A 272,317-nucleotide genomic window follows, 5' to 3' on the forward strand; every position below is an offset into this window, starting at 1 on the left:
CTGGCCATGACATGACATGGGTGTTTAGCTGTTGAAGGAATGGTCACAACCTTGGCGCGATGAACACGTATAATTTCATCCCGAAGAGGCAACGATGCCAAACAAGTGGTGCAAATGGCACCATGAGTGGTGCAAATGGCACCATGAGTGGTGCAATGGTGTTGTCCGGATAGCATTGACCTGTGATCAGTTCGGCCAGTCATAGTAATACCATCCCAAACCATTATGGACCCGACCCCACTACGTTCATACTACGTCCATAAAACGCTCATTAGGACCTCTCCAACATCGATTCCTTCTGTCATGGCAGTCGAGAGTGTACCTCGATTCGTCAGAAGACATGAATTAGCCCAACGTCGATTATCCCAGTGACGTTCCCTACACTAATGGCGCCTCTGATCCAAATGACGCGCAGTAAGTTGTGGTATGACACGTGGTCGTAGTACTCACAAGTGCCAATTGTACAGAAGATTTCGCACCGTCTGAGGACGTACTCTTAAACCAATTGCCTGTTGCAGCCGGACCCTTATCTGAGTGGCACATTGGAACTGATTTCTTGATAACATGGTTCTGAGTAATCTGTCTTGGGTTGGAGTTGTTGCCCTTGGGCTTCCAGAGTGGAGCCGTTCATCGACGGAATGTGTTTGAAGGTATCGAGCCCACAATTTGATGATGAGATATTGAGACATATGCAGTGTTTGGGAAACAATGTTCCGGCATATGCCCACCTGCAAAATATGTCTATGGCATATAAACGCCCAGCGCGTTGCAAATGTTACTTCCTTAATGAATAAATGTGTCTTTGGGCGTTTGGTTCCAAGAAAACAATATGCTTCTCCTCACACCCGAGGGTCAATGGTAAATCTGGCATACCACCCCTTGCTTGCGATGGCCGAGGTCAAATGCTTCATGGCTGTCACAATGTTGTGTTTGGGAGCTTGATTTCTTCAGAAATGTTCTTGACACATTAGTTACTTACTTTCGTTGCCAGACATTGGTTATTTTCCTGTAGTTTCACCTCAAAACAGAACATCCCCTACTTTTTGCATGTATATCATAGTCTAGAACATAATGTTTCCTGTGTCTCATTGCATGATAAATGTACATGGACTTTTTGTAAAAGTAAGTACTTCGAGTTGTTTAATAGAGATGTAGATTTATAAAAATATGGGACTAACATAGTAATATTCAGATATATACTTAGCCCTAGATGTTACATAAAATGGGCATATAATAAGGAATCTTCAATGCCTTTCAGGTGGCACAATTGACAAATTCGTTGTTCTAATTTGATACCCGTGTAAGTTTCCATAAATAGCTGATATAAACAACTCGAAATCTTACTTAAAAAACTCGTAATTTGTTGACATTTAAACAAGATATTACTGTTCGGAATATAAATCATTTTTTTAACAGAAGAGTGAGTGAGTGAGTGAGTTGGGTTTTACGCCGCTTTTAACAGTATTCCAGTTATATCACGGCGTGTCAGCTTAATGTGGGAGGAAAGCCCCAAGTGATGCAGGTCTCAGACGTTTACCACTTCGGTGAAAGCCACGAGCACGGGTATGGTGCTGACAAACCTAGAAACATAATCGGGGCGAACCGGGATTCGAAGCCACAATCATAGGTTTCTGGCGTGTCCAAGGGACGCAACTCTGCACAGCGAATCGCGGCGCCACCTTTTCACCTCCATGGAAAAGTTGAGGAAGAAAGGCGAACTTTATAGAGTAAGTTGACGAAAAAGATACCCCATGGGTATCGCATGTAGTTACGACACCAAAGATAAACAGTGATAATGGTTAGAGAAATTGTGCAAAAGTGAGAATCCCGCCAAATCACATCGTTTAATAAATACATAGGACTGCATTGCTACGGAAATAAAGCTTTCGAGAACAATCTGCCCCAGAAGTGTTTCACGACGAGATGAGAACAATCATTAGAGACATTCCGAAATGTTAAAAACTGCAGCGACGATATAATCATCTACATCAAAACCAGAGAGGAACATGATCTAATGCAATGTGCCAGAGTCTACAGCACAGAGGTCTAACCCTTAACAAACAAAAATGACTTTTAAAAGTATCACCTGGAATTATTGAAACGTATATTCAGGCTCAAGCTAACCTCGAGACAAAATCGCAGCCCATTATGGAAGCAATGCGTCATATGAGCACAACCCGTATCAGAGGTAACGCGTCATATAGGATTGCAAAACAAGCAATTACAGAAGTAATATGTCACAGACGTATAAACCATAATAGAATTAATACGCCCCGTAAAGTTTCTATATCAGCAGATGACATTCGTAAGCTGCAACCATCAAATATACTATATACTATCTACAAGTGTCTAGTCAATCAATGTGATACCCATAAGGAAGAACACTATGAGGAATGCGTTCCTCATAATATTGAAGTTGATATCCAGGAAGTCTCTTCCTTACTTGTGTCTACACGTGACTAAACTGACGCGTTTGCAAAAGGACAGTCATGAATATAAATAACATGATACTGTGTTCCATGTCAAGTCAAGTCAAAGGAGTTTATTGTACAAAAGGCCCCGGCCCATATACAAGAAAACCAGCTGTTGTAGACACTCATATCTAGACGTGAAGTATGGATGCGCAATAACACACTGAAACGATTTAAAACAAAATATTTTATTGAAAATTATAATCGTGATCTGACAGATAATTTTGATATGGGTTATGACGTTATTGATTTTGCGTTATTAACTAAATGTCCAGTGTATTAACATTGTGAACAACGGTTTGGATCGTTGTCTTGCTGTATACCTGTACACCTGGTTTCCTGATAAACTACCGCCTCCGTGGTCTAGAGGTAGAGCGTCCACCCGGAGAGCGGAAGGTCCGAAGTTCGATCCCCGGCCGCGTCATACCAAAAGACGTTATAAGATGGTACTTGTTGTTACCATGTCTGGCGCTCGGCATTACGGGGATAAAACAAGGAATGGTCGGATCGGAGTCCACCCGGAGAGTGGAAGGTCCGAGGTTCGATCTCCGGCCGCGTCATACCATAAGTCGTTAAAAGATGGTACTTGTTGTTACCCTGTCTGGTGCTCGGCATTACGGGGATAAAACAAGGACTGGTCGGAACGGAGTCATTATACTGTGTTTGAGTGGGGTATTCATGATTAACTGCGGCATGGTATCTCAGTGAGCTAGCACTATAAATCGGCACCAGTCCGGACTAGTACAAGCAGACACACACAGACACACAGACACACATACACACATACACACACACGTGCACGCGCGGGCGCGTTAAACCCAATTTCCCTCACCTCACCGCATCCTGATAAACTAACGAGAAAGGTAACTACTGTGCTTCATAGAAGTGGTGTAACTGTTATGTTATTGAAAATAGCAACTGTTACAAAATATTTGGTCATTTGCTGATCGCAGAGGTAGCTTGATGTTAACTGAGTGTATCTATCTATACATCCAGGTGGGGTGTACGACTACCACGGAACGTGTTGTGCGTGTTTCACATCTGTTGAACATGAAATATAGTAATTGTACTCAACATATATGACGATATATATTTTCCAGGCTGCTTGGCCAAACGAAGATGTCAGATGAAGTAGCTGACATTAATTGTTACCTGCCAACCCATGGCATTGTCCTCCCCACAATAATATTAACCTCACTTCACGTCATCATACTCGCGGTAATATACCAGCGTTGACGCCCTATGCCTGGGCCCCGATAGGTACCTTGGTATAACGTCCCCTTAGGCTGACTGTCAGTACCTGCCGCATGTGGCGCTGGACACTTGCTGGAACATACTGGAACATACTGGAACAGCTGTGGAGTATACTCATGGAGGCACATCAGTCAAATCATTCTCGTAGAACTTCACGTACGTAACACGGAACGACTCCCTTTGGATCCAACAAACGCATTTCTACGGTACGAGCAATTATGTGAGTGAGTGAGTGAGTGAGTAAGGTTTTACGCCACTTTTAGCAATATTCCAGCAATATGACGGCGGGGGACACCAGAAATGGGCTTCACACATTGTACCCATGTCGGGAATCGAACCCGGGTCTTCGGCGTGACAAGCGAACGCTTTAACCACGAGGCTACTCGACCGCCCCCAGCAATTATGTGACTAAGGAGTGAGTGAGTGAGTTTTCACCGCATTAATCATCAGCCCAACAATATCCAACGGGGGACACCAGCAATGGGCTTCACACTGTGTACCCATGTGGGAAATCGAACCCAGGCCTTCGGCCTGACGAGCGAACACTTTAGCCAATTGGCTTCCCCACTGAAGTAGAAGCAAACACCAACCTCTGCATGTTTCCATCTGTCTTCTGACATACACAATAATATACAATGATTCCTCATTATCCACACTGCATGGACGCATGTCTATCCTGTGGTTTGTATTTTGCTATTCATTGCTGTCCGTCTCCCAAGCTGTGCAGTCAGCGAGTCTCTACTTTGTCGATCAATAGTGATTAAATGGCATTTATTTGAAACATTATCCTGATATCTGTGTCTTATTTTTTATTGTTCAGTTGATATACGTCTGAAATGTGACTATGAAGATATATTAATGCTTCATTCGAAACGGCAAATAACATCAAACAGATAAAAATATGTCCCATTTGCACTAATATTATTTAAATCAAAAGTATTGAATAATATCTACATAAAAAAACATGTATATATGCATGTGATATTTTGACAATACTGAATTATGAATAAGTGACTTTGGATGGAATCGTTTTTCAAATATCCCTCTTGAAATATAGGAAATTGCATCTTGTCTCACGGGAATTATGTTTGTTAAGATGTAAACAAATGGAAGTTCTGAAGGATTAGCCTGTCTAAGGATGCATTGTTGACATTAACAATTCCCGTTACTCCTAAATGTCACAGTCATGTTCAGAGCAATTCTTTGAATATTTCTAATTTATATCTCTTTTTGGTGAAAAAAACCCATTACCACAGAAACACTTCTAACAGATATGGATAGGTCAATGTATTGAGTAAAGTTACCGACGACGTATCAGTAAAGTTCATTTCTATATTTTAAACACTATACATACAATTCCACGTACAAAACACCTGCGAAAATTTACTGCTGACCAAACTTGAGAAAATTCTCGACCAGCCATGGAATCGGCACATTCGTGTAGTCTATGCAAACTGCAGGGGTGGAAGAGTTTCAAAATTTAGAATGACATTTCCATTCCTTTGGGAGACGACTTCCATTGGACAAACAAATCAATAATACATATCAAAGCAGTGTTAAAAAGACGGCAAGGAGAACTATCAGTCTTGATTGTCTGCCGAAAACATATACCACTTGGAGTAAAAGGCAAAAAGGTTGTGAAAATCATATGAATGGATCTCTGAAAATCACTGAAGACACCAGGTCCTCGTGAACGTGAAATGGATTCGTTCGTAGCATGCAAAACACCAGCTGTCCAATAAACGCTATGTTCACAAACGTTTGGTAACAGTACATGTTCCCAGAAACATTACCCCTTCGAAAAAACACAACAAAATCATCCAGGAACAGCCAGCTACGTCATGGACAGCACAGCATGGATTGATGTGGCATCAGGGCAACACACCAGACAGGTTAATAATACGTATGACGAGAAGCGTACAAGATATATTTATTTCAGTTTCATAATGCTGTAAATTGCAGGCACCATGTACAATACTGTGTGATTACGAATGGATATCCGACTTACGTAGACAGCAGCACCGCTACCTGGTCATGTGTGCTTCAAATCTGAGTCTCCTATCCAGTCAGTAATTTACAGTTTCTATCTCCGGAGATGTTGATAGCCTGGAGCTATGGTAAAGGGGAACCGGACCTTCACGCAGCCAGCTCAGTAAGGAAACGAGTTGCCTTTGAGAACAAAGCCAGAGTGAAACATCAAGTTCGGCAACAGATTGGAGGATGAGAAAAACGTCTTTTTTGCAATCTCCTTTCCGTCACCAGTTGGTTTCCTGTTTTGAGTGAATGCCTAGGCTGTTATTGTGACGTCTCTGCCACCCACTGCTGAAAGAGACGTATTATCAGCACATTTAATGACATTACAGTTTAGCTTTAATGTAAAAAGGACACAGTTATATATATAAAGGGACATAAAATTGCGTTCATGTCAGTTATCTGGCGCGCCCTGAAAATTATATCAAGAATGTCCCAAATCGACAAGAGCGGTGGAGAGGCGTCCTCTTGTCAAGCCGGAGGTCCGGGTTCGATTCACCACACTGTGTGAAGTCCATTTGTGGTGACCCCCTCTGTTTTCACTCACTCACTCACTCACTCACTCACTCACTCACCCACTCACTTACTCACATTATATTAATCCCTCATGCCAGAAGATGGTGTAATTTTCTCGTTCGTTGGGATAAAAACAACCACATTTCTAGGGTTTCACTTGACTAGGTTCCGAAAACATCTGGACACTACGGCTAACGACTACCGAACAATTCAACATTTTGTCTAGCTTGTCAATGGGAAAGACGAGTCCGTAATAAAAGGTGTATGGGAAGTGCATCTATCGAAGTAAAAGCTATTTCATGTTCACCTATTCAAGGGTGAACTTAGTGTTGTGTTTTTACGTACAAATTACACTGGTGAAGTTCTAAAAGAGACACAAACGTGCGCCGCTGTCGTCGTTACACAGTATTTAGTTGCCAGTAATGCCCTCTGATAGAGGTTCATTAAACAGGCTAAATGGCTTTGTAAATACCGCTACGATAATCGATATCTGAAATAACAATTTGCGCACTGGTTTAAGAATCATTCTAATATTATTCTCATATAAAATCCCATAAAAATGCTTAATACGTTGGTGTGTCAACATACAAAGATCTAGGTTTTATGTAAATAATTAGATGTGTCAATAGTGTTATGTTTTACGTAGCTGCTATCACAGAGATTGATTGCCGTGTTAAAAGCCTTCACACGAAGCGGTCTAATGAGGTATTTCTTGGGGTCACGCTCTGCATTCGACGCACACCGTTACCTAAAGTTTTGCGACTTGTGAAGATCCGGGTTAGAATAGGTCTTCAGCAACCTATGCTTGCCGAAAAAGGCGGCTCTGCTTGTCGTAAGAGGCGACTAACCGGATCGGGTGGTCAGGCTCGCTGACTTGGTTGAGGCACGTCATCGTATCCCAATTGATGGATCGATGCTCATAATAACAATTACTCGATTTACAGACCGTAATGTACTTAGAATATTGCTGATTGCCGGTGTAAACAACAAAGAAACAAACGAGCAAACACCTTTGTCATGTCATTGATGCATGTCATCGATCCCAATTGCGTGGGTCGATGCTCATGATATTTATGACTGGATTGTCTGGTCCAGACTCGATTATTTACACATCGCCGTCATATACCTGGAATATTGTTGAGTTCGGCGTTAAACAACAAACCATCCAACCTACCAACCAAAGTTTTGCTTCATTTTACGTAAACAGTGAACAGTGGGCTTGTAATACACCATGGTTCAATATGACCGTCCTTGTTGTCTGTTTTCAATCATAGATCACTGTAAGGCAGGCGGCACCTAGGGGAAGTAAATCGTACGTTGTTGGAAGTTTTATGTGTAGAAAAAGAATGCGTACACAAAGAACACTGCGATGAAAGAAACAGAACTTGTATACAAAGGAAAACGCAACAATGATGAGTAGAAAACAAACAACAGTAGATCTGGAGGAACATCAGACATACAGTATTTACAACGATGCGTATAAAAGAGGTGAACAAGGGGGTTATTGGTATATATCTGAATATAAGGAGAACAAAATGTATGTGTCAGTTATGTCGGGGGAATGTATAAACATCCGATATATCATACCCATTGGCCTTGTACGTATTAGCACAGTTGAGACGGAAAGGCTTTTAATCCTTTTCATAACATATTTATCACAAATATGATAACTAAACTAAGGCTAAGGTGCCTTCAAAAACAAGGTACCATCCAACAAACTTAAATGCACATTGTCGAGATATGAGTCACGACAATGACTATTGTCTTGAGAAATCGCCAGACAATGCTTCAATCAGAGAATTGGGGCCTTGCCCTTCAATTCTATCTGAAAACTCGATTTTGTAACGTTAAGGCCAATTTGCTCTCCAGTAAATCTAGACCCAATGAGATTATATGTGGTTTATGTTTTTCTGATACCTTTGAACTGACAATTAGTGCAAATCAATCATTTAGAATGCTTGATGACGTCAAATTTTGATAACATGCTGATTGGGAATTAAAGACGGTCGATGTACAAAGTGAACTATGAAATCTTTTCTAAATATTCGCGACACAAGCCTTCCATAACCACAAACACACGGTCCACTGTACCATACCACATACATATGTCTTTGAATAATGAGGATACCAGGTGTTTGAGAAGGGCAAGCGTATCCTCCACAAATGATGATATCAGGATGATATTACGAACAAAGGCAAAGGGAAGACAAACATTCAACTAAAAAGCACGGTAAGATATGGCACAAGTCAAAATAGAGAATGAGTCCTTGATATAATTCTGATCAAACAACTTTGAGGAAGAGAGGAAGAGTCGTATGACGCGGAGAGAGAGAGAGAGAGAGAGAGAGAGAGAGAGAGAGAGAGAGATAGAGAGAGAGAGAGAGAGAGAGAGATGTCTTACGTTTAGCCTAGCTAGGCTAAGGCTGGGTGCTCGAATGTCCCTTAAATTGTGAATTGTATACACCGAAGACTGGAGTTGCATGAATATTGCTCAACATAAATGGCGGCTTTTAGTGAAAATTGGCGTTGTTAGTAAACATGCATCCATTGAGACTAGAATACACACATTACAGATAATGTGTGTTCAATATATTTGGCTTAATTTGATAACACGTTGTGACAGCAACTTCACAGTTGTTTGGTTTTAAATTAGGTTTAATTTGTTGTTTAACGCCAAACTCAGCAATATTCCAGCTATATGACGGCGGTCTGTAAACAATCGAGTCTGGACCAGACAATCCAGTGATTAATATCATGAGCATCGATCCACGCAAGTGGGATCGATGACATGCAGCAACCAAGTCAGCGAGCCTGACCACCCGATCCCGTTAGTCGCCTTTTACGACAAGCATAGTCACCTTTTAAGGCAAGCATGGGTTGCTGAAGACCTATTCTACCCCGGAATCTTCACAGGTCACTTCACAGTTGTAGCATGTCATACCGTTCAAGTTCTAACATCAGTAATATCGGATGTAATTACATACCCTGAAAGGGTTACCGTATATCCTCTTTCTTATGAATTTTGATTGGTGGATACCAGGATGATGCAAACCTATACCTAATGGCGGTTCTTAAACAAAGGCAGAAAGGAACAATATATGCTCCGAAGAGGAACATTCTGCCATATTAAAAAAAAAATTATTTAATTTTGAACTCAACTACGACTCATCTGCAAACAAACCACGATACAGGGAGAAGTGTGGGCAGAGTTCAAGATCCTTCCTGCAATAGCTCCAGATGATACAAGGTGAGGTGAAATGGGGTTGAACGTCGCGTCCAAGATTATTGCACTTGCGACGTGCATGTACATGTGTGTGTGTTTGTGTGACTGCTTGTACTAGTCCGGACTGATGCCGATTTATAGTGCTAGGTAACTGAGATACCATGCCGCAGTTTAACATGAATATCCCACTCAGACACAGTATACTGACTCCGAGCCGACCAGTCCTTGTTTAGCCCCTTAATGCCGAGCGCCAGACAGGGTAACAACAAGTGCAATCTTTTAACGTCTTTTGGTAAGACGCGGCCGGGGATCGAACCCCGGACCTTCCGCTCTCTGGGCGGACTCTCTACCACTAGACCACGGAGGCGGTCCCAGATGATACAACATACAGCAGGTGAGACTGTGTGCAGGACATCAACACATTCCCACAGTCACAACACTGGCTGTCATTTAAGACGCGAACAAAGTTCAACGTACTTTGATTCACACATAAGTGTCAGCATAACCTTATTTGGTCAAAAACTGGACAAGTACAAGCTCCGGAGGCCAAAGCTCCTCGTTCCAATTCCATGTGTATTGAGGCTAGTGCTTATTATTATCGTTATTATACAGATTAAAATTAATAATACAGCAAAGAGGCTGGTTAGGCTCATTATCAGCTCCGGGCCCTTCACACCTCTACACGCGAATGGGAATTCGAAGCGTAGCCTAGTTAAACCCATCCATAATTTTTCGGAGAATGTGAAGTCTCCCCAACTCTGCTGCCTTCTGCATTACCTAGATAGTCAGATGGGCTGTATTCTATACGCCCTATACATATTCTGGGTCGCAACATGGGTGGACTTCGGTGTCAAATCCATAAGCATGGCGAAGACGGTAGTAATAGGATCCAGCCACTCCATCATGTCACTTAAGACCCTGTGTTTGTGCCGAAGCTGGTCATCCACTGACAATGTGTTGGACAGTCTCATTAAATTCATAACATAATCTACATTTCATATTTACATTTTGATGCAAAATTATTATTATTATTATTATTATTATTATGATGATGATGATGATGATGATGATGATGATGATGATGATGTTGTTGTTGTTGTTGTTGTTGTTCATAATAAAATACAAATACAAATGGTGTTCACCGAATTACCAAGGTTTGTTCTGAAGACGTATATTGTACACAAACCACAAAAGCGGGGATATCCTTCCAGGTTTAGATTAGTGTTGCCTACAGGTACATGCTATCCTCACCGATCCCATTCTCTAGCAGGATACTTATCATATATAGAGAATACTACACTCATTCTCGTTAGATACCATTTTTAAGAAACGAGTGGACTTTCTGTGGTTTCTGATAGCATAGAAAGTTCACGAGTTTCGTAAAAATGGCATCTAACGAGAATGAGTGTGGTATTTTATTTATCACCCACGTTAGATATGTATGTAAGTGTAAATACATACCAACATTTGTTCGTTGACAGATAAAACTGAAACCGGTTGCAAAATCTCGTTGCGCATGAATATTAATATATGCCCAAATATGGGCATTGCTTACATTCCTATGCATACGTATTAACAACATGCGCCTGCAGTTGTGTTTTCAAAAATAACAGCATCGACGTTCAAGATCCTTTTGGAAGAATTTCTTCAGCTTATGAGAATTCAAGCGCCATCTTGCTAGTAGGCAGGACACCTATAAGAAAATTTGAAAAGTCACATAAGCGCCGCGCTTTAAATGTCGGACCAACAGTTGGTCACTCGCACTGCCGGGGTCCCGTCTGTGCATGGTTCGTTTTCCATGATCTATCAGCTGAATTGATATTATGTCCGTACCATTTTGGAAGAGGGAAATCAGAGTGTCCGCCAAAGACATTCATGTTTACTGTACCACCCTTTACTGAAGACGGGAAAATCAACACGTTCAAGTCTGCTTGCATGTCAGTGACAGCTTTGAACGAAGGGCAAGGTCAACACAAGAATAAGAAAAGACAACCGTGATCTACTCAGCGTGGTACGCTAGAGATAGGGAACGTTATTGTTCACCTTTGAGATATTTGGGGCCACATAATCAGAAATCAGGCACACTTCTATGGAGGCTTCGAATAATTTGTATCGGAAATGTTCACTTTGAGTGATCTGGTTGTGCAGTCGTGAACAAACGACTCCCGAAACAGTGTTACAAAATAGGCTTCGAAGAGGACACTAATGGCACGACCGGATCATCCCAAGTAAGTCTAGATATCTGTCCAGATAGTTTAAACTGACTTCATTTCACCACGCTTATCCTTTTACGTTAAATCAAATTGGAAGTTGCGAAAGTAGTCGGGTGCGTCATTGGGACCCTCGATCTATTGAACAGTAGTCGTACATTGTAAATTGATATAGCTCCATTATATAATGTCTGTGGAAGCTCAATGCATAAATTATAAAGGATGCAAACCGAATTTGATGCGTGTGACTATCTTGTTTGGTTTAATAAAGTGTTTGTTAATAGCTCTCGCTCACATGAAATTGCTTCAGTTCTGCCTTGTAGTTGCAAAAATGAATGACGTCTCGCGATTTTTTTATGAATGAAAAAAGTAGTCCCGGTGTGACAGAGGTCATGGTTATCCAATCAAAACGAATAAAACAAGGTCAACCTTGTACGACACACGTGTGACGTACGGAGTTAGTATCTTATCACCTGTATCTTCACCACGTGGGTAATAAATGGCAATTATTGTTTCCCAGTTTCCAGGCATCGACAACTGACCACTCATTCTACATTACAGATGGCCAGACAATGAGGTTACTTCCATTCAATCGTAGCAAAACAAAGCTCCCCGGGGTTGGCGAATGTGAAAGAATAAGAGCGACATAATCTTGTATCTAATCTTTTAAGTACTTTGCCTTCAGAAGTCAAAGATCACCGACGATAACCTTTAAGAAACTGTACCATCATGTGTAGGATCATGTAGGAGACGTTCCCACGGCAAACGTTAAGGTATTGTATAAAATATGTTACATGCTGCTGAATGTGTCCAGAGCATATGCCCACCGAATACAGTTTGAGTATGTTATATTTTTCGTTTACTGGTAATGTTATACACAGTGCTCCCCCATTATTATTATATAATAATGTACGTTAGTATATGTGCATAGTACCATAATCGTATTTACATCAGATATTGTATTCCGTTGCGGTACTTCTGACCTAAGACTGCCAAATCTAAATGAAGTATATCGACGCTGAAAATACACTCACTAAACACTCACTCATTTCTTTGAGGCCATGGAAGCCTTAAATGCCGCTGACCTTATGGAATGTCTGAGAGAAATCTTTTAAAATTCGACTGTTGTGTGCAGCAAAGCCATAAGGATGTTACCACGAAATAACAGGCGTTGGCAGTCTTTCCAACCAACAAATTCCGGACTTCAATGCTTTGAATAAAAGCCATTCTGCTCCAACCAGCTACCATACAACGTATTGCTGGCCTAACGAAAAGTATTTATATGCTTCAACAAATTGACAAGGCCTAAAAAAACATGACCATGATACAATGCTTGTAGGTGGGGTGAGGTGAAATGGGGTTTAACATAGCGTCCAAGATAATTGCACTTATATAGCGACGTCCATGCACGTGTGTGTCGCTGCTTGTACTCGTCCGGACTGATGCTGATTTATCGTGCTAGCTCACTGAGATACCATGTCGCAGTTTAACATGAATACCCCAATCAGACACAGCATACTGACTCCAAGCCGACCAGTCCTTGTTTTTGCCCCTTAAGTACCATCTTTAAACGTCTTTTAGGATGAGGCGGCCGGGGATCGAACCCCGGACCTTCCGCTCTCCTGGCATTTGTTACTAAACGTGATGACCATAGATATGGTTACATGTCAATCTACTCGTGTTGGTCAGGGATAGAATAGGTCTTCAGCAACCCATGCTTGCCGCAAAAGGCGACTATGCTTGTCGTAAGAGGCGACTAACAGGATCGGGTGGTCAGGCTTGCTGACTTGGTTGATGCATGTCATCGATCCCAAATCACTCGATTTTTTACAGACCGCCGTCAAATAGCTGGATTACTACTGAGTTCGGCGTTAAACAACAAACCAGCCAACCAACATGTCTATCTTAGGGGCAATTCTTCAGGGCAATTTGTAAAAAATGAAGGCAAATCTTAAGTTTACTGAGAAAGCAATACGGGATATGTTGGACCTCATTGATAACATCTATAATTTTGGCGAGAGTCACGGCACCGATTGCTCTACCCCGCTCGCTGATCGTTTTCTTTATGCACATAATTCGGAATTTCTGCTTGATTTGAAAACCAAAGCAAGGGTATAACTCCAAGAATTTAAGATTCAGGTATGTCAATGATCTTTTATAATTTGATAACGGCCCAAAAGACGATTACCTTTAATTGATTTACCCACTTAAACTGGAAAGGAGACCAGTGAAGTCACCAAACTGATTTCATGTTAAGCTTTATGCATAGAGATTTTGTCTGATACAATGAATCTCAACATGTCTGTGGCAAAGGGAGTACTGCAACTATCCAGCAGTCAACATTGCCTTATTCCAGCAACTCTAGACTTTGGTGTATTCATATTTCTTTCAACTTTAGCGGTTCGGAACCGAGTATACTCCTTCAAGAGTGTCATACAGCACCCAAATAATCAGTAGGTTGGTTGGTTGGTTTGTTGTTTAACGCCGCACTCAGAAATATTCCAGCTATATGACGGCGGTCTGTAAATAATCGAGTCTGGACCAGACAATGCAGTCATTAATGTCATGAGCATCGATCCACGCAATTGGGATCGATAACATGCATCAACCAAGTCAGCGAGCCTGACCAACCGATCCCGATACTCGCCTCTTACGACAAGCATAGTCACCTTTTAAGGCAAGCATGGGTTGCTGAAGACCTATTCTACCCCGGAAACTTCACGGGTCCAATAAGTTAGCTTTCAAAAGGTTTTATGGTAGACATGTTGATGACATTTTCAAATCTGACACACCAGTGACAACAATGATGTCCGATGCAGTTCCCCATTCCATAAAACTCATACCATAAGTTTGTATGTTGTTTCTTCAAGTGAACTATTGACATGTCTTTGCATTTATTTGTGTCGGGTGCTGGAAATCAACAAGATAAACTCACGTTTGTTTTGGTCTTTTTCATTATGAATAATATGTATATGAACATAATAAATTAAAGATACCTTCAAGAAAGATGTTGATTTAAAAAACAGTGCTAGACAAGGTATGCATTGCTTTAGTTTGATACGATTTGGTTGGTTGGTTGGTTTGTTGTTTAACGCCACACTCAGCAATATTCCAGCCATATGACGGCGGTCTGTAAATAATCGAGTAAAGACCAGACAATCCAGTGATTGTTATCATGAACATCGATCCACGCAATTGGAATCGATGACATGCTCCAGCCTGACCACCCGATCCCTTTAGTCGCCTGTTACGTCAAGCATAGTCACCTTTAACGGCAAGCATTGGTTGCTGAAGACCTATTCTACCACGGAATCTTCACGGGTCTAGTTGATACGAAGAAATATGTCATATAGTCAGTTATCTCTCAATACATAGTGAACATCATACATCAACGTCAAACATTTTGTAAACTTACGAGCCAAAGATGAATGTTATACCAAATACAGCTTCGTCTTCGCGGAGGTGTAGAATGGCTCTTGTAGCCCTAGACCTCCTGTTTTCTCTGTCAATATTTTGACGTTTTAAGATTTTGTTAGGGCTTTCAACGGTGTTGTGAAGTTTCATCGATCGGGGATCGACACAACGCTGCCAGCTCCGATTTACAGATCCGCCCCGTCAGCACCTAACACCTTCTTTTTGGAATACCCAAACCGGTACATACCCTTTGTCTTCCTCGCTTTGAAGTTTCCTCCCACATTAAGCTGAGACACATTGATGTAACAATGACCAAAGTGGTTCTTAGACACCTCTTACCAGCCACGCACTATCAACAAAAGTTTGGATTCAGGAGCAGAATTTCCCCTAGGCATCTCATACTTGTTAAAAGAAATGAGCATACTAAAATAAGATTCGGATAATCACGATGTGAGTGGGATTGTGCTTACGTGTCCTTGTACCCCGACGTCGTGCGTGAGTCATCACTTTTTCTTGCAACGACAGGTTTTACTTATGTCTACGTGTCATCCTAGCTACTCCTGACGTTTTGTTTTGTTTTATTTATTTGTTGTTAAACGCCGCATTCAATTAGTATTCCAGCTATATGACGGCGGTTTGTAAATAATCGAGTCTGGACCAGACAATCCAGTGATTGATAACATGAGCATCGATCCATGTAGTTGGGATCGATGACATGCATCAACCAAGTCAGCGAGCCTGACCACCCGATCCCGTGAGTCGCCTCTTACGACAAGAATAGTCGCCTTTTACTGCAAGCTTGGGTTGCTGAAGACCTGTCCTAACCCGGATCTTCACGGGTCGACGTCGTCAATGGGACACTACTTAAACATTCGGTAACCGGTTTCCTCGTTCAGCATCGATTATTTACAGACAGACGTTAAGCAAGGGAATATTACTGGCTGAGGCGTTTAAGTCTATGGATGCCAAGTTAGTTTTTGTTACCTTAATTTGTCAAAGAGAATCGTGTCGTGCGGCATAGACTCTACCCTAGTATATAGAATTACGCATTGATTTAGAATATAATTGTTTACTACCTGAGAGTGTAAAAATGATAGCAAAGTTTGGATTGCTTAGAAAAATCAGACATTGCAATGTATTCTCTGAAATAGTAAAAAAAGCAAGTTCCACACTCTTAATCGTACACCAATAAGGTATTGTGTAAAGTGTTATTTGAAAGTTTCATGTAAACCAAACACTGCTTAAATTCTAAACATGGTAATTATTATTTGTAAGCTTATATATATTGTTAAATATTCAATACGAAAAATATTTGTTATAAGTGACAGAAATCGAGTTTGCACTGTAACGTCAAAAGAAGACAGAACGGTTTACACTCGTTCAAAGGAACGGGGAATGAGAAAGCTATGCCCCAAACTAGGCCATTGCAAATAAGTTACCAAGGGGACATTTGCTATGAATCACGCAACTATCTTTTCTTATTATTACAGTGCATATAATTCTTAGTACTTTTTCACAAATATAGCTCAACAAAGACAATAAATTTTATATTTGCAAGTCGCTAGACCAATATATCTCGTGGCCTTTCTTCTCTGGTCAAGCACTGATAAATGTTTAGTTTCCAGCTTCCGCATGTTTGACCGTCAGCTGAAACTATATTTTAAATCAACTCTTGCTAGGCAATGCCGAGACTATTTATATCAGCACCTTCTTTGACAGCTTAGGGCAGATAACATAGCCGGAAATTACAACATCAGAGGAATTGTTAATGCTACACCAATAGAGTTGTGGGGTACAAAACTCTCTTGGTGTCCGTCCTCGGCCCACATGTTTTAATAAACCCAGAAGTTGGTTGTTGGTTGGTTTGTTGTTAAACTCAGCAATATTCCAGCTATATGGCGGTCGTCTGTAAATAATCGAGTATGGACCAGACAATCCAGTGATTAATATCATGAGCATCGATCCACGCAATTGGGATCGATGACATGCATCAATCGATCCCGTTAGTTGCCTCTTACGACAAGCATAGTCGCCTTTTACGGCAAGCATTGGTTGCTGAAGACCTTTTCTACCCCGGATCTTCACGGGTCTAAACCCTGAGAAACTCACTGCTCTCTCCTCTCTTGTTTCAAGGTCAGAAACATTTACATATTATTCTTATTTTATGTCTAAACTTCTTATTTCATGGTTGTTTTTATTATCTGGAAACTGTAGAGTTAAGATTGAATCAGTGCAGCTGTATTGTAGCTATCAAATATGTACAAGTACACGCGAGTTATAAATGGCTGCTAATAATATTATTATTATTTACCGTTTAATACTTAGCCACTATCCCAGTGATCTTTGAATGTATAGCGTATAACCAAAATAGGCGCGACATACCACACATAAAAATGGCGTTGAGGTTTAACAGTATACGTTCTATTAGAAATGATATGATTACTTAATTTATACTAAACTAAAGTTATTTGTCATTACCGTCATCACTCCAGTAAAAGTTGCATCCTTTGTTTATGACTGTTCGCATTTACCGTACATACTACAATATAACATACACTGCTTTTATTCCCTGGCTTAGATTTGAAGCTGTATTAGGATGTTATTATTATAATTATCATTGTATTCCATTATTATATAGGAATTAATGTATTTTGAATATGTCGAGACACTTGCTTGAATAAATCCACAGGAACTCACAGCTCTCTCCTCTCTTGTTTCAAGGCAAGCTCCAAACAGTTAATTCTCCATTGAGGCCTGATAGTAATTTGATTGTACAGTTACCAAAGCAGAAGCTGTCTAAGTATTTTTCTATTCCCGAGTAATCAAACTGATCTAACACAAATATCGATGCGGTTAACTGACTATAAAAGTCCAGTTTCAACCCTTGCCGAACTAGGCTGGTATTATGGAGTTACATTTGGGCTGGACTAACGAGTGTATGCATAGTCCAATCAAAATCGTGCAACGAAATCGAAATCCGGTAGGTAAACTGAAGTGTAGATTTCGGTCGATTGCGTGATTTACAAAGCATGTACACCACCAACTCGTTGTCAACAAATATTTTCAAAATCTTTTCATGTTTTTAATCAAGGTGCTCACCTATTTTTGGAAGCACTTCGCGATGTAAGGCCCGTTTTATCACACTATAGAACTTGATTATCGATCAGATCGTCTTGACTGGGCGCCGCCATTTTGTTTGATACAAATGCAAGCGATACGAGAGGTGTAATCTGATTGGTCCACAGGAGAGGCTCAGAAGGTCCATGACTCGTAATAACCACTTGTGGCGCTACGATCGAGCCCAGGAATTACAGCCTAGTTCGGCAAGGGTGGAAACTTGACTTTTAAAGACAGTTAACTCCCTTGCTTCGGGAAGATGTCGGATCCCCGCATTTGCCCGATTGTGACAGTATAGCGTGACTTCTTCTTTCCAATTAGTAATATAGTATTAGTCTTATCATCAAATGTAATATGCAGTACAGGAAGTGTGATACCATTGTGCCGGACGCGATATTTTGTTTTATCTCTTTGACGACGCCGGAAAAAGACGACATTGATATATTGATTTATAACATAAACCCCACCTAGTTCTCGTTCATGGTATCGAACATCTCTCTTGAAACTAGGTTGTCAAACAACATTTGAAACTTTTTCCGACACACGATAAAATGAATGTCTTTACCTTGTAAATAATGCCTAAGTAGATAAATAAATTAGATAAGCGCATCGTGTATCTTAATCTGACAAGATGCACACATGGGAATCGCATACTCGAAAGGACGTCGACAGACCAAAACAAACAAATAGATCTTTAATATTGGACACGAGTTTGTTCATTGTTATGTGGTTGAATCTCTTCATGTTGTCCGAGAATAATAGAATAGAAGATAATTTTGAATGGAATTATCAGGGTAGTCGTATTTGGTCGACCAACGGGACACACATCACATGATTTATTGACCGTTTACAATTTCTATAGAAATATAGTAAACAGTTTAACATCCTGCGATAACAAAATTAAAAGGGGTGAAACAATTGATAATATTATACAAAACGAAAGAAATAATTCGTTAATCATTTGTCACGTGCGCCTTGTAAATCTTCAGAAAAAAAATGTTCCGTCAGTCGACCCAAAACGATTATAATAATATCTTTCTTCAAATGTATACATATTATAATTTGATACAACTTTAATCCATTTTGTTAAGGGGGCACGGGTGGTCCAGTCGTCTAAGTCGTCGAGATTCGCTGTGCAGAGGTGCGTCCCTTGGGTACGCCAGAAATCTATGATTGTGGGTTAGAATCCCGATTATGTTTCTAGGTTTGTCTGTACCATACCCATGCTCGTGGGTTTCACCGACGTGGTAAACGTCTGAGGCCTGCATCACTTCGGGCTTTCCTCCCTCATTAAGCTGACACGCCTTGATATAACTGAATTACTGTTAAAAGCGGCGTTAAACTCAACTCACTCACTCACTCACTCACTCACTCACTCACTCCATTGTGTTAAAGTAATGTATTTAGCTTTAGTTTTAGCTATAAGATGAAATGAAGTTGCTGTTCATTAACCTATTTAGATGAGTGAGTGAGTTGGGTTTCATGGCATTGCTAGCAACATTCCAGAAATATAATTTATATGAAGTTAAAATATTTAATCAACGGAGTCAATTACACAACAACGGAAACATGCATATTTGCACTTACATTTCATCTCCCAACATAATGTTGTCTAAAGGTAAGACACTACATAAGTAAATAATGTTAAAAAAGATAAGATTATCAAAATATATTATAGGTAGAGTATAAAATTGTGTGGCCTAGACGTGCGTATGATATGAAATGGAGCAACACACACACACACACACACACATACACCGCTCAAAGACAACATGAACAAATGTATGATATCACATCCCAGACCGACTTATACAAAATGGTGTGTTCACTCACAACAGAACGCGCAATTTTCAGAGGAGGTATTTCGTTGATTCTGGGATCGTACGTACATAAATGTGTCATGTAAGTTATCTGAAACAATGTGACAATATTGTTATTTACTTTATATTTTCCATTGTGAGCAAGACAATTCGTCAGAAATGCAGAAAATACCGTCGTTGTTGTGCCTGATGTAGCGTCAGGCATGGCGTCACGCCGGACGAAACTTTTTGTGAAATATATATGATGTCATAAGCGCCTCATAACGGCATACGCAATAAACACTATCCAATATGAGAGAAATTTCGATTCGGCGTTCGAGTTTGCGTATTTTCTGAAACATGCTTAACGATCCAAGGGTTAATTATGACGTTTCAAAAGGAAGGTGATTTGTTCAATAGCAGATACCCGTGTTCACTAATGTGCTATTTTCACATTGACTTCACCGACGAAATATCCGATTTATAGTTTTCAAAACAAACGCAAAAAAACGCCATGATTGATGATTAAGTAAAATGTCAAAAATTGCGATGTTTTCGATGAACTTGTCAGGGATTGTTCTCAGCAATTTAATCAGGCTTTGCTTAATATAACTGCCGATGACATCACATGACGGAATGTGATATAGGTTGAATTTTATTCAACTTTAAGGTAATGGTTGAAGAGGAGGAACATATATGTCCATGAGTTAAACATTAGTCATTCACTCTCGAGAAACATACTGTAAATCATGAAATTAATGCGTTACATAATTTATGCGAATGTCGATCCCTAACCTGAAACACCATCATGAAATTAATGCGAACAAGAGACACTCGCATTAATTTCAAGATTTACGGTATTCCAAGCCATGCCTCGGTATGTAGCATGATATAATACAAGGATTACAACCGAACACCTACAGTACCAGATGTGTCACAACTCATTCCCTGACGGTTATCTGCAACCGACGCTCCATTGTATTTATTCATGACACTGTGCTCTTTGAAAATCAATGCCTCTTTGGTCCATAAAGAAACCTACACCCCAGGATGACATTTTCCATGAGATGTTTGTCCGTATAGATTTAGCTCAGTATATCACTGGGGTTCACTCCTAATTGTCAGGTGATACAGGGGAACCAGATAATGAATGAGTTTAAAAGTTGTGTTTGATCTGTGTTCTGTTGCTTGTTTTCTATAAACAAATTTTAGGAATAGCTTTGTCAATGATATAAAACATGGGACTCGGTGTATGTCAGTATCTCGTTTGACCTGAGAGTTTGTTAAATGTTACGGTCGCGTCATACCAAAAGACGTTAAAAGATGGTACTTGTTACCGTCTAGCGCTCGACATTGAGGGGCAAAAACAAGGGCTGGTCGACTCGGAGTCAGCATAATGTGTCTGTGTGTGGTATTCATGTTAAACAGTGGTATCTTAGTGTGCTAGCACTATAAATCGGCATCAGTCCGGACTAGTACAAGCAGCCACACACACACACGTGCATGCACGTCGCTATATTAGTGCAATAATCTTGCACGGGACGTTAAACCCCATTTCACCTCATCCATTAAACGTTAGAAACAATAAGAAGTAATTAGACAGATTGACTTCTCATATGTAGGATGTAACAAAAGTCAGGTTGTCTTCCATACTTCCACAAATCACTAATCAGATCAAAAATAAACTACGGTTGTGAGACCTTTCACACAGCATCAAACACATCCTGAACCGCCTCGACAGAATACAATACAAATCCCTGATGCTGGCCACAGGTGCAGCAACAGGTGCAGCAACAGGTACTTCACAAGATGCGCTTCAAGTAGAAACAGGAGAACTCTCATTGAAACTAAGAAGAGAACAGACAATACTATCGTTCTGGGGACGAACATCAAAACCTTTGGTGAAAGATATAGGGCAAGACAAAAACATTCCTCACTAAAGCCATCTGGGATATAAGTACGTGAACTCATCCGAAGTAATCATTTTGATGACATTCATCAGCCATCAGAATCTTGATACAAAGGATGACACCCTCCCTGGATTTTACAGACGCCTAAGGTGAGACTGCTTTGACATTAGAAGTCACTACAAAGAAAACCCAACCCTACAACGCTCACCAAACTTCAAACTACCTGGGACAGCTGGGTCCATATATACACTGTTGGATCCAATAATCCTATCAACAACATTGCTGATTACAGGATCCATATCCACTGACCGTCAATCAGTAAGCACTACTGAATTCAATTCAGTTTGCAATCAAATTCATACCAGAACTACTAGAAGCAAAAGCAGTCATCCCATCAGACTCACAAAGTGCACTACAAGCTGTCAGTTGCAGAAGCTCAAACTCCAGGCCAAACATAGCCAATACTATTCTATATAAATATACAAAACTATCGGACCAGGGGTAGTCTGTCTTACAGACCCTGATACAAATATATATCAAATACAGTCCATGCAATATGTTTGGCAAGTCTAGATCACTGCAGTATGAAGAGCGTCACTGCGCTCCTTTTTATTATATTTTTATTAAGATTCCTGAACCACTTTTTTTCTGTACGATATGTTCATTTCAGAGACTGGATGTTAGTCTAGACCAGGGGCAACAGATTGAGTTGTGTTGGATCCCATCTCACTTGGATATTCAAGGCAATGAAAAAGCAGATACACTGACGAAGCTAGCTGAAGACAAAGCGGAGACACAGCCTATTCCTTTCAGAAAACTAGAGATACTCAACTCAAAGCGAACTCAAAGCCTTCAGAGCCCAAAAATGGCAAGCTCAAAGGGACGCATGTACGATCAGCAGATGGCTATACAAAATTCAATAGAAGATTCACCAAAAGTCATACTCAAACTCAAATGAAAGGGAAGCTGAATTAGACATCTCACACTCGGTCACAAGAACCTCTACGACAAAATATGACCATCTTCAATTGAGCCTGAATCCATTGCCCACTTGTGACAGGAATATCAAGACCATGCCACAACCCGGCTCGGTTAAAAGAAGAATTGCAGTTGGATCCGCTAATTGTCGTAAAGACAAGAGATGCACTAGCAAAGGACAAACTGACTCCTTGTCTGAGAGATGGTCAGCCACATATAACAGAGCTGCCAAAGACATTCTATCAATATGTATCCTATAGCTACTCACACGCATGAGTCCAAAAGAGGGACAGGTCAGTCGAAATTGCTGTAGCAGAAGGCGACCTCTCAAACTCTTAGAGCAGCATCAGGTAAGGTATCACCATGGCTGGGATACGTGTAGGTGAGTTCTTTGAGTCGCAGAGATAATATAATAATATGAGCAATAATATGATTCTGTCAATTGTTATTGACCGATTTGTGATGAACTGTGAATTCATATAGTGACATCATGTTATTAATGATATACTATGATAACATCAATTCTGTCACATCAATGAAAACCATTCTGTATTATGTTTACATTTGTTACTAAAATAAATATATAATAAACATATCCTCAAAATACTTCGTATTGTGGTTCTATGACATTTGTGTCGGGCCGTTCCATTTCAGATTAAGGTAAATAAGTAACAATTACGAGTGCACTCAACCTGACCTTATCCCTGTGAAAGCCGTTTGAAAATTCGGCTGTCTGAACAGGGAGGTTACCATCACTGGAACTCAGCCTAACGCTTATATAGGACAACACAATAGGATGACCTTGCTCGAGTTATCTTATCACTGCCTGAAATAAGTGAAAGTAAGTAATTAGCTATTCTTCCGCAGGAATCCTTTCATCAGTTATCAAAGACTGCCAGCATCAACTGTTGACGTACCTTCAAAGAGGACATCGAGATTCTTCTTTCAACCCCGGACTCCAATGATAGATAAAGAAACTGAAATGTAACATGTCATAAGATAGGAAATGTACTTTTATAAAATAATGGGTAGGATTCTCGGCACAATAAAGCCAACGGATAAAAACGGAATATAATAAATATTATAAATATGCTAATATGATCGGGAGTGCATTTCTTCGTATTGGGATGAGTTGGTAGAGATGATATTCTCGGTGCAGTCAAACACTCTGATATTTTCCAATATATCAATAAATGCAAAATGCTGAGTTCAAATGTGTCAGTGATCAGAATCATCGTATCTGTATTTTATTCGTGCCAGGGAATACTTTGTGTTTTCCCCAGGAAAGTGGAAATTCTCCGTGAGCCTTTACGTCAGTCTCTTGAAATATGAATGAACGTCAAAACGTTTCGTTCATATGCTTATGGACGTCAATTACGTGGACCGATGCTCATGATGTCAATCACTGGGATGTGTGGTCCAGACTCGATTATCTACAGACCGCCGTCACATAGCTGGAATACTCCTGAGTGCGGCGTTAAACAACAAACAAAAAACAAATATAATGGCAAGTGACTGGCCATTAGTCCAATGGAAATGCATAACGTGACTGTAATCTTCTTTAACGAGTTTATTATGAGTTTAACAACAGTTTTTTCATGTTAACAACAACCTTGAATCCCCCCCCCCCCCCCCCCGCCCCCCCGCGCACAGTGGTGTAGCACACCCTCAGTCATTTTAAACATGTGTATTTAACTATAAATGTTATTCCGATCAATCCCTTGCACATATGAATTTTGTATGCTCATATTATCTGATAGTGATAGTCACGGGTACCTCTTTTAAGTACCCTATTATATAAAGTTTAGTTCCTACCAAAAAGCCTACTACAGTGACTACATGACCATCGTCAACGGCTGACAAAAATGGCGGACGATGACTATAAGTGCGTGCGTGCGTGCGTGCGTGCGTGCGTGTGTGGATTGACTGTATATTGTTCTGTTCATTGAGATCCATTGAATCCAAAAACAATGTGAAAACTGTATGAATCCCCGTAAGTTTGCAAATTGATGAATCACTTAACGATATAGTCCAATAATGATACTTCATTTGTCAGCATCACACCAGTGCCACTGGTAATCAATCAAAGTGGTAAACGTTTCCTGGGTCACATGCAACTATCCTGGTGGCTTTCCTCCCACTTTGAGCTTACGTTATAATAAAAGATGCGTTTAACCCAAATCACCCACTTCCTTCTATTTCACATCATCAGTCAGACACAAATCTCCAAATGTCACGTTTGGCCATTTTTGTGATTTGGGGAGTTCGTCAGATGTGAAGTGATGATGAGGCTCTAATTTCCCTCTTTTTAACTACTTAACTAAAACGGAAGCACTGTCTTGGGGATACCGTTTTCATAAACTGCCAGTGAATTCCTCGCACAATAGAGTTGACAGGCGCCACTTACGACAAGGTTCAGGCAAGTGACATGTAAGCATGCTTGGCACTTGGCTAAGTGGGTGACGGAACACAGAGAAAGGCAATTATTCCAGTAGCGTGCCTTTTCTCTGGATGAGCAGTCAACTAACAAAGGGCGTCATACAACATTGATGCCACGACATTGCCAATTTCGTTCGAGTGGTACCTCTGTAGTAATGCTATCGTACCCATGCTGTTCTCCTTTAGAAAGTTTCCACTTGATTTTGTCTTGATGTTTCATTTTGTGATGGGACCGCCTCCGGGGTCTAGTGACAGAGCAAAAGGCCGGGGTTCGATACCCGGCAGCATTATACTAAAAGACGTAAAAAGGTGGTATCTGTTTTTACCCTGTCTGACCCTGCTCTGCATTAAGGGTCAAAAACAAGGACTTGGCTCGGAGTCAGTATACTGTGTCTGAGTGGGGTATTCATGTTCAACTGCGGCATGGTATATCAGTGGAGTAGCGCTATAAATCGGCATTAGTCCGGACAAGCAGACACACACACACACACACACACACACACACACACACACACACACGTCGCAATGTAAGTGCAATAACCCTGGACGTGACGTTAAACCCAATTTCGCCTCTCCTCATATTGTGAGGGTTATATTCAGTTCTTTCTAGAATAGCCAAATGTGCTCACACTCTAGGAAACCATATGGTACTTACGTGGCGATAGAGCCTGATACGCTCATTCCCTACGAGTCATTCATGTGACCTATGACAGCCATGCAGTGACAAGGTGTAGCAGTAAATCATCGAACCGATTCCCTATTTTAACTTGTACCATATGTTTTAGGTGAACAATTAACTTGCCTCTGCGTGTGTTTGTGACGGGTGCACCCGTGATTAAGTACAAGCTTACATTTCCTGGTGTCATCATATTTCATAGTGAATCAAGAACATATGCTCATGATGAAGTCGGAATCGTATAATCAACTCAGCATTGATTTCTTGAGAATATGGAAATTTATTTTTCGATTCTATTTACAACTGCTGGTAAAATTATGTGTACATCTGTTTGTTTCTGTTTTAGGTCACCTTTATACCATCTGCGCACGTAATCCATAGGGTACAATATGGTCTATTTACGAATTCCCTGTGCGTGAATGAGTGAGTGAGCGAGACGCCGCTTTTAATATTTTTAAGTTATAACGCAGCGTGTCAGCTTGTTGTGTGTAGACGTTTCCCGCTTGGAGAAACCCAAGAACATTAGTACAGTACTGACATTGTATTTCAAATCCAGACCCGTGAAGATCCTGGGTAGAACAGGTCTTCAGCAACCCATTCTTACCTGGTTGATGCATGTCATCAATCCCAATTGTGGGGATCGATGTTCATGATGTCAATCCCTGGGTTATCTGGTCCAGACTCGCTTATTTACAGACCGCCGTCATATAGCTGGAATACGGCTGAGTGCGGTGTTAAACAACAAACAAACAAAATAAACGGACATGCCCGAGGAAACAGATCCACACATATCAATTAAACATATGTACTATTTAGCCAATCAGGTTGCAGTATTTTTTGTGTGACTTGAGCCGAGGAAACACGCGTTACGTCCTGGACATTCAGCGTTGTTCGCGGTCAGCAAGGACTGACGGAAAGTGTCAAGTATATTAGGGCTCTGGGTGGTTAATTCTATATATTCTACAAAGCAAGTATACATTTCATTATTGCTTGATATTACGTCGGTCAAGTTTTCCCTGCTTGATGTGGCAGATACGAATGTGTCAAAAAAGCTTATTGCGTCCTTTGAGATTTTTAATACTGAATGGTAGTAACATGGAAATTAGTTTTCACTATACCCAGGTTTATATTTCAGACCTGACCCACAAAACCCCCGAAAACTTAGATACATTAATTTGTCTCTCTGACTCGAATATTTTATTGATCATTTTCCACTCTCCGAGAACTAGAACATGTAAAACCGTTTCTTTTTACAATGACTGATAGAATTAATCCAGCTGTAGTACGAGGAGTGTGTAATAATAGAAAAGAATACCTGAAGACATGAAAAGGATTTATTTGTCAACATCATCGCCTTCCACATTGATACACTTTTACCAATGAAGTTGCAGGAATTTAATACCAGTTCGTAGACCCTGTCTCCTAACTGTACAAAAAGTTATCCCGATCTGCTTTGACGCCATAGTTCGAGTTGAAATGGGTTCCGGCTAGAGCTTTCGTCATGTTTGGGAACGGCGGGAAGTCTGACGGAGCCATATCGGAAAGTGGTGAAGCCAAGTTTTAATCAATACACAAATCGTTGCAGGAACCTTTCTGGATCAGCATTCAACAGAGCTGAAACGAGAAACGTTGTGCCTGGTGCGTTTTTGATCAGATGTCAGAGGATTTGGAACCCAACGAGATGATATGTTCTTGACTGCCACTGAGAACTCCATAGTGACTGATTCAGACATATACTCAGGGCCCAGTGGCTTCTGACCATGTGTACTGTTTAAGGTGAGGTGAGGTGAAATATGGTTCAACGTTGCGTTAATGATTATACTACTTATATAGTGACGTTGTTAATGTGGCTTTGCAGCATATAAGAAAACTTTCATCTCAAAGAATAATTACTCATAATTAACAAAAAAATGTATATGGATAAAACACGTCGTAAATCAAAATACATCTTAATCTGTAATGTGCTGGTGATATATTTTTTATCAACTGCATAGATTAATGTTGTAAGTGGAGTGAATATTGTTTTTACATGATTGAACGTAACATTAAGAGTGCATTATTCGTTTACATTATGAACTGTAGTTTATTAGAAATCTAAACAAATATATTTGCCTTCATATATGTCAAACAACTATGTCTGTGTCATTTTCGATGATAACAGTGTGACGATGAACACAATTTACCAAGCGGTACGACAAGAACCATATCCCATCAACTCAAGCTTATACTTTCTACATATCTCAAATGCTTAGGTACGTTATTCATGGAGCATGTACATTTCAATGAAATTCGATGGAAATGCTTACAACTGGACCTTTGAATCAAGATTCACCATCCGAGGCCTGGTTCATTCATTCCAGATTGTTTGAAGCTTTCAGACGTATTTACCAAAAGCATTCGTGACCAACTCGTTTTATTCCGGGACAAGCCGAATAGCGACTCGTGCCCCTCTCGTGGCCATTTTCTTGCGACTGGGTTTCCGTCTAAGCGAAAACGGGCATAACTAAAAGATATTGTCAACTCGTTGCGTAATGATTCACGTATATTTCCCATACATATATATTCCAGACATTTAAGACACATCGGGACTTCAGGTATTATACAGTATGATTGAACACATTTAACTGTATGTTGGGAATACGTTTAGATGCAAGACATGTGTAAAATCAAACATTCTTCCTGAGGGATTCTTTGACGGAAGTACTTGAAGTTACACGCTCATTTTAATTGGTTTGTCGTATTTTCGCACATACCATTCATCGAAAGGGGGACGAGTCTTCTTTCAGGTTACGGAAAGGGGCGAGTGGTGATGATGGTACCAAAAGATGTCACTTATCAACATTACGCACGATGCTATCCCATATTATGACCTTTACGTGGGGTTTTCACACAACTCTTACTCAATAGCACTAACCTTTCTATAAACATTTTGTGTGGTGGGTGTTCTCGGTAGCGCTGAATACCCGTTCCCTATTCGAGAACACATAGTTTCATCATTGGTATTCAGTCATCCATTCCCATAGACCTAATTACTAGGGCTGGGACGAGTTTAAATTTACTACCCGGGTACCCACCCCCCTATTACCCGATCCTACCCGGGTACCCGCTGTAGGTTTCAAAGGGTAGGCACAAAGTGTCCGATGGGGAAAGGTTTGAGTGTAGATCTGGTAAAATGGGTTCAGATACATGTATGAAACGATTTGGTGTATGCACTGAAGTTGACTGAAGTTTTATTTTTAGTCAAACATATAAAAGTCAGAAGGAATGGGCGTAGTAGTCAGGAAGAACTGCGAACATTAGTGACTTAGTTAAAACATAGAGTATTAGATACCTTTTGTCATTAAACAATATATCAGGTGACTAACCACAGGTCCGGGTAGTCCTGAGGATACCCGCATCCTACTCAGTACCCACCCGACCCGAGTACCCGCGTTACCCGTCCTAGCCCTCTAATGGAATCATAACGGGGACTGGTTATTTTCTGGCGCTGAGCTTTTGAATTCTGTTAATTCACTAAACAATTACCAAATCAGAAAGTGCCATTTCCACTAGTCCAAGATGTCGTTGCCTGTTCCTATGTTCTGTGTACCCCGAGCGTAGAAGTACCGGCGTGTTACAATAGGTCCCCTACAAACTTGTCGTTGTTAGAATATCCCCTACTGGATTGACCCGTGAAGATTCCAGGGTAGAACAGGTCTTCAGCAACCCATGCTTGGCGTAAAAGGTAACGCTGCTTGTCGTAAAGGCGACTAACGGGATCGGGTGGTCAGGCTCGCTGACTTGGTTGATGAATGTCATCGATCCCAATTGCGTGCATCGATGCTCATGATGTCAATCACTGAATTGTCTAGTTCAGCCTCGATTATTTACAGACCGCCGCCATAAAGCTGGAATATTTCTGAGTGCGGCGTTAAACAACAAACCAACCAACCAACCCTGCTGGATTGTATAGTCAAGACTCGATTATTTGCAGACTACGACATATAGCTGGAATCTGGAATGTCGATAGCTAGGTTCTGCGTCAAACAACAAACAAACAACATGAAGAAGATCTTCTTTTAAACTGGGAGTTCTGGTTCATGTAACCTTTATCGCTTCCTGACATCAAATACAGGAATCAGTAATTCTCTTGATTCACATTAAAGCACATGCAACTGCCATGGACGAGGATGTTGCGTCTGTTTGAATTACGGCTGTTCGTGGCGGGCACAAAGGGATGGAGATGTAACCTGTCACTGCAAAGGGAGTCTTCACGATCCATTGATATTATGTTGCACGCAAATGCTACACTGTGCTCTGTCAAATACAGGCTCCCCATTGATGCTGGTCCGACAGGAAACGACATGTCTCTGTGAAGTGATTTGTCTTGGGACGACTCAAATCTTCAGATTAAAGTCCTTTAGACATAACTTCAGCGTACATGTATGATTAATGGAGCATTTGTTTATTGTAAAGTTCTGAAATATGTGTGTGTGTGTGTGTGTGTGTGTGTGTGTGTGTTTGTGTGTGTGTGTGTGTGTGTGTGTGCATATGTATATTAACAGAAAATGTAACTGTGCTTCATATAAAGTGGTGTAAATGTTACGTCATTAAAAAACAACAATTATATTTGGTCGTTCGTCTCAGCAATGTTTTATCATAACTGATTCATTGATAAAACCCTTACCTGTTAATAGGAAATAGCAACACGCCCTAAAAGGGGGTCCAAGATTATTGCACTTATATAGCGACGTGTGTGTGTGTGTGTGTGTGTGTGTGTGGTGGGGGGGCTGCTTGTACTAGTCCGGACAGATGCCAATTTATAGTGCTAGCTCACTGAGATTCAATGCCGCAGTTTAAAATGAATACCCCACTCAGACACAGTATACTGACCCCGAGCCCCGACAAGTCCTTGTTTTAGCCCCTTAATGCCGAGCGCCACACAGGCTAACAACAAGTACAATATTTTAACGTCTTTTGGTATGACGCGCCCGGGGATCGAACCCCGGACCTTCCGTTCCCCGGGCGGACGCTCTACCACTAGACGACGGAGGCGGTGTAATTAATTCAATAAAGAAAGTCAACATCGAGGGTAACCATTATTTGTGTGATACAGGCGAGGCAGCGGCCGCGCACTGAAGGCACCAAATGATTGAAAACAGTCTTTGGAATGACTTCCCGGTTGTCAATTGGAACCAGAGCGTGGTCAAACGGAGCTAGCGTTACCGGCTGGTCCGGGTCCTGTCGTAGGCGTCCTTTTTTCTCATCAATGTCTCCTTCCATGGGGTATAGGTCTGGAGAAATAACCGACCATGGCGGTACAGCTATATTATGCTGCCTCAGAGAGTATGTTACAACATGTGGGCAGGTATTACCCAACGTGAGGCTACCTCCCTGCATTTGCATAAAGGTTAGAACATGATCTCGAACGATGTCGTCCCTGTGGCGAACGCCATTCATATTGCTATAAACAATGAGTTGGGTTCATCAATGAGCTGTGATATCAGCCGATACCCTTACACTTCCATCCCGAAACGGATAACGTTGAGTTAATGCAAGCGTCGGTAAAACGTTCTCAAGGACGCCCGTTAACCAATGCACTACCATCTGAGCTGTCCATTTGAAACCTGGACGCATCTGTGAACAGCATACTGTCCCAGGCTTGTCTTCTGAACCCCAGCTGTCTACACCTAGCTGGACGTGCCTGGCGGTGATGTGAAAGCATAATCAGAACTTCAGAGCCGAAAGTTGTGCTTCCTAAACCGGTTGAGCACTGTTCTGCCTCTCCATGTAATCGGCAACAGACGACTGTTACCTCCCCTGAGAACCGGAACCGGAAGAATGTGTTTGTTTGTTATTCAACGCCGGACTCAGCAATATTCCGGCACACAATTTAGTGATTAACATCATGAGCATCGATCCACGCAATTGGAATACGATGTCATGCATCAACCAAGTAAGCGTGCCTGTCCACCCCATTCCGTTAGTCGCCTCTTACAACAAGAACAGTCGACTTTTACGGCAAGCATGGGTTGCTGAAGACCTATTCCAACCCGAATCTTCTCGGGTCTGAACCGAAAGGACAATAGGAGAATAGTGCCCTGTTTAAATTGGTTGTTCAGACTTGCCAAGTTTTTTAAAGTGACTTAAGAACTTACATGAAAATGTTAGACATTGTATCTGCTGCATTTTTTTATCCACAAACTATAAATGGTATTTACGCTAGCTTCCCATGATTTGATCCCTATTCCTATGCCATTGCGTATGTTTCTGCTCAAAACTTCAGGTGACTTTTTTTGACAGTGGTTACTGCGAAATCTAGATGGTGGATCCAGGTCGATACTTTAAGTGGCAAGTAGAGGTTGGTCAGCATGCAACAGGAGAACAGTCTACGACCTATGTAAATTATGCTGGGTTGTCATGTCACTGTAGATACCAATGAAAGAAAATAATTGAGGTCTGAGGGCAATTGACTTCAGTTTAGGAACTGTCCGAGCTGTTACCTTGACAGTTACGTATCGATTCCGCACCAACTGAATGTGGTCGTCTTGTACGCGTACCGTCACACGTGGATGACCGGCCGGTGGCAAGTCGTGAGTGTTGCCCTAATGTTACACTGCGGGTCGTCTTTAAGCATTGTATTGCAGGTTATATTTAGATATTATATCGTGGGTAATATTTGATGTTGTAAGTGCAAGCTGCTCGTGTGACCCAATACTTATATGTTTTAAATATGTGATTTAATTTATAATTTGTTTATATGTTAAATGTCTCTCATAACCCTGAATGGGTGGCCATGTTTTATCTTGTGGTGTTATGTATTTTGTGACCATGGGTGAGACAAAAATAAACAATTTTTCTTCTGCTTCTTCTTCTTCTTCCTAATTTTGATAACGTCTCCAAAGAAATGATATTGTGTTTCGATGAACATTATAATGTTTGGCAACTAGTTTTGTGACATTCCTGTTTGCAGCATACCCACGGCGCGTCGATGTTGATTTTCAGCAAGCCGTAGTATTGTGTAATCTTTATGTAAGATTAACAAAAACGTCTTTATTAGCCCCTCGTACCTTTATGACCATAATCAATGCGCGCTGTTCACATTAAAAAAACACATGTACGAGTATCATGCTTCCAATAAACTCACAAACATCCAACTTGTGAGACCGCCTCCGTGGTCTAATCGTAGAGCGTCTGCCCAGAGAGCGGAAAGTCCGGGGTTCGATCCCTAGCCGCGTCATACCAAAAGACGTTAAAATATGGTATTTGTTGTTACCCTGTCTGGCGCTCGGCATTAAGGGGCAAAAACAAGGACTGGTGTCAGTATACTATGTCTGAGTGGGGTATTCATGTTAAACTGCGGCATGGTATCTCAGTGCGCTAGCACTATAAATCGGCATCAGTCCGGACTAGTACAAGCAGCCACACACATGCATGCACGTCGCTTGGACGCGACGTTAAACCCCATTTCACCTCATCTCACTCAACTTGTGCGCCGTGCATGAATATGCACTTACACATTGTGAATCATATTGAATTTTCATGAATATGTATAGAGAGATGCTTTATTTGATTTTAGAATCAATTTATTGTCATTGAACTTGAAAATAAGGGGTTAAACTCGTGTTTGGGCCAGTAAGGTCAAGACACGGCTCACTGACATAGAGTACCGGGCAAATAACACGAGAACAAAGGACTGACTGCAATCAATTTTATTTCATATAATGGAAATTTACACGCACGTTGTTGAAGAAACGCGGCTGTTGACGCAAACATGCTTCAACTCGAAGTTCAAATGAACAACCCTTGGGATGACGCCTAAGTTCATGACGTGCCTTCTCACGCAAATATTCAAATACCCGTACTTGCGTAGCTTCTAGCTTCTATCTTATTTGCATAGTTCAGTACATCAAGGAGACCATGTCTCCTTTGAATTCAGGTGAGGTGAAGTGAAATTGGGTTTAATGTCGCGTCCAAGATTATTGCACTAATATAGCGACGTGCATTCACGTGAGTGTGTGTGGCTGCTTGTGCTAGTCCGGACTGATGCCAATTTATAATGCTGGCCCACTGAGATACCATGCCGCCTTTTAACATTTATACCCCACTCAGACTCAGTATAATGACTCCGAGCCGACCAGTCCTTGCTTTAACCTCTAAATGCCGGGCGCCAGACAGGGTAACAACAAGTACAATCTTTTAACGTCTTTTGGTATGACGCGGCCGGGGATTGAACCCCGGACCTTCCGCTCTTCGGGCGGACGCTCTACCACTAGACCACGGAGGCGGTCGGACTGTTGGTAGAGGAAGGTGTTCATGGACATGAAGGTTGGAATCTCAGCAAACCCTCTGGAACGACTTCATGGTGATGTCTCATCATACATCATGATACCGACTGTTCAAGTTTTGTGTACGTACATGTACCTGTTCATACATCCAGATCGTGGGTAGACTCATAATCAATTATATGTAAGTGATAACGCTATGGTCTATTTGTTTTCATTGTACACTCTTGCATGCTATTTATGTATTTGTACAAATGTATTTATGTATGCCTCGCGTAAACCATAAAACGGTAAGCCTTGTTTGTATGATTGTTTCTTGTTTAACGCCGCACTTAGCTCTCAAAGTTCTGTAAATATTCGAGTCTGGACCTGACACTCCAGTGATTGACATCATGAGCATCGATCCACGCTAGTGGGATACGATGACATGCATCAACCAAGACAGCGAGTCTGACCACCAGATCCCGTTAGTCGCCTCTTACAAGCACAGTAGCCTTGTACGGCAGGCATGGGTTGCTGAAGTCCTATTCTACCCGGGGTTTTCACGGGAATAAAACGGTAAGCATTCACGGTCTACACCAATCGCAGCAGAATCCCTAGAATCCAATGTTCGGCGTTCCCGAATCTATCTGCCGGGCCGACACCAGCACAAGCACGCCGTTGTGACAGACCTGTGTTGCCACATCGGAGTGTATTTCTATACAAGTGAGTGAGTGAGTGAGTGAGTTGGGTTTAACGCCGCTTTGAACGTTATTCCAGTTACATCACGGCGTGTCAGCTTAATGTGGGAGGAAAGCCCAAAGAAAACACCAGAAGAATACGAAAGGACGGACACAGCATAAGTATGTGTGGCTTTGACTTTATTACGAACGTTCAGCTCTGAACTCCAGATTTTCTTTAGTCTAAATTGCACTCTGTCCGAAGTTTCCCCTTGATATGGGCATTCTGGAGTTTGTCCCGAATCTGCATACCTAAGTACGTATAGGCCTGGATGACCTTCCATAAAATGGTCAATAACTCCTCCTCCAAGTAAACTGACTGATCCTTCCTCTTCTACCTTGCCACTTTTCAAATGAAGAGTGTTGCATTTGTCGAGTCCAAAGCACATACCGATATCATTAGAAAAGGACACGACAAGCAGAATTTGTTTTTTGAGTGTAGATCCACCAATGGCAATAAGTTCAAGATCATCCATGTAAAGGAGGTGAGTAGGGGGTGTTGGGGATCTGTGCTCAGGAGGTCCCAGATGATAACCTTCCTCTTTGCTAGCAAAACGTTCAAAGGATTTATTGACAAACAGAAAAGCAAAGGGCTAAAAGAATCGCCTTGAAATATTCCTCTTGTGATAGAAATGGGTTCCGAAGTCACCACCTGCCCCTGCGAATACATCTCAAGTTGAGTTGACCTGCAATTCATTAAAGACTTGAGTAAAACAAGCAGTCGCTCGGGGAAGTCAATACATTCCAGTGACTTCAAAATCAATTCGTGGGGTACAGAATCATAAGCTTTTCTGTAGTCTATCCAACACATTGAGAGGTTACGGTGGTAAGTTTTAGCTTCTTCAAGAATCATTTTCTGAACTAGTAGTTGATCCTTACAACCCCAACATCCCTTTCTGGCTCCTTTCTGTTCCATGTAAATAATTTCATTGGATGCGCAGTATGATGACACAATATCTGTAAGACATCCTGTAAATATTTTGTATTGTGTATTCAGACAAGTAATAGGGCGGAAGTTTTTGTGATCAGTCAAGTCACCTTTCTGCATGTGGGAGAAGTATTGTTCGACCCTTGCACAACCAAGGCGGAACATCCCCTGTATCCACAAGGGAATTAAAACAGTGAAGTAGTGAGTGTTTTCGACACAACGAAACAGTTTCCAAAAACTGTTTCGAAAACCATCAGGTCCTGGCGCAGTATTAGATTTGGACTTTTTAATTACATTTTTCAGGCAATCAGGGGTAATAAAACTCAACAATGGTGATTTTATTTGTTCGTGTACACAATCATTATATTCCTTTACCCATGGTTCCACGAGGTTACAGATGCCGGGTATAGACAACAACTGTTTCCAAAACCTTTATTATTGCAGGAAAAATGTGATCCTGGCACAGTCAGGCTGGTTAGGTTCATCATCAGCTCAGGGCCCTTGCCCCCTCAACACGCAACCCAGAATTGGACCATCAGAACCATCAACAGAATCCACACTGACATTGGATATATTTCACATTCCTACCTCGTTTAAGGAAACTGTGGATTGCCTTGTTTTCAGCATGAGTCTTAACGTGCTGCACAACAGGACTATCAGACAAATAAATTAGATCATCACAGGAAGCCACGAGTAGACGAATATATATATTCAGGGAAAGCCCGTATACATCTAGTAAGTATATCGCCAGGGATCAGTGACACACGAGTATCATGGGAAACCGCATGTGGTAGGATATATCTCTAGGGAGCATCATGCCCCGTATGTCATAACAACCCCATGTAGAAGAACATATCCTCCGGGATGTCCCGTCTGTCATTGATAACCACGAGTAGAAGAATAAATCCCCATGGAACTTCGTGCCACTTGTATCGTACTAAAAGAGTTTTTCGATTTTTAAAAAAATATTTCAGCGATAATCATTCTCAGGATCATCAGTCATTATAGAAGCCATCTTCAAGATGTTTCCGAAACGGGTTCTGAGTTCCTCTTCTACGCAATGATCCCTGGTGAATTACATTAAGTGTTGCGATAAATGATAGCAAGAGAAATAACTGACTTGAGCTACATTTCGAAGATAGTACACACATATATGTCCATGCATATTTATATATAATATGTAACAGTTTGGTTTATGTCCAAAGTGGAACATTTGTATTTCAGACCATGAATTACTTTAGTTAAAAATGTGTAAAAGTACAACACGTGAATAACGGAATGTACAAGTGCGGCCGAATCACATCACGCAAGTTATAGTTACAGTAAACTACGGTTATAACGAACACGCTTATAACGAACTGACGGATACAACGAACTAACTTTATAGTCCCGACTATTTGCTGTAGTTATGCTGTATATATGCTTATAACGAACTACGGTTATAGCGAACTAAATATAGTAGTCCCTTTGAGTTCGTTATAACCGTAGTTTACTGTATTTCATATTTTATGAATACAAGCGACATAACCCTTTCCTATGAATAGGTTTCAGGTGAAAATGGCCACTGTGCATGTGAACGTTACAATTTTCTTCATCACAACTGCATTTCATTTTAGTCTACTGATTCACGACTTACGCGACGTCTCGCTTTAAATGGTATGTGCCAATTTGCACTCTTCGAAAAAAGAAACGCATAGGTATGTCGTTCATATAACCTGACAACCCAAACAGCCCGAAAATGTTGGTGACCTGATACTCGACAAACGGTGCGACAAAACACAGCCATTGTCGATTTGCTATGTCTTAAACGGCATTGACTTCACACTTGTTCAAAAATGTCATAGTGGAAAACAGTAAAGTAAAATACACGTGCAAGTTATTGCATTCGTAACTCGTGGTAGTGGTTATGAAAAGACAAGCATAAGCCAATAATTTGTCATTCAATTGTCAACATTTTTCAAGTGAAAATGCCGAGACTCAGCGTTGCTGATCGGAACATCGCCATAGGACGTATCCATACAGGGGAAACGCAGTCTTCTGTTGCACGCCACTTCAACATCCGCCACAGCACCATTTGCCGCCTTAGTGACCGATACACACAGTTCAGTTCCACCGAGAACCGGCCGACTGAGAGTTACCACCCCTGCACAGGATTGCTACATTCGACCGTTCCACCTACGTTATCGCAATGCCACAGCCAGGGAGACTGCAGGACGCATCCCTGGCTTGAGGAGGATATCGGACCAGATTGTCAGGAACCATCTTCGCGAGGCTGGTATCCGACCCAGGAGATCAGTTATCGTCCCTGTTTTGCAACAGATCCATCGACAGCGACGCTTGCGGTTGGGTTGGTGCCATACCTTACAGCCTTGGAATTCGAGAAACTAGAGGCGAGTGTGGTTTAGCGATGAATCACGATTTCTTCTTCACCGGCGACAAGGTATTTATCGTCGTAGAAATGAGCGTTTTGCCCTACATTGTGTACGTGAATTCGACAAATTCGGTGGCGGTAGTGTCATGGTGTGGGGGGCCATATCCTACACCACGAGATCTGACTTGATTGTGGTTCATGGAAATTTGACAGCAAATCGCTACATGAATCAAAATTCTTCAACCTCACCTTCTTCTAATCATTGACCGCCAGAGGGAGCTGTTTCAACAGGGCAACGCTCCACCGCACACAGCACTTGTCACAGTAGACTACCTTCATAACGCCAACATCAACGGCTTGCCCTGGCCGTCGAGATCTCCAGATCTCCACCCAATCGAACACCTCTGGAATGAACTCGATCGACGTGTTCGTATACGTCAGAACACGCTACAGACACTCCCAATACTGGCCAACGCGTTACAAGCAGAATGGCGCAGAATTCCTCAGGACAGAATTCGTACACTTATTCAGTCAGTGCCGAGGAGATGCAGAGCCGTGATTGCTGCCCGGGGCGGTCACACAGGAAACTGAGTTCAGCATAACCTTGTGGCCTAATGTGACATGCCAATGAACTGTTTTCAATGCCTTTGTACAGCGACAACATGTGACTATCGAGCTCCAAAATATCATATTTGTATCTATGCTATTAAATTGAATGTATACTTTATTAGGTACAATAAATTTACTAAAAATCTACCTGTGTGTTTCTTTTTGGGAAGAGTGTACGTAGGTGCGCAATTCGTACGAAACTCGGGCTGATTACTGGGAACTTTTTGATCTAGTACTGACTTCTTAACATAGTAACTAGGGTTTTCAGTACTCAGTTTTTCTAGTAATCCATGGATAACCAACCTTCCCGTGATTGTCTATGTACTTAGTAACTCGGGTTTCCAACTCTCAGTTTTTCTATTAATCCATAGATAACCAACCTTTCCGTGATTGTCCAGCTTTTGGGGAATTTTAGTATTTCGTTTCTCAATCAAAGTGACTGAATCTTTAGTCGATTAGAGTAGTTTGATATTCAGATGTTCTCGACTATTTTATAGTCAAAGCGACTTATTTTAAGAATAAGTGTTTATTTCCCGTTATTTAACCCAGCAAAGGTTATTCACTCATTAAAGTAATGAGTTAATTAACTCAGATGTTAATTGGTTTGCAGTCGACTTTATTGGCTGTCTACACATCTGGTCGGTCGGAGTATACCCAGAAGAATCCGGAGAATCTCTAATTTCCTAAACCAATTAATACCCACATTGTCTAATTGTATTTTGGTACCTTGTAGGGAGAAATTAGGCGACCAGGGAGGACACCGGTCGGTATCTTGTCAAAGTGTTGTTTTAGCTACTCTCATTGTTTTGCCGCAATACAGTTGCTTAGCTAAGCTGCTTGTATTTTGGCTCTGATTCAAGTAATCAGTGATCTTTGTGAGCGCGGATTTGGCCCATTACATTTTTTTGGTCATCTATTGGTACAATTTGTTATTGATAATAAACCTGTGAACCACGTTTTCTGTATTGCTTTATTCTTGTTTAATGACACCTCTGATCACTGGAGCGCAGCCCCGGGACACACTTTACTGCCAGGTTTCGGTCAAGGGACCGGTCATTTATTATGGTGGTAATTGGGTCAGAGGAAATCAGAGGAGGTCACCAAAACATATAGCAGCCTCTAGGGGAGGTTTCTTTGATAGGCATTTAGTTGGAGTACTAAGTAAGGATAAGAATTTATGGATGAACAACTTCTTTATTACAATTAAGAGAGACGTTTCGGTGTAGGTTCTAACACCGTTATCAAGCAAGTGATTTACAGAGTATAGTAAGCAAGTGTATATACAAGTAGGAGGCAATGTTTATACAGTAGAGTAGATATTGTTATACTGGAGTAGAGATGCCTCTACTCTACTGTATAAACACTGCCTCCTACTTGTATATATACTTGCTTACTAAACTATGTAAACGTGCGAAATACGCTACAGTCGGAAAGCGCACGTTAATAAATCTTCTATATCAGTTCTATATCAGACTCTGTAAATCACTTGCTCGATAGCGATGTTAGAACCTTCACCGAAACGTCGCTCTTAATTGTAATAAAGAAGTTGTTCATCCATAAATTCTTATCCTTACTTTAGGAGAGGGTCATAATAATAATTCACATATTCCGGTAGGGTCATGTTGTATTTCCAAGGATGGTCACTTACAAAATGTACAATTGAATTTGGATGGTCATCCAAAAATGCGACAAGCATTAGGGGACGTAACAAATATTATATTTTGGATAACACCTTCGTAAAGTACAGATTATAGTACTGTGGGGGGTTGAGTCCCATCCAGGACTGCATCCAACCCACACTGCCAGAGTGAGGCACTTTCTAAAAGGCAGTGTGTGTACATACCATTGGGGGGAGGGTCATTATTGTACATTGGTGCATCAAACACCTCTGACTGTACTCTGTACCAAAATGGCAGGTCCCCGAGAACATCATTCTCACTTCACATCTGCAAAGTGGTGTGTTTGACTGATGATATGAAATGGGAGGAAGTGAGTGATTTGGGTTGAACGCCTCTTTTACGACGACGTAAGCTCCGTGTGGGAGGGAAGCCCCAATTGCAAGTGACGCAAGAAACGTTTACCCCTTTGATGAAACCAGTGACACAGTTATGTGGCTGATCACGAACCGAGTGTCATTATCGTTTTTTTTTAAAATAAAACGCATTGCTTGCCGACACATGTTCAGTTATATCACATAAATAGCGTGAAACTTGGAAATTGTCTTTATTTACAAGATCAAACTGTTATTGATATTGATAAACTCTGACATTCCTTGGACTGCCTTTAACACAAAGCTGACATACAGCGCAGCCCTTCAGATCGGCCCACTTTCTCATTAGTTGATGACTAATAATTTCTCCCCATCCTTTGATTTCATGATATTTGTTTTATCGAATTAGGAAAAGAATTCGTCGTTGTAAGTTAATTATTTTCATTTACGTTGTAAATAACATACATCAATGTCTGTTACGGGTTCAAAGCTTAGTGTACGTGAACATCGTGCGCACTGGGAGTGACGTGCTAATGTCAGAGGATATATGGCATGCGCCTTAACCTTTTTACGAAATAAAGCGATCTCCTGAGATCAAATGCATGCTTTGAATGTCTCTGTGACCGACGGTTCATCCCTGTAATCATCAAAGCTGCGTCCGTATCAAAGACGAACTGAACCGCAGAAAAGAAGAAAATTGATAAATTCTGTCTGACACACAAAAGCAAATGATAACCAATTTGAACTTTGACCCTATTGGAACTATTGCTCTCGGTTACCTGAATATGAATCTGTGGTTAGTTGGGGCAGTGGAACTCACCTTTCGTTACCAAGGTGGGTGATTCAACAATATTCCAGCTTTATCACCGTTACCTGTTAACAATCGTATCTGGCTCAGAATGTTACAGAGCCTGGTCACGCCTGGCACTGCCCAATCATTATTAGTCAGAGGTTACGACAGATGCATATACAATCTGATATAAAAGATATACTCATAAAACCAACCGACACGCAGACAGTTTCAGCCTCTCTGTCTTTAATATGTTTTCAAACCGGTTCATGTAATTTTTAGACCATCAATAAGCCTGGGTTGTCTTACCATGGATGGGAGGTTTCTTCAAGTGTATAGAATGGGCATTGGGGTGTTTGGGTAGGGACAACTTCAGATGGAGATCAATAAAGCAATGTACTTTTTCAAATTCTTAGTTCTTATTTTTTTTGCGATCACGAAATATGAGCGAAATACCATAGTTTGACAATATTTAGATTAATAGCAGATAATAGACAAAATGCAGTTCGACATTATTGTAACTGAAATACTTCAAACTACAGTTGAATCTAGTAAGTCAAGTTCTATGGATGAACAACTTCTTTATTACAATTAGTGCGACGTTTCAGTGTAGATCCCAACACCTTTATCAAGCAAAGGTGTTAGGATCAACACTGAAACGTCGCACTAGTTGTAATAAAGAAGTTGTTCATCCATATAACTTGTCTTACTTCATCACACCAACTTCTTAATGTCACTGGAAGAAGTTACAGTTGAATCGTATGCTTCTTGTGAACAGTGACGTGTCTGTGTGGAATAATTGTTGAATCCTATGTTTCTTGTGAGCAGTGAAGTGTCCATGTGGAATAATTGTTGAATCTTATACCAGTCCTGAACAGTGAAGTATCCATATGGAATAATTGTTGAATCTTATACAATTCCTGAACAGTGAAGTATCCATATGGAATAATTGTTGAATCTTATGCTTGTTGTGAACAGTGAAGTGTCCATGTGGAATAATTGTTGATTCTTATGCTTGTCGTAAACAGTGAAGTGTCAGTGTGAAGTTATTGTTGAATTTTATGCTTGTCGTGAACAGTGAGGTGTCCGTGTTGAATAATGTGTTGGATTTTATGCTTGTCGCGAAATGTGAAGTATCAGTGTGAAGTTACTGTTGAATTTTATGCTTGTCGTGAACCTTGAGGTGTCTGTATTGAATAATTTTTGAATCTTATGATTGTCGAGAACAGTGAAGTGAGTGTCTATGTGGAATAATTGTTGATTCTTATGCTTGTCGTAAACAGTGAAGTGTCAGTGTGAAGTTATTGTTGAATTTTATGCTTGTCGTGAACAGTGAAGTGTCTGTGTTGAATAATTGTTGAATCTTATCCTTGTCGTGAACAGTGAAGTGTCCATTTGGAATAATTGTTGAATCGTTTGCTTGTCGTGAACGGTGAAGTGTCCATGTGGAAAAAAATGTTGATTCGTATGCTTGTCGTAAACAGTGAAGTGTCTGTGTCGAATAATTGTTGACAACATTATGCTTGTGTCTGTTTTTAAGTGCTAAGATAGATAAATAACTGACGCAAGAAAATTTGTCTTTCTGGTTTGATTTTGCTGTAAAATGGTTTAATCCACATGCCTACTTTTTCTAACTAGCAAAGTCACTCATCCCCTGAATATATGTGGGTTATCTAACTAGCAAAGTCACGCATCCCCTGAATATATCTTGGTTGCCTAACTAGCAAAGTCACTCATCCCTGACTATACCTGGGTTGCCTAACTAGCAAAGTCACTCATCCCTGACTGTACCTGGGTTGTCTAAGTAGCAAAGTCACTCATCCCTGACTATACCTGGGTTGCCTAACTAGCAAAGTCACTCATCCCTGACTGTACCTGGGTTGTCTAAGTAGCAAAGTCACTCATCCCTGACTATATCTCGGTTGTCTAAGTAGCAAAGTCACTCATCCCTGACTATACCTGGGTTGCCTAACTAGCAAAGTCACTCATCCCTGACTATACCTGGGTTCCCTAACTAGCAAAGTCACTCATCCCTGACTATACCTCGGTTGTCTAAGTAGCAAAGTCACTCATCCCTGACTATACCTGGGTTGCCTAACTAGCAAAGACACTCATCCCTGACTATACCTGGGTTGTCTAACTAGCAAAATCACTCATCCCTGACTATACCTGGGATGTCTAACTAGCAAAGTCACTCATCCCTGACTATATCTGGGTTGCCTAACTAGCAAAGTCACTCATCCCTGACTATACCTGGGTTGCCTAACTAGCAAAGTCACTCATCCCTGACTATACCTGGGTTGCCTAACTAGCAAAGTCACTCATCCCTGACTATACCTGGGTTGTCTAAGTAGCAAAGTCACTCATCCTTGACTATACCTGGGTTGCCTAACTAGCAAAGTCACTCATCCCTGACTATACCTGGGTTGTCTAACTAGCAAAGACACTCATCCCTGACTATATCTCGGTTGTCTAAGTAGCAAAGTCACTCATCCCTGACTATACCTGGGTTGTCTAACTAGCAAAGTCACCCACCCCCTGAATATACCTCGGTTGTCTAACTAACAAAGTCACTCATCCCTGACTATACCTGGGTTGTCTAACTAGCAAAGACACTCATCCCTGACTATATCTCGGTTGTCTAACAAGCAAAGTCACTCATCCCTGACTATACCTGGGTTGCCTAACTAGCAAAGTCACTCATCCCTGACTATACCTCGGTTGTCTAAGTAGCAAAGTCACTCATCCCTGACTATACCTGGATTGCCTAACTAGCAAAGACACTCATCCCTGACTATACCTGGGTTGTCTAACTAGCAAAGTCACTCATCCCTGACTATACCTGGGTTGTCTAAGTAGCAAAGTCACTCATCCCTGACTATATCTGGGTTGCCTAACTAGCAAAGTCACTCATCCCTGACTATACCTGGGTTGCCTAACTAGCAAAGTCACTCATCCCTGACTATACCTGGGTTGCCTAACTAGCAAAGTCACTCATCCCTGACTATACCTGGGTTGTCTAAGTAGCAAAGTCACTCATCCCTGACTATACCTGGGTTGCCTAACTAGCAAAGTCACTCATCCCTGACTATACCTGGGTTGTCTAACTAGCAAAGACACTCATCCCTGACTATATCTCGGTTGTCTAAGTAGCAAAGTCACTCATCCCTGACTATACCTGGGTTGTCTAACTAGCAAAGTCACCCACCCCCTGAATATACCTCGGTTGTCTAAGTAGCAAAGTCACTCATCCCTGACTATACCTGGGTTGCCTAACTAACAAAGTCACTCATCCCTGACTATACCTGGGTTGTCTAACTAGCAAAGACACTCATCCCTGACTATACCTGGGTTGTCTAACTAGCAAAGACACTCATCCCTGACTATACCTGGGTTGTCTAACTAGCAAAGTCACTCATCCCTGACTATACCTGGGTTGTCTAACTAGCAAAGTCACGCATCCCCTGAATATATCTTGGTTGTCTAACTAGCAAAGTCACTCATCCCTGACTATACCTGGGTTGTCTAACTAGCAAAGACACTCATCCCTGACTATACCTGGGTTGTCTAACTAGCAAAGCCACTCATCCCTGAATATATCTGGGTTGTCTAACTAGCAAAGACACTCATCCTTGACTATACCTGGGTTGTCTAACTAGCAAAGTCACTCATCCCCTGAATATATCTGGGTTGTCTAACTAGCAAAGTCACTCATCCCTGACTATATCTGGGTTGTCTAACTAGCAAAGTCACTCACCCCTGTCCATACCTCGGGTGTCGCGAACGATCTCCAGAACTAAAACATCATGATGGGTGAATCCTTTTTCTAACTTTGTGTTTCATACACATGTATAGGATAGCCTCATCATTTAGTCATTCCTTGCCTTTGTGAAAGGCGATGTGTAATTCTCGATGGGTCACATGTGATGCTGCTTCGCTTCCAGTACGACTGTCGCAATTAGAGCTTGTATGCCATCGGGTTGGCATGCTACCATTTTCCCCAAAATATATTCAAAAGCATTACCATTTGCCAGAATATGTTATCACTAAATGCAAATTTTGTGTATTAGGAACCGATCATTTATAAGTTTTTCAACACATGGATTTTTTTCAGGGCAGACGTGATCAATTATGTTCTGGCATCAATTTTGCATTACAAATCTATGTAATATTTTTACCACATTCTTAAGAGAAGCCTAATATGTGTTTTGCTATGCATTCGTCGTATAATTTACCTCTTAGTCGTCGTTATGAAATCATATAATATAATTTGCTTTCTTGGCAGGTTATATACGGACACTGATGAAGCGCACCGAGAACCAGGCATATCCTTACCAACTGACGTACTGCGTTCCACCACCACCATAAGAATGTCGACACGCTCAGTCAACCTCCACTATATATTTCAATGAAACAGGACCAAATATTGGTGTTAAAACAATGCTAAATATTTCACGCTTTATTGACAATAACGTCGCAACAGTCGGTGACATCAATTCCCGTTCGAACATTATCAAATTAATTCTTATGTTGGTGGCTGGTGGCTGACGAGTAAGAAACCTATGCTCGTTGGATAATTCGTTCTGATTGTTTTCTGGATTTTTTAGCATAGTACTTGTGCTCGTGGGTTCCACCAAAGTTGTTAACAAAATAGACCAGCATCACTTCTGGCGTTGCTCTCACTTGCGCTGACTTGATGAAAACACACACGCACACACACACACACACACACGCAAACACACACACACACACACAAACACACACACACACACACACACACACACACACACACACAAGCACACACATACAAGCACACACACATACAAGCACACCCATACAAGAACACACATGCAAGCACACACATGCAAGCACACACATACACACAGCGACAGACACGCACACAAACACAGACACGCACACACTCGCACACCACACACACGCACACACCAGCACACAAACACACAGAGAAAGACACACACACCACACACACACACACACACGCACACACACATACAAGAACACACACATGCAAGCACACACAGAGACAGACACGCACACACACAGACACAACACAGACACGCACACACACACACACACACGCACGCACGCACGCACGCACGCACGCACGCACGCACACACACACACACACACACACACACACATACAAACACGTATATACATGTACAGCCCGATAAACTGCATGAACCATTTTGACACCCACTAGTCTTTAAAAAGACATTCGCCATTCGCTGACTGAACAAAGGTGCACTCCCCTCAGGTAATTGGATAGGATCAGTGTCCGAAATCTGAACAAATGGTAGGCACGGTCACCAAAGGGCCTCGTAATCTACCTGATTTTCAGTCACGTCAGGCTTAAAAAAGACATAAACTACTGAATATGTGTAAATAAACTACAACATGAGTCTCAAGAGGGACTAATGTTTGCTGAACGTCACGTGCAATCTCCCGAGGTCCATTTTACGAGAACAGAGACTGAAGACCTTTCAGAAACGGGGTATATCCTGAGGCCATATTTAATTTTCATTCAGCGTCAAGCCAAGAGCCTTTGTTAAGCAAAATTGATGCTAGTATACTCAGGCAGAGAATGAAATGATGTTACTATCGTGTTGTGTTGCAGATTACCACGTCAACATTTGATGTCATGTGGTGTTGTAATGGACATCAAGGAGAGGATTGACCTCCTGGGGACAATATCAGGTCCTCTGATGCACTTTATCACATATTGAAATCATGAACAATCACTCTGCCTCACAAATGTTCTTGCCTCAAGTGAATATTGGTACAAATGCGGAATATATGCACCGAGTAACACTGGTAATACTGTTAGGGTGTCTTGTTTAATAATACCACAGTGAGTTTCACCATCCGTTGCACATCAGATCGTGTCTTACGCTGGAGGACAGATCCTGCCACAAGGTGCACAACAAACCCTGCCATTATCTAGACAAAAAATCCTGACTTAAGCTTGACAGTAGACCCTGCCTTAAGATGAACAGGTCCTGACTTAAGCTTGACAGCAGACCCTGTCTTACGATGAACAGATCCTGACTTAAGCTTGACAGTACACCCTGCCTTAAGATGAACAGGTCCTGACTAAAGTTTGACAGCAGACCCTGTCTTACGATGAGTGGCAGGTCCATACTTAAGCTTGACAGCAGACCCTGTCTTACGATGAACAACAGGTCCTGACTTAAGCTTGACACTAGACCCTGCCTTACGATGAACAGGTCCAGACTTAAGCTTGACAGCAGACTCTGCCTTAAGATCAGTGACAGGTCCAGACTTAAGCTTGACAGCAGACCCTGTCTTACGATGAACAACAGGTCCTGACCTAAGCTTGACAGCAGACTCAAAATCAGAGGCAAATGTACGATTCCCACTCTATCATGAGCGTGGATACCTATCAGATAGTGATTATACCAGGTGTTCGCGAAAAGGTGAGCGAATCCTGCCCCATCGGTTGCACCGTCACAAACACATGCAAAGGCAAGTCAATGGTTAATCTACGAAAAACCCACCGAAACATATGGCACAAGTCAAAAAAGGAAATTGCATTGCACACCGTTCTTGTCATTGATGTATCAAATTTGAAAATGACCTCAACGTGTCTACCATAAAACTGTATGAAAGCTTTACTGAGGCCTTGAATGTTGTAACCTTTATCAAAAAGGTTCTGAGCAAATGTCGTATGGCGCTCTTGAATTTTTGGTAGAAAGAACACGCGCAATTGTACCTCAAAAGTTGAGAAATGTAGACACCAAGGGCAAGAGCTGTATGAATATTGCTAGACAAGGAAAAGTGACTTTTGGAAAGTCATCTCTCTTGTTACACAGTCTTGTAGAGAGTGTTTTCTCGTTCTTTATGCGTGGATCCAAACAAGTGAGGCTTTCTCACTGGTCGCCTGTATTTTTTAGCTATTTTTTAGTTCAGGTCAGTAAATCAGTGGAAGGGAGTGCAATGGTCAAGCTTTAGTCCGGTTCTTTTGTCCAGTTTAAGGCAGGGTCTGCTGTCAAACTTTACTCAGGATTTATTGTTCATCTTAAGGCAGGCTCTTCAGTACGAACGTCGCCATGTTGAGACGTTTTCAGTGCGAACGTCGCCATGTTGAGACGTCTTCAGTTTGAACCTCGCCATGTTGAGACGTCTTCAGTACGAACGTCGATATGTTGGAATGTTTTCAGTATGAACGTCGCTGTGTTGAAAATTCTTCAGCGTGAACGTCGCCATGTTGAGACGTCTTCAGTACGAACGTCGCCATGTTGAGACGTCTTCAGTGTGAACCTCGCCATGTTGAGACGTCTTCAGTTTGAACGTCGCCATGATGAGACGTCTTCAGTACGAACGTCGCTATGTTGAAATGTTTTCAGTATGAACGTCGCTGTGTTGAAAATTCTTCAGTGTGAACGCCGCTGTGTTGAAAATTCTTCAATGTGAACGCCGCTCTATTGAAATGCCATCAGTACGAACGTCGCTATGCTTTGATATTTGTTTCTGTTTGAACGTCGCCATGTTAAGACGTCTTCCTTTTCAGTGTGAATGCAGCTGTGTTGTCACGTCTTTAGGATGAATGCAGCTGTGTTGACACGTCTTTAGGATGAATGCAGCTGTACTGACACGTCTCCAGGATGAATGTCACTACGCGGTTATCTCTTCAGTATGAACGTCGCTGTGTGGATACCCTTTTGTTCACGCCGCTGTCGGGTTACCCTAAATGTACGAAGGCCGATGTGCTAACATCCATAGTCTATTTACCTCGTTGTGCCATTAAGCACGTGCACGAACCTCATTGTGTAGATAGCTCCAGTATATGAACCTATTTGTGCAAATAACCTTAGTATATGCGAATAACCCTGGTATATGCAGATCTTGTGTATGGACTTTGCTGCACGATTAACCGCAGTATATGAAAGGCGCTGGGGAGATACCCCTGATGTATGAAGTTCGCTGTGCGGATAACCATTGAATTTGAACATCGCCGTGTAGATACCCATATCATATGAACCTCGCTGTGTAAATACACCAAGTGTATTGACATCACTGTATTGATAATCCAAGTATATCAAGGTCGCTGTCCGGACATATCTAGTTTGTGAGAGATCCCCTTTGCTTAGAGTGAGTGAGTGATTTAGGTTTAAGACCGCTTTTAACAGTAGTACTGTTATATCACGGCGTGTCAGCTGTATGTGGGAGGAAAGCCCGAAGTGATGCAGGTGTCAGACGTTTACCACTTCGGTGAAACCCACGAGCACGGGTATGGTGCTGACAAACCTAGAAACTTAATCGGGGCAAATCGGGAATCGAACCCACAATCATAGGTTTCTGGCGTGCCCAAGGGACGCGACTCTGCCCAATCGCGGCGCCTTAGACGACTGGGCCACCCTTGCACACACCCCACCCCCCCCCCCCCCCCCCCCTTTTTGCTCAGAGGCGCATGTGTTAATGAATATGATTTTCCTTTGAATGTGATCAAGAAGATGATATATATATATATATAGAATATATTTGTCGGATTAGACATTTAGCCTGAGGGTGTGAATTATAAGCAAAATACCGCTGTTCCGTGGAATGATGTCATCGGTCCATCTGTCTTTGAAGGCGACACATCTTTGATAACTCGTCATGACATTGGTAACGTGATGGATGTCGTCTTTTCATTTGGTCGTCATCAGATATATTCGCTGCATTTGGACACACTCAACTCTACTGCTTGGGTAACATTTGGGAATAGTATATGATTCGGCAGCATGTTGTGAATATATTCCCTGGTTCGGTAGCATTGTGTGATGTGAATCTATTCATTGATTCGGTAGCATGTTGTGAATATATTCCCTGGTTCGGTAGCATTGTCTGATGTGAATATATTCATTGATTCGGTAGCATGTTGTGAATATATTCCCTGGTTCGGTAGCTTTGTATTTTGTGAATATATTCATTGATTCGGTAGCATGTTGTGAACATATTCCCTGGTTCGGTAGCATTGTCTGATGTGAATATATTCATTGATTCGGTAGCATGTTGTGAATATATTCCCTGGTTCGGTACCATTGTATGATGTGAATACATTCATGGACTCGGAAGCATGTTGTGAATATATTCCCTGGTTCGGTACCATTGTCTGATGTGGATATATTCCCTGGTTCGGTAGCATTGTCTGATGTGAATATATTCATTGATTCGGTAGCATGTTGTGAATATATTCCCTGGTTCGGTAGCATTGTCTGATATGAGTATATCCCTTGGTTTGGTAGCATTGTCTGATGTGAATATATTCATTGATTCGGTAGCATGTTGTGAATATATTCCCTGGTTCGGTAGCATTGTCTGGTATGAGTATATCCCTTGGTTTAGTAGCATTGTCTGATGTGAATATATTCATTGATTCGGAAGCATTGTCTGATGTGAATATATTCCCTGGTTCGGTAGCATTGTCTCCTGTGAAGATATTCATTGATCGGTAGCACGTGGGTAACATGATGCCAGTCTCTGACATTTGTAGCAGGCGTGACAGGTATCAATCAGTCACGCAATGTTTTGGGTAACGAATTCCCAAATCGACTTATGTTTCAGTAAAACGTCTTCTGTACTATAACTTGCAGAAGTTTCACCACATTCGAGGGGTGTTTTATCTCTCTGGGAAAACGTCACCGTCTTGAACATCTTCCAAACTAATTTCAGTAACAGCGAACTGTCGAGAGTTCAGATGTAAAAACTGCAGTCTAAAATTTTAAAATATTTATACAAATAAGCCTATTTTGCCAATTTGAAGTTGGGACCTGTAATAGGCTTTAGATTGCTTGGCTGGTCCCTCCACTCGCCTCGCAATCTCAAGAGCCATGTCTGTGATATGTTGACAAAATAAATTAGAATTCTTTCAAAAATAATTTTCTAGGAACTTCAAACCATCTGCAGTGTTAAGTAGGCGTAAATAAGCTTAAATGCACTGAGTACATTAAATTACATTCTGGTCTTCAACGTTGGAAACGGTGTCTGGTGGAGCAGCGAGTGCACATGTGAAACACAATTGTGCATCTCTAGCTACGGGCAATCTTGAAATTTCCGAGCCACTTCGCACTACGTATACCCATGTACAGGACGTTCGCCTTAAGTGGCGCTCCATAAAGTAGATCTAGAAAGGTAGAAGTTCTATCTGTTAAACAGCATGTGACTTTGTGCTAATTACATTCGCCATAAGATTCAGAAATAAATACGTGTTCGCTGCACAATAAACATATATAAATTGCTCCAACGAACACGTATTTATTTCTGAATCTTATGGCGAATGTAATATATATATATATATATATATATATATATATATATATATATATATATATACACACACACACACACACACACACACACACGCGCGCGCGCGCGTGGGCGTGCGTGCGTGTGTGTGTATCAGTCAAGTCTCATCAGGCCATAACTGATTAACCGACAATGCTCAAGTAACTTTGGCGCGTATTTATAAATGAAATGTTGCTCATTTTGAAACAATGTAGGTTCGTGATCACAACTAAGTTTACATAGCAGGAAAACTAAAATGTTGCGCTTCCACGTGTATCTAAATGTTCACTGAGTGGAATAGCGCGGTTGTGTGGTTGCTATATTTAGCATCGGCGAAGATTCATTCTTCCTTTTAATTTAAGTTCTGTCTTCTAGATAAACTTTTCATTGCACCCACTCCAAGCAATCAAGTATATATATAGGCCTTCAGCTATGTTGCTGTAAGTAAGGCAACGTTAAGCAACGCATTTAGAAACCTGTGGAGTAACGACTACAGAGTCAAATTTAGAACTTGTCCAACAAATTCTAAGCTTTTTTGGTTGTCTTTGGCTGTTGATAATTTTGTATTTGCTTAATACGCTCTCTATTTTTGTACTGTGATTCAAAACAGGCAGGTAACGTTAAATCATGGACAATGTCCTTTCATGATTCGGGTTGAAGGTAGATACAAGCGTTAAAGGGATCCACACATCGCTTTCTTTAGATATTTCTCTAAATTTTGGGTGCTCAATACAAAGCGCCTAGCGGATGCTGTCGTCAATTAACTTTGCGGGATAGTTTAGATGCAATACGAAACTCTTTAAGTTTAGCAAGGCGGCTAGTTTAAACCATATCCCATCATGTTACTAATACGTCTTGCGAGACAGTAAGGGATATTACGTTTCAAATCGTAAGGGTAACATGATGAAAAATCTAAATCTAAATATCAGTATCCTTAAATTAAATTGATTGTCATATCGAGAAAGGTTAAACTGGATTCGCTTTTTTACATAGTGAAATTGAGTGACGAAAAAAGGGATTTAGATTTAGTATGACTGTCACTGGTTTTTAAAACAGTCCAAAAACCTTAACGAGGAATGTTTTATTGTTCTTTCGTATATTCTCCAAGAGTGTCTCTCACCTCATCGTAAAACATATTCTCTAAAACCCCAAAACAAGGCTTGCATAATTTGGGGCTACCTTTATACTCATGGTTTCTCCTTTCTTTCTGAATATTAAGATCCATAAAAAAACATGTTATTTATAATAACTAACTTCAATGCATCATTGATAAACTCATCAGAAAATCTATCTGGTATTTCACAGTGGTACTCTTACAGCCAGTATCTATCAGCTTTCAATCCGAGCCCCGTTTCAATATTTCTGTACAAACTAACAACATACAAACTAACTAGCATCGATCCATCCGGTACCTCAGTAGGTAATTACAAAAATTAACGTCATCTCTGAGATATGTTTACATAATGGCTGAAGAATGATATCTATGGCAAGACGCTGAGTCCTCCTACAATAGGTTTAAAAGGAAAATCCTCCGGATTTCCAATAGTAATAAATTCACAATTTTTTATAATTATTTCCATTTGAATAAATTACTTTTGTGTACTTTGGGCCATCGTAGGCCATAGGATTTAGCGGTAAGACAGTCTTTTTCTTTACCAAACATTTAAGCACCATTCCTATCTGACAGTTTGTTAATCTTGTTCTGGACAAATGTTTCTTCTTTTTTACGAGAATTGCTATTATCTGAATCATAATTTAAAATGGACATTCTCGGAAAAAAATGGACAGTATCATTCTCGGATTTATTAATAATAACTATAGCACCTCTTTTATCGGCTTTTTAATAACAATGTCTGCATTATGTTAAGATTAGTAAGGCCTTTCGATTTATATTCAGTTAAGTATTGTTTTGTTTGTTTTACATGGACAGAGGCACTTTCAAGTTTGTCCTAATATGTTTCTCACCTGCGTGGAGGTATAAGCCTTGACTTATTTTTCACAACTTTCACAACTTCGTCATCATCCCCTTCAACATCGTCGTCCTCTTCGGTTTCAAATATTCCGCCAGTCTCAGTTTTCGAGTAAAGTAAACTTGTTTTAATAGCCTCCGGGTTAGGCGTAGGTGTAGCTATAGGTGTTAACTATAAACCCTTTTTTCAGTAAAGTTATTTCATTTACACTGAGCGGATGACAAGTTTCACCTTGGGAGTCTTGGGTTTTTCGAATCTAAAAACATTTTCCGAATTGCATGGCCGATGGAGGTAATATTGACACCATCACACTTGTTTGCAAACGTTTTGTTTTTGTACTCACAAAATTTTAAAATTAAATCGGATTAAAATCAGAACTTAAATTAAAACGAAGAATGAATCTTCATAATCACTAATATAGCAGCCATGCAGCCGCACTGTTAACTCCCGGAGAATAGGAGAAAAGTTTAGAGTTGAAACAAATAGAGGAATGTCATCTATGTGATCCGAGTCGATACCCCGTTGTTTAAGTTCAGATAAGAATGTATCATGTTCGTGCGTATCCAAAACCAAATTAAATAGAATGTTCTTAATGTGCGTGACCCGTGCTGTTCTCCGTGCTTCGTCTGGACCATACCACATCATATATATTTGTTTAGGTAGTCTGTTATTATTCATTTTGATTACATTTGTCCAGCATTTAATACACTTCAGAAGGCAAGCTGTGTACAATTGATGTCTTAAACATTCCCCTAGAACAGCATCGTGACTGGCCGAATTCAGTAGATAAAGTATTTTCCTGAAATATTTCGTTCGTACCCTTTCCAAAGTGTCTGTGTTGTTACATTCCAAGATTTCTGCTCCATATGTACATATTGGAGTAACTATGCTGTCAAAAAGGACGTCTGTCTATATATGTGTAGAGAGTTGATGGTAAGGCAACTGACGAACGAGGATATCTAGCTGTGTGTCGTCTGTTGACGGTAAGGCAACTGACGAGTAAGGACATCGAGCTGTGTGTCGTGTGTTGATGGTAAGGCAACTGACGAGTTAGGACGTCTTTCAAAATGTGTGTAGTGTGTTGACGGTAAGGCAACTGACGAGTGAGGACATCTATATGTATGTCGTGTGATGAGGGTAAGGCAACTGACGAGCGAGGACATCTAGCTGTGGGTCGTGTGTTGACGGTAAGGCAACTGACGAGTAAGGACATCGAGCTGTGTGTCGTGTGTTGATGGTAAGGCAACTGATGAGTGAGGACATCTAGCTGTGGGTCGTGTGTTGATGGTAAGGCAACTCACGAGCGAGGACATCTAGCTGTGTGTCGTGTGTTGATGGTAAGGCAACTGACGAGTTAGGACGTCTTTCAAAATGTGTGTAGTGTGTTGACGGTAAGGCAACTGACGAGTTAAGACGTCTTTCAAAATGTGTGTAGTGTGTTGACGGTAAGACAACTGACGAGCGAGGACATCTAACATTGTGAAGTGTGTCTGTGGTAAGGCAACTCTCCTTAACTAGATATAAAACATTAGAAACATAGGGTGGTTTCTTTTCGTCTGTGCATAGCAAAATATCATACGTCATGTCCCCAACCACAGGATATTTATGTTACTACCAGCAGATGATTTTCTGTCTGACTCTGATGCGGTGAATATCATTTCCAGATAATTTTGGGCTGGAAAATACCATTGTTGTACACGAAGACGTTATTATTTTACAATAGACTGTCTACATTTGCCCTGACATTTCAACATTCCAAACTATTTTCTGTAATCACAGGTAATGCAGTGTAATCCATATCAATTCTCTTCGATGAAAGTCTGGCGTTATATTTCGTTTATTCTCCGTGACATATTTCCATCTACCATACCGCAATACCATACACGTCCATGTGTTTGTTAAAGCGAACGTGTGTGTGTTTGAACAGTATTCTCGTGTTTGAGCAGTATGTGACGGTGTTTCACGTTGGTTTGGGAGGAAAAACCGACGTCATTCAGATCTTTGGCGTTTACCATAGTGTTGAACCTAAAAGCCCAGGTATGGTGATGATAAACTTAGAAACATACAGAGAGCGAACCGAGATTGGAACCGACCATACTAAACGGCGCAACTCTGTAAAGCTTAAGCGGCACTAGATTCGGGTCATTAGCGACCTAGTCAGTTAGATTCCAATCATTCGAACCCCCTTAACTTTACCTAAAATACATTTTGCTTTATGTTGTCCATCGAACACGCAGTTAAAGATTAACAGACGTGGAAAGAGTATTGTTTTTGGATAGCGGAAGTTCGGTTGTTCGATTCCCGGCTGCGTTTTCCAAAAGACTTTAAAACATCATACTTGTTGTTGCAATAATCCTGAACACGTCATTAAACCACATTTCTCCGACTCTTCTGATTGCAGAAACAGACTGTACCGTTTGATGCATGTCACTGATTGCAGTCTAGATTGAGACTAGTATGGCCCCACACATCCCTTAAAACTGAATACCGTTGATTACGGTGATTTTATATTGCACTTGTAACAGATGCTATATGCTATATGCAATACTTCAAGCAACTGCATGACGGTTTACGAGGTAACGTCATTGTCCGTTCGAATTCTGTTAAGATCTGTTGTGACTTATTTATTGATTTGTTACATCAACCTCGTGTTTTGTGTCTCTGATGATCTTTCTGACCACTGAATTTTTGACCTCCTTCGTAGTGGCAAAATAGCATTTCTGTTGGATGATGGATGTGAATTGTTTGCATTAAAATACTTACGATTTGTATCAGAAGTCCGGTGCCATATCCATGTGGATGTCCACAAACAAGCAAAAAGACTGTATCACAAAATACTATTTAGCTTACGTAAGTCAGTACAAATAAGGTGCACACTACGATACATAAACAGGTAGCTGTTTTGCATGATAACAACACTCAACAGAGGAATATACTCGATATATGTATATACAGCATTAACAAGAAGCAGGTCACGGTCAAGCCAGCAAGGAATAAAAACCATATGATAGTCAATTAAATCGTCTCATCACGCCTTTGACTGTCGCCAGGCAACAAACACAGCGTCCCTGTTGTCAGAACTGATGGGGAAGAGGTCGCCGAGTGCAGTATCCGGCTATTTCGTCATGGCTATGTCCACTACTGGGTATATACAAGTAGCAGGATGTGACTTTACTGCTATACATCATGGATATAATACAAGTGTATTAACATCATTCTCTGTATAAGTCACCGTATGCACAGATCCAAGTGACGGGTTATGTACAAGCGTTCACTCCCAACTATGACCAGTCACTCAAGGCAGCTCATCAGTCCAGCGTATGGCCAACTTGAAACACAGCCCTGCCAGGAAACAAGTTCTGCAGTCAATTATGACGCCATAATAGATCTGCAGTAAGGGGTCAACCTAGTTGTTCTGTTTCCTGACAAACTGTATGCCAGCCGGCGTGCGTCTATCTACACCTTAACTTCAAGTATCACGCATTGTTCCATCCAGTTTCTCAGCACAGTGTTCATTGACTAGGCACGGTGTTCATACAGTTGAGCAGAGCGAGGCACATCAGTACATTCACACGTCGGAGTCGCGTGTGGCCTGGGTTTGCACAAGAGCTGTCCTTTTCTCGCCACCTTTCAGCATGTCCTTGAGAAATATTTTGATGAATGTATCTCTGAACTGCTTGCTCATCGTACAGTACAGGACAAAGTTTATTCCATTGTTGATGAGAGCGAGAATATCCATTAAATCCCCCAGAGGGCTGTACACATTTATGAAAAACCCGTCGATCACCCCACTCAGCAGTTGAAGGATTCCCTGCGGAATCTCAGTCAACAGAAACAAAGCAACGACAATGAGAAGCATGCGCGTCGTTCTGTTGGTCTTCCCCTGCCTTTTGTTGTCGTCGTCCGCTTTCTTGGTCTTATTCAATAGCTTCTTCCTCCTCTTTTCCGCATCCTTCATTGTCTTAACCAAACACACGCTTAGTATTGTCAACAGAAAACACGGTAATAGTTTTACCAAGAGGGCTTGTGTCCAGAAATTGAGGTTCTTGATGAAAATTGCGGCAGAAGTGTCTTTCTTGACATCAATGTACCATGACGTAACGTTATTCTCTGTATAGTCGGTAAACTTGTAGGACACGCTGTTAGGTACACAAGCAATCATTGTCACTACCGATACGATCAAAATTGTCAGCTTGGCTCTTTGAATACTACACAATTTGGCTCCGTGTCGAGGATTGCGTATGAATATGTAACGAAAGAGTGCCAAAGAAACCGTCAGCCAAATGGAAATGGAGTGTACCACTACGCTGAAAATGGCGTAGAACAAAAGAAAACGAGCGTTTGCTAACGGGGACGGACGGGAATCAAACATGTGGTAGTTCAGTATGGCGTATGGGAAATATGCCGCCATTGTGAGTCCATCAGACACGGCTAAACCCGAGAGAATAACGTTAGTCGGTGATAGCATATTCTTGCTTGTCAAAACAAAAAAGTTCAAAGCATTTGCCACAACCCCAAAGATGCACACAATTGGGGCAGCGTATCCATGGACGGGACGATACCACGAGTTCCATACATCCAGACCTGTCAGAACCTCTTGGGAAGCGTTGCCTCCCATGTCTGACAACGTGGAGTTGCTACCGACCGTAGTGTTGAAGTAAGCTGCTGTTGACGTCAGTTGTCCAGGGTCGGCCATAGCGTCTCGATGTCAACCAATCAGCGATGATGTCAAGCCTCGGGATGATTTGGTTGGTCGATGAGGATCTGAGCTGTTAACTATAAGGCTTAGTCAAATTGACCTCTTGCATGACCATGGGTGCGGTGATAAGTGGTAAGTCCGATAGGTGCTGAAGACGTCCTTCTTCCTGCAACAGTAAGCGTACACATTTAGGATGTCACGTGATGTTTCACTTATACATGTAACAAGAAGCAAAAATGTAAACATCAAAGGGAAGTAAATTAGTGGACACACTAACGAGAACCGAACTGTCGTGACAGGACATGCAACAACACGTCTCATTTAACCATTTTGAGTGCTTATAGAATATGACAGTCTCATTTAACCACTCGGGTGCTTATAGAACAGCACAGCAGGTAAATAATCAGGAGCATTAATAAAGTTAATTTTTGCCGTTAATCATGTTCAACGATGGCGTTTCCTGTCATTTGTTCGGAAAATCGTTACAAGCGGTCACACATATGTCCATTATTTTGCCAGATTCGCTGTTCAAGCACGATGTATATAACCAGTTCGATATAACGAAGAAACACCAAGACAGTAGACATATCTGTAGCACATTGTGACTGCTATAAAATTAATTCAAGGACGTGTTGCACTAAGACAGGGTCGTTTTCTTTTTTGGAACAACGTGGGCGTCAATGCTTATACCGCAAAGGTTGTGGTGACACTGATACTGGAAATATTAAAAAAAATGATAATTTATGATCCCTAACAATTAATTATCTCCATGTACTGCTGCTGTGTGTATTTGAATGTCATTGAAGTAATCATGTATGTGGGCGGGGTTCTTGTATTAAAAAGTGTAAATCAATTTGTCATTAACTTGCCTTCGTTTACTTAAAGGACATTTGTAAAGGATTTCGATTTGGCACAGGGAAAGCCTCAAATCCTCCATTTTTGTCGTACGTAGCGACAAAAGCGAGCAGATGATTGTTCCAATGTGAGTTAGCTGATATGTGTATATTTGGGCTTCGAAAGCATTATTCATTGGCCGGGGTTAATGTTTCTCTGCATGAATGGGTACATGATTTAATGAGCATCAGAATACATAAAGATAATCTGTGACTCTCATATAGGGCATCCAGTTCGTCATAGTGATTGGATAGCTCACAGCTCCCAAACACCTACACAAGTCTACCAGCACCAACACCAGCCAACATCATACCCTACTCAATTCACCACCAAATGCCCATGCATATCACCAACCCTTACCCTCAACTTCGACCATACCTCCCTCACCAATGCCAAACTTGTCATCAACCTCAACCTCAACCTCAAGCCTACCTCATCCGTATCAGCAACCTGATCCCCCACCCAAATCACCACCGTCAATGCCCACCCATATCATCAACCCCTACCCTCAACTACACCCATATCTCCACCACCAATGCCAAACTTGTCATCAACCTCAACCTCAACCCTACTTCATCCATATCAGCAACCTCATCCCCCACCCAAATCACCACCGTCAATGCCACCCATATCCCATGACTCACCACACCCCTAACGTCATCCATATCACTAACCTCATCCCCCACCCAAATCACCACCGTCAATGCCCACCCATGTCCCATAACTCACCACACCCCTAACGTCATCCATATCACTAACCTCATCCCCCACCCAAATCACCACCGTCAATGACCACCATATCGCATAACTCACCACACCCCTAACGTCATCCATATCATCAACCTCATCCACACCCAAATCACCATCCTCAATGCCCATCCATAATTCGAAAATCTACCCCTACCCACACCAACACTCCAAATGCCCATCCGTATCCCCCACCCAAACGGCCACACCACCACCCTCAATGCCCACCCATATCACTAACCCCTACCCCAAACTCCACCCACATCACCTGCACCAACCTTCACTAACGCCCCACCTCACCACCATGACCGACGCCTTTCTAACCTTACCACAGTACCCTCCACCACAACCACCACCACAAATACCCACTTCAACAAAATGATGACATCCCATCGCCCAACCGCATCACCAATCCAATCCTACCACTGTCATATATGCCTCTGACAACCGCAAACCCCTAACAGAGACCAGATTGCGTCATACCGTAACCCTGTTGTCTCACACATAAAACAGGGGGCGGTCGGGTAGCCTAGTGGTTAAAGCGTTTGCACGTCACGCCGAAGACCCGGGTTCGATTCCCGACATGGGTACAATGTGTGAAGCCCATTTCTGGTGTCCCCCGGCGTGATATTGCTGGAATATTGCTAAAGGCGGCGTAAAACTATACTCACTCACTGACTCACCCACACATAAAACATACATGTGTCATCTGACTGGTCATAACATTCGACATTCTCCTACAGCCGCTGACTTCCTAATTGATAATTATGTAGCAATCAGCAGAGTGCATGTTCGAATCAATTCTACACATTAGAGTGTTTTGAAGCATAAATCTTTATTAACTCTCAAACATGACAGATTACGACTGTAGAGGGGCCCCGTTCTGAACCATGAACAAACACTCATTTTCACAGTGGGCAACGTTGCCGCAAGCTTTTCCTCAGAGATCAGTGTCAATAAATTATAATGAAGATGGCTTTATGAGTAAATCCATACACCAATACTGTGTAGGCTAGATAAATGACCACGTGATCAACTAATACGTAGAGGTCAAGGTCATGTCCAGGGGCCATGTGAGGCGACGACGATTAAGTTGGTGCTTGCACCAAGACAGCGACAAAGGACCATCCCATCTCTACTCATATATATCTCGAACTCTTAGGGAATTTTTTTGACATATCTACACATGACAGTGATCACCATCTCTAATATACCATACGAGTGAGTGAGTGAGTTCGTATTAGCGCCGCTTTGAACAATATTCCAGTTATATCACGGCGTGTCAGCTTACTCAGGGTGATGCAGGTGTCAGACGTTTAACACTTTGTGAAACCCACCGGTATGGGGCTTACAAACCTAGAAACAAAATCGGGGCAAACCGGGATTCGAACCCACAATCATAGGTTTCTGGCATGCCCAAGGGACGCAACTCTGTGCACTGAATTGCGACTTAGACGACTGGGCCTCCCGTGACCCAGTTATTTTGAGAAAGGATGGCACAAGAACACAATAAGTTCCGTGAGGTTGGTCATACCATATGATGTAAAGAAACAAAGATTGAGCAATATTCCAGCAATGTCACGGCGGGGGACAACAGAAATGGGCTTCACACATAGTACAATGTCGGGAATCGAACCGGGATCTTCGGGGTGACAAGCGAACGTTTTAACCACTAGGCTACCCGACCAACCAAGAAACAAAGAAGCATCTGAACATCAACTATTGCGCTGAAACGGTTGCTACTTACTCGGTGTTAGTTTCTAAATGTCAACACAAGCAAGTCACATGGTCTTCAAAAGCAAATGTGTATTTTCAGAAAATTAATACAAATTACCATTTCACAAAATACCTACTTTGGATGGAAATATATAGTAGCTGGTGATAAACATTGTCCAGGTGTATATTCAAAAAGGTGATACAGTAAACTACGGTTATTACGAACTCAAAGGGACTACTAATTTTAGTTCGTTATAACCGCAATTCGTCATAAGCATATGTACAGCATAACTACAGCAAATAGTCGGGAATAAAAAGTTAGTGCGTTATATCCGTCAGTTCGTTATAAGCGTGTTCGTTATAACCGTAGTTTATTGTATGTGTTTGGTCACAAATGCAGGTAATTTAAGTTAACAATCATTAAACTGTCTTGGGGGGCTTGAGATCAATCCCGAATTATGTGCTTGAATCCCAACGCAATCCGTCAACGGCATTCTTGGACAGAACATTTTCTAAGCAGTCAATGATTTTTGCCAGAGGTCGCTAAAGGGGACTTTTAGTGGTCAAAGTGTCTTCTGAGTGCTCCTCATGATTTGATGGTGAACCCTTTTGGACAATCGGCAAGTTGAAAGACCTACACCTGCGGCACGAAGGCTGGGTCAGGCAATGGTGGGTCACGGCTGCTTCATTCAAACAGTGATAGTACGCAGCAAACACATACATGTTCCCTGCGAAGCACGTACAAGTTCGAGTTGTGTGGGTATATAAATATTACTCGACTTGTTCACTGGTCAATAGCTGGGAGCCAGGCTACCACAATTTGCTGTTTAGTTGAGCACAACAGGCAGACAAAGACCTATAACCCCATATTTTCTCTGATATTGTTTCAAGGATCATACAGGATTCTTGGTTGTCGAAGAAGTAAACATCCAAAGCCCGAATCACTCTGGGCTTTTCTCTCACATCAAAACTGACACCGTGATATAACTGAAATACTCATACATGCTTGTTCGAGAGGGGACAACAGGGGAACATTATTGATTAAAATGTTCACCCAACACGGCGGTTCGATTCCCTACACAAATACCATACGGTTCCCAATTGGTTCCCCACCGAGCCACTGCTAGTTAGATGCTAAATGAGAAGTAAACCCTACTCGCTTGTCCATGTATGTTAACAGAGTAACTGTAAAATCGTTATGTGAACTACCTACGAAAGCGTTTGTTTCGAAAGGCCCCATTCAAGCCCAAATACAAATGTCCCTTCGATTTTACTTCTCACACATACAAGAAGTTTCTGTAGTGCTCATCGCCATTTAATGCGAGTGATATGAAATGTTCAGTGGGACTTAGAGTATCGGCTGCAAATGGTGTATATGGTAATCTAATCTATTCCAGTCTGATACCGTGAAACACACCCACAGCATTGAGTGCTTTACTTCTCTATAACCTACAATTGCCTGACCAACAAAACTCTCAACCTGATCGTTACTGTCTATTCAGAATGTGGCATTTCGACAAGATGTCTGAATACCAGCAACAGCTGGGCGTAAACTAAAGTGCTGGTGTCCACATACCAGACAGCGTGCAGGACACAATATTTGAACTGGGTGACCCACCTGTCTAGTTACAAGCGTTGGAATTTACTAGCTAGTATAATTATTTATATATAACATAAACTTGAGTGAGAAAGTGGTGTCAACGCCGCATTCAGCTAAGCTTTATTCCAGCAATATCAAAGACACCAGAAATGGGCTTCTCGCAGTGTTCCATGACGGGAAGGGAACCAGGGTCTTCTGCGTGACGAGCGAACGCATTAACCACTGGGCCACCCCTACCCAATACAAAGACGTAAAGCATCACATACCATTATGCTGTGAAGTGCGAAGTGAGGTACCATCTTGCACTACATTAAAATGTTTAAGGAGTGAATTTTGTTTTCAGCTACACTCAGCGGTCTAATACTACTATAAATATTCCAGTATAGCGAGCTAAACATGTGCATGACAGCATCAGCTATGACGCTGTCCACGATACAACCGTGAAAACATTGCACGCCACTGATTATCATGATTCTGAGGTCAAGAATGGGCAACAAGAGATTCTGAGCCAATGGGGATGTGGCAAAACCATCATTAAGATCTATACTCACTGCCATACCAACAGGAGTATGCACCAGATAAGTACAGTCCAGACACAATTGCTGAAGTACCTTTATTGCATGTGTGTCGATTGAGGTTTAATTCAACCGTCGCAGACCCACTTTGAAATGATGTAAGGAATGGAGATACCCAGCCGTTTGTGAAACAGGACACACCATCTGAATATGAAAGGATTCCAGGCCAACGGTTCACCGCACGTAATTAAACCCACACCATGAATCAACCTGGCTCTTGTAAAGTGTAAATCTTGCAAGATCTACAGTTTACCCCAGCCATGGTATACTATGAATATTGACATTCCCCACTTACGCTTGCCATAAACACGTGGCCGTCTAGACCTGTCTAACATGTTAGGGCACCCGGTCAGTCTTACCGAGGGATTGAATAACAACAGTCTAGGGAAATCAACGACAACATTTGCAGCACCGTTGGATCCGCCAAATCAGACAAGCTATATAATAAAAATGTTTATGCTTCCTGTGTAAGATACGCGTAAAATACATTTTTCAAATTATTACATGAATAAATTGTCGGAATCGCTTTATATACGTCTGCATATGATGTCCCTCTCTGTATCCTCCTTACACCAGATGCTAATGAACAGTTCTCCCAAGAGAAGAACGAAACTTCATGCATATCGTTTCCAGCTAAACTTTCACCAGATACAGAGGATGTCCGCCTCGCTACATGGGACTTGTCAAGAAAGACATTGGCAATATTTTTTTATATTCTATTCTGAAATTAGGTTCATCTTCTTAAATCGTTCTTCCAACTTTTCAGTTTTTAAACATTTGTGTTCACAATGTAAAAAAAAACACAGCTTCAGAGGCAGAGAGATTAGTGATGACGTTTCATTGTGATGTCATGGCAACCGATTTCGTCCCAATGGTCTGTGAAGAGCTGTGATGCAATATTATCTCCTGTAGAAGCAAAAACGTTTCCCTTTTAAAGCTAACTAAACCACATCGCATAATCATAGCCTTTTGAGCATGCATTCGTGGGTAGATGTCGCGCGTTGTTATTATGATTATTATCATTATGATTATTATTATTATTTACAGATTGAAATACAAAAATGCAGCAAAGGGGGTTTTGGTGATACTGGGACACTCAGGCTGGTAAGGCTTGTTATTATTATTTACAGATTAAATTATAAAATGCAGCAAAGAGGTTGAGGGCCCTTGCCCCCTCCACACGTAGCCCAGACAGCGAATGGGACTTCTCCCAAGAAGCGCTGCCTAGTCAAACCCACCCAGAACTTTTCGGAGAATGTGAAGACTCCCCAACACTGCTGCCTTCTGCATTACCCAGATTGTCAGAAGGGCTGTATTCATGATAGCAAACCCGGGTACTCTCCCAATGTCAGTCAACAGATTTGGAGGTACCAAACCTAAGGCACCGAGAACAATGGGGAGTCGGACAACTTGGTACTTGGGTTGAAAGCGTGACATTTCGAGAGCGAGGTCCGCATATTTGCCATGTTTGTCAATCACATTGGTGTCAAAAGGGACATAAAATTCAATAATATGAATGATTTCATTGGATTTCTCAAAAAGGACACGATCAGGTTTGTTTTGCCTTGATACGTCTAAGGCTGTATACGGCCCAATTCCAAAGAATTTATTATTATTATTATTATTATTATTATTATTATTATTGCATCATATACACCAACCACAAATCATACAACCACATGCACATAACACTTCACCTGACCAAACTTCACGAAAGATCATTATTCATTGTTTGTATTTGACAGATGCTCAGCTTATTAAACGGGATCCCATGCTGTTTCCTATCGAAAATATCCTCATCGCCCGGTTCTACAGACTATTGCCTGTTCCGTGACGCCAATCGTTGTTGTATATGGTTTCATCTCGTCTGTTGCTGCTGCTGCAGATCCCCGTCTGACTGAACACCTAAGGGTGCATACTCCTGACTGTACAGTGATAGATGCTGTGGTGTTTCTAGTCTGTGCAATACCGTTTGTGCCAAGTGTACCACTACTCCTGTTATGACATCTGCCCCAATCTTCACGCCGGTAGCATAGCAGAGTGGCCCGCCCGCAATCAATTCTATGCTGAACACTTCCCACATTAGCACTGAGTGGTGTTCCGCATGGAAACTATTGCAGCCGAGCTCAGCTCCTGTCCTCCACCTTTTCATCTTCTTCTGTCCTCCCCTGTGTCCTCCCCTGTGTCCTCATGTCCTCGCTGTTCTCTGTGATCATGCTAGGCTGTGCTGCTAGGTGTCAACGCGTTATTTGTATTGCATAATCTACTCTGGTTTAACACTTTGATTACGACGAACAGGCACATGGGAGCGTTGAAAGGGCACCTTTTGTCAGCGCTGTGTCTTGAAAACAGCCATGAATCTATGGCTAAAAGCCTTTGCGTACGTCACAGGAAAAACAACAATGTCGTCACTGATACCATTCGTTAGCGTTTGCTTGAGAATAATTGATATGTTGATTATTAATAAAGGCATGTCCCCCTTTGAAGGGAAACATTATAAAAACAAACTAAATCCTGATAAGGAATTATGGATTAAAGAGTTCGTATCGGTACATGCACTTAATATGTCTTTTCCTGTTGACGAGAATCACACAATGTGCAACTGTCTTCTGCGTAGGTGACAGCACAATCATTTTCACAATCTAAAACTCTTAGCGCCCATAGTGTACCTTTAAGTCATTTAACTTCAAGAAAACTTTTACGCCTGAGTAAGTGAATGTTGATTTAAACCCAAGCAAGCACTATTTTAGCGGCCAGTAAATAATCAATTTTGTGCCAGGCAAAAATCGCAGAAACATGATTATAATTCTGAAAGCACGTTGCTGAAAACATGGAAACGACAGCGCAAAAACAAACAGACTGCAATCTTCCAAACGAAGCATGCGGGGAACAAAAAGGAACATGATCGTCGTGTAGCGTGGATCAACCATCAGTCAGTAAATGTACATCTCACAGCACTAACATAATGATACACATCTGGGAGATTCTATGGTAGCGCTGTAAGTTGTACATTTACACATTGTTAATCCTCGCGATTATTCAAAAATGACAACGTCTGCCTTTAAATGTACCCCTTGGGTTTATTTGGCGTGCCGTGGTACAGAGGCTGGGGAGAGATGGCGTCCGAAACACATGTAAGCAATATGCAAAGATAAAACCAATTCCCGAAACAGGAACATCTGATTCGAAAATGGACGACATAGACATAACACATTCAGATATGAATAGTAGATAACAGACGCCGAGGCTAGGCATGGAATCACCAGGGTTTATGTGTGAGAAAAACACGACTTGGTAGATCCGTTTAAAAATCCCACCTCTCACGTAACTTTTGTTGACCGTAGTGTTGTTAGGCCATAGGATGATAGCTTGTCAACTCTGCTGGTGTGTTAAGCTCGCATAATCCCAAGAGCAGATGATTTTATACTACCTGACCTGCACCTGACATCAGGCACATGAATAGCATTACAATCAAATAAAGACCTTGCGAAAAATCTTAACGCGGATTAAAAGTAAAAAATATTATTGATTGTGTGAATTCAATTCGTTCGTGCAGAGACATGCAAAGCAGTTGTAAGCTACAGCAAAAAGCAACAGTGTGCTTCAGAGGTTGTCAATGAAGACATCTCTTTTCAAACAAAGACTAAAAGAATATTTACTTGAAGGATTTCCGCCCGAAATAGACAAAGTGGGTTGTTGCAGTCCAGGACAATTACTCTGCAGAGGCTGAAGGTGTTGTCATGCCTTACAGGTTCGTCAAGTATCATAAATCATTTGGCAATGAGGTGCTATGTTTCCCTATACCTGCAAATTCCATTTGTAATATTCCCGTTGCAGTTTTATCCTGCACAACACAACTGATAATGAGCTCAACAACAGAGCGTCAAATAACTCTCTTTCATGAAAAATCTGGTATGAGTTAATGTTGAATATGGAACACGCTAACGAGGTCCTTCGTCCTTGTCAATTATAGGTTTTATCCTGTAAGAAATATGTAACAAGCTGAACATGATACTTCATAAACACTGGCAACTGCGGATGACACTGTAATCATTGTATGTGAATCAATGACATTGTCTACGCCTGCCTGTCGCTTCAACAAACATGGGTATTTGGAAGATTACCCCATTTCTGTTCGTCATTTAAGATGGTTGATGAGAAATGTTTTACGTCTGGAAACCTGACACGTGCCTGTTCCAGATTCATAAAGTACATGCCAATTGATCTTCCGTTCGGAGACTTGTATCACGGCCCAGTGGTCCGTTGTGCAAAGAAATTGCTGCGCTGTGATTGTCAGAACACTTCAACACTGGTTCACAGCAGTCGAAGTTAGGTTTGATTTGTGAACCTGGCCACGGATTTGTTTCCGTACATCTTATTAATTCATCTGATTAAGACTGCTTTTGTGTATTATTTTTTGATAATATAAATAAACGACAGCGAACACTAGAAATGGACTTCGAACAATGTGCCCATTAGTGGAAGCGAATTGTGGCTTTCAACGTGAGGAGTGAACTCTTTATACTACGATGCTCTGATATTTGAAATTAATTGTTTGGTTAATTATTTTCATATTTCATGATTCTATATTTGGGTCAAATTTTGGGATCAAACACATTGAGATGGAAGAGGGGACACACCACTCTAATTTTACAAAACTATCAAATAGTCTCTACCACTTCCCTCATGGTAGGTAAAGGGACACAACCTCCTCCCCGAAGACAACGCTTTCCACAATCCACAATACTTCATGTACTCAATTTCCTATCCGAAGCCTGTTCTGTTAGCCGCAAGAACACTACGTTCCAAAATGAGAGAATCCAAGCGGGCTTACGGCAAGATAGTGGAATATGGTCTGCTCGCCTACTGACCACATTGATTGTAAGAAAACGATGTTGATTACCATTTCAAAGACATCTATTCTGGTCCTCCGCAAGTTTTTGTTGAGGATCTGGATTGATTACAGTAGGGACGAGAGTAACCGCTAATGCTTAGGTTTAATTCACTCCCAACGTCCTCCACAGTTGTGTAATTTTGATATTACAGACACTTCAAAGACAAAGTCAGATATTAAAAATATTTGTAGAACTTTCAGTTTGTTTTCATGAAACAGATTTCTTTTCGTTTGACCTGAAGATCTGATGCCACTCTCAGAGGGAAGCAATTCCATGTCTTTATTCTGCTATCAAAGCTGTTGTTGCTTCATCGAGCAGTATAGGTGGCCGCGTTAGAGGCCGATTCCAATAATTCTCTCAATCCTGTGTGCAGTAAGTGAAACCAATATGTACAGACGAAGATTCCAAATACCCTGTTGATATTAATCTCTGATCAAACTGTTCTCAGACCGGCTGAATGAATTCGATTTGCAATTGTACACGACGTCCAAACACGGAGAGCACTTTGAGGTTGTCCTTTTGTTTTCACTTTACCTCTTAAACTTTACCTTCATGATAATGTATGAGTAGCAGGTACTACCAGTAGGGCAGGACATGCTTACCCTTTTCGCGAACACCAGGAGTCATCACATGTTTGCAGTGATTTGATCAAATTATTCCCACCGCTAATTTGACTTTAAGATGCAATGAATAAACGTTTCTCTTTACTTTGTTTTGTAAGTTTGTTTGTTGTTTAACGCCGCACTCAGCAACATTCCAGCTATATGACGGCGGTCTGTAAATGTTTCTCTTTACTTCCAAGGAGCAGAAGCTCCACACTTGTACACAGCCGAAGTAATTCAACATTGACATCATTTTGCTTCAACAAATTCAGTAAATGCACTGGATTGTCTGGTCCATCGGTAATCCTTTCATATAAATTTCACCCCAATTTTGGCTTTTACGTCCAATGACATCTGTTTCCGAAGATAATCGAGATTGATTATTCCGTGGTTTGACGTTTTATTGTTACGTATAGCGTTTCCTGTTTTGAGAAAACTCACTTGAGTACATTTGTAACTATGATAGAGGATATGTATAGATTTGTGAGCTTGTTCTGATGGCATAAAAACACCAAGGTAGTCACCCTCTTTAGTCATGAAGTTATTTCTGTTAATCGTGTTCAATTACGATGATACGCGCTAATGGCGTATGGTTGGGACTGTCTGTTCTTTGAAAAGACTAGACTGTTGCTGAGTGTGGCGTTAAGCAACAAACAAAAGCATACACCCTCCCCTCTCATTTTCTCATTAAGTGATGGTAAGGACTGAATATATAGTGGGTATGGTGTACCGACGAGTGTGGTGAGTACCACAGCAGGACTTATCCAACTTCTAAAAACACAGACCAAGCCGCAACAGCTGGCTTCAACTCTGCCACATGGATATAAACTTCATGAGGTCTAGCAATAGGAATGACAAATTCGTAATTCAATGAACTTCCTTTTCCGTTGTGGTCAAGACAGCGCAAACTTTTCCCACTGCACAGAAGGGCTTCCTTTCCCACTGGCAAACAAATCTACACAAATAACAATCAACGCTATTTTCAGATGTATCCTGCTGTAAACTATGAACTGTGGACTTTGAACTGAGGCGAACTAATTCCAGCCTCCTATAGTTGGTGTTATTGTCTAATCAGGCAAACAAATGAGTCTTACTTGATTAGAATAAAAGCCCTGACTTCTTGAGCCTGTTTAGTTCTGAAGGGAAGATTTAGGGTTGAGTGATTGAATAGTTGGTCGATCGAGGTGACCAGTGGTCAGACATATCCTTTATGAGGATCAGTAATAATAGATCATTACTACACAACCTATCGCCAATCATTGTCTCCATCAACTTCTGCAACATCATGACAATTAGTTGGACTAATTATTCATCAAAGTAAACCGTTTTTCATCTTGGGCAACTGGGCATATAATCTGAAACGATTCATCATGTTTTGAAGAGTGCGTTGTGCTATGTTCATAGGAAGAAGAGTCATTCCTAGTGGGGGGATTGCCAGATAATAAGGAGATTTAAGAACTTCTGAGGATCAGTTTGCATATGTCCAATTTCCCCTGGGTTTTCAGTACCCCTCGTAGGTGGAATTAACTTTTCTGGTTAAGCCATGTAACATTGTCAGCGATTGTTTTAAGGGCAAGGCTGTAATCGACTATCCAGCAACCACTATCCTTCAGAACTTAATATAACATATAGAGTACGTCTGGCTGGTTCAGAAATAACTTCATACCGACATGACCCTTTATGCATCGAGTATTTTATATTGCCTGGAATGCATAACGGGGAAAATTGTGCCATGGTGCAATCAAATAATCCGAGAAAAATTGTGATGTTTTTTAGTCCTTTTGGAATCGCTTAATAGGGAGGTCGTTCTGTGGATATAAAATCCCATTAATGTCTCCATGGTATATATTGTAAGATAGAAGCTGTATATCCATCAATATCATTAAAATCAGATCTTAGTTCTCGCTACCACTAAACAAAGATCTGAGGACATCCCATCACGGGTCAAGTCAGACCGAGTTTGCGCGAACTTTGACCGACCAATGGAATGACTGACAAGAAGTTGACATTAGCCTATCAGAAGGCAGCTTGTTCGTGCCTTACGGCACTAATTTCTAGATTGTATGGATTCAGTCGTTAAGCCTGTAACCATCGTTCGAAATATCCCGTGTTTTCGAGGTTGCATGATTAGAAATCACATTCCGACTGTCACTTTCATGATCTGGTAAGCGAGGCTCTGTCTGGTCGGATGAAAGGTCGTTCTGAAGTGACCCTTAATGGGATGCCCTCAGATCTTTGTTTAGTGGTAGCGAGAACTAAGATCTGATTTTAATGAGTGGTGGATGTACAGCTTCTATCTTACAATATTTACCACGGAATTATCTCTGTTGTTCATCATACCAACTTCAAAATTCTACTTGGGGCGTTCGGGTAGCCTAGTGGTTAAAGTGTTTGCTCGTCACGCCGAAGACCCGGGTTCGATTCCCGACATGGGTACAATGTGTAAGCCCATTTCTGTTGTCCACCGCCGTGATAATGCTGGAATATTGCTAAAAGCGGCGAAAAACAATACTCACCCACTCTACATGCCACTTAAAGGAATTTTTAGACAATCTGTCAAATAAAGAGACAAATATTTCGGCAGTTTGTAAATTGCCTAGGTGAATAAAATGTTACACTTTGACTGATTTTACACACTGACTGTAACACATATATGCTTGACGCTGCTGGGTCGTATGTGATGCGATCGCAATATCACACATGTAGGAGTTAAGTCAACATCAGTTACATAGAACCTTTAAGGATATCATTCCTCAAGATGAAACAAATCTCAGAGATATTGGCTTAATGGGCATGTTTCACAAACTATCATAAGATGTTGAACGCTGTTGTACACGCTATCTATGAAGGTCATAAAAAGTAATGGAAAAAATGTTAGCATCCCTACTTGATATTGACGATCTGGAGGTAGAGTGACTCTTATCAGCGATGCCAAGGTGCTTAGCCGATACTCGAAATATCTCATTTTAATTTTATCCCACATCGTCTGAAGAGAAACGGTTTTTATCTTGACTTGTGCCGTTTGAAAAGCTTTCAATAGGAGCCACGTCCTTTGTGACGTCACAGACAACCGCCATGTCTATTGGTGTGTCAATACCGCGGTAATTCTGACTATTTGCTGACAGTAATGAGTTTTCTTTCTGTCTCATTTAGAAATCAGAAGGAAGATGTTGGGATGGGACAGAGGGTAATATCGCCAGGAATTGGCTTCATGGCTTTGATGCCCAACTTTGTGTATCATAATCACAGGCTCCTTGCCCCGAGTTACCGATTTCACCCATAAGCGTCTCGTCATGAACGCCAAGTGCATAGTGTGGAATATGACATTCAGGTTATACATCAATGTAGGTATATGTATGAACCACGCTTTACAATGAGGCGGTCAGGTTTATGTGGTTATATGGTGTAACCAGTCTTACAATGTGGCGGTCAGGTTTATGTAGGTATATGGTGTAACCGCCTATACAATGTGGCGGTCAGGTTTATGTAGGTATATGTGGTAGCCAGGAGTAAAATGTGGCGGTCAGGTTTATGTAGGTATATGGTGTAACCAGGCTTACGATGTGGCGGTCAAGCTTATGTAGGTTTATTGTGTAACCAGGAGTACAATGTGGCGGTCAAGCTGTGTAGGTTTATTGTGTAACCAGGAGTACAATGTGGCGGTCAAGCTGTGTAGGTTTATGGTGTAACCAGGAGTACAATGTGGCGGTCAAGCTATGTAGGTTTATGGTGTAACCAGGCGTACAATGTGGCGGTCAAGCTGTGTAGCTTTATGGTGTAACCAGGCGTACAATGTGACGGTCAAGCTATGTAGGTTTATGGTGTAACCAGGTGTACAATGTGACGGTCAAGCTATGTAGGTTTATGGTGTAACCAGGTGTACAATGTGACGGTCCAGCTTATGTAGGTTTATGGTGTAACCAGGAGTCCAATGTGACGGTCACACTTATGTAGGTTTATGGTGTAACCAGGTGTACAATGTGACGGTCCAGCTTATGTAGGTTTATGGTGTAACCAGGCGTACAATGTGACGGTCCAGCTTATGTAGGTTTATGGTGTAACCAGGAGTCCAATGTGACGGTCAAGCTTAGGTAGGTTTATGGTGTAACCAGGCATACAATGTGACGGTCCAGCTATGTAGGTTTATGTTGAAACCAGGCTTACAATGTGACGGTCAAGCTTATGTAGGTTTATGGTGTAACCAGGAGTCCAATGTGACGGTCAAGCTTAGGTAGGTTTATGTTGAAACCAGGCGTACAATGTGACGGTCCAGCTTATGTAGGTTTATGGTGTAACCAGGAGTCCAATGTGACGGTCAAGCTTAGGTAGGTTTATGTTGAAACCAGGCTTACAATGTGACGGTCAAGCTTATGTAGGTTTATGGTGTAACCAGGAGTACAACGTGACGGTCAAGCTATGTAGGTTTATGGTGTAACCAGGCGTACAACGTGACGGTGACTCTGCTGATGACCAGAAAGTTACTATTCATGTATTTAGTAAGTGAGTGGGTGAGTGAGTTGGGTTTTACGCCGCTTTTTAAAGTAGCACAGTTATATCGCGGCGTGTCAGCTGAATGTGGGAGGAAAGCCCGAAGTGATGCAGGTCTCAGAGGTTTACCACTTCGGTGAAACCCAGGACAACGGGTATGTTGCTGACAAACCTAGAAACATAATCGGGGCGAACTAGGATTCGAAGCCACAATCATAGGTTTCTGGCGTGCCCAAGGGACGCAACTCTGCACAGCGAATCGCAGCGCCTAAGACGACTTGACCATCCGTGCCCCTTTGGATTAAATACATGTTATCACAAAGGAACTGGACGCAGCATATATGTCTTTACTCTGTCGATGACCTGAGACGTGTCATCTATCAAACACAATTGATCACTAAGTCATTGTCGGTGACCTGTGTTTCGGTTCACTAAGACACTGGAAGTATCACAGAACACAATTGATCACTAAGTCATTGTCGGTGACCTGTGTTTCGGTTCACTAAGACACTGGAAGTATCACAGATCCAGTTCATCTTTCCTCATAGTTAATCTATAAGGTACAGACAATTGGTACGGTTATACATGCAGTATACTTGTTCGTTGGTTCTCCTTGCTGTTTCACTGTCTCTTATACCTCGGTTCTGATTGCAGCATGTTATTATGTCTCTCGTAACTTTGCATGGGATAGCTCGTTACTATATTTGATATATGTCGTATTGTATGTAGAATTTCTATTAATTGTGTGTATTATGAAGAGGTGAGACTCGAATAAGATATTTGTAAGTCGTGCAACCGTTATGTTATTTATTTATTTCAGTTATTGTTTAACGCGGCACATTAAACAAAAAACAAAGTAATAGTCATCGCGTGACCAGAATATATATGTTCATTGTTTAGGTACAAACGAACGAAGTCAAGGACCGTTGCAGAGACCATTCATTCTATCTTTTGACAGGTTTATGTTCTTGGTATAACTTTGACAAGAATATTGTCTGGTGACGGATATGTGGAATAGTGCTCTGTGTGACTGACGGGTGTAATTGTGATCGGCGCTAGATAATGGCTCTAAACACGGTACAATATCTGAGAGTCTCCATCTAAAACATGCTTTCTCTGGTGATTGGTGTATGATTGATGGAGAATTCTGCAGAGGATTGGGGGATCTTTTGTGCGTAAAGCGCTTGTGGTGGAAGTGAGTGATTTTACATAACTAGCATCACGGACATTGATGCCCGCCATTCGCCAAAACACTTTCAAAACACTTTCAGCATTTTGTAGCTTTAAAGAGATTTTTCATAAATTTCTCATCTTTTATTCATCTTGTTTCACCTCATACAGTTCCCTGAGATAATGGAATATGATCTTTTTCTGAGGTAATATTTTAATGAACAAACTTTTGAATAAAATAGCTTAAAAACTCGACAGTCTTAAAAGTAATAGCCTCTATTCACAGACGTTTACGCCCCCATACGGTCTTAATGTTTCAGAAATTGCATTGGGGAAATAGATTATTATCTACCCGTTCCCTAATGGGGGGATGTGCCTCGTAATCACATTCTCTCCGATTGTATTACACATTCTTGAAGACAGCTTGTCGGAGCATACCGTGACCAAAGTAAATTTACAATTTATCATAGTTATGAATGATTACCATTTGTAACGGTAGTATCTGACACACCATGAAGTGTCTTTGTGGCTGATTACGTTGTTAAACTATTGGTGGGACATGCCGACACTAGCTGTTATGTTAGTGGGTGGCGTGTCCATGGGTCATTGGAAATGGAAAATGGAAGATTGTTGGACAAAGTACTGCCTTCCACGCTGACAGATTCATCAGTTCATATGTCAAAAACTTTATAATAATGACAATCAACGTACCACGTACATGTCAACTGTGGAAGCTCTGGAAATTGTTTTTCACCGTTTTCAGTATTGGTCAGATCTTGCTTACATTGTATCTGTATTTTTATGTAGCATTGGGCGGGGTTGACATTGTTTGTGAGTGAATATGGTGTTTCAGTGAGAGTAGCCTGTGTGAGACAGTGGACTAGGGTTGTGGGATGTCTGCATGTCTGTCAGCGAGTGATATGTCTGCGCGAGGGACCTCTGTGTGTGTGTGTGTGTTTGTGTGTGTGACCTGTGTGTGAGAGTGACCTGAGTGTGTGAGTGACGTGTGTGTGTGTGTGAGTGACTTGTGTGTGTGAGTGTCCTATGTGTTTGAGTGCCCAATGTGTGTGAGTGACCTGTGTGTGTGTGACCTGTGTGTGAGTGACCTGTGTGTGTGACCTGTGTAAGAGAGACCTGTGTGTGTGAGAGTGACCTGTGTGTGACTTGTGTGTGTGACCTGTCTGTGAGTAATCTGTGTGTGAGGGTGACTATGTGTGAGAGGGCGTTTTTTATGTGTGAGTGACCGTGCGTGAGAGAGCATCCTGTTTGTGTGTGAGGGCGTCTTGTGTCTGTGAGTGACCTATGTGTGAGTGACTTGTGTATGAGGGTGCCTTGTGTGTGTGTGAGTGACCTGTGTGTGCGAGGGCGTCTTGTGTGTGACTGTTAATGTGTGTGTAAGGGCGTCGTGTGTGTGTGTGAGTGACCTGTGTGTGCGAGGGCGTCTTGTGTGTGACTGTGAATGTGTGTGTAAGGGCGTCGTGTGTGTGTGTGTATGTGTAAGTGACCTGTGTGTCTGTGTGTAAGAGGGCGTCTTGAGTGTGTGAGAGTGAATGTGTGTGTGAGTGACCTGTGTGTGATGGTACTTTGTGTGTGTGAGTGACGTGTGTGCGAGGGTGCCTTGTGTGTGTGAGTGACATGTGTGTGAGAGGGTGCCTTGTGTGTGAGTGACATGTGTGTGAGAGGGTGTCTTGTGTGTGAGTGACATGTATGTGAGAGGGTGCCTTGTGTGTGAGTGACATGTGTGTGCGAGGGTGCCTTGTGTGTGAGTGGCATGTGTGTGCGAGGGTGCCTTGTGCGATTCTGTGCGAAAGGGGTGTGTGTGTGAGAGATCGTCTTGTGTATGTGTGAGTGACTGTGTGTGAAAGGGATGTGTGTGTGAGAGAGCGTCTTGTGTGCGAGAGTGACTGTACATGTGTGTGAAAGGTGTGTGAGAGAGCGTCTTGTGTATGAGAGTGACTGTGTGTGAAAGGTGGGTGTGTGCGTGACTGTGTGAAAGGGATGTGTGTGTGAGAGAGAGAGAGAGCGTCTTGTGTGTGAGGGTGACTGTATGTGAAAGGTGTGTGTGTGAGAGAGCGTCTTGTGTGTTAAAGGGACTAGTGTGTGAGAGAGGGCGTCCTGAGAGTGATAAGTGTCTCAGTAGCATATTGCCTCACATCGATTTATTCAAAAGCTAATAATGATTTGTTGTTTCAAACAGCGAGCTTGGAATAATACTAATAAAATGTGAGCGTGCACCGCATTCTAATTTGTTGAAAGATGAGGTTAAATGGGAGTTTATGCAGTGGAATCTACTTCCCTAATGACTGCAGTTATTGCGAAATATCAAATTGCTTTCTCCGAGGAATGTGAAAAACTTTATAACCGGCAGACCGACATAAATATTGTATTCAAATATATTCAATGTAATTACAACGTAACTTAAAATACATGGTAATTTCATTTTCCACGTATTGTACTAGCTAGCTGGAGCAGTTGTCAAGGGGCCATATTGCATCATCGCGTCCTTGATTACCTCGTCGGCTCCCAGAGAGACACATTTTTCAGCTTTTCTCTCGACTATTGCACGACACGAAGAAAGAGTGTAGCACCACCGAACATTGGCGTAACCTTCATGTTCACAATGTCATTAAACATTATGCGTTTTTGATTTGTGGGAGTTACTGATTACTATGGACCAAGAAACGTCATTCGGAACCCACGAGGTTAGACTAGAATTTTAAAATTCCAAATGAAAACTCGTTTACAAATAGAATTCTGTGGTATAACGTTCTCAATTACAATTGCAATTTTGACAACGCATCCTGATTGTCTCTGACGCTTAATTCGACAGTGCCATGTGATATCAACACGGTCAATCCCTTAACGTCATTAGCACGACGTGTCAAACATGAGACGTCAAGACGTGCCATATTAACCACACGCCTGCCCTGAGAGCCACGATCGGTGTATTTCCAGAACAAGAACATGAAAATAGAGAATTCTGACACGAATGTTGTAATATTAATACGATGCAAACACAGTCGTAAATATGTCTTGATGTGTGTTTCGTGTCGTCAAGAAGATTGTCTTTTGTATTGAATCATATTCTCCAAGGACTGGCAATTTCAACATGAAGGCATCAATCACGTGATGTGACGTCACCCAATGAAGCATTTATCACATGATGTGATGCCCCACGATGACGTCAATAAATGATATAACGTGACGTCACTCAATGATGCCAACAATGATATAATATGACGTCCCACAATGTCATCTATCACATAATGTGATCCTCAACAATAAGATTTAATCGAAAAAATATTGTCTCCGAAAATATTTGAGATTTTTTTTTCAAACTTTAAAATAAGATAAATTTTCTGTCACAAGGATTACATTGTTGCAAGGAATAATATTTAGGCTCTTGGTGTTAACTTAAAATATCTGCTGTAGCTGTCCAGTTTCCACACATAAGTGTTCAATTGGAAAACCCTGACGTCATGGGGCAGGCACTGTGCTCATCTCTGCAATCTCTACAATCCATGCTCCTTACTGGGAAAAGCCGTCATGTAATGCATTTAAACATTGATCTTAGATGTGCGTGATGCACAGAGCCTAGACATAAACACATAATCGTATAGAAATATGTCAATCAAAAACCGCTTCTCACCTCAACCTAAATTCGTTTGAGCTTATCCCTCGGGGATTATGATTGTATCTCACGGGTGCTTGTGCATCCCGATCCGATTGGATATTCCCGATAAATACATTCCCATGGTGATTAGTCTACTACTTATAATATCACCCCTCGTCATACGTAAAACAGAAACACATCGAAACTACGTACAGTAATACTCCAATGACGTTACTTTATCAATGAACTAAGAGGATCAATATAATTCACATGTGCAAATACTTATTATGACACCCGATCTTTCAACCATTATTGCTAATTACGTTCTAAGCCAAACAAACAAAACCAACAATTGTGAAAATGGTTTTAATTTTATTTTTCAACATCATCTCTCTTTTTTCAAAACACTTCTCATATCGATAGTGAAGCTTTTTTTCAATTCAAATCAGGAAGACGTTTTCTGAAGCCACCCTGAAAAACCCATTCACGGCAGCTTTGAGGTCATTGTTGTCGTCGTTGCACTTTCCACTAAGGTGTTTTCAAGTTTTGTAAACAGGTGGAAATCACTTGCTGCCAGGTCTTGTGAGTATGGAGGGTGAGGAAGCTCTTCGAACCCACATTGTCGCACAACGGCCTTTGCAAGTCGAGAGGTGTGTGAAGAGGCATTGTCATGAAATAGTAGAACTCCAGCAGTCATATTCCTCGCGGATTTCTTTTGATAAAATCTCTCAGGCGATGAAGCAAATAAGCATAGTAGGCACCGGTAATCGTCTTTTGACGTCTAAGTAATCAACAAGGATCACACACTTTGCATCCCAGCATACAGTGGCTATAGCTTTCTTCACTGATCTGTAGATGGTGCCGGAGAAGTGGAATGATTGATTGACGTTTTGACTCGGGATCATAGTGGTATACCAATGCTTCATCACCCGTACACTAATACTTGTTTCAACTTGACGAAATCCTCCACAATTAGCTCAAAATTATCTCTGGCAATGTCAGTTCGTTTTTCCTTGAGATCAGAATTTGGAAACGTTTGGCATCAACGAGCAGAAATCTTATTCATCTGCAAATGTGCATGAATAATAGTTTCGATGTATCTATAGCTCAGACCTGTGTCTTCCTCAAGTTCAGCAATGATAATACGTCAATCTGACAGAATAATTCTTTTCTATCTCCTTGATTCAAACTTCATTGATGGAAGATGAGGGACGCTCAGACCTAGGGTCTTCAAGGCTTGTTCTCCCAGCCTGAAACTTAGCTGCCAAACGTTTAACAGTGGAAAAGCTGGGGCACCTCTTCCTACACATGTGTGCCATGCGTTCATGAATTTCGTGGGAAGTAATTTTCTCTGAAGTCAAATACTTGATGACTTCTGGGTACTCGTTCTTTTCCATTTCTGTGTCCATTTGGGCCCCTATCACGTTCAGCTGGCTGTTACTAATATACAACAGACCAAATACGCTTGCAATGAGCTCCTCAAACAAAGTACTACATTGACTAATTCACTTTGTTATGGCCCATAGTTGAAACTTTGTCAGGCTTTGAACTTTTTGACCAGCCCTCGTTGTGCGAAATGCAATACTTCAAACAGACATACATCTATCTGTCGGAATTCTCTTATCTATTTTTTGAAAGCACTCCCCATGATGTACCACGATTGGGACAAGATGTGTCTGACTATAGACCTACATATGTGAAGATATCTTGACGTTGACGTAGCGTCAGTGCCGTCTTTGTTGGTTTCAGGTGGAAATAATCTAGTAAATGTATTCCTGTTGTGAAGTGGACGTCTGACAAGAGCCGTCACAGACTGAATTGACAAGCGAGCCCAGTGCCAGAGTGGGAAATATTGGTCTGGCATGATTTCATTAAAACGTCTTTCTTCGGTTGTGTTGGTAGATCTTACCGTTTAAATACCCCTACTTGAGCTAGGGCGAAACAGATGGACCAAAGTAGACACTATACACAAGTCGACGCTCCTATACCACAAGTAGCTAGATACATCCACAGTCATGTCGAGAACAGCATTGGCAATATAGGCTTCGGAACCAGGTCTTCTTGTTCCTATATTAGCGTTCAGCATTCCCACAGTAAATCCCCGAAGGAACAGTCTGTCCCAATGTCGATAGACCACACAATACGCTCCTTTCATCAATGGTTGTATCCACGGTAGATGAGATGGCCCGAATGTTTAATTACCAATGAGGACAATGTAATATCAATAAAATGTGTGAAGAACGCGGATTAAAGTGCGTTCTAACCATAGAATCGAGAAAAGCATAATTTCACACCATGGCATATAACTAGCAAAACTTTTTTTTTCACCTTCAGGTCTCACAAAAAAATGGACACTGCCTTATCACTGTTAGTATATCTTAGAAACTGAAAATACCCTTTTTAGCGAAAAACATTTTAAAAATATATACAAAAATTGATGACAAGGATTTATAGTTAACGTATTTCCCAATGCACAGTAACTATCTCTGATGGCATATGTATATTATATACAAGCAGGAATATAAGGGTTTTTCCTTGACATCATCGTCCCCAAAAAAGAACTCGTGAGAGGATGACTCAAAGTGTTTAAGAAAGTTTTTGTATTTTAGAGTTGTGATTATCTTCATAGTATTCACAAGTTCTGTGCATTTCCCCCTGGTATTAAGTACCTCTCAATGTAGTATAGTGAGTGAGTATGGATTTACCCCATTGTTATCAATATTCGAGCAATATTGCGACGGGGAACACAAGAAATAGGCTTTGCTCAATATACATATGCCCATGTGGGGAATTGAACCCGGGGCTTGAGCGTGACCCCAGCGCCCCTCTGTTTGTTTGTTTGTTTGTTTTTAACGCCGCACTCAACATTCCAGCTGTATGACGGCGGTCTGTAAATAAACGAGTCTGAACAAGACAATCCAGTGATTGACATCAATCGATCCACGCAATTGGGATACGACGACATGGAACAGCCAAATCAACGAGCCTGACCACCCGATCCCGTTAGTCGCATCTTACGACAAGCATAGTCACCATTTACAGCAAGCATTGGTTGCTGAAGACCTATTCTACCCCGGATCTTCACGGGTCAAGGCCCCATGTGGTACATGTAGATGATACGAGATTAGCAACTTGTTTAACTCCTGTGATGACCCTCTCCACCAACATGAGAAATAGTATCAGCCACTCATTACCCTTCTCCATCCCCCCAGCATGGTTCCCTTACCCCCGACACTGACATTAAGAATAATATACAGAACAGTAGCAATGTCTTTAGGGGCGTGTTTAACAGTGCTTGGGAGTGAACTATCATTATATCGTTAATTTGGGATGTACAGATACTTATTTAGATAAACGTAAACGAGAAATATAAAAGAATTGTTTTACCTCTATTATTTGGAACATGACGCCAAAAGCAAAGGCTACATTTGTCGTACGTCCCATGCTTGCGGTGGAGAAACCAAGCGGTTAAAGCCTCAGCTTGTCACGCCGAAAACCCGGGTTCGAACCCCCAAATGGGGTAGTGAACTTGCTGGAAAATTCCTAAAAGCGATTTTAAACCTTACTCACTCACTCTTGCATTATTTTGTGAGACAAATTAACACATCTGTCTTGTCCAACAATCAATGCATATCATTCTAACTCCAACTCTGGTATATTGCATATAGTGACGTTTCGATGTATATTCTTACACCTTATCAAGCAGGATTTGGAAAATATTATCAAAATCAACGTCTTCGACAAACTCTCAACGTCGGTGAGTAGGTAAGAAAACGAACGTACAACATTATGGATAACAGAACTCCAGCGTGATAACGGTATAAGAATCTGCATCGAAACGTCGCTATATGCAGCAAACCAGAAGTTGCTTAAAGGTGTAAGATCTGTGATGCATGGCTGTTTGTACGGAACAGAATAGTTTGGCTTATATGACCTTTACAAGAAGAACGACGACCAATCGCAAAACCAGGGACTATTTCCCGTCTTCCCCATCACCGGGCTAGTTCATCGTCGACATACGTGATGAATTATTTTCGACAAATGTGTCCCCATAGACAACGTTTGAAGTTCTACGTATACCCGCGCATCTTTCAATGATATTCAAAGACCTGGCATGCTATCCATTTCTCATAGCCTCATTGCACTGATCGGTTGTCCCTCGTGTAAGTTTTTTGTCAGAATTGACGTTAAACATAGGGTTTTTCCATTGTATTTCTTAACATATCAGTCGGAAATATTAGAATAACGAATTATCTTACGTGTTCATTGTTGTATTCATGTCTGAAATCCCACATCAAAGCCACGGGTCCTCATCATGTATTCTTTTGAAACAAACATATCGTTAACATTGTCACTGTTAAAGAAGGGTACCTTAAAACATTAATTTTGTTTATTTACAATATCTGATTATGTTTTCCACAAGTTGCGCAAATCAAGAAAAGGGATGTTGAATTAAAATTTTCAAAATGTCCACACATGTTAAAACAACAGGTAATTTGCATACAAGTCACTTGCAATGCATTTTACAAATGAGCAACGGGTCTGGTCTTTTTCCAATAAATTGTCTCAGCACTACTAACGTCGTAAGCCAGTTGTAGAGACTGAAGTTACGACAACCGTAGGATCGTAATGTACTACGACAACCAGAGACCTGCATACAACATAAACTGTCTGGTAACGGCAATAATGCGTCAAACCAATACACTGTGGATATATATTTGCTTCTATATATAGTATGTAAGGGCCAATTTATCTGGAAAATAGTTTTCCCTTCTTTATTCATCAAAGCAGGTACAGCATATATTATGTCAAAAAGATTTTGGTACATGGTATTCAAGAAGTGTACGTCTTTTCATACATATAAAATCTTGCCTATAAAGTCATCTGTATCAGTGTGTCTTACAGGTTGTTTTTTAAACAAAGTGTGGAAGGAAGATCAGGAACGAAACAAATTTGCATAATTACAATTTGTGAATGTCGTGACCTTTGTAGCATTGTAATACCTAATTATATCATGTTGTATATGTTCAAAATATGGCATTAATCCTTTCCTACATTGTCTGTACAGTACTTGTTTTGTCATTAAAAATACAGTTATCAATAGGTTGTTGTGTTTTCCTTGAAATCCAACCAAAACATTTTCCCTGTTCTAATCAACGGTTCCTTCCACAACGTATGTTATCCAAGTGTACAGTTTCCCCCAAATCTGTCTTACATGTTCACAATCATATAAAATATGGATTATAGTTTCAGGTTGATTTGTACAGAAAGTACACAAAGGAGAATCAACATATCCAAATTTATGTAAATATTTGTTAGTTGTAAGAATGTAGTGAGTAATTTTAAACTAAAACCATCTGCTATCCTAACGTTGAGTGCATCTCTTTGCCATCAATATATGTTCTTGCCAATCCGTTTACTAAATGTCTTATTCAACATATTACAGGTGAGGTGAAATGGGGTTTAACGTCGCGTCAAAGATAATTGCACTTATATAGCGTGTGTGTGTGTGTGTGTGTGTGTGTGTGTGTGTGTGTGTGTGTGTGTGTGTGTGTGTGTGTGTGTGTGTGTGTGTGTGTGTGTGTGTGTGTGCTTGTACTAGTCCGGACTGATGCCGATTTATAGTGCTAGCTCACTGAGATACCATGCCGCAGTTTAACATCAATACCCCACTCAGACGAAGTATACTGACTCCCAGCCGACCAGTCCTTGTTTTAGCCCTTATTGCCGAGCGCCAGACAGGGTAACAACAAGTACCATCTTTTAACGTCTTTTGGTATGACGCGGTCGGGGATCGAACCCCTAACCTTCCGCTCTCCTGGCGGACGCTAACATATTACAATTCATCTGGAAAATATGCTTTGAAGATATAGATAAGGATAGATGGGAATGAGGATTGTAGTGAGAGGATGACGCTAGATGTTGTTACCCTGTCTGACTTTCGGCTGTAAGGGATATAAAAGGGACTGGACCCCGTTCCATTATGCGATCAAAGCATGTAAGTCTATGTTAACGTGTCGGAGTTACGATCACCTTAGTGCTGCGGTAGCTTTGTGGGACGGACCCTTGTCGGTTCTGAGTCAGTATACTGTGTTTGAGTGGCGTATCCATGTTGAACTTCCAGTTGTACCCTGTGACTACAGTAGAGACCCCATTGAACCTGATTGCATTGGAATTCAACAGGAATTACAAACACCATCGTGACAGCTAAAACTGCAAGCCAAACATTACAGGGGCACTTGAGATTTGATGAAAAGTTAAATAAACATGGCACAGAGGTACTGTTACGGCGTTCGTGACAGATGTCCCGGCGCCACACTCGTGGTAAGTGGATTTGTCAGATAATTTCCTGCTCAGCAGCTATGGAATTAGTCGACAATTGTACAGTAATTACATCCTCTATTCACAGACGCTTGCACTGGTCAGCCATAACCCCAGCATTCCAGTTCTGGAGGCCAATGAGGAACAGGATTCAAATCATGAGTGACAACCTCAAAATGTAATCTGTATGGGATAATTGTTCTTATTTAAGGCGATGCTCTTCTTTCCGTTTATTTGTAGTTCTCTCTATAAATACTTTCAGTAAGATATCACGTATGGTATTGAAGGTTATGAGTGAGTGAGTATGGTTTTACGCCGCTTTTAGCAATATTCCAGCAACATCACGACGGGGGACACAAGAAATGGGCTTCACACATTCTACCAATGTCGGGAATCGACCGCGGGTCTTCGGCGTGACGAGCAAACGTTTTAACCACTAAGCTACCCGGCCGCCCCTCAAGTTTATGAAAGGGGTGAGGTGTTGTCTTGGATTTGTGTTTCGAACAGAGAAGTTTCCACTCAGTGTTTTTAGACAAACATTTTTTTATTTTTTTTTTGAAAGGAGTAAAAGACCTCTGGGGGAAATGTAACATATTAATTTTCAAAAAAGTCAGCGTGTCAAGTGGAAGAGAGAAAATTATGATTTCAACATTTTGGGTAGAGATAGAAACTAGTCCGGGCTGATGCCGATTTATAGTTTTAGCTCACTGAGATACCATGCCGCAGTTTAACATGAATACCCCACTCAGACACAGTATACTGACTCCGAGCCGACCAGTCCTTGTTTTAGCCCCTTAATGCCGAGCGCCAGACAGGGTAACAACAAGTACCATCTTTTAACGTCTTTTGGTATGACGCGGTCGGGGATCGAAACCCGGGCCTTCCGCTCTCCTGGCGGACGCTCTACCACTGGACCACGGAGGCGGTCTCCGCCCCTAAGAGAGTAGATTAGTGGCATTCCTCTTAGGCATCATTCAGTGGAGCTTTCGGACATATTCTGAAAATTTCAAACAGTGAAAGCACTAAAGCTGGTGAGATGATAAAATACAATTCGGCCTGCGAACCGAACTGACATTCCTGGTCTTCGTTTCAAAGAAGGCATATACAGAATATTTAATGCAGCTAAAGGTTTCAGAGATGACGTCTTTTTTGAGCAAGAGTTGCGTTATCACCACACTGGCACAGGATGAACCTAACGGACGCAAGAATCGCAGAATGAAGAACAGGAATCTGTTGGCGTCAGCTAATCCGTAATTCCCAGGGTCTCTGGAGTCTGTTCTTATGGCGTCTCAAGCGGGTTCTTTGGCCAACTTCCTTATTAGCACTCAAAGGTCATGAGAAAATTTACTGTACAATCAACCTGCCACATGCCAGTGTCTCGTACACATAGATTGGAATAGGAAAAAATCTTAACCCTGCGAAAAATACACCGACGTGTCATAGGTACTAAACCGGTATTAAACAACGCATTTATCGGGAAATCTCGTGAAATCTCAGATGAGTGTGGCTAACTTGAAGCACGGAATTTTTTGCCCATTCAATTTCCGCAATGTGACTAAGTCCCAAAGGTCTCAGAGGACACATAATACAGTCACAGCTGATCAAACGAGGGGGGGATAAAACTAAAGGAACTAGCTCCATTCAGAGACGCATCACCTCAGAGACAATATCGGCTCGCGGTACACATTAAATGCAGCATTTGTCAGAATCGGAGGAACATTTTATTATTGAATGTAGCGTTCCTATCTGCGCTAATACGCGTCTAATGTAGGATCGCACTACGCTGATCTATAGATTACAGCACGGTGCGGTATTTCTTTCCCCGCTATGCGATACCTCATCGTTACTTAAGCCCCTTTAATAGGCAAGAAGAAATGCACTCGCTAATAGACTGGATTACTTTTGCATGTGCGGATCCGCCTCCAACACATGCAAAAAGAACATATTCATACAGCTCTCCGAATGTAACGATGATTTTCAGACTGGGTGATGAGGCCACGTTTCATCACGTTCATTGTCGATGCGTTGCCTTCTTAGTGAGGGATTTACAATAGAGCGGACAAGGTTACACTTTTATCATATTGCTCTGTTGGTCGAAGCCGGAACCGGAAGTGACGTGTGGCATAGTCAAGGTTCACAGGACTCATTTTTACTAAACGGAAAGACATGCGGGGAGGTTTTCTTGTTGGCTGTGATTTGACGACACTAAACATAGGATTAATTGGTCCTTGGCATGGAAAACAAATAACCTACTTCCTTAGGTTTGAGAGAGAAGTAAAAAATTAACACCATGTTTTCATAATGACCAAAACGAACATCCGTGATATAGACATGACTTCATGTTGTTTACATCCCCAATTGAGGACGTTGCGCATGCGTACCTATTACCGGATATGGTACGGGTTCCGTTCCACAAAGCGATCGTAGCACTGCGACTACGTATGCCTATGTTAAAGTATGGGAGGTATGATCACTTAACGTTATGATTGCTTTGTTGGACGGGGCCCGGATCAGTAGCACGTGTTTCGGCCGTCGACTGTTTGCTAAAAGCGGTTGCCTTGCTGCGATGGCCAACATTGGGACCAGTCTTGGTTATACAACACTATATTGCAAAGTGAGTGAGCGAGTTGGGTTTAACGCTGCTTTTAGTATTCCAGTTATATCGCGGCGTGTCAGCTTAATGTACGAGGAAAGCCCGAAGTGCTGCAGGTCTCAGACGTTTACCACGAGCACGGGTATGGTGCTGACAAACCTAGAAACATAATCGGGGCGAACCGGGATTCGAACCCACAATCATAGGTTTCTGGCGTGCCCAGGGGACGCAACTCTGCCCAGCGAATCGCGGCCCCTTAGACGACTGGGCCACCCGTGCCCCCTATATTTCAAAGAGATACCGGCAGTGAAGACGATTGAAGATATGACTGGATCATATTTTGAATGAATTTGATATTTTGTAAACCTACACCCATCCAATAATAAAGATAGTGATTAAAAACAATTGATTTCAATATCTAGTCGAGTCCTGTATTGTTTTGTCTCATCAACGATGAAGGCTGTGTCAGAGCACAAAAATCTTAAATAAGTGCCATTTAGTGCAGAATAGTGATTGGCTAGTTTAGCATCCTTCACACGTACCAGGAGCTCGGGAAGCTATCCATATGTTGTGATTTTATTGCAGTAATAGGGCCAGTCTATGCACTCATTTGCATGACATGGCTATTGAATGCCTAATTATCTTGAAAAAAATACACGTAACAACTGAGGTATATTGTTCCACGAGTGTGTGGAGTGCATTCCTTGAGGGCACACACTGACTGCAGGGTAGTGGGTGAAGTTTTCTGTTGGTATAGCGTACACACACATACGCACACACACGCGCGCGCGCAAATACACACATACATACACACATACATACAAACACTGACTGCAGGGTAGTGGGTGAAGTTTTCTGTTGGTATAGCGTACACACACAAAAGCACACACAAGCGCGCGCAAATACACACACACATACATACACAAATACATTCACACACTGACTGCAGGGTAGTGGTTGAAGGTTTTTTGTTGGTCTAACGTACACACACATACGCACACACATACGCGCGCAAATACACACATGCACACACACATGCATACACACACTGACTGCAGGGTAGTGGGTAAAGCTTTCTGTTGGTATATCGTACACACACATACGCACACACATGCGCGCGCGCAAATACACACATACATACACACACACATGCATACACACAATGACTGCTGGGTAGTGGACGAACCTTTCTGTTGGTTTAACGTACACACACACACGCACACATATACACACACATCCATGCATACATACACAGATACATACATACATACACTGACTGACAAGTAGTGGGTGAGGCTTTCTGTTGGTGGTCTAACGTAACACACACACACACACACACACACACACACACTACAGGGTAGTAGGTGACGCTTTCTAGTGGACACACACAGAGAGAAACACCCACACACTTATATACACACACATACATATACACGCATGCACACACACATACACACTGACTGCAGGGTAGCGGGTGACGCTTTCTAGTGGTCACACACACACTCACAGAAACACTCACACACTCACATACACACACATGCATTTACACGCACGCGCACGCACACGCACACACACACACACATACACACTGACTGCCGGGTAGCGGGTGACGCTTTCTAGTGGTAACACACACACACACATACACACTCACACACTCACAGAAACACACACACTTACATTCACACACATGCATATACACACACACGCGCGCGCACACACACTGCGGGGTAGCGGGTGACGCTTTGTGGTTTCCTAACGTCAACAGCCACTGACTGTTCTTCATTTGGCGTAGACAAGGACAGATAAGTTGATATATTTTTGCCGTGAGCTTTAATTTTCACGCAAAGCAGCAAAACGGGGAATTACTTGCAATCTGAACTGAATATCCTGGAGGAAAATCGTAAATGGGACCTTGACAATAGGTAAATTAATCGAAAAGCTTATTTTGAGTTACTAGCTTCAGGCCGTCTTCACTGCAAGCAATACGACACCGTCCACTTGAAGCTGGGCTAAGGCAGGTTCATTTAGCTCTTCACACGTATTGTGAATGATTTGGATACACACATATTTGATTGTGTTCGATTATCGCCCACTGAATACACTCCCGGGATAATAGTCGGTCGATATTTAAGCTATTCTTAAGTGTGATGATATTTACCACGGTAAATTTCTCAGGAAGACATGTACGTACATGAAATTGTCTATTCTGTTGTGCCTACACGTGAATATGCGGAAACGTTTTGCGATCTAATTTTGGAGGGTCGGCTGGGTAGCCTACTTGTTAAAGCGTTGGCTTGCTACGCTAATGACCCGGTTTCGATTCCCATCATGGGTACAATATGAAGAGCCCTGGTGTCCACACACCAAACACGGCGTAAGAGTCTTTTCGACCATTTCGTCAGGAGAGCCTGATAATGTCACGTCTAATACACGATGAGGTTCGGAAGTGGGAGCGTGTTTAGCACGTCGTTTTGGTAACTTTCTTGTGTAAAATAACAGTTAACACGACTGCCCAAGTACGACATGTGTAGGACGTGTTCTCCGACTCCTGCGCCGCATTAGGCTATGGCTGAGAAACTGGAATTTGAGTCACCCAAGTTATGTGTACGAATGGATTCCCAGCTAAAGGAATAATATAGAATAATACATAATATTTACCATTCCGTCTTTTACCAAAGATTGACGCATAATGCAGTGAGATTAATCCTGCCACAACAATTCCAGTTTTCATCAGTGTTCGACAAGTGTACTAATTCTGCTTCCTCGCACAACTGTCAGTGTTCAGCGGTTGCCACGGACACACGGATAAGATGCCCTTTTAATAGATTGAACATTTTCTGGGCGAATCCTTCATCATTAAAACACACTTTTCTTGCTCAACTCAAGAGCCCAAGAGATTTCATTTGAAATGTTGATATAAAACCGTTTACAATGTAATTTAGAAACAGCGGCAGAAGCCACGTCATGAAATGAGCTGGCGAAAAAACACTCAACAACGGCATTATCATTCTCCCACCCACAACCCACAACCCACAACTAACACCAACACCCCCACCCACTCCACACCCACACCACGCACCCCTCACCCCTCACTCCACCGATCTTACTCGTCCTCCTTTGAAGTATTCCACAGTCCTCCTACATGTCCAGCTTACACAAACCCGGCCTTACTTGTCCTCCTGTTAAATTTCCTCTAATCATTCTTCATGCACAGCTTTACACATGCCTGGCCTTACTCGTCCTCCTACCAAATGTCCTCTTATCATTCTTCATGTACAGCTTACACATGCCTGGCCTTAATCGTCCTCCTACCAAATGTCCTCTAATCGTTCTTCATGTACAGCTTTACATACGCCTGTCCTTACTCGTCCTCCTACAAAATTTCCTCTAATCATTCTTCATGCACAGCTTTACACAAACCTGGCCTTACTCGTCCTCCTACAAAATTTCCTCTAATCATTCTTCATGCACAGCTTTACACATGCCTGGCCTTACTCGTCCTCCTACAAAATTTCCTCTAATCATTCTTCATGCACAGCTTTACACAAACCTGGCCTTACTCGTCCTCCTACAAACTTTCCTCTAATCATTCTACATGTACAGCTTACACATGCCCGGCCTTACTCGTCCTCCTACAAAATTTTCTCCAATCATTCTACATGTACAGCTTACACAAACCCGGCCTTACACAGCTCGTATTTGTTATGAACACCCGACACAACTCGTCCTCCAAATGAGCTAGCACTGTCTTAACCTGTGCACAATCCAACTCGCACTCTAGGTAAACTACTAGTATCTCCGGTCTTCGTATGCTGGTTGCCAAAGACCTAATTGATGATTTGATTATCCCTTTGACCTTAAGCAGCAAAAAAGCTAGAGTGATTCCCATTGATGCCAGTTCCGTTTTTATTGTGACACATGCTTCGAACATTGATTACAAGATGACACGAGTGGAGACGTGGGAATTTCGTTCCTGGTCACAAAGTATATCACGAAGCAGATACAACCCGTCCATACCCCGAGAGATATAAACCTATGGACAGGCATGTCATACGAGTGGCATCAGTGGCACTGATTTATTCCAGCTCATGACTTCTTTATGACAAGTTTTTCATTCAGTATAGTCCCAACTGCTTTTCACATTTGCTTAAACCTTGACTTCGTGTGATGAAAACGACGGCAATAGATAAATAACACTTTTGCAAGACACATATTGTGTAGGTGTATGTTTAGCTACGGTGCAATATGTTGGTAAGGGAAACCCACTGCACTGAGGTACCGGGGGGGGGGGGTTAACTTCTTCATGAAGAACGAGCTCCCCTGGATACAAGACGACTGGGCAACGGATGGGTACCCGACACCTTGGTCATCAGTGTGAAGTGTGGGCCCGTGAAGATCCGGGAAAGAATAGGTCTTCAGTAACCAATACTTGCCATACAAGGCGACAATGACATGCTTGTTGAAAGGTGGTCAGGCTCGCTGATTTGGTTGATGCATGTCATTGTATCCAATTGCGTAGATCGAAGCTCATGATGTCAAGCACTGGATTGTCTGGTCCACACTCTATTATTTACAGAGCGCCGTTATATAACTTGAACATTGCTGAGTGCGGCGTTAAACAACAAACAAACAAACAAACAAACAAACAAACAAAACAAACAAACAGTGTGACAGGAAGGCTGGGTAGCCTAGCCGTTTTATATATTAGTTCATACTTCATTCCGAGGCTCAGTCGTTGAGTCTACGGTCATTCTGTGCTGTGCTATTGTTCAAGGCGGTCTATAATACTGTAAGGGATTCTCTTTCTTGCCTTTCCTGAACTTTGGTTAGCCGTGAAAAGAGTCAAAAGTGCGAAAACGCGTGCCCCCCCCCCCCCCCCCCCCCCCCCCCAACACACACACACCCCTCCCCCTCCCCCTCCCCCCCTCCCAGTACAACCGTACCCATTAACACCTCTTTCAAGGCCACTGTGGTCGATAAAGAAACCTTGATCCGGTAATCGAGATATCCGGTTTGGGTAAAAGCCTGAAAGTTCAACCACAAATCGAAAGTGCATAACATCACGACCAACAGTCAAACTCAACTATCACGCTGATATTTGATTTACCTCGACGACACCAAGAATGCCAGATCAGTTTCTGGACCGTTGACTTTGTTACACTACTCAATGCATTGATAAAAAATATGAAACTGTAGCTCATTTTGAGTATTGCTTGTATGATGACCAGTATGCATCTCCTCTTTTAAGAATGCCTTGGCCATATCTACGGTGCCGCAATTTGCTGTGCAGAGTTGCACAGCTTCGCCCCGAAAAATGTTTCTAGGTTTGTCAGCACAATGCTCGTGCTCGTGAGTTTCACCAACGTGGTCCGAGACCTGCGTCACTTCGTGCTGTCATTCCACAATAAACGAACACGCTGTGATATAAATGGAATAATGTTCAAAGCGGCGTTAAACCAAACTGACTCACTTGATTCTATAGTTAATACAGGCTACACATGTATTTTCGGATTTATGGGTGTTTGATGGCTCTTCAGAAGTTCGCAGTTACAAGTATATATTATAAAATCAAAAAGATACTAGGCTGAAAACAGTCGCCTAAACACTGCAAACCTAAGGTCCAAAACACAACTTTGATCACCGGATCATACACACCGGCCACCATTTCTTGTTTGTTTTATTTTGAGCCACTATCAAACATTGGTGTGTACTTCTTTTTGCCCGGCAGTGTATTTGAACCTCGCAGCTGTTAGTACATAGAACAGTACGTTCTTCGTCAAAAGAAATGCTAAGAGAGTGTTCTAGAGCGTGGCAGTCAGTACCGACAATACGGCACAATTTCAATTACCACCTCATAGTGAGTGAGTGATTTGGGCTTGAAGCCGCTTTCGTCAGTGTTTCAGATAGGTTATGGCGTGTCAGCTGAGAGGAAAGTCCTAATTGATGCCCCTGAGCACTGGTATGGTGTAGAAAAATAATCAAGGCGAACTGTGATTCGAACCCACGTTTATAAGTTCCTCTCGGATTAGATGACTGAACCACACGTGACTCTTCAACCCACAACCATATGACCTCAATCAATAAGTGAGTGATGCGTTAATCAACACACACACACACACACATACAAACACTCACACACACACACACACACACACACACACACACACACACACACACACACACACACACACACACACACACACACACACACATACAAACACTCACACAAATACACACAGAGAGTGTCACACACGCGCACACACGCACTTGCACACACACAGAATCACACAAACACACATTGAGAGTAAGACACACACAATAACACATGCACACACACAGAATCACACAAACACACATTCAGAGAAAAACACATTCAGTTACACACGCACACACAGAATCACACAGAGACACATTCAGAGTAGCACACAGTCACACGCACACACACAAAATCACACAATCACACATTCAGAGTAACACACATTCAGTCACACACGCACACACATTCAATCATACACGAACACACACAGAATCACACAAACACACATTCAGAGAAAAACACATTCAGTTACACACATACAGAATCACACAGACACACAGAGTAACATACAGAGTCACACGCACACACACAGAATCACACAAACTCACATTCAGATTTATAACATTCAGTCACACACGCACACACACAGAATCACAAAAACACACATTCAGAGTAACACACATTCAGTCACACACGCACACACACAGAATCACAAAAACACACATTCAGAGTAACACACATTCAATCATACACGCACACACACATAATCACACAAACACACATTCAGAGTAACACACATTCAATTACACACAATTACTCCCGTTATATCCAGTTCCCATTGCCAACAGTCGACTTAATAGAAGTACTGGTTGTGAGTGAGTGAGTATGATTTTACGCCGCTTTTAGCAATATTCCAGCAATATCACGGCGGGGGACACAAGAAATGGGCTTCACACATTGTACCCCTGTCGCGATTCGAACCCGGGTCTTCGGCGTGACGAGCGAACGCTTTAACCACTAGGCTACCCGACCGCCCCACGGAACCGGTTGTGCTAAATCCAAAGAGTTGACGCGGCATGCACTCAGCTACAACCTACAGAGCCACAGAAAAACATTTCCATGGAAACGAAATGTTTAATCATGTGTATGATAAGATAGTTTTAGCAGTTGCCACGGCGACTGAAAGGTCAACATGAAAACTCAAGACGGTTCTAAAGTTGTCAGCTTCCTGTTGAGAAGAAACATATGTTCACGGAACAAGAATGCATTGGGCATAGACAACCGGACTACTGAGGCTTATGTATGTCGTTACCAAACAAACTACGCATCATTTTGTTCGTCTTTCTATTAATGCTGGAACGCATGTATTTGTATCAGGGTACTTATGACCTACAATTAAGGAGGAACATGGCTACCCCAGCCCTTTAACCAATAACCTTTATGTTTATATTCCCTTCAATGCCAAATACACGGACAAGTATAGTGTAATCAATTTGTAATTGGGTATATATATTTTTTTTAATTTCAATAATATAAGTTAATTATATGAACAAAAATACTTATTTTATTGAAACATTCCAATTTGTCGTGGCACAATGAACGGGGAAAAGTAAACATTAATAAAACAATTTAATTTATAATGGCATTATTCTTGAGAAATAGTACCCATTAATAAAATTTCAATATATTATGGCACTATACACTGAGTGAGTGAGTGTTTGAGTGAGTGAGTGAGTGAGTGAGTTGGATTCAACTCCGCTACGAACATTATTCCAGATATAACAGCTCAGTGTGAGAGGAAAGCCCAAAATTATACAGGCCTAATTAAGACATTTCCCACTTTGATGAAACCCACGGGTATGGTGCTGACAAGCCTAGAAACATGAAGGGGTTTCCAAGGTTTCCGAACCCACGATCCTAGGTTTCTGCCCAAGGGCCGCGACTCTGCACAGCGAATTGCGCTTCCTAAGACAACTGTGCCAACTGTGCCATCCCTATTGCACGAGTAATAATACCCATTAATAAAACATCTGTTATGGCATAACGCATGAAAAATGGTACTCATAATAAAACAATTCAGGTATTATGGCATAAAGCATAGGAATCCGTACCCATCAATAAATCAATTCAATATGTTATGACATAATGCACGAAGAATAGTGCCCATTAATAAAACACTTCAATATGTTATGACATAATGCATGAGAAATAGTGCCCATTAATAAAACACTAAATAGGTTATGGCATAATGCATGAAGAATAGTGCCCATTAATAACACGTGCCAATGTGTCCCCGTGATGTTCTCGAATGTTGCCAAAAGCGGCGCCAATCAAACTCACTCACTGAGAACTTATGACAGCGGGAGGTTTAGAAGCGGATGTAAAAGTCCGATATTTACATTTCATAAATAAAATTTGACATTTGCAGTCAGTGGGTAATCAAAAAGATTATGTATGAAATGGTTGCTCTCACTCAAACCGTTTTTATCAGAAAATGTGTTTTGGGGTTTGCAGGTTTACAGACTGTAACTGCGCACGTTGCATTAACGTCTAACATGACAGCGAGAAAGAAATACAATTGCAATGAATATATGAAATGCTTTCAAGAACAAAATCAACCTGTCGGATTGTACATCTTACGGAAATAAACCTTGCTATTGATGAGCTAATGCTGAGTGGGGTGAGAAAGTGCAAGCGTGTCTCTGTGTGCTAATCAACTAAATACTGGAGATGGAATGACACAAAAAGCAGCACGCTTATTCGGCCTTGACGCTCAAGATGAAAGAACATTCAAAGAATTTATGGGGAAAACAGCCGACAAGTTATAACGTTCACGACATTAGTGCCTGCAGGCAACGTTTCCATTAGCCGTGGTCACATGTTACGAACATGACAACATTGTCCAGATCAAACACACAGGCCTCCGTCAAGAAACCTCCAAGCCTCTTTGCATCTTCGGAAATGTAGCAAAAGCTTCAGTCGGGTTTTTTGAAAATGTTAAAGTTTAATAATCCGATTTTTTTAAGATGAATAGAAAAACACCAACATTACAAGACCCCCGTGTCGAAAACACAAATGTTTCTTCTGATGTGAAATGACAGGTTATTACGAAAACTGTTCAAAGTAAAGGCGTGTGTTGCATGATGACTGACAAGATTTGTTTTTGATAACTTATACATATATGCTACGTATATGACGTACAGCGAAAATGTATGATTCATTTATAATTTGCGCGGCTATATTAACCGATATATCGCTGTATGTGTCTATTAGAAACGGTTTCTTAACATATACGAGTGCAACGAATTTCCTCAATGCATCATTTTGTCAAATGAAAATGTCAGTCCCGAAAGTCCTTAACACTCCCGGTTTTTTGTTTTCATATTGTATTTTTCTTTACGTGAGCGAGTGAGTAATTCCAAAACATCATGGTTCTGTGTCAAACGAAATTCTCAGTTTGTATCCTTGCAGTCAGTGCCTTAATATATCATAGTAAGTATTTGACGTTTGGGACAACGCGGTACAACCAGCCAAGAATAAGTGTGTGACTTGGGTTGAAAGTCGCTTTGAAGCTGTGAAGATCCGGGGTAGAAAAGGCGAATATGCTTGTCATAAGAGGCCTTGGGTTGATGCAACACAATCATGGATGACAATCATAATCTGCGATTTGAACCCTCCATTATAGGATTCTGGCGTGTTTGATGCCGCGACTCTTAACAGAGAATTGCCGCTTCCAAGTTTTGTTTGTTTGTTGTTTAACTCAGCACTCAGCAACATTCCAGCTAAATGATGACGGTCTTTAAATAATCGAGTCTGGACCAGACAATCTAGGCATTGACATCATGAGCATCGATCTACGCAATTGGGATACGATGACATGCATCAACCATCCTGACCACCCGATCCCATTAGTCGCCTCTTACAACAATCATAATTCCCTTATCACGGCAAGCATGGCCTGCTGAAGACCTCCAAGACAGCTGGTCCAACCGTGGCAGTTATAAATGTATGTTGGTGTAAATATTTCAATATTGTGTTCCATCGGTTAAACACCTAAATCATATTGATATTGCTTCCGCTGTAATCGATTGTATAAGTGAGTCAGCTGGGCTTAACGCCGTATGCAAATACGAATATCTCAATTTTGGTCGTGTGACGTGTGACCGGCACATTTTAACAGCGTGTACAGTTACGACTATCTCTATATTGGTCGTGTGACAAGCGACAGAAAAAACAGTATAAGTGAGTTGGGTTTAACGCCGTATGCAATAACGAATGTCTCTTTTTTGGTCGCGTGACACGTGACAAATCTGTATGATTAAGTGACTAGTTCGGTTTAACGCTGTCTACAAGTATGAATATCTTTATATTGGCCGTGTCAAACGTATTGCCTTAGAGACTTGAGCAAGTCTAGTCCCATTACTGTCTACTGATGAGCCCTCTGACATAACCTACAACATACAATTTTATCTAAATCTCTAAACAATGTCTCTGGCCATGAATTCAGTGCTTCGTTATCCAGCAGCAGTGCGTCCTTACCCGATGCAGCACTGAATGGTAGGCATACCCTGTTGTGCAACTGACACACGCTTGAAGTTGCAAGTGTGCTTTCAACAGTATTTAAGTAATGGGGTTTCAGGCTCCTGTTGCCGAAAAACCCGAAGTGATGCAGCTCTTAGACATTTACCACATTGGTGAAACCGACGAGCTGGGTGCTGACAAACCATAAAAACATGATCATACGGTCTGGGCTGGGATTCGAACACCCGATCTGGAACGCATAAGGGTCCCACCTCACAACGTATTGCGGCGCCTTATACCCCTTCACTTACACAACATTTACACACGTAAGTAATTCTACACCACTTGTAACTATACATACGTGTGTATGTGTAAATTTACTATGCGTTCACATGAAAAGCATCTTAGGTGTGTAAATAAAGTATGTAAATTGTGTAAGGCACACATATTCGTCAGTCTGTCCATGACTTTCAACACAAAACAGGTTGTTTTCCAATCAAAGTTGAATGAGAAGAGAGTTACTTCACCGAACATTTTCGCGTGAAGCAACATGTGTTTGATTTAATATGAACTCAAAGTTTTCACTCCTTGAAACCAAAAGAAAACACTGTCCGCTCAACTCTGTATATACGCATAAAAGTTGGCAACTGTTGACAATTTGTTAGATGTTGGCAAAGGTACAGATATTAATCAGATCATCCTCTTACGTCAACATAAACGTTCACATTGCAACATATACACACAGTGCAAATTTACATTTACATTTGCACCTGCTCCAGACATGAAGCAAATTTGCTCCTGGTGTAAATATACACACATGAATAAACGCGTCCACATGACAAGTATACTCTTGGTATGTATTTCTACACACGTATGCACATATACACACATATGTATAGAGGCGCATGTGAACGGGGTATTAGACAACTTGGCAAAAGTTACCAAGTTAAGATAACGGTAAATTTGATATTAAAAAAGTGTGCGAGAAGATCGCATTTATCATTCATTATTCATGCAGTATCGAATGTAGATTCAAAAGGTGTAATGTTGTATTTATTTACGTTCATTCGGTTAGTCAATCCTTCAATGATGGAAATTATAGTGGGACTGACTTTTATTCAAGACAGATGCAGCCGGATAAAGTCGTAATTTGATAAACTGATATTCATAGATGGAACGAAACGAATTACAGTCATATTCAAAAGAACAGAATTAGAGACAGCTTCGAATATGGCAAAGAACACGATCACAAGTCACGTCATAAAGTCACTTGAGCCATTAAAGCAGCGACACCAGATCTTTCCGAAAATTGCGGAATTATACTGAATAAGCAAAATCGGTGCCTCTGTCAGCAGTATTACTACTACGTCTCATCGGTCTTCAGCAGTATTACTATTTCGTCTCATCCATGATCCTGGCCAGACACACACAGGGTTGATGCCAGCCATGACGAATCATCAACTCTGTGCATGTATGATATTCATTTGGGATCAAAGGGTGTGATCATTCTTATCTGATTTCAGTCTGCTCTGTCGAGTGTAAACTGAGAATGTTCATGCAGGATCACTATTTGAATACTGTCCCTGCGGAAATGTAATAGTGTGAAGTAGTAAGGAAGGTACGCCATATGATAATAAGATGGCGATAAAAGAACAAACTTGTACGTGTGTGAACATGTTTAAATGCACCCCAATCTGTTTGTCTGTCTTTGTTAAGCACATGGGACTGAGAATGTTCATGTGTCTGTCTTTGTTAAGCACAGCGGACTGAGAATGTTCATGTGTCTGTCTGTTAAGCACATGGGACTGAGAATGTTCATGTGTATGTCTATGTTAAGCACATGGGACTGAGAATGTTCATGTGTCTGTCTGTTAAGCACAGCGGACTGAGAATGTTCATGTGTCTGTCTGTTAAGCACAGCGGACTGAGAATGTTCATGTGTCTGTCTATGTTAAGCACAGCGGACTGAGAATGTTCATGTGTCTGTCTGTTAAGCACAGCGGACTGAAAATGTTCATGTGTCTGTCTATGTTAAGCACATGGGACTGAGAATGTTCATGTGTCTGTCTGTTAAGCACATGGGACTGAGAATGTTCATGTGTTTGTCTATGTTAAGCACATGGGACTGAGAATGTTCATGTATCTGTATATGTTAAGCACATGGGACTGAGAATGTTCATGAGTCTGTCTATGTTAAGCACAAGGGACTGAGAATGTTCATGTGTCTATGTCAAGCACATGGGACTGAGAATGTTCATGTGTCTGTCTATGTTAAGCACGTGTGATTGAGAATGTTCATGTGTCTGTCTATGTTAAGCACAGCGGACTGAGAATGTACATGTGTCTGTCTATGTTAAGCACAGTGGACTGAGAATGTTCATGTGTCTGTCTATGTTAAGCACATGGGACTGAGAATGTTCATGTGTCTGTCTATGTTAAGCACATGGGATTAGGAATGTTCATGTGCAAGGGTTCTGTTCCTACAGTAATGTTGTTATGTATTGATGTTTCCTGCAAACGAGACAGAGAATGTTCACGTGGATGCACTATTTTGAATTGTTGTAATATATTGCTAGTTAGTTTGTTGTTTAATATTCCACCTATATGACGACGGTCTGTGAATACTTAAGTCTGGACCAGATAATCCAGTGATTGATATCATGAGCATCGGTCCACGCAATTTGGATACGATGACATGCATCAGCCAAGTCAGCGAGTCCGAACACCCGATACCGTTAGTCGCCTCTTATGACAAGCATGTTCTAACCAAGATGTTCACGGGTCTTCCATGCTGTTTTGGTGTATCAAGCACATGAGGGGACACGGGAGGCCCAGTCGTCTAAGGCGCCGCGATTCGCTGTGCAGAGTTGCGTCCCTTGGGAACGCCAGAAACCTATGATTGTGGGTTCAAATCCCGGTTCGCGCCAATTATGTTTCTAGGTTTGTCAGCACCATACCCGTACTCTTAGATTTCACCGAAGTGGGGAACGTCTGAGACCTGCATCACTTTGGGCTTTCCTCCCACATTAGTTTTACACGCCGTGATATAAATGGAATACTGTCAAAAGCGTTAAACCCAGCTCACTCACTCACTCAAGCCCATGAGACTGTTCATAAGAAAGGGGCATTTTGAAGCCCGCTTCGAGGTTGTTGTGAATTGACGTGTTAAGAATATAAGATTGAAAGTGTTCATGAGGAAGGAGTATTTTGAAGCCTGCTTCTGTGTTGTCGTGTATTGATGTTACCTCAGCTCTGGATCTTGTTGGAGTAGATTTCAACTACATGTATGTGGAACACTACACAAACAATCGCAGCTGCTGAGATATCAATACAATATGTTATTGATGACACTCATATTTCACAGTCAACACACTTGCCACGATTTAACATTTACTTACTCACTCAAAAGCAATGCTAAATGTCTATCGTTTTCCATAGCCACGAGGTGGGGCGAGCGAGGTGAAATGGGGCTTAACGTCTCGTGAAACACTATTGGACGTGTATAGCGACCAGATAGACTAACACTTGGTCTATGAAAACACTTCTTTAAACTAATTGTTGACATTTCAAAAGAACCTTTTCCCTTCTGCTGTTATGGAATGAAGAAAACTAGATTTGTCTTAGTCTTTCTTGACAACGGTATGAGGATCTTTTCTGAAATGTCACCTTTACAGTATTAAAGATGTTGTTATCCATAAATTGTGTCTACTTTGTAGATTCGTATTAGTATATTCCAGTCATTGCGCAGGACTAGCGACGTACATGCACGCGCGACGTACATGCACGTGCGTGCGTGCGTGCGTGCGCGCGCGTGTGTGTGTGTGTTTGTGTGTGTGGCTGCTTGTGCTTGTCCTGACTAATGCCGATATTACAGTGCTAGCCTACTCAGATACCATGCCGCAGTTTAACATGAATACCCTACTCAGACACAGTATACGGACTCCGAGACGGCCAGTCCTTGGTTTAGCCCCTTAATGCCGCACGCGAGGCAGGGTAACAACAAGTGCCATATTTTAACGTCTTTTGTTATGACGCGGTCGGGGATCGAACCCCTGACTCTCCGCTCCCCTGCCGGGAGCAGTGGATTACACTGATGTATCCATGAAATATAATACCCTGCCACGTCGCTTCGCTTCTATTGAATTAGTTGTGCACGTGGTTGGGAAACAATATTGACTGTTAGCATTCGCCACTGGTGTCAGAATACACTGCAATACCGTTATAACAAATACATGTCCCGGAAGTGTAAACATCAGTCAAACCGTGCTCAATAAAGCGTTAATTGTAGAAGAAAAGGTTTTCAAAAATCGAAAGAAGAGTTTGATATCAGCAGCATCCCACCCAGCAACACAACGGTCGCCTGATAACAGGACTCCATACTGGTGAGGTGAGGTGAGGTGAGGTGAGGTGAGGTGAGGTGAGGTGAAATGGGGTTTAACGTCACGTCCAAGATTATTGCACTTATAAAGCGACGTGCATGTACGTGTGTGTGTTTGTGTGGCTGCTTGTACCAGTCCGGACTGATGCCGATTTATAGTGCTAGCTCACTGAGATACCATGCCGCAGTTTAACATCAATCCCCAACTCAGACACAGTATACTGACTCCGAGCCGACCAGTCCTTGTTTTAGCCCCTTGATGCCGAGCGCCAGACAGGGTAACAACAAGTACCATCTTTTAACGTCTTTTGGTAGGACGCGGCCGGGGAACGAACCCCAGACCTTCTGCTCTCCGGGCGGACGCTCTACCACGGAGGCGGTCGACTCCAAACTGACTCCACTGGAGGCTGGAACAGCTTTTGGATTATTTAACTCCTAGAAAATAGTCCATCGATTGCCTGTCTGTGTAAACCTCAGCCAAAGGGCAAGCGAGTACAGTTTTACGCCGCTTTGATAATATTCCAGCAACATCAACAGAACACCAGAAACTGGCTTCAATTGGTCCCATGTTGAGCCCGGACCTTCTTCATGACGAGCGAATGTTAAGCCACCAGGCTTCCTCATCAAGGAAATGATACATTCGAACATCACTTCACACCCCAACCCAACGCCAACAGTATTAACAGCAGTGTATAAAACCCTTATTGCCCTACATGGACGTGAAGCACAAGTCACACTGGCAGAGTGTACTATGTAAAGACACATGTGCTAATACGGCAAGATTAGATTTCTTGAATCAATATAATCTAAAACATAATATTATAAGCTAAAACAAGCTTCCAAATCTAACCAAACATGTTTGAGAATTGACAACAAAACAAAGCTTATCAACAGGGATTAACAAAACAGCATTTAAACAAACCATACTTACAGTTGCAATTTCTTGATCCGCGGACCACCTCTCCCTAATGCTAATCGATGTGATCAGGGGATTGTGAGCGTGCAACGCCACAAGATCCTAATGCCACTGTCCACTCTATCGGTTCTCAACTTGTGCCCGCACCGCAATTAAAGCGCCAAGCGTCGGCGATATTGCCCGTCTCTCCGTATGGACCTCTCTTTTATTATTTCATTACGGAAAATCTTCATCACACCTGATTCTTCCATGGTCGTATATTTGGCGTTGTGAACACTTGAGAGCATGTGGCAATCAACGGACACTGCTTAACTCATATCACTCATCGCGACGTCGACGACGGCGGAAAATAAAGTCAACTGGGGCAAATAGAAATCCAATGTTCTGTCTACCATGAAGTTGGGCAGTATATTACAATTGCAGCATCGATAGGTGCTTTTGAAGTGAAGCTGTCGGGTTCAACTGTGGAAGCCAAGCGCTAAAAGAGTCTGGTTCCAGGGCTAGCTCTATTGAAACTGCCAAGGCAGTGGAAACAGTGTCCATGAATATTGTCAGTGTTGAATACTTTACGAGATATTGCCTATTGAAAGTTACAACGCTCCTTGGACACATGTCCAGACATATCAGACTGGTGATAAAGTAGTGGTTGAATGCGTTTATAAATGTCACATCACTTTTAGGGGGAGACTAGAAAAAACTCGGACGTCTGCTTAGGCATTTAGTGTGCAGCTTTTCCTCTTGAGCGAGAAAACGAAAGCGTTTCATTGCAGAAATGTATATACAAATTGATATATGAAACTCGATCTTTCTACCGTGGTACTGGTTCCCAAAACAACGTAAACCTTCTTATCACCGTCATTCAGTGAGTATGTACCCTGGTGACAGTATATACGTGTACGAAAAAAGAGTCGATCGCTGTTCTAGAAAGTATAGCGCATTTAGAACAACCCATTAACCTAACAAAGACAAACTAAACTGGGGGCTGTCTCACATATCATGGTTTATGAAGATTCATACACAAAAGCAACGTTCATTATCTCCATCGGAAACCTTCCAACGCCGCGGAGAACGTGACCAGAGAAGACTCGCGGAGACTGTATACAAGGATGCTTTTAACTATTAAAACCACGGTTAACATAGAACAGCTTTTTATGCACAGTACCCTTTATATTTTTATAAAAACAATATGTGCTCTGAGATGTTTTTTTTTTCTCATGTATATGTTGCCTATGGGGTTAAAAGTTATCAATAAACACATCTCGGTTGAGTGAGAGCTGTCTTCTTTGGACTAATTATGTTTGCTCACGGTTGCAAGCAAACATTCTACCCAAGCTTTGTATATTTATCAAACTTTGTTGCCGGTTTGCGAAGACACGACTTCAATATATCGATTTTATCTTGTGCGATTGTTTAACAATAACACTGTATTAGTACATTAAGACGGCGTAGGTTGGCTGTGACAAATTCGACTTGGGACAAATATTTTGGGCGCGGAGACATATTTTCTGAGGGACGGGATAATTATGGTGTCACTATTCAAAACACGTAATTTGTTGTGGGAAGGCGAAAGGGAGCACAAAGTGTTGTTTTACCACTGTTCTGGTCCAAATTATTTTACTTAACACCTGGTCGGTCCATTATGAAAATTACCACCTCATGTAACTATCGATTGCCACCAAGCGGAACTATGTCATACACCTGACACTGTCGTAGTGTAATTAACACAGGGCGCTTTTGATGACCACACCTTGCCGTCAGTCACACCTCTGAAATGGCATCATCGGGTGTACGCATTTGAAACCGAATGCCGACGTCATCATGATCGCCTCTACAATAACACACGTGGAGCTGCCAATTGGTGTTGTGTCTATTTTGGGTATTTTAAGTTTAGGGGTGAAGATATTTGATTGTTTGCAGTTTTGTTTAAGATTTTTAATTTGGTGTTCATTTAGGTAGTTTGTTATTCTTTGGGATATTGGGGTAAGTAAGGGGTGTTTACGAGCTAGAGCTTGGTTTTTAGGGCTGATGTTTTGGTTTATTAAGTTTTGGATGAGAGGGTTTGATTGGGACGCGGCCCAGAAATTTAAGCTTAGCTGTTCCCTGCGTAGACTTAGTGGCATTTCTCCCGTTAAGGCCTGAAGTGAGGTGTAGGAGGTGCCATGTTGGGTGCGTGTAATGAGTTTGAGAGCCTGATATTGTATTGAGTCAAGTTTTTTAGATAGAGAGTTGTTTAGGGTGTTGTATATGGCGCAGCCGTAGTCTAGTTTTGATCTAATTAGGGATATGTAGAGAGAGAGGAGAGTATCTTTGGAGGCTCCCCAGTTAGAGCCAGTTAGGCATCTTAGGGTGTTTAGGTCTTTACTGCATTTAGTTGTTAGGTTTTGGATGTGAGCATCCCAGGTGAGATGTTCATCGAAAATAAGTCCTAAGAATTTGGTTTGTTTTTGAAATTTGATTGTTTGATTGTTTAGCTGGAGGATTGGGGAGGCGGGTTTCATGTTTTTATGTTTGAATACTATTCCTGTTGTTTTTTCTGAGTTAAGGGAGAAGCCCCATTTGTCAGCCCATTGTTGTATTTTATTAAGAGATTTTTGGAGTAGATTTTTGGCCATTTTCATGCTTTAGTGCGGATCCCTCAAAATCCCAGAAATAAGCTTAAACTTACCCATCTCAAAATCAGAAATTAAAAGTGTAAACAAACAAAAAATCACAAAAAAATGGCATAACCTATATCTAAACTCAAATAGCCAAATCAAAAGAGTGCTCAGCAAACCACTAACCAAACCAAAAATTCTCCATCCATCCAAAAAAATCGACAGAGTAATCACTAAACTCCAAACAGGACACACCAACCTAAATAACCACCTAAAAAATTTTAAAAAACACACTACAGGTAACTGCCCACACTGCAAACAACCAGAAACCCCAGAACACGCACTCATCCACTGCACACACTACCTAACACATCGAACCGCATTACAAACCACCCTCAATCTAAACAAGGCTCTCACTCTAGAAGCAATACTAAACCCACAAAATAAACTAGAAAACTTCAAGGCCTTAGGCGTATTCTTAATAAAAACGGAACTGATAAAACGCATCTAAAACCATAATAACCTACCAAATCAAAATCACAAAAACAAACAATCATCCAGCATACCCAGCTCCCTTAGTTCTCCTCCCCAACCCCATCGGCATCTATTCCAAATCTCAAAATTCCCAAATTCTATATAAGCAACCCCTAAAGCCCCCTCTTGGGTTGCACAGACCACCCTCGCCCCTTTCGGAAACACATTAAATGGCCTGGCCGGGCCCGTGTGCGAAATACGCATCAGTCGGAAAGCGCACGTTAAATCTCCAAAGTAAGTAAGTAAGTAAGTGCCAATTGGTTCAGGTGCAGGTGCTACTAAGTGAGGTGAGGTGAGGTGAAATGGGGTTTAACGTCACGTCCAAGATTATTGCACTTATAAAGCGACGTGCATGCACATGTGTGTGTGGCTGTTTGTTCTAGACCGGACTGATGCCGATTTATAGTGCTAGCCCACTGAGATACCATGTCTCAGTTTAACATGAATACCCCACTCAGACAAAGTATACTGACTCCGAGCCGACCAGTCCTTGCTTTAACCCCTTAATGTCGAGCGCCAGACAGGGTAACAACAAGTACCATCTTAAAACGTCTTTCGGTATGACGCGGGCGGGGATCGAACCCCGGACCTTCCGCTCTTTGGGCGGACGCTCTACCACAAGACCACGGAGGCGGTCTGATAAGTGAATGAACTGGGTTCAACACTGACTTGAATGGTATCTCGAATTATATCACTGCTTATAGCAAAATGAGGCTGGATCATGGCTCGGTTCAAACACAGGATCATCATCAAGCCGGATCCTACTCGCTAAAGGGAGGTTACTCTGTAAAAACAAATTGTGAGACCCACCTGTCCATCCACGCCCTCCCCACCCAACTCTCTGGTCCCTTGACCCAACCCCTCCACAAAAGGCTCCTGAGGATAATGTTTCCTTACATATATAGGTGTTACGTGTCGTAAGTGATGCTGCGAGATGAAACAACTAGACGACCGTGTGTATAAAAGTTTTTAAGGGATTATGACTTGTTAGACATACAAGATATATCTAGATCTTCTCTGTAACAATATGACGCTTTTTTGGAACATGTCTGGTGTAAATACAAATCACTGTAGTCGTGGTTGTCTACCAACGCCATGGGATGCAGTGCAAGGATAACCTTACCATTTGCTCAACAAACCAACCAACCATTTGCTTGGTTGAGAACTGATATGATGATATAACATGATTATTGTGACATTGAACGCTACACCCTGCTGTTGCTGATGCTGAAACATACGGCCGTGTCTCTATCTGTGACTTTTAACTACATTCAGATGACAACATCTACTGCATAGTCGTCACCTTGGCGTCTGTAGGAACCAGCCTTAGCAGATGGGAGAGTGCGTCATCCAGTGTATTCGGACAATAACGTTGTCAGGCGCCATGATACTACGTGCTTTATCAGCTCGTATCGAATTCTTAATGAAGGCAGCAGCCAGTACTTAAGTGAAGTTATAACAAATCATTGTTATTAACGAATATGACAAAGTGAACTCGTGGGAAAATCGATAAGGTTTTGTTTTCAGGGTTCTTTTTAAATTTCACATCATTTTTCATCACTGAATATTTTCTACAGATAAGGTAGCAAGATTGTGGTCTCCTATGAGAGGCGACATATGGCTATTGATTTATCTCAAAGGTTATGTAATGTTGCTGTAATAAATAATAGCAACAATAAAATTAAAACTACTTTGAATTGGTTGACGAGGAGTATGCTGGTCATATAGTTTATCGGAAACAGCAACGAAGCTGCCTTGCCCCAAATCTCTGCGCATAACCTCCCGGATTTGGAGTGTTCCCATCTTCGGGAACAATTGATCATAGCTCCAGATGAGCTGCGTATCTGCGTAAAATACGCATTAAAAATGAAGAAATACGCAGTAAAATCAAGTCCAAGCGTATCAAATACACAACGAACATTACAGATTCGCTACAAAAATAAAAGTTATGCGTATCATCAAAATATTGTGAAGTAACCCTGCGTATTCCATTAGCAAATCAGCAACTTATTTTGAAATTATAAACGGACATTCCGTCAACCTTGCCAAACTCCACGATGACAGTTACATCATGGTCATTTGCCATCACACTTTCTTGTGGAAGTATCGTGGTATTTTTGAGTCATATAAAGCTCTCAAACCCACACGACACCAGTTTGCAGGGACTAGATGAATAGTGTTTTTAAATATTTAACTGAAATACCCACATGTGTAAAAACTAGTGGGTAACAGAAATTTGAATACCAAGATAGAATTACTGTTACCCAATGATTTTAAAATGCATGCGTAAAATACCCACAACACCAAAAGCTTATCTGGAGCTCTGAGTTGATAGTTTCACCACTCTGCCATCATAGCCTTTAAGCTTTTTGAATTTTCGGATGTCTGACAGAAATCAGATGGAGATAGTCTCCTTGTGTAAAATCAGTTTCCCACAACCCTGTGTAACTCCACGTAACTGTTTGGAATTATATTTGCTCCAGTTACCATCCTGATCGGACGCATTGGACATGCACATCAGCTACTTCCTTTAAACTTGTTCTACAAACTAATTAAAAAAAAATACCACTATTTTATTATTCTAATTTAAAGAGTACTGTATAATTATCGTGTAGAAACTATCTGCAGATCATATCCGCAGATAGTATCCGTTTCACTGAAGAATACCATCGAGAACATCCTCATCATCGCTGTGAGATTATGTTCTCCCGGTCAGAGTATTTGACAATGTTGGCATGCTTCCTTCCTTAAAAGAGAAGAAAGCTAATGTCAGCATGTCACGGTTGCCTGGCTGGCATTCATCGTTTGCGTCAGGTGAAAAGAGCAATGAGCTTCATTGAAGGCGATCTGTTTCCATGCCCTGCATCTGAATGGGCAAACAACAGACTTGATTTATTAGATATCCCCGTTGATATATTTTCTTGATTATAAAGTGAATACACTACATTTTTTTCTTGACGTGATGTCATAATTGTCATAAAATGCATCTTTATGATTTTATATATATAATATATATCATGTAATTACTAGATTTCTAGAGGCACATTGTCTCAAAGTAGAAGTACTCAAAACATTGTTTATTGTATAGCAATATTCCAATAAATATACTTACAATTGAGTGTGACTAATAATTGTTACAATGTGCAATGGTATTATTAAATACATATGGAATACGAATTTTAGTGTACGACCTAAAGAGGAAGATAGTAAGGCGATGCATCACCTTAAGGAGAAAGCGTGTTGGCATCGAGACACGCGTGCCCATTTGCACCCAGCATGATTGAAAGGTCATAATTCGCTGACACGCTACTTCACGGAGCTCAAGAGAGAGTACCCTAGACGTGTTGATAATTATTCCGTGGCATCGACCACAGAACGAAGCCCGTAAATATATCTGATATAATTGCTCATTTGGATTTCTTCCAAATCATGTGACAAAAGGTTCATGTATGTGACATAATAACTTCAGGCAAACCACGGAACATTTACCTCAAAGCATTTACATAACCTGACAGTTTTGTCCGATTTAAGAACTGATACAAAATATGATACTTATTTGTCCAGAAAGACTCCTATATACTATATGTAACACCACTGATGCGGAATGTATTCCATCTCAACAATCTGTGATGGAACAAACCCATTTTGTGTTACAAAAAATTCTTTGGTCTCTAACGACTGACCAACGGGTAAATGACATGAGATGTCTTCGTTATAGAACCTCTGGCTTGGCCACAATGAGTGCCGAATGAATAACTCATGCGTTTGACAGTGTATACCTAGCTTGTTGATAACTTTGTCTCATAGGCAAGCCCGCGACCCATCCCGTAAATGCGGACAATATATCCTTTGTAATAACGACCATCTTCGCTCTCGGTCTCCTGCAATCTCCGGGATGACCAGAACCAGACGTCTCACTGCTGTGTGTACAGTTAACGGAGGATTTGCATGAAGCAGCTAACGATAGAGATACTACAGGAAGAAGATGGCGTATTATGTGAAAGGGGTTATTAAATAGCATTTTCGAATTATTATTTTCATGTGTCACGTGCAAATCCTTGATGAGATCGATTTTAAGAAACATCGTAAATATTCAATTTATTTTCCTATATGTTGTTGTCCAATCAAATTAAAGGTGGATATTTATACAAAGGAATATGTCTTTGAATTTCTCTCACTCAAATGTCATCATTGTGTCCAGCAAACTGAATATCAGTTATATATCACTTATATTATATTATTGAATCATAACGGGGTTAACACAGGCTTGGTTATGATTCTGTTTGAAGAATTACAATCCCGATGAGTATATTTCATACAAACAAGTTACAATCCTCAGAAATGTCTCTAGAAACGTATGGTTTTCCCTGACTAAACGCGGGCCAAGTGAATTTGAAGTACAACTCATCACGTAATCTGTATGCTTTGATATCTTCAAACAACGTCGCCTAAAAAGCGTACAGACAACTGAGCTAGCCGACGGTTTAACACAAAGTCCCTCCTTGTTGCCCGTTCAACCCCAAGTATCACAGATGCCCATATGGACGAACAGTTATCAGAAAGCGATAAGATTAAAGTAAACAATACATACGTGATGAAATTATTTACTTTCCAATTTTAAATCCTCAAATAGTGTAAAAGTTTTATTTCTACACCTAGACTCGATTCCATAAATACCCCCCAAAATCATGTGAAATAATCAAAATCTCATATCCCTACCTTTCGCGACTTCTTCTACCAGTGCCTCGGTACCATGTTCCGAAAAGGCTTCTTCAGTTGTACACAAAACGAAATCCTTTATATCCGCGAACTAGCTTGCCTATAACTGATCACTCACTCCGCACACGGACCGGCTCCATGAAGCGATCAAAGTCACGTGACGTCGCCCATACAAGGGAAGTAATCGATATTAACCTCCGAGCGCGGCCCCATATTGAGACGATGCTTGGAACATGGGAGTAGTTTGTAAGTTGTATCGAACGGGGGCGTATGTGTCCCCACCTACTGCTGGCATAGGCGCTGACACGTCGCTGATTATTGTGAACAAGTTGGTACTTACGCCGTATGCATTTGGCTGAGTTTATGGGCTTGACCAACGTGACTTGGGTCCTTCTTATACAGATGTAATCACATGTAGATCACTTGCCACTCAATGTTGCGGTCAGTGGAGGAAGATATCGCGTATCAGCTGCTGGAGTAGAGGTGTGCCACTCTCTGATTAATACTCCATAGGATTATAGGTTTATATCTAATACAAGCACCGTGATGTTTGACAGGCAAGCATCAACTACCTATGGACACCCTTTAGCAGTTGGTCAAAATACACAAAACTGAAGGGCAGAAGAAAGTGAGTGAGTGAGTGAGTATGGTTTTTACGCCGCTTTTTGCAATATTCCAGCAATATCACGGCGGGGGACACCAGAAATGTGCTGCACACATTGTACCCACAGTAGAAAGTATACATCCATGTTTGGTAGTGGTTACAAATGAAAACAAAACACAAAAAATTGTTATTCAATGGTGGTGCATTTGATATGAGTACCAGAGTTTTTGTTTGAACTGTTTTCAGTCTTAAAACGTTTCTATAACACGTTTGTAGTTTATTTGTTAAATCCAACTGTGTATACTCTTTTGTGCGTTTTTGTTAGGCCAGTTCGAGGCGGTCGGGTAGCCTAGTGGTTAAAGCGTTCGCTCGTCACGCCGTAGACCCGGGTTCGATTCCCAACATGGGTACAATGTGTGAAGCCCATTTCTTGTGTCCCCCGCCGTGATATTGCTGGAATATTGCTAAAAGCAGCGTAAAACCATACTCACTCACTCACTCACTCACTCCTTTCCCCCTCCTCTCTCTCTCTTTCTTCTTGCTCTCACTGTCTCCTTCACTCTCTTCCTCTCTCTCATTCTCTTTCTTCTCCCCATTTCTTCTCTCATTCGCACCCCCTCTCCCTTTTCTTTTTCTCTCTCTCCTGTTTTGTCTCTCTCCTCTCTTCTCGCCCTCTCCCTTCTCTCTATTTCCTCTCTCATTTTCTTTCCCCTCCTCTCTGGTTCTCTCTCTCTCCTCTCTCTCTCTCGTTCTTTCTCTCTCCCTTTCTCTCTCTCTCCCTCTCTCTCCCCCTTTTATGTATATTAATATATGTAAATGAGACATGACCAGGTGACCGGTGTTTCAATACATACTCCTAACGGTGCGTTATCACGTTATTATTCTTTACAGTCGTACCATGAATATCAAACGCATTTCAGCGTAATGAAAGGGATGATGAAAGGAGATTCATTGGACATACACACAAGGCGTCTTTACGATCTACTGATAGACAGGGAAGAGGGCGTCATCACTACAGTACACTCACGAGTAATGGCTCTGTGGGGCGCTGGGATAAAGCTAATTACATATGACTGTTGGTATTGATCCTCGCTTCATTTTTTTTTCGCAAATCTGGTATCATAATGGCAGCCTACACGCCACCTAATTTCCTGTCTTTTCTTGACATGTAAAATTGCACACATGCAAAGAACTTGTCATAACAATAATAACTATTGTTTTTATTTTTTTATGTTACCTTAAAAATAAGTTTCATGTTCGGCGTTTACATCATGGTATGATTGAGCGCAGTGACAAAATGTTTCAGGTCCATCTTGACGAGTAAGGTCAAGCGGATATATTAGAGGTGAGGTGAAAATGAGGTAAAAGTGAGATGTCATACAGCAGTATACTGACAGTGAGCCGACAAGTCCTTGTTTTACCCCCTTTATTGTCGAGGGTCAGGCAGGGTAACAACAAGTATCATTTTAAATGTATTTCTGTATGACGCGGCCGGGGGATCGAACCACCGAAATTTCCCCTCTATTGACAGACGCTCTATCACTAGAAGGTGGTGGAATATAGGGGAAAACTCTTCTCTCACAAGAAGCCAACGAGGTTGAGTGAGTGAGTGAGTGAGTGAGTTGGGTTTAACGCCGCTTTTAACATTATTCCAGTTATATCACGGCGTGTCAGCTAAATGTACGAGGAAAGCCCGAAGTGATGCAGGTCTCAGACGTTTACCACCTCGGTGAAACCCACGAGCACGGGTATGGTGCTGACAAACCTAGAAACATAATCGGGGCGAACCGGGATTCGAAGCCACAATCATAGGTTTCTGGCGTGCCCAAGGGACGCAACCCTGCACAGCGAATTGCGGCGCCTTAGACGACTGGGCCACCCGTGCCCCCGAGGTTGAGTGAAGACCGATATAACATTGCATAGGCTGGGGTTGTGGGTGGCCCAGTCGTCTGAGGTACGGTAATTTGCCGTGTAGGGTTGCATCCCCTAGGGGTAGGGTGATCCTGTGACACAGGGTTCGAATTCAATATTCGCCCTGATAAAAATCATTGACTTGCAAGCACCATATCCGTGCTCGGGGTTTTCACCAAAGAAGTAAACTTCTAAATATTACATCACAACGGGCCGTTTAGCTGACAACATTTCGGAAATACTGATTAAAGCGAATACACATCAAACGGCTGTTAACTTGGTACTTTACTATGAAATCCTCATCATACAGCTGTTTACTTGGTACTCTACTATGAATACTCATCACACGGCTGTTAACTTACTGCTTTACTATGAAATCCTCATCATAGAGCTGTTAACTTGGTACTTTACTATGAATACTCATCACACGGCTGTTAACTCAGTGCTTTACTATGAATACTCGTCATACGCCTGTTAACTAGGTGCTTTACTATGAAATCCTCATCATACAGCTGTTAATTTGGTACTCTACTATGAATACTCATCACACCGCTGTTAACTCAGTGCTTTACTATGAAATCCTCATCATACAGCTGTTAACTTGGTACTCTACTATGAATACTAATCACATGGCTGTTAACTTAGTGCTTTACTATAAAATCCTCATCATACAGCTGTTAACTTGGTGCTTTACTATGAAATCCTCATCATACAGCTGTTAACTTAGTACTTTACTATGAATACTCGTCATACAGCTGTTAATTTAGTGCTTTACTATGAAATCCTCATCATACAGCTGTTAACTTAGTGCTTTACTATGAAATCCTCATCATACAGCTGTTAAATTGGTACTTTACTATGAATATTCATCACACGGCTGTTAACTTTATGCTTTACTATGAATCCTTGTCATACGGCTGTTAATTTAGTACTTTTTTTTAATATGAATACTCATCAAACGGCTGTGAACTTGGTGCTTTACTATGAAATCCTCATCATACAGCTGTTAACTTGGTGCTTTACTATGAAATCCTCACCACACGCCTGTTAACTTGGTGCTTTACTATGAAATACTCATCATACAGCTGTTAACTTGGTACTTTACTATGAATACTCGTCATACGGCTGTTTACTTGGTGCTTTACTATGAATACTCGTCACAGGCCCTAGGGCTGTTAACTTGGCTTCTTTACTATGAAATTTTCATCATACGGCTGTTTACTTGGTGCTTTACTATGAAATCCTCATCATACAGCTGTTAACTTGGTACTTTACTATGAAATCCTCGTCATACGGCTGTGAACATGGTACTTTACTATGAAATCCTCATCATACGGCTGTTCACTTGGTGCTTTAATATGAATACTTAGCATACGTCAGTTAACTTGGTATATACATGGGTCCACATTATACAGGTTTTTATGTGCGCTTGAATCCCTTCGCATGTTTTTTCACGTGATGCACTTCCATGAATATCCATGACGTGATGCTTCATACTGCCTCAACTACGAAATTATGTACAAACCTCACTCATTTGCAATTCCCTCGATACCATAGCGAATAAGGTTGGTATTTCTATTTTTACCAATCAAGGCATTCGCAAAGTTCTTGCAAAAACCGAAAATCATCTAAAGAAACGTACATATATGTTGTCTTTACATATCAAAGCCGTAGTTAACTTTTTCTTGATTCAAATAAAACTGTTTTCTATTTAAAAAAATCCATTCCCAACACGACCACAATATCATTAGATGTGAGTTCGAACTTGCCATTTATTTCGTTGCGCAATATTGCAATGTGATTGATTTGCATTTGACAAGGGAACGTACAACTTGTAAAGGCATATGTTACACGTATTGACATAAGTATATACTAGGATGAAACAGTCAAACACTGACATGAGTATATTCCAGGGTGAAATAGTCAAATTCTAACATGATGCTATACCAGGATGAAGCAGTAAACCACTGACATGAGTATATTGCTAGATAAATGAGTCAATCACTGACAGTATATACTAGGATGAAACAGTCAAATACTGACTATATATAAAAGGATGAAACAATCAAACATTTACATGAGTCTATACCTAGTTGAAACTGTCAAACAGTGACTGTATATGTCGGGGTGAAACAGTCAAACACTGACATGAGTATATACCTGGATAAAAGAGACAAACACTGACATGAGTATTTTGCAGGAGGAAACAGCCAAACACTGACATGAGTCTAAAACAGGATGAAGCAGTCAAACACTGACAATAGTATATACCAGGACGAAACAGTCAAACACTGACATGAGTATATTCCTGAATGAAACAGTCAAACACTGACATGAGTATATTCCAGAATAAAATAGTCAACCACTGACATGAGTATATTCCTGAATGAAACAGTCAAACACTGGCATGAGTCTATAACAGGATGAAACAGTCAAACACTGACAGTAGATACCAGGATGAAACAGTTAAACACTGACAATAGTATATACCAGGATGAAAAAGTCAAACACTAACATGAGTATATTTCAGAATAAAATAGTCAAATACTAACACGATGCTATACCAGGATGAAACAGTCAAACACTGACATGAGTATATGCCAGGGTGAAACAGTCAAACACTGACATGAGTATATGCCAGGGTGAAACAGTCAAACACTGACATGAGTATTTTCCAGAATGAAACAGTAAAACACTGACATGAGTACATTCCTGAATGAAACAGTAAAACACTGACATGAGTATATTCCAGAATAAAATAGTAAAATACTAACATGATGCTATACCAGGATGAAAGAGTCAAACACTGACGTCAGTATATTGCTAGATAAAAGTGTTAAACACAGACTGTATATACCAGGACGAAACAGTCAAACACTGACATAAGTCTATACCTGGTTGAAATAGTCAAACACAGACTGTATATACCAGGACGAAACAGTCAAACACTGACATAAGTCTATACCTGGTTGAAATAGTCAAACAGTGACTGTATATGCCAGGATGAAACAGTCAAACACTGACATGAATATATACCAGGGTGAAATAGTCAAGCACTGACAGTATATACCAGGAAGAAGTAGTCAAACACTGACATGAGTATATACTTGGATGACATCAGTATATTGCTGGATAAAAGAGTCAAACACTGACGTGAGTATTTTGCAGGCTGAAACAGTCAAATACTGACAGGAATCTATACCTTGTTGAAACAGTCAAACACTGACTGTATATGCCAGGATGAAACAGTCAAACACTGACATCAGTATATTGCTAGATAAAAGAGTCAAACACAGACTGTATATACCAGGATGAAACAGTCAAACACTGACTGTATATGCCAGGATGAAACCAGTCAAACACTGACATCAGTATATTGCAGGATGATATAATCAATAATCACGGTGTACCATATTGATTTCCCGTGCATCTTTGACGAGAACGGAAAGCATAGATAATGTTCAGATAAACCCGATAAATCAGCCTAGATTATATCATTCTTTTTAAAGAGACCCTCAAAACAATTTTATACCATTGTGGAACTTCACCTGGAGCCCCTTAGCAAAATGGCGAAGCACTATTTCATAACTGTCACTGATTCTAATGACGTCACAGCTGTTACATAAGCCGCCGTCGAGAACCGAGCGCATCATTATCTGGAAAGCCTGTCTCCCAGTTTACACCATCCGGATGTCACGTGATCTTTAAGTAGTGAACTCCATGCTCTGATTTAGAACTCGGATTTAGTCGCAGTGGTAATTACACGCGAAGTTAGAGAGTTAACCTCATCAGGAGCCATGTTTTTGGATGACAACACAAACTAGAAGCACTCTCTTGCCGACTATTTACAGACGCCATTACCAGCTGTTTACACATTAAAAAGGCATTTACACTTATTAAGAGTTCCAGTCTAAATTTTCTGGAAACAGGATGAGAACGTTGTAGCCGATATAGACGTTTCTTGTATACGCTCAGAAAAGAGGCGGTTGGGTTGTCTGGTGGTTCGGTAAACACGTTGGATACCAGGGTTCGGTTCCGCAAACCGGAATGTGAAAGGCGCACTCAAGGTGTCCTAGCAACCCAAACACCATCTTTCCCAGGCCACGCTTCCATTACCAAGAGACCCGTGAAGATTCCGGGGTAGAATAGGTCTTCAGCAACCCATGCTTGCCGTAATAGGCGACTATGCTTGTCGCAAAATACGACTAACGGGATCAGGTGGTCAGGCTCGCTGACTTGGTTGATGCATGTCATTGATCCCAATTGCGTGGAGCGATGCTCATAATATCAATCGACGGATTGTCTGGTCCAGACTCGATTATTTACAGACCGCCGTCATATAGCTGGAATATTGCTGAGTGCGGCGTTAAACAACAACCAACCAACCAACAACCATTACCAAGATAGAGTGAGTATAGTTTGACGCCGCTGTTAGCAGTAATTGCAGCAATATCACGACGGGAAACACCAGAAATGGGCTTCACACATTGCATCCATGTGGGGAATCGAACCCGGGTCTTCGACGTGACGGGCGAACGCTTGAACCAATAAGCAATTCGTGCTGCCAGACAGGACCTATTTGAAGACGGGTTTCTTCACATACATTTCAAACATTGTCATGTCTCCCGATATCCAGGATTGTGTCTTTGAGCTTCAACCAAAACTGTCAGATCTTCGTCTGAGCCTCAGTGACAAGGAAAGACGTGTCTTGTCCGGCCATGCCGCCCTCAGCACAGACAAAAGAGATGGTGAGACCTGTTGTTAATGCACACAGTGATACCATTTCAGTAAATCAAAGCGTGCTCTGATCCAATTTTCTGGGCATAGGATTCAGGAGCTTCTGTGATCGTCCGTGCCCTCCACGCCGTCTCCGCCTCAGCTGGACAAGATAGCGGACGAGACAATGGGACCATCTATCTGTGTGACAAGCCCTCTCTCGCCCAAACACTTCAAGCTGTAAGTGCGACACGAGAGATTCGCCCTCCTTAGCGTTTTAAATAGCTGCAACCAACTCGTGCTTGCGGCCCTTTCGTCGTTCCTCTGGTTTGCTTTTGTAATGAAGTGAAATGTTGCCTCAATATTGACAAGCCATTCTCGGTGAAGCTTTCACAGACGGGAAAATGGCCACTGCCTGTCAGATTTGTATTCTTCACGCGTTGAATGATGGAGATAAAATACAGCGATAATCTCAAATTTAATTTGCTCCCAGTCCATGCTACATGTTATAAGGATGTATATAGAGATAGCCCGTATTATTTACATTGCTGTTTTAGGCGTTTCATCATTTGCGCTTGGTGTGTTATTGAATGAAATTATCAGGAAATTTAAACAGACAGTTTCCGATTAAGGTCGTCTCTGCAAGATTGAAAGTATATGCCGGACACATTGTTAGGAAGCTTAAGTGCGCGGTTCCCATTACTCAAAAGCTACGTAAGTGAAGACCGTATAACATGGCTTGTGCACAAACTCGAGATAATGCGTGGGGGAAACATTGGCCTGAAGAGATTGATTAATTAGCGGAAATAGGTGTAGATCACATACACCATACACCTATTTCACTCTATCACTCTAACGATATCGCCATGAAGCAGTATGGTGGTATACAGTTGCTGCATAATTCATGAATGTACTACCCTATGGGTCGGACTTTTCAATGCTTTATGCTTGATGCTGCTGACGGCATGAAAGGCAGATCGAACTCCTTGGCGACTCATTCCGACCGATGTCACGGCCACGACAATTTTTGCGTGCGTACATTATCGTTACTAATCCGAGCGTTAAGATCGCTTTGTGAAAGTGAGACCTGTGTTAGATTTGTCCTTGAAGAAAGGTCAAGGTCATCTATCAGAACCCTCAAGAAAGAACCAAAAAACACCGTTGCTTTGTGCAGCATGTTTTACGCTGTAAACAAACTGGGGGCGCCCAAATGATGGGGCAAAATGTCCCGTGATATGTGCGCATGCGTAACGTCCTTGATTTCGAGTATTAACAGGGGACACGTCTATTTGTTTTGGACAATAGATGACAGAACAAACTCGCCTGCTGGTCATGATGAAGTACTTTTACTTCACAAACAGACTTCAGGTAGCCGATATTCGATTTTATCACTCTCCTACCAATAGTTCCAAGTGGGCGGCATCCAGATAGCATAGTACCTCTGCCACAGGCCAGCGCCATGTGACGATTCGTCACATCTTTCATGATCACAGTCCATTCAAGATATTGCATATGCTTTTCATCCGTTTCAGGTTTGACAAGTTTACACATTTTCATAAACAAATGCCCAAAAATGGTTTCGGTTCATTAAGAAAGTATCCTAATACGTGAAAATCTACTTGTTTTTGCGTAGCTACCCTTTGTTTACATTGATTGTACGTCGCCACGTGCTGTCATCGAAGCCCATCGGTCACTTTGATGTATAAATATATATTGTTACGCAACTGTCGCAGTTGTAGTAGCATATCTATATGATTATGCAAAACAATATGTAAAGCGCCCAAAATACTTTCATTTGTTCGTTCTATACTGATTTCTGAAAAAGTGCGTTTGTTTTTCAAACAAGAGAAAAGTCCAGTCACGTGATATGCAAATTAACCTGTGGCAGTGGTGTTATTCTGAGCCACCACTGCGCCGGAGTGTGCGTTTTTATTCGACCTCCACAAGCATGTGTTTATACATCACTATGAAATAGTAATGTTCGCGAAAGGTGAGCGTATCCTGCCTCATCGATGGCACCGTCACAAACACATGCAAAGACAAGTCAACAGTTCGCCTGAAAAATACACGGGAACATAGGAAATCAGAACACCGTTAATTCTTGTCTTTAGTCTGTGTGAGGAAAGTATAGCGTCATCTGTCATCGGACAAAAGACTTCCACGAAGTACATATACTTTCATAGAGGGAAGAATTTGTGAGTTAATGACATGTCTTTGACATCCAAAAACTGGTCCTACCTCTAACACCTTTCTATGTGTGTGTGTGTGTGTGTGCGTGCTTGCGTGCGTGCGTGCGTGCGTGCGTGCGTGCATGCATGCGAGCGTGCGTGTGTGTGTCTGTCTGTCTGTCTGTGTCTGTCTGTGTCTCTCTGTTTGTCGCCGTGATTTACTTGTGCACAGTGGCACATATTTCAAGAAATTCAGGAAATAATTATACGACACGATTTGTTCACCTACATATGTTAGTTGTATTTTCAGTTCTTCTACCTGAAGATTAAACTGAAACATGTTGAAGAAACATTTGTCGAATACATATATGACACATTAGCGCCTCTTTTCCTCCGTAAAATGTTCCATTGGTCAATATTGATTTTCAATTCAAGGACCTGCAAAGTGGAAAACGATTTTTACTCATTCTGCAATTCCCCAATCACTGTATCCAGCTATCAATTGATTAGCAAGGCACTTAATGTCCCTCACAATGCCTACGTGTACTCTCACTGAAACCTTTACTGCACATGACAGAGCAGTAATGAAACACAGTACTTCATTAGGGGGTATTTATGGTACCATCTTGCCTTGCATGTGAACAAAGAGGATTAACCCAACGAGGTTAATAGCATGTAAAAACGGATATGAAAACTTACCTAGACTGTAGGGGCCGTGAACATTAATCCTTGTTGCTATCCGCTCTCCAGAGGGAGGGTCAAAGACGTTGCCACACGTCCGCAGATCTGTTCACTTCACGGCCGACTACCTGCAGCGAACAAGATAACACAATTTGAGGACACAATGTAGAAATAATGTTATTTTCGAGACCTGGGGACACTGTAAGCTGAGGGCAGCAGGGGCGAGAACGGTGTTGCAAAAATGCAGTTGAATGACGAGCTTTTTGGAAATGATTCATTTCTCTGATGGAAATTTGACATTTGAGTAAATGTTTGAATAGTGATGTAATCATATATACATACAATCACGATCATGCTAGAAACATCAATAGTTATTTGCATTAGAGACATTGTAAGCTCGCGTGATGAGGTATTAGCTGTTTATGGCGTCCAGAATTACTTTTATAGCTACTGGGTATTAAATAATGATCGATATTGACATATTCCATAGCAGTCCACACTGTATAATGGGGGAATTTAGTTTAATATCTACTTTTTCAGTGAGCAATCCTTCCAAGAGCTGTTGCTCCAACAGCTTAATAACGCATGTATAGTTGATAATCATACCGAAACGTAAAAACGCCGTCATTCACACGGCATTACACGCAATATAATGGGTAGGAAACACAATATATAGCGAGGTTATGGTGACCCCACAGAAATGCACCCTTGCATCACGAAATACCGAACATCATCGCCGGAAATGAAATAACATCAGGAACCCGACCGACAAAGCAGTCTCAGCGAGGTCAGTGTAGGCAGTGAGTGTCTTTATTTATTTATTTATTTGTTTGTGTGTTTGTTTGTTTGTTTGTTTGTTGTTTAACGCTGCACTCAGCAATATTCCAGGTATATGACGGCGGTCTGTAAATACCCGAATCCGGACCAGAAAATCCAGTGGTTGACATCATGAGCATCTGTCTACGCAATTGTGATACGATTACATGCATCAACCGAACCTGACCACCCGATCCCGTTACTCGCCTCTTTCGACAAGCATGGGTTGTTGTAGGCCAATACTAACCCGGAATCTTCACGGGAAGCGTTGGATGTAACGCTGCTTTGAACAATATTTCAGTTATATCTAACGTGTCAACTTGATATGGCAAGAACGCCCGAAGTAATGCTTGTGTTGTGCGTTTACCATTTAGGTGGAATCTAGCATGGGGTGGTTCTGTTAAACCTAGAACCGGGATTCAAACCCAATATCATAGGCCTAGGTTTCCCGGAAAGCAAAAGCGATGCAACTCTGTACAGAAGAACTATGTTTGTGTTGAAATGCAAGAGGCACGTTCATCTACAGAGCAACTGCTTATTCTATTAGTCAGCGAGCATCCAGGACGGTGATTTGTTTCATAATTAATGAATGACCACTCTAATCGCATAAGACATTGGGGGGTTGACGAATACGAAATACTTCAGCAATATGATAGAGTGAGTTGCTTGGAATGAACTTCAATAAATGATTCGATATAGAAAATTGAATCCGGGTGTTGGATGCCGAACATTAACGCTTAACCACTGTGTTGTCCAAGCACCGAAGCGAAACAATTCCAAATTGATCAATTCTTTGGCGAAGACCTCGTATAACTGGTACTGACACACGCAACATCTACCCTGGAAACTGTTACATACACTACTGCTCAGAACTAACTACCTCTCTCCGGCGCTACTGTTCCGGAAACTATCACGTCACTTTCGCAAAACCTTTGTAGAATAGTTACGGTACGATTACATAATTACTAAATAGCCCTAGTACCAACCGCGGTACGATTACATAATTACTACACAACCCTTGCAACAACCGCGGTACGTTTACATAATTACTGCGCTACCCTTGCGTAACTGCCGCGGTACATTTACCTAATTACTTCACTGCCCTTAAGTCACTGCCGCGGTACATTTACCTAATCACTGCACTGCCCTTAAGTGACTGCCGCGGTACATTTACCTAATCACTGCACTACCCTTAAGTGACTGCCGCGGTACATTTACCTAATTACTGCATTAAGCTTAAGTGACTGCTCCGGTACATTTACCTAATTACTGCACTACCCTTAAGTGACTGTCGCGGTACATTTGCCTAATTACTGCACTACCCTTAAGTGACTGTCGCGGTACATTTACCTAATTACTGCTCTACCATTAAGTGACTGCAGAGGTACATTTACATAGTCACTGCACAACCCTTAAGTGACAGCCGCGGTACATTTACCTAGTCACTTCACTACCCTAAAGTGACTGTCGCGGTACATTTACCTAATTACTGCTCTACCATTAAGTGACTGCAGAGGTACATTTACATAATTACTGCACAACCCTTAAGTGACAGCCGCGGTACATTTGCCTAGTCACTTCACTACCCTTAAGTGACAGCCGCGGTACATTTACCTAATTACTGCACTACCCTTAAGTGACTGCCGCGGTACATTTATCTAATTACTACATTAAGCTTAAGTGACTGCCGCGGTACATTTGCCTAATTACTTCACTACCCTTAAGTGACTGCCGCGGTACATTTACATAACTACTGCTCTACCCTTAAGTGACTGCAGAGGTATATTTACATAATTACTGCACAACCCTGGCGTGACTTAACGCGGCACGTTTCCAGCGCTACGCTTGCGGAAATAGCGTAGCGTTCCGCCGATCTCGCAAAACATATAATGACGAAAATGTCCCATAGAAGAGGTAAGTACTTTTGAGCAGAAGTGTACACGTTTGTTCCACGTTCATTGCCATTTTGTAAACGTTTAGTGTGATATGTTACGTTATGAAGCCGACACTATGACCAAAGATACCACAGTGACAAAGATAATGTCATTATGTGAACCGAAGTGGTCCATGATGGCATAGTAACCGCAGTAATTGTTATACTCCCGTAATCGAATAAAACTGCACATCACTATCGCAGTTGAGGTGACGTTGTGAACAGAGACGCTGCCATCTCTGTCTTCATTATTGGTTATGACCGTGAGTGTTCCTATTTAGTGTGTCTCGAGACAATTTACTAAGTAATGTCATATAGTGATACTGGTGACCATGTCATACAGCTGAACACTCTACAATCGGGGAATCATATAATATTCTCTGGCGCTTGGAAAGTGCAAAGTAAAACCGATACAATGCGTTTTTGGAGCAATGCTGGTTCATGTTAGATGCCATTCACAATATTGAAATGTTTGAATCAAGTAGGAATTGAGTGTGTTATGTAAATAATACCTGTAGAGGTCCTCTCACAGCTGTTTACAGTATGTTCCCGATTACTTTGTAAGGCAAGATTCAGACATATTTGAATCAAGTAGGAATTGAGTGTATTATGTAAATAATACCTGTAGAGGTGCTCTCACAGCTGTTTACAGTATGTTCCCGATTACTTTGTAAGGAAAGATTCAGACATGTTTGAATCAAGTAGGAATTGAGTGAGTTATGTACATAATACCTGCAGAGGTCCTCTCACAGATGTTTACAGTATGTTCCCGGTTACTTTGTAAGGCAAGATTCAGACATGTTTGAATCAAGTAGGAATTGAGTGTGTTATGTAAATAATACCTGTAGAGGTCCTCTCATAGATGTTTACAGTATGTTCCCGATTACTTTGTAACGCAAGATTCAGACATGTCTGAATCAAGTAGGAATTGAGTGTATTATGTAAATAATACCTGTAGAGGTCCTCTCATAGATGTTTACAGTATGTTCCCGGTTACTTTGTAAGGCAAGATTCAGACATGTTTGAATCAAGTAGGAATTGAGTGTGTTATGTAAATAATACCTGTAGAGGTCCTCTCACGGCTGTTTACAGTATGTTCCCGATTACTTTGTAGGGCAAGATTCAGACATGTCTGAATCAAGTAGGAATTGAGTGTATTATGTAAATAATACCTGCAGAGGTCCTCTCACGGCTGTTTACAGTATGTTCCCGATTACTTTGTAGGGCAAGATTCAGACATGTTTGAATCAAGTAGGAATTGAGTGAGTTATGTACATAATACCTGCAGAGGTCCTCTCACAGCTGTTTACAGTATGTTCCCGATTACTTTGTAAGGCAAGATTCAGACATGTTTGAATCAAGTAGGAATTGAGTGAGTTATGTACATAATACCTGCAGAGGTCCTCTCACAGCTCTTTACAGTATGTTCCCGATTACTTTGTAAGGCAAGATTCAGACATGTTTGAATCAAGTAGGAACATGATCATGAAAAACGACGGAAGCAATGACTAGAAACCCAAAGGTTCCAATCGATTCGGCTGTTACTCGGCCATACTTTACTTCAAAGTATTACGACACGTCATGACCTCATGTACTAATCAGGTAGTGGTGTGACCGCCATCTTCGTCGCTGCTTGTATCAGATACCATATAGCTTCAATCAACATTCTACAATAATCTGAGAATTAAATGTTCATGCATATTTCTTAATATATACAGTAAACTACGGTTATAACGAACACGGTTATAACGAACTTACTTTTTGGTCCCGACTGTTTGCTGTAGTTATGCTGTACATATGCTTATAACGAACTACGGCTATAACGAACTAAAATTAGTAGTCCCTTTGAGTTCGTTATAACCGTAGTTTACTGTATAGTTTAGGAACTATTTTGTTTACGAGATAGAAATGGTATATTTTCGTGTTTTAGGTCACACGTACTAACCCAGTACTACAGGGACATGCTCATAAAAAATAGTTTGTTTAAGTTTATTGGTATATAAATTATCATACAGCGAGGGCCACACTATAATAACGTTGGAGTTTGCGATGAAGTGGAAATCAAGTTTTAATCATATGAGTATTAGTTTAGGTACAAGTAATCAAAAATGACGTTAACGGACAAAACAAGATTTTCAGTTATTAAATCCTAAATGAGACTACGCATTCTTACATAACTTTCGATAACTTATATTATTATGTTATGATAAGATCTATTTAAGGAAACGCAATCACAGAATCTGTTGCCTACACGAAAAAGAGATCCACTGAGCAGGTTCTGTAGAGATATAGCTGAAAAGACTCAGTTGAGATATAACATTTGAAAAGAGACGCATGTGAAAATGATTATACATCTGAAGTATTAACGCCTCGTGGAGTCTTTAGCAAAGAAAACAAAATAGAATACACCACATGGTTTCGCTGGCGACTGTGAGACATATAGCTCAGTCCTAAGGGACTGGTGTGTACCTTCATGCAATGTTGTGTGATAAGTATGTTGGTTCATGTTTATCTTCAGTCAAAAGTATCTGTGAAAGGAAGAGCCGTTCAAATTTTCTTTTTCACAACACATTCTATATTCAAAACTACAAACAAATTGTTTTGAAACCACCAGAGACCAAATTATATATTTCCTGTTCTTTCTTGATTTAAAAAAAATAAATTTCATCTAATTATCATAATACCTTTAACATGTTTAGCTATCCTGAAATATATCTGCTTTTAATATGTATTCTTCTGAACAGTACCAAATACAATCTTTACTTCAAAGAAACTACAACCTTTTCGCATTTGGCATAATAATAGGCTTCTCAACTTCAGAGCTGATGGAAATGTCGGGTATTTATATGTGTGATTACTCTGTACACAACAAACACCGTGTTTACAGTTGATCTGCCCGGTACCTCCGTCACTTTCACTCAGATGCCAAATGAGAGACAATCATTACCCGAAAAACTCTAGAGATCGCCTTACTGTGATACTATTATATCAACAAAAGATGAACTATGACGTGTGAACGGCAATTTCTTAATACTCTACAATACTGATAGGTTGTTTTCGAGAGCCCCGTGACGTCTGCTCTCACCTTGACCTTAATGGAAACGTGTGCTTCCGGTTCGGCAGGTCCTACTCACGTGTTTCGCGAATACTTCGAGTCTTCCTCGAAATAAGAGTGATACGTGAGTGTAGGTTGTTTTTTTTAAACTAATACTTTGTATCGATTTCGTGGCTATTGATGTCTGAGGGATAAGGACATGGATACTCAAAGGGCTTTGATGCTTTCAGTTAATCATTCTGTTCATAAATCACTGGGATATAATGTTTGTAATTAGAAGCAGCACGATGTTAGTTTCTTGGAAGGTGTTCTGTCATTCTTTTATCATTTAAAATAATCATTTTTGTTTGAGATAATGAAACAGCCGTTAGTCGTTGAAATTATCTCACGAGATGACACGTACATCTTTTATGAGGGGCGGTAGATAGGCCCAGTGGTAAAAGCGTTCGCTCGTCACACCGAAGACCCGGGTTCGATGTGTGAAGCCCATTTCTGGTGTTCCCCGCGGTGATATTGCTGGAATAATAAACGGAGAAGAAGAAGCGGCGTTAAACCAAACTCACTTACTCACTTTTATGAGAAATGTGTCTCGAACAATTAGAAGTTAGGCTCGCGTTACTATTTCATTATACAGTATTGTGTATTAGTATTTACATGATGCTATGATCAATACCCGGTGATATGCTCGTTTTAAGCTAATAACTGACCTTGTTACCAACGAATGACATGAATGTCTCCTCGGCAGTTTAGTATTTTTCAAATCACAGAAATGAGGAGCAAAGAAACATTTCAATGGTGTGACTAATCCCGTGTCCATAATCTCCATTTATATAATCTTCATCACTAGTTGGCCCTCCAGAATAGGCAACCCATGCTTGCTGTAAAATATCCACAGTGGAGACGTAAATGGGATCGGGCGACACAATGTGAAACCTGGTAGATTGTGTCATCAAACAGGACAACGTTGGTCTTTGACTGATTGTGGCGTAAAACGCACTTATTCATTTACTTGTATCTGAAATTGAATGTTCATCTTAATTGTTAATGATGAACACGTAATCTATTTTTAAAGAATTAAAACAGTGACATAATAACTACAACTTTATGTGAGCACGAGTAGCTCTATTGGAATGAGATGAATAAGTGTTATAAAGTTTGAAGCTTCTTCACAACCGTGTAACTATGAATTGACTTTATTGGGTAATCCAAAAAGAGATAGTGACCTTAAATAGCCAAATGTCATACGATGTCACTTGTCCACCATCTTGGATGCAAGGGGAAAACACTTCAGCGCGTTTGAAGCTACTGAGAATGCCCCATGCAGAGTTGGATGAACATTCTGCGGTGGAGCGGCGAAGTTGACCAGAGGCTAACAGCAGTATATCCTGTCCAGGTTATTTAGGTCTGTTGTGTATGTGTGTATGCGTGCGTGCGTGCGTGCGTGAGTGGCGTGAGTGAGTGCGTGCATATGTGTATGTAAGTGTGTGTGTGTGTGTGTGTGTGTGGGGGGGGGGGGGGGGGTATAGACGATGGATTTAACAACAAGTAACGTCATCTTGAGCGGGACGGTAGATGGATTAGCATATGAACTATGATTCTCTTTAGGTAGAAAATGAGGATCCACGATGTTCTATCTGGTAGAAGTGTGTAATGAAACCTCACAGCATTGGTCTTTGACTGACTGTGGCGTCAAAACAAACTCATTCATTTACTTGAACTGAATGTTCATCTTAATTATTATGGATAATCACAGAGCCGTGATCCAGAGAACACGGTGTCATTAGATAAAAAAAATAAAGGAAAAATAGAATAACCAGGAAAACGAGGCATAACAACCCAAGCCAATAAGCTTCGCCCAGTAACGCCAGAGTAAGTCATTACAAGATTGAAAACTGCCCCATAATTATGTATGACAGGCCACTCGAGTATAACATGTATATGTGAAAACAAAGTTATTAAAATGAAGAGCTAAACTGATGAAAGTTACCAATAAACGTGTATAAAAGTTATATCGTCACTGCAAAAATAATGAGTGTTTGTCTTTAGAATTGACATTCAAATACCTTACATCTGTATTAGCGATATTGTCTACGCTCCACCGGTGTGTAAGAAATAGCCTTACAATCTCGTAGACTAAGTATAAATATTGCAGGAAATTGTATTTCTGAAGACATCACGATACAGTTTTTGCTCTGCATCACGTCTGCACTAGCGCTTGATAACAGCCTTGTGTTTGGGTGTTTCAGTAGTTGAAATTGCTGCTCTTGATATTGTTGATTAAACTTTGATACTATGAACAATATAAAGTTATATGAGAGTATGTCTTTAGAACGGTAACATGCGTTAATGAATATCTGATAACCATAGAATAGGTTCATCTCGGAATCTCCCATATCACTGGGACTCCTCTTCAATTTAAATGGAGTTACTCGTTTCTTTTAAAACTATACAGTTTTAGAGACTAAGCATTAGTGTGAATAGACATCACCAGTTTGGAATTTTGTTTACAGTAACAGGACACTGCTGAAGTGTCATGTACAAAGGGAAAAGGGGAATCCGGTCACCTTAAAACTATTTATAAACATTAAAATAAGCCATATCGAAAAAATGTATATGCATATAATATCTGGCAAAATACTCCAAGATCAACTTCTACAAAAATAAGTTTTAAAAGCTGGTAGATATTCGTTTGCGTATTTGACAATTATTTAACTTGCGAAAGTATTAATCCTTTTCCTATACTCAGACTTCCCTGAGCCTTGCGCTTTCCTAATTATTTTGACAAAAATTATTACCGTTCTCAGTGTATTAGTTAATGGGAAATGCCTGCCGATCAAGTACGTGCCATAAATTTAAGCGACATTGTACGATTCCGAACTTATCACGAGACTGTGTTTATGAATCATTGTCAAATAGTGGTGACATTAAATCTAGGAAACAATACGCGAAGTCGCGCATGCACAGAACGGAAAATTTGGACAAGGCATTTACCAATTCGCGATTGATTTCAGTACTTCCGCTAAGCGGCCTGTAATCTAACACGCGAGAGCTGACCAATGAAATCTGAGACGGTAGACGCTGTTGCTTGATTGACCAATGTCAATCAAGAAAAGGGAGGAGCTTGATGATATCGTTCCCTCCCATGAAATTCCGATGTCAAATAACGACGTTATTTGGACGGAAAAACGATGGTTTGAAAACGTCCAAATAACGTCGTTTTTCCGTCCAATGACCATACACGGAAAAACGACGTTTTCGTCTTTTCAGTGAAAGCAGACTATGCTTGTCTGAAGAGGCGACTAACGGGATCGGGTGGTCAGGCTCTCTGACTTGGTTGATGCATGTCATCGATACCAAACACGTGGATCGATGCTCACGATGTCAGTCACTAGATTGTCTGGTCCAGACTCGATTATGTATGGGGAGAGCCGTGCTATAGATTTGATATTGCTGTGCGGCGTTAGGCGTTAAACAACAAACAAACAACGCCCAAAGGAATTTCTTTCGACAGGTAATCGAGGCTGGCTATTCTCCGGCCTAGCCATTTGTTTAATTTACCTCCATGTCTATGCTTGCATGTACACAATTAACAAACTCAATTCCGTCAAGGATATAAAAAGGAATATGTGAAAGATATATGTGTACATAAAGATACTAAACGAACATTAACGGGATTTTGAATGGAATAGACATGAGAAGAGATAACACATCGGCACCGCCCCTAAATCTAATTGTAACTATGTTAACTAACACCTGTTTCATTCGGGGTAATAGGCACCCTGTAGGGGATGCCAAGCTGATTGCCAAAACAAACCTCAGAGGCTTGAAATGTCCAAGTACCAAGAGAACCACGTTCTTTGTAAAAGTATATTTATATATATATATAGAGTGTGTTTCATTGCGTGTGTGTGTTTGTGGGAAAGATATCTAACTCTACTTTCGAATATTCCAGTTATGTGACGGCTGCCTGTAAATAATCGGGTCATAAGCACCGCATCACGCTATCGTGGTACGTTATCCCAACCTTCGGGCCAGACCACCTGATCTGCTTTCTTTTGCGAATAAATGTCAATCCTCTATTCAATAACGTTATTAAAGCAATGGTTTCTGATCCTAATGGTATTGAAATACGAACTATGCTTTGCTACACGAAACACAGTAGCTTGCTTCCGTGCTGTCCTTGCGAAATACAATATTTATCTCTTTAATAAATATGAACCCCAAACTTTGCATTGTTATTTAAATTGAAATTTGAAACTTCATATTCATTTTGAAATCATTATGTGACATTTTGTCGATAAATCATATATAATTAGGGGAAGACATCTGAGAAAGCATGAGACTAGTTGCAACAAGTCAATCATTCTGTGTAGACGTGATCACAGAAACCTAGGAATACAGCAATCCCCTCCGTTGACAGCTGCAAAAGTTTGTTTGTTTCTTTCTTTCTATGTTGTTTAACGCCGTACTCAGCAATATTCCAGGTATATGACAGTGGTTTGTAAATAATCGAGTGTGGACCAGACAATCCAGTGACTTATGTCATGAGCATCGATCCATTGGATACGATGACATGAATCAACCAAGCCAGCGAGCCTGAACACCCGATCCCGTTAGTCGCCTTTTACGGCAAGCATGGATTGTTGAAGACCTATACTACCCCGGGTCTTCACAGATGCAAGAGGAAATGGTTTAACTTAGGTAGAGAGTGAGATGGGCTTTTACACCGTTCTCACAGTATTCCAGTTATATCACGACGCGTCAGCTTTATGTAGGAGGAAAGCCCTCAATGATGTAGATCTCAGATCTTTGTCAGATTCGTGTATCCCTCGGTTAAGGTTCTGACAAGCATAGAGAAATAATCGGGTCGAAACGGGATTCAAACCCACAATCATAGGTTTCTGGCGTGCTTTTAGCAAAAAGGTCAGGAAACGATCTTTATGTTTGCGTGTCATTCAAAGTGAATGCCTTTCTAGTGACTGAGTAAATGGTTTTGCATTGCTTGCAAATATTATCGTCAGAATCCCGTTTCAGCTAGACGGGTAATCAGGCACCTCCAGAACAGGAAGACGAGCTCCTTCTGAGACTGTTATTGGAGAAACGTGCATTGTTCTGAAGACACTTAGAGCCATGGGCTTTATTGCCAACCTGATTCTTTTTGTAAATCTTTATCATACTACTTAATATAATCTGCTCACAGATGAGCTGATAAACTGAATCACATTTCAAACACATGGCTCTTCAAGTGTCAATCAATCAGTTTATTCGGTAAAAAGGCCTCAGGCCCACGTACAGATATATACAATTTAGTTTCACATCAAGTGCTGCATGAGAGTATTTACAGGTAAGGGTGAGTGAGTGAGTTGGGTTTAACGCCGCTTTTGACAGTATTCCAGTCATATCACGGCGTGTCAGCTTAATGTGGGAGGAAAGCCCGAAGTGATGCAGGTCTCAGATGTTTACCACTTCGGTGAAACCCACGAGCACGGGTATGGTGCTGACAAACCTAGAAACATAATCGGGGCGAACCGTGATTCGAACCCACAATCATAGGTTTCTGGCGTGCCCAAAGGCCGCAACTCTGCACAGCGAATCGCGGCCCCTTAGACGACCGGGCCACCCGTGCCCCCTACAGGTAAGAAGAACGAAGACAGATAGCATTTTTAACATAATTGGCTAAGTTCTAAAGGCGGTTTACATCAGAAGAGTTTAACATTCTAACCAGTGTGTGTTTACGATTATTACCTGTAATGAAGTCTAAATATGGGAAATATTTTGAGCGAATATCTTCATAAATAGGGCAAACATGAATTAAATGAATTTCATTTTCAACTGCCCTTAACTTGCACAAAAGACAAAAACGGAGTGTCTTATCGATGCCATCCCTCCTTCCTGTGTTATGCATAATTCCCAGTTCTCCAATACGTAAAAGGGTAAGCATACGTCGCTTTTCTCTTGATAATACATTTAATAGATACGGTTCAAGTGATAATGATGTCTTAAATAATGAATACAGTTCTAATTTCGAGCATCCAGACACTTCAGAATACCATATTTGTGCATGACAGCCCTTAAAGTGTTATGTTGAATGAGAGATTAAATGGAGATGTAACATTTGAAAATGGAGGAACTTGTACATACGGGAAAGGTTTCTTACATATAATCACTTTTCAAATAGTAAATATAAATAGTCAGTGCAAGAGAATAACCATCCTAGAAACAGATTCCACTTGGCGTTGAGAGCAAATAGCTGTGGAAATTATATGAATGGACATCTGAAAATCGGTGATGCCACCAGATGTTCGCGAGATGTTATGCATACCTGTCAAAATCGTACTGCACAACCGTTCCACCACGTTTGCAAAGCAGAGTACTCGGTTCCAACGAAACCCGATAACTAATCAAGCTGATCACATCTCTTGGAATATACCTTGTCATTGTTCAGTTTGAGGTCAAAGATACGCCATCTCGACCATAGTGAGTGAGTGAGTTGGGTTTAACGCCGCTTTTAACAGTATTCCAGTTATATCACGGCGTGTCAGCTTAATGTGGGAGGAAAGCCCGAAGTGATGCAGGTCTACCACTTCGGTGAAACCCACGAGCACGGGTATGGTGCTGACAAACCTAGAAACATAATCGGGGCGAACTGGGATTCGAACCCACAATCATAGGTTTCTGGCGTGCCCAAGGGACACAACTCTGCACAGCGAATCGCGGCGCCTTAGACGACTGGGCCACCCGTGCCCCCCATCTCGACCATATGTCAGTGTTGTACAAACATGCTTATATCATACCCCATGATTACATTCGAGACCACACTTTATATTAGTTATAGCTACAAAACCCCTATTGTCTATTGGACGATTCCAACAACTGTTTTGACGTAATAAGGGTCCCCCTCTAATTAGCGCCCACTGTGATATTTGTTGATATATTGGCTAGTGAACAATCTCAGTTAGCACCCCTTCCGAATGATCAATGTACAAAAGACATTTTATTTATGCATAATTACGTGTGTTATATGTATGCCTAATTATGGAAATTAAATTCTGGAAAAATGTATCTGTCATATATAAACATTTCAGGCGATCATCATAAACCACGAAATTTACGTTTCTTGATCAACTCTGTTGTTTTTCACCAAGATAATATTCTAATGAGAGCACCCTATTTCTAATTTTGAGAGCACCCTTTGCGCTTATTATGTCGTATATATACGGTATATCATGACCATGCGTCCTTTAAAGCACCATCAACTGGTGATGACAGTAAGTGTTCTCGAAAAGGTGAGCGAACACTGTATACACAGCGATAGTCTCTAGCAGGAGAGTCAGACGCTCACATTACATGGATATCATTTTGGTCAATTGGAACTTGTGAATTGGTTTTGTTTTGAATGGAAATAGACCTTCGTTCCAAATTGCTCTATTTCCAACCGATCTTATTACTTTCAATGCACTGATGTGAAAAGGGTCATCATATGGCCATCGTGTCATAATACCCTGTCTTTATTGCCTATTAAATACCATGTTTGCCATCGATACTTTCAATATGGAAAGATTATAGGAGAAAAGGTCATTTATGTACGTCTGTCTATGCCATGATTAGATTTGGGTGGGAAAACCTCGACCATTGCCAGTATAAAGTGTTTTCCTTACTGTGTTCATCATGAACATTTACAGCCCCTTCCTATTTAATCGTCCTGGTATCAGTGAAAAAAACGGTTATATCTACAATGGCATAAAATAAGCTGTTTGTGTGATATGTTAGGGGCGGTGGGGTAACCTAGCGGTTAAAGGTTTCGCGCGTCTCGAGGAAGACCCGGGTTACATTGTTCACATGGGTAGAATGTGTGAAGCCCTTTTTTGGAAACTTTAAATTTCATTTTGGAATTTGTAACCACATTTGCTGCAGACTTGATGCCGGAACTAAATTGGGAAAGTTTTAATTCCATATTGGCAAATTTTTAATGACATTTGCTGAAGACTTGCGGCCGAACATAAATCGGGAAATTTAAATCCCATTTTTTTTCAATTTATAATGATTTTAGCTGCAGACTTGGGGTCGAATAACAGCCTCTGAGCAGTGAGCTCTGGGCAAACATGTCCGGCTTAGGAGATACTTGTCGTACTATACTCGTATATGAGAATTTGTTCTTTATTCAGATCCATTGAAGACGACATTATCCAGGAACCGGACAACATTGACAGTGATACTGAGGTGAACAAGTCCACCATCGTGGAGCAAGGCTCACAGAAGAAGAAACGGCTCCTTGGTCTAGTGGTTGAGCGTTCATACTGAGAGGGAAAGGTCCGGAGTTCGATCCCCGTTATACTAAAAGATGCTAAAGATGGTACTTGTTGTTACCCTGCCTGGCGTTCGGTGCTAAAACGAGGACTGATCGATTAAGAGTCAGAATGCCTAGTATGAGTTGTAAAATCGGCATTATTTCGGACTATCACAGCCATACACACACGTGACATGGCTATGTAAGTGCAATAATCTTGGACGCTCACCTCACTTCACCATCATTTCAATTGTTATGCATAAGGCATCTGGTTGTGAGACATCCTGGCGGTGCGGTGCAGTGCAGTCAGAGAGCTCGGCAAGCTGGTAGCAGTTCCAGATTAGAGGTAACAACAATAGCGATAGCAGTAGTGATGACAAATACGTGTCTTGTGTGGGGGCACGGGGGTCCCAGTCGTCTAAGGCGCAGTGATTCGCTGTGCAGAAGTGCGTCCTCTTGACACGCTAGAAACCTATGATGACATTAGGAAGAGAAAATACGGATGTCAACTTCTTTGTTATGAGGACATATGTGCTTATTGTTATGGGCACGCCAGAAACCTATAACTGTGGGTTCGAATTCCGGTTCGCCCCGATTATGTTCCTAGGTTTGTCAGCACCATACCCGAACTCGTGGGTTTCACCGAAGTGGTAAACGTCTGAGACCGGCATCACTTCGGGCTTTCCTCCCACATTAAGCTGACACGCCGTGATATGACTGGAATAATGTTAAAAGCGGCGTTAAACCCAACTCACTCACTCACTCACTCACTCACGTGTCTTGTGTACTTAACGGGATTAAATAGCATGATTAATTTCTTTGTTTGCAGCACAATAAGCTTGTTTGCGAGAGAATTAATTAATACCGATATGCATTTCATACATTTATTGAAGTTAATTGAAGCTAATTAATTAACATCTGCCTACTGTTTTATTTTTTTATAAAACATTCATATTCTGACAGCCATTTGTGTCCTGTGTATGACTTTTGGTCATGCATATTACAAACAACGATGCAAATTATAGAGTACGTCAAGCTTACAGATAGCACAACCTCAACGATATGTCATTGGGCAACCTCTGGTAAGTGGTATTTTCTTGCGTCCTTTTTTGTTATTTGACGCCGCACACAGCGATATTCCAGCCATATGACGGAGATCTGTAAATAGTTTGGAGCATTCAGTCCAGTGATTGACATCGTGAGCACCTATCCACGCATACGTGGGGATACGATGACATGCATCAACCAAGTCAGCGAGCCTGACCACCCGATCCCGTTAGTCGCCTCTTCCGACAAGCATGGGTTGCTGAAGACCTACTGACAGTATGTACACACACCAACACACATTGGAGGTGTAATGCAGACATAAAGTGTGTATCCGAATATTGGCGTGTGATACAGACACACATACATTCATCCGACTTTCAGGTCAACGTCAACGTCAGGTCAAGGTCAAGGTCAAAGTCTAAGCTTAAGGGTTCATGTTCATATAGAACAAAGGAAGAAACACCAAAAAATGAAAATAAGAACACATTTAGAAACACAATAACTGTAAAGTTGCAACAATGACATAGTTGTTCATGAGTGTGTCATGTATGTCGGTGCCATCATTCGAAGGCCAATGTCAATACTAAAACGCGTTTCCATCCATTCCATTGATCTTCACGGGTCATAAGCGGCGGTATCTAAGATACAGTAGAAGATTCAATTGCTCCCAGCTGATCACGGGAACGGTAAAGGCCACTGTTACGACAAATGTCTTTTCCCTATTCCTTGCGTGTGTGTGTGTGTGTGTGTGTGTGTGTGTGTGTGTGTGTGTGTGTGTGTGTGTGTAAGTGGCCCATGTGTCTCCTCGTTCTGGGCGAGCGTTACCATTCCCAGATGGCGTGGAATTCGGTTCATGATGGTGATCACTTAGTTGTTCCAGTTAAAATCACGTCTCGGGCGTCGGTTAAGCTGATATAGATCTCCCATGGTTGGCACTATTGACATTGCGTTGGAGTGTCTGGATGGAAGTGGAATGGCATTAATTGGTGTATTCATTTTTTGGGGAATTGTGTAAAAATGTGAAATGTGAATATTAGTTTCTCTTTTCTCGACAACGAGTAGCTATAGGCTACGAGGCGACCTATATCACGCTATGATTCCTTCTAATCATGTTCATTTGTCGCAAACACCTCCTTTTTCTCAGTGACTAAACCAGAACACGAATCAATCTCCACGTCACCCAAACAACAGTTTCTCACCAACAGTCTGGTAGCCACTGTTTCGTATCTGACAACAGTAATTGAAATTGAAACAAAATACCCATCAGTGGAAGATATATCTGATAGCATACCCCAAGGAAGCTAATCTCCACTTGGAAGAGTCCACCGTCATTAGATTTATCTGTGGGTTGTTTTCTTGGTAATGTAATGTAATCTCCACTTGGAAGATTCCACCTTCATTAGATTTATCTATCGGTTGTTTCCTTGGCAATGTAATGTAATTTCCACTTGGAAGAGTCCACCCTCATTAGATTTATCTGTCGGTTGTTTCCTTGGCAATGTAATGTAATCTCCACTTGGAAGAGTCCACCGTCATTTGATTTATCTATCGGTTGTTTCCTTGGCAATGTAATGTAATCTCCACTTGGAAGAGTCCACCCTCATTAGATTTATCTGTCAGTTTGTTTCCTTGGCAATGTAATGTTTCCACTTGGAAGAGTCCACCGTCATTTGATTTATCTGTCGGTTGTTTCCTTGGCAATGTAATGTTTCCACTCGGAAGAGCCCACCGTCATTTGATTTATCTATCGGTTGTTTCCTTGGCAATGTAATGCATATCAAGGGTAAGGATCAAAGAGCCAACGATTATGCGCGAGTACTTTTCACTGGATAATCGTGTGAACGAATTATGATCAATGCCAGTATGTTGTTTGAGCTAGTATGATAATAAATTTGAATTCTCATTTTTTATAGATAGAAATAGACACAATAGGAGTCAGGGGATAAAACGTCTTCGTGGTCTGTCTCATAAGTTTTGCATAGAATGACTGTGTTTGTTCGTTTGTTTGTTGATAAATGCCCCGATCAGCAATATTCCTGCTGCGTGACGGCGGTCTGTAAATAATCGAGTCTGGACCAGATAATCCTGTGATTGACATCATAAGCATCGATCCACGCAATTAGGATACGCTGTCATGCATCAATCATTCAGCGAGCCTGACCACCCGATCCCGTTAGTCGCCTCTTCCGACAAGCATGGGTTGCTGAAGACCTACTGACAGTGTGTCGCACACACCAACACACATTGGAGATGTAATGCAGACATAAAGTGTGTATCCGAAATTGGCGTGTGATACAGACACACATACATTCATCCGATTTTCAGGTCAAGGTCAACGTCAGGTCAATGTCAAGGTCTAAGCTTAAGGGTTCATGTTCACATAGAACAAAGGAAGAAACACCAAAAAATGAAAATAAGAACACATTTAGAAACACAATAACTGTAAAGTTGCAACAATGAAACAGTTGTTCATGAGTGTGTCATGTATGTCGGTGCCATTATTCGAAGGTCAAAGTCAATACTAACACGCGTTTCCGACCATTCCATTGTCCAGTATGCCCAGTACTTCGTCGAATCTTGCAACAGTGATCATGCCATTCTACCAGTGTGGTATCAGAATATGTCGCAGGAAATGAACGCGCCATTATGGTCGGTACGCTGTATTGACACCATTGCTTGATCAAGGTCATTAGGAAGCATTTTCGTAAACATCAGAGGTCCTGGAGAGGTTGCCATTTGCAGCAGACTCTTAAAGTACAGTGATGGAGAATCCCGTTACACGCATAGGGACCGGGGCTATTCATTTGCCATACGCGGGGGGCGAGTTCTGACGCCCCAGCCTTCAATGCAAGCTGTCATTAGCATACCCCAAGGATGCTGTCATTATAGTCGTTGAATGAAAGTAATAAATCACAGATGATTACCTTTGAGCGGTTGTACAAAACGGGAAAAATATCAATTCGTCTTACAAATATAAAAATACTCACCGGAGCTGTATAATTTCAGTATTTTTATCGTGTTCTTTATTTTGTTGTTTTTCAGTCTAAGTGCATCAACGTAAAAAATCACTTTCTTCTTATCAAATGACTCATTCAATTCTGTATATTCTTCCGGAGTTAGGGGCAACTGCCTCATCTGATTAACACAATATAACTTCTTAGACTATTTCATGTTGCAATTCAAATTAACCACTATTAATATACGGTATCCAGGACAGCGGACGGCGAATCTAATGAAGGAGAAACTTAACTATTCCGCTTCAGGAGAACTCCGAGGAAGTTATATCTCTTAAGACAGAATCATAAGCTTGAATTCAACGCTGTCTGACCTCTATGAAAACATGTCAACTCTCCCTGAAGATGATTTCTAAAGCAGCACCAAGGATGTAAGCTTAGACACCAGGTACATGTTGAACAAGGCCAACACTACCAGTGTACGTAGACATTTTCTTCTGGTAGACTGCACACGACAGTGATGTCATGATAGTGATGTAGTAATATTTATGTTTGCAAGATAGCTGAACTTATACGGAAAAGGGCGACCATTCGTCGGGTTTTGTTTGATACAAGTATAGATTTGAGCAACTTGTTGTTGCAGACAGAGGCTTTCGTGGCGTCATGGCGTTTGTTAGTTTCTTAACGCCGCACTCATCCATGTTCCAGCTTCATGAGGGCGGCCTGTGTATAATCTATTCAGGATCAGGCAACCGAATGATTGGTATTATGATACATGCCGTGGTGTACAATGTCGCGCAATCGAATATCAGCTTGACCACCGATTCATTGACCACCGATCCATATGTTGTTGGGTTTTTTGGTTTAACGCCGCACTCAGCAATATTCCAGCTATATGACGACGGTCTGTAAAATAACCGAGTCTGGACCAGACAATCAAGTGATTGACATCATGAGCCTCTATCCACGCAATTGAGATCGATGATATCCATCAACCAAGTGAGCGGGCCTGACCACCTGATCCCGTTAGTCGTCTTTTACGACAAGCATAGTCGCCTTTTACGGCTAGAATGGGTTGCAGAAGACCTAGATTTTCTTGTAACTAAAAACAATAAGATACGTTTGATGTCAAAGCCCTTACATACCTTTTGTAGTTTATTCAGCATACTTAATAAATGCTACTAATATAATGATGATATTCAATCCACCAGCAATAACATCGCCCCACTCCAAGTAAATATATAATGATTACTGAATCTCGATTAACTGCCTAAACAGAATCTTTTCGGCCGAAAAACAAAAAAAACGATGAAAATGACTAGATCACTGGTAAGGAGTGATGACAAGAGCTAGATGTTCTCAAAATCAGTAAGACATGGGTTGATGAAATCGGCTATAACTGCTTTACAAAGTTGCGCCCCTTAGACGTCCCAGTATCCGCGGTAACACCATGTTTTGATGTAAACGACATGCATTTCGTTTGACCACATTTAGTCTGTCTTGATACAGTTGAAATATGTCCCCAAATTTGTTTTAAAACACTGAGAACACTAACTACCTAAAAACAACATTCATCTATGACATTTGTTTAAGAATCCGTCCATTTTTGATGAACTTATATATTTAACTGCATCTGCAATTCCCCCAGGAGTAATATATCTAACGTCGTCATTCAGGACATTTTGCAGAGAAAAACGCTTAAATAGTGAGCGCGTTAGGTATCCGGGGACCGGAAAATTATTTTTCTGATTTTGCATTTTTAACAATTATAATTTTTAACAAACATTTCCTTCCAGCATAACGTTCTTATTTTTTGTCCTGACATAAACTTACTTTTGGGCAAAACAAAGCCGTATCACCATTGGGCGTTTGTAGAATTATTGCTGATTACGTTTTGAGCGGGGAAGCTTGAATATCTACTTTAGCGAAAAATTGCATTTTCCCTTCAGGATAATGTTGTGACCAATTTCGCACGGAAATAGAGACAGAAAAAATCTCTTTAGACAAAAGTTTATAATTATTTTTGTTATGATTGTTTCACAGAGCAAAAGAAAAACTCAATCCAATTTCTCATCAGGAAAAGAAGAAAATCAGCCATATATATTATCATGAAGAAAGTTTCTTTATCAGTGTAGAAAACCCATGTGTATGCTTTTGCATCCGAAGACAACTTCCGTTCATAAATAACATTATATCTGTTTGGAAATAATGACTAAAATATCCAACTGAAAGAACATATCTCGTAAATCCAAATTCTGATACATTCTGAAAACATCACTGTGTTGTTTGACTACGTATAGGTATAGTTTTGATGTTGGAAAAACGGTTACATTCAAGTCTTTGAAAGGCATTTAGCAGTGATACACATAAGGAAGAGAATTTATGAATGTCGACTTCTTTGTTACAGTTAACTACAGTTATAACGAACACGCTTATAACGAACTGACAGATATAACGAACTACTTTTTGGTCCCGACTATTTGCTGTAGTTATGCTGTATATATGCTTATAACGAACTATGGTTAAAACGAACTAAAATTTGTAGTCCCTTTGAGTTCGTTATAACCGTATTACTCCTTCGGGTGATGAAGGAGTAAGCATATACTCCGAAACGTTGTGTTCCTCATTGTAAAGAAGTCGACATTCATTAATTCTCTTCCTTGACAAATGCATTGTGTTAGTTATAAGACAGTGTTCCCAAATAACAAATCAAATCAAGATATACATGTTGTCTTAAGCTTAAATACCATACGAAATCCCCGGCGTTGTGTTTGCGAAGAAAGTTTGCACTCCAATCACAATGCCTACAACAGCTTTCTAATTCGAATAGGCCTCCAAATGAAAAAAGGTGTCAAGCAGAACCCATATCTATAAACCGTTTTATGCTCCCCAATTTACGTTTCTGAGATCAATCAGATTGTCTGTTTTCCATACGGGATTCTTCTCTTTGATGTGTAGATATAATTAAAACGTTGTGAAGCGTGCCTCCATCAATCTTTCTGTTTGACCTTCGTCGTGCTTAGACAACGGTGTGAGAGACATATGGAGAAGGACGATCATCGAGACCCGATACCAGTCTAAACATTGTAAAGAAAACACCACACACTGCAAACATGGATCTAATTCCATCTATATATTGATATGGGCATCCCCGGGTCAATCGTGGTTGGGAAAACGGATTTTTTTCCATGTTTAACGACCACCCAGACAAACTGCTTCCCTTGAAACTTGCGTGACACCATTACGCAACTGCGTTGACACCATTGTTCGAGAAGCAGCAGAAACCACGTTTACAGGTTACATACGTGATTTTTCAAAAATGTCTCTTCGTCGTTTTGCTGTAGTTAATCCCAAACTAGCTGATCAGATTCCTCTTTGAGCTCAGGCTGGCGTTAATGTTCTTGAAGGAATTCTTTGATCCTGCCTTTGATGAATAACGTATTATGAGGAGATCTCCCCTATTATGTCAAAGAGGTTTTTGTACATGTACTTGTTTCTTAATGGCTTTTTTAATACTATCAATAATATATGTTAATTTATCATCAGTAAATATTAACAAAATGCGAAGCACGAACCCATTTGAAATCGGCTAACTGTCATTCCGTTTCATTGCTTCCTTTGTTACCTTTCCAAAAATAAAAGCTCTGCAATATAATATGTTAACATTAAAGAAAGCCAATGGTATATTTCTACAGGCTGGAACACCTACAGTTTCACCTGACCTAAGTTAGTAAAAATCGAATTTCACCTCTGAACAGAATTCCATCTATAAAATTGTCAGTTATGGCTTAGGGACCGATCATGTTATTTCCTTGGGGGAAATGCTTGCAAAACAAGAATTATGTCTCAGATTATTGAACACAAATACATTATTGCAAGGTGTTTTGTTTTATTAAAAATGAAAACGTACTCTTGTAGCTCTAATCATATATATATATATATATATATATATATATATATATATATATATATATATATATATATATTCCCACCCCAACCACCCCCTCACCCACACACACACACGCACGCACGCGCGCGCGCCACACAGCTTGACGGACACATCACCAAGCGGACCAAGAGGCTGAATGTTGTCGAGAGCTCAAAGACAGTTGCAGGTATACGTACTAACATGATACTACGCTGCGCACTTGGGATAATTAACAAGTAACATAAACACAAGTCTGAAAACGTTTGTCTTTTGAAGTACACAAGACACCCTTGCAGTCTGAATCATGCTTCCAGTAACATCTATGGCGTTGGCATCACATCAATGTAATTAAGACTAGATCATTATCCGACTCTACAGTCTTAAGAACACTGAGAAAGGATGTACGGTTTGCCATTACTGTGATAGATTAGAAAGCTGAAGACGATATAATCAAACAGATCTGACCTGCACCAAAGCTGTCTTTGTAACGAAAGTGAGTCTGCGCGAAGCGTGAAACAGTGGCAAAGTATAAGAGCCTATGAAGTCTCTGATCTGCTGTGTACACTAGGCGGCATCTAAACAGATAACTGTCCTGTCCAGAATCTACGCTATTGTTCATTGTGAAATGGCAGTCGGGACGAAATGAAACATAGGCACAAGATGTAAGCTGAAAGGCGGGATCCCGTAAATATATTAATACTAATAAGTATAAAGTTTTAGTTGGAGTCACACTTATCACTGATCATATATACAACACACACGTACACACTCATTTGCGTTTTATTATCCTTTATGTTACGACTGCGAAGAAGGTCATGGCAACGATACCGTTTCTTAATCTCAAGAACTGAATTTACTGTCATTTATCAAAACAATTGGTTGTGATGTGATATTGGATGGTTTGTACATTAAGTCCCCAAAGACGAATGTTCATCGCATGTTCTTACCATATTTGTTCTCCTTGAAATGGGCTATATTTACACTTGTGTATTTGACAACTATTTCAATACAACTATATTGTATATGACAATATATTAATTGGGAAACACAACTCTTTTAATGAAGAAGTTATTAGTTGTTTTATACTTCTGTGCGAAAAGATCCGGGGAACCAGCAACCACTCTTGTCGTAGGAGGCGATTACGGGATCGGGTTGTCAGGCTCTGTGACTAGGTTGATGCATGTCATCGTATGCCAATTGTGTGAATCAATGCTCATGATATCAATCACTGGATTGTCTGGTCCAGACTCGATTATTTACGGAACGCTGTCATATAGTTGGAATATTGCTGAACAAACAAACACATATATGCATTAAAACAAAGGCATTGTACACGGCTGTCTTTGGGCGTCATCATTTTCCAAAGCCACCACCATAGCTCTCGGTTATGCATGAACATGAACATGAACATACAATTATACATTTGTACATACGTATTTAATACACAACGGTGCACGTTGGTCGCAGTGTTAATGTCCCCTCTCTCTGTCAAAATAATTGGATTTTCCGAAATGTACCCCATCAACAATGTTGCACTTTTCACATGCCACATCTAAAGCTGTCAAGGTATGTAAATGACTATTATTTTAAGCCGAAAACACGATCTAACTGTTATCAGCGGCGAGTCGTCAATGATTTGTGAGCTAAATCTACATTCCCTATGTAATTCAATGCCAAACTATCCGTTGTTTCCACTCAAGAAAGATCGTTTCATAGAATTTATGATACATAACAGCGTGAACCCAAAGATAGAACATAATTGCATATCGAGCATTTTATCATGGAATGTACAGGTGAATAAAAAAACCAAATTCGATGCATATGATGCATATTAATATTGAAAATATAGAGTGTACATTAAGAACATTTTGGAAAATTCAGTTCCTCCAAAATGACTGAACAAGACATGGATACAAATAATTATTAAAAATATACAATAGATAAGTGCACAAGATAACATACTGTTAGAAGGTTTAATGGACAACCTGTTAGATTCTACAGGTGCAAATCAATATATATCATTGTCTGAAAAACTGTCGGGGAGAGCCGCTTTGCAACTGCTGTTGATACCTATACAAATGGAGAGGGTGTTACTTTGTTGCAAAAAAGTACTTTATTCCAGAAAAAAATGAAAATAATAAAAAAAAATCTTTAACCAAAAACGAGTTTTCGTTCACTAGACATTTTTAAAGTCCTGTAAAAAAGGTTTTTGGGGGAAAAAATCATCGGATCGGCCGTCTCCTTTCACGGACAAAAAACAAGCCCCACAAGGTGGTGATCATTCCATATATACTTCACTCTGACGTTGAGAATATAACATTCCATATATTTTAGAAACCAATTACCCAAGGAAGTTCGGTTTTAACCTAAAAAATCCAAAATGTTGAAAAATAGCATATTGTTACAGCATGACTCAATATCGGTCATTCAAACGTATTTTGCCGTAAAAAAATCATCAGCAACATGTAACCACTGCGACCGCGTTGGTTTTAACAAAAAGCCAGTGATCCCTTATCATACGGTGTAATTAACTTCTTTCTACAATGTTTTACGCGAGTCCACAGGGAGCGATAAGAGAGAATAAAACGAGCGGGATCCTCCATATTTGACCGTCCTCCAGCTGCGCAAGGTCGTGTGGGTATTGCAGGTTTAGCTGTGTGGAAACTAAATTTCGGTAAAAGGACGCCAAGGAATTGATTTATTTATCGGCGCGCCAGGTGCGTCGTTGCTGGAAGCGTTGGACAGGCTGTGAGATTCAAGCCAACCATTCTGTTTTTGGACATCTCAGATGAGGTTGTGGCAATTTCCCTGCGTTGCACGGCATTATTTAGACGTATCACATCAAATGGAGTGCACATATTACATAAGCATAATGGATTAAATTGGGTGTTCTATACAAGATTGCTGCCTTCACATACGGAACATTCCATGGGGGCCCACACTGCTTCCGTTTTCACGTACGAGACATTCCATGGGGTCCTACACTACTACCTCTTTCACACACAAGACATTTCATGGCGTCATACACTACTTCCGCTTTCGCGCACGAGACATTCCATGGCGTCCTACACTACTTCCGCTTTCGCGCACGAGACATTCCATAGCGTCCTACACTACTACCTCTTTCACACACGAGACATTCCATGGCGTCCTACACTACTACCTCTTTCACACAAGAGACATTTCATGGCGTCATACACTACTTCCGCTTTCGCGCACGAGACATTCCATGGCGCCCTACACTACTTCCGCTTTCGCGCACGAGACATTCCATGGCGTCCTACACTACTACCTCTTCCACACACGAGCCATTCCTTGGGGTCCTACATTAATACCGCCGTCACACACGAGCCATTCCTTGGCTCCCTACACTCATACCGCATTCACACAGAGACATTCCATGGTGTCCTACATTACTACCGCCTTCACACACGAGCCATTCATTGGCTCCCTACATTACTACCGCCTTCACACAGAGACATTCCATGGTGTCCTACACTGCTACCACCTCCACACACGAGCCATCCATTGGCTCCCTGCACTACTACTGCTTTTACACAGAGACATTCCATGGGGTCCTACACTGCTACCACCTCCACACACGAGCCATTCATTGGCTCCCTGCACTACTACTGCTTTTACACAGAGACATTCCATGGGGTCCTACACTGCTACCACCTCCACACACGAGCCATTCATTGGCTCCCTGCACTACTACTGCTTTTACACAGAGACATTCCATGGGGTCCTACACTGCTACCACCTTCACACACGAGCCATTCATTGGCTCCCTACACTACTACAGCTTTCACACAGAGACATTCCATGGCGTCCTACACTGCTACCACCTTCACACACGAGCCATCCATTGGCTCCCTACATTACTACCGCCTTCACACAGAGACATTCCATGGTGTCCTACACTGCTACCACCCTCACACACGAGCCATCCATTGGCTCCCTACACTACTACAGCTTTTACACAGAGACATTCCATGGGGTCCTACACTGCTACCACCTCCACACACGAGCCATCCATTGGCTCCCTACACTACTACAGCTTTCACACAGAGACATTCCATGGGGTCCTACACTGCTACCACCTTCACACACGAGCCATTCATTGGCTCCCTACACTACTACAGCTTTCACACAGAGACATTCCATGGGGTCCTACACTGCTACCACCTTCACACACGAGCCATCCATTGGCTCCCTACACTACTACAGCTTTCACACAGAGACATTCCATGGGGTCCTACACTGCTACCCCCTTCACACACAGAGACATTCATTGGCTCCCTACACTACTACAGCTTTCACAAAGAGACATTCCATGGGGTCCTAAAATGCTACCACCTTCACACACGAGCCATTCATCGGCTCCCTACACTAAAACTGCTTTCACACAGAGACATTCCATGGGGTCCTACACTGCTACCACCTTCACACACGAGCCATTCATTGGCTCCCTACACTACTACTGCTTTCACACAGAGACATTCCATGGGGTCCTACATTACTACCGCTTTCATACACAAGACATTCCATGCCTTTTTGATCGGTCTATAGATGAACAACTATTTCTCTTTTGTCAATTCCTGAGCGTATCAGTTTCAACTTCATCAAACTTTTCAATTACCCGTTGAGCTTGGTTCTCAACATAGAATCAAGTGTTTATGTTTCAGATCACAATCGTCATATTTGCCTATGAAGCAAATTCAAAACCCAAATAAACAGTTTGAATGGTGTATACTTCAATATGCACGGGGTGAAGAGACAGAGATATCAACGAGATCCTAACTTCGTTTTATTGTTCTATATCATATTTCCTTTAACATATTTTCATTAATATAATGATTTCAGAAATATTGTATCTACACGCTCATTCACTGAGGTGCGTCATTGTTTTGTGGAACACTCCTTCCTGTTTGTGTAGGAAGGGATGAGAAAGAGAAAAGAGTATCCTGGCTGTTCAGACACCCATGTGTTCAAGGTTAGCTCGCCTGATATGAATGTCTCATGTAAAACCAGTTGCTCATATTTCTGACAAATAGTTCAGAGGCCTGTCGGTCACAACGACGTTGTGTTATTAAATTGAATTCAGTCCCCGTAATGGAAGAGCCAGTAAATATTGACAACTGGCTGCTGCACATCTCAATGTATTGCATGCCTGATATCAAACCCGAAATATAGAGTTGCTAACTTTTGCTTGCTCCATTACCATTTCAACAGCGCCATTCAATATTTGAGTTGGACGGAGACTCAATCCAGGCTCAAAGTCCAAGGGTAGTCTTCACAGTCGCAATCCGACAACTTGATGTTGTTATTGTTATGGAGTCAATAATAATAAAGTGTTATAAACATCACAATTAGATACTGTTGAACTTACGTACGACCTATTACGATTCCATTAGAAATACGGTCGTCATTGTTACCTTCATTATTTCTTCCTTACTACAAGTCGTATGACAAATATATAAAAGTGGTTTGTTCAAGGAATTATACACTGTAGTAGCCAATACCCCGTTCTCATTGATATAATCTTGCTTTTATATGACAGTGCTGATCCCACTATCAAATATATTAACATGTTAAGATATGAAACGTCAACCCGAGAGAATAACTAGAATAATCACCGAAATAGATTCCATTGGGCGTAAAAGGCAATAGAGGTAGAAAATATCTGTATGGATCACTGAAAATCAGAGTTGCATTGCAATTTTACATGGTGGGAAGGAACGATTCGGATCATATTTCTTGTTTCATTCCTCCTTTTTCCTTTCTGTGTTGTTTGTTAGGAAAAACTGTACTGAATTAGCTTACTTACCTGTAATACCTTCAGTATCTGGCATAATTTAAAAATAGAATGAACTATTTCTATCCAAAATTATTCACACAGAAAGAAACATATGATTCATTGATAATTATTCATTGTACGTGACCCATGTTGTCAGGTTGTACTTGTGGAACTATGGCTGACCTCATACCCGTATAGCAAGCAGTATCGTATAGGAGATTAATACGCAAGGACAATATGTAGGTGATATGCATCACGATATGTACAAAGTAGCATCATGGATCTGTGAACATAACCCCTCTTTATTCCACTTCTTGTTTTTGGTCGATTCAAATCTTTGAAAGGCATTTAGAAGTGATACACATAAGGAAGATAACTTATGGATGTCAACTTTATAATGAGGAACACAACGTTTCGGAGTATATGCTCTTACCTTTCATTCACCTGATAATAAAGAAGTTGACATCCATAAATTCTCTTCCTTCTAGTTTTTTGTGTGTTTTTTTGTATATTTTTTATCCATTATCATTATTATCACTGACATTAATAATTTCAGAAACCTTTAGCTCAAAATAGTATGACTTTATTGTGTTCTTATCCTTTTACCATCCGCCTATAGTTTCAATATCTTGTTTATGGCCACTGACGCAAACCTATTTGGTAGCTATGAGTGTCTGAAGACACAATGGTGTGTACTGTGATGTTTGGAAACATCACGTAGATATCAAGGTTCCTGAAATAGTTGTTTTCCATTAGGTATGATTATAAGAATCGGAGGTTTCGAAATGACATGAACACGCGCTTATCATGAGCGACCGCGTGTTGTTATGATTGCAGGTTCTAGTGTAACACATCAGATGCCATCAGGTGACGGTCATAACTTCAGAAATATCAGAAAACTTTATAAACTATGGTGTCATGTGTCACAATCAGTTTGGTGAGAATAGATGAACATTTCCATGTTGGAATGATAAAATGTCACCATGTTTATGACTTTCAAGACATTTTTCACATTTGCGTGTGCGTACTTCAGCGAGGCAGGGAAGAACGATGTTCTTAAATAGGATTATATTTGACAATGTAGAATGACATGATAATAAATGTCAAGAATATTTCCCATTCCCTTGTGAATTTGCTATTATCAATGTTAACCAAAGTTTAATACATTTGGAAACAGGGACATACATGTTATATTGGCCGTGGGAGGTTTAATAGGCAGAGAAGTGAACTGACCATTCAATATCAAGTAGAGCGGGAGGGGGTTGAAGGTGACATCTCTTCTGTTTCAGAGCCTGGTAATGTTCTGGAACATGTGATTTTTGTTTAAAACTCCAGTCGTATATGACCTTTTACTTCTTTATAATATGTTTCCTTGAAGTTAGACTTTGACAATGCGTTGATAGATAACGACCTTGTCGACTGTCATTTTAACAAATCATAGCTCTGTCAGATGAAGTGTGGATCGCAACCATCAAAAGGGTCAAACAACTGATATCGAAATCCAAGAAAGTGCCAAAAACGCTCATTGAAGATCACAAATTGGTTGACATTCTTATTCGTTACACGTTAAATATCATTTAGTAATCAAATGACACGCACTAATAACATTATCTCCGCCAATCGTCAAATAATAGCATTTTACAGTACCCTCGCTGAAATACATTTTGGCGAATATCATCAATCAACATTTTACGACTTGTACTTTCAGAAGTTTGCTAATTCAAACTCAACTTCACTTCTCGTTTCTCATTATCGTGTCCTCCGGTTTATTGTTACAGCCGTCACTAGCCTTACTTTGGAGTGAGTGAGTGAGTGAGTTGGGTTTAACGCTGCTTTTAACACTGTTCCAGTTATATCACGGCGAGCCAGCTTAATGTGGAGGAAAGCCCGAAGTGATGCTGGTCTCAGACGTTTACCACTTCGGTGAAACCAAGAGCACGGGTATGGTGCTGACAAACCTAGAAACATAATTGGGACGAACCGGGACTCGAACCGACAGTTATAGGTTTCTGGCGTGCCCATAACAATAAGCACATATGTCCTCATAACAAAGAAGTTGACATCCGTATTTTCTCTTCCTAATGTCATCACTCCTAAATGCTTTTCAAAGACCAGGTTTGTTTCTTCTTCTGCATTTGATTGGATTGTATAGTCTGTATGACTGAACACTGAGTTGACCCCCAGACGTCTTGTACAATTCCAGTTGATTAGCCCTGAGGTGTGTTTTGAAAACAAAGAAATAGCTGAAATCTCCGGTCGTTTCTTTCGAATTCGGATGGCTTTACTATTTTGACTTAGGGGCTGCAATTACGGGAACGAGACGGTACTATCACACGGAAATGTCTTTTTGATGAGCAGCTAAGTGGATGTCCGCTGAAATCATCCCGTCGTGCTGATCCTGAAGATGAAAGGCGATACTCCTTCTGCCATCACGCCAACACACAGTCCAGGGGTGCACTAGGGCTGGGACGAGTCCAAATATACTACACGGGTACCCACCCCCTATTACCCGACCCTACCCGGGTACCCACTGTAGGTCTCAAGAGATACAAAATGTCCGATTGGTAATTTTTGTTTACCTCAGCACTTGCAAAACGTAGCTAGATACATGTATTAAACGATCTGGTCATGCATACACTGAAGTTGACTTAAGTTATATCTTTATTCAACCATATGAAAAGTCAGAAGGAATGGGTGCATAGTCAGAAAGAAATGGGAACATTAGTGACTTGTAGTGTAACCATAGAGTTCTAGATAATTTTTGCCATTAAACTATATATCACATGACTAACCACTGGTCCGGGTAGTCCTGTGGGTACTCGGGTCCTACTCAGTACCCACCCGACCCGGGTACCCGAGTTACCCGTCCCAGACCTAGCCATATATCAGTTGTGGAATATACTTTGGTTAAAGAGTAATCGCAAAAGTGTGGACAGAAATCTGAGTCAGAATCGTTTTATTGAAACCCTTATTTGAAAAACAACTGTCGACGCATGTTCTAAATTGCAAGATTGCGCTACGGTATTGGCATACATTAAATAAGTGAATAGTTGGGGTTTTCGTCGCTTTAACAATATTCCCGCTACATCATAGCCGAGGACCCCATGAATGGCTTTCACAAATTGTACCCGGGAGTAGAATAGCATTTGGCGCCACTAGGCTACCCCATCGTCCCCTTTGGGGGCTCCACTTCGAATAAAAATGAGTAGATCGTCAAACTGGTGATTGTTGCAATGGATTGTCGTAATATTTAATATAAACAATGCCCAGTAATGGAACGTGTAGAACAATATAGCTTGCAAACGGCATTAAATCAATTGTGTCAACCACAATTGCAGTAAGCCTCTAAAACCACTATCCATTTATATTTCTCTAAGTCACGAGAAGGTCACTTACATCGTATCAGTCAGGGTACAGGGACCCCCGGTCATCTGATTCTATCACCATGTAGGGTCAGTATGTGCAGAGGGCATATAGGGTGGTCTCTCGGTCAGGAGAATTGATAGCCATCATGCCCCGCCTAATACCTTTAAACCATAAGTCGTCTTAATAGGAAATACATGAAGTTCGCGTGATTGGGGCCGACCAGGACAACACTCGGACGACCCTAGAGCCATCTCATTGCAACAGCAGTGCTGACCGTTTCCATAGTGACACATTAACTTCGAGATGTTCCTATTAAGGGTAAACAATAATGAAATTTGAGGTCAATATGCTCTTTAAAAAAAGAAACGCAAAACGGATATTTTTGGCCATAGAAGCACAATTTGAGGGGCAAAATGAAGAAGTTTTTTTTGTGTTATAGTGTCAGTGTCATCATGGTCACAACAAGGACCTGCAAACCATTAGTCGGGAAACGTGTACGATTCGGAAAAAAACCACCAGTTCATTAACAAAAGAGCCATGGAGCTGCACCTACTGCACGGTCTGTTTCAGCGACGAATCAAGATTTCCCCTCCGTCGAGGGGATGGAAGAGCACGGGTCTACAGACGTCGGGAAGAACATTACGCCGGAAACTGCGTACAGGAAGTGGGCAGGTTTGGTGGGGGTAGCGTTACGATGTGGGCGCCTATCTCTCATCATGGCAGGACAGATTTGGTCCATATCTAGGGCAATCTTACGGCTCAACGATGCATCAACGAAATGCTCCTACCATACGTCCTCACAATTGCAGCCAACGCAACGGTGTATTCCAGCAGGACAACGCTCGACCGCATACAGCACGGATCACAAGAGCCTGTCTACACAACAACAACGTTGATGTTCTCCCCTGGCCCTACAGATCCACGAATTTGAACCCGATAGAGCATCTGTGGGATGAATTGGATAGACGGCTACGCCAACGTCAACCACAACCCAAGACGTTGCAGCAGTTGGCTTTTGCGTTGCAGGCTGAGGGGGCTACCATTCCCCTATGTGATTTGCATACTCGTCTCTTCAATGGGCAAGAGATGTCAGGCCGCTATCGATTCCAACGGGTGACATAGGCATTATTGATGGTAGCTGACATCACCTTGGACTTTTCCTTTGTACCGATAACTGAGATGACTACAATCACCACGTGTTCTCTCCACAACATTTTGGCTCAATATCTTGTACGGTTCCTCGAATAAATGTATTTTCCTAACTCACACAAATCTGGCTTTGCTTTTCTTTTTTTGAAGAGTATATATGAAATTCCGACCACGCAGGTAGAAATGTTGTTTTTTTCTATTTAGTGAGCGAGTATTGAAACGGAACCCCAAGGGATACTCATTAGGCTGGAAATTGTTTTGTTTTACGAGCGGTACTTTTGATCCCATTACACTCTCGTTTTCTCTGCTGATTAACGGTAAAACGTTCTGATTAAATTGATGAAAGCTATTATATTTCTATTGATTTGCAGTAGCATGTTTCAGATAACTTTACCGTATATCAATTGTTCTTTGTGGACAGAAACGTGTTGCACTAAGTTCTAAGTTATTATTTATGTATGTTCATACTGACACAGAAGGAAAACAAAGGGTGGGCCTGGGGTGGTGTGGGGGGTGGGGGTAAGGTGCATGTACACAGAATGTGTTTGGAGTGCCAAGTACCTAGAGCCTCGTCTCTTTAATTTTAAGTATGTTGCAGTAGTGTCTATCTGTTTGAGGTGCTCTCTTCTGTACACATGCTGGATTAAGAAAACACGAGACGAGATTGACGAAAATGTCTCCGAAAAGGGTATCATGAAATCCATGCGACTGATATTTTGGACATATCATAAAACAGTCAACAAGAGTGATAGAGACTTCATTTATCTCGCACATTCTTTAACAGAAGAATCGTCAAATATATATAGCAGCTGGAATATACTTCTCTTCTAGGTAACCCATCACCAGGATGGCGTATGCGGGAGCCATCTTTGTGCCCATGGTTCTACCCTTTGTTTGTTGGTAGAATTTCGCGTTAAAATCAAATGTATTGTCCGAAACATCAGTCGCATAAAAAACCTTTAGACTCCGCTTTGCCTGTCAGTTTTCTACACGTTCGTGATGTAAGCTGATAATAATATATTTCCATACAAAAAAAATCAATTTTTAATTCATATCCTGTATGACATTTCTGACTGGCCACGTTTGGTCTTTTCTAAAGTACTCTCATATTGAAGTACAGAAACTGTACTCTAGTATGTAATAAAAGCTACAAAATGCTTTCCGTATTCATGAGATAGCTCTTATACAAAGCAGAGTCCATTGTACGATTCCGACTTTATCATGACCATGCGTCCATGAATCACTATCAAACAATGATGACACCAGGTGTTCGCGAAAAGCTTTAATAAAATGTTTTGTAAAACATGTTGCATGGCAATAGTTATATGACCAGCCTTTTGAGTGTATGGGTATCTCTAAATAAGTTGTAAAATGGAAAAATCGTAAACTTTCCATTTCCCTATCGATCAATGTGTCCACTCATTTTAAATGTCTGATGTTCATGTTCAGTAACACAATCTATGAATTCCATTCCAGTTTGGCTGTTGTAATTTCATCCACAACTGCACATCTTATGATACAAATCACACTTCTGCTGCGTCAAGTCATGTTTTGACCTTAAATATTTTACCATTTTACCAATTGGTAGAAAAACCTTACCGCCTTCAATTATGAAGGGACATGCAACGCCGGTATATCACATGAGCTAACAATCTTGTCAAGTTGAACAGAAATATAATTCGGTGAACACAACAATCATTTTAGATTCTATGGCTGTCTTGTGCTGTGAGTACATTTACACGTAATTAATCTACTTATGATCTTTTCGCTTTCCACTACAACTGGAATACAAGTGCCTACAGCGGGAATTAGATTGCAATTTCTAGGGTTATACAGAGTCACACACAATAGCCATCTAGTTCTGGGACTTCGTTTTCGTTTTCATCAATTTATGCCTTGACCTTCCTTAAGAATGTTCAAAGGAATCAATAATATGCATAACTGCATATTCTTCTTGCCATACACTAGGGAATATTTATCTGTGTGGCGAGGATGAGATGATGGAATGAAACTGTGGATACTGGTGAGTGCCTATAGACTTGTAAACATATCAGTCTTACTTGTAGTGACCACCTCCATGGTCCTTGGTAGAGCGGAAGGTCCGGGGTTCTATCCCGGTCGCGTCATACCAAAAGATGTTACAAGACGGTACTTGTTGTTACCCTGTCTGGCGTTCGACATTAAGGGGCTTAAACAATGACTGCTCGGCTCGGAGTCAGTATACTGTGTCTGAGTGGGGTATTCATGCTAAACTGTGGCGTGGTATCTCAGTGGGATAGCACTATAAATCGGCATCAGTCCGGACTAGTACAAGCAGCCGCACACATACGTGCATTCACGTCGCTATGTACGAGTAAGTGCCATAATCCTGGACGCGACGTTAAGCCCCATTTTACCTCACCTCACCTTAATTGTAGTTCGCTGGATAATCCCCACATCTAAAAGTGCAATTATTTGTTAGTCCGTCTCCTTATTGAACGTTATGATTACTGATTGGTGTTAAGAATTGCGATTGTCATGTTGCTTCCATATCTTGAAACTTGACAGCCGTATAATAAAACAGTCACCAAGAGTGATAGAAACTGCATTTATCTCGCACATTCTTTAACAGAAGAATCGTCAAATATATGTAGCAGTTGGAATACATTGCCTCTTCTAAGATGGCGTATGCTGGAGCCATATCTTTGTGCCCATCGTTGTACCTTTTGTTTGTTGGTAGAATTTCGCGATAAAATCAAATGTATTGTTCTAAAAATCAATAGCATTGGTTTCAAGATGACTTTTACGGAGAAACGTTCGTCAGTCTCGTCTCATGTTCTCGTAATCGAGTATGCGATGGCATGTAGTTCCAACTCATGCGGATCCAACATTAGTATGTAAACTTGTAACATCAAAGGTGGCCTATATTGTGTCTTCTGGTATCCTTTTTGGTAAATGATTCAGAACGTCTATATCGTCTCCGCACCTTCTTGGCTAACGGCTTCAGGATGTTATCTATGACATTACTGAGGCATTGGTCTGTGCTATTAGCTCCCGCGACGATGGGTCTCATGCATAGATTGCTTGGCTCTTCTACCTACACATAACATTCCGCATTTTAATGTTTGAGTACTGTTTAAATAAACATACTCTTCTTGCTGCAAAAGGGCAGTTGGATTTTACATAAAACATCTAGTATTGTATCACTTCCACTTCGTTCTATACAAAAATCAGGAAACATATGCTGCGACTGAACTGTTACATATCCACTGTGACTTCATCGTGCTTTTGCTTATAAGAGAATAGGCGTAAAAGACTTCAAAGTCTCATTTGATTATCTTACAGGCAGGTAATGGTGACGAATCACACGGGGACACTGGCTCAGTTTCACGTGGGTCACTGGGACAAATCGTCTTGACTTATGTTGAAAATGGCCCCAGGGCCAAATTATATCTCCCTCATAACACCCCTAGCTCGAATTGTTTGATAGGCATTAATTAGAAGTTGAATGACAAAGTAGACACAAGGTATGGATAACAGCTTCTTTAGTACTGTAAAAGGCGACGTTTCGGTACAGATCCTTACAGTTTTGTCAAGCAAGACTAATAATAAAATGTTCATAATGTACGCAGTACATGACTAACAGTAGAGGATTAACAGTAACAACAATTGCATACCTGAGTGGGATAACATGCGTAGGTAATGACAACAGGAAGCTATAAGACTTATCCTGTTTTATTGGCTTCATGTCTCATTGGCTTCCACCTATGTGTTCTCTGTCCATCGTGTTGTGACAAACTATCCTTCTGTATCTACTGTTAATCATCAACCTACCATATATATTCCATTTTCAATCTTGCTTGATGGTATAAGAATCTATACCGAAACTTCGACTTTACAGTATTAAAGAAGATGTTATCAATAAATTGTGTCTACTTTATCACCCCTAACTCCCTGACATCTCTAGCAAGTGGATGAGGTATAAGACGTAAAGTATATTTACGTCTTATACCTCATCCACTTGCTATCCCTACTACCATTAAAAAGGGGGCACGGGTGGTCCAGTCGTCTAAGGCGCCGCAGAGTTGCGTCTTGGGCACGCCAGAAACATATTATTGTGGGTTCGAATCTCGGTTCGTCCCGATTATGTTTCTAGGTTTGTCAGCACCATACCCGTGCTCGTGGGTTTCACCGAAGTGGTAAACGTCCGAGATCTGAATCACTTCGGGCTTTCCTCCCACATAAAGCTGACACGCCGTGATATAACTGGAATAATGTTAAAAGCAGCGTTAGAACCAACTCACTCACTCATCATTAAAATATGAGAGGTATTCGCTCATCAGTGCTAATCAGAGTAACCATAAGCTATTACCCAGGGACTACTGGACATTTGTAAGGACTTTTCAATGATTTTCTGTTGCATTTAGGACAGTAGGTCTTAACACCTTAACGTTCCACAAAGCGATCGCAGTGCAAAGATCTCATACTTTTATATAGACCTACGACAGTCGTAGTACTAAGATCGTCGGGCACCTGATCCGATTGCACATTGCATTCCTCTCCCTGCTACTGCCAGAGAAGTAACATGGAGAATGGAAACACACTGTAGGAATCACTGAAGCAACGTTTGGTTGCACTCTGTTCCACGTTTGTTGTTTGTTTCATTGGTGGTTCACGCCGCACTCAGCAATATTCCAGCTATATGACGGCGGTCTGTCAATAATCGAGTCTGGGCCAGACAACCCAGTGATTGACAACATGAGCATCGACCCACGCAACTGGGATCGATGACAAGCATCAACCAAGTCGGCGAGCCTGACCACCCGATCCCGTTAGTCGCCTCTTCAGACAAGCATACTCGCCTTTTACGGCAAGCATGGGTTGCTGTTCTCCGGGCAGACGCGCTATCCAGTAAACCACGGAAGCGGTCTGACACAGAGAGACATGTACACTAGAAGCATGATTCTAATGGAGGATATGCATACTCTTTTTCAACATAGTTTGCAAGTAAAATTACATGACATTAAATATGAAAATATTTAACTGAGGTATGATATGTACAGTTATATGGTAGCATCTGATTTCTGATACTCTGGAACATTCCAAAAACAAGTGCAACTCGTTACTGATTGCATTTCTATACACTGTACATGTTCTCCAATTTAACTCATGTATCTTCTCCCAGTTTCAACAGGTAACTGGGGATCAGAAGTTCTAAAGCACAAATACGTAGGTCAGACGGTTATAATAGAAAGTGCGACTCCAGGGAAAGTATTTCTTTATAAATATTATAAAAATGTCACTTTGATGAATATATTTTGGAATCTATCCAATGCTGAAAACCCTGATGATTCAGAACTGCTTAAACCTGAAAGTTCAGACGAACTGGAGAACCTTTGTGGTAACCAAATGTAATTTAAACCCATGTTTTGCAAAACAGTTTCCTATCATCAGGAATTTTAAAGCTGTTGTCTTGATTTACATGAAATGCATAAAGCATCAGTAAGTAAATGACTCTTAAAACAGTATTATCAGATGATGATAACTGACAGCAATATGATACCATTCTCACTTCAATGAAAATGCTCAGTGGATTCTTCTCAGTTGGTTTAAACATATTTTTATTTCAAAAGAAATCTGGATCGGTAAACAAGCAGAACTTGCTTATGTAAATACCTCCCCAGGTAATAACATTACAACAGCTGGTTATATATCAGATTATATGTAAAATAGTGCTAAACATAAACATACTAAATGCACAAATGAAATATATGAAGCCAATACAAGTGGTGTCTGTGAAATAAGATATAGCAGTTTTCCATTACTACATGCATAAAATTAAGCTACTCGAATCTTTTGCTTTTGACAATGAAATCGTGAACTGATTTAAGAATAGTCATGTTTGTAGAACTGCTAACTGAACTATTGCCATGTAATACCGTTTTTAAATCATACCCATGTGTGTAGAAGTACATAGTGTTTCTGATATTGTGGTATTTTTGACAGGTATAGAAAAAGTGAATTGCGTCTTCAAAGTGATACCCACAAGTGCAGTCTGATATGTCTAATACATGTCGTCTAAACTTATCAGTTCACCAAACGCCATATAATCTGGCATGACTGTTTCAGTTAAAGTATGTATTCACACAATTATGAATATACACGTTCCTTAAGTATTGGTTTCTCCGTGTTTCTGGACCATTTCACAATATGGTCTGAATAGATTGGTTGAACGGATTAAGCTGACTATCGATAGGTATTTCTCCCACTCTAATTTTCCATAACATATTGCATCGACAGCCTTCATTGCCTCGTCTGTCAGTCTTGTCTCGGCATCTTCCGGTGTTTGTAAACAATACACACCATTTCTTTCACAATCTGGAGAACATTGCTATTTAACATAAACTAGTATGCCTTATATGACGTCCGAATGCGAAATAGTACAATCGTTGTCTAATCTTCATTTACTTTTACACTCATTTCATTACAAACTTTTTCAATGGAGTCATACAGTATTTATACAGTTATATAGATATTCTTAGATCATTTAAGTTTATGTTATTTACACAGTGTCGTTAGACTGACATTCAGCCCCAGAAATGACGTTATCTTATTTAAAGATATATCTCCACAAAAAAAAAATATATAATCAATATGAAGACAAGAACAATCATAAATTTCAGGATTTAGACTTGCCAAATCATTCTAGAATCATTTGACTCATCGGTGTTTTCTTTTCTCTGGGGTCCTGGAAGCAGTCCACAGTGTCGTCAGCAGATAATATTAATACAACTTTTACATACAAACCAACAAAATCGATAATTCACAGTCAGTTTGCAGTCCCTTTAAACCATTTTCTGATAGAAAGATTTCTATAGGTACAGTGCTAACAAGAAAGGTGACAAATTTTCGCTTTATCGTCCAACCGAAAATATCCGTCACATCACCATTGTGAAATAAATGATTAAATATTCAGACACATGTTATATATGACATTAAAGCATTTTCCTTTCATGTTTGATTTTATCAATTTTCCTCCACACTGTATCAAAGGCTTTACTAAAATCAACAAACACACAATGCAACTTCTTTTTCAAATTATTGTAAAATTTTATCAGCGCTTTTAGAATAAACATACTGTCAAAGGATGAGTTTTGTGTTCCTAAACCCGGCTTGCGCTTGTGTCATAGAATAACAAAGGTGACAGTAGGCTTGCAGCCGATTTTTCAACACAACCATGAAAAATTTACCTTGACAACTTACAATAGAAATCTCCTGTAATTGTCAGAGTCATCATTGGCTGCCTTTATTGTTAAAGATTGGTCTGATTGAGCACACTTGTAAGTCAGGATTAAGGGAGAACGCCAATGTCAAACATCAGTGAATTCTTTGATAGGAATTACTAAGAAGTTGACGGATGACAAAGTAGACAATTAAAGGATAATTTAAGGATAATAACTTCTTTATTTACTGTAAAGGCGACGTTTCGGTATAGATCCTCAACCCGTTGTCAAGCAAGCCTAACTTTGTATGTAAATGGGAAAAAAACGTATACATAACCATATGGCTGGAAAGCTTAACATGGACTCGCAGCATCACACGGACAGAACGTTTGATGTGTTTAATGTGTATTTAGTCTAAACCACACGTCTCATTGTTTTTCAATTCACCGACGGCTGACTTGATTTACAAGTCAACATCATTGTGATTTACAATTTCTTTGTCATCACGTTGTGATCCCTGATTAAGCTCTTTACAGAAATGAAATATTTTTCCTGTACTTATTTGATCATGTGCTTAAGACCTCTTATCAAAGGATTTCAAGATGTTCCAAAGGCTGTAAGAATTCTGATTTAAACAAGCAGTGTTTGAACAGCAACTTTCATAGCCGTAAGGATACTATGACGCACAATCAAGTCAGATCACCGAGGCCTCACCTTCCGATCAAATTTTCTCATCTTGACAATAATAAAAAGTGGATAGGACTCCGGATATTCGAAAATACGGCCACCTATAATTTGAAATAATCGAACCCGGACCTTCAGCATAACAAGCCGAATTCGTAACCACTAGACTACCTAACAGCGCCTAAAGATTTTATTGAGTTCAGGGTATAGCTGACCCCTCTTTGTGTAATAATCCAGCAATACGTGTTGGGTGAACCACAAATTGGCTTCACACACTGTACCCATGTGGCGCCCAGGGAACATCCTGGTTACAATTAGTCTTCAGCAACCTATGCTTGTCGTTAGAAGAGACTAACGGGATTGGGTAGTCAGGCTTTCTGATTTGGTCTTCGTATCCCGATAATTTACAGACCACCATCATTCAGCTGAATTTTGAATAAGCGACAAACAAACGAAACTCACGAAAAAATACAAACCTGGGCCGTCGGTGTGACGAGCAAACGCTTAATCCACCGAACTATCCCACCGAGCCTAAAGTGAAGGGCAGTAGTGTCTTTACAGTGACACACACACACACACACACACACACACACACACACACACACACACACACACACACACACACACACTCACACACTATACGGTCCAATGTGACTTGTGTGCAATACGACCTTCCAATGTGTGGATAATGTCCGGCTCGTACACACCATTTGAAATGCCGAGTGTAATCATTAAGAAGAGGATAATAAACTGCCTTGAGAGGATGGGTAGGGGAGCGGGGGAGGATGCAGTGGAGGGGTCAGGTAATCAGAGGGGATGCTACTCAGAGGCAAGTGTCAATACATCGGGATTCTATGGTCATTCTTCTTCCGAAATACCGAACGCCTTTGGCACAATAATTCCGTGTTAAATCAATCATGGATCGATCTCCGCTGCTCTATAGGAAGATTAGGCGTGATCGGGCCCTTCCAAAACAAAAGACAGGCTTAAAAATTGCCCTAAGTGTTGATTTTCGAGTGTTGGGAAATATAGACGTTTAGGAAATATTTGAGGCAATGTGATTCATGAGTTGCTGGTGGCGGGCGATGGTGCCTCATTAATTCTATACTGCTCAATACGGCCAAGGCAGCCCTTGGTGGACCAGGCTCACAATCGTTAAGTAATTAGAACAGACTGACCCCGCACAGGGCTCACGAAGGCTCAACGGGAGCAATCGTTTCAATTGTAAAGTTGACAAAATGCTTATGTGAGCATGCAAATATCGGGTAATTCTACGCATTGCTTGTGCCTTAATAAGAGACGCTTGGACTGTGGAGTCAGTGGTCATCCAGAACACCTTGACCTCGCCACCTTCAGCGACGGAGCGCCATGTGATCGCACTCAACGTTCTACAGAGCTCATTACAGCCAGGTGATGACTGAGCAGCATATTACATTATAACATATATTGTCGCGATAATGACATGAGCTTGACTGTAACACGCGACTGGTCCTGTACTGTCTTGAAAGCTGTTCTAATTAATCAGTGGAAAGTCGAGTATGTTTCTACGTGAGCGGATTCATGTACGTGGGTCCGCGTCATCACCTCTATGTCATATTAAACTAGAGAAAGGATTAAGGCAGTTTGACAGCGTACATGTGCCGATTTTGCTATTTCACTCACTTAAGATTAATTTACTTCGCAGGAAGAAATTAAAAGAAACCCCAAAAGCACGATGTCGTTATTTTGATAACGGCTTGAATGAAAATGAAATACATTCATTTCATTTTTTGTTTGTAAAAAAACAAATCCCATAATAATAAATTTTACACAATTGAAATGTCAACTTAAATTGAAGATTACATTGTCAAGTTCCTGCAACTCACAACATTTGCATGTGATCTAGTATATCTAAAAACACTTTTCGCCCTAAAACACAAACCTAAAGAATACACATATATATAACAGCTTCAAAACTCTTTCCATATCCAATAGAAATCTCTCCCGAAAGCAGAGCCCAATGGACGATTCCGACTGTATCATGAACAGGTGTTTACGAATTATTTTAACATAGTGATGACACCAGGTGTTCGCAAAAAGGTGAACGTATCCTGCCTCACCGGTGCACCGTCACAAACACATGCAAGTACAAGTCAATTGTTCACCTGATAACAACACAGGGGTTGCATCGGACATCATATTTGTTGGTTGGTTGGTTGGTTGGTTTCTTTGTTTAACACAGCACTCAGCAATATTCCAGCTATATGACGGCGGTCTGAAAATATTCTAGACAATCCAGTGATTAATATCACGAGCATCGATCCACGCAATTAGGATCGATGACATGCATCAACCAAGTCAGCGAGCCTGACCACCCGATCCCGTTAGTCGCCTTTTACGACAACCATAGTCGCCTTTTACGGCAAGCATGGGTTGCTGAAGACCTATTCTACCTCGGAATCTTCACGGGTCTCATATTTGTAAACCACGTGTTAAATGTAATGAGACCAAATTACGGAAATAATCTTCTGTTCTTCTAAATAACCTGCACGGAACTTGCTAAACCTCCTAAAATGGGAGCGATAATATCCCCAGGAATACAGTCACCCGAGATAGCATTATTCACTGTCGAATTATCCCGCGCTAATATCATCAAAACCCCATGTAAAAAAACCGACCGCTCACAAAAGGCAGAGTAACATAGTACCTCAAAGAGAAGTATCACAATGTGTAGCCCACCAAGCTCTGAATTCTCCTGTTGTCGTATTACGACATGTTAATCAGAATAGCGTACTATAATGTATATAAAGCTGCTGGCGACTGGATTGTGCAAGGAGATCTTCATTATATTGATTGTGTTGGTTTGACATTTCTTTTCTTTTCAAAATAGCCATAGTATCATATCATACTATGTACGATGCTACTGGTCTCGTGTTTAAAATAGGAAATTATATGACCAAATGGATGTGTTAAAGTACGACTAGTTGATATCATGCTGAGTGTCTGGGGCCATTCTTTAGTTCCACCTCCCAGGACCAAAATTGTTTTGAAGCTCTGACAGAAAAGAAAAGAAAGTCTCAACCATTTGGTGGGCCGCCTAGGTTTGATTTCGTGTTGAATATTCATTGTTGGAGAATAACGGTAACTATTACACTATCCCATCACTTATACAAGGTGCTTTAACAGAGAAAATACTTCAGTAATATTTAATATAACGTTACTCTTATGAAATGATCCCAAGACAGAATGGTAGTTCAAGGATAAACAACGTTACTTTCCTCGCTAGGCCGGACTAATGAGCCTTCAGCCCAGGGCGAATCAAATCAAATGTCAGTGGCAGGAAAAGATAGCAAAAACGTATTTCTGCCACCAAATGCGATAAAACATGAATGTCAAAATATTTCGCTGTCATGATGATAATGACACCTGGTGTTGGAGGCAAAGAACGACCATTTCTTAGCAAGCTGCTTGCCATGACTGCTGCTGGAGGCTGGAACTCGATGGGATATATTCTACATCCACCCCGGGGGCAAACACATGTGCATCTGGATGAACATCGAGAATGTGTTTTTCACGACGATACACTTTTTGATAAAGATAAATAAATACAGTGGCATGAACCTGCATCTCAACAGCCCGCACTCAGCTGCCAAAGAAATCAATTTCATTTCTCGTCAAACTGACACTTCATTAGAATTGAATTACTATCTGTAAGCTGGATATCGACTATATCCCGCCAAACCAGACACATAACGCCAGGGTCAGTAATATCAATCTCTACAGTCTAGATGGACGAGGCACATACGTCACCTGTCATATTTCTAAATTAGATAAATTACGCAGTTTACAAGAGGCAAATACTCCACCACATTTCCAGTGAGAGGTAGCACAGACCCCAGGGGGAGTTACGTCATTGTATTGTTCAAACATATCGAAGTGCCGATGCCCAAAGGCATTCACAATCATATCATAGTCACAAGGAAAGATAAGAAACAAACACACACGAAGCTACGAGTTCCAATACAATTTTTTTTAAAATGAACTTGAATTATATGACAGTGATGACAAACGGATGATTGTTTTCTGTTTCTGTTTGTGGCATCCATCGTTCGTAAAGGTCACACAATCACAGGAGAGCTGGCCGTTAAACTACCCCTGCGACTGTCTAGTTCAAGTATGAGTACTTTTAAAGAATTTGTGGTTGAAATATTTCCAAAATGTGACAAGACTCAAAGCCAAATTGGCAAGTGAATATTTGGTCCTTCGGTGATAACTATTTGTTCTCGAGACCAGGGTCATAACTACCATTGGTACGTTGCAAGTCCCTTTGAGTGGCAACACGTCATCTGACATGCCTTGAACAGGTAAATCATCACCCAGGTCCTCTGGAACAAAGAGACTAAAGAAATGTTATCAGAAAGCAGTCATTTGATGGTAAACGACAGCCAGGCAAACGAAGGTATACACCAATGTTTGATGGTGGCTACAAATGAACCTCAAACAAGAAATAGTTATTTGATGCAGGTAATATATTTGATACGGATATAATAGCTGTGTTTTGGACCTCACGTATGCAGTGCTTTTGCGACTGTTTTCAGACTAGTAACGCTTTGATAACGTTTCTAATTGTTTGGTCAAATACAGTTTTCAAGTGTGTGGTTTCTTTTGATATTTTATAAACAGGGGTCGTGTACAGGATCGATAGCATCGTTCATAGTACGATACGATACTATAGCTAATTTGAAAAAGAAAAGAAGTGTCAAGTCAGTGAATGAATTTTACAATTTGTACGACAAGAGTCATTCAAACTCAATTTTACTCCTAGTTCGTCTTATCGTGTCAGCCGGGATACTGTCATAACTAACACTTGCCTTTGTTGGGAATCACCATGAAGTCTATGAAATATGGGAGCTCATAGAGTTCCAGGCAAAAGAACGTTTACACTCATGTTTAATGGTGGCTAAAAATGAAAAAATAACAAGAAATGGTCGAGGGTACCATATTTGATACGGGTATTTTAGGCGATACCACATGAATCATATCAACAAGTTTTTCATGACAGGTGACGTGCACATGACGTCTCAAGTAACCTGGGGCCCGCAATTTCACAGTTCACAGTAGCGAGCAGAGGGAAGAATCCATTTTCAGAACAGCAGTTTTGTTCTCTTATAATCAGTACTCATAAATTATGTTCAAGTATTACTGTACACTCTGATGGTATTGTATATAACAATTCCTATCCGTTTTTCTATGTAAAATCGGTGTTGGTCCTTATTTTAGTCTATTCAACCTACAAGGTATATCGAGGAGGAATTAGCTGATGTATACAGCTGTATCACACTTATAAATGATTTTAAATATTCTGATGAGAACTATTGGCATTAAATTTCTTGGTTTGGATGCACATCACAGGTTTCCAATAATGAGTTATCCAAGATTTATGCTGTTGCCACAGTACCAGCTTTTGTAGATTGACGCTTTTATGGAACTTTCATTTGTAAATCTTTGACTTAAAAGAAATAGTTTTTGTGTGATTTTTGATAATCAAAATAAAACCTTTTTGTCGATTTATTAGTTGTTGTTTGAACTTTAAAGACAACGTTTAGAGAAATCCGAATGAAACATAATTATGTTGATGTGTTCTTTTGGAAAAGCAGACCACGTCACGTCGAAATCAAGATATACATGTATGTATCTTATATGAGTGTACACCAACGAGGCATTGGGATCTGTTTGACGTCAGTGCAAGGCACCGGTCAGCCTGGCGGTGATACATGCGTGTTGAGATCGGAATGACTGGGATCATGCACGGCTTCAATCGCCCAGCTGTAGCCAACTAGATCAATCCCCAAACTGCTTCCTATAAACTAGGGATAATTAGAACAAACACGTTTGCGTAAATCGTGGAAGAAGTATAGGTTTTATTTGGAATGATTGATCCCAGCAATTCCCAACGGTTAAATGATTAGAACTCGAGGGCGACAATGTAGAACAGGACTTTCATTAAGTAAGACACAACGATTCCGACGAGATTGTGCGGTCAGGCTTGTGGATGCACCTTGTTCAGAAGCCTGGCTGTTTACTGAAGGCCTTTAACGCTATAGGCTGATATCAAACAGGACAAAAAAACGTGTTGTCCTGCGCATCAGTAAACTATTGCAAACCGTTACGCCAATGGGCAATTTGCAGTGACTAAATTGTGTAACTGAGCGTTATAGAATATGACAAGTGCTGAGTATTTATGCCTAACGCTGGCAATTTCTCTTGTCTCAGCCTAGTGGGTTTCAGCTATTGTGCGTGCTTTTTCGTTATGGAGACAGTGTTTTGTTTTTGTCGTTATGGAGACAGTGTTTCGCTTTCTGTTATTGAGATTTGGGTATAGTGATTGATGGGCTAATACTTTTGGTTTCTGTACAAGAAAACCTTACTTCATCTGACAATGGAAATACCACACAATATAAACACGTGTGAACGTATTGGCTTTCTGCTTCTTATTTGTCATAGAACAGATGTTTGTTTGTTTGTTGTTTAACGCCGTACCCAGCCATTATCCAGCTATGAGACGACGGTCTTTAAATAATTGAATATGGACCAGACAATCCAGCGACTGACATCACGGTTATCGATCTACGCGCCTGATAAACCAATCTTGTTATTCGCATGGGTTGCTAAAGGTCCAAATCTCCAGTTTTGTCCTTCGTTACCAATCCTGGTAGTAGAAGTGTACTCGTTTAGGAGATGCACATTAGTACTTTGGCGTCAAACATAGAGTTGTATGTATTTGACTGTATGGCACTTTAACACGTGGAGATCCAGATTTCTGTTGGTCTTCACCAACCCGACTTGCGGGATCGGGTACTCGCTGACATGGTTGATACATGTCATCGTATTGTCTGGTCCAGAGTCGATTATTTATTTATTCGTTTTGTGGCCGCTGTCGAGTGCGGCGTTAAAAAAAACAACAAAATTCTTGGCACTTTAAAATAAATATGCTGTTAAAGTCGATTCTTGCATTCCGTGACTGTAATTATATAGCCACAATTCGTAAACTTTCAGATTTTAAAACCTACTTCAAATGATATCCTAAACTGCCTATAGAATAGGATTAAGAAGAAATACTTACTTTAAGAAATATTAGATTAAGAAGAATGTCAATGTGATTTGAAACTTCGGATTAACATTTTCGAATCAACTTTGTCCCAAGAGATGCAAGTTGAATATTGATGTTATGAAACTCATAAACAGAATGTTATTACATCGGCTGCAATTTATCATCTGATAAATTGAATATGACATTAGCAAAACATTTACAGTAATACTGATTTTTTTGCAAGTATTCTGTGCTACCCACGTGAACCAAATGAATTTTCCAAACCGTTTTTCCTTTGTTACTACATAAAAATCAATTTTAATAGTGTACGATTCCCATGAAATCAGCAAGTCGATTTCTTATTTTGCCAATAATCAGTTCATTTTCTGTGACTCTAAAAAAACCAGTTTCTCTTACCACATCAGCCATGTAATGTCTGAAAAGGCCAGGAAAAGTTCCTTCTCTCCTTGGCGATTCATACAAACATATAGGGATCTGACAGAGAAAGAAAGAATTGGAACCTTGAACGTAGCATTAAGATTGAACTGACTAAGACGGTACGTGCAGCGACTGTCAGATGTTCAACCCTTCTCCCTCATCATGGAAGCGGCCCCGATTTGACAGCTCTTGTCCTGGATGTATCTGATCTTGGTGCTGTTGCTGCTACTGTGACGCGTGGTGTGGAATCGAGTGAACGTAACGCAGTGCAAAAGCATGTATTTCCCTTTGAACGTTACTTCACAGCGCAACGGTTCATATTTCTTACACTCTGTAGATTGCTTTGGTTGTGTCGCTTAGCCTATCATAAGACCGATGGTGTCGCTAACATGCTTGTCAATCTGCCCGATGGATTGTATTGTGTGTGCTTGTCCTAACTGCAATATTATTTTCCACGCAAGGTCAGATAAACCTGCAATCGTCGTTACCATGTCTAAGTGAGTGAGTGAGTTGGGTTTAACTCCGCTTTTAACATTACTCCAGTTATATCACGGCGTGACAGCGTAATGTGGGAGGAAAGCCCGAGTCGATCCAGAATCGCGACACCTTAGACGACTGGGCCGCCCTTGCCCCCACTATGCCTTAGGTGACGAAGAGCAGTAATTATGCTTATGAAAATATTTAGCCTCCCTGTGCTGGTAAAAAAAGAGGTCGGTAAGGGAAGAGGTTGTCCTAGATCTCACATGACTACAAGCTACGAAAGACCGACTTGATACGTCGGGCGCCTTGCTATGGTACATTTCCACTCACACAAAAAACGTCAAGTCAATTTTGTTATTGTTTCTTGGACAGATCAGCCGGTGCTTATTTAAATGCCTCTCGTGATCAACCTCCCATTATCATAATTAACATCAAAACAAAAGCATTAAGGTTACTTAAATGATGAAACTAAAACAGATTGTCTTTTGTTTAGCACAAAATTTCTTCATTGCCCATGATTACGTGTTAAATCGTGAGTGATTCGAATGAACTACAATGTATCAATGTAGCTGAAAACATTGACGCAGGGCTCCAAATAAGCACTGAACAGAAATATTGATGGATTATTTATTTAGTATCCATACGTCTGCTCTTCCTATTTCTGAAGACACATGTTTACATATTAGAATGTATAATGGGCCAGGCCCTTATGGAAGGTTATAAGTACTTATACGAGGCTTGTCAAAACGTTCTAAGCTTGATGTAACTTTTCAACCATGGGCCGTAACAAAATGAACTGGTCAATGTTTCACATTGTTTGAGTAGTTCATTGGAAGTGTATTAGGCCTGTTGAGACCAATTGTATATTTATTGACAGTCAGTTGAACGTGATAGTGGTCCAAATGGACACAGAAATGGAAAAGAACGAGTACCGAGCAGTCATCAAGTTTTTTTCTTAGAGAAAAGGGCTTCCCAAGAAATTCATGACCGCATATCACAAATGTATGGGGATAAATGCCCTAGCTATTCCACTGTTGGGTCGCTGTGTTTAAGGCTGGGAGAACAAGTCTTGATGATGACGACGTCCCTCAGCTTCCATCAATGAAGATTCAATCAAGGAGAAAGAAAAACGTATACTGTCAGATAGACGTTTTATCTTTGCTGTACTTGAGGGAGACACAGGTCTAAGCTATGGACCCATCGAATCCATTATTCATGCACATGTACAGATGAAAACAATATCTGTTCGTTGGGTGCCAAAGTTTCTAAATGCTGATCTCAAGGAAAAAAGGACTGACATTGACAGAGAAAATTTAAACCTAATTTCGTCAAATTCAAAATGAGATGAGTTACGGGTGATGAAATATGGGCCTACCACTATGATCCCGAGTCCAAAAGTCAATCCATGGAATGGCACCATCCCACTCCTCCAGCAACAAAGAAATTCAAAATTCAGGTCTTCAAGATCAGTGAAGAAAATCATGGGCACTGTATTCATGGATGCAAAGCGTGTGATTGGACGTTGATTTTACTTAGAAAGCCAAAAGACGATTACACGGGCCTACTTTGCTGATTTGCTTCATCGCCTGAGAGATCCTATCAAAGAAAGGTCGCGAGGAGTGAAAGTCCCATGATTCTAGCTTGAAGTAAAATAACCTGGTTCCTCTGGTTTGTCACGGGTCTCGGAAAACCCATACTTTCTTCATTAGAACTTAAAACAAAACTACGATGTTCTGGTTCAAGTTTAAACAAAGTCATGAACACGTCCTGCAATAATCATGTCACTTCCGTTTCGAAACAAAATACGCCATCTTGCATTAAATCTAAATAACATGAAAAAGAAATTCATAGAAAGTTTGGAGGCATTTCAAACCAGTAGGTACAGAAGTGTAGGGCTTTGAAGACATGTACACAAATCATCGACAAAATGTACTCTTGATTGTACATTTTCTTGAATCAAATCTGGCTGCTAACCCACCTGACCAGTCACCAAAGTCAAAGAATAAAAACGTCAAACATCTAACGGTGCAGAAACATGTATAGTTGGACAGTTATTGGACAAGCCGATGCCGGGCCCTGGGGTACTGGTCCCATATGGTCATTGGGGTATATTCTTGACCTTGAGCATCTAGGTATCTTTTGTGATATTTTTACATAAGAAAATTAACATGATTGCCGCACATGACCATTGATTTAAACTTGGTATAAAACTCGGTCAAAACAATGCTAATGATTTCTAACAGGAAATGGTTCCTTTAATTACGATCTCTCGCCATGTAACACAACAATGTTAAATACAACAACTGTGTAATTATGTAATCATGATGGATTACTATGGATGGATTACTATGCCATGATGTATGGGAGTGAATGGTGGAAATGGGGTTTAACATCGCATTTAAGATTATGGCACTTATACAGCTACGTCAATGCACGTGTGTGCGTGTTTGTGTGGCTGCTTTTACTAGTCCGGGCTGATGTCGAGTTTATAGTGTTTGCCCACTGAGATACATCGAAGTTTAGCATGAATACCCTACTAAGACACCGTATACTCACTCAGAGCTGACGAGTATTTATTTGTCGCCCTTTATGCCGAGCGACAGACAGGGTAACAAGTACCAGATTTCTAGTTTGACGCGGCCGGTCGAGCCTAAGGCTTTCCGCTCTCCGGGTGGACGCTCTACCACTAGACCACAGAGGCGGTTCCCCAATACGACGTTGTGTATTCGCGCTGTAGAAAGATGAGATGCTTCCTTTTTCGTCATATATATGTATAGGATAGTTTTAAGCCATACTTGCCTTTGATTATGCATGAAATGTGTGATGATCTTACTTATAGAATTGTCAGGTGTGAGTTTAAGTGCTGAATTCTTGTAGTGTACCCCTTGCCATGGGCTTACATTGAATATGCATGTTGCAAGTAGCTAGTGATTGACATCATGAGCATCGATCCATGCTATTGGGATACGATGACATGCATCAACCACCAGATCCCGTTAGTCGCCTCTTACGACAAGCATAGTCGCCTTTTACGGCAAGCAGGGGATGCTGAAGACCTATTCTACCCCGTATGTTTTGCTTGTTTGTTTATTGGTTGTTTAACGCCACACTCAGCAATATTCCAGCTATATGACGGCGGTTTGTAAATAATCGAGTCATGATTAATCTCATGAGCATCGATCCGCGCAATTGGTTAAGACCTTTCTAACCTCATTCTAACCTAACAATGTTCTTCCATTCAGTTTTTATCACTATAGTGAGTGAGTGAGTTGGGTTTAACGCCACTTTTAACAGTATTCCAGTTATATCGCGGCGTGTCAGCTTAATGTGGGAGGAAAGCCCGAAGTGATGCAGGTCTCAGACGTTTACCACTTCGGTGAAACCCACGAGCACGGGTATGGTGCTGACAAACCTAGAAACATAATCGGGGCGAACCGGGATTCGAACCCACAATCATAGGTTTCTGGCGTGCGTAAGGGACGCAACTCTGCACAGCGACTTAGACGACTGGGCCACCCGTGCCCCCTTTGTCTTACTATAACTTCAGTTAAGATAAGCACTTGCCTAGAAGAGCATGACGGTTCTACATGGATTGATCTTCCAGTTGCTATACTTCGCCCATAGCATTCCTCTTATGGTTACAAACAGACTGTCATGGCATGTAATGTCAGCAACAGTTTTCAACTAACGCTATTCCTTCTTTGTAAGGATTAGGATTTTTCAATCGACCCGCACTGAAACTTACAAGTTCGTATGAATTCTGTTGTTGCTGATATTGCTTCCCTATAGCCACTCAGTCATGACCGTGGTTTATTATGACTGCAACTGTTTCAGCACAATCTATGAAGTTTTGTCCCATTGATCTGTTCAAGAAAAACAAACCTGTTCTTCCGTGAGATCTTGGCGTTTTTATTGATGTATTATGACACTGTGGAATTCACTTTGACGTCATACTATAGCAAAACTGAACTTTTGGGATTGTTTCAATCAATGTCTGTATATTTCTCAACAGCCTGTTGCATTATGGGTCATACGTCTGCGTCTGTCTGGAATAGTCATGGCATTTTTATGGCATCAAAATGTGAACTTTCACTTTCAACTGGGACTGAAGAACATAACATTTCAGTGTCTGGAAATATAATGGATTCTCAGAATAACATAACCACAATGAAGTTTTTATTGATTTTTAAATAAATAAATAAAACTATATATAACCATGGTGCGGTAGTCTCCCCAGAATCTTTACTTTGGTCGGGACTCTTTGTCCCATATTTATGTTCAACCTGTCATTGAGTCTACCTTTACTGCAAACTCGTCGCTAATTACCTTACATCGTTATATGGACGCCAGGGGGCACGGGTGGCCCAGTCGTCTAAGGCGCCGCGATTCGCTGTGCAGAGTTGCGTCCCTTGGACACGCCAGAAATCTATGATTGTGGGTTCGAATCCCGGTTCGCCCCAATTATGTTTCTAGGTTTGTCAGCACCATACCCGTGCTCGTGGGTTTCACCGAAGTGGTAAACGTCTAAAACCTGCACCACTTCGGGCTTTCCTCCCACATTAAGCTGACACGCCGCGATATGACTGGAATACTGTTAAAAGCGGCGTTAAACCCAACTCACTCACTCACTCACTATATGGACGCCATGTTATTACAGCTGTGTTTCTTCTTTAAGGAGTTGGGCTTTGAATAGTAATAGTGACGTTGTGACAAACGACACACACCACTCAAAGGTGAGTGTACCTTCTTAAATGACCGTAGCCTATACCTACCCCAAATGTTTAGAGGGTATCAGAAACATGCAGATAGCGTCAAGACCTGTACCCGAGCAGGGATACAACAAGTACAGGATTAAAGTCGACGCGTACCGTCACTTTACGCTTACCCCTCGAACCATTCAATTTTGAGCATCATCCGCTATGTGCCCCACTGGATTCCCACACATGTATGTATGCGGCTGTTCGTTAGTATTTGTATCAGAAACATGGCTGATGACCTTTGGTAGTTAACATCGCGTGAGTGGCGACGGCAGCAACGTGCCGTCGGGACGCTGAATACGTGTTCGCGACAATGACGTCGCTGATCTATACCTGTCCCTTTTCGAGTAATTAGTGTGTGTAATTAGCTGTGATAAAACTCCGTGGACTGAGAGAGACTTCCTGTACTTGTGAAAGCTTACATGGAGAAACTATGCTGGATTACAGACCGCATTTAGCACGCCAATCACATAGCCACTATGCATGACGCGCTGCCTTCGACAATCAATACAATACCGTTTTGTCAACGTGAGAAGCTCTTTTCTTGTGCTGCCTGGACATTCTGTTGATATTATCTGAAAACAGTCTGAGAATACCTGTCACAGAAAAAAGTTGATCATTATACATTTGGCTTCCATTTTCCCTTTTCTTAGCATTATATCCCCATTGAAGAATTGATCAGGCGAAATTTGTCAGAGGTTTCGAAGGAACACATCAATTTTTGGCAGTTGAATGAGGAAAATATTCTTCAATTTGAAAAAACCAAACATGTCATTTACTAAGAAACGTCGTATTGATCAACCCTAAAAAAATATAAGAGGCATAACGTCGTAACGATGGCAGTATGTCACTAACAAAATATCCTGCTGTCCGAAAGCCATAATAACAGTTAATATGACACATGTAGCTAGTTTTCAAACAGAAAATGATAGAATTACTCGACGGACCAAACAACTCTGCGGCCAAAAACCAACTCTCATAAGACGAACGTAAATGTTTGAATATATGTATGTATCTATGTATATCTTGAGTCAATAGTTAAGAGAAAATGTGTATAAAGTTACACGCCGCTTTTAGCCTGCAGGCAGATCAATGCTTTCAGTGTACGTTTTTATCATGTTGAAGATGGAATCTGGCCTCCGTGCGTGCCAAGGATTACTTAAACCCTGCTGGTTCTGAAACAAACATGGCAACAGCTATTTACAACGAACTTAAGGCTTTGATGCTCTGATCGAACTATGTTTTGAACACACCCTGATGCTTCCGCATGAATTTCGTTGGCTAATTTTATTAACAAAAACATTTGAAAAAATGATAAAATATTTATCATATATACAGCTTTGGGCAATTTGGGCTTTATCAACGGAATTGTTTCCGAAAAAATTGCAAAAACAGTTTGACTCAAAATATTTATTAGCAACACATACGTACTGCATGTCCCCCCCCCCCCATCACACACACACACACCGAAAAAACACATAAAATAAACCAACACCATCGCCATCATCATTACCGATACAGTCTTCATATTCTTGGAATACGTGCGGAATTAACCACGGATATATTACCAACAACCATCATAAAACGATACTCCAACAGTAGCATTAATAATGCGTTAATCAGGCATACGTTAATAGAAGGGCCGGAACGTGTCACGTAGACATTCCTACGTAATCAGTGATTTAATGCCTGTCTCCAAAAAAATATTGATGTTTCGCTCTTACACGGTAATTACAAGCTACTGATTATTCTTTGTCGACATATATCTTGTGTGTAGCTATGTATGGATGTGGATCCATATAATGTGATCTATCATACGACTTGGGCTCTAGTAATACATTCATGATTAGATTATTCACACCTGTTATGAATCACATTCAGTGGTCGTTGTTCAATAAATAGCCCGAACAAGGTCATGCAGACCAGGGCCATACCCATACGTTCTTAGCGCTACGGATCTCTTAAGTCAATGTTAAAGTATGGGAGCTACCATCGTTCAAGCCCTAGGTTTGTGAAACGAGGCCCTGGAATCCTCAACGAAGATTCCAAGACTCGTTTTTATCCTCGTTTGAGTTTAAAGTCTCCTGTGAATTGCAGTATTCATTCGCTATTATTCATTGTTTTCCGAAGCATTATGACTGTTACCGTGAATCCCATGTTTTGGAAAGTAGCGCTTTTTTACACCAAACAGTGTCATCATGTTTTGTTTGTTCAAACTGTCATTCGTTCCCTTTGACCTTCATTAATCCATTTACGTATGTTCACGTTAACGACACCCCAACTCGCCCTGTCCGTTTCCTTTTCACAGCCTTCATATTTAAACTAGCTTAGGTTGAAATGAGGGCTTTTCTGGTTGTTCGTTTTCCAATTCGCCGTTGTTGACGTCTTGCAGCGAGACGTGCTCAGAAACAACTAAATAACATAAGCAGCTAAAATTTTCCCTCTCTGTCACAACGCAGCGGTTGCAGTCAAGATGATATGGTTTAAGCCTCGCAAACTGGTGATTGATTGTGCGAGGGGGTACAAATGGGCCTTTCCGCAAAGATCGACTGGCCATGTGCAAAGTGCTACTTTCATCAGATGTAGGTTCCAGCATTTACGTACAGTACTTCCTGCTTTATGACAGGCATTTTATATGCCGAATCTGCAACCACTGATGATGTCTCCCATTACATTTAAAGAGCGTTTAAACATACGCCTGTTGTTGAAACTTAAATGTTTAAGAATTGAACATCAGTTTTGATGGGTTCATTGAAGTGTGAACGATTTAAAAGTGCTGGTTAAACTGCGGGAACCTCCGAGCTTGAAGAGATTAAAAAGAAAATAGAAAAACGAGTTGATTGTAAACACCTGTCGAGCATTCGGGGAAACCCCGGAAAGTAGTTCCGGCAAGTTCACACGATCAACTTTGCACAAAAAGAATTGTTCACATCATGTGTACTTTCCAGTCCGTTCACAGGAGTGTGAACTCCAAATATCAGATCAAGTGATTACCCATTTAGCCAATCAGCATGAAAGAAACAGGGTAAACTTTAAAGCATGAAATTATTAAAACATGAATAGCAGGATGACTACATACGTCAACAATTGTGACACGTCTCACCAGAGTGACCTCAGAGAACACGGGCGAAGACGCAAGTGCAATGATGTTGACATGAGTAAGTTCACCTGATGAAGGAGTAAGTATATACTCCGAAATGTTGTTTTCCTCATAATAAATAAGTTGACATCCATAATTCACTTCCTTTTCACCCGATGAAGGAGTAAGTATACGCTCCGACTCGTTATTGTCCTCCATTAAAGAAGCTGACACACAAAAATTCATAAGTTTTGGCAAATTTGGAGATATAAATTTCGAAACAATTTTGCGAGGGCACGAGGCCTAGCCATGCGGGATCAGTAGCCATGTCTGTGCTTGTAGACCTCTGCGGCTTAAAACCTTCTCCACAAATTTAAATAGTCAGATTTTGCCGAAATATGTTTGAATTGTTACCTTGTTTCGTTTTGTCGCTGTGTGTACATCTGACTACACTTCTTAACGTTATAACAGGACAGACCGACTGTCAACAACGTCTGACAGTGGCCGTGACGTCTCATAGACTAGGGTTAGAGTAGCTTCCCTTTGACAAAGGGCAGTTACCCTAGCGGACAGACCGATGGATTGCCGCGAAAGGCAATTAAAACAACTGTTGTTTTGCGTATATGTTGCTTCGCCACTGTATAAGAAAGAGATTTCAGTTGGAACTATATCCTCTACTGTCACTGTCCGACTGACACATCACTTACCCTGCGACGTAATAAATATTAATGCGCGCATTCCAGGAAAACTCCCAATGTTTCGGTAATGTTTGTGAGAGAGGGAAAGCGATTTTATCGCACAGAATTAAAGAATGACATTATATGACAATGACATTATATGATAAAGAGGTTATCACGCTTGTGTGTTTGGGGATGGTAAATATCCTGTATTAGGAATAAACACTATGTATTGAGGTCGCCAAGGCTCGCTAAATACAATGTTTATTCATAATGCAGGATATTAACCATCACCAAACACACTCGCGTGATAACCTCTATATGCATGTATATACATACTCTATATACAACTAAACTACTAGTATATATATTGACTACCATACATGTATATATACTACTCAAAAGAAGTTAAGGATCACCCGATTCTCTCATATTGGTTATGTTAATCTGTCATGGCATTAGAGATTAACTATTGTAATATGGAAGAATCAGGTGATCCTTAACTTCTTTTGAGTAGTATACATAGCGCGTATCTTCAGGGCCTCACATTTTTTGACAGAATTGAATAATTGTTAATTTCTGACAGAACAAGGCTCGTGTTGGGAACTATAACATACTGAGCGCTCCCGCTCTGTGAACTGTATGTCAACGACGGGTTTCAGTGTACATGTTAAGAAACCAGATTATATTAATCACATCTTATCGCCTACAATCCAATTCCAAAGCATGCTAGAGAGGCAATGAAGTTTGCAAGGTAGGTAACTCAAGCGTGTTTCAACAACAACGCCAACATTGCTATGAAATGGATGACTTATTCTGTGATTGGCGTGAAGTCTGATACCATGTGTTGTGATAATAGAGTACTGGGTCAAGTCCTTACTTTTAGCCACAGACACTTCGTGGTTTTCATCATTTATAAGGTTTCTGTAAGGACGGAAGCCTCTCAGAGATTCAGTGTATATATGAAGCAATTACTTTACAGTTCTACTCAGAGGGAGTGTTCATATCAATGTCTGGGTGCCGACACTTTTAATTTCCTTGTTAGTCCGACGACAGCTGAATAAAACATACTCTATATCGAACTAATTCATTAATTATCTCCGTTGACATTGATGCATTCATGCATATACTTGAACAGATACGGTGTAAGTGGTTGATACAGCGTCCATATATTTGTGTCCGATAGATACACATCTCTACCACAAGGGATACCACCATGTATGCATGGTGTATATTTTTCTTGAACATGAAATGTGAATATTAGTACCATCGTATCTCAGCCACGTCCTTTAAGGTCATTTCAAAGAGGCACGAGTGGCCCATTCGTCTGAGTCGCCGCATTTCGCTGTGTAGATTTGCGTCCCTTGGGCACGCCAGAAACCATTGACTGTGATTTGCAATCCAGGTTCGCTCAGATTGTGTTTCAAGGTTTGTCAGCACCTTACCCGTGCTCGGGGATTCATCGAAGTGGTAAACGTCTGAGACCTGCATCCCTTCGGGCTTTCCTCCCACATTAAGCTGACACGCCGCGATATGACTGGAAAACTGTTAAAAGTGGCGTTAAATCCAACTCACTCACTTCAAAGTGTTGCTATGTTCTTCAGGTCAGCGTCGTAGGATTCATATTGTAGTTTCTGTTCCATCACAGACATGTGTCTGGAATTGTTCATTCAATGTATTCATTGCAGTCATTGTATTCATTGCAGCCATTGTATTCATTGCAGTCATTGCAGTCATTGCAGTCATTGCAGCCATTGCAGTCATTGCCGTCACTGTAGTCATTGCAGTCATTGCAGTCATTGCAGTCATTGCCGTCATTGTAGTGATTGCAGTCATTGCAGTCATTGCAGCCATTGTAGTCATTGCAGTCATTGCAGTCATTGCAGTCATTGCAGTCATTGTAGTCATTGCAGTCATTGCAGTCATTGCAGCCATTGTAGTCATTGTAGTCATTGCAGTCATTGCAGTCATTGTAGTCATTGTAGTCATTGCATTCATTGTAGTCATTGCAGTCATTGCAGTCATTGTATTCATTGCAGTCATTGTAGTCATTGCAGTCATTGTAGTCATTGTAGTCATTGCAGTCATTGCTCAATGGAAATCCTGATGAGTGCTACACAATCACACAATAGTTATACATCAGCGTTGTTTGCCTATTATTGTGTTCTGACATCAAGATATTCCACTATGATTCTCCTTCTACGAAACCTGTGTATTTTACTTGAAAAGGATGAACTAGAAACCAAGGAGACCAGTGAGGCCGCTTATCGGTTTCTTATTTAGATCTATGCATAACGATTCAGAATGACAAAACACTCTCCACAAGACTGAAGGACAAGAAGGATGACTTCAACTTTCCTATAGTTAACCTTTCCTTTTTGTCGAGAAATATTCCAGCAGCTCCAGCCTTTGGTGCTTACATGTCACAAGTTTTAAGATACAATCAAGCATGCTCTTCCTACCAAGATTTTGAAGAGCGCCATTCTACGCTTGATCAGAAGTAGTTTGATCAAGTTTGACCATTCAGGGTTTCAGTAAAACTTTCAAAAGGCGTTATGGCGCATCAATGACAAAAATGATGACCCATGCAATTCCCTATTTTTCTTGGAAACAAACGTTCCTGTGGGTTTTTTTTTCAGGTGAACAGTTGATTTGTCTTTGCATGTGTTTGTGACGGTGCCACCGGTAGGACAGGATACGCTCACTTTTTTCGCTAACACCTGGTATCACCACTATTTGACAGTGATTCATAAACACATGCTCATGACATAGTACGAATCGTAGTATTGACTCCGCTTTATGCAGTGATTTCTGTTGGATACGGAAAGGGTTTTGCCGCTTGAATTCACTTTATGTGAGTTCATTGGAGTAAGAGCCTTCGTAGAGTTTATGGACGTTGGAGCTTGCGTGAATCACAACGTAAAGGTATCGTTTTAGATGCATTTCGTAAACATGCATCAACCTCACTATCAGCTTTGATATACATGATATAGCTGACTGCCGCCCAGACTCACTTATCCACTCACTCACTCACACACACTCACACACACACGCTCACTCACTCACTCACTCAATCAGGGTTGGTTCGCTGATCAGGTCATATTAGCGTGACCAGCGCATAATAAAGACAATGTATCTCCATTGTAAGGACGTTTTAACATATTCGTAAATTGTTCCATAGTCAGAGGTGATTCCAGGCATATTACAACGGTATGAATGTAACGAAGGCTGGATCAGTCAAACATATTACAGCGAGATGAATGTAACCGAGGTTGTATTAGTCAAACATATTACAGCGGTATGAATGTAACCAAGGCTGTTTTAGTCAAACATATTACAGCGATATGAATGTAACCGAGGCTGGATCAGCCAAACATATTACAGCAGTATGAATGTAACCAAGGCTGTATTAGTCAAACATATTTCAGCTTTATAAATGTAACCAAGGCTGTATTAGTCAAACATATTACAGCGATATGAATGTAACCGAGGCTGTATTAGTCAAACATATTACAGCGGTATGAATGTATCCAAGGCTGTATTAGTCAAACATATTACAGCGGTATGAATGTATCCGAGGCTGGATTATTCAAACATATTCAAGCGGTATGAATGTATCCGAGATAAGATCAGTTAAACATATCACAACGGTATGAAGGAATCCGAGGCTGCATCAGTCAAGCATATTACAGCGGTATGAATGTAACGAAGGCTGGATCAGTCAAACATATCACAGCGGTATGAATGTAACGAAGGCTGGATCAGTCAATCATATTACAGCGATATGATTGTATCCGAGGCTTTATCAGTCAAACATATTACAGCGGTATGAATGTTTCTGAGGATGTATCAGTCAAACATATTACAGCGGTATGAATGTAACAAAGGCTGGATCAGTCAATCATATTACAGTGGTATGAATGTAACGAATGATGGATCAGTCAAACATATTACAGCAGTATGAATATATCCGAGGCTGGATCAGCCAAAGATATTACAGCGGTCTGAATGTAACCGCGGTTAGATCAGTCAAACATATTAAGTGGTATGAATGTAACCACGGCTTGATAAGCCAAACATATTACAGTGGTATGAATGTAACCGAGGTTAAATCAGTTAAACAGTGGTTGATAGTTAGCACTTCGTCGGATATGAAGATACCCAAACAACCTAGCCTGGACATCGATCCAATTTTTAAGACAGAGTATTTGGAAATTATTCCCATCTGGACCCCCAGATTGTATGAAAGTCATCCAATTTCAGGAACACCACCGTACCATTAGCAGCACGTTGTGTTACCAGCGAGAAGGCAGCGTGTTGGTGATGTGCGTAAATCCAAGACTATTGAGTCAGTCAGGTTTTACGCCGCTTTTACAAATATCAATACCACAGCAAGGAACACCAGAAATGGGCTTCACACAAGGTGTCCATGTGGAGAACCAGTGTTTCTTCCTGTGACTAGAAAAAAACTCGAACCTACTCATATTTTAGCTACATAAAGATAAACATTACATATGTGGTATGTTTAGTTATTGAATTGCTCAGAAATATTAAATACACGAACGTACTGTTAATTTAGTTGTAGAAGAATAACTTTAAACATATTTATTATGTTTGGTATTTTAATTGCTCAGACATATTAAGTACACGAACGTACTGATATTTTAGTTATATCAGGATACGTATAATATATTTAGTATGTTTAGTTACTTACTTGCTCTGAAATATTAATTACTCAAACGTACTGATATTTGAAGGTATATGAGGATACGTATAACATATTTAGTATGCTTAGTTACTTAATTGCTCAGAAATATTAATTACTCGGAGGTACTGATATTTTTAGCTATATAAGGATACTTACATAACGTATTTAGTATGTTCAGGTACATAATTGCTTAGAAATAGTAAATATTCGAACCTGCTTTATTTTAGTTATATAAGAATTATGAACATATTTAGTATATTCATATACTTAATTGCTCAGAAATATGATTTACTCGATCGCACAAATATTGAAGTTATATAAGAATAATTATAACATGCCTAAGACGTTTAGTAGCTTAAATGAATTGTAATATATGGAGTATTAGTATACTGACGAGGACCTGCTGTCAATGATCAATACATTCATATTCAAGTACACAATGGAAGGTCATGTTCGCTCTAGAAAATATGTTTCCCCGTGTATATTTTCGTGTGATGTACAAATAGAAACACTGTATCTTATTAGAATAATTGATAACAATGGGATGAGCTAAATGTATCACCAAAGCTGACAACGATACTGAACAGAGATGATTGGCTATCATTAAAGAGGACCCCTTTATGAAGGGGCTTGCCTTGCAATGGCGACACAGTTCTCGACAGAAGAAGATGGAGCACTGCGAGGCGGTGTGATAAAGATGATGATAAGAATAGAAGGACTGATTCCATCTCAATAGATCCTATGATGTCGTTTGACATCATATTGACTCCGCTTGTGGCACACGCTAGACTAATCAATCGGTTATGGAAATATTAGTCTGAGATAGAAGATGTTGCCACTTGTTCTGGTATAGAGGAAACCCGATAAATATGAGCCAGAACGCAAACAGAGGCCGTGGACTAATTAATTACAAATAATAACCTCACTTTTTATCCCAAGCACGTCTCGGTGATTCGCCATTATGCTGAGAGGGACGGAGGACGCGTGGAGAGTCATGCATGCAGACTTACAGAGATGAAAGACAACGGAAGTGATATTGACATGATACTGACATGTTCCCATAAGGGCGACGACATGGGCACTGCGTGATTCTGATTGAAATTGATATCCTAATAATGAAGTGATCATCGAACCAGTTTATGGGTATTTGTGATGTGTCTTATCGCCAGCGAATCGGGCCAATGGGTTATGATACTGGATTAATAGTTTTTAGTTTCATAGATATCCATTGATCTGTTTTCATGGCATTTGTAGATGGTAGTTGATACGCAGAGCGGTATTAAAAACAGGTACCACACCTAATTGTCAATAACTCAAGGAGCTGAAGTTTCTGACTATCTCCTTCATCACGTAATTTATTGAGGACTAGTTCTACATAAGTGTTGCCAACGACCCTGCGATATCCGTCGTGTGTGAAGACGGTCATCTAAGTTAACATTTGCAGAGGGAGATCAATTATAAACCACCAGAATAGTATTGTTCTAACGTTATGCAATATCACATGTTCGTGCAGACACATAATCCTTCGCAAAGGGCCTGAGGCTGTAGACAGGGTGGGTAAAGCATGGATCCTGAAATAATATTTGAAAAAAAAACTACCACTAAGGCTGCGAGTAATACATTCCTCGGTGAAGGGATGATATACATGATCATCTGTAAATGTCAAAAATAATCACACGAGAGATTACATGCCTGCTCCGTCTTTCTAATGGTTAGGAAATGCACGAAATTAGACTCTCCTTGTGTTGAAGCCTTCTCACGTCGACACTCGCTAGGGCCGTGTTCAGTGTCTTTGTTCGAGGTAATGGTGGTCTGTATGATATCCGGGACCGACGGGAAGATGGTTATTTCCATCCCAATATGTAACTTAATACCTCCTACACTGGACGTTATGTCATGAAAGCAATGGCTGCCATTTGTCATTTTAAAACATGGAATATATATTTGTCTGCCATCGGTCTGAAGTATGTGTATTTACAAAGAGCAATAACCATTTTACCAAGAATAGCAATAATGCCGTCAATCATTGGATAAAAATATGCTTAAAGATGGTTTTGGAAATCAAATTGCAATTTCGTGAACTCTGGGAGTTGTGGTGATTGATCGGAAACATGCATGTAAATCACATGCGTGGGGAGCGATCTGAAACATGCATGTAAATTGCTCGTGCTGTGAGAGGTGTGAAACATGCATGTAAATCAAATGTGTTGTGAGAGATCTGAAACATGTATGTTAGTCACATGTGTTGTGAGAGATCTGAAACATGCATGTAAATTACATGTGTTGTGAGAGATCTGAAACATGCATGTAAATCACATGTGATGTGAGAGATCTGAAACATGCATGTTAATCACATGTTTTGTGAGAGGTGTGAAACATGCATGTTAATCACATGTTTTGTCAGAGATCTGAAACATGCATGTTAATCACATGTGCTGTGAGAGATCTGAAACATGCATGTAAATAACTTAAGTGGGGAGATATCTGAAACATGCATGTAAATCACAAGTATTGGCAGACGGTTCATGTAGACGCGACACATATTAGGCTGACACGCCGTGATATAACTGGAACACGGCGTTACAAACGGTGTTAAACCCAACTCACTCACTCAATGACTAGTTTTCCCATGTTCACTTGCCAAAGGATAAAGACGCCCACTCATCAAAACCCACATTTAGATACAAACAAGCAGTCAATGTACTAAATTCAAAGAGGCACGAGTGGCCCATTCGTCTGAGTCGCCGCATTTCGCTGTGTAGATTTGCGTCCCTTGGGCACGCCTGAAACCATTTGCAATCCAGGTTCGCTCAGATTGTGTTTCAAGGTTTGTCAGCACCTTACCCGTGCTCGGGGATTCATCGAAGTGGTAAACGTCTGAGACCTGCATCCCTTCGGGCTTTCCTCCCACATAAAGCTGACACGCCGCGATATGACTGGAATACTGTTAAAAGTGGCGTTAAATCCAACTCACTCACTTCAAAGTATTGCTATGTTCTTCAGGTCAGCGTCGTAGGATTCATATTGTAGTTTCTGTTCCATCACAGACATGTATCTGGAATTGTTCATTCAATGTATTCATTGCAGTCATTGTATTCATTGCAGCCATTGTATTCATTGCAGTCATTGCAGTCATTGCAGCCATTGCAGTCATTATAGTCAATGCAGTCATTGCCGTCATTGCAGCCTTTACCGTCATTGTAGTCATTGCCGTCATTGCAGCAATTGCAGTCATTGCAGTCATTGCAGTCATTGTAGTCATTGTAGTCATTGCAGTCATTGTAGTCATTGTAGTCATTGTAGTCATTGCAGTCATTGTAGTCATTGCAGTCATTGCAGTCATTGTAGTCATTGCAGTCATTGTAGTCATTGTAGTCATTGCAGTCATTGCTCAATGGAAATCCTGATGAGTGCTACACAATCACACAATAGTTATACATCAGCGTTGTTTGCCTATTATTGTGTTCTGACATCAAGATATTCCACTATGATTCTCCCTCTACGAAACCTGTATATTTTAATGATAACATCACTTGAAAAGGATGAACTAGAAACCAAGGAGACCAGTGAGGCCGCTTATCGGTTTCTTATTTAGATCTATGCATAACGATTCAGAATGACAAAACACTCTCCACAAGACTGAAGGACAAGAAGGATGACTTCAACTTTTCCTTTTTGTCGAGAAATATTCCAGCAGCTCCAGCGTTTGGTGCTTACATGTCACAAGTTTTAAGATACAATCAAGCATGCTCTTCCTACCAAGATTTTGAAGAGCGCCATTCTACGCTTGATCAGAAGTAGTTTGATCAAGTTTTGACCATTCAGGGTTTCAGTAAAACTTTCAAAAGGCGTTATGGCGCATCAATGACAAAAATGATGACCCATGCAATTCCCTATTTTTCTTGGAAACAAACGTTCCTGTGGGGTTTTTTTTCAGGTGAACAGTTGATATGTCTTTGCATGTGTTTGTGACGGTGCCACCAGTAGGACAGGATACGCTCACTTTTTCGCTAACACCTGGTATCACCACTATTTGACAGTGATTCATAAACACATGCTCATGACATAGTACGAATCGTAGTATTGACTCCGCTTTATGCAGTGATTTCTGTTGGATACGGAAAGGGTTTTGCCGCTTGAAATCACTTTATGTGAGTTCATTGGAGTAAGAGCCTTCGTAGAGTTTATGGACGTTGGAGCTTGCGTGAATCACAACGTAAAGGTATCGTTTTAGTTACCATTGTAGACTTAACCATCCTAATATTACCTGATGTGTAGTTCGCATTTCGTAAACATGCATCAACCTCACTATCAGCTTTGATATACATGATATAGCTGACTGCCGCCCAGACTCACTTATCCACTCACTCACTCACACATACTCACACACACACGCTCACTCACTCACTCAATCAGGGTTGGTTCGCTGATCAGTTCATATTAGCGTGACCAGCGCATAATAAGTACAATGTATCTCCATTGTAAGGACGTTGTAACATATTCATAAATTGTTCCATAGTCAGAGGTGATTCCAAACATATTTCAGCGGTATGAATGTAACGAAGGCTGGATCAGTCAAACATATTACAACGGTATGAATGTAACCAAGGCTGGATCAGTCAAACATATTACAATGGTATGAATGTAACCGAGGCTGGATCAGTCAAACATATTACAGCGAGATGAATGTAACCAAGGCTGTATTAGTCAAACATATTACAGCGATATGAATGTAACCAAGGCTGGATCAGTCAAACATATTTCAGCGTATGAATGTAACTGAGGTTGGATCAGCCAAACATATTTCAGCAGTATGAATGTAACCGTGGCTGTATTAGTCAAACATATTACAGCGATATGAATGTAACCAAGGCTGTATTAGTCAAACATATTACAGCGATATGAATGTAACTGAGGCTGGATTAGTCAAACATATTCCAGCGGTATGAATGTATCCGAGGCTGGATTAGTCAAACATATTCCAGCGGTATGAATGTATCTGAGGCTGGATTAGTCAAACATATTACAGGGGTATGAATGTAACGAAGGCTGTATTAGTAAAACATATTACACCGATATTAATGTAACCGAGGCTGTATTAGTCAAACATATTACAGCGGTATGAATGTATCCGAGGCTGGATTAGTCAAACATATTCCAGCGGTATGAATGTATCTGAAGCTGGATTAGACAAACATATTACAGCGGTATGAATGTAACCGAGGCTGGATCAGTCAAACATATTACAACAGTATGAATGTAACCAAGGCTGGATCAGTCAAACATATTACAATGGTATGAATGTAACCGAGGCTGGATCAGTCAAACATATTACAGCGATATGAATGTAACCAAGGCTGTATTAGTCAAACATATTACAGCGATATGAATGTAACCAAGGCTGGATCAGTCAAACATATTTCAGCGTATGAATGTAACTGAGGTTGGATCAGCCAAACATATTTCAGCAGTATGAATGTAACTGAGGCTGTATTAGTCAAACATATTACAGCGATATGAATGTAACCAAGGCTGTATCAGTCAAACATATTACAGTGATATGAATGTAACTGAGGCTGGATTAGTCAAACATATTCCAGCGGTATGAATGTATCCGAGGCTGTATCAGTCAAACATATTACAGTGGTATGAATGTAACAAAGGCTGGATCAGTCAATCATATTACAGTGGTATGAATGTAACGAAGGATGGATCAGTCAAACATATTACAGCAGTATGAATATATCCGAGGCTGGATCAGCCAAAGATATTACAGCGGTCTGAATGTAACCGAGGTTAGATCAGACATACATATTTAGTGGTATGAATGTAACCATGGCTTGATAAGCCAAGCATATTACAGCGGTATGAATGTAACCGAGGTTAAATTAGTTAAACAGTGGTTGATAGTTAGCACTCCGTCGGATATGAAGATACCCAAACAACCTAGCCTGGACATCGATCCAACTTTTAAGACAGAGTATTTGAAAATTATTCCCATCTGGACCCCCAGATTGTATGAAAGTCATCCAATTTCAGGAACACCACCGTACCATTAGCAGCACGTTGTGTTACCAGCGAGAAGGCAGCGTGTTGGTGATGTGCGTAAATCCAAGACTATTGAGTCAGTCAGGTTTTACGCCGCTTTTACAAATATCAATACCACAGCGAGGAACACCAGAAATGGGCTTCACACAAGGTGTCCATGTGGAGAACCAGTGTTTCTTCCTGTGACTAGAAAAAACTCGAACCTACTGATATTTTAGCTACATAAAGATAAATATTACATATGTGGTATGTTTAGTTATTGAATTGCTCAGAAATATTAAATACACAAACGTACTGATAATTTAGTTGAAGAATAACTTTAAACATAATTATTATGTTTGGTTATTTAATTGCTCAGACATATTAAGTACACGAACGTACTGATATTTTAGTTATATCAGGATACGTATAATATATGTATTCAGTATGTTTAGTTACTTACTTGCTTGAAATATTAATTACTCAAACGTACTGATATTTGTAGGTATATGAGGATACGTATAACATATTTAGTATGCTTAGTTACTTAATTGCTCAGAAATATTAATTACTCGGAGGTACTGATATTTTTAGCTATATAAGGATACTTACATAACGTATTTAGTATGTTCAGGTACATAATTGCTTAGAAATAGTAAATATTCGAACCTGCTTTATTTTAGTTATATAAGAATTATGAACATATTTAGTATATTCATATACTTAATTGCTCAGAAATATGATTTACTCGATCGCACAAATATTGAAGTTATATAAGAATAATTATAACATGCTTAAGACGTTTAGTAGCTTAAATGAATTGTAATATATGGAGTATTAGTATACTGACGAGGACCCGCTGTCAATGATCAATACATTCATATTCCAAGTACACAATGGAAGGTCATGTTCGCTCTAGAAAATATGTTTCCCCGTGTATATTTTCGTGTGATGTACAAATAGAAACACTGTATCTTATTAGAATAATTGATAACAATGGGATGAGCTAAATGTATCACCAAAGCTGACAACGATACTGAACAGGGATGATTGGCTTTCATTAAAGAGGACCCCTTTATGAAGGGGCTTGCCTTGCAATGGCGACACAGTTCTCGACAGAAGAAGATGGAGCCCTGCGAGGCGGTGTGATAAAGATGATGATAAGAATAGAAGGACTGATTCCATCTCAATAGATCCTATGATGTCGTTTGACATCATATTGACTCCGCTTGTGGCACACGCTAGACTAATCAATCGGTTATGGAAATATTAGTCTGAGATAGAAGATGTTGCCACTTGTTCTGGTATAGAGGAAACCCGATAAATATGAGCCAGAACGCAAACAGAGGCCGTGGACTAATTAATTACAAATAATAACCTCACTTTTTATCCCAAGCACGTCTCGGTGATTCGCCATTATGCTGAGAGGGACGGAGGACGCGTGGAGAGTCATGCATGCAGACTTACAGAGATGAAAGACAACGGAAGTGATATTGACATGATACTGACATGTTCCCATAAGGGCGACGACATGGGCACTGCGTGATTCTGATTGAAATTGATATCCTAATAATGAAGTGATCATCGAACCAGTTTATGGGTATTTGTGATGTGTCTTATCGCCAGCGAATCGGGCCAATGGGTTATGATACTGGATTAATGGTTTTTAGTTTCATAGATATCCATTGATCTGTTTTCATGGCATTTGTAGATGGTAGTTGATACGCAGAGCGGTATTAAAAACAGGTACCACACCTAATTGTCAATAACTCAAGGAGCTGAAGTTTCTGACTATCTCCTTCATCACGTAATTTATTGAGGACTAGTTCTACATAAGTGTTGCCAACGACCCTGCGATATCCGTCGTGTGTGAAGACGGTCATCTAAGTTAACATTTGCAGAGGGAGATCAATTATAAACCACCAGAATAGTATTGTTCTAACGTTATGCAATATCACATGTTCGTGCAGACACATAATCCTTCGCGAAGGGCCTGAGGCTGTAGACAGGGTGGGTAAAGCATGGATCCTGAAATAATATTTGAAAAAAAAACTACCACTAAGGCTGCGAGTAATACATTCCTCGGTGAAGGGATGATATACATGATCATCTGTAAATGTCAAAAATAATCACACGAGAGATTACATGCCTGCTCCGTCTTTCTAATGGTTAGGAAATGCACGAAATTAGACTCTCCTTGTGTTGAAGCCTTCTCACGTCGACACTCGCTAGGGCCGTGTTCAGTGTCTTTGTTCGAGGTAATGGTGGTCTGTATGATATCCGGGACCGACGGGAAGATGGTTATTTCCATCCCAATATGTAACTTAATACCTCCTACACTGGACGTTATGTCATGAAAGCAATGGCTGCCATTTGTCATTTTAAAACATGGAATATATATTTGTCTGCCATCGGTCTGAAGTATGTGTATTTACAAAGAGCAATAACCATTTTACCAAGAATAGCAATAATGCCGTCAATCATTGGATAAAAATATGCTTAAAGATGGTTTTGGAAATCAAATTGCAATTTTGGTGTACTCTGGGAGTTGTGGTGATTGATCGGAAACATGCATGTACATTACATGTGTTGTGAGAGATCTGAAACATGCATGTTAATCACATGTGTTGTGAGAGATCTGAAACATGCATGTACATTACATGTGTTGTGAGAGATCTGAAACATACATGTAAATCACATGTGATGTGAGAGATCTGAAACATGCATGTTAATCACATGTTTTGTGAGAGATCTGAAACATGCATGTTAATCACATGTGATGTGAGAGATCTGAAACATGCATGTTAATCACATGTGCTGTGAGAGGTGTGAAACATGCATGTTAATCACATGTGTTGTGAGAGATCTGAAACATGCATGTAAATAACTTAAGTGGGGAGATATCTGAAACATGCATGTAAATCACAAGTATTTCCAGACGGTTCATGTAGACGCGACACATATTAGGCTGACACGCCGTGATATAACTGGAACACGGCGTTACAAACGGTGTTAAACCCAACTCACTCACTCAATGACTAGTTTTCCCAAGTTCACTTGCCAAAGGATAAAGACGCCCACTCATCAAAACCCACATTTAGATACAAACAAGCAGTCAATGTACTAAATTTCATTCTAGAAACACACCGACTTCTAGTAGGACTTAAGCTTCGCCAGGGAGCTCGGATCTTACGGGCAAGTCTTCCTGCATCTCGTATTAACTAAAGGGCTGAAGGTCATTGGATCCAGTGTAATTTCCGGGCAGCAAGTCATTAATCATGATCCTATAATCGACCGGATGTAGAGAAGAGAGGGCATTTTACAATCTCAAAGACATCACTTAAGTAGATCAGTTATAGTGTTATGATGTGGTGTTATTGTGAGGCAATGGACTTACTTGTCCGTCTAGACAATGCCTTGGTCGTGCATCAACACATTCAATTGCATTAGCTTCATTGAAAGATACTATTCTCTTTTACAAAAGTAGTATGCTCAGCCTTCTAACGTCTTCATTGGGAGTGGCAGGCACGTAAAGACTTGACTAACTTCGTTAAAGATGTGGTTACACTACTTGAATTTCACCTAACGGAAATACCCGTAAGTTTGCCAGATGGCGGTACGGCTGATTATGGTGATCGTTGTCACTCAGACGGCGATAACATACTCTCGTTGCAACAACTTGGTTACTAAGATGTAATCATGTGGTGCTGAATAATTGTTTGTCTGTCAGATACCTACAGCATTAGTACATAGGTCTTTAAAATTGGACAGCAGTCTCTACCATCAGTTAAGTGAAACTCAGTAGATGGGCATTGAACGTACATCTTCACGTTGATGAACACACAACCCTGTCACCTGTATAGTTTGATTCGACCAACATGGCCCAAATTGAGCTTCCATTTATATTCTGTGTCTTGTTGAAACCACTGACGACGAAGATGGACCTAAATATTCAACCAGACCCGTCGCCTGAACGCTTTAAGCAAACCACTGTCTCTCATCTAATACTGGATACGTTAATATCAATTTAACAGCAATTGTTCTAAGATACCCCTAACGTATATCAGCGGTCTAAGAGTGTTTATAATGGTTTCAGAAATATACTAAACCTAATATCAAATATCTGATTTACCAAGACTTAATCCGACATTAGATTTTTACGTAAAGACGAGAATGTTCTTTCAACAATATAATTAAATATTTATTTCTAGCAATGTTTACTCCTGTCAGTATAGTAGATTGATTTAAGCTGGTACATGAAACCAATTAATGAAATAATTCAAATAATTCTTCAGTTTAATTTTAATTTGATGACTTGTATTCTGAAATGTGTTTAAAAAACAAATTAATTTCATCGCAGCCATATATGTTATCATATCTACATTGAATTTAAAGATCAACCTTTGGAAAGTCAGCGTTTCAAATAACTGAACATGAAAACGTTGTAAGCATGTAGGGTAATAATTCAAACATCAACGAATAGTATAAAACTTTTCGTCTCTTCAAACAGAGATAAGGTTCGTTTCATTTGAAAATCCTTACTGCCTATATATGCAATAAACATGATAAATATTCTCTCTTAAACAACAATCGAGGATTTCCAAGCATAACAATTCGATTGATTGGCAATTAGACGAAATTACCTTCTTTGACATACCTGTCATAAGACGTAAATATCCTCTCTGAGTGTCACGATCTGCCAGTTCTTCCTGAAGCTCTTTATGATTGTACCAGAGCCTTTAATTATCATCGTGTGGAGTGGTTAGTTAAAAAATAGGACAATCAATTGCAGTAATCAACTGCTGTTGTCGAACTGTAGTGCATTCACTTGGAACACATGGACTAGAACGTCCTTATAATACGTATTGACGAGAAAGTTCTTTTAACTATACAATTAAATATTTGTTTCTGGTAATGTTCACTCATGTCAATAAAGCAGATTTAATCAGGTACATGAAACTTTTAAAGAAATAGTGCAAATAATTCTTAATTTTTATTTTAATGTAGTGACTTTTAATTCTGAAATTAGTTTTCACCAAAAAAGAAATTAATTTCATCGCAACCATATATACTATTATATCTTCATTAAATTTGAAGAGAAACCTTTGGAAAGTCGGCGTCTCATATTACTGAACATAAAGACGTTGTAAGCATGCAGGATAATATCAGATTGGTTGAGAAGGATTTCTTTCAACTTCAAACATCAAACGAATATTATTAAACTTTTCGCCTCTTCAAACAGAGATAAGGTTCGTTTCATTAGAAAATCCTTACTGCCTATATCTGCAATAAACATGAAAATATTCTCTGTTAGACAACAATTGAGGATTCCCAAGCAAAATAATTCGATTGATTGGCAATTACACGAGATTACCTTCTTTGACATACCTGTCATTTGACGTTAATATCCTCTCTGAGTGTCACGATCTGCCAGTTCTTCCTGAAGCTCTTTACGATTGTACCAGAGCCTTTAATTATTATTGTGTGGAGTGGCTAGCTAATATAGAGGACAATCAATTGCAGTAATCAACAGCAGTTCTCGAATTGTAGTGCATTCACTTGGAACAAATGGACTAGAACATCCTTCTTAATAAACACTAGGCCAATACTAATCCCATATTTAATCATCACTTTGCGTGTAGCATGTAAGGCCGCCTGCTCGCGTGAGCATGGGCCGCTATTTGTATGGGGGCGATTTCAGAATAGAAATAAATTCAATGTATTTCAATCAACATCCGTATCCTTGTCTTATCAATTTACAACCCATTGATTGAATCTATTACCCCGGTCAATGGATCACTTTTGACTTTTCATTCTCAGCTCCCTGTGGAGTATACAACCCATGCTGCCTGGGAGGTGCTAGAACACTACCATCTATCCTACGGGGTATCCATTCACGGCTTGATAAATACAGCATGGTCATTTGCCTAAGGAGACCACACGTAAATTTGCTTCAGTGTGAAGCTCTCTGTAGTCAAGCTGCTGAAAACTGACTCCATCCACTGATCCCATTACAGGTCATGTCAGAACGACCTTCTATCCGACCCATCAAAGCGTCGCTTACCAGATCATGAAAGTGACAGTCGGAATGTGTTTTCTAATCATGCAACCTCGAAAATGTTAACACGGGGTGTTCCGAACGACAGTTACGGCCCGTACGACTGATTCCGTCAAGCTCATCATCTATCTCTTGCTTCCATGGGAGAAGCATCTGAACGGAGGAGGCGTAGCTCAGTACGCTTGAAGCACTGCCAGACAATCTCAACCATATATTGGACATTCCGGAATGTTCGTTTGTTCAGTGGGGCGTTCGGGTAGCCTAGTGGTTAAAGTGTTCGCTCGTCACGCCAAAGACCCGTGTTCGATTCCCGACATGGGTACAATGTGTGAAGCCCATTTCTGGTGCCCCTCGTCGTGATATTGCTGGAATATTGCTAAAAGCTCACTCACTCACTCACTCCATTGTTCAGTTTTCAAAATTGAGAACAGTGTCAACATATTTTTCAAGCGTAGTCTGATATCGAAGTCGCCAGGTTAAAACGAGTGCCGTAAAGCTCGAGAAAGCTGCTTTCTGAGTGGATGAAGTTCGCGAAAAGTCGTTCTGACGTGACCCGTAATGGGATGTTCTCAGATCTTTGTTTAGCGGCAGCGAGAACTTAGATCTGATTTTAATGAGATTGAGGCCAGACATGATTATGCCTCATTACAAGAGTTTATGTTGTGTCTACCAATATGAAACATTCAAATAAATCATCTCAATACTTTCAACCCTCAGAGAAGGAATTTTATTGTATTAGATTGATGATGAACGACAATGAATTAAAAAGGGACAGGTGAGAAAGAAACCGGCGAAGCGAAACAGAGTATAACGAATAGCTCGCGCAAACGCCACATGTTTACAATACACTTTCCACTATAACTACGACAGGTTAATGAGTTGTACCCTGCCACACGTGGGTGTTTATGAACAATACATCATCATCTTCTTCTTCTTCTTCTTCTTCTTCTTCTTCTTCTTTTACTGACTGGAACAATGTTAAAAAAGCGGCGTTAAACCCAACTCACTCACTCACTCACTCTTCTTTTACTTTCCACTCAAGGCCTTCGAACTCTTAGCCCAAGTGTCCCGATAGTCTTGTGGTGGAGGCATCTTGGAGGCATCGCTGTTAACGTTGTATAAAGCGTATTGGTTGGAGCGTATTATTGGGCATATCTGCACTACAAGTGTCTTAAATCACAAACACCACTTGGATAAGAGATGACCGTCTTTTATACATGTAATTGTTATACACCAGATCAACGACTACGATGAGATTAAGATGAATGTTTTGAAATTTCGCCTTCAGGAACGATGGAGGTAAACTCATTTATGTATAAACTTCCCGAAGATATAAGGGTCTTGGCCTACGGAGTCTCTGGTCTCACAATCATTAAAAAGCAAAGGCACTGTAAGTCCCCATGGTCCCTGGTATGGTGATCTCCCTTTGGTTACTGACGATCTCAAGCCCATTTTTATATTGTGATGTCAACTCATTCTTTCTTCCTTTAAATGTGCCTCAACTAGTTTTAAATCTAATCTGTGATATGCTAGTTATCGTACTGTCCTTCGATGACAGGTTTTTATAAAATTTAAATATATGCATTATTAATGACAAACTTCTCGTCACGATATGGCTGAAATATTGCCGATGTGACGTTAAATGTTAACTCACTCACTCACTCACAATCATTAAAAATGGGTGTTTGATCACAAGCGAAAGTTAACTCCAGAGGGAAAATAAGTACTTGGCGTAAACTAGACAATCGCGTGAAGGTTGGTTATCCACTGATTACTAGAACAACGGAGAAGGGAAAACCCTAGGTAATAATTTTAGCTCAATAGATCCAGAGAAATTCGTTACTATGATCACGTACGAACGGAAGACCACCCAGTAGCAAGATGACCCGTAAAAACACATGACATGGGTTTTGTACGTGTGGGCGGATGTCGAAGAGGACAAAATTTCCTGGTAAGTCGGGGTATGCCATAGCTTAGCGAGCTGAGCAAGGTGTGTTTCTTAACATAGGGAAAACGCGAATGGCGAACTCAGTACTAAACTAATACCGGAGATGTAAGCACCAACATAAAGCGCTGAACACAAGCTATCTAATGGTACCACTAAAGGTTTACAACCAGATATGTGCAATTATTTGACTATAAATACATGAAAAATGTACAAGTACAAGATAATGACCCTTATGTGTGCAAATCAAAGACGCAAAATCATTTCCAACATATAAATGAGGTAGCAAACATATATGAAATAACATATATCAAATCAATACATGATAAAGTGTGTCTTTAAATCGCCAGAGAATAAAGTATACGGGTCTCATGCAAAGGAACGACAACGACGACCGCCGAGCTTTGCTGAATGGTGACGGAACCCGAACAATCAAATCGAGGTTAGCATGAGTGAGTGAGAGAGCATTGTTTTACGCCGACTTAAGCAATATTCCAGCAATATCACGGCGGGGAAAACCAGAAATGGGCTTCACACACTGTACCTATGTCAGTAATCGAACCCGGGTCTTCGGCGTGACGAGCAAACGATTCAACCACCAGGCTACCTGACCGCCCCTCGAGGGATGTGGAGCGGTCATTAGATCGCAACTAAACTGGTTTTTCGACGCGGTGACACTTACGCTCCAACAAAACGCACGGACAGCACGAACCGACACAGCCAGTTACTGAAAATAACTTAAAAACGAAAACCGTAGTTTTCTGGACCCGTCCGTGTTTCTTTCTGTTTGTGATCGATATAAACATTAAAAAGACTACTGATACCCAACACGATATGGCGACCAGAGAATCAGGGTGTAGGTGTGTATTAGAACCATACACGAGTTACTCGTGAGGGCGACAAGACTCGACTAAAGCAGCAACTGAGTGAGTTTTGGTTTTACGCCACTTTTAGCAATATTTCAGCAGGCGGGGGATACCAGAAATGTACCCATGTCGAGAATCGAACCCGGGTCTTCAGCGTGACGAGCAATCACTTTTACCACTAGGCTACCCCGCCGCCCACATCAGCAAGTAGATAACATTCGAACAGATGTAATGACAAGTTAGACACAGACACAGACACAGACACAGACACAGACACAGACACAGACACTTATCCCATCAGTTAGAAGAAAAATCTACTGATTAAAACCTATATACTTTCAAAGTTTGCCCCCACGCAGCCCGTCTGACGGGACCAATTTGGCAAACAAAAATTATGATTGGATTCGGTTCTGTTTCGGGGATGTATCATTCAGATAAATAAGTGTGTTTTTCATCGAATATTATCTGTATGTCTGTTTGCTGTTTAACTTCGCACTATCAACATTGCAGTGATATGACGTTGGCCTTGTCTGGACCAGACACACGAGTTACTGATACTGGAAACAATGATCTACGCCGTCGGTGTACGATGACACGCAATCTTACCATCCAAATCCATTCTGTCGCCCAATACGTCCTGGATAGGTTGTTGGGGACCTATTCTAGTCTGGAACCCTCCCGGTGTTTACTAAATTACAGCACTTTATCTATGGCATGTCATATTGGCGATCTAATCGCGGAAACAGTTCGTTACAGGGAATATGTTTGTGTATGACAAGAACGTTAAGGAACATGAACTTGACAGATAGTAGGACTGTTACGTGTATGTAAAGCTGTGCATCAGTTATTACCATTGGTGAATGATACGTCCCTCCTCTCCTATCTGCTGTATCAGTTCAACAGAAATGTTCCTGAGAACAGTTTGTCCTGATTGCACAGCAGTGCATATCAGTGGACATACCCTGACAACCAGCACTTTCTGGCTAAGTGGTTCCAGCGGCTATCATCCCCGTCACGAAATCCTAATATACGCTCACGTATAGCGTGTCTATATTCATCACTCTTGTCACGGTATATTTGTATTAACACATATATCTTGTATCTTACCCGACCTATTTTGTCTGGCCAAATAAGGGTCCTTAGTGTGGACATTGTGATGGTGCTAGTATTTTGAGGACATTCTGATTGAACTGATAAAGAAATTCAGTAAACTACGTTTTTATCGAACACGCTTATAACGAACTGACGGTGTAACGACCTTACTTTATGGTCCCGACTATTTGCTGAAGTTATGCTGTGTATATGCTTATAACGAACTACGGTTATAACGAACTAAAATCAGTGGTCCCTTTGAGTTCGTTATAACCGTAGTTTACAGTGTTCGTCAGAATGTGCCTGGCGCGTACGGTTACAGCTGGTGAAGGGAGGTTGAATTCACAAGTCTTGTTTTGATGAGAATTTCCATGGAGTTTACCCCTTGAGCTAAACTCTTTCCGATTTACATACAGTCACATGCGTGGAGGGAGCATGGAGAGGAAGGATCGATGTGATGTTTACCACTCCGACGAAACCCACAAACACAGGTATGATGTGACCAGCCTCTATGTTGAAACAGAATCAGAGGGGACCATTCGTGACCAACTCGTGTTATTCCAGGACAAGCCGAATAGCGACCCGTGCTCCTCTCGTGGCCATTTTTGCGACCGGGTCCCGTCTTAGCGCAATCGGGCACGCCTAAAACAATTGTCAACTCGTTGCATAATGGTTCACACATATTTCCCCATATATCATATATATTTAAGATGCAATTTAAAGCACATCCGGACATGCGAAATAATATAGTATGATTGAACACATTTAACTGTGTCTTGGGTATATTTTTAAATGCAAGACATATGTAAAATCAAAAATTGTTTCTGAGGGATTCTTTGACGAAGAACATGAAATCATACGAGGATTCTGATTGTTTTTTTCGTACTTTCGCACATCACATCATCGATTGGGGGACGAGTCTTCTTGCGGGTTACGGAAATGGGCGAGGAGTGATGGATGAGAGGGGGCGGGAATTCGAACCTACGATTATGGCACACCTAGGGGGAGTAACTCTGCAGAGTGACTTAAGGCATCTTGACTGACCCTCGTCTTGGGTTCACGTAAAACCGTGACGTCACGATATGTCGTGAGCATCATTGAGTGAGACTGTGTATATTGATTCAATCGACTTTGAGATCGTTAAAACATTTATCCAACTTGGCGTGTATTGGGAGAAATACACATCATCAATTTTGAAAAAAGGTCGTAGAAAAAAATGCAATCTGGTATTCCACCTTATATCGAATTTCTCTCATGCTGTTGCGTTCACAGCAGTAAACTACACAACTAAAGAAAACTGACACTATTTATAATCGAACAGTGTAATGTCTGTTCTCGATGTGAAGATGTCTCGTATATCGACAGATCACGCACAGGCTTCATCACCGGGTCTCACTATAAGAAACTCAGAAAATCCTGAAAACATTTTTTCTTTAATTTCATGAGTAATAGAACGACAAAAAGCCAGACTTTTGTAACCGCAAATTCTTTGCATATGAAGAGAGTGGGGTTCTTTTAACATGTTAAAGGATCTATTCCAGTCTGAGTGTCACTTTGGATATATGTCATGTTGCAGGAATGACAGCGAGATTGAATTGTTTGATATCAATATAAACTTCCAAACGTCAGCTGATAACGAAACAGACAGATCAATCTTGCAATATTAGACCTGACTGCTTGGCAAAGAATAAATTGGTTGGTTGAGAACTTACAGAAGTGCAGCTCAAACGCCGTGCTTATATGAACAGCACCTCATTCTTGATAACGTTCTGTGTGTCTGTAGATTGGTATGGTCATGTGGACGTTGGCCTCAAACTGGATTGTAAGGCCGTATTCGACCTTAGGAGAGTGAGCTGGAGATAGGTAGAGACAAAGGGGCAGAGAGAGTGAGAGAGAGAGAGAGAGAGAGAGAGAGAGAGAGAGAGTGAGGGAACTAGACAGATGGAAGTGAGAAAAGAAAGAGAAAGAGAGGAGCAATAGAGAGAGAGAAAGAAAGACAGTGAGCAAGGAAAGAGAGAGTGAGCTAAAGAGAGAGAATGAGTGAAAAGTTTTCTTTTAGTGAAATCATGGAGGTTGTTATCCAAATCCTCGCCAACAACCTTCATGATTTCACTAAATGAAAACTAACAGCAGTAGTCCACATTCGCCGCCATAAGCCATAAATCAACAGAGATCAAGGCTATTTCATCCCATCCGCCTACTATGAACTCATTAAGCAATAATCACTTATCCTGTTTATTGGCTTCATGTCCCTACTGGCTTCCACCTATGTGTTCTCTGTCCATCGTGTTGTGACAGTATTATCCATTTGTTGTCAACACCTACCAATGTTATCTCATTAATGTATGTACTTGTTGTAACTGTTAATTCTCTACTATTAATCCTCCACCTACTATATATATTTTGTACTATGTCCCTCATTCAGCGGACGATGGAGCCCTCTGGATCCGCACTAAAAGCATTAAAATGGCCCAAAACTTACTTCAAAAATCTCTAAATAAAATACAAAAATGGGCTGACAAATGGGGCTTCTCCCTAAACTCAGAAAAAACACAGGAATAGTATTTAAACACAAAAATATGCAACCCGCCTCCCTAAACCTCCAACTAAACAACAAACCAATCAAATTTCAAAAAACAAACCACATTCTTAGGATTTATCTTCGATGAACATCTCACCTGGGATGCTCACATTAAACACCTATTAACCAGATGCAGCAAAGACCTAAACACGTTCAGATGCCTAACCGGCTCCAACTGGGGGCCTCTAAAAAGACCCTCCTCTCACTCTTTATATCACTAATTAGATCCAAACTAGACTATGGCAGTGCCATTTACGACACCCTAAACAACTCTCTCATTTAAAAACTAGACTCAATCCAGTATCGGGCCTTAAAACTAATCACACGAACTCAACATGGCACCTCCTCCACCTCACTCCAGGTCTTAACAGGAGGAATGCCACTTAAACTACGTTGGGGACAACTTACCCTTAACTTCTGGGCCGCGCCCCAATCAAACTCTCTAATCGAAAACTATATTAGCCCTAGAAACCAAGCCCTAGCCCGGGAAAACCAAATACTTACTCCAATTTCCCAAAGAATAACCAATTACCTGAATGAACACAAAATAAATAATCTTAAACAAAATAATAAATCATGCAATATCTTCACTACAAAACTTAAAATACCAAACATAGACACAACACCAGCCGATACGCTAAATAAACAGACAGATCCTAACATCGCTAAAACCACCACACTAGCATACATACATGAAAATGGCCAAATTGGTGTCACATATGTACAGACGAATCCTCAGATCGGACCTAAAAACACACAGGTTTCGGAGTCCACATCGCACAACCAACCAAAAACACCCAATCTTACCGACTCCCAAACAACCAATTCATATTCACGGCCGAACTCATGGGCATGGTCTCAGCACTACACAATCAGCAATCTAAAAAACACCAAAACATCCTCATCCTAACCGACTCCCTCAGGGGAGTACAAGCCCTCAAAAATAAAAACACTATAAACCGCCCAAAAATAATAAATCAAATACTCAAAAGCTCAAACAACTTAACTAAGGCAGGTAAACAAATAGATCTGGAGTTCATTTGGATGCTCGCCCACGTAGGAATCTTTGGAAATGAAAACGCAGATAAAGCAGCAAAAATATCCCTTAAACTTCCAGAAATAAGCTTAAACTCACCAAGCACAAAATCAGAAACAAAAAAAGAACAAAAAATGGCAAAATATATACCAAAACTCAAATAGCCAAATCAGGAAAGTACTAAAAAAAAACTAACTAAAACAAAAATACTACACCCATACAAAAAAAATCGACAGAATAATTACTAAACTACAAACAGGCCACACCAAACTAAATAATCACCCTACAATAGCTAATCTACACACAACAGGAAACTGCCCACATTGCAAACAACAAGAAATACCAGAACACGTACACATTCCCTACACATACTACCAAACACACCGAACCACACCACAGACCACCCTTAAAGGGGCACTGATCTAACGCCATTCCCCGGACTGGTTGTTGCCTTTGTTATTGTTTTTTCCCCGTGAGTACCCGGATGATACGCAACGCAACTGAGCGTGACCAGAGACTGGGCTACCGTCTGCGAGGACAGCTAAATAAACTTGGAGGCTGGAGGCAATATTTGTTTTACGCATTTTTGCATAAACACTGATTGGTTAACTGTGATCTATAAAGATTCGACAAATGGCGCATGTTAATTAATTCTTCAGCCTAAACAAACAGACAAAAAGAACGGCGGAGCTCATCGGAAGTCGTCATTTGGAAATACCCCAGATGGTTAAAACCGCACTTACACAAGAATCAATCCTAAATCAACAAAATAAATTAGAAAAATTCAAAGCCTTAGGCATATACCTAATTAAAACAGGACTAATTAGTCGCATTTACACCAAAATAAAATATTAAAACCCAAACTACCTAATCTATCAACCACCCAACACACACAGCTCCCTTAGTTCGTCCTCCACCCATTCTTGGCATTCTTTCCAAATCTCAAAATTACTATATAAGCAACCTCTAAAACCCCCCTCCTGGGTTTCACAAGCTCATTTTTCCCTTTTCGGAAACACATTAAATGGCCTGGCCGGGCCCGTGTGCGACATACGCTGCAGTCGGAAAGCGCACGTTAAATCTCCAATATAAGTAAGTAAGTACCCTCATTCAGTCTTGCTTGACAACGGTATAAGGACCTATACCGAAACGCCGCTCTTTACAGTATTAAAGAAGCCGTTATCCATAAAATTGTTTCTACGTACCAAGTACATAATTATTATTCTGGTCGACTCGTTTCCACAATAACGTGTAAATGGTCAGCATTAATGAAGGACCAACTACACCTTCAGTGGCAAATTTTCAGTCCTCCTCTCGTCGCGTTTATCACGCCAGCAGCCAGAAGGACTTGATTAGTAATTTACTCAATGTCATCGTATTTACGAGCGTTTTGCCCCGTATTGTGTACGTGAATAAGACAAATTCGGTGGCGGTAGTGTCATGGGACCATATCCTACACCAGGAGATCTGACTTGGTTGTGGTTCAGGGAAATTTGACAGCAAATCGCAACATGAATCAAATTCTTCAATCTCACCTTCGTCCAATTAGTGACCGCCAGAGGGAGCTCTTTCAACAGGACAACGCTCAACCACCCACAGCTGGTGTCACAGTAGACTACCTTCATAATGCCAACACCAACGTTATGCCCTGGTCGTCGAGATCTCCAGATCTCAACCCAATCGAACACCCCTGGGATGAATCGATCGACGTGTACGTCAACGAAAGAACACGCCGCAGAAATTCCCACAACTTGCCAACCTGTTACAAGCAGAATGGCGCAGAATTCCGCCGGACAGAATTCGTACACTTATCCAGTCAGTGTCGAGGAAATGCAGAGCCGTGATTGCAGCCCGGGGTGGTCACACGAGATACTGAGTTCAGCGCAACCTTGTGGCCTTATGTGACATGACAATGAACAGTTTTCAATGCCTTAGTATAACGACAACATGTGACTATCGAGCTCCAAAATGTCATATTAATTTTGTATCTATGATATTAAATTAAATATATCGACTTTATTAGGTTTCATAAATATACTGATAATCTACCTGTGCGTTTCTTTTTTTGATGAGTGTATCTAATGAGTATCCCTATAGATGTAACGCAGATAAACGCATTGACCGAAGGGTCGTATCCAAACGTGGGAGAGTGTGACAATCGGTCTCGTGAGAAAAGGTACAGACAATCAACTTGAGGATTGTGAGAATATCCGGGAAATACAAAACATAACCCACTTGTTTTTATAACAGACTTGTCCGACATTGCCGAGGTCGGGTGGTATTCAGGGAGTCGTCATCATTAAAATAAAAGCTTGTGCATTTTATATAGATTCTGAGACTGTACATAAGGTTGAGATTTCGAAATCCGTACGGAAGCCTTTTAGGGCCATTTGTTCTTTTTAAATTTTTTCGATACTATCTTGAAATTTCAATATACTAACTTGAAATTTCAAGAAACTAAGTTGAAATTTCAAAATACTAATTATAATTATTATTATTATTATTATTATTAAGATATTATCTTGAAATTTCAACTTAGTATCTTGAATTTTCAACTTAAGATCTGGAAATTTCAACTTAAGTTCTGAAAATTCCAAGATAGTATCGAAAAAAATATAAAACAAATGGCCCTAAAAGGCTTCGTAAATCCGTGTCAATCACTGTTCATTAAATGTTCTTTTTCTAAAAATAACTATTTTTCAACAGATATATTACATTACATGGTGCTCAATATCTTGCCATGTGCATATAATCTTTTCAATTTGTGCACGTGTATTTACTGATTTCAGGCAACATGGCGTCATATACATCGTTGTTATCGTGCACCAATAGGTACTCCAACTCACAGGGGTGTCGTAAAAACGGCTTCAGAGATAAGAACGTAATTACAAAGCCAACAACCTGTTTGGTCCATCAATTTAATCACATTATTGTAGAGTTCTTCATGTTAGCTCATACTGGAAACATCAGTTTATAGCCTTTTTAATTTAACTTTGGCTACTGGTAATCTATCAGTGCACGAGATGAACGTGTCAAGGTAAGGGACCAGTTCAAAATTAAGATGTCGGATAAATATCTTAATTCCTTAAAGTGTGTGTTAATGGCTCTGCAAGTCTTTCATCCGACCAAATCAACTTACCTGATTTCTTAATGTATTGTATACTAGCAAGACAAAACCGGTACTATTTTCGTTCATATGGAGTTAGGACTTCCAATCTTTCCACAAGACGGGTTTTTATGTTTTGCCACAATAGTGGTAAGTCCAACTGGTGCAGTGCGTAATATAGTGTGCAAAACAGAATATATCTACCAGTATCTATAAAAACCCTACAAATGATTTTCAACACGTAGTAAATAAACTTCAGTTGATAAACGTTAATAAAAAGCAGAGCAAAACACACGAATGTGTGACAAAAGAGGCTACTAAACACAGGTATTCAACATTTACAAAATTAAGTTTTTACTTAAAGAGTTAAGTATTTTATCCGACATCGAACTTTTGAACTAGTCCCTCAGGGGATGGGTCAGTAACATACTGGATCCAATGCTAAGCGCCAAGCCACAAGCAATAACATTACACCCTTGAATAGAACAGCTTCATTTTGATTTTTTTATTATTTTTAAAGTCAAAAAGGATATCGTGTAATATAAGATTTCATAGACTAAATGTCTAGCATTCTTTCCACATGAAGCTGCATTATAATAGTAGCAGAGCATCCATTCTGCCAGGCTTTTGAGAGGCATTTATTAATGGCGTCATTGATGATTCTGGTGTCCACATCCATTACAGAGCGCCACTGTGGTATAGAGCGGAAAGTCGGTGTTTCGATTCCACGGTCGCGTTACACAAAAAGGCGTTAAGGGATATCTGAGTCCTTATACTGTTTCTGAGTTGGGTATCTATGTTAAACTGTGACATTGTATCTCAGTGGGATAGCAATATGAAACCAGCATAAGTCCAGAGTAGGAGCACCGCCTCCGTGGTCTAGTGGTAGAGCGTCCGCCCGGAGAGCGGAAGGTCCGGGGTTCGATCCACGGCCGCGTCATACCGAAAGACGTTTAAAGATGGTACTTTTTGTTACCCTGTCTGGCGCTCGGCATTAAGGGGTTAAAACAAGGACTGGTCGGCTCGGAGTCAGTGTACTGTGTCTGAGTGAGGTATTCATGTTAAACTGCGGCATGGTATCGCACGATAAATCGGCATCAGTCCGGACTAGTACAAACAGCCACACACACACACACGTGCATGCACGTCGCTATATAAGAGCAATAATCTTGGACGCGACGTTAAATCCATAATCCTGTATCCATTACACATTGTTGCATTTGTCTCTTGCTCTTTCATAATTCTCTTGCAAATATTTGTAAACATGGATATAACGTTATTGGCATTGTGAATGATCAAAATGAAAAACAATATATTTTACCAGCCATCCACAGTCATCAAAGAGACAATTGAACCATGTTATACAAAACGTTTCCCGACGAATGTGAGCGGTCAAATACATGTAACATTATCTTCCGTCAGAGACACTACACTTGCTGTCTTCCTCAAGTCAGCAATGTGTCACCACCAGGCCTCTCGAAACAGGATCAACCGCTTTTGATGAACGTCACATAATTAGCTCCTCGAACGATGCTGTAAGAAATATATCTCAAAGAACTCCTTTCTCCCTACGGACTTAAAATTGTCAAATCCTTCTGAGTAATTAGCCATATAACTCAAACAATGAATTCTGACAAGAAAGATCTTATTCGGGGCAAATTGAACAGGGGCCGAAGGGTCCGTATTTTATCTTCAGATGGTGTTATCAGAACATTATTAGCCTACTCTTCAAGGTAGATCATAATGATCCACATCACCGCCAGCAGTGTCGCTCCAACTGAGCAATAATCTCACACATGCTTGCATTTGTTGTGCTCTTAACACTCCACAGGGAGCGTCAGCCTTGCAGCCATCCGGATTCCTGTTTCTGACGGCTGATCATTGCTTGTTGTTAACACCAGATATTTTTTTAACCGGTCGTTAAAATGGTATCAATTTCGCGTGGTAATTAGACCAGACATGCCACAGATTCTGTGTACTTGTCAAACAGTCATTAGCCTCAGGTAGCACTTTGTCTTGTTTGGCGTTCACCTTCAACAATTGATATTGGTGTTTGGTAAGCAGGGGATTATGGTTGTATAAAACAGTTTCACTAATTCGAGTGACCATTGAGTAAATTGAAAGAAAACAGTTAGCACTATTTGTTCTTTGGCCATCGTTCCGTCGACAGGATTGGAGATGGGTGACAACAGCCCGACTTGAAAAGAAACTGAATGACAGTAACCACCATGGGAAAACTAGTAATTGTATTACACGAACTCATCGCTTGTCAAGCTGAGGAAAGGGATGCTGTTTCATACAACGCATTTACGAGGTTGTTGACGACATATTGCCAGTGAGTAATACACGTTTTACTTGAAAACACACAAAACTGGAATTCAGTTGCAATGCATAATTGCGCCAACACTTGAACAAACCATCCGTTTTAACTCTTCTCAACAATAGACGTTTGTGATATTTGTGCATGGTAGCTCGAGCAACACGTTGGGTTTTTTTCAAAAGCTCGTGGTGTATTAAAACAAGGCGAGTGTAACATAGATCGCGATTATTGTGACAGGAAAGCAACATAAAATATGTAATTATCCAGAACATTACACGACTAAATAACTTGAAGGTACATCGGGTTATAGCCTGCTGCACGGAGAGAAAATCGGATGTGTGATAGGCGAATCAATCAACACGTCACGATAATGTTTTGCTTTGGAAATCCGATTCAAATCTAATTAATTTAGGAGACTTTAAAGAATTCACAACAGAATGTAACCAGTCATTTTCGTCCTTTCGAAAAGGAATTATATACATGTCGTTATGTGTTCTGCATGTTGGTAATTTATTTTTATATTTTCATATTTATGGTCTCTGTCTTCCAAAAAAGATGTTTCCAGCCTACGTAACCAGCCATCCCATGCGATGCCTAAAGAAGCCTACGTGTGATAAAGTAACAAAGGCATCATTCGATACATACGTCTTGCGTTAGTATAAAAGAATAAATAGTCATAGAGTGCACCAATACATTCCTACACCACCTCACCTGCAACAAACTACCGACGGCACCATTCGACACCTACACTAAATAATGTGCAACAATCTAACGAATGCTCAATTCGATGCCTACATATGCCTATGTGAAACACACTACCGAATGCACAATTCGATGCCTAGCACATAAGCTAATGTGCAGCAAACTAACGAATGCACCATTCGAAGCCTACATGAGCTTATGTGAAACACACTACCGAATGCACAACTCGATGCCTAGCGCATAAGCTTATGTGCAACAAACTAACGAATGCACAATTCGAAGCCTAGCACACAAGCTAATGTGCAACAAACTAACGAATGCACTATTCGAAGCCTACATGAGCGTATGTGCAGCAAACTACCGAATGCACAATTCGAAGCCTACATGAGCTTATGTGTAACACACTACCGAATGCACCATTCGACACCTACACTAAATAATGTGAAACAAACTACCGAATGTACATTTCGACGCCTAGCCCATAAGCTAATGTGCAACAAACTAACGAATGCACAATTCGAAGCCTACATGAGCTTATGTGCAACAAACTAACGAATGCACAATTCGAAGCCTAGCACATAAGCTAATGTGCAACAAACTAACGAATGCACTATTCGAAGCCTACATGAGCTTATGTGTAACACACTACCGAATGCACAACTCGATGCCTAAACCAGCGTTCGTGACATCAATCAATACAGCACTGTGTGTAAACACACACAAGCTGCATATACTATCCGTGACTGCATGCAAACTTTAACACATAAACACGAATTTGTGGGTATGTTCAGTGTTGAGGTCCAATTACCACAGCTACACGGTAACAGCATACATTATTCATCACACTGGAACAATTCAGCGACTTTAGAATGCCACCCCAAGATATTATTTAGGGTGCCAAATATCTCCAAAACACGCTGTTCCTGGCTAAGGCTTTATAGGCCGCTTCAGAAGTCAACACCCAGGCTTCATTATAACCTTACGTTGCTTTCTGTCTGAATGAAATGATGGGAAGACAGGAAGAATTTGACATAATATACTTCATATGCCAATATTGGCAAAACAAGAGAGTGAGATACTTAAAGCTATCATACATACTGCATGCATCCTTTTAACGATCCATACGTCCCTCGCCATGGCATTCTGCATACATACCATACATTTTTACATACCTCTTATACACTCCTTGCTACATTCTTATCACACAGACCATATATCTTGCATATTTCTACTACACATATCTCCCATGTGACACAGCTATCTTGCACACGTCGTGGCACATGATGCCAAGCAAGTCTTATCCTAACGATCAAAGTCTCTCATGTGAGATCATTTATGAACAGTACGTGCCCAGGTTTTATACTGGAAAGTAACAGAGGAATTATTTTTGATGCATGTGCTGTAAACATTTCATGAAGGGAACCTGTCACCGAAAACTGTTTACCACTGACAAACGTTGTAGTCCTCTTATTGTATACACGGAGGTTGAACTGCCAATACACAGCGTGATGTAATATACTGAAACCGGTCTAGTCAAGCATATACACAATAAAACCCTAGAATGATGAAATATTGGTATTAACATCACAGACACGACACCTTTTGGCTTTGAAACCAGACTATGAGTCTGTCACACTCCGGCCCAGGAAATATCTATAATCCAGAAGGCATTTTACGACACAAGTGTATTTTACGACACAAGTGTATTTTACGACACGGCATTACAGGCAAATGTTGATGGTGTTATTCCACATCATTGTAGTACATATCCCTCATCGAAACCAACAACCCCCTCCGTGTACAACCCTTATTACCCTCTCTAACAACCAATATAAATATATTCCACCATCTTAATTCGTTGGGTGAAGATAACGCATGAATAATGGATGTAGATGCAACAATCCTTATATTAACCTAAAGTCCTCGTGAACTCTGACAGTGATTGTCACGCCCAGCAAATACCATCCTGGACAATCAAGTAAATAAATCAGTTGGTCCCCTGACCTGCGTGTATACTGTTGGCCCTACTCATTCATCCTGTTCCAGTTTCGGTAAGGATGAGATGCACGTAAGTACCCTTCGAAAGATGTAACTAAAGATTCGATGAAATCAACGTATACGCCTTTGATAATGTGAATGTCCACTTTCAACTATCATTTCGTTTCTGCCGATAAATATTCAAGTTTGTAAAAACGTCATGAATTTTGCAATAAGACGTTGATTTTATCATCACTTTATTATTCTTAAAATACGTCAGCCGAAAGTCATTACTGTCAATCTCCGGTTATCAATTTCCCCAACGACTCTTTCGTTCTCTAATGTCATATTTTCTCGCCTAATTAGCTTTCTATATGAACCCTCTGAAGCAATGATGATAAAGATAGCGAGTTACATTCTCCTATAGTGTTGAACCACAATCAATCTTCATTTGCATAGCTGAAATCCAGGAGGTTAAGACCGACCATTCAATGTGACAGCTCTCGTGGTTTAGTTGACATTAAGTAGCCAATAGGCAGTGCCAATTACAAACCACTTAAACCAGAATACGAATGATGAGAGTCACCCTCACACAGTATTCTTCAACGATAAGAGAAGGAGGAAGCGTACAGCCTTGCCTGGGACACCTCTGTGGCTTCGCTGGCTTCGCAGCTGTATATTTCGTCAATATCGATCAACAAGTTACAGATACACAACGTTAAATTCACTCGGGCAAAACCCAAAAGGAGATAATTGGAACTGTGGCATAAAAACAACGAAGTTAAGGATTTAATTTGAATGATTTACAAACCTCTCCCTGACTAGGCAAGGAGCCATGGCTGGGCTTTTGTCGGACTGGCAACTATTTGTAAAGCGGTTGGTATTTAAACAAAAATAACTCTTGACAAGTACTATTGCCCTGTCTGTTAGAGTCGGAACATACACGAATGAAAGATGAAAGAGACCAGACAGTCGATAAACATGTTTTAGGAGTTATCTGGTAATTAACACGCCAGAGGTAATAATGTTGCGCGTTAGTTTCGACGTCAAAGAGAGCAACGCGGCCGTTCAGTATCTGAACAGTGTTTTAATGTGTTCAGCATCAGGCACATGAGATCGTATCATGTGCATGTATGTCTCTGTGTGGAGGTCTTCGCGCATGGCGGCTCATTTAACAAATTATTGAGTGAGTGAGTGAGTGAGTATGGGTTTACGCCGCTTTTAACAATATTCCAGCAATATCACGGCGGAGGACACCAGAAATGGGCTTCACACATTGTACCCATGTCGGTGTGACGAGCGAACGCTTTAACCACTAGGCTACCCGACTGCCCCTAAAATATTATTGACGACGCATTTTGTCGTTGAGGTGTTTGAGGGGATCATTAAAAACACAAGAAATTATTTGCCGTATCTGCACAAGGTCATATATTTTTTTATTGATTTGTTTTGTTTTCAGCGCACAGTCACATGACGAATTAATCGAGTCTGGACCAGACAATCAAATGATTGATATCATGAGCAACGATTTATGTTGTTGGGAAACACGCAAATGATACGCAATAAGCCTAGTCTCCGAGTCTGATGATCTATTAAGATGCCTTGCAGAACGGACACCAATGCAGTATAATGGATGAGGATCCGGAATTCGTTCACATTGAATCCTGGTACAGTTAAAGGACACAACTCTGCACAGAGAATTTGACGATTGGGCCAAGCATATCCCTAAATATGTGATATTAATAATACACTGAACTAGAACAAGTAACGTTCGAAACGTTACAAATGACAAAATACCACAATATCCCTGTTATCCAACACATTCCGATACCACTCAACACTACCTAAACTACAAAAATATTTTTCATAAAAGAATAAAATAATCAGACATGATATGATTTGGTTTATAACTGTGTTCCTTTTCATCAGAACCATGGGGAACGGGTGGACCAGTCGTCTAAGGCGCCGGGATTCGCCATGCAGAGTTGCGTCCTTTTGGGCAAGCCAGAAATAGTGGGTTCGAATCCCTGTTCGCCCTGATTATGTGTCTAGGTTTGTCAGCAGCATACCCATGCTCGTGGGATTCATCGAAGTGGTAAACGTCTGAGACCTGCATCACTTCGGGCTTTCCTCCCACTTTAAGCTGGCACGCCGTGATATAGCTGGAATACTGTTAAAAGCGGCTTTAAATCATCCATCTGACCAACTCATGGTGAAACAGTGTCCCGCAGGATCCAGATGACGCCCGGCGGTCTTTAGTTAATTATTGTTAAGGAATCTAATCACAGGAATGCAGCATAATGCTACCTTTGTGAAGGTTTTTGTTTCTTGGAGTATTCTGTCCCAAAATCTTTCGTAAATCAGACACCAAGTGAAACTCGTGAGTGAATGTGATTCCTTTTGACTGTTAATGTCTCCAGGATGTAGCAACATGTTTTTGTGATGGATAATTGGTTTTGAAATGATATTCTTAATTCCTTCGAAATATGAACGTCTTTATTCATATTCCCAATACTGTATGTGGTCCCTATGCCCTGGGCTGGTATTCAAACGTAAAACGAGAATGCCGTTTCTGTTGTAATGCTAGACTTCGGACAAAGCATCCCTGAATAGGATATAGCGTTAAGACCATGTGAAACAAGAAGACGCGAAGAACGTCGTTTTAAATGCCAGAACAAGGTAATAAAGTGAGTAAGTTGGGTTTAACGCCTCTTTTAACAGTATCACAAACTAGCAAAGACAACAAATTTGTTGATAACAACTTCTTTATTTACTGTAAAGGCCACGTTTCGGTATAGATCCCTATACCGTTGTCAAGCAAGGCTAAATAATGACTTACTTACTTACTATTGGAGATTTAACATGCGCTTTCCGACATAATGCGTATTTTCGCACACGGAGAATAATGAGCGTTGTTGATGCATTAAGTGTTTCAGAGGTCGCCTTCTGCCTAGGCAATTTCGGCTGACCTGTCCCTCTTTCGGACTCGTATGTGAGTTGGGTACACATATCTATTGTGAGTTTCGTATTCACATACTTTCTGTTTTTGTAATGATATGATTTCTATTTTCGTATGTTGATATAATTTCATTTTCATCCTTGGCTGCTCTGTTTATATATGTTCGAGTGGCTGTCCATCTCTCGGAAATAGAGTTAGTTTGGCCTTCGCTATTGCATCTCTTGTCTTCTGGAAAGATCTATGACAGATAGCGGATCTAACTGCAATTCTTGTTTTAACCGACGCCCGGGCTGGGGTGTGGTTTTGACATTCTAGTAACACAATGGATTCCGCCTGATTGCAAGATGAACAAACCTTGTCATAATGCTATTTGTGACCGAGTCTGTGGCGTGAGATGGCAATTTCAATTTTCCTTTCATTTGAGTATGAGTTTGGCTTTTGTTGGATCTTGGGTTGAATTTTGTATAGCGATCTGCCGATCTTACTTGCGTCCCACTGGGGTTGCCGTCTTAGGTCTATAGAAGCTTTGATTTTGATTTTTCATCTCTATTTACTCAAGGTAATAATGAGGGTTGTTGTTGCATTAAGTGTTTAAGAGGTCGCCTTCTGCCTAGGCAATTTCGGCTGTAATAATGAGCATGGTATCGATTGCTTATATAGTAGGTGGAGGATTAACAGTAACAACAATTGCATACATCAGAAAGATTAACGTCAGTAGGTTAAACAATGACAACAGAAAGATAAAACTGTAACAACATGATGGACAGAGAACACATGATGAGGAAGTCAACAAGACAGGAAGCCAATTGAATAGGATTAAGTGTACATAGGCGGGGTGATTATTGCTTAATGAGTTCATAGTAGGCGGATGGGATGAAATAGCCTTGATCTCTGTTGATTGATGACTTGTGGCGGCGAATGTGGACTGCTTCTGTTAGTTAGTTTCCTTTAGTGAAATCATGGAGGTTGTTAGAGAGGATTTGGACGTTTTCACAGTTGATGTTGTGATTAGGGCAATATATATAATGCAACGTGCCATGAAAAGAAGCTAAACTATCCCTCAAAATCCCAGAAATAAGCTTAAACTTACCCATCTCGAAATCAGAAATTAAAAGTGTAAACAAACAAAAAATCACAAAAAATGGCATAACCTATATCTAAACTCAAATACCCAAATCAAAAGAGTGCTCAGCAAACCACTAACCAAACCAAAAATTCTCCATCCATCAAAAAAAATCGACAGAGTAATCACTAAACTCCAAACAGGACACACCAACCTAAATAACCACCTAAAAAAATTAAAAAACACACTACAGGTAACTGCCCACACTGCAAAAAACCAGAAACCCCAGAACACGCACTCATCCACTGCACACACTACCTAACACATCGAACCGCATTACAAACCACCCTCAATCTAAACAAGGCTCTCACTCTAGAAGCAATACTAAACCCACAAAATAAACTAGAAAACTTCAAGGCCTTAGGCGTATTCTTAATAAAAACGGAACTAATAAAACGCATCTAAAACCATAATAACCTACCAAATCAAAATCACATAAACAAACAATCATCCACCATACCCAGCTCCCTTAGTTCTCCTCCCCAACCCAATCGGCATCTATTCCAAATCTCAAAATTCCCAAATTCTATATAAGCAACCCCTAAAGCCCCCTCTTGGGTTGCACAGACCACCCTCGCCCTTTCGGAAACACATTAAATGGCCTGGCCGGGCCCGTGTGCGAAATACGCATCAGTCGGAAAGCGCACGTTAAATCTCCAAAGTAAGTAAGTAAGTAAGAAAAGAAGTTCTACTCCCCAACCCCATCGGCATCTATTCCAAATCTCAAAATTCCCAATTTCTATATAAGCAACCCCTAAAGCCCCCTCTTGGGTAGCACACACCACTTTCGCCCCTTTCGGAAACACATTAAATGGCCTGGCCGGGCCCGTGTGCGAAATACGCATCAGTCGGAAAGCGCACGTTAAATCTCCAAAGTAAGTAAGTAAGTAAGTATGAAATGAAGTTGTTATCCATAAATTATCTCTACTCTGTCATTCGTCAACTTCTTAGCAATGCACGTCCAATAATTTAGTAGAGACAAGAAATTCATGTTCAGAGCTCTATATGTCCGAATCTCCCTGCCCATATATACTTACGAGAAGAAGAGGAAGAATATAGATTTGGATACATTCCCTGGTAAGCCACATTACCCATCCTTCTAAATATACCATAAGTACCCTCACGAAAGTTTTTTGGCTTATATCAAAACACGATAAATCGCAAAGAACAATAAGGAAGGAAGTGTGATTTATTTTGCGATGAAACATTGTTCTATCATGACGAAATTTATGGAGATTCGAACATCCGCGCGCAACTTGAAAACGTTGTATTGGACGCCCTTATTTTTGAGAGGGGAATGTCTACGTAGTGAGTTGTTCCGCATAGATGTAGCTGGGAACGCAGATAAACCCGATGGCCGAACGTTCGCATCCATCCAAAAGTGGGAGAAATATGACAATCGGTATTGGGAGAAAAAGTATAGGTAATCGACTCGAGGATTGTGAGAATAAGCGGGAAATACCCACCTGGGCATTTATAAAATGGACTTGTCCGACATTTCCGAGGTCGGGTTCTATTCAAGGAGTCTTCATTGTTTAAATAAGGGTAAATACTTTTAAAGGTTGCACATTTTATCATCATACAACAAGAGGCTGTACATGATGTTGTGATCTCATATAAGACAAAGACGACTGGTGATCTTTGTTTATCGTACAATAAAACACTGCAGTGAGAATAAACCATGTATATGGGTAGGAAGAGCTGTCATGTACAAAGAAGTTTTCTGACAAATTGACCAGTCAAACTGTCATCAGCGTTTTGATATTTGCAGTATTTTGAGTCGCGGTGGTAAACATTGTTCCTATATTACCACAGACACTATCTACATCATTATCAAGTGTTATCAAGGTACAACATATTTGCACCCAGCGCAATTTATTGTTACAGCCGTTATTATTTGCGCTGGTAATGTCCTTCGTGAAGGACTGTCGTTGTCAGTGATGTAGCAGCCCACTGACCACGATGGTGCGTCCTGGCACATGTCGTGTGTCATCAAAGAATCTATCATCATGCGCATGAAGGGTTCAAGTCCATATACTTCATTGAAACTGACCAAGCCCCATCCACTAAACCACGTAAGCTCAGACATCTCGGGAAAATAGGAGACAAATTCGAAATTAAGCCAAATATGAAAGTAATCACCTCACTAGAACACCGCGAAGTTACAAGGCTTAGAGTGAGTGAGTGAGTTGGGTTTAACGCCGCTTTTAACATTATTCCAGTTATATCACGGCGTGTCCGCTTAATGTGGTAGGAAAGCCCGAAGTGATGCAGGTCTCAGACGTTTACCGCTTCGGTGAAACCCACGAGCACGGGTATGGTGCTGACAAACCTAGAAACATAATCGGGGTGAACCGGGATTCGAACCCACAATCATAGGTTTCTGGTGTGTCCAAGGGACGCAACTCTGCACAGTGAATCGAGGCGCCTTAGACGACTGGGCCACCCGTGCCCCCTTACAAGGCATAGAATCAGTGTTCACGGCTTTCAGATTGAGAGGGGGAAATACTCAAACACTTCGTCAGCGGAAGGAATTAGACATTCTGCAATATCATAAATAGAAGACGAGGAACACTTTCTGTTGAAATGCCCTGAGAAATAGATCTGAGACTGGAAACAAAAATCATCTCTCGCTCTAGCTGTGCACCTAATAACACTTAAAAAAACACTAAATGCACCAGTGCCTTCTCTAAATATTGTCTCATTTTTATTTTTACAAAATGTTCATTTTGAAAAGTTGCATCTCCTCTCTAGACCATAATAGCAATGTTTGTATTCCACCGTGGACATCAATGTGGATATTGTGTAACATTTCAGCAGCATCATACGGAGGGAGACCATATTTCACACGTTACTATGATGAACTATGATGATAGCACTTAGGGTACCGTTGTACAAACGTAATAGTGCTGCAACTGTCGTAAGTCTACATTACGGTAGAAGAGTTAGTGAGTGAGTGAGTATGGTTTTATGCCGCTTTTAGCAATATTCCAGCAATATCACGGCGGGGGACACCAGAAATGGGCTTCACACATTGTACCCATGTCGGGAATCGAACCCGGGTCTTCGGCGTGACGAGCGAACGCTTTAAGCACTGGGCTACCCGACCGCCCCTAAGGTATAAGAGTTACAATCACCTGAGCGCTAAGATGGCTTTGGTACCGAGGGTTTCTGCCTGAAAAGGCAACATTTTGCTTAACAACAATGAGATTATTTAATATGATACCATATTACCCTTATAAGTGCAATAGTATTGAACCCCATTCACATCACCTAACACTTGACAAGTCGGTTGTGATTAGTACTGTTTAGTAGTCACACTCCCGAATACAGTTATCTGATTTATTTGACATGATCGCGATATGGCTGCAATATTGCCGAATCGATGAAACATTTAACCCACTAACTCACTATTTGACATGAGTTGTATCCCCTAGCCGTGTCAGGAACATATTTCTGTGGCCTCGGAATCGAATCGCCCTGTTTATGATCCTTAAGATGTCAGCAAGGCACTTTATTTGGTATACGTCCCTCGATTAGTGATACTTCGGACTTCCCATTAAACGTGCAAGCCACGCTATACTGGCATGATGTTCGAACCGGCGAAAAGAACGAGAATCTGTACTTTATAAGAAAGTGTTATCCCAAATATAACATTTGTTACATTTGACCACTTTCTCAATGGTATTGTGTTCATAGCTTTCGGCCATGGGAACCGTGCCAATTTTACACTTGTCAGAGGGGTACACAAGGTACACGATCTACACTATCAGTTGTCGGACCCTTTTTAGTGGGTCAGATCGCAGATAATGTGTGCTGGTGATTAGGATCCTCAATCAGGCTTCAATCAGTAGATTTTTCTTCTAACTGATGGGATAAGTGTCTGTGTCTGTGTCTGTGTCTGTGTCTGTGTCTGTGTCTGTGTCTAACTTGTCATTACATCTGCCTGTAATGTTATCTACTTGCTGATGTGGGCAGTCGGGTAGCCTAGTGGTTAAAGCGATCGCTCGTAACGCCGAAGACCCGGGTTCGATTCCCGACATGGGTACAATATGTGAAGCCCATTTCTGGTGTCTCCCGCCGTGATATTGCTGGAATATTTCTAAAAAGCGGCGTAAAACCATACTCACTCACTCACTCGAATCCCGGATAAGACTCAACCCCAATAAGTACTAGAATCTGTACTTTATTTAGAAAGTGTTATCCCAAATATAACTTGTGTTACATTTGACCATTTTCTATAATGGTATGTTTCTTTGCGATACATCCAAACTAAACCAATGCGGAAAGCGTCAGATGTAATTCACCATGTAAATTCTCAAAAGCGAAACCATTATTACCCCAGTCACTTGATTAATGTGTGCTCGATTTTCAGTTGTGAGTACACAACGCACGATGTCTATGTACTTTACGTGATAACAAGGTGTTTACAAGGGCGTTTTTCATAAATCAAAATGTTCCCTAACATGCGTGACGCCTGCCATAAACAGCATGTTAATTACCCAGGTAACCATCACCAGACTCGCAAAAGACGACAGCGGGAACGCATTGCCCACAATCAATTTGATTATGGCACAGGATAGTCTCCACACTGATATTAAATGAACATTTATCATAGACAAATAATATTCGATAACTGGAGACAAACAATATGATTAATCTGTTATGATTACAGCGCACACAAGACATGCTATTGTGTAAATATGTTTAAAAGACGTTCAACAAACAACAGTTCTGTTCAAACACTAAAAAGACTAGTACTTGTGATTTCAACACTGAATACGATGTTTCATGTGTTTACATACACATCTCGTTTTGTTAATTATATTGCATTTAATATTCAGTCTGCACCGGATGATTTGTTGAAATGCTGAATACATTTGATTAGATACATAATCAAGTCCTTTTCTTTAACTAAAAACAAACCTGCATTCTACATTCAGCATGCGTCAGTGTGTGTTCAATGATTCACTCTAAACGATATAAAGCATACAGGTACTATTTGCCTTGGTTTAACACTGTCGATGCCATTGAACATACATCAATTCTTGTTAAAAACCTTATCTGTGTTATACACTGGGTTTATTTCATGACAGTCTGTTCAACATCCAATATTTTTTGGTTAAAAACACCGCATACGTTTTCATGATACACCGAAACATCCCCGTTGCATACTACCCTGCAGTTATATGTGAAACTTATGATTACTCCTGAAGTCTCCCGTGGCGATACCGCTGTAAGCGTCATAAAATCTCGCTGACTCACTCGCTTCAATTTGCATCAGTGAGCTGATCTTGCGTATTTATATCTGTCCAAACAACTCGAGGAGGCACTGGGGTGTAAGCACATATCTCATGCATGTTTCTTTATCTTACACATATCGGGGAATGTTCAGAACCCAGCCAGTACACCGCCACGGGGAACCAAGGCACACGAGATGCAGTCTCGATACCATGACTCTCCCGTACTGTCAGCGCCCGGCTTCTCTGCTGGCGCTGATACCAACGTCAAGCGAAGTAGTTTAATGCCGTGTGTATTGATATCGGCAAATGAAGTCGGACTTTTTACATCGGACACTGTAGGTGATGGAGGAGACGGGTAACCGCAGCTTTCTTTGAACCGCAGCACACCGTATAAGAGAAGTTCATTTAGAATGCTATAAATAATTTGATTGCTTTTTAAGTATTTTGCTCAAGTGTTGATCTGAAGGAAACAAATTGACACTATTCGTGAAAGACTTCTTACTGATTAAACTGACAAGGTCACCTATTTTTTATCCAACTTTCAAGTAGGCTGAAATTTTGAATAATGTATCTTCAGATTCAAAGATATTTTTTTTTTCCGATAGCTATTCGTCACTTAAAACAACTAAAAATATAAATAAACATGGGAACAACATTTTCTTTACTGAACTGTTGAGATCAAAACTCGTTAAACCTGCAGTTGAGAATAATAAATATCGTAACGCGTCTAATATCATATTTACATCATTCTACATGTGACAAATATTCTTGACTACTGATATTTACAGATTATTATTTCGTGGGATGTTTTCCTCAAAGCCGAGAGTTAACTGAACGTATGTCAACACGTCTATTTCCAATAACATGATGATAGTGTTACTGGTATACAATAAAGTAGAAATAGTTACACACAGAGGCGTAATACTATGTAGAAATAGTAACATAGCTGCATATGTAGAAATAGTAACACACTGGGGCGTATGTAGAAATAGTAACCAACAGACACGTGTAGAAATAGTAACAAAAGAACGCATATGTAGAAATAGTAACACAAGGACGCATACGTAGAAATAGTAACACACAGACGCATATGTAGAAATAGTAACACACAGAGACATATGTAGAAATAGTAACACAAGAACGCATAATTAAGTGGAAATAGTAACACAAGGACGCATATGTGGAAATAGTAGCACAAGGACGCATATGTGGAATAGCTATAGTACACACAGACACATATGTAGAAATAGTAACACAGAGACACTTATGCAGAAATAGTAACACACAGCCAGTGTCTGTGTTACTATTTCTGCATATGCATATTTAGAAATAGTAACACGCGGAGGCGTATGTAGAAATAGTTACACACAGCCACATATGTAGAAATAGTAACACGCAGACACATATGTAGCAATAGTGACACACATACGCTTATGTAGCAAAAGCAACACACCGACACATGGGTCGAAAGAGTTGTGCCCCCTGGCCGTGTCAGGAACATACTCAGTCTGGTATTTCTGTGGCTTCGAAATCGAGTCGCCCTGTTTATGATCCTTAGGATGTCAGCACGGCACCTTATCTCGTATACGTACTTCGACAAGCGACACTGAAGTTCCCATTAAACTTGCAAGCCACGATACACTGACATGATGTTCGAAATATTAGCACACAGACACATATGTAGAAATAGCAAGACACAGACACACATGTAGGAATAGTAACACAAATTCACATGTAGAACTAGTAACACAGACCAACACGTATGTAACAATAGTAACAGACAGACACCTATACTAAGGAGGTATGTAGATAGCCGAGTCTGGGCCGGACAATCCAATGCTTGCAATTGTGGTAAAACCCACTCATTCAGTGATTGACTTCAGGAGTATCGATCCACGCAATTGGGATACGATGACATGCATCACCCAAGTCACCGAGCCTGACCATCCTATTCATTTAGACGCCACTTAGAAACAGCATTGGTTGCTTGGAAGGGGGGGGGGGGGTATTCTTACCCGGTATCGCCACTGTTTTCTAAAACTAATAACATGCATGCTTAATACTTGCCTATTATCAAATGTGGCACATTTAAAAAACCCGAAATGAAATATATGCATATATTCTATAAAAAAAACCATAAAATGGTCATTTGGAGTTATTTACCATATCCCGGTTCTCAGCGAATGCTCTATATGTAAATATACGCAATAAGTCCAAAAGAACAATAAAGAAAGAAGCGTGATATATTTTACGATTAAAAGTTGCTCCATTATGACGTCATTTCTTGAGATTCGAATATGCGGTCGCAACCTGATGACGTCATATATTCGACGACGTTAGTTTTGACAGGGAAGTGTCTAGTGAAGTGTTCCCTATAGATGTAGCTGGGGTACGCAGATAAATGCAGTGGCCGCTATTCTCATTCATAAGTGGGAGAGATGTGATAATCGATATTAGGAGAAAAGGTTCAGAGAATTGACGTGAGGATTGCGAGAATATGCGGGAAGTACCAAACTTGAATTGACTTGTCCGACATTTCCGAGGTCGGATTCTATTCAGGGGGTCATCGGTATTAAAATTTGGTTAAATATGTTTAAAATTGGTACAATTCATCAAAGTCCTTAAAGAAGCTGTACATAATGTTGATACCTCAAATAAGAAATAAACGACTCGTGGTCGTTGTTTATCGTACAATAAAACCTTGCAGGGAGAATAAACCACTTGGGGCAGCGCCCCTCCTGACTTAATCTCTATGCATAGAGACCCACCCCCCCCCCCCCCCCCCCGGTCGTTTATTTCCTAAACATTATGACATAACGAACAAGTGTACATGAGGAATTGAATTCAATTAAATTGTAAAATCCCAGTTCGATATTAATGTTGATATACCAAATTTCACGCAAAGAAGACACGAAATCATGTAATCGTATAATGTTCTACAGACACAGTGGAGTCTAAAAGAACGGCGTTCTTTACGGCTAAACAGACAAAAACACATTTTGCTACTTTCCATTAATAAGGATTTGTGAATGTATTTGATAAGGTTAAAGTGGTTAGTGAACCATACACTACACAAACTCCACTCGTTACAAAGTCATCTATAATGATGAGTGTTCCCTGCTGTAAAATCCTTGGTTTTAATTGTCAAATTGTCATGTCAAATACTGATGTATCTGGGACAAATGAAGTGGCACTACAGCGTCCATTCTGTCTTGCACGGTAACCTGGCCATTTTGAACGCAGGGGCAAAATAATTGTTAGCTCTTGCTATGCTGCATCAGAATTCAAGGCCAGGCTTATACCAGCATCATCAACTTCAGTGCACCACCATTGACAGTATTGAGTTATCGGCGTTCTTACAGTGTTATTTCTCCACTGCGTCATACCATGCGGGAATCAACGCCACGACCATAGTCGCCATCATATGCAAAATTTAATGGGCTTGTGTTGTCATCGACATGCGATACTATGTCCTTTACATATTAAATTATGCTATTTGTGTGAGAAAACGTTTGTCAACGTGTATGTCGACTGGGGAATTAGTTCAGATTGAAGACAAAGACTTCCTTAAGTGGTTTTCAAATATACGATAACGCATAACGTTGGCTGTCGCCTAGGACTACGTTTTACTTCTCCCTCTATTATCACTATTACACCATAGGCATTATGGCGCTACAAATACTACTGTTATGCGTCGCCTAGGACTAGAATGCAAGTTAAAGTTTTCGTAAAAGCCGAAGAGCCGTTGAACGGCGAAAGATATTGTGTAGATAAAGGAGTTTTGACAAGCACGAATATCTGGACTGTTTTTTCTGTATATATATAGGAAAAAACGGGCAACCAAGTACAGACGGAGAGAATATTGCGTAGCCATGGACATTTGACATGTGGACTTGATCCAAAGACACGACCCAAGGGATCGTAAAAATGAAGTGGTTTAGAAGTTATAACTCTTTAAATAGATATGCGCTATCCAGACAGAGTGCTATTTAGTCTGTGACACTTTAAACAAGAGTACCATCTAATTACTGTAAAGTGTTGGCTTCCATTGACTGTTGCTAAACACCCATCAGCGCCAATCATCTGTTTACATATATATGCTCTCTGCCTCATGGCATTCATTCACCTGATGAAGGAGTAAACATATACTCCGAAACGTTGTGTTCCTCATAAAAAGGAAGTTGACATCCCTATATTCTCTGCCTTAGGAGTACCATCAACTCTTATGCCGTGGCTGGGGTCAGTGTAGACCACAAGCACAGTTATGTATATGTGGTCACCACGCTGTTCAAACTCACGAGTACGTAGATGAATCTTGTTAATAGAGTCACCCACTCTACATTGCATTCACCCTTGAACATATATACATATCTTTGCAATACATAAAGAATATTGTCAAGACACATTGCATTCATCCTTGAACATATATAAATATCTTTGCAATACATAAAGAATATTGTCAAGACACATTGCATTCATCCTTGAACATATATAAATATCTTTGCAATACATAAAGAATATTGTCCAGATACATTGCATTCATCCTTGAACATATATAAATATCTTTGCAATACATAAAGAATATTGTCCAGACACATTGCATTCATCCTTGAACATATCTAAATATCTTTGCAATACATAAAGAATATTGTCCAGACACATTGCATTCATCCTTGAACATATATAAATATCTTTGCAATGCATAAAGAATATTGTCCAGACACATTGCATTCATCCTTGATCATATATAAATATCTTTGCAATACATAAAGAATATTGTCCTGACACTTTTTTTTGTCGTTTTTGACGTTTTTTGTCACCAATGTGATACATTGCAGGGTCAAATACCGACCTACATATGTCTTACACTTATTGTCGCTTCCACGTAATAATAATCGTATCCTGAACGGGTTCGAGGAAGTAAGTGGCGAAATAACATGTGTTTGTTCATAAAATGATCAGCGCGAAAATTTGCCGCTTCAAACAGTTAGAAAATGCGCGACCACAAACAGTGTGATATACGCAACCACATGATAGGCCTACACTGTTAGTGTAAAAATGCACAAGATCCTATACACATGAGAATCGCTTTAACAGCGATTAATATTCCCAATTTTATTTTTCGATGTACAGCAATCGAAAGTAAAATCCTTTCTTAGGTGTGATATTTTCACACACTGGTGTGTCATGTAAGCAGTTGACAGATGGACCACATGATCATATCAACAGTATGCCTGTCTGCAGTTAGTGATGACAGGTACGTTCTCCGATAGCACATTAGTCAAAGGGAGATGACTCTATTGTTATTACGTGCATGTGTTCTGTGATGATGTCCCTCCTGTGCGAGGTCTGCATGTCATGACCTCACGTTTGAGGTCTATAATGCCATAATGTCACGTCCCGTATTTAACATATTCCAATATAATACATATTCAGTTTTGAAACAGTGGACGTAATAGGTTTGGTAACCTTCTCAAAGTGACCGGGTACTGTATGCTGACGTTGTCGCGTTGACCGGGTACTATGAAGTGACGTTGATACGTTGACCGGGTACTGTGTAGGGACGTTGTCGCGTTGACCGGGTAGTGTGTAGGGACGTTGACATGGTGACCGGGATATGTTAAGTGACTTTTACACTGTGACCGGGTACTGCTAAGTGACGTTGACACGGTGACTGGGTACTGCTAAGTGACGATTACACGGTGACCGGGTATTGTTAAGTGACGTTGACACAGTGACCGAGTACTGCTAAGTGACGTTGTCGCGTTGACCGGGTACAGCTAAGTGACGTTGTCGCGTTGACCGGGTACTATGAAGTGACGTTGATACGTTGACCGGGTACTGTGTAGGGACGTTGTCGCGTTGACCGGGTAGTGTGAAGGGACGTTGACACGGTGACCGGGTACTGTTAAGTGACGCTGACACAGTGACCGGGTATTGTTAAGTGACGTTGACATGGTGACCGGGCTATGTTAAGTGACTTTGACACTGTGACTGGGTACTGCTGAGTGACGTCGCGTTGACCGGGTACTGCTAAGTGACGTTGACACGGTGACCAGGTACAGCTAAGTGACGTTGACATGGTGACCGTGTACTGTTAAGTGACGGTGATCGGGTACTGCTAAGTGACGTTGACACGGTGACCGGGTACTGCTAAGTGACGTTGACACGGTTACCGGGTACTGCTATATGACGTTGACACGGTGACCAGGTACTTTAAAGACATATTCATGGTGTAACTGTCTCCTCGAGCTCATGCTGGGACAACATGGCCACGACCCCGTTAACAAAGCTACGGAAAGATGGGTCGAAGAACTTGTACTCCTAGAATGTTTAAAGTATAAAGCTCTATAATTACTCTTTTCCCCTAGGGCCAAAGCTTCCAATATTAATAATTGATTTATTCCATCAGCTTTAATATTCCAATAGTGCAAACTATCCGATGTTGTTTACACCATGTGTGAAGGTTTTCCTTCACATGTTTGCCTGATAACCTTCGGGAGGACAGTTTATGGTCACGTGGATCTATAAAGTTATTTTCTGTCGCTGTTTTAAGATTTTGTACTGTTAGACATGTTTGAACACAAACAACATCACGACATGTGTGATTACTGTCAGTTGTGTTGTGGAAACAGAAACAGAGTACACAGAATTAAATAGCATTGGATCTTCACATTGGAGCTATAAATTTGTCAATCAATTAAACAGTTATCCCAGGAGAGTCAGCAAACATCAGCTTATTCTAGGCTTGCTTTATCAGAGCAGAGGTACTCATGCATGCTTCTTCCAAGCCAAAGTGGATATTAAGTTAATGTGGTCGTGAAACATCCTAATGTATATTCGCACTGGACGCAGGTAGTTAATGAACTGCTATATTGCAGCTGACAAATTAACTCGAATCTCTTATATAAACATCAATATCACGTCAATAGCAATATAACGTCATTGTTTCCAATAAAACCACAGCACTAATTTATAATATATTGGTACATTGACATATCATCCGAGCATATTCATGGTAGGATGAATATCAAAATATGCTATATATTACACTCCATTGAAACCATTGAAGTCCATTGAAATAACTGAAGGCCAAAAAAACCCATTGAAGTTCATTGAAACCCTGTTCGTCTCCCACATTAATGGGAACGCATTATTTTTATACTTCAATTTTGTTCAGTGATCAATTTGAGTGGTTTGTGGATAAACGGATTTGAATGCTGTTACTAAGTACAGTGTTTCCTGGGACTGAGGAATTTTGTTTTAATGTAAACATGAGTTAAAAGAGAAAGGTGTCTTTTGATGTATGTTTTAGACATAAACACTGATAGTCCTAGCTTCAATCGCGTGTCATTATTTGGCTGTTTCGGGTAATTATCATCATGAATGATGTTAGTTAATTTCATGGCAACTGTTTCTGTGATAATGTTCAAATAGACAGAGTTATCTTAACAAATATTTCTAGCGTGTTCTAAAGCATGCTCAACGCGGCTGCACATCACAATGATCAACATACCTCGGCTAATCTGATTACTTCCGTCCGTCCTGTCCTCAATGTCAGAACAAGAATAAGTCCAGACGAAAAGCTGCCAGCCTTGAAACACAGCTCCAAGACAGAAGGTTGGAAATCTCAGGATTTCAGACGTTGCAAAGAGTTAGCTAATCAAAGTCCTTCTTGTCAAAAGAAGCTGCTCTCAGAAGTCCAACGTAATAGTGAACGTATGCTTCCGTAGATGGGCCTCACGAAGCAGGACCCTTTCAAGTGGATTCTGGGCCGCTGAAGTCTTCCAATAGCCTTGGTCTACAGGAAATGATCGACTACCTTAGAAAAATGATGGGTCTAAGCTGTGTGTTGTCTGCAACTATACAAGTAATCTCACTCTGACTGTTCCATGCTCTGTCACTGAACTAGGAAAGGACGCCTGGCCAATGGGGAAGGGAGTCTAGAAAGCCAGCTTGACCAATGGTAAAATACCAGGCGTCGTTCAAGCAGCGTTACGAAGGCAGAGACTCCTGCGCCAAGTATCTTGCCAGCTATCCCGCTGTACCAGTCCTGCTCAGTAGAGATTTTCAATTATGATCATTCCCAATCAGCGGTTCTGGTTATATGCCCGTCCTTTGCACTTCTCCTAAATCAATTGGTTAATTCTGACAGATTGTTTTGTTCAAGTTACGCAGCAAGGTGCGGCGCAGGGGAAATTAGTGAGTCTTAGCATATTGGTGGTTTAGGATAGGAGAACACCGTCTTGTAAATGTCACCCACAGAGACAAATACTTCAAACATCGCGATCAGCAGCTCGGAATGTAAATGAAAGTTCAGCATTAACATTCATCATATCTTGATGGTAACGTATCGTAAATGTCATGAACATTGCTTCCAGATACAAGCGCAACAGCCATAAAGTTTTCAGACGAAAATCAACCTGTCCCGTTTTTTTCATATTATCTCTGTTGATTATTCTTTACATTAAACAGTGGCAGGCCTTACACAACGTCGGGGTACAGCCCTGTTCAGTGAGGCTGAACTCGAAACTAATTATACACTTTATGAATAGAGAGGAAACTAGTTAAAGTTCGTACTTCAAAGTGAATGTTTACATGTTGCCTGGGCCATCAATGAACGGGTTGTAGTATTGACTCGTTTGATCTTAAAACTCAAAGCCACGATGGAAATAGTCCTTCATTAGCTTACACAAACTGGGGTTACATTTTTTCTTTTTTTTACCCCAGAAATGTCTCACGTCGCTGATGAAGTCTGCGGTAACACATAAATCTGAACTAAAGGATGTCTCAGTCCTGCAATGTTGTTGCAGTGAAATTGATTCATTGCACTGTGAAGAGAGGTACTTATCTGTAACATATTTCTGCACTTGAATCCTTACGAATTGTATACCGCTTTAGACATATAGTTTGGAGGCAGGATTATATAGTTCAGGAGCTTTATCAATCCACCTGTTCATCTGAAGGTTGAACTGTTTGCTCGATTTGAAACAAGTAATTTCACTTTAGGAATATACACACTTTCAATTTACGATTTTCAGTTATTTTGCATTTATGCGGGTTTATGCGAGTGAGTGAGTGAGTGAGTGAGTGAGTGAGTGAGTGAGTTGGGTTTAACGCCGCTTTTAATAGTATTCCAGTTATATCACGGCGTGTCAGCTTAATGTGTTAGGTAAGCCCGAAGTGGTGCAGGTCCCAGACGTTTACCACTTCGGTGAAACCCACGAGCACGGGTATGGTGCAGACAAACCTAGAAATATAATTGGGTCGACCCGGGATTCGAACCCACAATCATAGGTTTCTTATGCGGGTTTATGAAGTTGATGAAGAATTTTGAATGATTTTGTTGAAACAACGCATGTAGCTACATTGTGTACTACACTATAAACTCACTATTTTAGGTTTGATGCTGTATAACGACACGTGAATCACATGTGTATCATGTCAACTTACTCGTATGCTTTCTGTACTTACGAAAGAAAGTTACCTCTATGTGTACTTAAAAGAAGTACCACGAGGACACTATGATTGTTCAGAGCAAAGCTATATACTTCATTACACTACACCCTGGGGCAGAGTAAACTTTATTACTTTTCTAAAGTGCCGACTGTAAAACTACCCTTGTGTTTTGATGACGTTGAGACTAACCCTGTGTATTTATGACATTTAGACTTACCGTTCTGATGACGTTCAGACTACCCTTGTGTTTTGATGACGTTAGTATTTTGATGACGTTAAGACTCATCCTGTGCTTTGATGATGTTAAGTAAGGCGAGGTGAAATGGGGTTTAACGTCGCGTCCAAGATTATTGCACTTATATAGCGACGTGCATGTACATGTGTGTGTGTTTGTGTGGCTGCTTGTACTAGTCCGGACGGATGCCGATTTATAGTGCTAGCTCACTGAGATACCATGCCGCAGTTTAACATGAATATCCCACTCAGACACAGTATACTGACTCCAAGCCGACCAGTCCTTGTTTTAGCCCCTTAATGCCGAGCGCCAGACAGGGTAACAACAAGTACCATCTTTCAACGTCTTTTGGTATGACGCGGCCGGGAATCGAGCCCCGGACCTTCCGCTCTCCGGGCGGATGCTCTACCACTAGACCACGGAGGCGGTTTGATGACGTTAAGACTAACCCTGTGTTTTGATGACGTTAAGACTAACCCTGTGTTTTGAAAACGTTAAGACTAACCCTGTTTTTGATGACGTTAAGACTAACCCTGTGTTTTGAAAACGTTAAGGCTAACCATGTGTTTTGATGGAGATGCTTTTTTAGTTAAATCTGCAACAAGCAGCACCGTAAATGGAATAGGTCTAACTGGCAGCTGTGCTACGTTGATAGACAACATTCGTTTTAAACATACTAAAACACCACTAAAAAAGATAGTTGAGTGTTTGATAAGGCTCATACTTTCTTTCTATGTGCGTAATTATCGAATATTCCATGCAGCAATACGTAGGATATGACTCATGTTTCTACATACATTTGGTTGTTTAATCACGTGACAACTAACATTCCACAAGTGCATTGTGAGGTCGAGTTAACTATGCAAACATAGCTGAGTTGCTGTGTCGCTTGTGGTTGGGAGTTGAGGTGTTTTCCGTCGTAAAATTTGAGTGTCAGCATAGTGAATGCAGTGCTTAACAAGTCGGTTGCACTAAAGAGTACCTTACTCCTCGATTGCAACTGACGCGAATTGACAGTGTATACCATACTGACAGTATGCCATGTTCACGTACTCGTACAACAACTGTATGTCATATTCACGTAATGTATATTGCCCGTATGTCATGTCCACTTATATGACACGTTAACTTACCCGTGCGCTGATTGCACGGCATGTTAACCTGTTAACAAACAATTTTTTTCGTTGTTTTTGTTTTGTTTTGTTTAGTTGTTGTTTAACGTTGCACACAGCAATATTCCAGCTATATGACGGCAGTCTGTAAATAATCGATTCCGGAATAGACAATCTTGTGTTTGACACCATGAGCATTGTTCTACGCAATTGGGATACGATGACATCCATCAACAAAGTCAGCAAATCTGACCACCCGACGTAGTATAGTCGCCTTTTACAGCAAGCATGGATTGCTGAAAACTTATTCTGCCTAGGATCTTCACGGGTCTGACCTACATGTACGTTGCTTGCACGACATGTCAACCTAGCTGATTGCTGATTGCACGACATGTCAACCAAGCTGTTTGTTGATTGCACGACATGTCAGCCTAGTTGTTTGTTGATTGCACGACATGTCAACCTAGCTGTTTGTTGATTGCACGACATGTCAACCAAGCTGTTTGCTGATTGCACGACATGTCCACCAAGCTGTTTGTTGATTGCACGACATGTCAGCCTAGTTGTTTGTTGATTGCACGACATGTCAGCCTAGTTGTTTGTTGATTGCACGACATGTCAACCTAGCTGTTTGCTGATTGCACGACATGTCAGCCTAGTTGTTTGTTGATTGCACGACATGTCAACCTAGCTGTTTGCTGATTGCACGACATGTCAACCTAGCTGTTTGTTGATTGCACGACATGTCAACCTAGCTGGTTGCTGATTGCATGACATGTCAACCTAGCTGATTGCTGATTGCACGACATGTCAACCAAGCTGTTTGTTGATTGCACGACATGTCAGCCTAGTTGTTTGCTGATTGCACGACATGTCAACCTAGATGTTTGCTGATTGCACGACATGTCCACCAAGCTGTTTGCTGATTGCACGACATGTCAGCCTAGTTGTTTGTTGATTGCACGACATGTCAACCTAGATGTTTGCTGATTGCACGACATGTCAGCCTAGCTGTTTGTTGATTGCACGACATGTCAACCTAGATGTTTGCTGATTGCACGACATGTCAACCAAGCTGATTGCTGATTGCACGACATGCTAACCTTGATGTTTGCTGATTGCACGACATGTCAACCAAGCTGTTTGCTGATTGCACGACATGTCAACCTAGCTGTTTGTTGATTGCACGACATGTCAACCTAGATGTTTGCTGATTGCACGACATGTCAGCCTAGCTGTTTGTTGATTGCACGACATGTCAACCTAGATGTTTGCTGATTGCACGACATGTCAACCAAGCTGATTGCTGATTGCACGACATGCTAACCTTGATGTTTGCTGATTGCACGACATGTCAACCAAGCTGTTTGCTGATTGCACGACATGTCAGCCTAGCTGTTTGTTGATTGCACGACATGTCAACCTAGATGTTTGCTGATTGCACGACATGTCAACCTAGATGTTTGCTGATTGCACGACATGTCAACCTAGATGTTTGCTGATTGCATGACATGTCAACCGAGCTGTTTGGTGATTGCACGACATGTCAACCTAGATGTTTGCTGATTGCACGACATGTCAACCTAGATGTTTGCTGATTGCACGACATGTCAACCTAGCTGTTTGGTGATTGCATGACATGTCAACCGAGCTGTTTGGTGATTGCACGACATGTCAACCTAGATGTTTGCTGATTGCACGACATGTCAACCGAGCTGTTTGCTTGTTGCACGACATGTTAACCTAGCTGTTTGGTGATTGCATGACATGTCAACCTAGCTATTTGCTGATGGCACGACATGCTAACCTTGATGTTTGCTGATTGCACGACATGTCAACCTAGATGTTTGCTGATTGCACGACATGCTAACCTTGATGTTTGCTGATTGCACGACATGTCAACCAAGCTGTTTGCTGATTGCACGACATGTTAACCGAGCTGTTTGCTGATTGCACGACATGTCAACCTAGCTATTTGCTGATGGCACGACATGCTAACCTTGATGTTTGCTGATTGCACGACATGTTAACCTAGATGTTTGCTGATTGCACGACATGTCAACCTAGCTATTTGCTGATTGCACGACATGTCAACCGAGCTGTTTGGTGATTGCACGACATGTCAACCTAGCTATTTGCTGATGGCACGATACGTAAACTACATGTACGCTGATTGCACGACATGTCAACCTAGATGTTTGCTGATTGCACGACATGCTAACCTTGATGTTTGCTGATTGCACGACATGTCAACCAAGCTGTTTGCTGATTGCACGACATGTCAACCGAGCTGTTTGCTTGTTGCACGACATGTTAACCGAGCTGTTTGCTGATTGCACGACATGTCAACCTAGCTATTTGCTGATGGCACGACATGCTAACCTTGGTGTTTGCTGATTGCACGACATGTCAACCGAGCTGTTTGCTTATTGCACGACATGTCAACCGAGCTGTTTGCTTATAGCACGACATGCTAACCTTGGTGTTTGCTGATTGCACGACATGTCAACCGAGCTGTTTGCTCATTGCACGACATGTCAACCTAGATGTTTGCTTATTGCACGACATGTCAACCGAGCTGTTTGCTCATTGCACGACATGCTAACCTTGGTGTTTGCTGATTGCACGACATGTCAATCGAGCTGTTTGCTCATTGCACGATACGTAAACTACATGTACCCTGATTCCAAGTATGATGATTGCTTGACATGTTAATCTACATGCATGACAACTGTATCTCAAATACATTTTTTTCTATACTGGCTGCGTTCTGTGTTAACCGACCTGTATGCTGACGTTATGCCAGTCTATCCTGTAAATATATTTGACCTTGTATTATAAAAAGTTCTTACCTGTTGTAGCGATGAAAGGCTTTTGGATGGTTTATTTTGGTTGTAATGATAATGAATTAGGAAGCCGTCATGCATGTCTAACAAAACATCTCCAGTGAAATAATCTCATTTCCATAGTGTTTCCTGACAAAGGAGAAGTGCTCGTCATGTTTCGTCATTCAGTCTCAACTCTGCCAGATTGTGGATGTGTTATTGCTCATGACTTGGCATGGCACTTCGCGTTTAAATCAATGAAAAGCGCCTGTTCAAAGAAATCGTTTAACAGCTAAGTGATGTGCAAGTCAAAGGGGGAGTTCTTGTGAACATTTCACCATGCCCCGTGTCACGTAGGCGCTTGTCGTCCAGCATGATAGGGCAAACCCGTGAATATCCGGAGTAGAATAGGTCTTCAGCAACCCACGCTATCCGTAAAAGGCGACTATTCTTGTCGATGAGGCGACTAACGGGATCGGGTGGTCAGTCTCGCTGACTTGGTTGATGCATGTCATCGTGTCCCAATTGCGTGGATCGATGCTCATGATGTCAATCACTGGATTGTCTGGTCTGAAAATAATGATGACACCAGGTTTTCGCGCAAAGGTCACTTTATCTTGTCCCACCGGCAGCACCCCTCACAAACACATGCAAACCAGTATAATTGTTCACGTGAAAAAAACCCTCAAACTTCAAACGTTGTGAAATGTAGACACAAAAATGCTGCTGAGTATAACCGCTTGCTGTCACATGACTACCGATCCTCAGTCGGATTGTAACCACTGATCAAAATTCAAGGACAATGTTTATCGCTGATAAAAAAAGAGACATTTCTTGAAAAGCAAACGTTGCAATTTCTGTCATTACTCTGGGAATTATTCTTTATTGGCGGAACCGCTTGTTTTCACTTCATAAGTATAAGTACACATGCAGCTACCTTCGTTGATTAATCATCACGAGATTCCGGGGTAGAATAGGTCTTCAGCAACCCATGCTTGCCGTAAAAGGTGACTATGCTTGTCGTAAAAGGCGACTAAAGGGATCGGGTGGTCTGGCTCGCTGACTTGGTTCATGCATGTCATCGTTCTCAATTGCGTGGATCGATGCTCATGATATCAATCACTGGATTGTCTGGTCCAGACTCGATTATTTACAGACCGCCGTCATATAGTTGGAATATTGCTGAGTGCGGCGTTAACAACAGACCAACCAACCAACCAACCAGCCAATCATCGCGATATTTCGTGATTCTTTTTAAAGCGGCAAGGACAATAAACTGCTGTTCATAGCGAGGTTAAGCTTTTACACAATCAACATGATCGTAAACGTGCTGCACGATTTCAATCATTTTGGAATATATGGTATTGTATTTTTTTTAAATAATCAGTTCTCAAAACCGATGGAATTTATTTTTCTCAGGCTTAAAGAATAAAATAATTAACCTTATAATAAAGAAGCTGCCATCCATATATTCTCTTCCTTATGTGTATCACTTCTAAATGAAGACCTGAAATTAATCGCATTGAATAAAAAGTATTGAAAACTTATGGGAGTGTTCCAGCTAACATAAATCACAAAATTTGACGGATTTTCGAATAGACTATGACAGGAGGACCAACAAGGTATCAATTGTGTTGGTTCAAACTTGGGATATATAGATTTGATTCAAATTGATCCTGAGCCCGATATTTCGATTAACATCACATGTATGAGGACATTTCATGTTCAGATGACCTTGTCAGATGATTTAGTTTGTTTGTTGTTTACGCAGTATTCCAGCTATATGACGGCGATCTGTAAATAATCGAGTCTGGACCTCACAATCCAGTGATTGACATCATGAGCTTCGATTCACGCAATTGGGATCGATGAAATGCATCTACCAAGTCAGCGAGCCTGACCACCCGATCCCGTTAGTCCCCTCTTACAAGCATAGCCGCCTTTAACGACAGGCATGGGTTGCAGAAGACCTATTCTACCCCGGATCGTCACGGGTCGTTAGATGATTTAAAAATATGTATGGACGTTGAACCGTTGAAGGCTAACATCAATGCATATATTGGATGGTGTAATTGGATATTAGAACCATGTTCAATTGTGATGAGGCTATTAATGAATTGCGTGTTACAACACTGTTAAAGATTCGGAAAATCCATAAATCATGTTGAATAAGCGCAGCAAATGTAATGCAGCCTTCTTAATGTTACACAATGACTTCATCGTCACTTAATTACCAAAGTTGAACTTCCTCTCAACAGAAATGTTCTCCAATTGCTGCGAGGTCAATTACAATTGAATGTGCTGCTTTGTGGCCCTAACGCCAGGCAGCATGGCCTGCAACAGGTTCCCGGTGTTAATGTTGAAATTTGCAAGTGCTAATGTCTCAGTCGAAGGTGGAAGGTGATTTCCTAAGGCAGCGAAGTAGCCTGGACTTAATGTATTGCTTCGTTTCTTGGTTTTCTTTTCAAACGTGGATATCAATCACATTGGTAGGAGAAATGTTGACGAGGCTAACTGAATTAGTTCATCAGCCACAACTGAGGTTGGTTTGAGCAAATGGCGCTGGTAGGGTCAGATCAGAATTTTTAACATTTCGTCTTTGAAGTTTTAAAAGAGATAACACTAGCATTAACGTTCATCACATGCTTGAGAATTATTTGCTTTGCCACTCGACCTGTCTAAAGCATAATTTTAAACCGATGGTAATTTAATGTGTTTTAAATACAACGAGCGATTTGGCCGCTACAACAGCTGTTAGCGATTGACCAATAATGACTAACTCAACTCTCAAAACACATAACACACTCGAACTAGCGCTGTAGAAATCATTATGCATTTTGATGCCAAACAGTGAGCTCGCCCTGTGTAGCTGCTTGAGGAAGTGTTATACGGCGGTGTTACATGTGGTGCTCCTGTTTATGGCAGTGTCATACATGGTGCTTCTGTTTATGAAAGTGTTGTACTTGGTGCTTCTGTTTATGGCGGTGTTTTACGTGGTGCTTCTCTTTATAGTAGTGTTATACATGGTGCTTCTGTTTATGGCGCTGTTAAACGTGGTGTTTCTGTTTATGGCAGTGTTATACGTGGTGTTTCTGTTTATGGCAGTGTTATACGTGGCGTTTCTGTTTATGGCGGTGTTTTACATGGTGCTTCTGTTTATGGCAGTGTCATACGTGGTGCGTCTGTTTATGGCAGTGTTATACGTGGTGCTTGTGTTTATGGCGGTGTTTTATGGGGTGTTTCAGTTTATGGCGGTGTTATACGTGGTGCTTCTGTTTATGGCGCTGTTATACGTGGTATTTCTGTTTATGGCAGTGTTATACGTGGCGTTTCTGTTTATGGCAGTGTTATACGTGGCGTTTCTGTTTATGGCAGTGTTATACATGGCGTTTCTGTTTATGGCAGTGTTATACGTGGCGTTTCTGTTTATGGCAGTGTTATACGTGGCGTTTCTGTTTATGGCGCTGTTATACGTGGCGTTTCTGTTTATGGCGGTGTTTTACATGGTGCTTCTGTTTATAGTAGTGTTATACAAGGTGCTTCTGTTTATGGCAGTGTTATACGTTGTGCGTCTGTTTATGGCGGTGTTTTATGTGGTGTTTCAGTTTATGGCGGTGTTATACGTGGTGCTTCTGTTTATGGCAGTGTTATACGTGGTATTTCTGTTTATGGCAGTGTTATACGTGGCGTTTCTGTTTATGGCAGTGTTATACGTGGCGTTTCTGTTTATGGCAGTGTTATACATGGCGTTTCTGTTTATGGCAGTGTTATACGTGGCGTTTCTGTTTATGGCAGTGTTATACGTGGCGTTTCTGTTTATGGCGCTGTTATACGTGGCGTTTCTGTTTATGGCGGTGTTTTACATGGTGCTTCTGTTTATAGTAGTGTTATACAAGGTGCTTCTGTTTATTGCAGTGTTATACGTGGTGCGTCTGTTTATGGCGGTGTTTTATGTGGTGTTTCAGTTTATGGCGGTGTTATACGTGGTGCTTCTGTTTATAGTAGTGTTATACATGGTGTTTCTGTTTATGGCAGTGTTATACATGGTGCTTCTGTTTATGGCGGTGTTATACGTGGTGCTTCTGTTTATACTTGGTGCTTCTGTTTTTAGCAGTGTTATACTTGGTGCTTCTGTTTATAGCAGTGTTATCCTTTGTGCTTCTGTTTATGGCAGTGTTACATGTGGTGCTTCTGTTTATGGCAGTGTTATACATGATGCCTTTGTTTATGATAGTGTCATACCATGGTACTTCTTGTTATGACAGTGTCATGCTTGATCTTTTCTTTTATAAATCAAATTAAATCATTTATATCATTGAATTTTCGGTCCCTTTTGATCCTTATGTAATTGACAAGATTCATGAAAAACAAAGCCGCGATACCTGGGAGAAGTCACACTAGCTGTCTGGACTGAGTGTATGACGAGCCTTATCAGCCTGACTGCCAGAATCAGCTAAACCCTCTTTTTTTATTTCACACCAGTTTACAGAACGACATGAAAATCGTCTTTCAACTCCGCAGCCCAGACAGCCTCCCCCCGGTATACAAACCAACCAAACTGGAGATGGGACTTGCCCCAGTGGGAGGTACAGAACCCATCCAAGAATATCTTGGAAGCACCAATTAAAGTCCAGAAAGCAACACGATGGCCAGAAATGCCACGGAAAAATGGTACATCACTGAATCAGTATTGGGACAAAGCAAAGCCAATCTATGCATATCTGACAGAGCACAATATTCGTGACCAGCTCCGGCGACTACAGCTGTTACATGCGCCGTGAACCTGGCGAGCCAACACTCGTCAGGTGCCATTGCATGAACCCTCAGTTCCAACAGTAGCAGACCCGAAATTGCGTTGGCATTATTCTCCCTAAATTACCCAATGCAGTTTTCACTGATGGCCCACACATTGGCTCCCAAAAGGAAATTCCTGATGGTGGCCTCGAAGATTTTGAGTTTTCTCCAGATTTCGCCCCCACTTCTGTAAGTGATCTTCCTGATGATCCGTTGCATATTTTGTTCATGTCATTCTGTAATTTGCCGATTGAGAGGCCAATTAAACAATTTAACCAATCATTCCACAGAATCAACTTGATAAATTAAATGACTTTATTTCAGTCACTCTTAATGCGGACTGACTTTAGCATGACAATAACTGTTGCGTGCATGTTGCTACTCGAACAATGGAGGAACTTTATACAGTTGCTCAATACAATGAACTATAAAAGGTTAATAAACAAAAACATCAAAAGGAAACACGGTTACAGATACAACAAAATGAAACGAAGAAAGTTGTATCGTGGACAGAACTTTGCATGAAATTACTGTCCTCAGGGCAATCAATGTCAAAACGCCAAAAGACGAATTGGACAAATTCAAAAACAAAGAACAACAAAACAAAAGAGGAAATTCTTAATCAAGTTCTTGATTCTCTGGAGGTAAACTTGAAGGTTTGGACAGACGGAAAGTGAAATTGGGATAAGAAAAACACAATAAACTGTTAAAATCTTATGAAAACAGTTTTACAGGCAATCAAGTGGCACCAATGGTGGTGATGAGAAAAGACTCACCATGGATTCCAGTGAAAGGCTTTGGAAACAGTTGTGGTCAAAACTGGCAACTGCAACCTCGAGGAAACAACGGTAGAGGATTACAATAATAATGTACCTGACAAAATAAAGTCACCATTGGTGTGTTTCATTTCACCTGATTGCCTGAAAAGGGTAAATAAAAAGTCCAAATCTAATACGACGCCAGGGCTAGATGGTATTTGACACCTGTTTTGGAAACTGTTCCCTTGTGTCCAAACATCATTCTTCATACTTCAGTTTCAATTCTCTTGTGGATACAGGGGGTGTTCCGGCTTCGTTGTGCAAAGGTGGCACAATACTTTTCAGAAAGAAAGGCGATTTGACTGACCCTAAAATCTTCCGCCCTATTACTTGTCTGAATACACAGTACAAACTATTTACAGAGTGTCTTAAAGATCTTGTGTCACCATACTGCGCTTCTAATGACATTATTTACATGGAGCAGAAAGGAGCCAGTTCAGAAAATGTTCCCTGAAGAGACTAAAACCTACCACCATAACCTCTCAATCTGTTGGATAGACTACGGAAAAGCCTATGATTGTGTACCTCGAATGGATTCTGAAGTCACTGGAATTCACTGACCTTCCCGAGCGACTACTTGTTTTACTCAAGTCTTTAGTTAATTGCTGGTCAACTCAACCTGAGACGTATTCGCGGATGCAGGTGGTGACTTCGGAACCCATTTCTATTAGAAGAGGAATATTTCAGGGCGATTGTTTTAGTCCTTTGCTTTTCTGTTACTCACTAAATCCTGTGAGCGTTTTGCTCTGCAAAGAGGGGGGTCATCATCCTGGACCTCCTCAGCACAGATCCCCAACACCCACTCACCCTTACTCACCTCCTTTACATATATGACATTGAACTAATTGCCAAATGGAGATTCCACACTGAATTAACAGATACTCATTTTTGAGTCCTTTGCTTATGATATCGGCATGTTCTTGGGTTCGACAGATGCAACTTTCTTCATCTGAAACGTGGCAAGGCAGACGAGGGAGGATCTGTAGGTTTACCTGGAGGAGGGGTTATTAGCCATCTCAGGGAAGGTCAGGCCTATACGTACTTCGGGATGCAGGTTAGGGACATATCAAGGAAAACCTTCGGGCAGTCCACAAATGTAGACAAGAACGTTCGCAATAATTTCAAAGCCACAAATATTTATGCTGTACCCGCTTTTGCGTGTTCTTTTGTGTTGTTGATTTGACGAAACAAGAAATTCAGGGTATTGACACCTCCACGCGAACAATTATGTGAGTCATTAGATCACATTACCCTCGCTCTTGCCTCTATCGCTTATATTTACCAGTTATGATGAGAGAACATGGTTTGATTGACGTGGAGGCTCTTCATAACATAATTATTTTATTGTGCACTTTTGCACACATTTATTTGTCTGATGATCTTCATTTCAAGACTCATGATTAAACAAGTCCTTCATATATCCACAGTTTTCTTAAACGTGTTTAGCACGTGGGACATAATCTCTAGGTCAATGTTGATTTTGTTTGTGATTCCTCATTGCGGGACGGTACTGAAATGAAAGTCAACCAAGTGAAGTGCCGTATCAAATCGGCACAGGCTGGGATTTTGAAAGGAAGGCTTTCTGAACGGCCACTGTATTGAATCTTCGTGCTGCTTTGAGATGAAGCAGGCTTGCCTGAAAAGTGTGACAAAAGGCTTTCTGTTCGCTGCTCAGGACCAGTCACTTCTCACCCGAAAAAGTGTGATTTTGCATCAAAATATAAATATAAAATGTTGAGTATGCAAGGCAATTAATGCGATTGTCAGTGGAAACCACGCTTTGGCACAAACGGAGTACAAACGACGTCACACTAAGACCTACATGTACGTCATATCTGACGATTGTTGACGTCATTTGGCATCAGTGATTTCCTGAGACGGAAGTGATTAGTGCATTGTTTTTTGTGAAGGAGAGCTCAGAATGATTAAAAAATAGAAACGACTTGACTTTCACTTTGTGTGAGTTCATTGGGGATGGAACACCAAACTGTATGAACGTCGGGGCTTGCTCAGTATGAGAATTCTGAAATCAGTATGACACACATGCTCGAATGACATCTTTTTATCACGTGACGATTCGGGGTAGAATAGGTCTTCAGCAATCCATACTTCCCGTAAGAAGCGAATATGCTTGTCGTAAGAGGCGACTAACGAGATCGGGTGGTCAGACTCGCTGACTTGGTTGATGCATGTCATCGATCCCAATTGCGTTGATCGATGCTCATGATATTAATCACTTGATTGTCTGGCCCAGACACGATTATGTACAGACCGTCGTCATATAGCTGGAATATTGCTGAGTGCGGCGTTAAACAACAAACCAACCAACCTTCAGGTTAATACGGAATATGCAAACACTGTTCCAGACGTTTACCAACTGTCTGCTTTTTGACATCGCACCATATATAATGCATATTTTCCTATCAAGTCAGTCTAAAATATACTACAAGATACTGATACCCTCACATTGCCTGGTCCATCACCAGACCTTAATAAACATATTTACATAGACTTCATGATGCTCTTCCAACAAAGAAACTACTTTTTGAAATGTTAAGTTCATAACTATGATTTACATTTTTATCAAAAGCGATGTATATTACGTCTAGTGCACATGTCGAGAAATCCTTCCACTCTGTGTGTTTGTCCTCACAAGATGTATTAGCGTTGTCTAGAATAGAACAGTTTCATCTACGGTCTTTGCGCAGTAAATACCGATTATTTTATCAAGATTGATAACTTTTTTCATGAGTGTTTAATCTCGCCACTGTAAACACACTGGAAATTACTGCACGGTTAAACCAGCGATGTGTGATTTAACCCACAGACACATTTACATAGAGGAGCTGAGAGCTGCAGGACCGGTTGGCCTCATCACTTTCACGTGGTTGGGCCGTAGTTAGCCTTGTGGAGGGATCATAATGATATAGTGACGTAGGTGACGAGAGTGTTTGGCAGAAGAGACATATTAATCACTGACGTCATGAATCGCTTTGTCTCTCAACCTTCATCAGATGTATATCTAATTGTGTAATAGACCAAACAGTGCAACGGCAGTTGATTGTCTAGTGCAAGAGAATGAGTACTTAGAGAAGGATATGTAATCAAGATTTATAACATGAAGTTGGCAGACACTTTATCAGGTAGCCTTGCTCCGAGGCTGTTATTGATTGGTGAGTCCATTGGTGTATAGTGAGTGAGTGAATGAATGAATGAATGAATGAATTTCCTCCAGGAGTTACATCCGAAGATTTACAAAATCTCTGACATTCTCAGAGCAAATGCATTGTACCAGTATTTATATAGATGGGTGCATTATTAACACATAAAATACATATATATACATACATATATATATATATATATATATATATATATATATATATATATATATACACACACACACACACACACACACACACATATATATATATATTCGTTATTTACTATGTACACAAGTGAGCACTATTACGATACAACAGATTGATTTTAGGTTAATCTAATACGTTTCTGAAATTTAAGACATATTCACAGAATATCAGTGATATGTTTCCCATGTAAACTAGTTCATAATTCCAGATTGTATGTTTACTGAGCCCCAGAATAGTGCGAGTATATCATTTTCTTCCAGAAGTTCAATTTGAACATAACTTAAGATATCTAGTTTGTCAATGAGGGTGGAGAAGAATTCATTTCGATCATTTATAAAATATTCACAGTGTAGAAGTACTTGTCTGTCGTAATCATAGGCATGTCTGCCACATTTAGAACATCCACGTGATGTAATGGGTCGGGAAGCCATCTTCAGGGAATATTGGATGCAATACCTAAGACGACGATAAGTTAGTGCTAGTTTCCATAATGCATGTAGTTTAAGTTTAGAGTGAACTGACCTGTATCGGACCAGATCCTCTCTCAATGACAGAGTTTCCACCTACCTTCTTCATATAAGGATATTGCATCCCATGCAATTTTTCTCCATTCTTCTTTCACAAGGAAATATTCCAGAACTGATAAAGTTCATGATGACATTTGTAAGTTTATATATACAAGCAGTTGATATAACTGTGTCACATATGCTAGTGCTTGTTTTAATATTATCAGCATTGACTAAGGCTAGGTATACACATATAATGAGTTTCATAGGAGAGAAGCATGAGTTTGTACACAGTCTTCCGAGGAGTAGTAGCCTGCATTTGTCTATGTATCCTGTCAGCTTCCATATTCCCAGATTTGATATGGTTGAATCAGTTGATGATTTTTGCTCTAGACCTTGGATGACTCTGGCAAAGTGCCGTTGAACATTTTCTATCTGAATCGTGTTCTTACCACGTATGCCGCTTAGCAGCTCACACGCATAGAAGCTGGTAGAAAGAACCATTCGGTGCCATGTTTTAACACATACAATTGGGTGGAGATCATAGCTATTTAATTCTAGAGATTTGAGTGAGTTTACTGTGCGCCTTGCGTTTTGGCAACATCGCACTATCATATTTGTACATGTCAAGTTTGTGTTTAGAATGACTCCCCCATATGTTACACAATCTGATGTTTTAATAGGAACAATGCCCAGTTGAAATTTGAAGGGATTATGTGGGAATTCAATCTACTGAATATAACAGTTAAGTTAATCTCCAATCAAAAGCATACTGTTTAACAGTGTTAAGAGAAACGTGTAGACCTGCAGGTGTTTCGCTGACTAATGTGGTGTCAGCAGCAAGCATAACAACTGGGACTTTTAGTCCGTATACAAATAATACCACAATCTTTTCTTCTCAGTTCACAGATCAGGGTGCCGTTTCACAAAAGCCCCTCAGTGCTACGACCTCCTAAACCACCTCGTAAACCATGTCATAACTTTTAAAGCCGTTTCACAAAGACCTCTTAGTTTACACTACGTCGTAAAATCACCCTAAATCTACGACAGCCCTAGGGCTCTCCTAAAGTAGTTACGACCTTGCAAATTCAAACCATCATTTCAACACATGCATTCCTTTTAGAAATTATAAACAGAAAAAGTATCAGAAGAGGACGTGTTTTCAGGGACAGAAGCCGGGCATTAGATGTTTTAGATGATATTGATTTGATTTCGCGATATCGTTTCCCGAGACATGTCATCATTGAACTGGTGAATCGAGTTGATGAACAGCTGTCTCAAACGACTCATCTACAGAGGTCCAAGTGTTGTGTACCTTTAGATACTTTGCTAGAGGGGGCCTTTACAGCGAGATCGGCGAGTGAAAGTCAAGCGTTTCCAGAGTACTTGCCGATACAACGTCCGCCATTCTCCGTACCGTCCGACTGATACATTTTCCAACACTTGCCAAGCACAGACAACTTATGGAAGAATTCCATCAAATCTGTGGTTTCCCAAAGGTTCTTGGATGTATTGACTGCACCCCCATCCCTATACAGAGGCCTAAAGTAGACGAGGTCGCCTATGTATCACGCAACGGATACCACGCTGTCAATGATCAGGCAGTGTGCGACGCAAAACTTCAGTAACTATAAATAACACGTCCTTGACCCCTTTACCGGAAATGTAATACATAGACTTGCCAAGACTTTATAAAGTAATAATTCGCTCGATATTAGAGTTTAACTACAAAATATTGTCCATACTTCATGAATTTTGGTAATAAATGTATAACGTTTCATTCTATAAACATGTTAATTGTTAATACCGAAAAAATAATGTATAAACCAATCTACATGTATGTATTTCAATAATAATTTATCAACATGAATAATATGGTTTTTTAAAAAAAAATTAATTAAGGAAGGAGATTTCTTATCTCGGTAAACCTTATTGTAAGTAAACAGTATCTTGAGATAATTGTTAAATTTATGTTTTCCAGTTTCACCAATGTTTTTTGTCTTGTGGCCAGGGGCAACACATGATGCTCACATCTACAGCAACTGTTCACTGAAGACAGCTTTAGAGGAAGAAAAACCAGATGGATGGCTGCTTGGTGATTCAGGGTAAAAAGATTGATGATATTCAACGTAAGTTCTCTTGACTATATATAGATAATGACTCGTCTATATGAAAGAAGGCAATCCATAAATCAGATTCCTTACATATTATCTCACTCTGAAACCTTTCCAATCAACCATTTCGCTTTATATAGTTGATCAAATTGAATTATTTGTATGACATATGTGATGAGTGGTGACTGCAAGAGAAAACAGGAAAAAAATAAAGATGTTAAAGAGTTACTATCATTCCCCTGTATATGTTTACAATGACATGTAAGAAGTAAAACAATTGTTCTGAAAAGGTTTGTTATATGCAAATTAAACATGCTATGACAATAAATAATACATCATGCTGTTACAGGTATGCATGTAAACCACATCTACTGACCCCAATACTGAACCAAGCTAACTCCAGTGAGTGAGTGAGTGAGTAAATGAGTATGGTTTTACGCCGCTTTTAGCAATATTCCAGCAATATCACGGCGGGGGACACCAGAAATGGGCTTCACACATTGTACCCATGTCGGGAATCGAACCCGGGTCTTTGGCGTGACGAGCGAACGCTTTAACCACTAGGCTACCCGACCGCCCCTAACTCCAGTGAGGAGAGGTACAATAGGGCCCACATTGGTACCCGCAACACCATAGAGAGGGCCTTGGGAGTATGCAAATCAAGATTTCGGTAAGTATATACATGTTATTTGGGGGTTTCTTAATGAAAGAATTCTTGAATGACTAGTGTTAATTTCTAGTAATGTAGCCAGTGATGTCAGATTCTGAGACACAACTTATGTTACAGGTGCTTGCACAAATCCTCTGGGTGCCCGTTATTTGAACCCGAAAAGTGCATAGCTGTCATCACTGCATGTATGCAGCTTCACAACCAGACAGTAGGCCCAAGACTTCCAGTTCCCCACGACACACCTGACACTGGTATAGATGGTGATGAGAACCACACAGCTCATCAGCAGGCCCCTTGTGATGATGGAAATCAAGTCAGATGAGAAGGTATGACAGAAAACACACCATCTATTTAGAATGATTAAAGCTGCTTTTATTTCAATGTTTATTAAGGTACATGTATTTAAAACTTTATGATTGAAGACAGCAAGCTGTTACTGTCCATGATCTAACTGAATTTTTTCTGTTTCCATGTTGAGCCTCTCCTGCTGAATCTCTCTGAGGGACCTCAGCTCACACAGCGAATGCCCTCAAGGAGCTGCCCTTTTCTGTCTTCATACCTGGATAGGGTCTTCATGTAGTCATCCCCTTTATCTGACAAATAGAGATTATTTATTCCATTCATGATCAGTGTCACAACTTTGTTAAAATGGTCATTCACTGTTGGACATCAGAAAGCTATGTCTTAAGGATATTTTATATTAAAATTTAAAGAATTATTCAAAATAATAATTATTAAGTGAAGGTTAGTATTATTATTTACCTTGAACTGATTGTGATAATCTCTTCCTTATACTTCCAGCAGTAGCTCTATGGGATGGGGAGGCTTGATTGTTTGATGCTGCTGTAACATAATTATACATAATGTGTATATACATTGAAAGGATGACTGAAAGAGAATGGTTAGTGGTGTTCTGGAAACACAACTTCCTCTCACTGATTACTGTGAATGAATATTTTCGCATTAATATGACTGGTATATGGTCTCTGAACTGATTGTTGGATAACAGTAAACTTGAGCCATTTAACAATTGATGTATTACAATAAACAAACATAATGTAAACTATGTCATAAGTTTCTTCAGAAATATGGGAACTTAAGTGTACTTACGAGCTGGTTCTGGAAGACAGCTCTGTGCCTCTGTAAGATATATCGGAGGGGCTAACATTTAATTCAGTACACATTAAAATTTAGTGAGGATTTCTGGATTGGTGTCAGCATAGGACTATTTCGTTAATAATGTTACATTTGTTTGTTCTAAAATCTTGAGTCATGAAAACATTTATAGGAATCTGAGCTCACTCCTTCTACCCCATTCTCTATATTTCCTACTTGACAGAACTCTGACATTTATTGTCACTAATTTCTATGTCAGTTTCATATTAATGTGTACTTCTAAAACAAACAACGAGTTCTTTTTAAGGTTTTACTATTATTTATTAATTTTACCTGAGTTTGGTTTTAGGGCAGTTGGGCTGTCACTTTCGAAGGCATCAACAGCCATGCCAAGACACATATTTACTTCTGAACTACAGATTCATTTGTTATTAATGCAGGATATAAATAATGCAACAGAGATAATATACATTTAAGCAACATGCTTTATTTTATTATGTTTTCAGTATGTTCAGGGATGAAATGCTATAGTTACCTTTATTCCACTATGTAAATGAAAACATATCATAAGCAAATTAAAATTATTAAGGTCAATGATTTATTACCTATTTCTTCGGCCTCTGTCCCTAAGCCAAAAGTACAGTTGGATTCCCTGAGATCTGGAACTGAAACAATAGCAGGATATATTATTGATTGGAAATAGTAAAAATATGTGAAAAACATATTTGCAGAAAACACATTTATTGTGTAGTTTCTTCTTCAGCCACATTGACTTTAGCTCAGTAAAATGATTTGTAATTCCTATGTAGTGGATGAAAATAAATATTTTTTGGTATATATGTAAATGTTAAAAATGTTATTCTTGTGAATGTACATATCAGGGGACCCGTGAAGATCTGGGTGAGATATCAGGAAAAATCAATTTCCATTTGAATATACAATATTAACTGGTGATTCAATGCCTCCAGGAATCCCTTCCATTGCACATCGAGGAATCAACTGTAGGATCTAGAATAAAAAGCAAATGATTTTTTATTTCTCAGAAAATAATGTCTTTTGTTTGATTACATGATAATACATATCATTATGTACTGGAAACGTGTATCACTGAAATATTTTATTTTCCCTTTTTTCCTATTGAGGAGAGCTCATCAGGGGGTGGCCCCCCCCGCCGGTTTTTCAAGTTCTTCCACTTTCTGCCTTTGAAACTGCTGCCTTAAGATCTGTCCACTTTTTTCGTATCTCCTCCTCGTTTCTTGGTGTAGTGCCACTTGCATTGACTCTAAAACTGTTAAATGTGCCTTTTTTGCAAACAAATCTGAATAAGTATTTTCATATCTGTGTCTTTTTCTCTTACATGTTTTTCCTGGTCTGATGCTTCATCATAGCATTACTTGAAATCTAAGCATCGTGTGGGATCCGTTTCTAGTTTTATTATTTGTGAAATAATGTTTTATTGCATCAACCTTTTTCAATTATTGGCATTGATATTTACATTTAAGGCACGCTTTATGTCAACGTCTCACGAGAAACATGCACCATATTCTGACCATATTTCTTCTTAGAGGCATTTGTGACAGAATTCGTGAATGACGAATTTAGTGTGTCAATATTCGCTTCCCCGCCGGCTAAAAGTACTTCAATTTCGCCGGGTCCAAAATTTCTTTTCCGCTTTTTGCTAAAGGTTGATGCGTACATAATAAGCAACATTTTCTCGCAGGACAAGATTGACGTCCGCTTTGCCGAAAGGGGGGTAACTCTAATCTTGCTTCATTCTTATTTTCAAGGAAGAAGAGTTAAAGAGATAACACTTGACTTGTCTTCAAGTAATCTCCCTAATATTGATCTTTTATTCTGGAAATATATTAGATGACGACAAATATCTGAATAGTATTATGCTTTCAGGCCATGCTTACCTTTCAAATCTCTAGATCGGGAACCGTCTCCATGTGAAAACGATGCCGATTGATCATCAGCCGATCAATTTGACTAGTGCCCTTTCACTGTCGGGTCCCGTTGCTATGTTAAATACGATGTCGTAAGGTCTTGCGACATCCTAGTATAAGATTGACTTTACGACGTTAACAATGCTTTCGTGAAACGGTCGTAAGGAGATCCTAAAGAGGGTCGTAAACCGTGTCGTAGCGCTTGGAAGGTCGTACCGCTAAGAGGCTTTTGTAAAATGATTATGTGGTCATTAATATAAACAAGCAAGAGCCACGAAGAAAGTACTCGTCCTTGCCCGACACCCTGCTCAACAGGAAAAGTATGTAATATTTCACCACAGTAGGTGACATATGAACTACTCGTGCTGTAACTTTGAGAAGATCTTCCCCTTGATGCCTAAGTCATACAGTTTAACAAATAGACCAGCATTCCAAATACGACCAAAGGCCTTTTCATTGTCTAGGAAGGCTGCATAGACTGGTGAGTTCATGGATAAATGATAATTAACACATTCATGTACTGTAAAGACAGACATGATGGCGCCATGTTCTTTTCGAAATCCGAATGGTAGAGGGTCTAGAAAGGATGGACAATGTACCTTACACCATTCTTCCAATCCTTGTAAAATTACTTTTTCATATAGTTTTCCCAGACAATAATTGCCCTATAGTTTTTTTGGATCTGATTTATCTTTTTTACCTTTATAGATAGAGATCACCATCCGAAATCTGTATTTGTTTTTTGGAGATATTCCGTTTTGAGAATTATGTTAAATAAAGTGGTAAGTTTGCGTGAAGATTACTCCTAGCAAACAACAAGTTTTCATTGCACACGCTATCTGACCTGGACTTTTGTTCTTACACAGACTGTGTATTTGTAAGGAGATTTCTCTAGGATCCATACTTGTGTATAACTCTTCATCTATGTCAGTTTGATCCCCATCCCTATTGTCCTTGATCTCCTTTAGCTTGTTGGATATGTGACATTTAAAATTATCATTAACACTATCAGAGTAGTAAGGCTGCGATAGGTTAGCGTAGTAATCTTCCCATAGTTTGCATATGCCAGAAGTAGATGATTTGACCACCGTAACTGAGCTTGGTCACCGATCGATTTTGCGGTTTTTGTTTCCTCACAGATTTATAAAAAGTGTTAATGTCTGCTTCACGGGACTGTGCTAACTCATTACGCACCTCTTTACTATATCTCCTTTTGGCGATCCTATGTAAACGCCTAAACTCGCTTTTAGCAGTTTTATATTCAGCATATGTTGTAGAGTTACGTCCCCTAGGCTTACTATCAGCACACCAAAGTCTTCTGGCAGCTCTCATTTCCTAGTGAATATTATGTAAGTCATTCTCCTTCCAGTCAGGTTTTTATTGGTAATTGTAGACAGAGACGGGAATGGTACGTTTAGCAGATATTAACACAGCATTAGTAATCGCGGAGTTATACTTTTCCACGCTCTCGGCTGATATATCACCTGTTGGAAAGTTAATATCTTGTAAACATAAGTCCAGTTCGGATCGGTATTGGACTATGTGCTCATTACCTGCTTTTGCCCATTTTGTGTATACAGTTTTCTTCCTATCTCCACTAGTACTACATTCCGTACGGAAGAGTGACACGTAGCAGGGCATGTGATCTAATACATCATCATACGTACATCCATCTAACACATCACATCTAACAACTGGGGTGGTCGGGTAGCCTAGCAGTTAAAGTGTTCGCTCGTAACGCCGAAGACCCGGGTTCGATTCCCGACATGGGTACAATGTTTGAAGCCCATTTCTGGTGTCCCCCGCCGTGATATTGCTGGAATATGGCTAAAAGCGGCGTAAAACCATACTCAGTCAGTCAGTCAGTCAGCATCTAACAACTGAGGTTTTCAGGTGAGATGGTAGAGGTATGTAGTCAATAAGTGATCTATGTAAGTTGTCTTTACTACTTCAAGTAAAATCTGGTCCACGTGTACGTAGCTTTGACACGAAGCAGATACCGCAGATAGCGTCTAAAAGCAATTTGGCACCCGACATTAGAATATCTTTGTTAATATCTGAATTTAGATCACCTAGAATAATAACATCGCCAATTTCAATAAACTGGTCGTTAGCATCTATAAGTTCATTTAGTACATTGGTAGAAGGAAGGCGGCTTGTTAATACACAAGTTGTGTCAAAACAGGGAGATTTTACAGTTACCCCAACGAGCAATTGACTTTTGATATTAAGCTTTTGTATTTTTCATTTTGAGTGCTTGTTTGCAAGGATAGCAATCCCACCAGATCCTCGTATGTAGTTTATATTATTTTCACATTTATAAAGAACTAGCTTAAATGATGACAATACATCAAAACTATCCTTATTGGTTTCGTAAAGCCAATGTTTTTGTATAGCTAATACATCTATGTCATTAGGGATTAATGCACAGATCTGGTCTGTGTTGTAAAGCAGCCCACGTACGTTCCAGGTAAGTAGGTTAATAGCCATTAGGAATAACAATGTACAAGCATGCATGATGACAATTAGTTGCATTGCACAGTTAGTTAACCATTTAGATCAATAACGATGGTGACCACTGCCACCTGTTTCATTGTTACCTGTGTCTCCATAACGTCTGTTCCATGGTATAACGTCTCTACATGTAATGTCAGGAGGCCTGAAAGTCTCATAGGACGTCACAGTCTCCTGGTCAGAAGAGTCAATATTTACTTGTATGGTGAAGATCTCAAATGTGTCGTAATGGCGTCTCTGTTTCAATAGCTTAGCATATGTAGCGTAAATGGTGTTGCTGACAATAGTCGAAGATTAACTGCTTTGTATCATCAAAAGTTATATCTGCACGAATGATGGAGAGCACGATCCGACTGGTTCGACCACGAAAGACACCCTCTTGCGAAGAGTAGGATTTAGCCAGAGGTCGTATATTCTATGGGTTTTTTCCTTCACAGCCTTCGTTGTGTTGCGTTATGCATGTGTAGACTCTGTATTGTGCACTGTGTTTCCAAAAGTAAGTCCATGGTCGTTTTCGTAATATAAATACATAAGATGTTCTCTGTCTGAAAGATCAACGATCTTGCTTGATGGTCTTGGTTGATGCAGTGATGTATGTATTGCTGCTAAGGTTCCGATTTTCCATAATCAAAGTTCATTCTACGATTCCCACTGTATCCTGAGCATGCATTCATGAAACCCAATCAAATAGTGATGATACTAGGTGCTCACCAAACCCATCGGTGGAGCCAGTCACAAACACATGCAAAGGCAAGTCAGTAACTGTTCACCTGAAATAATATCATAATTTGTCGTCACCTATGAGTGAAATTTGGAAATGTCATCCACATATCGGCCATACAACTTTTAATGATGTGACCTTGATCAAGTAAATTTTGAGCAATAGTCGCATGCCGCTCATTGTGATTGTGATATAGTTTTTGTTCTACCACAGAAGCAGGCGGCACACGGAGAGGTAAGCGCTGACCATAAAAATATATACATACACCTCCACATCCAAAACAAAAGGAAGGAATGTATGAAATGCTGTTCTTCTTAACTGGTAACATCTTGTGAAAGTTGGTGTTAGACATTTTGGCAAGAAATAGGTATCCCCATGGGCAGCAATTGTGCTCACCTTCTTGTTAACCTGTGTCTTTTTGCAAACAATTTAAAAAATCGGAATCACTGCTCAGATAGGCAAAATTGGAACTTTAAAAATTGGCGAAGACGCTTAACTTAAGTTTCAGGTGTGTGGATGATCTGACATCGTTCAATAACGGTCAAGTAACACCCTCCTCCCACTTTAGAGAAATAAAAGAGACCAGTGATACCACCTCATCTGTTTTATATTAAGATCTATGTATAAAGATTGGGAGTGACAGACTCTCCACAAGCCTGGAAGATAAGAGCGTTGCCAAAAGTCAGTTTTCAGATAAATTACAGATAAAATGAACTCGGATAAACGAATGTGATCTTCATACTGAGAAATATTAAATTTAGCTCATATGCTATTTCCTGCGTGAGACTGATAATTTGCCAGATATCAGGTATGTTTGAAATCAAATATCACCATTTTACCAGATACCGGCAGAACCCAAATTGCATATTGAACCTCAATGCACATTTATATTTAGGTGAGGTGAGATGAAATGGTATATAACGTTGCGTCCAAGATTATTGCCCTCATATAGCGACTTGCATGCACGTGTGTGTGTGGCTGCTTGTACTAGTCCGGATTGATGCCGATTTATAGTGCTAGCACACTGAGATACCATGCCGCAGTTTAACGTAAATACCCCAGCCAGACACAGTATACTGACTCCTAACTGACCAGTCCTTGGTTTAGCCCCTTAATGCTGAGCGCCAGACAGGGTAACAACAAGTACCGTCTTTTAACGACTTTTGGTATGACGCGGCCGGGGAGCAAACGTCTTCGGGTGGACGCTCTACTACGAGACCACGGAGGCGGTCTATTCATATTTAGCTGGTACGTATGAGATAGTATCAGTTTTATCTGATACAGGGCATATTGTCGGAGATACTGACACATCGTGTGTCAAACATGTGTAATATCACAAATGAAACAATTTACCTAATATCAAGAAGGCATGATATCAGATAGTGTCTCCGTTCTGCATCCCTTGTGATGAAAGAATCAACGTCAAGCATGTCCTGCTTGATTGTCTTGATTTGCCCATCACGAGGGATAAATATTTCAAGGTTTCATCTATTAAGGATCTTTTTACTACGATTAGTTCTCATTTAATTATTGATTTTTTTAAAAGAAATAGAATTGTATCGTAAGTTTTGTTAATATGTTTTGTATAAATAAATTGCTTTTTAGAATTGGTAGAATTATGTTATATCGGAGATTGTTAGTGGCAATATCCTCGAAGGGGGTTGAAGTACTGTAAAATTATTGTCCCCTGAGAGGATATCGTAGGTCCCTGTCTTTTAAAGAATATTTACATCCACTACGTTTTTAAACGTAGAATGTTTGTCATTTTAATTGTGGCTAAAACTTACGTACTATCGCCAACGACTGAATGGGTGATGTAAATCCTGCTGGGGTCCATGCAGGCAGCAAAGGCACTGTAAGTCCCCATGGAGCCTAGTCTGTTGATCTCTCTTCAGTGGCTGGCGACCTATAGCTCATTTTTATCTTGTATTGTAACGTATGGTGTTATATTTATATAGTTATCTACTAGTTTTAAATAAAATCTGTGATAAATAGGTTTTTTTACTGTCCTTCGACAACAGGTTTCTATACCATCTAAATATATCTAATTTGAACATAGTACTTTTTCTCGTCACGAAGTATACTGTGTCTGATTGGGGTATTCATGCTAAACTGCAGCATGGCATCAGTCCGGACAAGTACAAGCACACACACACACACACACACACACACACACACATACAATTAGCCGCTATATAAGTGCAATAATCTTGGACGTGGCGTTTAACCCCATTTCACCTCATCTTTCATGGCGCCTTTCCCAGTCTAAACACTGCAAAACATAAGCCATTATTGCTTATTAATATCATAGGCTGTCTTTCCGTCATAAACCTATGATTAATGTCGTCTATTTCATGATCAACATCAGTTCGGGGAAGCAATAAAAGCTCCGATTTCATAGTTAGGAAACTCGGCACAGATGTTTTACATGGTGTTTAGCATACAATAACTCTCTCTCCATCACGTCAATGTTTAGCCCATGCTCGCCAGACCTTAATAATCACATCACGTCTATATAATAGAAATTCGTTGAAAACTACTTTCCGCTTCTTAGATAAAGCGTGTTCCGAGTGACTAAGATATATAGGTACAGCAACACGCTATATAGCCGATCTTAAATGTCATTAGAGGGAATGAGGTGAACTGGGGCTTGTATAGAAGCCCGTTCAATAACCGTGTTATCCAGATCGGGTTCACGCTAACCGCTGATTGATCAAAGTGATTGATTGATATTAGCATCTGCATGAACAGCTAAAGTGTAATTACATTCATACAGGCAACTGAGGATTTTTATCAATTTTAACGACATAATACTTTATCATTATGTGATGTTGTTAAACAGGCTTTCCTTGTCTACCTGACTGCATGATGCCATGCGTGCAATGATACAAATACGATTGTACAAGATTGTATTTAGATCTGAAGTGGTTATTTGTGATAGGTTCTGGTTTACAACATACACTTATATGTAGACGCGTGTGTATTTCGTAAAGTGAGTGAGTGAATTGGGTTTGACGCCGTTTTTAACAGTATTCCACTTACAACACGGCGTGTCAGCTTAATGTCGGAGGAAAGTGAGTGAGTGAGTGAGTGAGTATGGTTTTACGCCGCTTTTAGCAATATTTCAGCAATATCACGGCGGGGGACACCAGAAATGGGCTTCACACATTGTACCCATGTCGGGAATCGAACCCGGGTCTTCGGCGTGACGAGCGAACGCTTTAACCACTAGGCTACCCGACCGCCCCTGGGAGGAAAGCCCGAAGTGATGCAGGTCTCAGACGTTTACCACTTCGGTGAAACCCACGAGCACGGGTATGGTGCTTACAAAGCTAGAAACATCATGTATTTCGTAAACGAACCACGAGAAGTTAATACACATTTCTATTCTACTCGGGGAAACCTTGGACTAACGTTAAGGATGTGATACGTGGTACTTTTTGTGGATTGAGCTGAGCAGATGGTCAGTGTGTTATGCGTCCGGTCTCTCGTATCCGAATCGCACATAGGTTCTATGTGATCGACAAATGTAAAGCGACACAACTGTTGTTGACGCCATGTTGGTAACAGTATTGTCTCTTGATCATTAATCTATTTTCAAAGCAACGTCCAACTGAGAATATGAAACAAATACTGTACAAGACATTGCTTAATGCGGAATATCGGTATTTGTAGCTGAAACAGTAGTCGTTGTAGTAGCAGTAGACTGACAACGGTAGTGGTAGTAAACGACATGTAGTAGTAGCAGTAGTAGTAGTAGTAGTAGACTGACGTTTAGGCACAGAAAAAATAGGGGCCCAGAACATTCTTTAATTCCAGAGCCGTCATATAGCTGGAATATTGCTGAGTGTGGCGTTAAACAACAAATTTAATGTGAAATCATTCTTTTCAAATTGTTTTCTATATGGTCTGTGAGACTGACTATAGTAGTAGCAACGGTAGTGGTAGTAGTAGTAGCAGTAGAAGTGGTAGTGGTAATAGAAGTAGATGTTGTAGTAGTAGTAGTAGTAGTCGTCGTCGTAGTAGTATTAGTAGTAGTAGTAGTAGTAGTAGTAGTAGTAGTACTAATGGTGGTAGTAGGAGTCGTAGGTTAGCTGTGGTGGAAGAACTGGTAGTCGTTGTGTCGATAGTAGCAGTGGTGTTGGTAGTGGTAGATGTGGTAGTGGCAGCAGTAGTGGAAGTGGCAGAAGTAGTCGTAGTGGCGGTTGTCGTTGTAGTGAAAGTGAATGTAGAAGGGGCAGTGATAGCGTCGGGAGTAGTGGGGGCAATGTCGTTAGAGAAGTAGTCGTAGTGCCGTTTGTAGGAAAGGCAGTGGCGGAAGTGGTTGTGGCGGTAGTAGTAGTTGTAGTGATAGCGTCGGGACAAGTGGTGTAGTAGAAGTGGCGGTGGTGGTAGTGGTGGTAGCTGTAACAGTGGCAGAAGTAGTGGTAGTAAATGTGGCGGCAGTATAGTGGTTGTAGTGACGTTGGCAGTGGCAGTGCAGTGGCTGTGAGATTAATAGTTTATCTGTTTTCAAAATGTCTGTAACAGAGCTGTAACAGTGAGTAACGAAATACCTTCTCACATCTCCTCCGCGTTCTGTGGCTGTGCAGCATGTAACCTGAGACTCTCCTGCAGAACACGTCACATCAATTATTCAGCTCTACACATCAATAACGCCATTTCTGACACGGTTAAAAGATTCTAATTCACTAGGCACCGTAAACGGCACCATATTATAGATTAATTTACATTAACCTGGAATCATATCAATTTCAATCGTAACGCATACGTGGCAGATATGAAGGCTTGTATAAATGTAAGAGGCATTTTCTCATGTTTGCATAATGGTTGCATCTCTTGTGGAGCGTCTATTGAGGGACTGTGGCAGCAAAGTCAACATGTGCTTCTTCACGTCATCAAACAACTTATTCTAATTCACAAAGTATCGTCGTGCCAGTTGGCCAGTTGGTATAGCTTCAACAGATAGTTGAGGCAATTTACAGAATCACATCAGTTCTAGAGAGGAGATCTACAAGCGTCCACAATACAGAGTGATATCACGTCACAAAAACATTGATGAAAAACAGTTGCACATAAGCGAATAGGAAACAGTTCCATTCACTGTTAAAATGTACATTCGAGGGACATAACTCCTCGTGTTTCACATCTACCGCCTACCCATTCTGCTCTCCTCCACATCAGTTACATCACCAGTTCTTTAGACAAAACTTAATGTAGTATGAAGTCGTTTTTCTAAGTAATATCCTGACCTGTCTCCTTGGCCGTTTACAGTCTCAGCGATAAGGTAATCCCAAAATATATCCACAATAAATTATTCTCTTTATCAGAAATAATACTCCCGTAGACACTGTGGGGTAACCAGAATTCTCAATTAAATGGACAGGCCAGCCAAACTGATGGGCAGGATGGTAGATTAAACCTCTTAATGATTTATTTACCAACACTTTAAATTGCGTGTGCTCATTTCGTTGATTAAGGCCAGTGACCAGTCGGTATCTCAATAACCATTGCATGTTTGGCGACTATGGAAATGTTTACCTGAGATATTACTTCGCCTTGAACGAATCCCTAGGCGAAATAAATATGCTATTACATGCACATTGTGGCAAAACGTGTTTGCATCGAAGTCTACAACTGCCAATGTTATCATGCTAGATCATTGAATTCGTATTTCACGGTTATGTGAGGGTTATTGAAAAGAGAATATATTCACATAGTGCATATCAGGACGCATGCACATATATTATTCGTTGTGCCAGGATCGTGTCAGGTATATTATGATCGAGTGCATAAATTTGTACACTGAGCTTAAACCTGTGTTTTGTTTATGATGAATGAATACACACATGATCTGCAATCAAAAAAAGTCTTGTACAAACTAGTACACTATCAGTTTCAATGTTTGGCAATTACGACATGCCGATTTTTTTCTCTTTGAGCCTCGCGCGACATCGTAATTACATGTATGTATTACATGTAACGTTGCGATCATTAAACGGTCATTTTTAATTCGCTTTACTAACACACCTTGAAATAAATTGTCCGAAATTATTTTCAAAAATAGCCTGGACGACAAGAGATCACTGTTTGAGCTTAACAATGTTTAACTCAAACAAGAACTTGTCTCAGGGGCCGACCAATTGCTTTTCTGGGTTGGGCTGGAGTTTTATATTTTTTAAGAATATTATTTTAAGAAATACACCTAGTAACATTGGCTTTTTTAGACAGACAATTTCTTTTTCTTTCAGCATTTCGACATTCTTAAGCATTATGATTTTTTCTGGGACAATTTATTATTTTCGATAAAATCCCAACCATCGTTGGAACGTTGTAATGTATGGCGTTAAACAAAATACAAACAAACAAACAAACCAACCATATGTCAATGTGGCATGAACATGACGGAGAATGCAGTGCGGTGCATTTGTAAAGTGCTAGTAGAGTCATACATTATGGTTATATCGACAAAAATCATGGTCAAAAGAAGCAAAATACTATACCTCCAGGGACAATACTGATATATTTCAAAGATATTTTAAAGAAACCTGTTAAGCAAACTTTCTTGGACTTCTATTTTAACATTATACCAATCGATTCAGACTCAACGCGAAACTATTTTAGCAACGGGGACAATGGTATATATTATGGAACATAGAACAGAATGGAAATATAATGCAGTGTTTTATCGATTTCTTACGACAGTATATTACAGAACTAGACTCCATTGTGTAAAGCATCTGTTCCGACCCCGGTTAAAACAGTGAGTGAGCGAGTTACCCGGTTCAATGTATATCACGGTGTGGAAGTTTATATCATAGGGACTTGCGGCGCCTAAGTCGACTGGACCACCCGTGCCCTTGACAGACACTGAACCACTCGTTGTGATCCGCACAACACTGCCGTCTTTAAAACATCACGTTACTTGCGTTAGTCTATACTATATGTAATACATAGCAGATGAGCTCCAGAGCTCCGAAGGAACTAATTCCCCCAACACTTCAAATATAGCAACAATATACATCATCATATCTTGAGTTTGAGTGCGTATATATAGCATTATCAAGGAAGGTTTAATAAGCTGCAGCTGCTGGACGTGATGTTTGAATTATTTTGAATTTCACACTTGAAGCTTATTTGATGCTAATTAGTTTGACACATGTTTATATCACATTTAATTTGAGCGCTCTGCATACATCCGTTCTTTGTATTGTTTTAATTAAAACTATGAACCAGAATATCATTTTGAGAAAATAAACTTGTAACAATGTTTTTTGACACTTTCTTTTTCTTTCAGTATTTCAACATTCTTAAGCATTATGATTTTTTTCAAGAATTGTTTCTGATAATGTATTATTTTCGATAAAATCCCAACCGTCATTTGAACGTATTGTATGGCGTTCAACAACAAACAAACATGACTTACCACGCTTTTAAATCAATGTGGCATATACATGCCGGAGAATGCGTGCATTTGTAAATTCCCTGTATGTTGGGCTGGTTGGGTCATATATTAATAGTTTTATGAACACAAATCATGGTCAATAGAAGCAGAATAATGTACCTCAAGTGACAATACCTCGACCGGACCACCCGTGCCCTTGACAGACACTGAACCACTCGTTGTGATCCGCACAACACTGCCGTCTTTAAAACATCACGTTACTTGCGTTAGTCTATACTATATGTAATACATAGCAGATGAGCTCCAGAGCTCCGAAGGAACTAATTCCCCCTACACTTCATATATAGCAACAATATCTTGTCGTGAGTTTGAGTGTGTATATATAGCAGTATTGAGGAAGGTTTAATGAGGTGCAGCTGCTTGACGTGATCTTCGATTTATTTTGAATTTCACACTTGAAACTTATTTGATGCTTATTAGTTTAAAACATGTTTGTATCACATTTCATTTGTTCGTTCTGGATACATCCGTTGTTGATGCACATGTTGTTTCGACCCGTGACGATCCGGGGTAGAATAGGTCTTCAACAACCCATTTTTGCTGTAAAAGGCGACTGTGTTTGTCGTTACAGGCGACTAACGGGATCGGGTTGTCAGGCTCACTGACAAAAATGCGTGGATCAATGTCAATCACTGGATTGTCTTCTTCAGACTCGATTATTTACAGACCGCAGACTGCAGCATTAAACAACAAGCAGACAAAAATACATGTGTGTAGTTTCATTGACTATTTTTGTACCGTTTAATCTGATTGCGGTAATGACATCTCTAAAACAAGTTATAGTTTAAAATATATTTGACAGATTACCTGAGAGTAATGTAAATATAAAACTCCACCACCAGAGAAAAGCGATTCTCGATTATCCTATGAAACAGATTCCATGGGAATGAACTGTGCAATTAAGGTGGAGGAACAGGTTCCGCGTATAAAGCCTTAGGATATGTGCGTTGGAAAAATGGACAGAATCAATGTACTCTTGGAGCTTTATATTAGTTGTAAGAATTATGATGCATTTCACACCTGTTGGCTCGTTGCATCAGTCATTAATCCCATTGCTAACAATTTTATCAGGAAATCAATGCTTGGCGTTATCTAAGGTCGTCCCAGCGCACCACACGTGTCTGGGGAAGTCAGAATTGATGAGCTGGGGGTTTGGTAATGACATTAGACATGTTGAATGTCATTGGCAGGGGCATGTTGGCTTGGCACCAACATGCACGGAAAGATTCAGTTATGATTTACTTGACAACCTTGTTTACTCTGTAATACTACACCGAACGTTCGTTGACAGGAATGGTAAATTGCTGTGTTTCATCTTGATTGTGTTTTTGAAGAAATTTTGTATCATAGTTACGGGGGCACGGGTGGCCCAGTCGTCTAAGGCGCCGCGATTCGCTGTGCAGAGTTGCATCCCTTGGGCACGCCGGAAACCTATAATTTTGGGTTCGAATCCCGGTTAGCCCCGATTATGTTTCTAGGTATGTCAGCACCATACCCGTGCTCGTGGGTTTTTACCGAAATGGCAAACGTCTTCAACCTGCAACACTTTGGGCTTTCCTCCCACATTAAGCTGACACGCCGCGATATAACTGGAATACTGTTAATAGTGGCGTTAATCTCAACTCACTCACTCTATCATAGCTACAATCTAGAGGGCAATTATTCTGTGTAATTCGGCAATAATTTCTTCCTTACAGACCCAGATATCTTTTCTGAAAGATGCCGCTGTTGGCAACATTGGCAAACATAAAGAGTGAAGCATCAGCTCTTTAGCAACAACCACCACAACTTCCAAGTTTGTGCAGAGTTTTGTTGCCCCTATGGTCATTCCCAGTGACCTATCATGATTAAGTAGGCGATTAGGTGCCTCACTCTGGCAAGTGTGGGTTCGAATCCCGGACGGTACTCAACCCCAAAAAGTACGAGAATCTGTACATTACTAAGAAAGTGTTATCCCAAATATTACATTTGTTACGTTTGACCACTTTCTGAATGGCATTATGTATTCACATCTATACTCTAGACATACAAACTAATGGGGTTATAGTTACTTGTAAGGATTAGGTTTATTTTCACACTTTTCCGATTTATCGAATTACAGTGTATGACCACATGTTTATATCTCACGGTTTGTGCAAATTATGAATTCAAGGCATTTGTGTTATTGTTCGTCAACAGTCCGAAATCAATGTCGTCTGAAATGTTGAATCCTGAAGACAAAATAATACGAATTATAGCTATTGTGCAAGTGATACAAAGCAAATTAGCTCTGGGTTTCATTTTTTTCAATAAACTAATAACAGGAAAATAATGATAGGAGGAAAAAGTTAACGGAACATCATGTAAAAATGAGTTTATTATCCACGCATTGATGTATTGATGCGGAAGTAATCTTTTTGGTCAATGTTTGCCTGTTGAGTTTAACGGCGAATTTTGTTGAAGGACCAGTTTCCCAATAAGCTGCGTGTCATTTGTGGGGGAAGAACTGGCTCTGGATCAATATACCACTTGGAAATTAGGTGTAAAACTTGTGTTGCATTTCACACCTTGCGATTTGTTGCAACAGTCCATAATCTCATCGCCTACAATTTCAGCAGAAAATCAATGCCTGGCGTTATCCGAGGTTGTCCAATAGTACCCCCCATGTATGGGGAAGTCGGAATTAATGAGCCGGGGCTTTAGTAATTTTGAATGCCATTGGCAGGGGCATGTTGGCTTGGTATCAACATGCACAGACTGAACCAGTTACACCTATGTTTACTCTGTAAAATTTCACCGCACAGTCGTTGTCAGCTACATGATGAATCGGGGGAAACCTCAGTTTGCTATTTCAATCCTATTTTTCTAGTAACATTAAAAATATATCATATCTGTTAGGGGGCACGGGTGGCCCAGTCGTCTAAGGCGCCACGATTCGCTGTGCAGAGTTGCGTTCCTTGGGCACGCCAGAAACCTATGATTGTGGCTTCGAATCCCGGTTCGCCCCAAATATGTTTCTATGTTTGTCAGCACCATACCCGTGCTCGTGGGCTTCACCGAAGTGGTAAACTTCTTAGACCTGCATCACTTCGGGCTTTCCTCCCACATTAAGCTGACACGCCGTGATATAACTGGAATAATGTTAAAAGCGGCGTTAAACCAAACTCACTCACTCACTCACTCACTCACTCACTCATATCTGTTATTTTTCTACTTTGATTGTTTTTTCATCAATTCTTTGTCATCCAACCTGGAGTATTGCCTTTCGCAAATTAAGCGTAATCTGGTGACGTTGAGGAAGACACCAAATGAGAAATGACAGTATATTAATCCGAATCCTGCTAGACCGAAATTTCATGAAACAATGTTAACCCCAAACTTGATAATCAATAAAATCACATGAAACACTGTTAACTAGAAACCTGATAATCAATAAAACCACATGAAACCGTGTTTACCAGGCACCTGATAATCAGTAAAATCACATGAAACACTGTTAATCAGGAACCTGAAAATCAATGAAACCACGTGAAACCATGTTGATAAGGAAAAATTGATATTCAATATAATCACATACAACACTGTTAATCAGGAACCCATAATCAATAAAATCACGTGAAACCATGTTTACCTAGACTTAATAATCAATAAGACCATGTGAAAAGAACATGTGTAATGAGAAACCTCATTTACCCTTAAACTGTTTGGCAGTAAAATCACATGAAATCCTGCTAAGTCAGTATACTGACTTTATATTATCATAAAAAAAACTTTTAGCAATGGAAGCAATGAACACGTATTTTTTCGTCAATGACCTCGTTAATCCGGAAATATGAATACCCTTGAATTGGTTTCAAAAGAAGAGGTATCTTGTTGCTCCGAGAAACCAGCATGGAACTTTGTCATATTAAAACAACATATCAGAATCGCCACCTTAACGTGCATATACCTGTATGAAAGCGTGTAACTACAGGGATGTGACTTGCATTAAAGGTTAGTTAGAACTGAACCTGAATGTATGAGTAATGTGTGGAGCACAGAAACAAGCACATGCATAGAATACTTGTAAAATCCACATATGTGCATTTTCATATATATGATACTTCAAAAATAGTGTCTATGACAGTTTTAAGGAAAATAGGTGCATTTTGATCTACAATATTTTTGTGGTACAGTTTCAAAGAAAATAGGTTTTACTGGTGTAAAATATTTATGTCGGTGACTGTTCAAGGAAAGGGGTAAACTTTATGAACACCAGATTTTAGTTGTGGTCATATGGCCAGAATGGTGAACATATATACCACTTTTTTTTTGGTGTGCGATAGAGTGAAGACGAGAGATTAGAACGTTGACATTTAATGCTGAAGGCTGGATTCGACTGGCCACATTGATACATTGTGTGAAGTAGCAGTAAAGTGGCCAGAATAATGCTACAATCTACGTGTAACCCATCTCACGCACTTTCACTCTCATCTCCGCCGTATGGTCATGATCAAGACCAGTATCTGTCTAACAGCCCCCATAACATATAGTCAATAAAACAATCACTCCCATTCCACTCTCTGCCCTCTGCCAGTCTATATTCATCTCATTTTCAGCTCTACGGTGAGTTCCTTGAGCAGGACATGTTTACCCTTTTCGCTAAGGCCTAGTGTCATCGCTGATCTTCAGTGATGCATTCATGTAACTGTCACTACTATTTTGCCATTTACGCCTTTCATATCATTTTCTCCGCTTTTTTAGCCATCTACGCCCAATGGAGTCTATTTCGGCAGAAAATGGAGACTGATTATTATCTAACATTGACGTTTTATATTTAGTACTCGCTGCTACATAATGATCATAACAGTTCAATATATCAGTGACTCCCTGTGCATGTAGATGTAAAAGTAGACGTAAACGTAAGGGTAGACGTAGTTGTTGATAAAGACGTAGACGTAGATGTATAAGTAGACATATTTATAGATGTAAATGTAGACTTTGGCGAAGACTTAGATGAAGATGTAGGTATAGATTTAAATGTAGATGTCGATCAAGACGAAGCTATAGATTTAGTTGTCGATTAATATATATGTTGATGTAGGCGTAGATGCTGTTGTAGACGTAGGACGTGTATAAAGATGAAGACGTAGGTGAATCTGTATAAGTAGATGAAAATATAGTCATAGACGTAGATTTACATGTAAACGTAGACGTAGATGTTGATGAAGATATGCGTGTAGACGTAGATTTGGATTTAAATGTACATAACGATGTCCACGCAGACTTTTATGAAAACGTTCACGTAGACGTAGATGGTGACACAGATGTATATGTTGATGATGATAATGTAAAAGCAAATATGCATTTCACCGTACTCCTTCCGCCACTTTGGTAAGGGATGTGCACGAGCTCCTTCCTTAGTAACGGTTTTTAACTTAACGGCATGAATAAAATACTTTCTTAAGTAAACTGACGACCAAAAGAAACGTTACCAACGATATTTCTAGGATAAAATATGACCAACACAATTTGAAGCAGCAATAACAATTGTATTGTAGAAATTCATCATTCAGAACAGTAAAACGCGAATTTACTAATTCAACAACAACGTCCTTAACCTCCAACAGGGACATTTCTTGACAAGGGGTCATTCGTCCAGTATTCGATCAACAACACTGGTTACAACTTTAAGGTGACGACGGCCCAGACCGGTCATCCTGCGGGGTCTTGACATTTGGTCTGCCACCCCGTGGTCTGTCTGCGGTCTGGTAATGGTCATGTTGGAGCAGTTCATGTTAATGGCAACCGCTCTCTGTGTCGCTCCATCTGCAGCATACCTATGGCTCTCTCCCTCTGGACAGCGGTCAGTCTTGGCATGTTGGTTGGTGTTAATCATCGCAACCAATGATAGGGAACAGATCCGTGAGTAATTTATACCCGGAAAATGCACGATAATATGGGAAAGAATGTTTGAACAATTTTCTGACAAACACCAATATCTCCCAAAATCCGCAAAGAATGACAGAGAACATGAAGGCTGTATTCGTGAGATGTGTTCTTTACTGTTTTTGAACAGGTTGGCATCTTTGTTTCAAAGTGGCAAATCAGTTAATGTTGGTTACGTTTCATTTGGCCTTCGGTTTCGATGTATTTAATAATTACTAATATTAACACAAAATACTACGTGCTTGTTGTAAAAGAAAAATACATTTCCCCGGACAGGGATGTCGCTGTAAATTTTCGATGTTGATGTCCAATTGTTGATGTTTACGGATTGGTTTGATAATACACCATACAAATGCAAGCTAAGTATGGCTTTTTTCTGCTGACGTTGAGCTTTATCACAGTTCCAAATAGTAATACTAACGCGTCCGCCGTATTAGTAGTTATAATCAAACATGGCTTGAAGGTGTCTGATAAAATGCATGTAGATAAATGTGTACATGTATACTAAACATGTACGTCGACGTTGATGTAGGCGCATACATAGACGTAGACGAAAAGGTAAATGTAGATATTGATGTATTAGTCAGTGCAGATGTAAAAGTAGATGGGAATGTAGGCGCAGGTGTAGACATAGACAACGATTAGAGGTAGAGATTGTATTTGGGGGTAAAAGCCAGTGTAGGTTATCGCGAATGTGTTTGAACATTCAAGCTTAGTTCAACACATTCCGTATCCCAAAAGATATACATAGTTCATGTTTGAAGAATGTGCAGTAAACTTTGAGAACAATTCCAAGATAACTAATAACCCATGAATGATTTCCTGACGTACTTAATCACATGTGCAGCTGACACTATTGTATATGAGGTCGTACTTCATGAACCACCTTAATGGTTATGTCATGATAAGTTGAAAATGACATTGAAACATTAACCGGTGATGACCTGAGGTACCAATATTTCTTTTACATGATTTGAACAAACTGTCTTTGCTTGGACTTTGAAACCTTCAGGTAAAACACTTCATTCATCTACTGATCGGTTTCGGATTCCTAAACTATTCTTACACGTAGATCATGCATACGAATTGTTTAGCAAACTCCAGGCAAAGTTGAAAACGAATGCATGTGTATGAGATTGTAGTGCCAGTTAAACATGACTAGGTGCTCTACAAGCAAGGATGCTTTCAGAGTGGAGCACCTGCAGCCTCACATCGATGCAAAGTTCCCTTAACAAACTCTTCAAGCATTTCTCTCCATCATTCCTGTGATACCAAGCACTAATGGCAATCACGTTGACGCTGACGTGTAAATGTGGAACGAAATGTTCTAGGCTTTTTCCCCCATGGAGCACACACCTTGTCTCATTGTGCGTAATATTTCGACAAAAGGCATTTTATCAACCTTAAAACATTACACATTCACCAAAGGGAATGGCTTTGTGTTTTTGTAAACATTCCCTTTAAGTTGTAAGGGGTGGCAGTTTTCGCGACGTCGCCAAAATTTACCTCTCCCACTTCGGTGTAATATTTAGTTATGAAACCTTATGACATCATGAGCATCGATCCACGCAATTGGGATACGATGACATGCATCAACCAAGTCAGGTAGCCTGACCACCTGATCCCGTTAGTCTTACGACAAGCATAGTCGGCGTAAGTACCAATAGTAGTGGTGATAGTGGTTGTGGTAGTAGTAGTATTTGTAGCAGTAGAAGAGGAAATATACCCATATCCAACAGTAGTGATAGAAGCAGGAGAGAAAGGACCATTAGCAGCAGAATATGTTGATAACAATGCAAATGTTCGTGTTCCAGGAAATAACGATCTATGGCGATGTTTTCCAGCTGTGTCATATATTCACCAAGATCATATAATTTCTACATCAATTATTCAACTGCTCACATCATTACCGCAATGGCTGTCGTGTTGGACACATGTGACCTGTCTTAAATACTTCTGCCATGCCTTCTGTGTCATGTAGTTACATGGCAGATACTTTTGCACTTGTTGGACGTCTTCAGTAGAATTTAGAAAAATTATATGTAAGGATAATGTCGTGATGTGTTGGTGGAGGGGGGAGCGGATCTAGGATAACTGGCACATATTCACTTGCCTTATCTTCAGTGAGTGTTATGTGGAGATTAAACTTTCATCTGTCAAGTCGTGGCTGAAAACAAAAACGCAAGGAAACACGTTATAATTATGTGTTTTGAATAATGGGATATTCAGTGTTATATCTCACTCAAAAACACTCATTTTAAGCATAATTTCAAATTACTGTGGAATATAAATCAGATATTTAACGTACCAACAATTGTTTTAACCAGGCAGCATGGTACTCTCAGACGTTTAAGGCGCCACAATTAGCTGCGGAGAGCTGCATTGCTACTGCGTGTCAGGAAACCATGATTCTCACTGATTGGCTCTGATCATGTTACTTGCTTTGACAGCACCGTTCTCGTGCTCGTGGGTTTCAAATGGAACATACGAGTAGTGGCTGAAAAGTTCTACTGAGCTCAGCTATGAAGGGTGTATAGTATTCAATGTGCTTGTATTATCTACAATACGTCCCACACACACATTCTGCATTATGCTACTCTGCTCAGGCTTCTGCGTGAGAATATCAACGTCGCAGAATACTGGCCAATGTACCTGTCCACAAGTTCGTTATCGCCATGGCAACATCGCCTAACAGTGGCTTTGAACTCGTTGAATTTCCCCCACAATCACCAGATTCGGCATGGTAAGAAGTCCACCCCTTCCAAAACATGAAGTAAGAACTCTCTGGCAAGCATTATGCAAATAATGATGGCGTCATTTCTGTGGAAGACTTTTAATGAAAGACTCTGGCGTTAACTAAATCACTCACTCGTCACACCATCGTCTAATAATATTGCTGTATATTATATGTTTCATTGATGTTATTAAATGTTAATTTTATCTTATGGTGTTAAAGATATATACTAACTGCAAAAAGAGTAATGTGTTACATACAAAGTGGTGTAAATGTTATCCGAGGACGACCGGACCATTGGAAGTCATGAGTGATGCCCTACTGTAGATTGGTATTGAACGTTATATGAAGCACAGTTACTTTTCCCCGTATTAAACAACGCAACACTGTTTCCATCGATATGACTAAACGAGTGAGTGAGTGAGTATGGTTTTACGCCGCTTTTAGCAATATTTCAGCAATATCACGGCGGGGGACACCAGAAATGGGCTTCACACATTGTACCCATGTCGGGAATCGAACCCGGGTCTTCGGCGTGACGAGCGAACGCTTTAACCACTAGGCCACCCGGCCGCCCCTATGACTAAACGATGACGAGATTAAATCTCATCATCAACAAGTATAAATTTAAGTGGTAACGACGAGTACTGTTCTTCTTGGTCTTCCTGAACCCCATGTATTGTTGTATCATATGAAATGATATTCCTATGCCAGATATTGACCGACTCTATTGACTTATACACAATCTCAAATGGAAGGTGATAGATAATCGAGGGTATCACGCGGACGACCGATAATTAAATTTAATTTCTCAGAACCGATATTCTCATCGACACAGGAGGACAAGAATTGGCTAACGACCAACCCGATGAACAGAAGTGGTTTGGTGAAAACGGTTCCACATGTTTGTATTCACCGAAGTGCTTTGTTTCCTGAGTGATGATTAAGTCTTTGAAATTGTCCAATCGTTTTCTCATCTGTCATTACACTGAGATGATATTTGCCCAGACCTCTTCAGACAGGGACGTCGGTATGTGTAGTGCTAGGAGAGCATCAGCGATTGCGCTTATTGTTTGTGATCGAGATTTGCAATGCTCAATACATCTGGGTCGCTGCTTTCTTTTCCTATGTTCCAAACGTATGTATCACCATAAGAAGTACCCATTCCACCATTCAAAATGATGCCAGGCTCTGTACCAAGCTGTACAAGAGAGATGATTTCGTTTTTCTAATCGTCAATTGACCCTTCATGTCGAGCAACATAACGTCAGTTCCATTTTTGGCCGTCTACATTTCTCATCCAGCACTTTATACCATGTATATTGTATTCAAATTTCACAGAAAGACAAATAGTACTTACCACAGAGCTTCACAATCAAGGTTGCACCATCAAAGGCCTGGTTAAATCATTGTAGAAAAACAAGGCCAGTCATTCCGAGGAATTTACTAAATATGACACTTCGCTTGTCAAAATGATGGCCATACTAACCCGTGCTATGACCTTTGTATAGAATTTCCACGATTAATTAACCGGAAAGGGCACTTTGGTCACTGTTTGTTTGTTGTTTAATGCCGCGCGCAGCAATATTCAAGCCATATGATGGAGCTCTGTAAGTAATCGTGTATGGACCAGACAATCCATTGATTGACATCATGAACATCGATCCACGAAATTGGGATACGATGACATCAACCAAGACAGTGAGCCTACCCGCCCGATCCCATCAGTCGCCTCTTACGACAACATAGTCGCGATTTATGGCAAGCAAGTGTTACTGAAGACCTATTCAACCCCGGATCTTCACGGGTCACTTTGCTCACTGGTGCACGTGAGCTGTTGCTAATACAAACAACGGAACAACACATAGGTAACCAAATGGTTACATTTTGATGGTATCAAAGTTGACATTGACTGTCGAAGTGTAGCAGGGCGTGGGGTCATCCCACAGATGACATCCTTACCTTGTCAGCTTGCTGACGGGGGTTAACCTCTTTGGTCATGTGGACAAGGCGTCCGACCTCGGATCAGAAGGTCCGTGGTTCGAATCCCATCACGGGACTCGGAAATTTTATGGCCGCTACATTGGCGCCCAACGTGGGGCTGAGCACGTTCATATCAAATTTGAGCAAAATAAGCCTCAGTACCCTACTATGCGGCCCGGGACGTGCCTTCTGTTGACGGGGGAGTATGTAGCAGGGCGTGGGGTCATCCCACAGATGACATCCTTACCTTGTCAGCTTGCTGACGGGGGTTAACCTCTTTGGTCATGTGGACAAGGCGTCCGACCTCGGATCAGAAGGTCCGTGGTTCGAATCCCATCACGGGACTCGGAAATTTTATGGCCGCTACAGAAGATACAGTCGGTAAATAACAAACCCGTGACCAAGTTGTTGACGAATGGTGACGAGCTGTCTTACATCATCACACACTTTCAATGGGCCTTAATCTTAACGCCAGTGGTTTATCGTTAATCGTTCTAAGAAAGTAAAACCATCCACTATCAGGGAAAATGTGTAAAGCAGCCAGGCTATAGCCGTCTAAATGCCTTACAAGTCACTTTGCGCGTACACAATGTCCACGATATCAATGACAACAGTGTTCCACCAAGTCAAAACAAGCACATGACTGGTTACAAGAACAATCATTCTGTGAATAGCTACTGCCACATAAACCTTGATCAGCACAAACAAATATCAGATAACAAATAATTTCAGGAATCATTCCATCAAACACAATAACCTGCCAGCTTGATTTGTTCCAGGAGGCAACGGTCAGATTATCTCAAATTATCTATTTACTCGTAGCACAGCACTGTGTTTGCTATCTATATAACTGTCTAGAACATAACTATTAGTCGTATTGTACCCTCATGACCAGTATCAGTCAAACGACACCTAATTGACGTCAATAGCGACGTTTACACCGACGAAAACGTACTGTGGAGAACTGTCCGACTGCGTAACTTTCCACAAGTGTGTGCGCACACTTTATAAATGATTAATATTGTGAATTACACCACAATATAATCAAATGCAACAGAATAAATACTTTCTATAGTAATTTCAATCATACAGTTTCAAATATACTACAACACATCGTCCAATCATTTTTTTCCGAAAAGTTCAATGAATAGATTTTACCTAAAGAAGTTACAGTAAGGAAGAACATTTGATGAACAATTTCCGTTTTCCTAAATGCGGACAACTATAAGTCGGAAAGGATGACCAGAATTCATCACAAGTGGTTTTTTTAATCATGGGAAATATCAACACTGCCACAGGCTCGGCAAATGTCTCCCATGTTACAAAATATCACACATGATGTATTATCCTCTGTATATCGTAAGACTTACTTAATTCTTTTCCAGATGTATATTCATGAACTTTAAATAATTGGTGCAATTAAAAAGACATTAACAAACATTATCAAAATAGATAATAAAGAAAAGGTTTGCATTGTCAAAACGTTAAGTTTAGTTATTTACACCATGTTTTTTTATACCTGATTATTTGCTATGCTCGTGGAGATCTGAAAAAAGTTGTTAAACTTCGAATGGAAACATCCTTGCATGTCTTGTGATTTGCTCCGTTATAATGATGCACATTACGCTGTTTGCATACCATTTACTGATCAATCATAAGCGAGAATTAAGTTCGTTAGTCATGTCATAAATCAAACCGTAATTTCATAATGCACATTTGACGTGAACATATACAGATTTTGGACTGAGAAAAGCAGCAAATCTTTTGCCGTTTAATCATATTATGTCCTCTGATAAATATATCTCATTTCAAGGCGTCCATTTAACGTTGTTGTAGTTTGTTTGTTTGTTTGTTCTTAATCTATCTTATTATTAGGTGTCAACA

General features: G+C 40.7%; 2 protein-coding genes across 3 annotated transcripts; both read right to left on the bottom strand.

Moving 5' to 3' along the window:
• Positions 1-56,898: 56,898 nt before the first annotated feature.
• Positions 56,899-228,110, bottom strand: LOC139471274 (G-protein coupled receptor dmsr-1-like). Of its 2 annotated transcripts, XM_071253574.1 has the most exons (3): positions 227,660-228,110; positions 121,698-121,807; positions 56,899-58,852 (listed from the first exon to the last, which is right to left on the bottom strand). In XM_071253574.1, the coding sequence occupies exon 3, from the start codon at positions 58,681-58,683 to the stop codon at positions 57,556-57,558; it is 1,128 nt and encodes a 375-aa protein (XP_071109675.1). In that variant the 5' UTR covers positions 58,684-58,852; positions 121,698-121,807; positions 227,660-228,110; the 3' UTR covers positions 56,899-57,555. The 2 variants fall into 2 exon arrangements, with proteins under 2 accessions (XP_071109675.1, XP_071109674.1); XM_071253573.1 differs by lacking the exons at positions 121,698-121,807; positions 227,660-228,110 and adding an exon at positions 111,600-111,689.
• On the bottom strand, positions 180,067-180,883 carry LOC139471461 (cysteine-rich, acidic integral membrane protein-like). The gene is made up of 2 exons (XM_071253821.1): positions 180,863-180,883; positions 180,067-180,513 (listed from the first exon to the last, which is right to left on the bottom strand). The coding sequence occupies exons 1-2, from the start codon at positions 180,881-180,883 to the stop codon at positions 180,067-180,069; spliced, it is 468 nt and encodes a 155-aa protein (XP_071109922.1).
• Positions 228,111-272,317: the final 44,207 nt, after the last annotated feature.

This window comes from Haliotis cracherodii, unplaced genomic scaffold (assembly GCF_022045235.1).
Source record: "Haliotis cracherodii isolate W230 unplaced genomic scaffold, xgHalCrac1.p SCAF_22, whole genome shotgun sequence".
Lineage (NCBI taxonomy): Eukaryota > Metazoa > Mollusca > Gastropoda > Lepetellida > Haliotidae > Haliotis > Haliotis cracherodii.

Excerpts from the sequence above, each read along its gene's own strand:
- LOC139471274 (XM_071253574.1), bottom strand. The coding sequence starts at position 58,683 with ATGGCCGACCCTGGACAACTGACGTCAACAGCAGCTTACTTCAACACT.
- LOC139471461 (XM_071253821.1), bottom strand. The coding sequence starts at position 180,883 with ATGGCGCTCTTCAAAATCTTG. Across the intron at positions 180,514-180,862 it reads TGGCGCTCTTCAAAATCTTG|CACTCATCAGGATTTCCATT; the intron begins GTAGGAAGAGCA and ends GTGATTGTGTAG.